At 35.8% G+C, this 281,783-nt stretch overlaps 4 protein-coding genes across 9 annotated transcripts; 1 reads left to right on the forward strand and 3 right to left on the reverse strand.

The window, feature by feature from the left end:
- Window positions 1-1,329: 1,329 nt before the first annotated feature.
- On the reverse strand, window positions 1,330-77,533 carry LOC126831977 (octopamine receptor 1). 6 transcript variants are annotated; one of them, XR_008789231.1, is made up of 5 exons: window positions 66,156-66,511; window positions 32,475-33,810; window positions 28,599-28,722; window positions 10,880-14,851; window positions 9,653-10,830 (listed from the first exon to the last, which is right to left on the reverse strand). XR_008789231.1 is itself a non-coding variant. In XM_056103185.1 (5 exons), exons 2-4 carry the CDS (start codon window positions 33,327-33,329, stop codon window positions 25,475-25,477), a joined length of 1,017 nt encoding a protein of 338 aa, XP_055959160.1. In that variant the 5' UTR covers window positions 33,330-33,810; window positions 66,156-66,511; the 3' UTR covers window positions 9,653-14,851; window positions 25,465-25,474. The 6 variants fall into 6 exon arrangements, 5 of the variants coding, with proteins under 5 accessions (XP_050418604.2, XP_050418605.2, XP_050418606.2 ...); XM_056103185.1 differs by adding an exon at window positions 25,465-25,512 and having other exon boundaries at window positions 9,653-14,851; XM_050562647.2 differs by lacking the exons at window positions 9,653-10,830; window positions 10,880-14,851; window positions 66,156-66,511 and adding exons at window positions 1,330-6,433; window positions 77,456-77,533.
- Window positions 77,534-82,887: 5,354 nt separating this feature from the next.
- LOC126831983 (corepressor interacting with RBPJ 1) lies at window positions 82,888-94,123 on the reverse strand. The gene is made up of 9 exons (XM_050562667.2): window positions 93,884-94,123; window positions 92,754-92,848; window positions 92,151-92,229; window positions 91,433-91,494; window positions 90,166-90,317; window positions 89,293-89,393; window positions 87,952-88,034; window positions 85,164-85,267; window positions 82,888-84,285 (listed from the first exon to the last, which is right to left on the reverse strand). The coding sequence occupies exons 1-9, from the start codon at window positions 93,953-93,955 to the stop codon at window positions 83,657-83,659; spliced, it is 1,377 nt and encodes a 458-aa protein (XP_050418624.2). The 5' UTR covers window positions 93,956-94,123; the 3' UTR covers window positions 82,888-83,656.
- LOC126831987 (oxidoreductase NAD-binding domain-containing protein 1) lies at window positions 94,068-101,970 on the forward strand. The gene is made up of 7 exons (XM_050562671.2): window positions 94,068-94,198; window positions 96,232-96,349; window positions 97,111-97,217; window positions 98,426-98,567; window positions 99,302-99,520; window positions 100,885-100,975; window positions 101,738-101,970. The coding sequence occupies exons 1-7, from the start codon at window positions 94,167-94,169 to the stop codon at window positions 101,902-101,904; spliced, it is 876 nt and encodes a 291-aa protein (XP_050418628.2). The 5' UTR covers window positions 94,068-94,166; the 3' UTR covers window positions 101,905-101,970.
- Window positions 101,971-104,215: 2,245 nt separating this feature from the next.
- LOC126831980 (parathyroid hormone/parathyroid hormone-related peptide receptor) lies at window positions 104,216-216,382 on the reverse strand. The gene is made up of 14 exons (XM_056103478.1): window positions 215,949-216,382; window positions 144,411-144,491; window positions 124,724-124,823; window positions 124,031-124,141; window positions 123,501-123,613; window positions 122,147-122,241; window positions 121,168-121,336; window positions 117,913-118,069; window positions 117,351-117,411; window positions 115,632-115,701; window positions 115,191-115,282; window positions 108,401-108,539; window positions 107,723-107,764; window positions 104,216-106,709 (listed from the first exon to the last, which is right to left on the reverse strand). Exons 1-14 carry the CDS (start codon window positions 215,955-215,957, stop codon window positions 106,344-106,346), a joined length of 1,605 nt encoding a protein of 534 aa, XP_055959453.1. The 5' UTR covers window positions 215,958-216,382; the 3' UTR covers window positions 104,216-106,343.
- Between the last annotated feature and the right edge of the window lie 65,401 nt (window positions 216,383-281,783).

Genomic DNA, 281,783 nt, shown 5'->3' on the forward strand with positions numbered 1-281,783 from the left:
GAACTCCCAAAACTCCGGAATCCGTGCTTCGCCAATAAAACCTTAAAATAGGCTCTGATTACCGTAAAATTTTCTGTTCAGATATTGAGATCAATGGCATGTAAAAGCTGAACAATTAAAATACATATATTGAGATTGGACACAAAAAGTACACTATTAATCCTTCTTAATGAAACTGAACATGGCTCAATTTAAAAGTAGGCTTTAAATGATTTCAAACCCCCAATATCTCTTTTCAAATAGTAAAATAAATAAACCTTGCAAAATAAACCAAAATATACATGCAAAATAAACATAATTAGAGTATTAATTACACACGTTAATCGATTTTATTACACAATTATGACACTTTCCATATTATTTTGCAATATGTCGTCATATATTTCATCTTAGTACGGTAATTAGTTCACATATAAGAGAATGACTAGGAAAAACAGAATTATAGGCACAAATTGTACAATACGCCCACAATATATTTTATACACGTTAGCATTATAGATTGTATGTCCCTTATTACTATATCATTAATACTTCGGGAGCCACGGTGGCTCAGTGAGCAAGACGTTTACTCGCTAACCTGGAGATCCCGTGTTCAATCCCTGCGTTGGCCGAGAAAATCCACAGATTGATGGTAGTGGGATTTAGTGTCCAGATCTGGTTGAAATTATTGTGATGGTTGATTCAGTCTGATTAAAATACAGATCTATATTTCGCTTCGTTTTTAACTTCCTACTGTTCTGCTCCGATCGATGACCTCTACTACATTGTAGTGGGAGGGCGTGTCAAGGGTCATACGAGTGGCTTTTGACACTATGACGTCAGACATTTGATATCAGCGTTGATGTTTCTATAGTGGGATACCCACAGTTCTGTTCTCCGCACGGCAAGAACTCGCCGGAACAAACGGTTTCGTTGGTTAATCTACCAAACAGAACAAAGGTTATATAATAACTCCTCCAGATTCTAGTGTAACCTAGTAAAGACAAGTGGCCTAAAACTATTAAAAGAAAACGAAACGAAATAGGATCTGTGTTTTAATCAGATTGATGGTTGATTATATATTACTGACAGAGAATGAATTACTTATATTGTTTATGAAAATTCACTGGCTTGAATCGACGGGTTTTAAATAGCCAACAAATTTGTATTCATAGAACACTAGACAGAAAGTTTGACGTTAGGTCGCCCGGTATTGCCACTTACCAGCGCCTGTACATTCAACTTTTTCTTTCAAAAATACTATATATGTGATAATAGCGGTCACGTTATAATTTGTAGATTGTCTAATCGTTTCGTTGAAGTATCGCAAACGATATAATGTTTTTGTTAATTATATTTTCCTTGGTAGATTAAATATGGTTTCCAGTCGATGGCTTTGTATTTAGCATCGTGACTGTCGATTATTAAAATAATGTAGGGCGTAAAACCTATTGATGTATGCATCAAACCAATTAGAACACGCTGTGATCGATGGTCTTCGTCGAAAGTCTACAAATAACTTTCAAAACATTTGTATAAAAATGATAAAAAAAAAACGTCCGGCATTATCTAACGATCAACAAAAAATCAGATTTTCATTTTGTTTTGTTAGCACTTGGTGCAAAGTTATTTGATTGGTTTGCGTTTTTCTTTCTTTCTTTTTTTATTTGAAACTCTTTATGTCAGTACACTCCTTACAAAATTAATATATATGTTTTGCATATAATCTAGATCTGAAAGGGGGAGACCTATTGACTTGTAAGTTCTTATATTCAACTATTGTACGACTGTCTATAAATGGCTTCCTGAAATTGAAACATGCTCCACTTAAACAGATCTCAATAACGACAACTTCCGTTATCTAGTTTATCACTTAAGACATGCGATTGGATTTCTGCACTGGTGAAAACTTGTAAACAATTCATTCAAATCAATAGTTATTAGTTTCTTTAAAGGGTAATATTCTCATATTAAATTTATATTCAGTTTTGAAATAGATTCAACTGCACCTAGTCTGAATTACAAATTGTTTGCCTTAATTAACAATTAGCACCCCAAACGTGGTTTTATTTACAAATGAATGACTGGAAGCTTGTACCCATGGTGATGGGTCAGCAAACCAAACAGCATTTCAAACAATGTACAATTTTAAAACTAATTTAAGATCTCTATAATGGAAAGAATAAATAAATAAAATACAAATATATACTGGCGTCCTGGAAGATTTGTAAGGACAACGTTGCATTAAGTCTATCAACATGTTTTCTCCTGAAAATACCTGATTAATCTTCACCGTTATCATCTGCATACATTTTGTAACACAATAGTTTTAAAGATAACCATTGTCATCACCCCATTCGTTGGTTATCTATTGAATTATTGGGTGTAACCAATGACAATTTATAGAAATCGATATCTTAAGATATATTGTTCAAACATGTATAATAATGAATCCATATATAACACAGTCTCTCATCTTTCTATTATGGATTACCTCTCTGATAAACTCACGCACGCTCTCATTAATTCAAATACATGAAGATGACTAGTCATCACCATCCTGCGTCCTTGCACTTGTTTGGAAGGCATAAGGAAAAAAAAGTAAAAACAACATCTTGGAATATTCAAATACGGTAGCTCGGCAAGGCACGGTTGCTACTCCCTGTAAGGTTTGCACAACAACCTTTGCCTACCTCAATGAGCAGCTGTATATTAAACATTATAAGCTTATACATCAGAAAATAAAATACTGTAATAGTTTGATGTTTGTACAAAGTTTCAAAAAGATATCTTGAATGGATAATGAAATATGCTCCGGAAATGAAATTGGGACAGAAGGACGGTCATCAGAAAATAAAATAATAGGTTGATGAATGTAAAAGTGTTATAAAGTTAAAGGTATCTTGAACAGTTTCTGAGATATGCTCTAGAATAATAATCATATACCCAAAACTAATTCAAATGTGGAGTAAAAATTCAAAAATCATTCAGAGAATAATTTGTTTCCATGGAAACAGAAATTATTAAATACGACAAATTTCTAATTAGCAAAAGACTCAACTATTGTAATAGGATGATGTGTGTGCAAAGTTTCAAAAAGGTATTTTGAGTGATTTATGAGAAATGCTCCCGAAACAAATTTATACATAAAAAATTAAGTCAAATTTGTTTCCATGGAAACACAAAAATGATTAAATCCAAAAAATTCCAAATTAACAACTATTTTAATAGGTTGATGTTTGTACAAAGTACAAAGTGTCATGAAGATATCTTGAATGGTTTATGAGATATGCTCCGGAAACAAAATTGAACACCAAAAACTAAGTCAAATTTGTTTCTATGAAATTCCAGAAATTTTGAATTAGCAGCAGGCACAACTACTACAATAGATTGATCTTTGTACAAAGTTTCATGAAGATATCTTGAATGGTTAATGAGAAATGCTCCAGAAACAAAATTGAACACTAAAAACTAAGTCAAATTTGTTTCCATGCATAGGCGTACGGGCTCGATGACAGTTGGGGGGGGGGCAGAACCCGAAATGCCCGAAAAAATTTCGGGTGTACAGACAGCGGCACCGATATTCCTCGAGAGGCGAAGAAGCAGTGCTCCCCTTGTATTGTACCCCCCGACCCACCCCCACATCCAAGAAAATTTTTGAACATTTGACGGCTGCAAACATAATTTCCTGCTATTTCAGTCCGTGATCAAAGCAACTTCAAAGTGGTCTAATATAGCCTAATTAAGATGGCAGACTCGAATTCCAATCAAAAGATCAATCGTTTACAGTCCATGGAGACGGGACCATTTGGAGAAAATTTTGCAAATTTAACAGCCGCATACGTGTTTTCCTGCTATTCCAGTCTGTAAATACAGCAACTTCAATTTGGTCCAATATAGCCTACCTGGCTGACCCGAATTCCAAACAACCAATCAATCGTCGCAGGGTATGGGGGGCCTCACCCTTGGGGCCTCACGCTCCCTGAACAAAATTTTGAAAATCTAACCACCGCAAATGCGTTATCTGCTATTCTAGCCCGTGTAAGCAACTCCAAAAGTATCCAATGTTTTTGTGACCGAAATCCCATTCTGAATTCCAACCATGTTTTAATCCATAGTCAACTCAGTACAAATTTGTGGTATTCAATTAAAAGAAAAGTAAAATTAGTGTTTTATTAGGGCTCAATGACAGTTAGGGAAAAAAAACTAGAAATGCCCGAAAAAATTTCAGGTTTACAGACAGTGGCGCCGGTTTTCTTTGAGAGGTGAAAAAGCAGAACTGACCTTGTATGGACCCCCAAAGAAAATTTTGGAATATTTGACGGCCGCAAACGCGTTTTACTGCTATTCCAGCCAGTAAAATTAGTGTTTTATTCACTTTACCCTTCTGCCCGAAAAGTCAGCTGCCCCCCCTGCCCCCCTGCCTCGTACGCCTATGTTTGCCCTTTAAACACAAAAAATATTAAATGCCAGAAATTCCAAATTGACAAAAGGCACAACTACTATAACAGCTTAATGTTTGTACAAAGTTTCATGAAGATATCTTCAACAGTTTATGAGATATACTCCGGAAACGAAATCCGCGCGGGATACAAAGACTAGGTTAGTTTACAAACATTAAAGGGACAATAACACTCTTGCTGGCTTGACAGCTCCAGAAAATAAAAAATAGCCTTATTCTAAGTACTAGATGTGTTAGTTTATGAGGGCTATACAAATAGTTGTAGATATCATTGTATTTTTTTACATGTGTAATATTGTCTTGAATAATGGGGTGTATCTTGCACCACAGGGTGGACTTGATTTTATTCCGATCTCAGAATAATGGGTGTAATCCCCAACCCAAGCATCCTTTGATATCTACTATTTTTTGTATAGCCTTCATCAGTTGTAGAAATTAACTTATGTGCATTTGACATCTACTATTTTTTGTATAGCCTTCATCAGTTTTTGAATATAACGTATGTGCATTTGATATCTACTATTTTTATGTATAGCCTCCATGTGCATTTGATATCTACTGTTTGTATAGCTCTTACCATTTCGACTTATGTGCATTTAATATCTTCTATTGCTTATATTGCTTGTATAGCTCTCATCAATTGTAGTATTTAAATTATATACTTTTAATATAATTTAACGTGCATTTTAAACGACTTAATATGGAGGTATTGAATTAAGTTTTAAATTTAGTAGTTTTATCCGCACAACGTTTGCTTTTTAAAATTATTGTTTTAATTATACACAATTATTACAGTTTGATATATTCTATTAAAAAAATAAATTTACCCTATAAACAATTTCTTAAAACAAATTTAAGGGCCTGCGCACAACAAAGATTTCCATCGACTACATGCCCGTTTAAACCATCTTCAAAAAAATAATAATCAGAATCAGATAAACCTAAACACGGGTATATTTTATTTTTGACCTAATGGAAAATTGACGACCAATAATGTTGGGCGTGTGCAGGCCTTTAGAATTACAGAAAGAATAAAACTTGACAAATTTATTTCTGCGGCTACATTAAAAAAAAACCCATAGAGATATTATATTTCGCTTGCTTGATCACCCAAGAGAGGCAGCGACGACTTTCTATTTTCCAACCGTCTTAATAACAAAGGCGATCCATAGAGGTTTAGTTTTTTTTCACTGCCTGATTTTCCAAATATACTGGGGATTTCAAGGTTGCGTAACCTAGTTAAACTGGAAACCGAAGCAGCTTTTAATTTTTGTGAAACTTTTTCGGGGATCGTCTTATTGGCACATACTGATTCAGTCTTTAAGCACACAGCACTCTTGGTCAGTTCACGTTTTGTATGGGGCGTTAACGACATTTGCGATAAAATATTATTGTCTTCCTCTGTCATTATGTCAGATGCCTCGAGCTCTGTATCAAGTTCATTAAAGTCAAAAACAACATCTGGAGCTTCACTAGATGGTACCTCTTGAATGGATTGGTCCTCGTCACTATCTGATAAATGAACATTACTGTCACTATAAATAGTATTGAGAGGAGAGCTCGGTAGCACCGTTTTCATCTCAAATCCATTACTATATTCTTCATCATGAAGGTCCCGCTTATAATTTCCATTTGTAAATCGCGGTGAACCATTCGTATTCCGACCCATAGTCGGTAAACCATGGGTGAAGTTCTTCGCTTCACGAACGCTTACAATCTTCCCTGCTTTCATGATAACTACGGAACCATCCCTTCGGATGACTGAGCTCCCTTTTGTAGTTTTTGGTAAAGTTCGCATTAACTCGGTTAAACTTTTCCCACGTTTGAAGTTCATTTTTGGTCCATACCCGCAGTCTGCAGATTTTATGCTACTCGTGGAAACTTTTCTATTGGTGTTGGTGCAGTCCGGTATGGATTCGGATCGCTTGACTGTAAAGAATGAAGACAGACGTCGTAATGGACTGTGGTTTTCACCCTGTATTCCAATTGTTTCTGAAAAATAGAGAAATTATACAATAAGTATTTAATTGTATATATTCCCTGTGTGTCTGACTGTAATGCCCAGGCCTGGATTAACCATTATGGAAAGCCAGTCACCACAGACTTTTTACCAGTGACAGATTAACCATTAACCAGTGACGTATTAACCAAATGTTGACTGAACGAGAACCCACAAAATGCGGCCCTACAATGAATAACAAAAACCAAACCCAAACACCCATATACATATACAACAAAAATATTATCAATAATAAATAATTTATTACTAATTGGTATTGGAACTGGTTACATTTGGAAAGATACCAAATATTTAAAATGTGTATAACATTCGGCAGCCACTCAAGAGAATTTTCGTAACGGGGGTGTCCTCCTAATAAAAATCACAATGTTTGTTGGTGCTAATATTAAGTATAATTTTAAACATGGGTGCAAGTAAATTTGGCCGTTGCTGAAACTCTCTAATAGAACGAAAATTCTTTGACTCCAATCTCCAATAAGGGAGCACCATACTCTTTTGAGGGTTAAAGATACATTATGCAAGATTTAGATAAAGAGCTAGCCATTCTTGCTCGAAAATAGATAATGTAAAATGAATAATTTGAAAATTTCATTCAAATTACTCTATTGCAAGTGAAGATATTAGCCTTTGAAGGTTTGACAAGATGTGTGCAATAAATACAGCCGCCGTACTGGTTGTTCGAAGCTAAGTCTCGCTCCTCCATTTTTAGCTTAAATCAATATATGGCTGAAATGTTCTAATCTATTAATATCGGAGAAATCTGATGCTATCAAGAGTTTATTATGGCCTGGATAAGTTAATTAATGTCTAATTAATAATTAAGAAAACATTTCAGGCCTAAGGAAAGACCTGCAATAGGCAGATTTAGTGCTTGCATAATGTATGTTTAACATAAAGCTATAAATCTGACCGTGGTGAAACCTTTCAATTATTTCAAAATAGATATTTCCCCAGATCTACACATATCAAGTATTAAAATTTCTCCTTGATCAGTCATACCCTCCGTTGATGTCCTGGATTGAGAATCTTGTTCTTTTTTCATTTGCAAAGTAACGAAAATGCAACAAAAACAGTACACAAGGCATGTCGGTTTTCTGTGAAAACAGGTTTCCAGTCATTTAGATATTGGAGTAGCATCTAATCTGGAGAATTTTGATATCAGTTCATTTTCAGTAGATTATGAACGAATCTGAGTCTTGGGGGAAGAAATACCTTTTACCCTCACTAAGTAACTAACAAGGACACACAATGTAGATTTAGGCTGGTTGTGCCACTGGCTTTCATTGGGACCAGTGTTTGAAGGAATGTTTTAAAAGGAGGGACCCCAAACCGTTTCACATATAGGTATTGTGAAAGCCTTTTTATACCTCTGTATTAGATGACTGACCTTTATAAGTTCAAGTATGCCTTCTACAGGTGATGTCATGTCACCCGCATCCATCATTGGCTATATGGCGCATGCAGAATGGTGCCTTTTTGTTCATTTTATAAACCCATTTACACTAAATAGGAGATATACTTTAAACACTTTTATTTATTTTTCTAATACTTCAAAAACATGTTTTAGAATTTAATTTGAAGGTGGAAAAAAGTTAATATCATGAGCTCATTAAGCCACACTGATGTCATCCCTCTCAGTTATTGTAGCGACCTAGCGAATATTCCCTGCTGATCAGAAATGAAATGAAATGAAATGGAGTTTAACGTCCTACTGTTCTGCTCCTAACCTGGGCTAATGAAGACAGGCATACGCCATACAGTGTGCTATGAGGGAAATTTTGCCCGGACAGCGGCACTACGGCCTACTCTTATATCGAATTCCAACTGCCAAGGGATTTTTTACGTGCACGCCAATGTGTACACGGGACCTCGGTTTTCCGTCCCATCCGAACGACTAGACAGCTTTCCTTGTCAGACCCTCCCTCCTACATCACTGACAAGGTTGAACCACACCTGAAAATCTGGGTGGACTTTCTCGGCCAATGCAGGGATCGAACACCCGACCTCCAGGCTAGCGAGCTAGCGTCTTACCCACTTAGCCACGTGATCCCCCTGCTGATCAGTGTGGGTGCACCAATAAATTGGAGAATAAAGAATACTGTTGTCGGCTGAAGTAAGATGTCCTCTTTACTTCTGGTCAAATGAGACTTCACAATTCTGTTATCCCGAATCTGGGAACTTGCACCGATTCTAAAATTGACAGGGAAGACAATAAAGACAAGAATGGTGTCTAATGTCATGATATGTAGGTTTTTTGAACAATTCAAATATTCCACCCATTGACCATATTATTTGTATAGTGGTGTATTTTAAGAGCTGTCACAGTGTGCCCACCTCCGCAACAAATTCTGCACTTAGCCATGGTATCCATGACAACATGTACAAGAAGAGATTTGTTGGACATTTTAAAAGTATTAGATTGAATGACATACACAATTAGATATATCTTCATGCATATTCAGATTCAATTTTATTATTATTTTAGAAAATGTCTCTTAAATTCCCATGGCATTTGCTTGTCTATATTAGCCCGGTTCATGCAGAAACTCAAGAGGTTAAACCCCATTTCATGTCATTCATTCATTCTTAATTTCCCTGATGCAATCTCATAGATTGATAAAAACACAAACTGATAGATGAGGTTCATCAACATATAAACCATGTTGACTTGGGATTTCATTTTTGAATTCTATTTTGTCAGCATGACCAGGATTGTTGTTCGATGTAGACTCCGGCTAGATGGTTAATGTTTTCCCCATGAAGTATTGCAAAATGTGGGTAAAATCTAAAAAGTGCGACACAAAGGGGGGGGGGGTATCATAGATACATTGGTCTTTTAAATACACAAATGTCAACCCAACATTGTGGTTTCACATCCTATTTTTTTGCACCAACTGGGCTAATGAAGACAGATTTTTTTTTACGTACATGGCAAAGAGAATAAGGGTGAACATGACTTTTCAATACCATTCGAACAACCAGATGCTTTTTTCTGCACCACTACACTTTCTACTACTACTACTACTACCTGGTGCTTTAACGTCTGCTTCCACGGAAGTGATATCGCACTTTCTCAGTCAACAACATTGATCAAGCGTAGTTCCTGCTGGTTAGTGAGCCAGTGACTTACTCACAGAACCACTGTGGTCACCAAGCCCCAACTTCTTTTCAAAGTTAAATAGACGTTCTCAAATGAAGTATTTTAAAACTACAATTATTTATTGTCAACATATTACAACAATATATCTATATATATTATATATGTATAATCAAATAATGAGACATTACGCAAATATTGATAAACACATTACATATATTATTATATTACAATACCATAATATACTGCATCACAACACTTACCAGTATATAGTTTACCAACAATTGGGAGACTAATGGGAGATAACTCTAGAATTAGACATCTTGAAAATAACTTTCTATCAAGAGAGACAAGAACACATTTACACAGAATTAAAGCTTACTCAAAAAAGCAAGTTGATTTTCTCCCAAATTTAAAACAATTCAGAAGATTAATGGGTGACAACTCTGGAATATAGATAAACTATTGTATGTTTTTCTTTATATTATGTTATTTTAATACATTTATCTATTATATGGTTTATTCGGGAAAGTTCACAATTAATTAAGTGATGGAACGTCAAAATTAAAGCAATAATATACATCTTACAAAAGAAAGCTAGTAAATTAAATGATTGAATAAAAGTTATTTGGTTGAGCAAAATGAATGTACTATATTGAGCATTTAAAGGGATACTGTCCTGTATATTATAAATAATCAAAAGGTATTGTTAGAAAAATGCTTGCCAATGGAATGGAAGGGAAATCCCAACCAATAGATGATGGGAGTGAGTAAGACGTTTGCTCACCAGTCAGGAGGTCTGGGTTCGATCCCAGAGTTGGCTTGTACACAAGTCTTAAATGAAATTTACTGTATAAATTATAAATATCCCTTTCTGAACTGTATAACTCTTGATTAGTTAAAATATCATCACAGAATGATGCTTCCCTTTAGTGAAATAAAAACAATTTAAAAATATCAGTGCCTTTGTCTAAAAATGTCCCCACATCAAATACAATTTTAAAAAAAAAATTAGTAAAAAATTTTCTAGAATCCTTTCACATCAAGTCAAAGCTGAAGAACATAAAAATAAATTTTAATGTGGATTTCATGTCAAAATAGGAATTAACCCCTTCCACAAGCGGTTTAATGGTCGAGGGCGAGAGTTGTTCCCGAGTTGTTGTTTCAATATATTAAGCAATGTCTTTAAGCTTGAGATCATTAAACAACTTAAAGTACAGACATTCGCATGTGCTTTGCAATGAAATACGTTACGTGGGTCCGAAATTTCACCTAGTATATATAATGTATGCTTGGCACATTGCCCAAAGGATGACCTTACATATGTATATTAAACCTGAATATTGACCTCTGCATTTTCAAATAATATCATTCATATAAATAATGTATGCTTGGCACATTGCCCAAAGGATGTGGTAACACATCTGTAAATAACCCATATACCACTTCATTTTCAAATAATATCATTCATAAAAAATTTTCTTTTTAAAAAACAAATTTTTTTTTTTTGAAAGACTTAAATAAAATACTGTTCAGGTATATATTGTAGAACACATACAGGCATACAATTTTAATCTGATATTTTTTATTTATTTCATGAGCATGTAGATAACATAGATTAATGTAGATGTAAGATATATGCATGTCCTACACCCTGTGTAACCTGAATCAATACTTCTACACTGAAGCATGAGATTTAAAAATGTTTTGAAAGAAAATTTTTTATATGAAACTTTTTGGGGTTTATTATTTAAAGAGCATAATCATATAAAACAGTATGTAGACTATTGTAGATACATGCATATATTCTATACGCCTGGTAATGTAAATGAATACCTGTACATTGAAGCATGAGGGTTATGATTTTTCAAAAGAAAACTTTTTATGTGTAGAGTTTGTGTTTTATATTTCATGTATCATTTTACAGGCTGTTGTACAAGATAGGTGAATATTACTAGGTAAGACAAGATGGATACTAGCGTATTCATTTTAATCAGTCCTATTCACAGGTTAATCAAACTGAGTTTCACAAAAATCTCTACTGTTGTCGCTATTTACAGTGGTGGATCCAGGTCCCCACCCCCACCCCCCTGCAAAATACCAGTATGAAATATTCACTAATTATTCTGTTTTCATTTAACATGTAAATGTTTTATCTTTTTTTTTTTTGTTCGGGGTGATTATAGCTCATATAAATGCTACATTCAGGTTCATATGTGTGCCAAAAACAGCCACTGAAACCCCAATTTTTCTAAATTTCCTAGAGGAGGAAAACCCCCACCCCCTTCCCCTTACAAAGTATCCTGTATCTGCCAATTGCCCTTAGTTTAAGCCCATGATCATACACCATTATCAAAATCAGACTTTGATAAGGTCAAAAAGCTGAAATTCTTGTAAACCAAAATGGTTGAAATAGTGCTAAATATAAAAGTTAAAAATCTGGTTAGTGTTTAAGACTGTATTTCACACATGGGCTTGAAACAACAAGGGTTTTAAAGCAGCTGTCCCAGATATATTTTAGTTAATTTGGGGAGAAAAATTCTTATAAACCTTTAGCTGTATTTGAAGATCTATGATACTGTTTCAAAGAAATGCAAATTTTCAGAATCCATGTGGTGTTGGTGCCATAATTCCACAAATTTTCCATATTGTATGTGCCTGGATAACCATCGCTATATACATAATGAAATTAGCATGATTGTTGATTTTTAATTTTTAAACAGGTAATTTTAAATAAGCTATATCATCACATTTTGACATTGTGGAATACAACTTTATTTACAGTGTCCCGTGAAATCTGATGAGACTCCACCTTGAAAGATAAGTTTCCTTGAGTATATAAGGTCATACCAGCAGATATAAAATGGCGGCCACATTAAAATTTATATAATATTGTTAAAAAAGGTTTAAACAAAATCACATTTCATATTCATTATGTCTCGTAATAGGTGCCCTTTCATTGTGCCTCAGTATATTATTGAACACCGCAAGTATGTATAGCGTAGGTAATCCCAATCTGATTACAGATCCTATTTCGTTGTTTTTTTTTATAGTTGTTATAGTACCGGCGTTCTGGTTGAAGTGAGGGATTAACCAATGAAACGGTATGTTACGGCGAGTTCTTGGCGTTTGATGCACGGAACTGTGGGTAAACGACTAGAAACGTCAACGCTGATTGATTAATCAATGTCTGACGTCATAGGGTCAAAAGCCGCTCGTACGACCCGACGCGACCTTTCAGTACAACCAGTTAGATCTTCATGTATATGTGTAGGCCATCGAAAGTATAAAAAATGAAACGAAATATAGATCTGTATTTTAGTCAGATTGAGCTAATCCTTATAATAGCTTCTTTACAAATAAATGGAACTTGTGTTTGACAAATAAACGGAACTGGTTTTTGAAGTGGGTTTGACAAAATAAATAGAAGACTCATTAAAGTGGTTTTGTTTCTTTAAGAACAGAAATAGAATGGAAAAAAATACTTGCATCATGTACCTTTCAAACAACAAAGAAAATTCAAAGAACTACCGTTTGTTGAAACAATAACTCCTTATAGAATTTGATACTGCTACCAAGATTTCCTAAATGTCAGCCGATTTCCTAAATTTTAAAAAACTGTTTTTGGCTGATATTTAACAGAAGGTTTGCAGTTTTGTTTTCACTCAGCAGATATACCATATGTTTTAAAACTACAAATTCTCGATTTCGTACATGAGACCCAACAGATAATTCCATGCTTGAGAAATTAACATACCATCTACTATCTATTCTTAATGTTTCAATATTAAGTTTTTAACCACGTAATTGTATTTCTACCAACTTTCTTCTCTTGAAGTATTTGCTAAAACAAGTCTCCATCAATCTGTTTGATCTTAAATTTGGACATTTTAACGGCTATCACAGGTGTATTCAAAGAAAAAAAACAACTAATTTTTACAATGTTACCTTCATACAGTAACTTTTTCTGTTTCAAGCCATGCTTATATCACAGTTATGACACTACAGAAACCATTAAAAATTGATAAAAATGATCTGGTTGGTACGGATTGTAATCATGCTAATATCAACAGCGGCTTAATAGACCAGTATTGCCGGCCAGATCTATATGATGTTCAAAATGGCGACATCCATGTATTATGGGGTTTAATTTCCTGTTGTTCTGCTCTGAAGACAGGCATATGCCATGCAGATGGCTATGAGGGAAATTTTGCCCAGACAGCGGTGCTATGGCCTACTTTTATTTCGAATTCCAACTGTCAAGGTTTTTTTTACATGCACGGCAATGTGTACATGTGACTTTGGTTTTTCTTCCCATACAAACAACTATACGTTGTTGTCTCTTGCCAGGCCCTCTGTTCTACATCACTGATATGGGGTAACCACACCAGAAACTCCTGATGAACTTTCTCCCCCAACACAGGACCTCATGGTTAGCGAGCCAGCATCCTACTCATTGAGACTTGTAAACAGTTGTGCCTGCTAGATGGGCCTGTGCTAAAACTTGCCAAACACAGATGAAGTTACATCACCATAGAACATGGATAACTCACTAAAAACAAGTCAAGCCTACAAATAAGCTATCTATCACAGACAATGTCCGGCACAAATCCAACCTTGTCAGTCATTTTTTCTCTGGTGCCTCACTGCCTGCCATATTGTCCAGCCTGGATAAGTCCTGGCCGTGGTTTCACAAAGCATTATCAAATTTAAGTTCAGAATTTACTCAAAATTTTAACTAAAATATAGCCCTTTATATGAGATATTTCTCATAAATGGTGATCGAACATTGAGTAATTTCTTAACTTTAGTTCGACAATGCTTTGTGAAACCATTGCCAGGTAGTTACTGGCGGTCAAAATCTCATGTTACCCAATTTATTCCGACTGATCAGTTTTTCTTGACCTTTAACAGTCACAGTTAACCCAGTTAAAACTAGTTTTTACATATCATAAGCCCGACATAAGAACAACTTAAAACAGAAACATTAGGCCGTAATTATCTCAAAACTATTCCAGTCATATACAAAATCTAATTTCTACAATACTGTTTTCATACAGAAATAATTTCATGTACATGTAAATAGATAGAAAATTGTTTAATTGAAGCTAATAATTTAATATATAGATAATTAATAATAAAAGCAATAAAGCACTAATTATAAGAAAGCTATAATTAAGTTTAAAGTTTGAAGTAAATAAAGCTTTAAGCAGTTAAAGATGTCTCTAGGAAAGCCAGAATCTTGAAGACTTGGGTTTAGTAGCGTTGCCAAGTTCTAGTTGTTTGGGTGGATCTGTAAAAAAAAAGAGAGAAAAAGGCTGAGAGAGACAGAAAATAGTAAAAGCATAAATAGCTCTATTTCCAAACAAAAACCCAATTTGCTCAAATGATTTTTCTTTTCTTTACTTAAAATAGGAAAAGAAATTTATTGCATTTTTTTGCAAAATGATATAGTAATTGGATCTTGAAGGTTAATTTATACATTTTGTACCCAATACAAAAATTTACAAGTCAATGTGCTATTAAAAAACTTGCGACTAGATCTTTTTGGTATGATTTCTAATAAAGCATTATTTTTTTTAGCTAAAATAGATCCTGGTTCTAAAATTGCAATATTGCTTGTTGAAGAATTTTGTCCACATAAATTTTTGTATACAGCCATCAATGATCATTGAGCAGAAGACCATTTGCTTGAAAATTCTCAAAAAAAGGCTGAATAAAAGAATTTTGGATCAAAATAAAAGTTATGTGAAAATTTTACAAGTTCCAAAGGATTAACACTCTTCTAGTGTCCTTATGACAAGGTTAATGTGGGGATCTAGCTCTGTGCATAGAATAGCCTAGAATATCCACAACCACGGGAAACAGGTCACCAATAGGCGATTATCATTATATGGGGCCCAGCATGTTCCTGCGAGTTTTACAACATCTGGCCGTTGCTAGATTACTTTACAATTCTCGAACTTATAGCTATATCATCTACAGACACGTGAACAGTAGCGCCCAATCAGAGGTTGTGACATAGCGACCTCCACGGAAACCATGACATTGAACGAACCTTTAACTTTGCAACTCGATTATCACATATAGACATTTTAGCTGGAAAGCGCGAGACTTGGTATTCACGACAATCAAGGACTTTGATAGGCTCACAATCTGGGCTTGTACCCAATCAAAATTAGTGCCGAAATATGCAGGGTATTACGCGAAGGCCTTGATATGATGTACGTAGTTAAAGCGAGATCAAGCCTGCTATGGGTTCAATTTCAATATTAAAATAGCTACAGTAGAAATACACTCATTAAACTGGTGTCCATAGTGACCAGTAACTAAAAGTATTAAAGAAGTTCTACTGCATGTGAGTTATAGCTTTTGTGCCATTAATATAAGCACTCTATCAAATTAAAAGCTGTTAGTAGCAAGAAAACAAAATGATACATCAAAGCAGAGAGAACAGTCAGAAAGAAGTACATGTACATGCAAACTGAATAAATTGACCATTTCATGGTATCCGATCATTCAGTGGAATGATCTAGAGATAGCCATCACCATGGTTAACAACTTTTTCAGTTACGTCACATCATAACATGATGTTAAAAGAGCTAAACCTCTAACTCAATGTTTTCCATAATATTCAAAATTAAAAACATGAATTAGAATTTAACATTTGATCATTTCAATCAATATGAATGTTGTTATCTTGCCATGAAAATATGGGATCCTAAACATTCAATATTTAAGACACATGAACATTTTATAATCAATACACAAGTCCTTTATTCTATGGTTTCGGGTACCATTTGCAATTGACACAGAAAAACATATCCTACAAAACAACAACTGATTAGAAATTACAATATTTGTGTTTTAAAAATTGAATATAAATGACTTTACATACATTAATATTACATACTTATGTGCTTTTAGACTACTTAAGGATTTAAAGAATAGTGCTGTATGTATGTGCTTACATTATTTTAATGCATATTAACCATGGTTCTTGTTTCCATTTTATTTACCAGCCTTGACTGACTGGAAGTGAAAATAACCAGCTGGAGAATTTACCTCTCAGTCTATTTACATACTATCAAACAAGATATTTAAAAAAAATAACCTAAATACACAATAAATAAAGTTAAATGTGTAAAATACTCAAATCTTGATTTAAGAATGGAGATAATACAAAAACTTGTCATACTCTTTTTAATAAGATATATACCTGACTGATCTCAGATAAACAAAATACACAGGCTGGTAACATTTTGAAGTTACTAATAATATTCCTAACTTTAATATTAATTTTATGCTATAATTTATCAAAATCTTCAGACAAGTGTCCTTTTGGAACAGGAATTGGTCCCCAAGCGCTAGCATTCTTCTTGTTTTTGCTCTGCTAATTCAAGTACAATTGATATGAAACTTTGATGCTTGTTCCATGCATTTTTGATATGACGTCAGAATTTCAACGGTGTCATCAACATTCCCTGGTCCATATAATGCCTATTGTCTTATTTTATTTTAGTGAACATTTTATGTCAATTTTTTTGTAGAATAACTGATGCTAAATCTGTTAAAGTGCCAACATTTGGCTCCATCCCAGTCATATTCTTAAAATAGTTCGCACAACTGTAGTTATTCAATTATATCATATTTCAAACATTTGCCTACTGTCATGGGAAAAGACAATTATCAATAGCAACAGACTATAAGCATTTTACTCTACAATTAAAGGGTACAGACGTACAGTGAGGGTGAGTGTGGCTGCTTCTGTGCTAAATCATAAATTCAAGCTATCTTATGGCTGACCTCCAGATCCATTAACTTGATTTGGTAATACTTTTATTATTTATGACTTACAATGGCTGTGTATTTGATGTGTCTGTGGGTTGTTGTCTGGGTTTCTATTTAGTTACTATGCGTGGTGCAGTTCCCATGCCCTTCCTAAGTTCCTATTACTATTTATAAAGTTTGATAATTAATACAAATAGCACTACAAGACATACAGCAGGTGTTCCTCATTCAATTAACATTAAATATAATTACACAAACATCAACATAGCAGATAAACCTTTCTCATGTACACCTTAAAGAAACATATCAGTTTCACCAAGAAAATAAAATTAATTACAGGTGTATATATATCCAAAATAACCATCAATACACCTTATTATTGACAAATCTAAACATGATCCATGTACAGTTTAAAGTCATTGATCTTCATTTGAGAATTCAAATTCTTTGACACTACATTGTGGAAGTTGGATGCCTAAAACGAATGTAAGTTCCAAAGATATGATGAATGGAAAGTATTGCAATATATGCAAACCAAACGGCCAAAGATAACTTTGGTTACAGCAGAGTCCCTAAACAGAATTTTGACTGAAAATGGCCTTAATTCAGTAAAAAAAAAAAACAGCAATGGAATCCCAAGAAATGTAAATTTGATCTGTAACTTTGCTATATACAGCTGTGTAAGCCTACTTCATTTTAATAAACTACAAAAAATAATTCTGGAAAACAAAACTGACCGACAGATGGACAGAAACAAAACCTTTGGTTTCATTTTCAAACTAATCCTATACTTCGCTAATTCAAAAGATTGGTCTTGTTGCATACAAGCTTGGGATAAAAGGACAGATATTATGATCTAAAATGCACACATTAGACCACTACCCAACTCCCCATAACATATATGGGAAGATTTGCTTCACATTTTACATTAAATCTAAATTAAACATCTCTGACATAAACAGATAATCATGTTAGACAGAAAATGATATTTTACCTACTGGTTCGAAGATGTCAAAAGAGCTAGTACCTCTTTAAATATTAATCAGTACCACATTAGTGCATAATATGGCCTAGGGTTACCTCACGAACACAATTATCTTACAGGTAGTTTTTAATTAAGAAAATTTGGGTTTAGCATCAACTTTTGGAATTACCATAATATACATTAACTTTATGTCATGAACACAATTATTCTACAGGTAGTTTAATTAAGAAGGCTGGGGTTTAGCATCCATTTTTGGAATTATCATATACCTGTAGGGAACTTTAGCAGTGTGAGGAAAAAGTAGACAGAGAGGAAACCAATAAGATTAAGCAAAAAAAGCTTTTGCCCGTCACATACCCATCACTTGACTGTGGGATCTAAAGCATTATAGACCACTCTCCCTCTCTCAATCCTACCACACCCCAATTTTAAGTATTAAGATAACATAATTTTAAAAAAGTAACAAATTATGAGAGAGAGGTCATTTCCGGACTAACATATGGTTCAATTTTATTTCAATAATTTGTGTGCGTGTAGGGGTCTTTTACAGTGGGAGGAAGCTGGAGGACCTGGAGAAAACCCATGATGTTGGGCAAGCGACCCTACTCCATGTCACATACCAACTGGGGAATCAAAACTACATCAGTTGACTCAATGACAGACCTTATGACACAGCGTGCATGTGCTAACCATTCGGCCATCCAACCCCCCAAATTATAATGAACTAAGAAACCTAAGTTGTTTAGGGATCGTGACAAATATTTATTTCAATGGTCCTATAATATAATATCTCAGTTAGCTTGATAAGGTCTAATAAGAAACAGCAGTTTCTGTGTCTCCAGGGATGTACTGGTATTAATATATCACTTTTCTTTATTTTTCTTCAAGGAACTGGAGTAGTCAATATTTACATGTACTAAGTTCTAACCTCAGGTAAAAACAACAGGTGAGAATTAATCAAACCATAAATCAGGTTTGGTGTCAATCTATAAACTGTCAATCTAGATCCGTTTCATTATCTACTTTATATATAGCCTTGTTGTTTTATATTATTTGGAATACATGCACAGACATTTACTATCTTGTAGCCCTCTTCTACACATAGATAACTTGATGGTGAGGTAAGGTAAGGAGAGATAACCCACGTACAAATGTTGGATCGACACCACGCCACTCAATGACATACATTATCTACAGCGCATGCATTAGACCACTTAACCCCTCCCCCAACCTAGATAGGGTGGTATATAGATAGAAGAATAGAACTGACTAGTGATATTTTCAAATATCCGTAATATAACCGGATTGTTTGAAATAATAGGACATTGAAATAATGGACTTTCAAACACTATAAAGTTGATATCTTTCACTATGAAGAAATAGCTTTACAAATGAAAATGTACGACAAACAGATCTATGACGTCATTTTATATATACTATTCAAAAAAAGTAGGGGATATTTGATTTTGGGGGCATAATACTAAAATATGCAAATGACTACGAAAAAAGTCACTATAGAACCTAACAGAAGAAACATTTCCAGTTACATGTGACGCCCAAACGCACCAATAGCTACCGCATGGAATGCAGGTGATGGTTGGGATCATCATGGGGGTCCAACCCAAGATTTGCACGACTCTGACTTTGAATGTTACAGTCATTGTGGCATTGAATTCCAGGGTGGAAACATCAGTTTAATTGTTTTAGTGACCAGAAAACAAATTTTGATATGCGTCGGCTTACCCAAAATGAAAGGTTACGTGCCCTTGGCATGCTACAGATCGGCACAACACAGGCGGTTGTGGTGCGGACGATGAATGTTTCTCAGTCTGTCATAAGCAGGCTATGGTCCAGATACCGTGATACACAATCTGTACAGGACAGACCACGCTCAGGTCGACCAAGGGCGACAACTCAAGCCCAGGATCGATTTATCCGTACCTTGGCCTTGAGAAATCGTGTCATCACAGCAAATCAGATCAGCGCTCGTCTTCAAACAGACACTGGTGTGAGAGTGAGTGGCCAGACGATTCGGATTCGACTACATAGGGGTCACCTTCGCGCCCGACGTCCTCGCGTGATCCCTTGTTTGAGAGATCATCACATTCAGGCAAGACGCCGTTGGTGTAGGGATCGTCAACACTGGGATAATCGACGCTGGAGCAATGTGATGTTTTCAGATGAGTCAAGGTTCACTGTTGATTTTTTGGACAGACGTAGGAGGGTGTGGCGTCGTCGAAACGAGCGCTTCCAAGACGTTAACGTCATCAGACATGATCGATTTGGGGGTGGTTCTGTTATGGTGTGGGGAGGCATCACTGTTGCTGGAAGAACGGCTTTACATGTTGTTGCAGGGCGTGTTACAGGCCAGTACTACCGGGACAACATCTTGGCAGTCCATGTTGTGCCGTTCGCACGACGTCATGGCCGCCGTTTCATCTTCCAGGATGACAACGCAAGATGTCACAGGGCCAGGATCGTTACAGGTTACCTCCAACAACAGAACATCACCACATTACCTTGGCCAGCACTGAGTCCCGACCTCTCCCCCATCGAGCATGTCTGGGACATGCTTGGACAGAGGTTACGTCAACGTCAACAACGTCCTGCCAATGTCCAAGAACTTGCTGCTGCGTTGCAACAGGAATGGGACAATCTGGACCAAAATGACCTTAGACGTCTCATTAGGAGTATGCCACGTCGGATCAATGCTTGTTTGGCAAACAGAGGAGGATTTACCCGTTACTGACTTGGTTGTGATGCTGTGGTAACTTTGCTGTTTGACCCCGGGTATCATTTTACCCTTATAATGGTCAGTCTGTGCCTTACTTAGTCTAACGATCATTGGAATAAATCGATGAATGTGAACTTCATTTCATTTTGTCATTTGTTTCTTCGTCAGTTTCATTAGGTGACTTTAATAACACTTAAAAATCAAATATCCCCTACTTTTTTTGAATAGTATACATAATGTTTACTAGTCAGTTAAAACTGTTAATAATCAGGCAGTATTCAAGTAGGTGTTATGCTACTATGGTGTTAAGACGTGTTTTTGAAAGATATGCATCACTATTGGTTAGGTGTTTGTATTCAATACGGACATTTGAATTGGTCACACTTTTACACTAGAAGTTGCATCTTTTACAGACCTGGTTATAATTAATGACTACTGTATAATTTCTAACCGCTTTCTATACATACTAAACATTAGTTAAGAGTAATAGGATCATTTGTATGATTTAGTGAAAAACATGTTCATTAGTAAAAGGCCTAGGTTCATAAGTGACCAGAATCAGTTTAACAGTGAAGTCATTAGACTGTTTGGCTATCTACACGATAAATCATATTTTACAGATTCCGTGTGATTAGAAAAGGGATTACCTCTAATAGACTTTGTTTAATGTAAACTGTCACACATAAATACAGATTTACCTCACCCAGCCATTATTAATTACCATTTTTTCATTACTCAAAAAGATATATCTTATTTTCAGAACTAATTTAGCCTTGAGTAAGACTTTGTTCTATATAGATTTACTTCATTACAATTCACTAAGCCATTATTGATGACCATTTTCCATTATTAACATAGATTTCCAGAGTTAACTTGGCCTTGAATAAGATTATATATATTGTAAACTGCCACACATAAATAAAGATTTACTTAATTTACAACCACTGAGCCATTATTAATAACCATTTTCAATTATTTATATATAGAGAGAGACATCATTAACACCTGGATATTATTCATAAGTAAAATATAAAACATATATACTATAGAATGTTTATATAAATCTAATACAATCATATAGCCTTTCATAGTTACAAGAACCTTTTCAAATCTGACCTAATCATATGCTTTAATGATACAGATACATAGATTGTGCGAAAAGGTAAACTGGGGCTAGTTATTTCATACTTCTGTAACCATGATCAAAATATCAATAGATTAAGTTAACATATACATGTAGTATCTATTTTATTTCTTGGTCCAATAAGAAATATAATACAAAAAGTCAGTGGCACGGGACCTATATTTTGTGTGGGTAGACAGACTTTGTAATTCTAGGGTAGTGTTGGTGGGGGTTTCTTCTCTCCCCACCCTTGGGAAATCCTAATTTCTTGAGTCAATTTCTAGTATATCTGCAGGAATCGACTAGATTCTGTACTCCTGGCCACTGAAATATACCTGATTGTACATGTTTTATGGGTTCATTGCTGGAGACTACTCTAAAGGCGTCAAGTGACCAGTGGCGAATCAAATGAGATGAGCACATGTCAAAAAGATTGCTTACTAGGTTCCTGTGCCACTGCTAAAAATTTGGTTTAAAGCTGCTTTAAGTTGATATCATAAATTATAATTATCTCTATTCGGTAATGAAATTAATGAAAGTTTTATTTCTTGTAAAGGCTTTGATCATTTTGTTGTGTACAGTGTTAAACTGATAAATTATTCAGTAATATTGTTTAAAATTTATACAGTAAACTTCACATAAGTCGGATCTAAGTGGACTGACAAATTTTATCCGAGTTAAGTGAAGATCTGAGTTAACCGAAGACCGAAATTCAATCTAGCTCGATTAGAAATAAACTGCAAGAGCCGGATAATAATTGATTCAAAGGCACATTTCAAGCTTTTGTTCGTATGTGCGAGTATATAACTTCCGTTTTTCTTTCGAGTAGATAATTTCCGTTTTGGTGCAAGTGGTAACTTACGTTTTGTGGCTATCTTTGAAACTTGCCTGCATTTTCCTGGAAAATACTATTACTGCGTCGCGTCAAATAGGCTGATTTGAGTCAAAATGATACGGGAAAGTATTTCGGGGCTCTGTGCATGGAATACCTAACAGCATTTTAGACCATTGAGACGAAAACTGACTTAGTCAAATTCTGAACATACTACCGATCCGACTTAGGTGAAGGAAAAAAGCCGTATTTAGATCAATTGGACCAAACATTTTGATCCGATTTGAGTGAAGATCCGACTTATATGAATCCGACTTATGTGAAGTTTACTGTAGTTAAATCCATAAACTGGCTATCATTAAAGTGACTATCATCATTTGAGTGACAAATCCCTTGCAAACTACGATACTGTGAATAAAAGGAATAACAGTACACAATTGGTTCATTCCGTTCAATATTTACAAAAGTTTTCCATCAGTCTTTTGAGGGGCCTCTTTTTTAATCCAAGCCAGGAGGGTATCTATCTTTGAAATTCTGGTTTTGTTTTTTTAATTAAATAATTTGACTTCAGTAGGCTACATAATGTGAATTATAAGCTGTGAAAAATTAGATGTCTGAAAAATGCAAATGACGATCTGCAGAAATAAAGTATTGGTTTGATTACCTTTACCATTACATGAGCTACTGTGAGATACATAATAATTAAATTCATATTAAAATTTTGATCAATTTAATTTTTCATTACTAAACCCATCAGTCACTATCTTTGGGTTTTATAATTCTCATGTTTCACCATTAAACGCAGCGCTGCCTACCCCAATGACCGTATTTTCTTTTGTCATTCAGTTCATCTGATTTGTACACTGACTTCAAAGCAAATACATGTATGTCAGATGTAAAAAAAAACCTAATGAAACATAGAATTGATATCTAATTTTAATCAAACTACAATGAGTTAACCCCTTAGCACTAGTACTGCTTGCATCTGCCTGAAACTAGTGCTCTTCAGACTGCCCCAAACTGCCCGAGACATATGATTAGCTGTGGTGCCCCAAGTAATTAATATATGGAACTACAATAGGGAAAGCTATTTGAATGACTCAGGTGGATTGAGGCAGTCTAGGGACTAATAGTTTCTGATGGATTTGGGCTGTCTAGGGATATATTGGTTAGAATTATATCACTTTTCTTTCATTTTTTTCAAGGAGTCTGGGTAATCAATAATCAAGCTATCATATCAAAAACTGATAGCTTTTTCCTTGAAATGCCAACACAATTTCTTTGGAGAAGTGGCAATTACGATTCATGACAAACGCTATGTTATTAACAATCTGGCATTATATTTTAAGGCATAAATGAAATGAAAGTGCTATGAGAAATTTTTCCTGGACAGTGGCACCTCAGCCTACTCTTATTTTGAATTCCAATGTGAACATTGGACTTTGGTTTTTCATCTCATCCAAATGACTAGACGATTTTCCATTCCAGGTTCTCCGTCCTGCGCCCACTGGCAAGGGCAAACCACACTGGAAAATTCCTGGGATCTTTCTTGACCAACCCCAGATCGAATCCTGGACCTCCTGGTTATTCAGGGGTGTTGGGCGGCCAAATGGTTAACATGTGCACGTTGGATCAGACGGTCAATGTCATTGAGTGAAGTGGCGTGGTTTCAATTCTCCGCTTGTATGTGACAAGGGATAGGGTTGCCTGTCCAACCTCACAGGTTTTCTCTGGGTCTTCCAGTTTCCTCCCCCTGCTAAAGACCCCTACGCGCAATAAATAGACAATATAAGCAAACTCTGCACTGAAATAGATTGGATATACATGTACAGTACAAAATGCAGTTCAAATTGTACTGAAACCTATAAAATTCATTGATTTGATTATGAATCGTGAATGTAATCCAGACTATTCCACCTGGTTCGGAACAAGTACATGTGGATCACCTTTACTGCCTGGGGTGTTTGGGCATTTTCACCTATCATCAAGCTATAGATCGGGATGCAAACACGATAAATAAGCCATATAAATATGTGTACCCCTTACAAACATAAAATTTAGCATAGAAAAGGTACAGAGTATATAGAGTATGAAGAGTATAGACGAGTATAGAAATAAAACACGCCACAGCCAGTACACAAAAAACATGACTATATTACAATAAAACACCAAACAATCAAGGCAATATACCAGTTAACAGATTTATCAACTGAATGCATTAACAATACTATAAATACAAATATGACATGATGATAGAATATATAACACCAAAATTATAACACCAAATCAAATATAAAAACTCAAGGTATAAAAATTAAATAATAATACACAGGGATGGATATTATATAGGTACTAAATAAAACAAACTCCACACACAGCCACAAACAAAAATTGCACTAAAGGACCAGCACATTATCCATTAACCCCTTTTTTTTTTTTACCTGATATGAATTATATCCTTCTGTTGTTTTTTCTACATTCGGTTTTATCTGAATCATGAAGTACAAGATCAGTTTAATTTTTTAATGGCATTGACATGTTTCTATAATTAGAGGGAAGTATCCATGAAATTAATTCTATTTAGATCCTGGTAAACATATGTGTGACTAAATCAGATTTCTAAGAAAAAAGTTTATTGTATCAAAATCTGATCTACTGCAATTTATCATGAATTTGTGAAATATGACCAATGAACAAATAATTTTTGTAAGGTGATATATTACTTTAAAGTTTATCCTGATATATTTATTCCTGTGCAAAATGCATGAAGCAAATTAAAGATATGTTTCCACAAAAATTATTAGGTCAACTACATATATTCTACCAACTAAACATGCTTTTAACTACAATCATCATATTTCTAACTGAAATAAATGAAAAGGGGTTTAACATGTCACTGATCTGCACCATCTGAGCTAATGAAGACAGCATAACGCACATGTGGTGTGCTATGAAGAAAATTTTGCCCCGACAGCGACGCTAGGGTCTACTCTTATTCCAAATTCCTACACCATCCAGTGTGCTATAAGGGAAATTTTGCCTGGACAGTGGAACTACGGCTTACTCTTATTCAGAATTCCAACAAGTCTTCTTTTATGTGCACTTTAATGTGTACATGGGGCCTTGAATTTTTGTCCCATCCTCAAACTTACTTTTAACTAAAACCATATTTCTAACCAAGAAAATAACATTTTTGTCTCGATTTGCCTGCTCACAATAAATTAATGTCAACAACATTTTTTAGTCATATAGGTTGCCACACTGATTACTAGCATGCTCCAACCTAATTGCAAAGCTATCTTACAATTAGAGTGACATGACATTTATAATGTGATTGGTTTAAAATATCTATAAAGATATAATGTTTTGGCAAAAAATATATTTTCTGTGGTAAATTTTTATGTCATGTTTTTAGCTGTGTAATGTCTGTCAGTCAACATTTCACTGGGTGTTATGTTTACTGAAGATTTATATCATGATTTTATCAAGGTATAATATTATATTCAATCCTTGTCTAAATTTATAAGGCAGGATATCAACAATTATACACATAGTCACGATTTTCCTCGCCCCAACAATTTTATTGTCAGTTCATATTCACAAAGGATAACAAAACCAGATACCTGACATGTACCTGTTTTAGTCATGAATGTCTCCACCCCATGAATAACAATTCCCAATTGTACTTGTATTGCAAAACTGCAATCAGTCAAAATAAAGTGCTTACATTTACCTCCCAGTTTTTTGTTATATGAAAACGACCTACATACATGTAGTTATGTCTTAACTTTGTCCTAACTTCATATGTTTTTCAAACATTTATAATGTTTAAACCCTACTGATTACTTCCCTTGTTTTAGACAAAAAGGTGTGTGTGTGGGGGGGGGGGGGGAAATTCACTTCTGTAAGAAGTTCAATTTATGGTGGTGTTACACCCCCCCCCCCCATCTTTGATAAGAAGTTTACTAATTTTGCTCATTTATGTAAGATAGATATTTTTGTTAAAATGATTGTTAAGTATATTACTGTAAATATGTCATTTAAATAATACAAATATATATATTTCATTAAATGAATAAATGGCCTTTTCAATGTCAATATGTCTTTTATAATTCATCTAGTCGTGGGGGGGGGGGAGCATGTATTTTATAATTTATCTAGTCTTGGGGGGGGGAGGGGGATGTCTTTTATAATTTATCTAGTCCGGGGGGGGGGGGGGATGTATTTTATAATTTATCTAGTCTGGGGGGAGGAGATGTCTTTTATAATTTATCTAGTCGGGGGGGGGGGGGGATGTATTTTATAATTTATCTAGATGTCTTTTATAATTTATCTAGTCGGGGGAGATGTATTTTATAATTTATCTAGTCTAGGTGTAAAGGTTAGGCAGGAGGACAAAAATTTATTCTATCTACATGTATAACATACACTGCTCCCTTTTTTCGGGTTTGCGTTTGTGGATTGTCTCCCTTGTTGTAAGTTTGGTGGGTTTTTTGATTGAAGCCAGTATAACTGTAGATCTGGGAGTTTATAACACAAATAGATAGTTAGGGATGGAGCAGCTGGATCGATTCACTATATTTGATAGTACTTTTATTGTTTGCTACTTAGAGTGTCTGTGTATCTTGTCTGCATGTTTGTCTTGTGGCTTTCTGTTTGTTTATGTATAGTGCGGTTCTTCTGCACTTGCTATTAGAAAAATCAATAAAAATAATTAAAGCAAATCTGGTCTGAAACAGACAAAAAAATCCCAAGGCTAACTTTTTTCTAGATTGGACGATTGGAATTTTTTTGTTTATTGGATTGGAAGCGAATATGAATACAATATTTGATAAATAATGATTCCCAGTAGTTTTCTTTATAGTTTAAAGACTAAAAGCTAAATCATGATCTGTAATCATCGGAGTTCTTTGATTCAAAGCTTACGATCATGATTTATTACATTCCTATGGATATTCCAGTAATTTGTAATAATATTTACGATCTGATTAACAGTGAAAGTATAATTCTATCTGCCTGACCAAACCAACATTTTTTTTTTTATTTACAAACACAATATCAAACTAAAACCTTAATGATGCATTATTTAAGAGCTAAATTTGCCTATTCCAGGCCCCATGTTGACAAAGCATTCTCAGACTTAAGTTGAGAATTTACTCAAACTTGTTCGCCTTATTTTAACTAAAATATAGCCCTTTATAATAATTTTGTTGTTTTAATGTATCAGATATATCAATAAGAAACTATGTGCACAGTTTTGTGTTTCTGGATCAAAGATATTTCTCATTAAAACAGTAATTGAAAGTTGAGTAACTTAAGTCTGAGAATGCTTTGTGAACTCGGGGCCAGGTTTTTTTTCTGGCTTAAAATGTTAATATAAATTATCATTTAGACAATTATGCACATGACAAATCCATTATGAACTCTCTAGACCGTCGGATAGTTAAGATATTGAGTGGATTAGACAATGTCTGCTATATTAATATATTATAGTAAGAATGACCAGCTCTTTATCCAATTCTTACATAATGCATCTTTAAAGCATATGACAGAAATTGATCATATTTTTACTTACCATCACTGATTAAATATCCTGACGATCGGCATAATATTTCTTTATATCCTTGTCTAAAGGATGGACTCCTCAACGCATAGATGATAGGATTACATGCGCTGTTAATATACCCGAACATATACGCCTGCAGAAAAAGAACATACACAACATTTTAATTAGATAATGTACAAGAGGATGTGAAAAAAGTAAAATGTCTGTTCATTTCAATTTTGGAAACAGATTTGGCATGGAAACTTATACGTTAAAAGTTATCTTCATACAAAGTTAATGGATTGCATTCTCTGAATTGGAACATAAAACGAACTCAAAAAGATAGAGCATGTAGGGAGAGTAATAAAATCATTCAGATGGAATTATCTGATGTATTGTCAATAAGTTAATTAGAAAATGTTTTCACGTTTTTGGTGTTTTAACGGATGAGAGAAGATAGTAGGAAGAATACTAGATATTGAAATCAATGAGTGTTCAACTTTTCTCATGTATGTGAATATAACACTAAGGTAATAAAAGAGAGAAAGATAGCGGGGAAGCACTCATTTTACACTAACCATGTCATTTTGTATTTTAATGAATAACATAAGATCGCGGAAATATACAAAGCATTCAAATCAGCTTTCAACTTTTCTGATTTATTTGAACATTACATTACCAGTAAATAAAATGTGTGTGTGTGTGTGTGTGAGGAGAGAGAGAGAGAGAGAGAGAGAGGAGAGAGAGAGAGAGAGAGAGGTTTAACATCCAATTGACTTTAACTAGGCCATTTTGAAACTAACATAATTTCTATTTTTATTCTAGTGACTGGCATGCACATAGTAATCTTTCAAAGTGACAGGAATCAGGGCAGTACTCTAAGGAAAAATACCCATGTAGTTAAGCAGGCCAGACTACATGTACTGCGTGTTAAGAAGAAATCTCATATCAAAACCATGACTTGCATAGATAACAGACTTTATGATTAACAAGACATGGGTTAGACCACTCGGTCACCGAACCCTCACCTAGAGTAATACTGTAAAAGTATTGAAAGTAAATGTCCATGATGATCTTGGCAATACAAGATAATGGAATAAAATATCAATATCGTACAAAATATCTTACAGTTTTAAATGTCAGCCATAATATAATGAAACCAAAATGAAATTTATCTTGCCTAAAATTAAGTATGCATATATTTTCTTTAGATGTTAACAGGATTTATTTCTCCAATCCTCCTTTTAATTCAATCTGATTAAAATACTGGGCCCTGGGCAAATTGATTTTACTGGTCAGCCAATCGAATTGCAGTATTTCTTAAAATTTTGATTGTATCTTAGTTTAAGTTTTCGTGAATAAGGGCCCAGATGTATATTTCGTTTTATTTTTTAATACTTTTGGAGGCCTACACTACATGAAGATCTGACCAGTTGTACTGGGAGGTCGCGTCAGGGACACACAAGCGGCTTTTGACATTGGATTAATCAATCAGCGTTGACGTTTCTAGGGGTTTACCCACAGTTCCGTGCAGAGCACACAAAGAACTCCCCCTAACAGACAGTTTCATTGGCTAATTCCTCACATCAACTAGAATGCCTGTTACATAACTCTTCTAGATCCTAGTGCTGTGAAGACAAGTAAAACGTAATTTTAACTATAAAAAACGAAACGAAATAAGATCTGTACATGTGTTTTAATCAGATTGCTTTTTTTAGGTAAACTGATCATTTGTTAGACCCCAGTGTTAATTTTCATTAAAAGCTAATAGTTTTGGCACCTGGGGGGCCTATTTTGTATTGCTCTTGGTTACTTTTTATATGATTTCCATCTGTGTTTCGTTGTAAAGTTTTACTGTACAAGTATGCTAAGTATAAATTAGGAAATCTCTTTGGAACTCTAACCTTATTTTTTATCTGAAAGTATGATCTAGGACCAGACAAATCATATTATAGACTCAAGTTGTCAAATAAATCCACAGTTAATTTAATAAAATTCAACCAATGTTTGCCTTTGACTTTGCAGTGCATTCATTGCTACTGTAACATGCTGCGTAGTAATGACAGTGCTTGTACATTCATTGTTTTGCATACTACATATGGCCTGGTATATATATATATATGCTTTATCCACTACATGTACAGTGGCGGCACCAGCCGTCGGTGATTGGAGGGGCAAAGCTGGGGCAAAGTCCAAGGGTAAGGGGGCAAAGGCACGAGCTTTAACTAGGGGTAGGGGGCCTCCCCCAGAAAATTTTGAAAAACAGGTTGCCGGAAATGCAGCCTGGCAGTATTTCAGGCACTGATCGATGAAGTAAAGTGTCAAACGAACGGACTTGCGAATCACGACGAAGCCCACTCAAGAGCGTCAAAGTAGGGAGTCCTCCCCCAGAAAATTTTAAAAAATAGACTGCCGGAAATGCTGTCTTACAGTATTCTGTCAGGTACTGATCGTCGAGATAAATAGATCTGACCAGATACCGTCCGTCGCCTGATCACTAGTTTATCCGACTAGAGAACAAAATGTCAAATGAACGGACTTGCGAACCTCAACGAATTCTCCTTGTGCAGGGGCGGATCCAGAGGGGGGGTTTGGGGGGTCGAAACTCCCCCCTGCTCAGCTACATAAATTTTTTTGTTAATCAACACTTTTTATGAGAAAAGTTTCTCGGCCGTGTGCTTTATCCTTTATCGTCAGATGTGGGACAGGATGGGCACTCAAAGCACAAGATAATGATATAGACATTATGTGATATCACAATTAATGCTTTGCATCCATGAAATTGAATCACAATGTCATTGTATTAATTCATAATAAAAATTGACGTCAAACGAGGTGTTGAATTTCTCTGTTTAAAAAGCTCAATGTGTATGTATATACGCCAAAATGGCGATAGAGACCATGTGGGAGGGGGGGGAAATACATTGTCTCAGGAACCTGGCAAACCCCCTCCCGCAAAAATTCCTGGATCCGCCCCTGTTGTGAGCGCAAAAGTAGCGAGTCCATTGGGGACCTCGCCAAGAAAATTTTGAAAAATAGACTGTCGGAAATACTCTACAACATGCAAGTTTATGACTGAGAGGGGATGTGGGATTTATTCACAGTAGAAGATACTGATTACCGAAATGTATCACAAATACTTTTTTTATTTTCTAAAATTATTGGGGGGGGGGGGGGGGCAAACATAGGGCCCCCCCTTGCCCCCCCCCCCCCCCTGGCGCTGCCACTGTCTACAACATGCAAGTTAATGACTGAGTGGGGATGTGGGATTTATTCAATGTAGAAGGTATTGATTACCGAAACGTATCACAAATACTGTTTTTATTTTCTAAAATTATTGGGGGGGGCAAACAGAGGGCAGACCAGATTAATGGGGGGGCAAATGCTCCCCCTTGCCGCCCCCCTGGCGCCGCCACTGTCTACAACATGCAAGTTTATGAATGAGTGGGGATGTGGGATTTATTCACCGTAGAAGATATTGATTACCAAAACATATCACAAATACTTTTTTTATTTTCTAAAATTATTGGGGGGGGGGGGGCCAACAGATGGCAGACCAGATTAATGGGGGGGGGGGGGGAAATGCCCCCCTTGCTCCCCCCTGGCGCCGCCACTGTACATGTACTGTGGCTCTGGGCTTCACAGTATCTCAACAGTAGTCTTTTGGTAACTAATATATATACTTTACGATGATTAAATATTTAGGATCATTGCTGTATAGGTAATATATCTTTAAACAAATTAAAAGTGGTATCAAGTGTTACAGAAAGTATCAGAAGTCAGAAAATAAATATTTAGGATCATTGCTGTACGGTAATATATCTTTAAACAAATTAAAAGTGGTATTAAATGTTCCAGAAAGTATCAGAAGTCAGAAAATAAAAGATGATATAAAGTTATTCTTACCACTGGATTAAAATGCCTCAAGAAGTTTGTACTTTTAAAAGATTTTGTAAGGACTAAATATGAAGCATAGCCGTGATATGGTAACCAACACACAATAAAACAAGCTAATACGGTGAATAATGTCCAAAACGCTCGTTTCTGCTGGGCTAGCAAGACATCACCTTCTATTGTTGAGTTTTTCTGAAGTCGAACAGCGTGCTTACGAATTTCGTAAAACATTCTGCCATAACAATAAATCATTATGATTAGAGGTATAATAATATTGGTTGCCTGTATAATATAATGATGAAGGTAACTCTTGATATCATGAGGATACTGTGGACCACACTGTGATGTTCCTGGTTTGTAGCGTACATAGGTTAGTCCCGTCACCGTTATCGTAGCAGAAACACCTGCCCAAAACCAAGCAGCCGCCATCATGATTAATATACGACTCAGCTTAAAGGGGTCACTGAATGGTCTGGTTATTGAGTAACATTTATGAATACTGATATACATTAAGGTATGAATAGACGCCACCAAACAAAAAGCGTTCAGAAAGCCAACAATCGTGCATAATACATCACCGAATATCCATGTACCCATTACCAATGTTGAAATAGCAAATGGAACTGGCAATAATCCCACCAAGAAATCGGCCAACGCTAAATTCATAAGAAACAGATTGGTCCGTGTTCTCATACCTGGATGTCGGATCACCACGGTGACAACCATGGTATTCCCGACAAGTGTCAGAAATGATGAAATGGATAAAATAGTTGCCATTGTTGCCGAGAAACTTAACTCCCATTTTTCACTTGTGGCATTATCCGTTTGATTAAGTGTTAAAATACTAGTTCCATTATCTCCATACATATTTTCCACTGATTCGCAAAATTATTTTCCCATTCAAGTATTTGTGTGGAAAAGATTATATATTGAGCTTTTTAATCCTTATAATACTGCAGATTTTTTTTTCGAATGCCAATTTGTTTCAGAATTTAAAACAGCCCTATTCAAACTTCCTATTGAACTGATATCCAAACGTTAAAAATGGAACAGTTTTTACGACTAACACGCACACTAATAATGTTTTCATCCACTTCTCATTAAGAATTCATCAATTGATTTTTTATCTATTTTAGACATCCACGTTGATGCGGAACGCTTTCTTTACATCCATGATGCCATGAAAGGTAATTTTCATCCACAATAGACCTATTTCTTCCTTCATACTCTGGGTTAAAATGTTTTCTGAAGCATTATTCACAGTGATGTTAAACTACCATACTAAGCTATCTTCCTACTGGACGATGCAATCAAGTACCAGTCATTTTCTTCCAGGCACATCAGTTACCTACAACACAAAAACATGTTTTTATTATTAATGAAAATAATTAATGAATTTCACACTGTGTATACATAATAATTAATTACCGTTATCATAGTAATTCATTAATTATAGGAAATGTGGCGTTTACTATCAAATGTCATTAACGCCATGTTTATTTTGATAACAGTAATTGTCGCCAGCAGACAACTATAATCCTTTCCCATCAGGCAAGTCAAAGTCAAATAAGACGCTCAGTGTCAAATGTTTGTATTGAAAAGGTATTGACTTCCAGAATAACAACGCAATTACATTAACTAGTGTTGTCCCGCTCCTCCGAAACGATCCTGTAATTCAAGTCATTAAAATTCATGAAAAGTTGTAATACATTAAGACCTCTTGGGGGTAAAAGACAATTTTTTTAATCAACTTCCACCAGAAGAGAGAGAGAGAGTTTAAAATCCAATGGACACAAACTAATTCAACTAACATGGTTCTTACTCCTTGTTGCGTCAAGCTTTTTGTTAAAACCACACCAAATGACAGACCTTATGATCACATTAGACCGCAGGGTAGGAAAAGATAGGTTTCCAGGCAACGAAACATACGCCCACAGCGACTAAATCGTCTGGGCAGTCAACAAGAGTTGTCGCATATTTTTACTTTTTTCGGTAATGAAACATTTATAATACACTAAAATCTGATCAAGAGCAACAACTCACGAAGTAATTATCAGAAAACTATTAGAATTTGTTTGGTTTTTATAAAGTTCTGCCCCATGTATGCAAAGCTTTTAATATCATAGATTTAACTGTTCAAGTCATAAAAATTCATTGAAAATCAATATACTTGTTCGTCTCAAGATCTTAAACTCTGTGTATCAATCTGAAGTCAATCGGATGATAACTTAAGGGCCATAACTTTGGCAGTAATTATCGGAAATCGTTGAAAATCAATAGGAATCTTCGTCTCATGACCTCAAACACTGTGTATAAATTTAAACTCAATCGGATATTAACTTGAGCCTCAAGAGCATCCACAAGATTTTTTGAAGTGATCAAGGGCCATAACTCTGGCAGTAATTATCGGAAATCGCTGAAAATCAATAGGCTTCTTCGTCTCAAGACCTTAAACACTGTGTATAAATTTAAAGTCAATCAGATCTTAACTTTAGCCTCTAGAGCGTCCACAAGCAATTGTGGACGCCGGACTGCCGGCCGGCCGGACGGACGGACGGGGGCGACGACAATATACGACCACATTTCAATGTGGGCGTATAAAAACAAGCATATGTATCGATGGTTGATAGATTTATGGTCTATAAAATGTCAGTACAAAACTAATAAAGATCACAAGTACACGGTCAAACAAAATCTTTCCCAATATTTGATGTCTGTTTTTGACATGTATCAATAGTACAGTGTAATAAAAATTAATCTCTTTCTCTGAAGTTCTCTGAACACCAAAAGTGATGTGGGTTTAGCAATTTCAATCATAAAATGAGATAGGGATTCAAAATCTCCAGAATCAAGCGGTGGGCTGATCTAACTGAGGATTTTTTTTATGTGTTATTGTAGCAGTGAGAATCTTCGGTAATAACCAAAGACCATGGAACTATCCTTGAAACTATTCATTACTGGAAAACATTAAACATCATATACGGAGAACATAATGCCTGGCAAGCAGAGTAACTGTTCTGGAAACAGGATAAAACCTAGAATGCTATATAAATGTACAAATCGTATTTATAATAAAATAGTATCTAGGCAATTAACAATATACACCAACTATACTAATAACAATTAAAGAGGAAAGATTAAAATATAAAAGACATTGCAATAAAATAAAACAATAAGGTAGTAATTAAACTTATTAATGTGTCAGCTGTCAACCGTCTGTCAATAGATTAGTAGCTTAACATCTAATTAAAATGAGGGATTAACAGAAATATAAGAATAAAAGAAATCTTTAATTGAATGGATGAATAATGAACAAACGAACTATTGAAAGAATAAAATAGAAACAGTTTATGAATTTATCACCATTATATTATTACATTCTAGATATCTGTATGATATTACAGATAAATTCCTGAAACTATGCAGACATCCATATAAATTCATTGTCCTGTAGCAGCAGACAGGTTTCTGGCATGTTGTTATATAATCAAGAATAAGATCTACTTCAAAATTAATTATCTAACCAATCCTATCTTCACCACTCATTCTGTAATGTCAAAATATATCAATATGGAACATTTGGATTTTGTTCTAAGTCAAAGCTTTTTTTATTATGTGCAAATTCTTCTGCAGTGTAGATAATACAGGTGGGTGGGTGCATGGGGGATCTATCAGAATTAGGATAAAATGTATGTATAACATACATGAACCCTCTTATAACAGTAATAAGTTTAAAGATGCATTATGTAAGATTTAGATAAAGAGCTGGCTGTTTCACCATAATAGTACAAGATAATAAAATAGATATATTGAAAACTGCATTCATATTCCTTTGTTCTGAGCTAAATAATCACTGTTTGAAGTATTGACAAGATGTGACATCATATTGTTTATCATCGTAACAATGGTACTTGTTCTTCAAGATTTAGCCTTGCTTGGCCATTTTTAAATTAAATCATTAAATGGCAACTGTGTTTTAATCCGTTTAAATCTCTGCCAACCGATGTTCTACAGAGTTGATTATAGGCTTGTCATGTGACTAAATGATGTCTTAATAATAGTTTATATAAAATTTGAAGCCAAACAAAATACCTGAAATAGGCCGATTTAGCTCTTACATAATGCATCTTTAAATTTCCTTCAAGTTTTAAACCTTACACTGAACCCTTGAACTTTTTGTAAATATTATCTTTGCAATAAATTTATTAACTACAATAACATTATGTTATTAAATTAGCTGGATCACTCAACAATGGCTAATAGTTTTAACATGAGGTAGTGGTAGGTCGGGAATAAAGCTCTTAATATTCAAAGAATGTGTTTTTCTCACAGAAATGCTCCATTAGGACAGATTATCCATTGGGGAAACTAAAAACTTTGCCATGCCCCACTAGTTCTATGTCACCGAGTAACATCATTTGAAGAAATTTGAATAAGCACCACAGGGTCAACGATATACTTACACACAGGGGTCTTTCCTGTAGGAGGAAACCAGAGTAAACCCACGAGTTTGAGAAGGCACCCCTATCTCCAAGCCACATACATTCATACCAGGGATCGAAACAACAACCGCAAGACAGGTGACCGGCCATCCCAAACACCCTATCTATATAGAAACATGAATCGATATACTATATAGTCTCACTCAAGTCCATGACAATCACTGACAATATCTGAAGATTTCATTATATAACTGTCATGTCATTGTCAAATAATCATATTTAGTCTGTAAAATATTTGTATCATCAAAGTGTCAAACTGTCTGATACACACATCCTTTTCTACTTTACTGTGTATTACTCATACTTAATAATCAACACTAGCAGCCAATACAGGATTTGGAAAAATGGAGTTTGTGACATGCAAATACAAATCAACATGTTCTTTTTTCACTACAAAATTATATGTATATTGACATTTCCTTACAATTGCAAAAAAATAAAATTAAGTTTTTTCATCAATATTACCTGTACTTTTAGACAACATTTGTACGAATTTTGTATTTTATAAGTGGTAACTTTTCCGATTGAATTCAGTATTAAGAGAGGCTCTTATACCAGGGGTGTATATTATTACACAATGTATCTTTTTTTCCCTCAATATACCTTCTTTTCTTCCTCACATCCATGCCCCTGTGATGCACACTTTCCTTCCTAACACCAAAGTAGAAAATATCCTTCCTTATTCATTTCTAGATGAAATATTTTATTTTTTGATGAAGTAATGACAATATATATTTCTTCATGTCATATACCTTTTCATCCTAACTCTGCACCAGTCTTTTTTTTCTCAATATTTATTGGCATAAATGGAATAATATATACCCCTGTCTTATACTGGAAAAAGCAAATTTGTGGTTTGAAGATGAAAAGTATCTGATTTACATCAAGAATCTATGTAATATATTCCATATACAGACAGGACAGGTGATCTTAAACAAATAACACTCCTAGTTTTACTTATCCTAACTGGTATAATACTTACATACATATACATTATACATAAACTATAGGTAAACATCAAGTGAAGGCTGTCCTTATCAAGACATAGGTTAATCACTAACACAAGTTCAATAATATTTACCAAACTTAGTTCATATTCCTAATAATAATTTTAAATGCTTTTGTATAGAGACATTCACTAGTAGGAGACACCAAAATAAAAGAAAACATATTAAACCTTTTAAACACTCTTCTAGCACACAGATTCAGACCAGTAATTCTCGAACCACTTACTTTAGTTTTAAATACTTACAACTTTTATTTTAACAATCCAATGATCTTATTGGTCATTCCCTAACATCTAACCTTCATATCAGCACAGAGTCCTACATGTAAGAATCATCTGATCAAATCATGACAGGGTTTACCAGCTTGATATTTTTTTATGATTCTGCCAGTGACTGTCTAATGAACCAATAGTGGAAATGCTATTTCTGATAAGGAATTTCTGAAACGTATGTCTATTTCCTTATCATTTCTCCTCAAAAATAATCATTAATATTAAACAAAACCTGACAGAGAATCAATACAAATCATTTACATCCATTCTAAACAAAAAATCGGCTCCCCAAAAATGGAAGAAAAAAAAGAAAGGATTTATCTATTAATGACTTATAAATATTCATTTATCATGAACTTCCAAAATAATTAATGTGCTACACCATAAATGACCAGGTTCGACTGTTAACAAATTAGCAGCCCATTTTTAAGTCACATTTTTATCATTTGTCTGATACCAGTAATATTTTACAGTAGACATAATTTAAGCATCCATATGTACAGAGAAATATAGGTTGCCAGCAAAGTCATCTGGCCAGTCCCCTTTAGGTTACATATATTTATTCTTTTGTAATTAATGGGAACATATACAAGATACTAAAATGGTTTCAAGAGTAACAACCCATGGAGTACCGTATTTTTCGGTGTATTAGGCGCATGTGTAGATAAGGCGCAGGGCGAGTTTGGCAGAGGTGTTTCAGGAAAAAATAAAAATGCATGGTTTAGGCACATCCTTCTCCGGCGCCTTGTGAAACACGTGCCATACCATAGTTACCATACGTGATTCAAATACACCTGCGATCTCCAGTAACTGGGCCAAACTCTACTGTTTACAGTTATAGTAATTACCGATATTTAGCTTTATCAAGCTTTATATATATTTCTTTATGAAATTAAACTCTATATACATTTTTTTGAATTGCATAAGACTTTATATTAATTACAACTTTCAATTGAATTGTTTCATAACTTAAGTGGTAATTCTGGCGCTTGTACGGTAGTCAAATTGTCGTTAGTGTCCCGCCCACAACACAACTGGCTGTCCTGTTAAATTCACGAGCAATTGGCTGTGATAAATGAATAGGTATTGATGATAAACAAATGAAATAATAACTGTAGAAATAATTTATCATGATCAGTTACTCACGGCTTAAATCCTGAATACCGGTAAAAAGAGAAACAATAATTCTAGTTTATTTTATACTATCCAAACAACTGACAATCAAACGATTCTGTCAATTGCCCCGCCCACTACACGTAGCATGACATTACCTAGATTGAGGCCATTTATATCTATCAGTATCCTAAGACAATAGCATTTTTAATACCAATCAAAGAAACAATGATTTTGTGAACAATAAACAACTTCATAAAGCATACGATGACAACTCACCAGTAGATAATTAACGATACCGGTAAATTATAACAATGGGTTAATCAGTGAATCTTTGTTGCATGAAAACTATCGGTAACTTGAAACAGCTAGATATATAAGTTACAGCAATGTATAGAAAATACCAATGAACCTTCCATCAAACTTTTGAACAATTATTTATTCAGAATGACTACGAGACGAACCGCTAAAGAGTGCGGTAATAGATAAAGCAAATAGATAGAACGTCGCATGTTATCCACAAATTGTGAAAGAATGGGTTGACTGTCAATCATAGAAGCCGTGAAGATTTGCCGTTTCGAGAACAGGTTAGACAGAACAACTTCGTTGTCGTCGTTTCTGGAGTTTACCGCCCACTTCCACCAGGGGTGATATCGTATATAAGAGAACAACTTCAATATGTCAGTTTAACTCTAATCCCACCCTTACTACCAATGACTTATATTGAGCCAATGAAAATGCTTGTATGAATGCATACCCCGCCCTATTCGTCAACTTGACTGACCGCACCACTGACCTTGAATGGGGACATGCGAGGACTGCCGATAATGGCCAAGAGTATACGGAATAGCAGAAATATATGATGTAGAATTAGCAAGAAATATTAACGATACGTATGCTATTTTCTAAAACATCGTTAACGTTGAACGGCTATCAGCCGATGGTGTTTGAATTGCCGGTTATGACAAACACTATACTGTACACGGGAAAGCCTAAAATGTTGACATCTTTTTTAATTTTTATGCACGAAATAACAGAAATACGAGCGACTTCGGTGTCTACACGGGAAAAGCCTGGATTAGCTTAACGTTATGTATACTATTCAAAAAAAGTAGGGGATATTTGATTTTTAAGTGTTATTAAAGTCACCTAATGAAACTGACGAAGAAACAAATGACAAAATGAAATGAAGTTCACATTCATCGATTTATTCCAAATGATCGTTAGACTAAGTAAGGCACAGACTGACCATTATAAGGGTAAAATGATACCTGGGGTCAAACAGCAAAGTTACCACAGCATCACAACCAAGTCAGTAACGGGTAAATCCTCCTCTGTTTGCCAAACAAGCATTGATCCGACGTGGCATACTCCTAATGAGACGTCTAAGGTCATTTTGGTCCAGATTGTCCCATTCCTGTTGCAACGCAGCAGCAAGTTCTTGGACATTGGCAGGACGTTGTTGACGTTGACGTAACCTCTGTCCAAGCATGTCCCAGACATGCTCGATGGGGGAGAGGTCGGGACTCAGTGCTGGCCAAGGTAATGTGGTGATGTTCTGTTGTTGGAGGTAACCTGTAACGATCCTGGCCCTGTGACATCTTGCGTTGTCATCCTGGAAGATGAAACGGCGGCCATGACGTCGTGCGAACGGCACAACATGGACTGCCAAGATGTTGTCCCGGTAGTACTGGCCTGTAACACGCCCTGCAACAACATGTAAAGCCGTTCTTCCAGCAACAGTGATGCCTCCCCACACCATAACAGAACCACCCCCAAATCGATCATGTCTGATGACGTTAACGTTTTGGAAGCTCTCGTTTCGACGACGCCACACCCTCCTACGTCTGTCCAAAAAATCAACAGTGAACCTTGACTCATCTGAAAACATCACATTGCTCCAGCGTCGATTATCCCAGTGTTGACGATCCCTACACCAACGACGTCTTGCCTGAATGTGATGATCTCTCAAACAAGGGATCACGCGAGGACGTCGGGCGCGAAGGTGACCCCTATGCAGTCGATTCCGAATCGTCTGGCCACTCACTCTCACACCAGTGTCTGTTTGAAGACGAGCGCTGATCTGATTTGCTGTGATGACACGATTTCTCAAGGCCAAGGTACGGATAAATCGATCCTGGGCTTGAGTTGTCGCCCTTGGTCGACCTGAGCGTGGTGTGTCCTGTACAGATTGTGTATCACGGTATCTGGACCATAGCCTGCTTATGACAGACTGAGAAACATTCATCGTCCGCGCCACAACCGCCTGTGTTGTGCCGATCTGTAGCATGCCAAGGGCACGTAACCTTTCATTTTGGGTAAGCCGACGCATATCAAAATTTGTTTTCTGGTCACTAAAACAATTAACTGATGTTTCCACCCTGGAATTCAATGCCACAATGACTGTAACATTCAAAGTCAGAGTCGTGCAAATCTTGGGTTGGACCCCCATGATGATCCCAAGCATCACCTGCATTCCATGCGGTAGCTATTGGTGCGTTTGGGCGTCACATGTAACTGGAAATGTTTCTTCTGTTAGGTTCTATAGTGACTTTTTTCGTAGTCATTTGCATATTTTAGTATTATGCCCCCAAAATCAAATATCCCCTACTTTTTTTGAATAGTATATTAGGCGCACCCCTTCTAGAAAATAAAATATTTGGTAAAAAAAGTGCGCCTAATAGACCGAAAAATACGTTAATTGTCAGAAATAATTTAAATTTGATTGGCTTCAATACATGTAGTTCTTCCTGGTGCAAAAACTTATTATACAAAAGAAGTAACGGTAATCAGATGGTAAGCTTAGCTGTTAAGAGTTATCAGAAATCAATAGGTTTCTTCATGACATCAACATAAACACAAAGTATAAATTTCAAATCAATTGTATAATATACTATAATGACAGCAATTATTAGAAATCTTTGAAAATCAATAAGCTTTAAGATCTTCGCCTAATGAACATCTGTCAATAAGATGACAACTTTAGCCTCTGGAGGACGAAAGACTGAAGAACAGGGGTTACGACAATATTTCAATGTGGGTTCATAAAAATATCTAAAGAAATAACCGAGTTCTTATCCCCTTATTGACTTCAAACATAAAAAGATGGCATCATGAAATAGTAGGAACTAATTTAAATTTCAAACTGGCCTAACAAAAGCTCAATTATATTAATCCATCTGAACAATTTTTGACTCTTCTCTTTAATGTACTGTAAGTCCATTCTCTCTCTCTCGAACATATGGTGCCAAATAAATAGAAACTAATTCAACTTTCTGATGGTAAAATGTCAAATATCCTTTACTTTACTGGTAAGCAGGGCTAATTCCACTTCAAAATTTTCACTGTCGGTCAACTTTGATAACGCACAAAAACTTTGCAAATTAACTTCATATTTTATGGGGGGTTTTTTATTCATGGTAGGGTATAGTGAATTCATGTGTCTATACCACATTGTCAGTATGATGTACACAAAAAAATTATATATTGGACTAAAAAATGAAATGTTAGCAGGGCTTATATAATAATTATTTATCTTTACCTCTGATATATGGTTGGAAATTTTAACTTTCTGATGGTCACAGATCAATCATTTTAAATTGTCCCTTTAATGTACTGGTAAGCACATTATCTTTTCCTCTGACATTTGGTTGGAAATAAAAAGAAACTAATTTAACTTTCTGATGGCCACAGATCAATCATCTTTTGAAATAAATACTGGTAAGCACATTATTTTTACCTCTGACATTTGGTTGGAAATAAAAAGAAACATATTTAACTTTCTGATGGTAATTTCTGATCAATCATTTTTGCAATAAGTTGTCCCTTTAATGTACAGGTCAGTGCATTATCTAACTACCCAAAGTAAATATAGATATTGTAATTAAACTTATCTGAAGTGCTTAACATATAAGCTACATTACATCTAAGACAATCCTATCTTATCACTCATTATATTGAATATAAGTTATGTAAATAAACAGATATATTCCGTCTTTAATAAAGGGAACAGACCAAACAGCCTATAATCTATTTCTTCTCACTTCAACAGCCGTTCCTACCTCATGTTGCTACAAAAACAATTTTTTGTATGTAAACTTCTATAGAAGATGGCAATCAGGCCAAACCTAAAGTATTTTTGTGTCATAATTTTAAACAAGGTAAATATTACATCTGCTGGTTATTAAAATAAGAACTGTGTTCATTTAAATATAGAATGTACACTTAATAGAGAAGAATGGAAGGGTTTTTAACAACTCGTCAACGCATTTCTTGGTTTATTTTGCGACTAACATATGACATTTTTCATATCAATTTGACTTGTGCAATCCGAAGAGTGCAAGTTTGCAGGCACAGTGGGCAATGTCACCTACTCTTCATAAAATTCCAAATGCCAAGGGCTCTTTTACGTGCATCCAAATGTGTACATAGGTGAACCTCAAATCTTCATTCCATCTGAACAATTAGACACATTCCTTGTCAGGCATGGCTTTAACTTTTCAGAGAGAGAAATGGGGCTTAACGTCCACTTGACACAAACTAGGTCATTTCGGGACTAACACATGGTTCAATTTTATTTCAATAATTCGCTTGCGCGTAGGGGTCTTTTTAGCAGTGGGAGGAAACCGGAGGACCCGGAGAAACCCCATGAGGTTGGACAGGCGACCCAACTCCTTGTCACGTACAACCAGGGAATTGAAAAATCCCACCAGTTGACTCAATGACAGACCGTATGATACAGCATGCGCATGCTAACCATTCGGCCATCCAACCCCACCCCCTTTAACTTTTCATGTTGGAAGGAACCTTGACACTATCGCAAAGCAACATCCTCGATCAGGGCAATTTAATTAAGTATATTGTTAACAAAACATTGCATTTGTAGGTGTTGGGGAAATAATCGAGAAAATATATTATATGCTGCACAGTTAAAAACAACCCTTTATCAAGTGTGTTTGTATCAGATTGTGTTCCAAATATCAGGTCAATCACCTTACTTGTTACCAAGATACTTCAACATTAATAAGTAAATGTTTTTCTATACAGCAGACACACCACATATTACCGGTACTTTACCTATAATTCACGTATCTGCAGGGATGGTTTCAGGAAGTGGTGGGTGGAACTAGGAGTATGGCACTGGTTCACAAACCAGGAGGTCCTTGGTACAATTCCGGTGTTGGCACATCGCAGAGCAAGTTCATCATGATTTTCCAGCCTAGTTTCCCCCTTGACAGTTATACAGGAAAAATGTCTATTCATTCGGATATGACTAAAAACCAATATATGTATACCCATGGCAGCATGTTAACAATCATGACAGAAATTGAAATAAAGTAAGCTGTATCCAATATCAAGGCAAAATTTCCACTGTCTTCATTAGCCTGTTTGGGGTCGATAAGTAACACATTAAAATTCCATTTCATTTTCATGGTAGGATTTGATGGCTCTATAATAATTCCTGACTTCGGACATTAAATAAAAGAATTAAACATTTCTGTCAATATCTGAATACTAGAGATCTATAAGATCAATTATAAATCATTCAGAAGATGACCACCATCAAGACCGGCTGTAAATTATTATTTTATTTTTTTTTTCCATTTTAAGTAAAGCTTGTATTATTACAGACTCGGAACTGTACAGCACAGTGGTCTCTTACAGCTGGCCCCGGTATCCATTCACTTGGTTTGATATTTGTTGTTTCATGCAATGTCTATATAGTTTGTTTTGTCCGCAGGTTTGTCTTATTGGGGTTCTTTTACGTTTAGTGCGGTTCTCCTGCACTTAGTAATTGACTTTCTGAATAACTTAATTCCCTTACCTGTTACAGAATGTTAAAATAAATCCATTCCTTTTGAAATTACCAGCAAAGTTCAAGTATTAAGTTACAATCTTATCCCAGTCAAATCTGAGAAGTTGTCTGCTTTCCTCAGTCACTATCACAGTAGCAGACACAACTTGAGTCAATTTTCATATCTAATACATTATATAAGATAGCTAAGTACACATGGCACTTGATAGGTTAATGAAACATTCCTGCAATAAGTTCCAGTATAAAAGAAAATTATGTTACCATGCTATGAATTACAGTGGTTTCAGAATTACAACCCTTAGAACTCATTAGCCTATATCAAAAATTTGAAAATAGAAGCATTTCTTCCGTAAAATAAAGAGAATATGATGTCTACGCCAGGTGAAAGTCTAGCAACTGTTGATTAATGAATAAGTAAAAGAAGCAACTAGAAACAGTTTTTACTCTCTCTTTAGCTATTCCTCTGTTTCCAGGTAATGTAATCATAATATAAGGCAAGAACAAATTAATTATCTGTTTACGACTTCCAGACGTCTATATGGCACCATCAGTTGTCTAGGTTCACATAAAGATAACAGGCACTATTGACTTTCTCCTGTATTCAGTTTCTAGAGCTAATAAAGAATTATGTTAAATGGAGTTTAATGTCTCATCCATAGAGGTCAAGGGGGTAGAGGGGCGGATTTTCAGTCAAAAGCACGCTTATTCTCAAGGAACAAAATGTAGATTTTGAAGGAGACAGTGTGATATTCACTTGCAAAAATTGTTGAACACTCAAGAATATTAAGGGCTTTCAATTTTAGAGAAATATACTATTTTTCAATGGTAGCTAAGCGAGGAAGAATTGATCTGATTAAAGTGTTTCTGCATGGGCAGAGAGACAGAGTCATGTTTAAAGTCTATTGAGTCATAGGATCTGATATTTCAGAACTAACTCGTTAAATTTCTATTCAATAATTCTCTTGTTGCACATGTATAAGGATCTTTATATGTGGGAGAAAAACTTTTAAGTTGAGCCTACATACAAGTCTGAAATGGGATTTAATGTCCTACTGTTCTGCTCCGAACTGGGCAAATGACGACGGGATACAAGTTTGGTATCGAAACGACAACATTTGATTCAATGATACACCTTATACTCTAAGGCAAAAAAACTGGACCCCAACTATCCACCCAAGGTAAATGAGCCTGGACTATAAGCACAAGGCATCTTTTTTTACCATTCTATTGAAACGATGGATCAAATCCTAACAATTATATTACTTGTCAGCTAATGTACGATCCATGAGCTAACCACAAAATCATTATACTGCTTATAACCCTGGTACCATCAATGGTCTCTTTTCTGACATTTAATGAAAGAACAATAATGCCTGGTTCCTGTTTTCAACTCTTTGAATGGCGATCAAGGGTATGTTGTAATCGCAATACAAGCCAAAACAATTACCAGTTAACAACTTCCAAGTCGCCAATATACATAAACCCATCAATGCTTGGAAACTTTGTATTGAATAATAGTAATGACATTCTCATGTTTTCTGACTCTTATTTGTCACCAAAGAAATTCTATAATTGCCTTGAGCCACTTGAGAATATATTATTTCTGTTAATGACACAGTTGTGTTCCCTTGTCATCTTTAAATTATAGATTGTCAGTTTAACATCTTCTTAAGTAGACTTGTGACACTGATTTTACACAATTTTCTAATCTCTAAGCTCTATTAACCTCGGCACAGGTTTTATATTGATTTGTGGTTTAGTAAACGGACAGCTAAAGTTTCACAGGTGGATGCAAAAAGTTTCAACAAGTATTCCCAATTTCAGTGTCATATATTTGAGAAAATGTCAATTGCATGCAATTTGTTAATTGTGCCTAAGTTTTTTACCAACAAGAAATTTCTTCATAAAAAAAATATCAAAAAAATCAAACCTTCCTTCATAATTACTATCTGGTTATAAATAGAAAAAAAACCTATGGTATTAATTTGGTTGCTTCAATTTTATTTTTTGAGTGATTTAAGTGTATAATTCAAATTCCTTGCATACAAATTAGCGAAATATGCTGCCAGACTAAGAACCCATAGTCCCTGACTGGGAGAAAATCTTTTGGACTGTAAACGACTGTAATGATCACTGGTGGCTCATCTTGTAGCCATCTAATTTCCAAATGTATTAATAATGAGCCCTGCCCTAAGATACCTATTTACCTTGCAATACATTGTATACATACTCATAATAAAAATATACCAGCACTATACGCAAATAAAATGGTTAAGACATATGTGGAAATAGAGCTGGGCGAGATTTTGGTTTTTAGATATAAAACTGTCACAGAAATAAACACCATCAAAAACACATTCTTCAGCAAAATATTGAAAGAACACATTTTTGTGGTTGATATCTAACATAAATTATTGACATTATATAAAATATCGCAATATAGTGATTATATCACGATATATTTAGAAAATATTGCGATATCTATTTCCAGGGATATTGCCCAGCTTGATGTGGAAGTTGCACACAAACTACACAGACATTGCAGACAATCAACAACAAACATGTCAGACAAAGTAATAACTGATGTCTCATTCACAAAAAACTTATGCGGTGAAAATTAAAATAATAAAATGAATCAACAGTTGTTACAATCTATTCCGCAGGACCTAACCTTTTTTGGCATTCTCAAATGATGTTTTTCAAATGCTTGTATTCAACACAAAACAGTATATCCAGTATATTCTTACAAACCATTACTATCTATATTTCCTAGTACTTTATCAAAGTTTAAATCCTGTTCTAATTAATCCTGATTACATATGTGTATATATGTTTCACAATTTGAACAAATTCCCAGAAGTAGGCAGGTATTTTAGAGAAAAAAAAATGACATTTTTGTTGAAGCTGCCATCTGTCTTCATCCAACAACTTTTTTATCCACTTGCATATCTAACTAATATTTGTTTCACTTTTTAATTTTATCTTCGGTAGTTTATCTACTGTGCATAAATATCTATACCTTGTTCAACAGCTGTGCTTTATGAAACAATATATTGACAAACATGTACCATATACTTCCTGTTTTTAAAACACAATACCAGTGACATTCTATAGGACTAACTCAAAACATATGTATTTCTGATGCTTTATCCTGCATTACAAACATAATGCAATGGTTTATTTGAAAGATATATTACACAGATTAAGTGGCTTTAAAAATCTGAATTTTCAAAGAAACTTCAATTCTCATTTACACTTTATTCAATCCCAATTTACACTACCTTAATTAGTCTTTTGGATAAACCTGACACTAAGATTGTCATAGCAAAAACCCTTACAAAATGTGAATTATAGATTTTGAAGGGAGTGTGGTGATCATATGTCCAGTATAACTGTATGGTATTGAAAATATTATTCAACAACATTTAGGTCATTTTTGGACCTGTCTGAAAATAAATGACAGCTGGGTGATGGTAGCGGATATTAGATCATGCTTCAACATGCCAATTTATATTAAAAACTATACAACTAACAGTAAACAGCAAATGCCATTGCCAAGAAATCTAAATTAAAAAAGAGAGAGAGAGAGAGTGAGAGATATTAACATACACTCGACACAAACTAGGGCATCTCATCTCAAACTAGGGCATCTCATCTCGGGACTAATATTATATTGCTCAATTTTATTTCAATAAATCGCTTGCACATAGGGGTCTTTAGCTATGGGAGGAAATCCATGAGCCCCACCTACTGAAAACCTGATGCTCCAATGAAATAATACTACACAATGTTTTGAATGAGAGTTGATGCCATTGATACATTCATTCATGTGAAATAATTCAAGAAAGAAGATAATGACTCACAAGATCTACTTTATCTCAACAAACTTTAACATTTATCATTCAGACCAAATAAAACATGCCCACTTTCACAGAATAAATCTAAACAGTTAATAAGACAATTTCCTTAGAACATGTAAACTAGAGCAATGAAGTTATTCTAGTCAATGTGCTGGATTCCAAGAATTGTTGAGAATCTTACATGATAGATCTCGAAATTTTAGAACAAGAAAGAATAAAAGTGAAATACAGGATCTAAGACAATATGAATCTCTTTCTTGGCATCCTTTCATGTGGTATCTTTGAAATGAAATCATTTTGAAAACTTTACTAAAATATAATTGTTTCCTGGGGGAATCTGATGAAGTCTTCCAATTTAGCACCATTTTACTTCCATAATTACATGGATATATGCTTCTAGGTACAGGTGATTAAATGCCATTTGGCTTCAAGAATGACCCAAGACCTTTCCAACTAGTCATCCTATGACTTTAGGCATCAATGACTCAACTCAATATGAAGAATAAATGCCAGAATGAAATTATCAGATCAGTTTATAGTTTTTCAAATACACATGCATGCAATGTGTGAAAAACAAATCTAGATTCTTGAATGGATCTCTCACATGAATCATACTGTGTCAGTTCTCTTTCACAGCTTTAATAAATGTAAGCAAGTTGAGAGGATTGATATAATGAGCTACAAATATACTTTAAAAAAGAAATAAAAATATAACAAAATTTGAATTTATAAAAAAATAACCAATTTATTCAATAGTATTCTCATTGCTGAAGATTCCAATCTAAATTAAGCCAATTTGTTCCCTGCAAGCAGAAGCATAACTTTTTGGCATTGACAATTTTATAATAAAAACCAGATAAATATATTATATTATTTTCTTATTATCAGTTATAATAACACCTGTTTATTTACTTAGTACCATCATACAATCTACTTATCTAACTCATTTATGTCAGTTTTCACAAAAATATCATTATATATGTATACCTGGTAATTTTATTAACCCATTCACCAATGCTAAATTGAAGATAATTCTATTTGCAATAATATAAAAGATAAAAAATACTCTTTAAAGTAGAATATAATGTTCTACTTTTCTGTACCAACTGGGCAATTAAGGAAGATGAAAATTTGTACGTTTATATATAATTCTAAGACCAATGGGCCCAGTTTAAGCCAAATAGAACAAAAAAAAAAATACATCTGCATTACACCTTATCAGACAAGACTATATATACTTATGTTGTGGATTCTTTTTATCATTATCATATTTAATGGATCGCAAGGAGTAGTCAAGTACTAAAAATCCATATAGTTCAAAGTAAGTTGGTGGACTTAATAAACAGGAAAACATGAAAACTCGCAATACTGGTGTTCTGGTTTGGCACAGTAGCCTACCTTAAATTTGTTTTGTTACAAACTAAACAACCTTAATTGACAATTTTTGGTAGACCTGAATAATAATATATGATACAATGCATGGAAGTCAGAAGCCCTAACAGTAAGTGAAAAAAAAGAATATATAAATAAATAACAGAAATATTACCCAATCGAAGTTTTATACTAATAATTAAACAGTGAGATTATTGAACACTTCTAACAGAAAATTGAAGAAAAAAAAAGCATAAATAAATTGTTGGCTGTAATAAAATAGGTACATGTATACCATGTATACAATAGGGAAATATGAAATCAAATAGATACAAATTCAAGGAACCAAGTCAAACTAGGTACTGAATTTTTAAACTAAATTTTGAAGCAGTATCATGTGTTGTGGATGCATACCTGTACAGAACTCTACATGAATGTATTTACAGCAGTGACATGGTTCCCAACAACTTCAGAAGTTAAAGCCATGTCTGGTAACTACACTAGCACTCAACATCTGTTAAAGTACTTGTCATGTCTTGGAACAAAAACCAGAAAACCAACAGGTAGCCTAATTACAATCATATATCATACCTACATACCACCTTCATCAATCTGACCTTAACATAAGAAACATCAAACAAACATATCTACCTACATTCAACTCACCTATCAGTACCAATCAATTTAATATTGTTTCTGAAAACTCACAGGTGGAGAAAAACAGTCAGGATAATTAAAGCGCAATTTTATCATTGAGTTCAATCCAGGGCTTTCGTTTCAACATATTTGCCAATCTTCATTGACTGGTAAAGATATTGACCAACTGGAGAAGTTTCAGTCAAATTACATGCCACAACATTACAATTTCAAAAAATTTATCCTTTAAACTCACAGTTAAATTTATAGGTCGGAATAAACAGTATAAAACCATTTAAAAATACATATAAAATCTAGAAAACCAGCCTGTAATGCTAAAAAATGTCATTTTCATTTGAAAAGAAATCTTGCTAATCCAGTATTTACAACAAACAAATTGACCTACTGGAAAAATTTGAAATGAAGCTTTGGTTCACTCCCCCTGGGCCTCCATGTGCAATACTGGTACATGTAACTGTTAGAATGTTTAAATTAGTGTTTGTATTGATTCCACAGAGGAAAATCCATATTTGATTGCCAACATAATCTGAATGTCTGCCAAATATCTATTTCCTCACTAAACTTATTAAGCTGAGCAGTGACAACGCAAGAAGTCGTTAGTAATGATAATTGCTTCTTCATGATAATGGATAAATATTAGGTACATCGACAGATCCAGGAAGCATTTTGACAAAGAACCAGTTAATTCCTTTTGGTTTACAATCTCCCACAAATCTATTTTGTGCACACTGAGCTATTTTACCACTCCTATCCAATCAAAATTGAAATTTAAGTAAAGAACGTACGGTCTAGCACACAAATGACTTAATTCACCTTTAGACCACCCCTGAATAATATAAGTTCATTAAGAACATAGAATCTCTTATGAAATTAAACATGATGCATCTCTATTACATTCTAATCTAATTTAATTTATTTCATTTTCTTTTTCAGTCTGCAAATCAGAATCGATAAAACACATAGAAGCTGATAAAAAAAGCAATAAAAAAATCCATAAGGATGAAGTACAGTGTAAATTATACACACGCTCCGAACAATATTTACTATTAATACCATACATACTTTAAGATCTCAAATAAAATGGTCTATGAGAGATATATTGAAATGCCAAGTCAACAGCGTCCACATATACTCTTATTTAAATTTCCAACATCCTTCCCGGAATATATGGTTTTCATTCCCTTGTTAACGACCAGCTCAGTCTTACACCATTAATGACACAAGAAAACAAGGCTGGAAATACTGAGGAACTTTCTCGCCAACACTGGGATGAATATAAAGCTTAGGTTTGATACAGGTCAATAGTTCTTGTTAAGATTCAAGTCAAGCGACATTAAATGCCAATTCTCTCAAACTCTTATATAATTTTGTGAATAAAAGTGATAAAAGTTTTTTTTAAAAATTTTAATCTGGCCCGATGCAACTATTTGAATCTCTTTTATAGTATTTGGATGACAAAATAACTTTGAGAATGACAGCCACGGGAAATCAACTGTTATGGTGGGACAAGCTTGTTCTGCTGACAGAAAGAGAAATGGAGTTTAATGGTTCAATTTTATTTCCATAATTTGTGTGCATGTATATGTAAGGGTCTTTAGCAGAGGGAGGAACCTGGAGGGCCCCGAGGTCATAACTTAAATCAGAATTGACCAATTTTGAAAAGTTTAGGAATAAAATGTTTCTAAATACTTTTATTTGTGTATGGTCTGAAACTCTATATTGAACCACCTTTTGGCACGTTTGGGTCTTCAATAAAGTCACACATGAGTATACAACACCACACATTTTACTAAGAAAAAATATTCAATGAATTATTGACAATTGCTCGCCAAGTATACCAAATAATATGCTAAAGTTAAAATCTAGAGAAAAATGTTTCTAACACCCCAATAGTCAGTAAGTAATAGAGATAGATGATTCTCTGATAATAACATTAAAGATACTTTCCCAGAAAAGTATTTATCGGGCGTTTATTTCCAATAAAAGTATGGGAATTTTGGCATATGTGGAAAGTAGAATCATCCAATATTACTAAAAAAAATACTGGATTCCATGAAAAACACCCATGGAGTGCAAATACAGGGCAAAAATGTAAGGATTTCCCTAACCGGCAACCTGACAATTAGTGATGTCTGCTCGAGTAACGTCAAAGGTAGCACGCGAAGATCTCCTAATCTCCCAGCGTTAGTGAGTGCTTGATGTATATGTTGATAAACTTGATGGTGCAACAGTTTATGAATTAAAAACCACAGAAAAAAACTTGGGTAGTGGATAATCCAAGAATTTATTGGGCTTCGATCGATATTTGTAAGTCAGCGATTAAAGACATTGTCCTTCGGCTTCGCACCTGCTGCTAAGTACCAAGAGGTACTTCACGTGACACAAACATGACCTCTTTTGATCAATTTTTTATAGCAGGGGTATTCCCTGACAATTACAATGTTTTGAGAACGATTTGAAGCAAAATTATGATAAATTAATTAGTTTCAATATCATCAAATCACTCAGTTTGTATGCGGAAATGTATCTTTAACTGTTGAGTCCATTCATTACACCTGTAAGCATTATAGCCTGTACAGATGACTCGATCTGTCAAATTCTAATTGTTGTAACCAAAGAAATGAGCACTTATCATACCAGTCTAGTCAACCAGTTCCCTCATGAAGAAGAAATCACTGAATTTCACAACTATAAATCTTAGTTATGTTTGACAAGGAAAAGACGTGTCATGAATGTTCAGATCAGCACACAATTGTGTAAAATTTCTGAAAAGGAAATCCCAGAGTGTAAAAGACCTTAATAGCACTTATGGGGTCATTATACAGAGCTGTTAGTAGTCACTGCATATCTAAAAGTAATTATTACGCCTTAATATAATTACTGACTTTTCTTATTGGTTCATCAAAGATCAAAATGGTTTCCTTTACATTGTAAACCAAAAGGTTAACCCTAGGTCGCCTTCCTGATCACATCATCACAGAATAAATATATTTGTTAAAAAGTGGCGATTTATCACAGACCTTCCTAATGTGATCGTGAGACCTCTAATTAAATAACGGACACCCCGGACAAGTCAATCAAGTGTTTATCTAGACTGTTTTTCCATTAATTCATGTCATTATAAGGGCTATTTACAAATTATTTGCTAAAGAGATAGTCGAAGGTTAAATATCAAAGTCACACATTAGTAACGAATGCCTTGATGTTTCGACATCTAATTACTAGTAACAATATAAGTAATTTAAGTCTGCCAAGTCTATATGGTAGTTGTATTGGAACCAGCAATTCGCCCATTTTTGCCAGTAGCGGTTTGATCTTGATCGGCTAAGAAACCCAGTATATTTCGCGCTATTTAGACATCATTAAGTACATAACAAAATCTATCAATAGTTTAAAAAATCCAGGCCCTTTTCGCATTAAGTCATAAAATAAATACCAGTACATATATATCAATATTTCTAGAAAAACAAGTTTGAGTTCAAGAATCAAATAATATTTTTATTAAGATTGTCATCGTCATAACCGTAAACTACATAAATATGATCGATGGGCAAAAAAGTGAGAGCCCGGAGTGGGACAGCTTCCCAAAACATAAATCTTGAGGTTATTGTACTGTAACTGTCCTGGGCTTAAGTTCTCAAATTTACTTCCCTATGTAATCAGAGAACTTTAATAACCATTTAATAATCACCAGAGAACTTCAATAACCATTTAATAATCACCAGAGTTTATACAGTAATGAAGTTAAAAAATAATTAAACCATGACATACAATGGACAGGACTATACAATGGACAGGAGGAGAGCATGATGTCATCGCTGCCATCTTGGAATTGTGAAGGCATATATACTATTCAAAAAAAGTAGGGGATATTTGATTTTGGGGGCATAATACTAAAATATGCAAATGACTACGAAAAAAGTCACTATAGAACCTAAAAGAAGAAACATTTCCAGTTACATGTGACGCCCAAACGCACCAATAGCTACCGCATGGAATGCAGGTAATGCTTGGGATCATCATGGGGGTCCAACCCAAGATTTGCACGACTCTGACTTTGAATGTTACAGTCATTGTGGCATTGAATTCCAGGGTGAAAACGTCAGTTTAATTGTTTTAGTGACCAGAAAACAAATTTTGATTTGCGTCGGCTTACCCAAAATGAAAGGTTACGTGCCCTTGGCATGCTACAGATCGGCACAACACAGGCGGTTGTGGCGCGGACGATGAATGTTTCTCAGTCTGTCATAAGCAGGCTATGGTCCAGATACCGTGATACACAATCTGTACAGGACAGACCACGCTCAGGTCGACCAAGGGCGACAACTCAAGCCCAGGATCGATTTATCCGTACCTTGGCCTTGAGAAATCGTGTCATCACAGCAAATCAGATCAGCGCTCGTCTTCAAACAGACACTGGTGTGAGAGTGAGTGGCCAGACGATTCGGAATCGACTGCATAGGGGTCACCTTCGCGCCCGACGTCCTCGCGTGATCCCTTGTTTGAGAGATCATCACATTCAGGCAAGACGTCGTTGGTGTAGGGATCGTCAACACTGGGATAATCGACGCTGGAGCAATGTGATGTTTTCAGATGAGTCAAGGTTCACTGTTGATTTTTTGGACAGACGTAGGAGGGTGTGGCGTCGTCGAAACGAGCGCTTCCAAGACGTTAACGTCATCAGACATGATCGATTTGGGGGTGGTTCTGTTATGGTGTGGGGAGGCATCACTGTTGCTGGAAGAACGGCTTTACATGTTGTTGCAGGGCGTGTTACAGGCCAGTACTACCGGGACAACATCTTGGCAGTCCATGTTGTGCCGTTCGCACGACGTCATGGCCGCCGTTTCATCTTCCAGGATGACAACGCAAGATGCCACAGGGCCAGGATCGTTACAGGTTACCTCCAACAACAGAACATCACCACATTACCTTGGCCAGCACTGAGTCCCGACCTCTCCCCCATCGAGCATGTCTGGGACATGCTTGGACAGAGGTTACGTCAACGTCAACAACGTCCTGCCAATGTCCAAGAACTTGCTGCTGCGTTGCAACAGGAATGGGACAATCTGGACCAAAATGACCTTAGACGTCTCATTAGGAGTATGCCACGTCGGATCAATGCTTGTTTGGCAAACAGAGGAGGATTTACCCGTTACTGACTTGGTTGTGATGCTGTGGTAACTTTGCTGTTTGACCCCGGGTATCATTTTACCCTTATAATGGTCAGTCTGTGCCTTACTTAGTCTAACGATCATTTGGAATAAATCGATGAATGTGAACTTCATTTCATTTTGTCATTTGTTTCTTCGTCAGTTTCATTAGGTGACTTTAATAACACTTAAAATCAAATATCCCCTACTTTTTTTGAATAGTATAAAATCAGCGCTCAATTGTCCGAGGAACAAGTAAAACCATGATTCATGTTGACTGTACTTGAAGTGGTAAAGCAAATAAATGATTATTTTAATTAGTTGGGGATCTGCTCCTGGTCCAAAAATGTCCATACTTAGTGCTTGCAATAACTATTTAAGCATGCATATGCTACCCTAGCTCTCATTAAGTAATGGGGGGGGGGTAGGTGGCCGAATAGTCAACGTGTGTGGGTTGTTGGCTCACAAGGTCTGCCAAAGATCCCTACACACAAGGGAATTACTGAATATAAAGATAAAGTACTGCTTCTGATAAGGCCAAGAAAAACATATTCATGTTTATGGTTACATTTCTAAAATAGGGTTAGTCATTTCTGGTTTAATTACTGAGTAAGGTTCTTGAAAATTATATCGGAATGTCAGCGATGAAATATGTCCACAGCAAACAATGCCAGGGTATGAAGAAGGAGGAGAAAATAAGTTTAGCTTTCATTCAACCCAAAACTATGTCATTTGGGACTATCCACTAAACATGCATATATTTTTATTTCAATAATTGGCTTGTGCACTCCGGCCTTAAGCTGCCGGAAGAAATCAGGAAGACATACAAGGTTAGGCAGGCAAGCTTACTCCTTGTCAAATTTCAGATCGAAACCGGTTTGGCACAAAGGTTACATCAATGATCATATAGTTGAACTTTGACTGAATGACATCAACTATATTTATATTTAACTTTTCTTATATTCTAAACTCTACTTTATTCTCTACACATGTATATGCCTCCCATAAATCAGTGCACATATCACCTATAGCTAGATTAAACAGTCAATATCATTGACTAATCTCTTATATCATATTTCCAATTCTTTCAGATCGTACTCTCACGATTACTATTAAAATGAAATATGAGCTATTATAAAAAGGGAATCAAAATATGAATTTTGTGTTAATCACATTGTTACTATCACACTCTGTAACCAATATTGGTAAACAGATGGCTAAGTTTACCATCAGTCTCATCTTATTTCGTGATAAATATTGATTACTTTACCACATCAATATATCATGTTATTCAATTAATGGCTAACTGTGCACTATAGAAATATCATAATCATTATCATGGCGTCTATATTTACAGAGACAGGATTTTTAGATTAGACTTTTAGCAGCTTTAAATAAATCATAATGAATTGATAAATAAATCAAACATGGATAATTTCAGAGAAAACAAGAACAATTGATCTGACATATTCACACCTGATTGTAAATCATATTTTTGTCCACTAAGATGTGTTCTCTCAATTACAGTCTGAAAATTTACCGGAATATATGATGCCTCAGGGAAAACAGTATAGTGGTTATAGGGGGGTTGGATGGCCGAATGGTTAGTGCATACATGCTGCATCATAAGGTCTGACATTGGGTCAACTGGCGTGGTTTCGATTCCCTGGTTATACGTGTACGTGACTAGAGGTAGGGTCGCCTCAACCTAGTGGGTTTTCTCTGGGTTCTTCATTTTCCTCCCATTGCTTGAGACCCCTATGTGCAAGCAAATTATTGAAATAAAATGAAACCATATGTTAGTCCCTAAATGACCTAGTTTGTGTTGAGTGGACGTTAAAACCCCATTTCTCTCTCTATAGTGGTTATGTGTTATGATATGTTATAATTAAAATCTAGAATATTTCAGATAATACATTATTAATTTTAAAAGTGAAAGCCTTCAAACTCAATTCATTTAAACTCTCTGGACAACAACTATTATATTCCTTCAAAACATTAATTATGTGAGTACTATTAAAAGGTGACTAGCTAATGATGAATATAATTGCTTATTGTTTATAACTTTTATAGATGGGAAGTAAATGCCAATATGTCCTGTCTCGTGAACATGCGAATCATATGATTAATCTATTGTTTTCTTTACCATTTTTTTATTTCTTATATTGTAAATTACTGATTATATTGAATATCTGATTTTACTTGATACGTTATTCTTTTAGGTTTATTTGCCTTAGTCGCATTAGGGGTCACGGTAGCTAAGTGGGTAAGACGCTGGCTCGCTAGCCTGGAGGTCTGGTGTTTGATCCCTGCATTGGCCAAGAAAGTTCATCCAGATTTTCTGCCGTGGTTCCCCCTTGTCAATGATGCAGGACAGAGAGTCTGACAATGACAGCTGTCTGGTTGTTTGGATGGGACGAAAAACCAAGGTCCTGTGTACACATTGGCGTGCACGTAAAAGATCCCTTAACAGTTGAAATTCGATATAAGAGTAGACCGTAGTGCCGCAGTTCGAGCACGATTTCCCTCATAGCACACTGTATGGTGTATGCCCGTCTTCATTAGCCCAGTTCGGAGCAGACCAGTAGGATGTTAAACCCATTTCATTTCTTAGTAGCATTATAGGTACTAGTCGGCTATCCGCGGTCCCGTAAGTGTATGTAGATTATCATAAGAGATTATTAAGCTCATTTAATAAATAAATTATCATCGATCAACTCTAGCCATTATGGCAATTTTTAAGAATTTAACATATTTCAACACAATGCTTTTTATACAGGACCTTGTTGTTTTGTTTTCCATTGAAAGGGGCTATCAGGATCAAACTGGTGAAATTGCTGATCTCGTATCCAGTTTTGTGGTTTGAACATGAGATTAACAATCAATCAGATTGCTCCCTAGACTTTAGAGGTTTTTCAAGCCAGGTTCACATTTGCCAGTAGTGGTGGCTGCGATGAATGCAAGAAAAGTGTGTCTAGTTATTCAAATGGGACAACAATAGTCTAAAACACATTCCATTCCGTTTGTAACTGCATGACTAGTTACGATCATCGAAGTATCATAATTATAAACATTCCATTATATATACAGTTAAGTTTAATGTATTTCTTCCTCAGGCTCATAATGAAAGGATCTGATTAGAATTTATCCTACTTTAATGTCCACACTTTGTATATCGGTAAGGCCATCAAGTTCAATATTAACCACTACAATAGTAGGATAGGATTAAGATATAGTCAATAGGAAATACCAGTAACAATTGTCTGCGATATCACCTCGGTGGAAGCGGACGTTAAATAAAACTAACTCACACACACCAGTAACAAGTTCAATCTCTATCTAATTTATTCTACAATTGTATATAGAAATAGTATTCACATTGTTTATTAAATTCTATACTCTTACAATAAATTCTTGTCATACCCTCTTATACGACAAATCATTGTTATATCTGCATTGAGCTAGGCAATAACACTTATAAACTTCGTCGCAATGCAGATCACCAACTTGCAAAGTCAAACCGACCCTTTACATCCTTACACTGATCCTTGTAAAAGGCCAACAAACCCTATTTATTTGAAAATGATGAAATTTTCAATCCTGAGGAAATCAATTCAGATATTTCTTAAACTACAGATGCACACCCAGCTAATAACGAATAGAATCTGCCTAACACAACTGATACTCAGAACCCAAATAACTCCAAGGAGTCTAATACACAAGGCGATACTAATATTCCTAATACACCTGATAAAGACATGACAATGACCTAAACACTGACCAAATTTGAGGAAGATCAAATTGTTAAAATTTTACAATCTTCTAAATATCGTGGGCAGTTTTGGTATAAAACTAGATTAAAGAATGTTAAAGGGCCACAATGGATTATTTGCGATTTATTGCCCCAAGATCTGGTAAAATAATTCCATGCCATGAAAACACAAAAAGGTTTCATAAAAAAAAAGAGGTGCAAGTAAATCCTTTCATTATCATTGAATATTTTATTTGATCACACTTTTTATTAACCCTCTACTTATTACATCATTTTGGTTACAAATTTTATTTTAGTGAGTTAATTAATTCTCCATCTAAATATGTAGGATTGGCAGTATGGCCTTAATTACCTACACGATTAAGTTCAAATCATGATTGGTTAAATTAATTATTTGGCTACCATACTAATTTCATTGTAATACTATGTTTTATTTTATATATATTCCTTATGATTGATGATGTAACATTGGCATTATATAGCATTTGTTACATACTGGATGGTATTTCAATATTACTTTGATTTATTTATTACTTATATATTGGTCGTGTGACGTTGGCAGTATGGCTTTAATAATATTCATGACAGTGCAAATGTTGAAGGGTTTGATGAATTATATAGTTAACTTATTTTAGTTGAAAATATTATTATAATTTATTGTAAAATGCATATTTTCTTATATTTATATACATGTAGAACATGTTATGTTGGCTGTATGACCTTAATCATGTACATGAAAATGGCAGTATCCCAAATCAAGATGACAAGGAACCCAATTTTTCCGGGGGAACCATGTCACCATGGTCTGTCAAGACCTCAAATTACTTTTCTATGGTCTAATTAATTATGGGTTACCTTTATATTGATATGAAATCTTAGGATATAGTCCTCATTATAAGTAGTCTAATAAAAATAACATAATTATATGTATGTTAATTGTAATATTATAAGCTTATTTTCTATGTTTATAATCTTTTTTGCATTCTTTAAATATTTTAATCTATGTCTCAATTGTTGTGTTTGTATTAATTGTAATGTATGTATCTGGCCCCATGAAGGAAACAAGTTAGGTAGGAGATGCAGATAACAGGTTTACACTTATATAACTTATGCCAATTTTATACTTCTTTAGTTATCATAATTCTGTAGTATCTATACAGTTCTGGATATTGTCTGTTATGATTGTTATTTACTGTACATGTATCTACATAACCTTCTACAATTAGCTGAATCAAGTGTTTATAATTTATGAATAAGAAGAAACCAGTATGATATGAACTGTCAACATCAATAATAACCAAGCTGGTTACAAATCTCTTAAATGGCAACAGTGTTTTAATCTACTTGAGGAGAATCTTGTCTATTATTCATCATGCTTCACAAAATCACAGATTCGATCACCATTAATAATCCTGTTACATACAGAAATCATAGGAGAACCATTATTTATCATGTCACACAAAAGAGGCTCAAATAATATGGTTCATTGTCAACAAGAATTATGTTACATATGAAAGTCATCAGAGAGCTATATTAGGCTACTTATCAATTAACTATACTTGCTACAGTTACACAAACAACAATAGAGTAGATGGTTGTAAAGATGGTAACTAGAAATTCCCAAGTTATTTATATTATTTATGTTCCCCTTCATTCAATAACACATCAGAACAGCCTACGCCATATTATTTTATCCTTTATCGTCATCGATTATTAAATAACCAGGGCGTCATCAAAATGGCAAAGCAATTTAATATCCATGGAGGGATTTGAAATTCAAGCAAAACAAAACAATCTTATAAACATGATGACTGAAGTTTTGTTTCAGGAGAAAGCTAATTATGTCTTTAAAGGGTACTTGTCAATTCCTTTGAGGTTTATGATATATTTCTTGAAACTAAATACTTAACCAGCAATTGTAAATTATCCTGAAAAATGTATTTGTTGCCAAAAACATTAGATGTTACGAAATGCTTCAAGAGAGGCTAAATTTAGAAGGTGCAAATTGGAATATAGCTGCCATTATGTGGAACACTTGCAAGATGGTGAATGGTTGAGTTCTGTATCATTCATTATCATACTTTTAGTTTAAAGGAGCTAAATCGCTAATATTTGGGACCTGGAAATTGAAACAAAAGGGTTGCAACGCATATAATAATGTAATATGAATGTATATAAACTGATTTACATTCAATCGTTTCTGTTTTTGCTATAATTTCTAATCAGTTATGTTCAGTAAAATATGCCATAAGTCTAAATCGAATGCCAATCTCTAGCGACAGGTTATTCCAGTCTACACGGATAGTATTTACTGCGCATGCTCTCCAGATAAGAATATGGCATCATTGTTTGACATGACTTGTGGAATATGTTTATCCTTGTTCTTTGAGTCCCCTGTTACAAATGGCGCTGAAATGCATTAGGGTACACGATTCGTGTACCAATGGTAAAATGTTTATTTTGTTTTAAATATTGGATATCAGAAAACCGGTAAGATCACAACATCAATGTTGATCTAAATTGACAAATAATTCAAGTTTTCAATGTCGATGACTTTGGATGATATTGAGTTAGAGACTTAGCTCCTTTAATTATAGTGAAAGAAACATATTTTTCTAAAGAGCAGGAACCAGATAATTGATGATAATAAGCTTTTAATGAATACAATAACATCAACAACCTCATATGCAGTCTGTGTACTACAAGTCCATTTGATAAGTATGGATGTCACTGGGTACGAAGCATACACAAGATCAAAGGTAACATTTGTTCAGTAACATCTAAGCAACCTATGGATAAGGGTGTTGTTTTTAGTAGGGTTGAAACGCTATGTTGTGCCACGATACGATGCGATACAGTATCATGTCCTAGCCCAACGATAATAATAATAATAATAATCTCATTGATATAGCACTAGTCCACACAGAGTATGCTCATAGCGCTTGTGATTCAGTTCTGTACAATAAAAGTTTAATACCAAAGCACCACTAAACATAATGTTTAAATAAATATGTCTTCAGTAAGGTTTTGAATGTCCATAAGGATGGGCATTTTTTTAGGTGGATAGGAAGATTGTTCCAGTATACTGCTGCAGTGTATTTAAAAAATCGCTCCCCAAAAAAATTTCAAGTTGTAATTAGGAATCGTTAGAAAAAGTTTATCATTTGTTTGAAGGTTTCTAGACGAGGAAGGTGCAGTTCCATGCACGCTTTTACCGTGAAATTGATTCAAAGTTATATAGATAAAATAACATTAATATTTAACCAATATTTTTGGCACCTTTTTTTACTCAAATTGAATAAAAATGTACAATCTCGGACACAAAATTATGTATTCAATCATACAGTCACACAGACAATTAAGTCAAGTCAAACAAAAGTCAGGTACACACACATATATGAATACAATCCTGTATAGTGTAATTGGGTATGACATATTTTGCAGACTGAAATTTCATTATTGACTTTCCTGTTGCCGTTTACGTAGGTAACAGAAAAACCGAAATGGTCCCACACTTTTTATCGGTAAGATGCAGGTAGTTTTTCGATCTCAACTTCACACAGTGTAATTACTACTGGACATTGACATAATAATTGTCAAAAGAAAAATACCCCCGAAAGTTAAATTTTAACACTTTTTGTAAGGGCAACTGGCATCGCAAAGAAGAAATGAGTGTCAAAGGCAATTAAATTGGTGTAATTTTGATGGCTTCTGGTATTTTGTCCAATGGAAAATATTGTTTTATCAAGTTTGTGGGTTGTATTTTCCACAAGATTAGTAGGTCAGTTTTTGTAATAATATGAATTAAGTCCTGGATGGCCTAGACATATTATTATTCTACTCGGATTTTTCTTTACAATGAAATTATTATTATTATTATGGTACTTTTTATAGCCCATCTTTCACATAAGTGCCCAGATGTGCTTTACAATAAAATATTTAAATAGATTAAAAATAAATAAATAAATAAAATTAAAAAATTGTATAACACTTAAAAGAGGTTTAAATGTTAAAAATCAAATCATTAAGCATTTAAAAGGAAAGTTAAGAAGTGTTATAAAAGGCAATTTTAAAAAGATGCGTTTTGAGTTTTGATTTAAAAACAGTTAAAGAATTACAACATCTTAATTGATGGGGCACCTTGTTCCATAGTTTAGGTGCTTTAAATGAAAAGGCCCTTTCTCCGTAGGAAACTTGTTTGGCATTACGTTCAATTAATATGAACATGTCTGAGCTGGAATGGAGCTGTATTATAGGTTTATAAAATTGGAGGAGATCGGATAAGTATTTTGGTGCTATGTTGTTTATGCATTTAAAAGTAAAATTTTAAAGTCAATTCGATAGGGCACCGGTAACCAATGGATTTTTACTAGTATTTCAGTAAAATGACAGTAGCGAGGTGCACGGGTAATGAGTCTAGCAGCAGAGTTTTGTAGCGACTGAAGTTGATTAAGAAGTTTCTGAGGAACACCATTAAGTAGAGAGTTGAAAGTGTCGAGTCTAGCAGTGACAAGGGCTTGAACCAAGGTCTTGATTGTATCATCAGGCAGATAGTTTCTAATTTTACTTATGTTGCGGAGGTGATAATGTCCTATTTTACATATGTGTTTAATTTGTGATTCCATAGACATGTGGCTGTCAAATATAGCTCCGATGTTTCGAGCGGAAGCAGAGGAGAAGATTGTGGCATCACCAACAATGATAGGTAATTTCTATATGTCCTAACGCCTAATTAATAAAATAATATCGCGATATAGTATGAAATATTACAACAGCTAGGTTCTTCAATAAGTCTGGAATGGTTCTTCAATCTTTTAATTACTGGAACTTATATCTTACAAATGATAATAATTCAATACATCAATGTACACTAACTTCCATAATAGTGGATGACTGACGCAGCTGCTACTAAGTCGGGTGACCTGATGACTGCCTATTGATATTATACATTTATAGCCTTTTTATATTCTAAGCATAAATGGATAAGCTCAAGTGTTGACATCAAAACATATACTATACAGGATTATCACTAGAGACACATAAATAAACAATAATGGATTAAATACTTAACTCATTAGCTTCTACCCTGATTGATATTAACCATGAAACATTAAATACTATCTAAAACTCAAATTGAAAAAAAAATCGCAGTTATCAATTTTCTTATAAAAACTATAAGAGTTTAAGTCATAGATTTTGTGGAAAAAATTGCAGCACAACCGTTCATGCCGGTGAATCGGTTCGGCCCTAGTTTTTTAGGTTTAAAACAAAAAAGATGGTACCAACAAGATTTGTGTCTGTGATATCACTACTGTGGAAGCAGACTTTGTCTCATAACCTGGAGATTCTATATGTTCGATCCCAGTGTGGGTCCGTCTTCATTAGCCCAGTTTAGGAGCAGAACAGTAGGACATTAAACCCCATTTCATTTCCCAGTGTGGGTCAATAAAATTCATTGTGATTTACCAAGGGGTTCCTGATAATGGACAAATCATAGTTCTTCGGATAGGAGGAAAAACAGAGGTCCCATGTATGCACGTATAATTTCCCTTATAGCACACTATAAGGCCTATGCCCTTCTTCATTAGCCCACAGTAATATAACTAATCATTCAATGAATATAAGACAGTAACTTTTTGTTATTCTAGAAATAAATTCAATATTGGCACAAAAATAAATTTTTAAAGTACCGGGTATTAATACTTCCCAAAATAAAAACTTGTAATTGGTACTATCAATAGATTGCATTATGTTTTATATTAAAATCAATAACCATTGATTTCAAATTGAAAATAGCATTGTCAAGCAATGAATGTACAGTAGTAGTTTTGGTTGCTTAACTTGCTGTGATGAGTACACTTAACCAGCAGAATTTGGAGGGGTGGCTTTAAGATTTTCTTCCAATAATGCTGTCAAGAACTGACGGAGCATTCTGAATTTTACTAACTCGATGGGGTACATCCTTATGACCAGTTGAACAATCTAAAATAACTCTGACCAATAGAGAATTTACAAGAATTGTGAATAAACAGATGGACGGACAGGCCAGGGTGACAACAATATACTCCCACATAAACAGTTAATTTTGGTGAACAAAAAATTGTCCACAACCCAAAATTACATTACTCTTAAGGAATATTGATAATTCACGTCCTATTTACCTTTACTTACAAGATATATAGAAGTTTCCTCAAATAATTCATTAAAACAGCTGGCAATAATAATTCTTTCATGTTTAGGATAGGAACCATAAATCTATTTCAATATATAGTATTCCATAAACCATACATGTAGTTTCTAACAGACAGCTACTTCCTACAAATTTGAATATGTGCCACTTGTACCTTGTCTTTCAATAACCCATTAAAACAAATTTAATCACCGGTACTCAAGATTCCATCTCAGTCAGGAACCATGAAGCACTTCTAATAATATCTTTCAATGTGTTGTTATTTTAGTAATGTTAAACTTTTAAAGAAAGTAAACAATTCTGACGCGCATGTAACATAAAAATAGGTTAGCACATAGACGCAGTTTGTTGTTAAGTAATCTAGTTAAGTGTTAGTGGTATTCTATACCGATTCACTTTGTTTGCACAAGGACACACCAGTTAAGAAAATTTCCTCCTTATGTACATTATTATTCATAATTATATTAGTGTCCATCATACATATGATAACTTTAAAGGGAGCTATCAATACATGTAAAATGTGCAAGTCACAGAACAAAAAAGGCCACAGAACACCTTTAATATATGTCAAGTTTATTATATCAAATTTTTTAGTCTAAATTGAACAGGGTTATTTTTAAATTTTAGAGATAGGAAGAGCCAAACGGTGTTTAATGTGTACTGTACACTAACTAGGTCATTTCAGGACTAACATTAGAGGGACCATAGCTGATTTAACAATCATCTGCCTTCCCTTCATAAAGGTTATTTCATGTTGTATTACCTTAACATGAAACGCTTTCTAACATTTAGAGAATTTATCTCAGCTTGTTATACAGTACAACTGACCTTTCTTTGTATCAGTTATAACAATGTTGATGGACAATCCTGCTAAGGGATACAGGAAATTTTGCATATCACATTGTGGACATGACTATAATATTATTAATTGATTGGTAATAAACAAAAGGAACACATCAGCATACATACCCATGACATCCATAGGCATTATGATCCATACCACAGACCTGACCATTCAGCTACCTAAGTCTGCTTTTTTTTAAATTGTTAAATCGTGGATATATTCGTCAATGCACACTAGATTCCCTTGTAAATCTCTTCCAGTTTATGTTTCAGTAATGTTAAAAGATCTTAATGACAAAGTCTGTCATAAACTTAATGAAAATAAATAACATTGGAACTAATATAGCTTAATCCAGACTTTAACATTGAGGGCGCCCCCCCGCCCCCATGTACAGTTTAGGCTAGGGTCCCATTATTTGTTTATCCACCTAAACTGGAATATAAAATATGAAAAAAAAACCTGTAGGGAATAAAGAAAAAACAATGATAAAATCTTCCCTATTCTTTGCACGTTTTCTGGTTTGTTTTTGTCAATTCAGCATTATTATCCAGTATTCACAGGCCTATGAATAGCGTGTCCCTTTAAATATTTATTATTACTATGTAAACTAGACTGATCATCATTCCTACATGTACTGGCAACTTCCTACCACTTATCTATTGACTAGAGTGATTTAAAGAGACATTGGTATGGAGGAAATTTTCTAAATTAGAAATTAGGGTGGCCAAATGTTCCTTGTGGGAAATATTCTTGGGGATATTAAGAGGCTAAACATATGTTTCAATTTAGAATTTCCTATCATTATTTACATCTGACAAGATTTGTTCTCAGAAAACGAGAAGATAAACACATTATTTGTCACGTCTATAGTTTGCTAGAGGCATTCGGTTTCATGTGTTAGATATTATCCATCCATTGCTGTAATCAAATAAGAGACAGTGTGTTCAATGATGAGAATGTATTAACCTTTAACAGAAAAGTAAGGAGTAGGGGGTATCAGTCAATCGCAAACAAACATTAAAGGAATAATGTGCACAGAAATCTTAAAATGAGAAATACTCGAAGAGTCCAAATTAAAACATTTAATAAAATACAGTGTTTGGCATCTGGTTATTCCAGTCTACACTGGTAGTATTCTCCTGTGGGATATGTTTAACCTCTTTCATCAAGTCGCTTCATTACAAATGAGACTCAAAAGCATTCTGGCATGCGAATTGTGCACCAGTTTTCAAATTTTCATTTTGTCTTAAATATTGGATATCAGAAGCCCATATATCTTTTCGAAAAAGGGCTAAGCTGTTTGTGTAATTTTCCAAAAATAAATATGTAACACAAGGCACAATTTTATGGATACACAATTACTGGGTGAGTTTCAGTGTTTCGAATTATTGCTGCAAATGTACATTATTATATAGAAACCTTTTTTTTGGTGATTAGGCCATTTGGTATCAGTCAATTGTGCACAGACGATTAGTCAATCTAGAATAGAACTTGGGCTTTTAGACCACTGTTGTTCAGTTCCCAACAGGGCTCTTTTTTCATTCATATTTGCCAATCTTGAGTGACTGTGAGTAAAAATAACCATTTGGAGATTTTAACTGGCAGTTGAATTAATTACATGCCATAAACTCAGAATGTAAAAGAATTTAACAATACATAAAAAAGTTATAGCTTTTATGTGTTAAAACACTTGACTTACAAATATATTTAAAAATTGCATAATGATAAAAATAGTTGTATATTCTTTGAAAAAATCTTGAAAATCTTTAGTAAATATATCAAAAAATTAACGCAATGGCAAAATTTTGAAGACAAAACGCTGGTTCAGAAACATCAATTAACCACCCTGGATCGTCTCCGCTGAACTTTTCATTAGCCCCCAGACAGGGCACTAACTACGAAAATAAATCTTCTGTTCTATAAGACAGTTTGAATTTAATCAGCTTTTGAACATGGTAGCACCATTAGGGCACAAGAAATTTTCTTATCCACTTAACAATCTAGGCATTATCAGATATTTATATATTTCCAGCCACATACAGAATTTATAACCAGCAACTATGATTAAAATACTAGACGTAGAATCTCTACCAATTACATACAATAAAATCATGGAATAAATTTATTTACCGGCATTCAGAAAGATCTGTTTTATCAAATATCCAACTATTGAATGATAAGACCGTATTAAAATAATTGGTGCCAATGAAGTTCCAAGATTAAATGGAATTGATGGCTCAAAATGTAATCAATCTATTTTGTGCCTTATATTTGGAAATCCATTCTGTCTTTGGTAATATTGATATAATGTGGTTTTTTGTTATGTATATATATATTATAGTGCATATAATGTTATCTAGACTTGATCACACACATCTCTAATAAAACTGGAATGGAACCGTCTGCAGGATATCAGTTTCTTAAACAAGCAACAGATTTTTGAAGTGCATGGTTAAACAACCTTCTAAAATTCTAAATATTTGTCAGTTATGTGACATTAGGCGTTACACATACAATTCTTGTTTTATATTAAAAAAGAAAAATTGTTCTGACCAGAGGTACATCTGATGAGAGGCATATCTAAAAATGTCGACAATTTGTACAGTCTAAATGCATCTAATGTGTATGTGCTCAGCGTATTCCTGAAGCAATGGCTCTTCTAAATATTCCTCTCTAGCCATTGCTGTACCGAGACCAAAATCTTGGGTTTTTGATAGTCCAATAAAATCTCTCCTACATGTAAGTACAGTAGAATCTGTATTCAGCGGCCACTCACAGAAGTGACCCCTTAAAGTTTAAATATTTGTTAGTAGGCCTACTGGTTCAAGTAAAATTGTATGCTTGGATGCATTAGGAGCAAATATTGATACTCGCATTGGTAAATTGTGCCATCGCAGAAGTTAGCTATTGGAAGTAGTATTTCTATCTAGTTTGTTGAAACACAATAGGCTACGTAACATGACAGTCCATTTCTTTGATTTGTTGAGCGCTGTGTGATTGTTTGTATATCCTGGGATGCCTGTCTAAAGTCTTGTACTTCCCTTTTGACTTGGTTGTAGGGAATTCTCCTTTTGGCTCATTTGGTAGAAATGTATGGATTCTGTGCCTGGATTCCCTACAAGAGCTTCCTGTCACTAGTAGCAGTGTCCATTATAGAGACAAATGTCATCTATGTCAGAAGAAGCTTGATAATTAGCCATTATCTATGTCAACAAAGGAACTTCAAGGGTTTATGCATACAACCATTAAGTCTCTCACAACCAGAATTAGAGAGAAAAATGTGATTGAATGTCAACACTTACATGTACTCTTTTCTATCAGTAATTTACTTGCACATCAGGGCTTTTAGAAGGAAACAGGAGTCGGAGAAAAGATACAAGCCTGGGATCAAACACTTGACGTGCAAAAATAACATACAAGATCTACAGAAGGTGTATTAGACAAACCAGTAATTGCATTCCATAGAAATGTGATCTTGTAATTCCAATTCATTTTCTAAATGCCATGTTGAAACTAGTTAATTGTACATGTATGTAATTATGCTAAATTACATGGATTAAATATTCTCTACAAGTGCATGTAGCAATAAGCAATTCATTGTCTCTAATTATTATCCTTTTTGTCATAAATGTGGTGACATAAGTTCATTTCAATATATGGGTAGTTTGATTGACAACCGGCAGTAACATGTATCACTCAACACATATCAAAGTTAAGCATAATATTATTATAATATATTTAAACATGCATTATGCATGAGCTAAATCTGCCCATTCCAGGTCTTTTTTCAGACCTAAAATGTTATCCAAATTATCAATTAGACATTAAACATACATTATGCAAGAGCTAAATCTGTCTATTGCAGATCTTTCTTTAGGCCTGAAATGTTATCTAAATTATTAATTAGACATTAATTAACCTATCCAGACCATAATCAACTCTAGATGGCATCGTTAGCCTGTGATCTTTGGTGGATTATGAGCTGATTTACTGCATAACTTTCCTTCACGATTTAACAATTAAATGAATAAATCGAGACTATGCTGTTTATCGTACTGACTTTAGTAATGATGATCAAGCCAGGTGGAAATTTCAATCGCTTAGTACACGGTTCATAGTGGAACAATTTGAATGAAATTTTCAGTAAATTGCCTTTACATTATCTAGTTTTGAACTATTATAGTGAGAACTGCCAACTCGTTATCGAATCTCCCATAATGTATCTTTAAGTAACGTATCAAGATCATAATCGACTCTCAATGCTATCGTTAGCCTGCGATATTTAGTGGATTTGAATACGTTTTGTGATGGATGATTTAACGTAAAAATGGATAATCAAGACTTTGTTCATTATCGTACCAATAGTAGTAATGACAACAGATCAGCTAACCTAAAATTGGATCACTAATATCTGGGTTTAGAGTGAAGCAATTTGACTGAAATTTTCACCATATTCTATTTCCATTACCAATTTTTAACTATTATTGCGAGAACTGTCTGCTCTTTATCTAATCTAACTTAATGCCCCTTTAAAGAGACAGTCATTCCAAGGATAAACCAAAAATCTAACTGGATGGAATTAAATACTATAATAATTATTACAGAACTACAATATTCAATAATACATAATATGGAAAGCAGCTACTTAATTATTTGGGCAACATTTCGAAGAATGATAACACTGAGAGAACACTCTTCAAAATGATTCCCAAATTCATGTAAATAAGTAGCTGTCTTCCATAAGTATGTATCATAGTTTATTGTTCTATCCAGTTACTAAATGCCCCTAAAAGATTATTGATACAATTTAATTGTCACAGTATAAATAAATGATTGTCCACAAGCAACTATATCATGCTTCAAGCTCTAGCTTGGAGATAGGGGTGCCTTCTCAATCTTGTTGGTTTACTCTGGGTACTCCGGTTGCCTGGAATAGGAAAGACCCCCTGTGTGTGCGTAAACATAATAAAATATGATAACTTGTCTACGGCATCCGAAAAAGAAAAACAACAACCCATGCATCTTTATCAAAATATCGAAATAGAGCTTAAATTATTAAATGAAATATGGTTTAAAGTCCAACTTTTCTGTATCAACTAAACTAATAAAGACAAGTGTACTGCATACAGTACGTGCTTATTTATATACAGCAATGATGAGTGTAGAAAGAATCGTTATGTATCACCATTCTGAATTACACTATGTGTCATTAACATACAATAAAAGAGAATATTATTGGAGAAATGGTGATAATCTATTGTCAAATGATTTATAGGAATATTGATACTAGTCCGGATATTACTATCAATAAAATTTACATCATAATATGTTGATTTTATTGACACTATTGTCCAGCCATAATGTATTCTATGAAAGAAATTTTGCCAGAACAGCAGCATTTTTGTCCACATTATCAAATTCCAACTGTCATGGGTTCTTTGACACACATGCCAGAGAGTGCATGAATGAACCTTTATTTTTTGTCCCCTCCGACTGGCTAGACGCTAAATCCTACAAGAGCTATCTTAGCCATGAACCCTGGACCTCACACAGCATGTGGACATTATTGACTAGGATAAATATATTTTTCAGATATAGAATCCCCTTAAAGTTGCATTAGAGTACGGTATGTAAGAGATAAATCTGCCCATGTTCGTCAATTTTCTGGCTTCATTCATAATTTTGTTCAGAATAAAGTATCTTGATCGAAATTTATTCATTTTTCATTATCTTTTTTTCAAACTATTACAGCTCTTTATCTAAATTATAATGCATCTTTAAGAATAAATTGTCCATTCATCAGCTTGCAATCGTAGCAAGGCTAAAACTTGTCAACAAAAAAAATATTTCTGGTAAATGATATACTCTTCCAGGTAATTTGGATATCTTTTCGAATTGCTAACTACCTAAACCTTTCGTAAACTATGTGGACGTATACGGCTAGTCCCTGGATCCATTCACTTTTTTTGAATTGTCTGTATGTTTGTGTTTTCCTGAGTATGATGTCCTGTCCTAGTATTTGTTTTTGTGTAAATTTTGTGTGGTGCAGTCCCCCTGCACTTACTATTAGAGAAGCTACTGTCAAATATCATTCTATACAGCATTTCAAAACTTTCCAAAAAGGAATAATCCCCTCCCCCCCCCAAAAAAATCAAATATGTTTAAGTACTAGCTGTGAGATTTGCAATTTGTAACAATTACATATATATGTATGATGTCATTTCGCTGCATTCTGACAACTAATGCAGTCAAAGTATCAAATGGGTGTCATATTGTTATACTTTAGATGTCTGTCCCTTATGTTATAATTTATTAACTTTACGTAATTTGTCTTAGTTACGACAGAGACACATTTATACTAGTCTTCGGTATATTTCAAATTCATCCTTAATTTTCATTTTATTGCATATTTCAAAATTTAATGTAATGTTAGTCCCAAAATGACCATGTATTGTGCTGATGAGACAGTAAACTCCATTCCTTACCTATTATGATTTTATCAATTAAACACAAAAAGTGAACAGAGAAAAGTATTTTGTGTATACCATTACTTGTTTATTCTCAATTAGAATCATTTCTATTTTAAATCTACTGCTTTATCCATTTCAAGATCTGGATAAGAACTGGCACAGATGGAATTGAACTTGTTTCAGGAGTATGCTATGGTCTTTATGCATACGTTCGTCGTTCGTTCGTCCGTTCTTGGTGTTTAACGTCTGCTTCCACATAAGTGATATCGCAGACAAGACATAGGAGAGCCGAAGCTGATTTTATAAAACACTATATACTTTACCATTAGAAATAATTTGAACTACAGGATCTTATAGTATGATTCAGATTCATCAGGTGGCAGCCAACAGTATGTGGCTTAATTGATTAATCCCCAAATGATCTATTATTAGGACTAAATAGACTTTGATCAATACACAGGTAAATAAGATAATCCCTTATTAAGCTATTTCATGGATATAATTAATTACAAAACAATGTGTATTAATAATCTAGCCATCAAAAGCCCCACCTCAATGCAAACCTGTATCAAACTTATAAGTATAAATGACAAAATCTGAGATTAAAATCTGAAATCACCTTGGTGGACGCGGACGTTAAATAACGCTATTTCACAGATCAAAATCCAATAATTTATATTCATGTTTATATGTATGCTTTGATCAATTTGATTTATGTCAAAGTAAACTGTTCAAATGTGTTCATCAAGTGTACCGTTTTGATTCGTGATCAGACAAACACTATACAATCAAATCATTACAACAGTGGAAATTTGTTGGTCAGTCAAATAATTTACATAAAACTGCAAACTAATCCTCTTAAATCTTGACATTGGCTGATACAGATATATTTTTAATGAAGAAAAATTTAATTTAATCAATGATGCTTTCATTTGTTTACAAAGTATATACAACATAATACAGGTGACATTTTAGCATCTGCTTGCCTGCAGGTATATCTTATTAGATTACATTAATCAAGGTTATAAAAATTGTTATAAAACAGACCTACTAGACTAGATATAATTGTTATTGATATAAATGATTAAATATTTTAAGTAAATACAGTATATGGTAGGCTACTGTAAAAAGATACATTATATAATTTTGACATTATTTTCTGAAGTGATTTGATTTTATTTAAGATTCGTAGATCTTTAGAATCAGTCAACATTCTTGATATTGTAACTCATTGTCAAGAGTATTGGTTGCAATAATCCCGGACAAGACAATTTAATCAAATCCACTCAAACGTCATTATGTGACCTAAAATTTGACCTTTGACCCTTGTCACCTTTGAACCACTCTTAAGCAAGGTTTGTTCAACTTTTGTCTCTTAATTGATATTTTTGGTTTCCTGACTTGGTTAGCTAGCTTTTAGGCTTTGTTTCAGTTATGGACTCTAAATTTTAATTATAGTCATTCATTAGTGACCTTTGACCTTTGTCACCTTTGAACGAGTCTTAAGCAAGGTTTGTTAAACTTGTGTCGCTCTTAAGTGATATTTTTGGTTTCATGACTTGGTTAGCTAGCTTTTAGACTTTGTTTCAGTTATGGACTCTAAATTTTAATTATGGTCACTAATTAGTGCTAATTAATTAAGCTCTTAAGTAGCATTAGCACAACATTGTATGCTCTTAAGTCATGCATTCTGTTTCTTAGTGTTAAGAGTGAAACGCTTGCCAAAAAATTGTAGATGGACATTGAATTTTAACTCCCATTAAATATGGGAGGGTTAGGGGGAATGCTCCCAGGTATATGCAAAGGTTACAAAACTTAAGACTTGGCTTTCCAAAATGATCTAGGGGTAAAATATGTGTTGTAAACCTCAAACCCTTTCTACTCAATATTTTGATTAAATCTCATTGAGATCCCGGACTATAAACAACAGCCCTTATAATTTTGTATTCCCTGAGAAATATTACCATTTCAATAAAATCTAAACATTCAATTATATGATATTTATTTGTTTATTGACTTGCTGTTCCAGGAATTCCTATGTTTCTTTTTCTTTTTTTTTCTGAACCACAGTGGCTCATTGAGTAAGACATTGGCTCGCTAACCTATTGGTCCTGTGTTTGATTCCTGCCTTGGTCGAGAACGTCCATCGGGATTTTCCAGCATGGTTCCTAGTTTTCAGTGTGCAGGACTAGAGGGCCTAGCAAGGGACAACATATAGTTGTTCAGATAGGATGAAAAACCAAGGTCCCATGTCCACATTGACAGTTGGAATTTGATATAAGAGTAGGTCGTAGCGCTGTTGTCTGGGCAAAATCTGCCTCATAGCACACTGTATGGCGTATGCCCGTCTTCATTAGCCCAGTCAAAGCAAAACAGTAGTTAGTATGTTAAACCCTGTTTCATTTAAGGTTGATAAATTATTTTATCACGATTAATCACGATAACGGCTTTTGGAATTATCGCGATAAATAGTAGTATTGCGATTATGTATTTTATCATGATAGTTTTGATCCATGACAAAAATGATCCATGACGGCATGATGAGAAAGAAAATTGAAACATCCAGGGTGTTGAGCATTGACCAGCCTCGAATACGTTGGCGTATTGGGCAGTGTGATTGTCCGTGTTTCCAATAAGCGTAATTGTCTAAATACGAAAATATCAGCTTATATATACTTTTGATTGATATTGGTTATAAGCAACTAAAAAATGTTAAAAAAGACACTTGAAAGTGTGAAAAAATATTCCGGTTGCTCAACCCGGAATGAGAAAAGAGGCTGGATGATCAGTTATAACAGTTGCCTAGCAGCAGCATCCTCTGCCACACCAGAAATGAACTTGTCAGAGATACAATCGATGAATGTTGTTTATTTAAAATAATTTCTATTCTTTCGATAATCAGTGATCTGGCGTTTATTTATTTTGGGCCGATACGATATCATTAAAAAAATAATCGCGATTAATCGGCATCCCCGGGTTATCGCTGCAACCTTAGTTTCATTTCATTTCTTTTCTTTTTAGATCTCTATAACAAACTGTACAATCTCATGGGTTTTCTCCGGGTCACCTAGTTTCCTCCACTGCTAAAAACCCCTATGCGCAAGTGAATTATTGAAATAAAATTGAACAATATATTAGTGCCGAAATGACCCAGTTTGTGTCGAGAGGACGTTAAACCCTAGATAACAAACCTTAATCTCTCAACCCTCCTTGTTTCGAGTTAAGAACTGAGGCCATGACCTTTAACGTTGCAGCTGCAGGAGCGATTCACACCCGGCATTTTTAAACAAAATTGACAATAGTTTTAATCAAAACAACGATTGATTATTGTTATTTATAATATTTCTACAACACCCAACTACAATTAAGCATATAATCCTACCTGAAACGGGTACAAATCGTCGTTTTTAAAATCGAGGCGTTAAGCCGTTACTAAGACCGCCATCTTTTTAAACGATACGCTGTCATCATGAAGGCGGGGCTAAATATAAGGCTTTTATAACAGCCAATCAAAAGGACAATCGAAAGCACAGTAACTATGAATGGATTTCGATGGCGGTGAAATGTCAGACAAAAACAACGCTTCATTAATTTAAACGCTAATATTTGGAGTTAGGCGACAGTTGTGCCACTCCGGCCATTGGCCTCTGTAAGTTTAATTAATCATAATATCATAAACTTATCTATTTTAAAGATGTTACATGCATAATTAATAAAGAAATTGAGTTTGCCACTTGGAACTAATTAAGGCATCCAATCGTAGCTAAAAACAAACACATCAGTATATCTCAACGTTTTTAGCTACGTTCTCGTAGCTAGTTAAACCCCATTTCTCTCTCTGTAATTATATAGCCGTGTTGCGTTTCTTTACTATCGCATGCTTTGTCACTGTGTTTTGTGATTTCATATGTTTGTAACACATGTCAATCAACGTAAAGTCGTGATAAACAGAATACAAGTACATTACCTGAACTAATGAAGAATAGTGGAATATCTCAGATTATTAACTGTAACTCGGTCAGTCATCATTTTCTTTCCTGTCGTGCCATCTTCAACTATTAAATTAAAAAGATCCGGTTGACATAAAACTTCTGATCCAATCTATTAATAGAATCATATTGTAGTCTTTATTGTCCAGCCTTCGAATCGGATTTGTGGCTTTGGATTTTGGAAATTGTTAGTTTTGAAAAATAATTAAACCAAGGGAAGTGCCTCATCCTCCAAGGACTGGTCCAACGATTAAATTGAAACGAACAGGAATTTTCTGGAACCCACAGGAACTACCCGGAAACGTATAAATAATTACCGAAATCAGGTCAATGTGACTATTCCAACAATATAAAATGGGATGAAAATTTTGTTTGAATAAAATTGTTAGAATCATGGACCTCTACATATTATAAGGTCCATGTTAGAACATAGGGCTTATATAATATATTTCCGTATTACCAGAACCAATTTGGCAGATTTATTATTCTGGAAACAACCAAACAAAATCAACTTTTTTGTAACTAAAATCTATTGAATTAGTAGAAGGCTCTAAGATATAATTTGAGGTTTATTTGTCAAAATTAACTTTATTGCGGAAATATGGCATTTTCAGGACCAGATTACAAAAGGTGTGTTGGGAGGGGAACGGGGAACACTCACATACCCGCAAAAAAAAATAATAATAAAAAAATAAAATAAAGTAAAATAAAATAAAAGAAACATCGAAATATAATATCTATTTATTTGTTCACTTATAAAATTTAGAAAAAAATCAGTATAATTATTTTACAAGAAATGTAATGGTGCTATTTATTCTTGTATTTGGAATGGTGCAATAACACGAAAAATACTGATTATTGTGTTATTATGGATGTTAGAAAAATGGAGGTTTAAAAATATATAAATATTGTTTCTATCCAAATAATTAAACCCCACTTGCTTAAAGGTAGGCCATATTCACAGGCATGGCGGGTATTGTCTAATTCACCCAATATCTAAGTCATCCGATGTTCTAGAGACATGGTTATTGGATTGCCATGTGAATAAATAACTAAATCATATTATTATTTGAAACAAGAGAAACACCAGGCAATAGGCAGATTTAGCCCTAGCATGCCTATTTAATGAAGAACCCGAGAGTATGATTATTAAACATAATTTGAAACCAAAACAGTCTAGTCACCTAAAATTCGGAGAAACTAATTATGTATTTTGTTAATTTAATTGTTGGAACTGTGGCGGAACAAGGATACAATGGAATAATAAGTCCGATATCATGCTATTAATGTCGCAAATCCTGTTTCATGACCCCCAGCTACATACACACCATTTTATATTGTATAACAATTATTGGGGGGGGGGGGGTCTAATTAGACACCTGGAAATTGCGTTGTAGCCGCAGTGGGCTCTCAACTAGAAGAACCGGCTTTAAATTCAGTCCAGGCTGCTTATGGCAGGTATTTCCAGCGACAGTATATGTATACTCGTTAAAGGGCCAATCCTGATAATATTTTCGAGAATAAAACTGCCTAATTTTGCGTTAAAATCCTATACCCTAGCCCGAGCAACTAACTCAATATTATGTGATACAACTTAAACCTGTCAGCCTTCATCTGGAAATGGAGACTGGTGTCCCAAGCTGTATTATGCGGTGTCGTGATAAAACTAGACTTTTATTTTATAAAAATAATGTGTAGGTGAAATTTACCTTTCGTTATCAAGTACAGCACATCGGTCATTCATTGTATAGACAAAGGAACGGGAATCAATTATCAGGTCACCCAACGAAAAAACTGACCTGAAATCTTAAAAGGGTTACGCGTCCGGATAAGCAGTTTTGACGTTCACCATTCCTGTATATTTTGGGGCTTAAATTTCATACGTAATCAGACTTTTATTTTTGAGACTCTGTTCAAATCAGAATAGTCCCTTTAAGGCGCGAAAAATTAAGACCCCCCCCCCCCCCACCGAGGTTCTTCCGTTTTCATATTGGCGTACTTGTGAAAGAACCCATGACAGTTGGAAATCGAAGAAAACTAGACTGAAGTTTGGCCGCCCACCTTCGATCCATTGCGTTAGTAGTAACAATTACCATAGTAAATCTGGAAATCGCCGAAGTTCTGTGCTGGCGATATGTCAAACCCTATCTCATTCTACAGTGTGTAATTATTATAAGCTATTTTGAATCTTATTTTTCTTATTGAATTAGATGTATCTGATTATAACTGTCGTCTATAATATACGTATTGATTACCCAAGAGCATGAAGGATTGGTCAGTTGGTTGCTAGAAATAGATTGAATCTGAACCCGTTAGCATCCTGTCATCTATCATAAACGTGACATCCGCAAATCGGAATATAATCATACAGTTTGATAGGTCCAGTGTTTTTCAGAAAGGGATGAATACCAGACCAACATGACTTAATAATTACAGAATAATATTAGTCATGTGAAGGCTATATGTGATGGAAGCTGTAGGAGGATGTACTTTTGTTTTAAAATATAGCGTTGCTTGGTAACGAATCTTGAACGGTAGTTTTCAGGTTTTCGGACTCGGGGGCAATAAATAGCATTAAAGGCGATGGGTAGCTGTTAATTTCGATACTATACACTTTGCCCAACATTTTTTATAAATTTAAAATTGTTGCACCACTCAGAATTTCAATAAATATACCTTCTTGGAACTCCCTTAATTGCAGCCAGTTTGAGAAAAAACAAAAACCTAAAACAATTTATTTGACCTGGAGTGTTCACAAGGTTTTTCGGACTCGGGGGGGCAATAAATAGCATTAAAGGCGATGGGTAACTGTTAATTTCGATACTATACACTTTGCCCAACATTTTTTATAAATTTAAAATTGTTGCACCACTCAGAATTTCAATAAATATACCTTCTTGGAACTCCCTTAATTGCAGCCAGTTTGAGAAAAAACAAAAACCTAAAACAATTTATTTGACCTGGAGTGTTCACAAGGTTTTGGTGAAAGGGGAAGTAACCAAAAATTTGTTGTGCTACATCTAATTGCAGAAGGGTATTTTTAAATTGACGTTTTTTATACTTCAGGGGTGTGTGTGTGTGTGTGTGTGTGTGTGTGTGTGTGGATGGCCGAATGGTTAGCACATGCGCATTGTATCATAAGGTCAACTGGTGTGGTTTCGATTCCCCGGAGTAGGGTCGCCTGTCCAACCCCGTGGGTTTTCTCTGTGTCCTCCAGTTTCCTCCAACTACTAAAGACCCCTATAAAGAGCAAATTATTAAAATAAAATTGAACCATATGTTAGTCCCGAACCTAGTTTGTGTCGAGGAGTGGACGTTAAACCCCATTTCTTTCTCTCTCTCTCTCTCTCTTACTCTTTGAAAGGAAACTGTAAGCAAACTGTCTAAATAATTCAAGAAAGGGCCATTGCAACGCCATAGACATTAAAGGAGCTAAATCGCTAATATTTTGGACCTAGAAATTGGCATAAATGGGTCGCAACACATATTATAATGTAATATGAATTTATATAAACTGTTTTACATTCAATCGTGTCCGTTTTACTGTGAATTGTCATCAGTTATGTTCGGCGAAATACGCCAGAAGTCTCAACCGCAAGTCAGTTTCTAGCATCTGGTTATTCCAGTCAACACCGATATTATTTGTTGCGCATGCTCTCCAAATAAGAACATGATATCACCGTTTGACATGACTTGTGGAATATGTCTAGCCTCATTCATTGAGCACCTTGTTACAAATGGCGCTGAAACGCATTATGGTACACGATTCGTGTACCAATGGTAAAATGTTTATTTTGACTTAAATATTGGATATCAGAAGCCCATCTTTTCCAGGTAAGATTACAACACCAATGCTGATTTAAATTGCAAAAAAAATGGTGTTTTCAATGTCGAAGATTTTGGATGATATTGAGTTACGGACTTGGCTACTTTAAAATTTATACTCTGATGACATCAGTTGGAACCACAACAACAAATTTTAAAATCTTTGATTAAATTGTGGTTACCTTTGATTAAATGTGTGGCAACATACAATTTCTACAAATAACATAGACCATATCATGTCACTTTTGTACGTTTTAGATACATTTGACTAGCCTCTACTGAGAGTAAAGATACACTAGGACAAATTACACTGTAATAACGTCTAATCCCACAGATGGACAACCAGGCACAGATAGCCTCTCATATTTCAGACTTTTAGTCAATAAAGTCTTTTGTAATACCGTGTCAGTTCGCTTATTTATTATAGATTTGTAGACACCTTTAAGAGTCTGTAAATGTAATCATGAATACCTAAGTTTAATGGATACAAGTTGGTTCTATAAATCTAGTTAATTTGATCAACGACCAACCGTTAAGAGGCTTTAGGGCTTTGGAGGTCTTGCTAAAATGACTTGACTTCACAGTAACGGTGAATAAAAGTGTTAATTCCTCTTTAAGGAATGCTCGTGAGAAATATCCCACTCTTTAAGTAGACCAGTTCCATAACTAAATGAGTCTGAGGTGGTTTGAATAGATCATTCAAAATTAATTACATTTATTTTCCTGTTCAGTGTGATATTAACAAATCTTAAAGGTTAAGTGGGCACTATATGTTGTGTGTTTTCAGGAACTCTGACCATTTCTTGTTAATTGAATAAAGAATTTTCTGAATCCTAGAACTTTACTGTTTTTGTGAAGCAACTGAATTATCTGTAACTCTTTAAAGATGCATTATGTAGGAACTAAATCTGCCTATTGCAGATCTTTATCTGGCTTAAAACAACTCTCTAGACCACTGAATGGCTAAGAGAGAGAGAAATGGGGTTTAACGCCCACTAGGTCATTTCGGGACTAACACATGGTTCAATTTTATTTCAATAATTTGCTTGCGCGTAGGGGTCTTTAGCAGTGTGAGGAAACCGGAGGACCCGGAGAAAACCCACGAGGTTGGACAGGCGACCCTACTCCTTGCCACGTACAACCGGGGATTCAAAACCACGCCAGTTGACTCAATGACAGACGTTATGATACAGCGTGCACGTGCTAACCATTCGGCCATTCAACCCCCCGAATGGCTAAGACATTGAGTGGATTAGGCAATGTTCGCCTAACATTCATATCTTCACTTAGAATAAAGTAATTTGACCGAAATTTTAAATATATTCATTTTTCATTACCTATTTTTAAACTATTATAGCAAGAACTGCCACCTAAATCTTACATAAGGCATCTTTAATATATTGTGTTCTGTATATGCTTAACCTACATTTACTGGTAGTTATCAACCCTTGTAAAATAAAGGTTTTCTTAAAGGGCATTCATTATTCTAGGAGTCCTTATAGCTTGATAGATTATCAGAGACAAAACTCTCGTTAATCCATTCATAACTGCTTACATGTATATTCTGACCGCATGTTTTACTGGATAAAATGATTAATCAATTTAATACCGTTAAATATATACATAAAACCACAATATCATTGAACAAGACTTTAAATATATAGATATAATTGAAAATTACATCTGATGTAATAATTTCTTTTTTTAATGTCATTCATAATTTAAGATGAGGTAAATGATGTATTGTACAGTTTGTACTATCAAGAGGACGTAACTTGGAAATTTATTTTTATCATTAGTTAAATCATTGTTGAACACACTGATTTACTTTTCTAGAAGTTTGAAAATAATTTTAAAGGTCTGTCACTAGTTCTCACACTGATATTCAAATAGCATTAAAATAATGATTCAGAATACTTGAACAGGTGAAACTTGACAGAGCAATCCAATAGATCTGAACAACATCTTTTTTATTTATCGCTACAGTTGATCAACCTGCCGACACCAGGCCAGACTTTTTATAGGTGACAAAACATGCAAATATCTAAACCAGTCAGTACAGCTGAAACATGTTCACGGGCATGATTCTGCTCACACAACATCTGTTACTGTAAGTGACAGAACTGGAACAGAACAGGATTCTGTGTCATCTGATTGCGATTCTGGCACTTTAGAATGTTCCTGACTGACACTTGGGCATTTCCAAGTTTATTATTAATTTTTGTCCATGCTTCTGCACAACCTCCTAAATCAAAAATGTAAGATTTATCATAAATTTCCTGTTTTCCTTTTCACATCTTTACATTGTATGTTTAAAAAAATAGGATTAAAAATAATAATTAAAACAGTTTTAACTATTTCCTGTCACGTGATCTACTTCTACGACTGTTCTTTCTATCATCTGACCTCCTTCGATCACGGGATCGACTTCTTGACCGACTTCTATTACGTTCTTGTCGCCTGTCCTTTCTATGATCACTTGTTCGATTGTCTCTATATTCTGATCTATGTTCCTCCCTATCATCAGATCGACGTTGGTCTCTTTGATCCGATCTACGATCTTCGCAATTGTCAGATCTATGTTCGACCCTATGATCAGATCTATGTTCGACCCTGTGATCCGATCGATAATCATCTCTATGATCTTTTCTGTTTGCTTTGCGTTCATCACTATAATTGTTCCTATGTATTGGTGTTTGTTCCTCCCGACGATAGGATCTAGGTTCATCCCTCCGTTCTATTCTTTCATCGGTTCTCGGTTCTTTCTTTATTTCGGTTTTAATATAATCAAGTCTTCTGTCATCCCTACCATCTGTTTTATGCCTCTGTCTTTCATCTGATCTGTGTTCCTCTGTACGAAAGGTTCTTCGTTCTTCTCTTTCATCTGATCTTGGTTCTTTTTTTATATGAGGTTTGTGATGTTTTTTACCCTTTGAAAGCTTTTTGTCATCATCTTCACTATCACTATCATCACTGGAGCTATCTGTAATATGTAAGTTTGCATCAAAATATTAAAAAATAATCTTAACTAGGCTTGATTTTGTTTCATCTTGCCTGCATTAAGACTTGATTGTTTGACAGAACTAGTTGAAACTTTTTTTTTTTTTATGTATCAACCGTATCTGTAATCGGATACAAACAAGCCAGTGGGCAAGATATTTTGATAGACCCTTTATTTAAGATGGTAGATTATCTATCAATGATAGCTTGGTTTTAGTTTACTTGACTAAATGTTAAATAATCAATTTGGGGCCATTTTAATATGAATTAAGTTGTGAAAAATTAGATATTTTCCCAAAAATGCATGATTGCAGACTTTAAACCAAATTTGAACTGTTATTAATCAGAACAAAAAACAAACGGTTGCCATGCAAGATACAACCACATTTTGCATGTGATGGACAGAGAACAAGCTAAAAACGTGATTTTTTCATACAATCCGGGGGCATAATCCAGGAAGTTAGGACTCGATATGCACCAATATCGAAAGGAACCAAGATCTTCTGAGATATAAACCAGATAAAAATTGTTACCTGTCGAGAGTCCACAAACAAAATATTAACAGATGGACGAACTGACAGGGGCGAAAACAATATACGTCCAATGAAAATGTGAGCTTAATAAAATCTGTCATTTTATCTAATTGCAAGTATCTTTACTTCTAAAAGGAAAATTTTAAACATCCATAATAAGCCAATTGTGATATGCTTTTAAATTTTGCATCAAATAATTTCCACTTGCACTTACATAATGGGAAAACGTTAAGAGGTTTTTCAGATCTATTGATGACTTAAATAGAAACTAGAATGCTTAAGGGCACAAAAATGTGACTTTAATACAAACTGAATAATTCAGACCTACTTTTCCCACTATGGCGTTTTTTCTTCTTGGATTTCTTCTTTTTCTTAATAGTAGCCAAACTATTGTTACTATCCTCACCATCTCCCTGTAACTTGTTCAACTTCCTGAAAAAAATACATCATATTATTGTATCCTTCATGATAGTACTCAAACAGTTCCTGTCTATTTGTAACTAGGTAATTGTTGCTACTATACTCAGCTAAATTAAAAACTTGACACTGATGAATTTCAACAAATTTTTTTTTCTGGTAAGTCAAATAAATTTTAAAGTGTTTCTAAAGATAGTAAGTAGTAAGAAGCCTTTAATTTCATAAAATTGTAAAGTCACGTGGATCACGTGACTTTTGAGCATATAAAGATGAAAAACCTGAAAAACACGTGCAAACACAAACTCGTGAGGTCAATCGATGCAAGTTTGCTTAAACTGAACAAGCACACGTAACTTGAACTGGAAAAACAAATTAAAATTGTTATTTTCATCTTTGTTAGAAAATGCCGCGCCTTTCGAATGTAGAACATCTACGTGCTATAGGTAGGCTCTATGCTGGTCAGTCTGTGGTCACTGTTGCAAGAGCCTTTAATTGTTCACTCCAGACAATAATTAATCTTAGAATGAGAGTGCTTCAAACTGGAACTATTGCCACGTTTGACGTCACTCCAGGAAGATCAAGCAAAACGATTACGTCAACTTAGAAACACTTTGAGATTTGCCGATGGCAGGGTCCGAGTGTACCGCAGACGAGGTGAACGTTACGCTCAAGTATGCGTCAGAGAAGTTGACCGATTTGGTGGCGGCAGAGTCATGGTTTGGGGTTCTTTCTGTGCACATGGACGTTCTCCTCTTGTTGTTGTCCAAGGGAACTTAAATGCTGTCCAGTACAGGGATCAGATTTTGCAACCTGTTCTTCTTCCGTTTATGCAGAGGCATGGGCCTGGACTAACGTTTCAACAAGACAATGCTCGACCCCATACAGCAATTGCTACCCAGAATTTTTTAAGAAATGCCGGTGTCCAAGTCCTGGATTGGCCGTCGCTTAGCCCCGACCTTAATCCTATTGAACACATCTGGGACGAACTGGGTCGACGTGTTCGTCAGCAAGTGAATCCACCACTGACGTTGCAGGACCTTCAACATGCTCTTGCTGAGCAGTGGCGACGTCTTCCTCGGGTAGTGTTTACTAATGTTCTGAGATCCATGAGAAGACTTTGTGTGGCGGTATGAGACACTAGAGGTGGCCACAACCATTACTAAACACTTTATTCCGATTGTTCTCCAAGTCTGTGAATTTCATTTTGGGGGACGTTATCAATGCCAAGGACTTTTGGCAAGACGTATTCTTGCTTTCTGTTTATGTCAGAGTCGTCTGTGCACAACATAACACTAAAATAGTTGCCTTGAACCAAATATTAAAAATCTAGTCCCAAAAATCCTGAGTGTCAAGTTTTTAATTTGGCTGAGTATATTTGTGGTCAAATGAGGATAAAGTATAAGAATAAATATGTCAATAATGAAGACAACAACACATCAAAATAACTTAAAATTCCAAAAATTCTCTGAGCGTGATTTAAGCAATACATGGATTCTCTTACAAACGACAATATTGTAAAATCTGAATAGGAATATCAGTCAAAAATGGTTAAATTCCATTTTTCTATTTTCTCACTTCTTTACTCAGAAGTTGTACTTTCTGCCATTTTGAAATCAACGGAAGGCTAATTCACAATTAAAAGTCTTAGAATTGATAGATGACATCATAATATTATAACACGACCACCACCATCTTTATGTTAAGCTGCATCCAATTGATGTGTCTATTCTTAATCTGATTGAATCCAAGCGGGTTGATTTTTTGTACTGAATTAACTATTAAATGATCAATAGAGTACATATTAGCATGAATTAAACCGTGAGAACTCAGAGGATGAAAAATTGAACATTCAATGTCTGTCTAATATTTTCTATCAGATCTCCTTTCATTGAAAACAAATCAACTAGTTCATTTTCATTAATGTCATTTCTGTGAAAACACCCTATATAGAAACACATGTTTGATAATTTGTCAAAATGAAATGAAATGGAGTTTAACGTCCTACTGTTCTGCTCCTAACCTGGGCTAATGAAGACGGGCATACGCCATACAGTGTGCAATGAGGGAAATTTTGCCCGGACAGCGGCACTACGGCCTACTCTTATATCGAATTCCAACTGCCAAGGGATCTTTTACGTGCACGCCAATGTGTACACGGGACCTCGGTTTTTCGTCCCATCCGAACGACTAGACAGCTTTCCTTGTCAGCCGCTCCGTCCTGCATCACTGACAAGGGAGAACCACGCCGGAAAATCTGGATGAACTTTCTCGGCCAATGCAAATTTGTCAAAAAGACACACCATACTTTGAAACAGTTTGGATTGTTTTAAAAAATGATGATTCTCTCACCAGTATCAGCTTAAATTTCTCTTAAAAACCATCCAAATAGGCTTAATAATGGATTACTTTTAAGAGAGAGAGAGAGCAATGGGGTTTAACATCCACTCGACACAAACTAGGTCATTTTGGGACTAACACATGGTTCAATTTTATTTCAATAATTCGCATGCATGTGGGGATCTTTAGCAGTGGGAGGAAACCGGAGAATCCAGAGAAAACCCACGAGGTTGCACAGGTGACCCTACTCCTTGTCATGTACAACCATATGATACAGCGCGCATGTGCTAACTATTCAGCCATCCGACCCCCCCGGATTACTTTTAATCTAGTATTTAGTATCAAAAAGATTTGCTAATTACTTGAGGAGTTTTTTCTTTTGCTTAGAACTCAGTGACTGTAAAAATTTGACTTCTGGATCATCATTGTCACCATTCTTTACAATCTGAAATTAAAACAAAAACAATTACTTACAAAATTGGAAAAGTTTTCAAAAAATATTGCCTTCCCATGTACAAACTGAGTGATTTGATGATATATTTGGACTAAAAAGATATTCAAACTAAAACACTGTATTCTCGAGGAAAAACCCCAAGCCATACAAAAATCTATTCAAAGAAGCCATGTTTGTGTCACTGTCAAGCCGAAGAAGAATTCACTGCATATAAAAGACGTTGTCTTTAATCGCTGTCCATTTACTATAAATATTGAAACCTAAGTAAAATCTAGGATTATCACCTGCCATCAGAATCTGTTGTACATTTAAGTCTCTCACTTTTTCAACGTCCACTCATAATCATGTTTATCAACATAAACATTAAGCGCTCCCTAATGAAAAGAGGTTAGACAATCTATGCATGCAACCTTTAACGTCACTCGAGCAGACAGCCCTAAATGTCATGCTGCCAATTAGCGACACCCTTACATTTTAGTCCTGTGTGCGCTCCATGGATGTTATTCAGGGAATCCAGTATTTTACTAGTGAGATTGGGTTTCTCTACTTTCCATATATACTTTTATTTGAAATAACCACTTGATAAGTACTTTTGTGGGAATGTATCTTTAACAGAAATAATCAGATTTTTCATTCTTTTCACACAGAAATGGGAGTCCGGAGATTGAAGGAGCAGCATTCACAAACGATAATTTGTTACTGCTTGTAAATAAACTTGTATTCATTCAACTTAGCTTAAAGTAACAGTAAAGTTTAGATTACAAGAATTAGTAATAATAGATTGTCTGAGAACCAAAATATCTTTTCTTGTATGGCCTAATGAACTTTAACATCAAATGTACATGTATTTATGTATACTGGTACTAAAAAACATAATTAACAAAAATTTCAACCGGACAAAAGATGAAAATCAGGAGTTTTTCTGCTGAAATTCGGAAAATTATATCATGAACTGCTCAAAATAACGACAAATTAGGACAATCAGATAAGAATTGCTTGAAAAAATGCATTCATGCAATCCTCAGCAGTCCTGTCAGGATAGCATGTGTGCAAAAAGGATCCCAGTATACTTTCAGGTCCAATTACTATCAACCCTTATATGGTTTCTTTTAAATAACTATAATGGCATGAGAAAACCATAATCTCTGTTCAGTATTTGGTTTTCCTTTAACTTTCATATTAAATTACTTTTCACAGAATGAATGAATTTGACAGTTCAAGGTGTCCTGGAGAATTCAGTGATACTTACTGGACCAGTTTCTTCAGCCATAAAACTACCTCTAATACTCTTCTTCATAGCAAAACCATCATCCTTTAGACTGTTGATTAGTGAGGATGTTGATGTTTCCGCTATAAAACAAGATAAAGGATTAACTCCAACTCATAAATATCACACATATACAAAAATATCAGGTTATGGACTTGGACTAGTAATTAATCTCCCACACATCTTTCCCCATATTGCATGGCATTTATTGTTGAAGTTTTGATTTAGAATTGCCAGGTATTGGTAAATGGTCATGATTTTTTAAAGCGGAAGGTTGAGGAAGTAAACAGACATGAATCAGGAAAATCATGCACAAAAATGACATAAGAGACTTGTGATTCCTATGGACCGGATGAAGGAAAAAATCTAACTGATTAACCCCATTCAATACTTTCATCAGATGATTGTGACAGGCTAGGCTCTTTGTGGTGATAAAGATTAAGATCATCCTAATGTTAAAGAAATATTACATGTAGAGGCTGAGGAATGACATGAACTTATCATTGAAGTCAATGATTACTAGTCTGATTCCTGTATTTGTTATCTCCCTTAGACAAAGGTTAATATCTGTACATTTTTTTCAGTTTACATGAATTCTATACAAAGTTTCAAACCCTACTTTACTTAGTTATCAGGTTTGAATAACCTCAGCTTTCAATACTTTGCAAATGAAATATGCGTATATTATCCTTATTTTTGTCAGATGTTTCATGTAACACTAACACAACTATAACATCCCTGCAAAATAAACAAAAATCTAGAGATATTCAAGTAGATAGTGTCGATAGCATAAATTATGTTTTCTTCTGTTTACAATTCCAGAAGCTGAATCATGTAGATATATTTATTACTTACGTTTAGGAGGCTCTGCTGTTAAATTCTGACCAAAAAAAGGACAGATTTTGTCTGTGTTTACGTGACCCCACTGTCGACATTTGATACAACGTACATTTCTCACTTCTATACCAAATGGCTGATCTCTAATATCCTCATCTCCTTTCGCATACCTGTTTAAAAAAATCAAACAGAAAATATTTATGTTTATTTTAAAGAAATATGCAGATCACCATATCTGGGGTCAAAAATAAAATTGTTAGTTTTACTCTATACAGTATTTTATATGTTGATGTTTTGTAGAATGTTGAAAATTTTAGTTAATGCCTGTTGATAAAGCCAAGGTTCAGATTACACTGTCAACACAGAAAGCCAACAATGAAACTAAAATTTGTCTCCTTTATAAAATATTTAATGATACTAATACTGAATAATTGAAATCAACTTATTATTTACAATAAATAAACAAATAAATAAAATATATTGATATGAAAGATTCACAACTTCTAGAAATCTAAAAAAATCCCCCAAAATTGATCAATTGATTTGAACAGAATATTCAGATAGCATTTGAATAATAACCTAGGGTGAGGGCTTGAGCACAAATATGTTGTTTTTCAGAAGATGTTTCTAAACTTCCATTGTTTCAACACTTCAAGATTGACATTTCAGTATATAACTGATCTTTTTTTGTAAATGATACTGGTACAGTCAAATAATACTTTTCAACTATCTATATTTATTCCTAAATTGTTAATTAAAAAAATAAAAGTTCAACTTCTAGCTATCTGTTTCTTTATGTTTGATGCACAGTTCTTCTGCACTTACAATTCTATTATGGGACAAGTAATATCAGTATTTTAATCTATTTACATTTCAATATTTTAATTAAACCAACATAAATAGAAAAGGTAGCCCTTTAACTTATTATACTTTTTTTTATCAGAAATACAAATTTTCAGTCCCCAAATCCCACGTGTCTGGATAACCATGTTTAAATAAATACATTAGCATCATGTGCATTAACTATGGTGATATGTGATCACCAATTCAACCATATAATTGAACAGTGAAAATCTTTAAATGAGTTACTTCCCTTTATCAAGCAAATCTAGCGATAACAACTGAATAACCATTTCTTCATAATTTACCCTTTAATTTATATACTTAAGCCCAATTTTATCAATGGGCACCCATCTGAAATCTCGGACTGCCCCTTAAATATGTTCAACTTAACATACATGCTTTGCAGTCCGTAAATAAATAAATCTAATGATCATGTACATACGATTCTCTGGGTGCATTAAATTTTCTCTGCCATTCAAACTTCACTTCTTCCTCTTCTTCTTTCTGTAACAAAAATTTTTAAAATAAATTTATCATAAAGTCACAGATTGTCATTCGAGGGACTTTAAATATATTGTGAAAGTTGAATCTCTAAAAAGAATGTCAGTTCAAATATAACCTGAGGAATTGAAAATTTGTCAACATTTGGGCATTGGCTTTCACAGGATATGGTCAAGACAATTCAGCACAACATATAATTTTCAGCGCAAATCTATTGATGGACCTCTTTTTAACCCATGCTGGGAGATTATCTACCTTTGATATTGGAATAATTCGTTAAAATTAGATATTATCCGACAAATACGCAAATGACGACCAGCGACATATGAACCCAGACTGGAATGTTGCTAAATATTTGGCTGTCAACCAATTAAATGACTCGACTTATAGAAAGGCAATGCAGGTCTAAATCAAGCCTTTCTAATATGATGATTTAAAATAAACAAATGAACTGAGAAACAGAATCCCAGACAGTAAAATGACCCTCAAAATACCATAATTGTAAACATCAGCTGTTTTTGCCTCTGAGCATTACAGATTAAAACTAACAATTCTTGAATAATATAAACATGTCTCTAACCAATGGCAGCTACAATATGTTGTTTGGGATGAAGATCTGTATTCCTAAGAATACTCAAGAAATCTTTACAAGTATTTACCTCTTTTCTCTTCATACCAGGTGGTGCATCATACAAAAAACTTAGACCCATTTTAGCTTTCTCATCTCCCAGCAATGCTCTGAAAAAATAACAACAACTTGATTGTAGATTTAACCATATGACTGATCACAGACTTCATTTAATTTGTAGTATTTTCATGGCTTCAATTTGCTATCATGAAATCCAGTAATTTTGAAGTGTTTGTAACAAACAAAAGGTCAAATGGACTTAGAATAAAAGAGGGTTCCCTATATAAAAAGTACAAAGCATTATTTTGCCGCTTTTCATTTTTATACAGAAACAGTGAAATTAGCATATGAAAGTGTTGTAAGGGAGGAGAGTGCCTCCCCCCGGACAAAATTGTAATTCTCTTTAAAATTAAAACAAAAAGACAATTCACACAAATGTATTTCAAGGAACAGTATTGTTGTACAAATGTAATCTAATAATATCTGACTATGAAAACAGTGTTAGTGTATCTTTTGTTTATCTACTTTAATATTAATCTAGTGAAGAACACTTCCGTATCGGATTCCTCGATCCATTGTTTTCATATTCCTGTTGGACGCGGATTCTACACAAGTTTTATATTTTAAAGCTTACCTGTTACTGAGCTGATCTTGTTCTTTCTGATATTGTGCCAACATATCATCCTGTTTCTTTTTCTCAAATATTGACTTTTGTTCTGCCATCCATACCTGATAAATAAATTACATGACATAAAAATTAGCATTTCAATAATAAAAAAAGCTTTGCTTAAATCAAGGTCAATATATCATATATTCTAATTTTACAAATGGTCAGAACAGTAAGGAACACTATTTTATTTGATAATTTTCACAATGAAATTTACTTTACAATACCTACAATTATGCATCAATTGGAAATGAAATGGGGTTTAACGTCCTACTCTTCTGCACCTAACCTGGGCTAATTGAAGACGGTGCATCAATTGGCACATCAACAAAAAACAGAGGATCAGATTCTCAACTTAGTCCCCTTTTGGAACGTTCAATGGATGGATGAAGTCCTCGGATTGTTGCTGTCCAGCCTTATTAAACCGCGATTGAATACACGCCTAATATTACCGGTAATAGTACTCTTATCCCCCACCCCTCACACCTCTTTTTACGGTTATTATATTGGAGTCTTTTACCTTCTATTTTTTCCCTGTAACTAATTCTTCATTTTTCATTAAAAAGGAATCATTTCTCACCACAGCTGACACAAATTTATAATAACACTATTTTCAAGTAGAATTTTTCGAATCAAAACCATTAACAAAACATGTTTCTTTGCCTGACATTAGGCTACAAGCGCATTATGTTTATGATTTTAAAAGGCAAAATGCTTCTTGGAAATAGTGTTATTATAAATTTGAGCAGTACATTTATATTGTAACTTAATAAGGACAGACAGGAACAGTCTGATGTATTCGTCCATCCAGAGACGTTCCAAAAGGAACTTCTCTGAACCCCCAGTCTCGAGATTACTAATTAGACCAATTAGGGATGAAACTATAATGAGTCCTATCTTGCAGAGACTTTGTGAATCACAAATAACAACGGAAATGGCTGAGCAAAAACTATCATATTTTTCATCAAAAGTAATTAAGACACTACAAATATAAAGTAAAGGTCCTGGGCCTGAATTTGTTATAGGTTTTTATGGCTGTGTAGAGAAGAGAAGACAGTTCTGAATTCTGAATCAAATTCTAATCACACAATACTCACTCTTTTCAAATTATCTTTACTTGAAGGATGAAAGAACTTCTTTGTCATGTAATTATTAAAACCCTTCCCCATTTTGTTGCCTTATAAAGCTGTAAAAGCTTGAGAAAGTGGAAAAAAACAAACAATATACTTCGACTACGACTCTGTGTTTTGGAAATAAGCGTTCACTTCCGGTTGCTGTAGTCTCGCTCAAGAAGACGCTTTTCATACCACAAACATTTTCATGATTTTGCGTTAGTCAAATTGTCATAAAACGTTGTTTGTCAGTACTGATCTAATTGGAATGCACCTGTGGAGACATTTAAATAGAATTAGGTAAACAGCCAGTGTTTAAAATTAACAACAATGTTTTAAATTGAAGATCTGTGTCCATCCTCCCAGTCCGTCTGTTGCCAAAGCCTTGGCAAAGGGCAAAATTTGTCCTTTTTTTAATTTTATATTTATGGAGATTGCAGACACTCCATGCAATCCAGTTTAAACCATACGATTTAAAGTCAATTCGTTAATGCACAGTTCATAGTCCAGAAAACATAATCAGTGTGCTTTGTTTCACTCAGTCATAAATTTCTGAAGAAAGTGTTGCATAAGTGTGACCATAGATGGTATTATCTATGGTGTGACTTTGTCGTGTGTTCTGAAGGTAACAATAATTTTTCTTTCGAAAAATGGAGTTATCCCCCTTTAGTCATTCACAGAGTCAGATATTTAAAAAAAACAAAAAAAACAGGGGCAGTCAATCAATGTTTTTTGTTTTTTTTAAATGAATAGGCCTACTTAGATATAGCTATCTACCCACATGCAGGCCAAAGTCTAGTAGGACTTCTTTATTTTATCACGGAAACGTAGCAGGTACGTACGAAACGATATAGCCTGCGTATTTTCATTTTGTATTTTAAGGCTTTGAAACCTTGTGTTTCGGGTCGATCACATGCTCTAGAGCTTTTTAGGGTTAGCAAATAACGAACACTGGTGTCGAATTACTACTTGCCACCACCCGGTTAGGGAATGTCGCCGTTTTTTTGCAAACCTCGTCCGTCGTCGTGGAACTCCCTAAGCAAGGCTGAAGGTGTAGGACTACAACCTCTTTTGCTTTTGAATAACCCAATGTACTATGTAGCCTATATAAAAATTGACACGATCGATAATGATTTACTATAAATCTGTAGGTCGGACACGAAAATAACACAAATACTGGGTGTGGGGGTGGGGAAAATAAAACTTTGACTTGGATTTAAGATCTATTCAAAGATAGGCCTACATTAGTTAAGATAAAAAAAATAAAATATTGAAAATTTCAGTCAAATTACTTTATTTTGAACGAAATTATCACTGTTGGAAGTTTGAACTAGAAATAGGCATCAACGGTCTCCGCACCGTATCCGAGAATTGGCTATCGTTTGATTGACAGACGATAACTCCGCCCAGATATTCTCGATTATCAAGTAACATTATTAATACCTACGGTACCCTCGATTGTCAGTCCTTTCATCGGCAGTCTCCGGTTGTGACGTCACTGATTAACGGTAAATGTTAGCTTGGTCAGCCATTTAATGATTTAATTATTAGATGACGACTATTTAAATCCAAGCTGTGTCCAAGCCATCCGCGTGTCTACAGAATTGATTTTGGGCTTGTTATGTAAATAAAGGTCTAATTAATAATTTCTATAACATTTGAAAGACTTGCAATAGGCTAGCTCTTATTAACTAATGTATCTTTAATTTCTCTATTTTAAACTAAAATGTTCTAGGGTCCGACAGAATCAACCCAACTCCTACTCCCTAGACCTACTTATTTATTTAACTTCGATCTAGAATCGTAGGATTTCTGGAAAGATTCTGGTAGTTGCGAGTCATATGTGAATTTTAAGGACTCTTTGTATCATTATTTCATACAGTGATGAATTATGAAAGATTTCGATAAAGAGCTGATCGTTCTTGCTATTAACAGTTCAAAAATAGATACCATAGTGCAAAATGAATATATTGAAAATTTCATTCAAATTACTATATTCTGAGCGGATGTGACATATATCCCCAAATGTAACATTCGTAGGTTCACCTCTCCCCATGATCGATCCCACGCCAGTATAGTCATAATAATGATCCATTATTACGGAACCCCAGCTTTAATATATGTAGAGGGGGGTCGGGGGTTGGGTTGTCATCGGTTCAAAAGGCGTGATTTCGATTCCCCGGTTGTACGTGACAAGGAGTAGGGTCGCCTGTCCAATAAGCGAAATAATGAAATAAAACTGAACCGTATGTTAGTCCCGAAATGACCTAGTTTGTGTAGAGTGGAGTACCCCCCCCCCCCCCCCTCTTTAAAATATATAGATTTATTTTCAGGATTGGTTGTAACAAATCACCATTTAGAAAGCTTTGGACATGTTCAGTGAAAATGAGTGAAAATAACAAAGTAGGAACCACACATTTAGAACGGACAGCACACAATAGTAGAAATGAGGTATGTTATGAAGCATTAAATATATATATTTGCGACTTACATAGGTTGGGTTCATAAAGTCCTGGGCCCTGTTTCTCGAAATTTTAACTAAAGATAAAATCCAAATTTTAGTAGATACTAATATTATCCAATCAAATTACTAAAATTTGGATTTTTATCTTAGTTAAGATTTCATGAAACAGGCCCCAGGCCCACAGAACAGTCAGATCTTCAAAAAGTAATGTTTTTACGATAGATACCTGCAGGGCTACATGACAGAAAGTGGTGGGGGACTTTGAATCATGCCAATGAAATTCGTTTGATCACCCCACGCCCTGCCTTTGATATCCCAGTTGGATCTTACAATTTGAAAGTCGTTCCCGTAAACGAGGTCAAAAACATCTGCCACGCGTCATAATTTGTGTTTATGCAATTATTTATTTTACATAGTGCTATAATCTCGAGTAGTCTATCCCAGATTCGAATCTCAGCTTGAATTATTCAGTTCAAGTCTTTACTTATAAGGTGGGAGCGCCGATGGGGGGCGCCTGCGAGGCCGATTATCAAAGTGTGCGAGACGAAAGACCGTGGCATGCACGTACTTGCAGTTAAAGAAACCATTTAAAGAGTAAGTGGAAATGGAGCTTTCATGGAAAAAATCCCCCACCTCGCATAGAAATGAATAAATTACCATTAGTTTGTCTCAAGCTGACCGATTTATTGTGTTAACGAGGGATTAAACCATATTCTATTCGACAAACCACATTTTATTACCTTTACAGGAATTATCAACAGCAACTGTTACAAGTGTCAGAAATGAATCACCAACTGTGAAGGGATTGACTTTAACCATACATAATAAATCATTTAAACATAAAGCTGGTCAGTGGTAAGTTATTGAACAATAATATGCTTGAAGCAATGGTAACGAGCTCAGTAACCGTCACCTTTCTTATTCGCCTTCTTTTTCCTTGAGGTTTAACGTCCACTCCAACCTATATCGACGAGGTTAACCGTGGCCACACTATGACGACATTTATATGGGCGAGGTTTTCGTTCGTGTATTGTAGTTCGGTTATAAAATCAAAATAGTAGATGTATGCTCTAGTATCTGGTGTTCGTTCTTTGTACGTCGACTGAGTCTGTGAATAAGTGCATCATCCAAACGAGCGAGGATTAAGCCTGGTTAAATATATAGTTTAGCATACGAAACTCACGCTGTCTGCCAAAATAAGCTCTGCTTGGGAACAGTCACGAAGCTAGTTGAACTACATTTTAATTCTCATTTCTCCGATTTTTGTTTAAATAACTAAGTGCACTTCGAGATTTCTGAGAAGTATTTATTCCGCTTATATTTTCATGTGTAATAAGTTTGAAACTATATATTTAGCATTTGAATGAAACGGATTAGAACCGCATGATTTACCAGTACACTATGTGTTTAATATAGCGGCCATTCGATACAGGGATTTCTTTTCAAAGTACATAGTTTCCCGTGTGCAGAATGATGTCGAGGCAGGGAAATAGTGAGTTGAAATCCCGGGTCGACTTTTCGAAGTCGTTGTAACCCGGGGGAACAACCAAGTTCCTGACGAAAGTCTGTTTTGGTGTTTAGTTTGCCCGTAGGTCTATATATTCTTCTTTGAATTAATTTTATGTACACATTCGTTTGTTTGTTACATGATGTTGTATTGTATTTATGTAATTGTATGCTGCTCCCCGTGGGTGTTTTTATGCAATAAAATTTACTTACTTACATAAAAAACCGGAAACAGTAAAATGTAACTAATCAAAACTAAAGTAAAGGCAGCAATGGTTTGTAAAGCGATATGCCTGAACTAATCAATGCTGTAGCAATATTTTGAACATTGTGTGGTTTTTAAATGAATTGTAGTAGTGAATTCAAAGGGCCACCGTTATCTATAACAATCACCGTCAATCAATTCCGGAAATCGTTGCTTTTCCTTTCAAACAAGAAGACACCGTACAGAATATTTTGTTTTTGACAATTCATTCTCATTACGACGTGATCTTAATGTAAAGATATTTAATTTATTGGGAAAATACTACGTGTAATAACAGTACTTTCCATTACAGGGTAGACACCATCATACCGGGTATAGAAAGAGTTGGTGGGTATTCAATCTGTTCTCCACCATGCAAATTAGTACAAGAAGGAAAACTAGATTTAGCTGTTAAATGTAGTGATCATCCTCCCAGTGCCTGGGTATACCACAAGGTCAGTCTGTATAATGGTACTATCTGTGATAACTCAATTCATTGTTTATTTTATTTTCATTCATCAATTTAGTTTTGTATTGAATAGCCCGGAAGGCACAACTTAGTCCTAATACAAATTCTGAACATCCATTTTAGTAGACATGCAAATAACCGATCCCAGTTTGACAAGGCTTTCGATTTGGCTCAGTTCTTAGTATCATAAGGGGCTAGGGCTGTTACATATCTGTCTGGATCCTGGTTTTGATACCTAATTTGTCACTTGTAATCGTCTTCTTGTAATTCCCTGTTGAAATGTTTTTCAACAATTCAACCTGTTTATTCTATAGATCTTTGTTTGGTGTTGGTATTTATTTATACGCTTATTAGACCTACTGTGTTCTGCGTACTGTATTGTGTTTTGATTGTAAGCTTGTGCACAATAAAGTGATAGGGTCATTTTTGTAAATTAAAAAGTATACATAACAAAAACGGACACCAAACCGTAACACCAGATTCATTCGAATATAGCACTATGCGATGCGGCCACTCATAGAAATTAGTTCGCGTATTGTTTGTGTGTTATAGTTCCTGGTATGGTTAAACTAGAAATAAACAGGCCATGATTCTTATTACCGATCCAGGTTTAGTATCAAGTCTGACCGAACCGTCGCTAAACAGTAATTGTATGAGACAGATCGCTTTTCTGCACTTAGTTTCTAAGTGAAGTCCTTTATATATGTAGTTTATTTTCAGTGTAAAGTTGGTGATGAAGTGTCTGTACGTGTAGGAGGTGATTTTTACTATGATCCTATAGATGATATATTATTAGATGATATTATATTAATAGCCGGTGGGGTGGGTATTAATCCACTCTATAGTATCATACAACATATTAAACATATAAGACGAACATCTACCGTATTAACTACATTATTATACAGCGCTAAAACAGAATCAGAACTTATCTTCAAGGTAAAGTATTTTTTAAATTACGATGCAACATTTACATTTTCGCTGAAATATCAAATTCCCCACTCCTTAATCCACGCCAATATGTACTCATATGGATTATTTAACATTTAATTAAGAAAATAAAATCAGAATAACCACCCGGCTTGAATTCAACCGGATTTAAAACAGGCCTATCAATTCTGTACGCCCACAACAAAATGGCGGCGGGCTTATTGCATAGCGAGCAGCATAGATGAAATTTCAATTCAACATATCTTTCTTTCAAAATACTGGACTGATATTGCTATTAGACTTGTAGATTCGCCTGTCTCAATATTGTACTAAAATGACGGAACGTGGCTTACAGACAAGGATCAACTTCAAGGCAACCACCGAATCTCATAAATGAGTATTAGAACGTGCGTGAAACATCAAATCAATCAGAAACTCACACGAATAGTATAGACCGGGAGCCCAGGGGGTCAACCTAGCTGAAAAGTGTACCAATTTTCTCCTATATGGTATCAATGTATGTATATCTGGTATCATCAGAATGTAAGTCTGCCGGGTTTCTGGTGGTGGGTGTGGTATTCCACGCCCTAAATGCCATGATCCCCAACTAGGCTAGATTAGCTCAAAAGTGTACCACACGAAAATCTTACTGCAGTGTACCGTACATCTTCAGGTATTACAAAAACACTCTGACAGACATTTCTAGTGGTGGGGTACCCCTGACAGAGCTATGTAATTGTCAGACATTTGTAGTGGTGGAGTATCCCTGACGAGAGTTATGTAATATTTAGACCAAAGCTAGGCTAGATTAGCCGAAATCTGTACCACCTAAAACAGCTGTGGAGTTGTTCAGTACCACCACAGGAGTCATGAATGACCACTGCCAGACAGTTTGTGCGGTGGGTTACCCCTAACAGACACGCCCCAAAATGCCACGCCCCCAACTAGGATAGATTAGTCGGCACTGTTCCTGTGGTCCGTCACATGAGGCCCACTCATTGAGAAAATTTCGCTTCCCTGTCGAATTAGAAGGAGAGTTGTAAATTATGACATTAATTATTTTACATCCAGTTTCATCGTTCCCTTACGTATTCAAAATAACTATCTTTTCGTTTTTAGAATATTTGATATCAACCTAAAATTTGACATCCAAAGTCTTCTGTAGGTGCAGGGTGTATGGGGTTCCTGTCTTTCTGGCGTCCGCATTATTCTGCCTTATCATTTTAGGCCAGGATTTATTCCGAGTCCTAACATTTGTGATCGGCATTACTGAACTATATCAAATCATTCTGTTATTCCCTGGTTAGTATCGAGTAGGATATTTCGATTAATGACTTTTGATTTAATTAAATGATATTAATTTGTGTTTGTAGAAAGAATTAGAAGATATATGTAGTTCATGTCAATATACAGATGTTTTATTAAATACAACGCAGACTCAATCAGATAAACAATCAGTTAAATGTAAGTATATTGTCTTTATTATTCCAACGTGTACCGATGTATAAGGCCCGCCTTTCTTGTACATGTACGTGGTTACGCCGACGTTTACGACTGCGATCTTTTGTATTCTCACGTATACTGAAACGATCGCCGAAAAGTTTGTGAAATTCCGCGTCCAACGATCTGCCATTTTCACACTGAACAAGCGTTTTCTCGCTTGGATGAAAACTGACCCATGAATATTAGATAGAGCTGTTGATTGAGCGTGTCACCTGTGCTTCAGACGGTGACAATCGAGGAATTAATCTGCCTAGATGTAGCCATGTTGATAGTTTGTATGGAATAGGTATTATGTAATTATATATGAGGTATTTCTGTTTAAAATATTAATGTATTCTTTAGATAGTAATCTAAACGATTAAAAAACGAAGGGTATATTCCATTTTGAACTCAATGTTCGTGGACAGAAATGAAATAGCATTCATTCGTCGGCTAATTATTAGAGAAAGATAAGATGGCGGCATGAAATTAATAGAAAATAGAAGGTAATAAGATGGCCTTAACTTTCGTTAGTATAGATCACCGTAAATGATATTATTATTGACTAATATGCGTTTTAATAAGTATGGTTTTAAAGTCTAAATTTGCCTTGTAGACTGAAATATTACGGCTTTAACAAGCTTATGAATTTGACTATGATTACGTACAACTGTAGGTAGGTACAGCAAGGGGGTGTATGTGGGATTAACTACTGTAACTAATGATGTTTATTTGTAATTGTAGTTGGGAGAATAAGTGAAGACACTATCCATAGAGTTGTAGGTAAAAGTAAACCTGATAAAATAACAGCTTTTATTTGTGGACCTTTATCTATGATAGAAGATGTAACATGTATACTACAAAACTGTGGCCTAGACTCTTCCAAAATACGATTTGAAAAATGGTGGTGAGATTTTAGGCTAACTAATTTACTTTTTTGAGAGGAATTGCCCGTACTTGTTACAATAAAAAAATATTTTATGAAAAATAAAACTAAACAACGTTTGTTAGTTATTGTCCCTCACCTTTCAAGAAAGCAGGGGACTATTAAAATGGGTCTGTCTGTCAAACTTTTTGGGACACAATAACTTTCCTTCTAATTGAGCTAGAATGTTCAAACTTGGTGAATGCCATGATGGAGTTCGAAGATGAGCATTTTGATTGGTTGATGCTTTGGCACACGACAACTTTGGTTCTTATTAAGTGAGAGTGTTGGAACTTGGTGTATATCTCATTAATACCTTGACTAAGTTCGATAATGAGAATTTTCTGCTTATCTAAGTAGCGATAAACAATTTGATTGGTCAAGAGTTTGGAATACAACGACTCTGCCTAATATTTCCTGCTAAAGCTAAGCAGAGTTAAGCAATTTCATTGGTCGATGCTTTTGGAGATTGACGAAACTTAGTGTATAGTTTCACCACCGGGTACTTCAAAACCTGACTGAGTTTGTTCATGAACATTTTATGCTTAGACTAAGCATAGATAATCAGTTTGATTGCTCGATACTTTTGAAAAAAATAAATGTGCAATAAATTAATATGTGTCATCTGTTTATTTTGGGATTTCGGCGGGGGACATCAGCCTCACCTTTGTTTTGTTTTATTATACATTCCAAAATGAAAACAAGTAGAAAATATAAACGAGACACTTTGTTATATACAACCTGAAGCTGAGACAGCGTCGAACCTTAGAGCGCACCCCTTTCCCCCAGTGAGAGCCACGGTGGCCCAGGGAATAAGGCGCTGCTCACTATCGTTCCAAACATTTCTGAACTGATGATGCGACCGCCCTCTTTCAATACAGTGAAGCCATGTCTGGTTTCTTTTTATTGATAATGTTATGATTACTCTACTCTCCTATGCGGGACCAGCTTAAGCTAGTGTGGGGCTGTAGCATAGGGTAGAGTCCCAAATTAACAAAAATATAATATGAACGAGGGTCTGATTATGTTCATGTCTTTATACAACGGCTATGACAGTTAATGGATGTACCTATAGTAATACTAGTACATAATCACTGAATCGGAATTAATAGCTAGCTAGCAATTAGCGCGGCGCCGTAGAATAAGCTACTTTTGCCGATAAGTTAATCGGACACTGCCCAAATACCCATCGGTTAGTAAAACGCAACCATAGAAATATCTAATCTCTCTGTGTCGATGTTACAACAGCTAACCATGCAATTCCAGTTTATATATGCGTATTAATACTACCAATCGCAGGGCTCATTTATCGTTTTTTACTCATCATGTGCCTATATGTAGTAATTTGTTAGACCATTTACATTGCGATAAGTATATCTTTTCTCCGAATCTACTTCAACTTGTTTCAAACACTAATCTGCAGTGCACTTTTTAAGTGGCGACCCCAAGCTTGTGTCCAGTTGACCAATCATCATTATGAATGAACACTCATTTTGCTTGCGATTATCATCGAACGTTGTGGTTGGATTAAACCATAAATTAAAAAGAAAATGAAATGAAATGGGGTTTAACGTCCTACTGTTCTGCTCCGAACTGGGCTATTGAAAACGGGCAAACGGGAATATTGCCCGGGCAGCGGCGCTACGGCCTACTCTTATACCGAATTCCAACTGTCAAGGGATCTTTTACGTGCACAATGTGTACACGGAACCTCGGTTTTTCGTCCCATCCGAACAACTAGACAGCTGTCCTTGTCAGGTCCTCCGTCCTGCATCACTGACAAGGGGGAACCACGCCTGAAAATCTGGATGAACTTTCTCGGCCAATGCAGGGATCGAACACCCGACCTCCAGGCTAGCGAGCCAGCGTCTTACCCACCGTGATCCACATAAATTAAGGATAAAGCAGTTGGTAGAAATAAAATAGAACCAAGTACGAACAATCCAAACCATAAGACAGAATTCGAAGTCCTAAAAACGTTATAGGCAAAATAGTGTATAACAACCAGCCATGGCCAAGTTGAATAAGATTTAAGAAAATTTATTTTGTTTAAGCATGTTTCAAGCATGTATAAAGTATATCCGTGCTAGGACCCCGCCTGTCTCTATGAGGACAACAGAAGAGCAACATTTGACAGATCTGTTAAAGGACCTAAACCTCAAACTCAATATTTTTCATAATAGTGTAAATTAAATACACGAATTAGAATTCAATGTTGGCCCATTTCACTCAATATTGATGGGGTCCCCATGCAATATTTAAGGCGAAATGAACATCTTATAATCAGTACACGATTCGTGTATTCCACTGTGGTTTCGGGCACCATTTGTAATGAACAAAGAAAACATACCCTGCAAGACAGTGCGGAAGTGATTAGTAATGGCTTTGTGGGGGGGGGGGGGAGTTAGCGCGTGGTATCGGAATTTACCTAGGAAGTTTATAAAATCAGAATGTTAGTTTGAAATTGAAGTTTAATACAAGTACAGCTATATAACACATTGATGTAAAAGTTTCTACCAAAAAACACGAAGAGGTTTATAAATATGATTAATATATATATACAACTCACCGATATACACATTAAAACGGTCAATAAATTTAGATCACAGCACCGTATTGTTTCAACACACATATAAAATGTAAGCGCACTATAGGTCTATTACACAATTATAATAATGTCGTCAAAATGAAATAATGTTAATTGAGAGAATCAGTAACAACAACATCAATAACACAACAACTATGTTTGTTTTGGGGTCAATGATCTGGATTGCGATCCGAGACTATGGAACACCAGTCCAGATATCTAAACCTTAATTTGGTTCTTTTAAGTTGTGATTTAACGCGATTTCAGCAGGCGATCTCATAACAAGGTACCCTGTATCTACGGAAGGTGCATTTAAAAAGTTTCTAAAAAGTTGGGACAATAAAATCCTGAATACGTTAAAATATTTTTGAATGGCACTGGTCGATTCTGCGACATTTTAGGTCCAAATTTTAATTATTCACAATTCTGTCATTGTTTTATAAAATCATTACGTGTAGAATATAAATATCTATAACATAATATATTTTTTTATCGGTCACGACATTGACAAAAAAAAAAAATGAAATCAAATGGGGTTTAACGCCCTACTGTTTTGCTCCGTCTGGGCTAGTGAAGACGGGCATACGCCATACAGTGTGCTATAAGGGATATTTGGACCGGACAGCGGCGCTACGGCCTATTCTTATACCGAATTCCAACTGCCAAGGGATCTATTACGTGCACGCCAATGTGTACGCGGGACCTCGGGTTTTCGTACCATCCGAACGACTAGATAGCTGTCCTTGTCAGGTCCTCCATCCATTCACCACTGACAGGGGGAACCACGCTGGAAAATCCCGATGAACTTTCTCGGCCAACAGCGGGAGCGAATCCGAGACCAGCGTCTTACTCACTTAGCAACCGTGGCTCTCTATTGACAAAATAACGCTTTATCAGTATTGCAGTGTGCATCGTACAAGTTGTTACTGAAAATCCGAGAGATTTGAGTGATACTATTCACCCCGTTAGATTAGCTGTATTCTGGCAATATTCCATAGTCCCTTGTTCAATTAACTGAAAACCCCAAACCAGACCACTCCCAAACAGCCACGAAATCATCATTAAATAATATTTACACCTGTCTTTGGTTGTCTTTAAATCATATTACAATTGAGCTGTGGTAATTCAGTCGAACACAATATATCCAGGGTTTCATTTCATCCGCTTCCACCGAGGGTGATATCGCAGACAAGTTGTCTTATTTTATTAAGCTTATAACATGCGCAGGGGCCTTCCCTGTGGGAGGAATCCGGAGAAAACCTTTAAGATCTAAACCACGACCGCATGCTAGAGGTGACCAGACAGCAAGAGCTCAAGACGCGACACTCTTGACCACCCCATCCCTTCCAACCAGCAGTTTGTATGGTGGACAAGGCAACATTATTTATATATCACTTCCCTTCCACTTCCAGGTCTTATTTTTTTATCGTAAAGTTGTAAAATTTGCACTCGAACAATGGTTTACACCACGGAACTTTATTACACCAGGGATTGCAATATAGTTTGATTTTAAAATCTTTACGATATTCAATTACCGTACATTTTATCGTATATTCATGTACTTCGTATGAAACAATGACGTTTTTAGCGAATTGATTTAGCGCTAAAATAAAATGTCACAAAACACAATCCAATAGTTAGATTTGACTGAGCAGCGATTTCGTTTTAATCCGGTATCCAGTTCTGATTCAGAATCCGCTTCTTCATTACACATTATTGTCAGATTATCCAGTTTTACAGTCGAGATCAGTAAGACGGGATATTTGAAAGGTAGTCTGCCAAATCACTGCGTCTCAACTTGGTTCACAGTAAAACGTTCACACATACTAAATTAACTGTTATAAATGACCACTGTGAACCGAATTTACATAACCAGAATCGGTATCCCCTTCTTTCACAGGAAGTGCCATCATTGGTAAGGCTTCATCAATATTTGCTGTTGTAACACCTCCGTTAGAGATATACTTATTGTTAATATCGACAATTTCCGAATTCAAGGCCGTGCCTTCGTTTAACGTATGTCCCTTTCCATTAGTTGGTTGACCATCATGTGGCTGGTCGTCATGGTTTGAAAAAGATGACACAGAACCGCGCACTTTTGAGACATACGTCGCGAAAGTACTTAAGTGAGATCGACCACGCTGAAACGTATGAAATCGGTTTAATTTGAAACGGCGCCAGGTTTTCTTTATTTCTGTTCGTACCTTAAATAAACAAAAAATAATTCATATTTAAATCAGTGGCAATCGTCAGGCAAAACACTGGATGCTTAGACCATATACCGATTTACAGTCATCGATTTCTTGCCTTTTACGTACCGTCCGCGACCGCGAGGGTTACATGGCGATGTAAATTTAAGCATTTGCCTATAACTTGATTGCTTTACACAAAACATGTGAGCACCATTAGACAAGCTCCGTTATAAAAGGATGCATTTGAAAATAGATTTATAAATCCCGATGGCTTGTCGGTTATGAATGTCCTGGCAGTAGCGAAAATATAACCGACAATCTGTCGTGTTGAAGAATTTTACAGCAGTCCAATGTTTATTGGTCGGTGATGGAAATCACAGAAAAATAACCCCTTATGTTCGAAGGCCTTAGCACATCAGCATGTCACCGTTTTTTGAGAGCAAGACATGGATATAACTGACACATATAAAAAAAACCCCAACATATTGACAAACTAAATTATTTATTATTTTTTTTCGTTTTAAATATGCTAAACTTATTAGAAAGTCCAGACAACCCTATGTTTGGCAATAATTGTCGTTTCTCTGACAAATAAGTAACAACATCAAAATACGCCATTGACGCACTAGTACCTTGGTCATTTAACGTCTGATTCCATAATAGTGATATCGCAGAGAATCTAAACGACCGAAGAACAGGGAATTCTAATAGGTCGAGATACCTTTTAAATGGATTGAGTCCCCACACATGCGCATTCCCAGAAGATGAAAACATTTTGCACGCCCGGGTGCAGTTAAGAAAGTCTACTGTCTAAAGATGTGTTAATATCATCGCTTAACAATCGAATGAGCTCAAATAAATTTTACAATTTATTAGAATACCACGCCAACTAAACTGTACCAGAAGATTAAACGAACGGTTCTTAACCGGTTCTTAACCCTTTAACTGGTTTTTATTTGCTTCATGTCAGTAAGGAAAACAAGAGGTTCTTATCATCTTCAAATAGTTTAATAGCAAACACTTACCTCACTATTCAAAAAACAAAACAATAAAGCAACAAAGAAACCCTGAAATAAATGAAAAAGATCTGTGTATTTAATAAAACGTCTGACGATTAGCCTTAAACAAGGATACGCAGTGTATTCGGCCTTTTTGGAATTTCTGGATATTTACTTGCACCATTATACGTCGATCTTTAAAAGGCTTCTTACTTTCATATTACATTTTTAATACTGTCAGAGACGTTGACGCGACTGTAACGGTTGGCGCCATGTATGTAGATATTTATGTGTCCATGGGTCATTTCAAATATTGTTTTAACCTTAGATATTACACTGATATGTTCAATACATTCACACAACCGAAACCGAGTCTTCGATGTGTGCATTTCCACTGGACATTTTGAATGCGTTCGGGTAATGTTGGGTTGGTGTCGAGAAAATAGCATCAGTGCACAACCTTAACAGATTTGCTTAATTATTGCCAACCCGACACTAACGTAATGCCACACCAATCCTAGCAATATGTAAGATAATGACGTATTAAACGGTAATGTATATAGTGAAATGGTAACAAGGGCAACTGGCTAATTCTAATCAAAGCAAAATAGGTTTTTTCTTCGTCAGAAACATTCAGCCCACTATGCATAACAGGGACTTTTGGGATGTACAAAGATCTTGCCTTAAAATAAAATTTGAACGAACCTGTATGGAATTAAAAAACATTTCGAAATAAAGTTTAACGAGTTCCAGTCTTTCATCAAGACGATCCGGTAAACCAACAAAAACAATATAGTGTACACCAAACAACGGTATTAAAACCAACGTCGATTTGGCTAATTTTCTGTAATATTAAAGGTCATTAACATTTTATACAAATATTATACAAATATTATAGAAGAGAGAAAGAGAGAGAGAGAGAGAGAGAGATAGAGATAGAGAGAGAGAGAGAGAGAGAGAGTAACGTCCACGTGAGATAGAAATTAGGTAATTTCGGTCTAACATTTGATTTCCTTTCATTACAATATTTCGCTTGTGCGCAGGGATCTTTAGCAGTGGGGGGAAACCAGCGGGCCTGGAGAAAACCCACGAGGATGGACAGAGAACCCTTCTACTCGTCACGTAAAAGTGTGGAAGCCAAACCACGCCACTTAACTCAATGACAAACCACCATTAGACTATTGCACCCACCCCACCCCCGCCAATTTACAGAACTAATAATTACTTAGTTCCATGTTGTAATATATTTTGAGAACGTATTGGAATTTAGATAATTATTCATAGTGTTCATTAGGAACGAGTCAGTACTAAAAGGTCCTATCCGGAAACATATCTTGAAATTGTTTCCGATTCTGTCCTTTTATACTAACACCATAGTATTTACCAGTTCAAATGATTAAGATTAAGACAGCCCGAAGATATGGAATATAATTATTATCTTGCCGAGCTGATTGAAGAAAATCATGATCATGGGTCATTACTTAAAATATACTATTCAAAAAAAGTAGGGGATATTTGATTTTGGGGGCATAATACTAAAATATGCAAATGACTACGAAAAAAGTCACTATAGAACCTAACAGAAGAAACATTTCCAGTTACATGTGACGCCCAAACACACCAATAGCTACCGCATGGAATGCAGGTGATGCTTGGGATCATCATGGGGGTCCAACCCAAGATTTGCACGACTCTGACTTTGAATGTTACAGTCATTGTGGCATTGAATTCCAGGGTGGAAACATCAGTTTAACTGTTTTAGTGACCAGAAAACAAATTTTGATATGCGTCGGCTTACCCAAAATGAAAAGTTACGTGCCCTTGGCATGCTACAGATCGGCACAACACAGGCGGTTGTGGCGCGGACGATGAATGTTTCTCAGTCTGTCATAAGCAGGCTATGGTCCAGATACCGTGATACACAATCTGTACAGGACAGACCACGCTCAGGTCGACCAAGGGCGACAACTCAAGCCCAGGATCGATTTATCCGTACCTTGGCCTTGAGAAATCGTGTCATCACAGCAAATCAGATCAGCGCTCGTCTTCAAACAGACACTGGTGTGAGAGTGAGTGGCCAGACGATTCGGAATCGACTGCATAGGGGTCACCTTCCCGCCCGACGTCCTCGCGTGATCCCTTGTTTGAGAGATCATCACATTCAGGCAAGACGTCGTTGGTGTAGGGATCGTGAACACTGGGATAATCGACGCTGGAGCAATGTGATGTTTTCAGATGAGTCAAGGTTCACTGTTGATTTTTTGGACAGACGTAGGAGGGTGTGGCGTCGTCGAAACGAGCGCTTCCAAGACGTTAACGTCATCAGACATGATCGATTTGGGGGTGGTTCTGTTATGGTGTGGGGAGGCATCACTGTTGCTGGAAGAACGGCTTTACATGTTGTTGCAGGGCGTGTTACAGGCCAGTACTACCGGGACAACATCTTGCCAGTCCATGTTGTGCCGTTCGCACGACGTCATGGCCGCCGTTTCATCTTCCAGGATGACAACGCAAGATGTCACAGGGCCAGGATCGTTACAGGTTACCTCCAACAACAGAACATCACCACATTACCTTGGCCAGCACTGAGTCCCGACCTCTCCCCCATCGAGCATGTCTGGGACATGCTTGGACAGAGGTTACGTCAACGTCAACAACGTCCTGCCAATGTCCAAGAACTTGCTGCTGCGTTGCAACAGGAATGGGACAATCTGGACCAAAATGACCTTAGACGTCTCATTAGGAGTATGCCACGTCGGATCAATGCTTGTTTGGCAAACAGAGGAGGATTTACCCGTTACTGACTTGGTTGTGATGCTGTGGTAACTTTGCTGTTTGACCCCGGGTATCATTTTACCCTTATAATGGTCAGTCTGTGCCTTACTTAGTCTAACGATCATTTGTAATAAATCGATGAATGTGAACTTCATTTCATTTTGTCATTTGTTTCTTCGTCAGTTTCATTAGGTGACTTTAATAACACTTAAAAATCAAATATCCCCTACTTTTTTTGAATAGTATATATATCGGATATTGCCAGATATACCAGCTGTCTTTAACGATGCAATTTACTATGCATACAGACGATGTCGTTGTTAGCTGTTAATATCCAAAATATAGCATGTCGAAACTAAAGACTGGACTGAAATTGCCGTATCACCTGATAGCCGAGGTTTCCAAATCTTGATTTCTCTATTGAAAGAAGTTGGCATTTACATCTGAAGTTCATTATATTCACGTAGTGCAGCTATCGAAAATGGATTTCGTATTAGACCAGGGAAAAATTAAACAGATATGAATGTGGATTCGGGTTTCCATTTGGGCGGCCCAAGAGTACCAAATGTAAAACTACCAAAAGGAGAAGATTTATTATGTGTTCTAGAAAGACTAACCATAAAATGCACCGTGCACACCAATATTCAGTGTATACAAACAATAAATTTTAAGGAAAGGGTGCTGACAAGAAATAATCCTACATGACAATATACTAAATAAGTGACATATTCTATACAAGAACATTCCTTACATGGATGGTTTAATTCGTTATCAAGGTAAAGTGTTCCTTAACCACGACCGAGTCTATTATTGTAGTTAAACAGCTGTAGGTCAGACTAATACCACGACCGAGCTGTCTATAACTATAGTAGTGAAACAGCTGTAGGTCAGACTGATACCACGACCGAGTTGTCTATAGTAGTGAAACAGCTGTACGTCAGCCTAATATCACGACTGAGTCGTCTATTAGTCTATAGTAGTAAAACAGTTGTATGTCAGACTAATACCACGACCGAGTTGTATATAGTAGTAAAACAGCTGCAGGCAAGATTAATACCACGACTGAGCTGTCTATAGTATTTAACAGCTGTAGACTAGACTAATACCACAGCGCTGTCGTCTATAGTAGCAAAACAGCTGCAGGTCAGACTAATACAATGACCGAGCTGTCTATAGTAGTGAAACAGCTGTAGGCCAGACTAATACCACGACCGAGTTGTATATAGCAGTGAAACAGCTGTAGGTTAGACTAATACAACGACCGAGTTGTCTGTAGTAGTGAAACAGCTGCAGGCCAGACTAATACCACGACCGAGTTGTATATAGTAGTTAAACAGCTATAGGTCACGCTAATGCCACGACCGAGCTGTCTATAGTAGTTAAACAGCTGTAGCCCAGTCTACTACCAGGATCGAGTCGTCTATTGTACATGTAGTAAAACAGTTGTAGGACAGACTAGACGAGACAGAGAAAGGGGGAGAAGTGGGGTTTAACGTCCACTTGTCACAAACTAGGTCATTTACGGACAAACACATGAGAAATCCCACGTACAACCGGGGAATCGAAATGTGGTAACCATTCGACCATCCAATCCAAGACTAATATCACGACCGAGTCGTCTGTAGTAGTAAAATAACTGTAGATCAGACTTATTAACAACTATAACCGTGACCCAACATTATTGTTTTACGAATAAACCAAAGTTTATCGTTATTTAGTGACCGCTCAACTAAATTTAAATCTAATTTAAAGGGGTATCTAGCTTTTTACGACAGCTTTAACATAAACACCAATTAACACCTCTTCAGCTGGCAATATGCGCCACAAACGGCCATATCCACCTCGCCACTCCTCCCACATGCACTCATATAAAACAATAACAACATCAACAACACACGAATACAGTTCCATGCAATAACAGCCTAGCTACATGCTATATATTCTATACTTATCGTAATTACTTAGCAACAGACCTATAGGGTTAAAACAAATTATTAAAAACAGTTAGTGCAAGAACATAATCGATCAAATTGTGCAATTCTAGTATCGTGCAATAATAAGGGGGCATATTAGAAATTCCGACAACCCGTTCAAGAGAATGGACAGGCAATGCATATATTTGACTAACAATCTAATCGAATAAGCTATGGTTATCTAATAAACACTGCATTCTAGAAGCGAGAAACCATTCTGACATTAAGATAATTACTGGGAGTATTCGAGATAAGTAATTCTGTGATAGAGATCATGTGTAGTACAATGCTAACTATTCCTGGAAACATGATGACGAGGCCAACAACCCTTAAACAAGGCTGTAAAACCAACCATCTTGGCTTTATTATTAATTAAACTAAATATGCCACGAATTGTAATACCATACAGTTCTACAGTTATTACAAGTATCGTACTGTACGTGTTTTAGCAATCGTAACAATCAAGGGCAATAACAATCTTGCATCGTTTGCACAGATACAGATACTCAAATCGATAAAGGTCATTTCTACCCAAGTATTCAATTTTTCTGAAGATTTTATGATATCCGAGAGGTAATGATCTCGTTTATCAACAACATTATCAGTCAGGGGCCACAACTCTGGCACCGCTTTTGAGAAAACGCTCAAAATCTGTAGGGACCATATTTACCTACAATACTAACTCTCCTGAAACTTTAATGAAATTCAAACTTGAACTTTGTAGAGTAGGCACAAGTACAGTAAGTAATGTTTGTTTATCAACAATCGTATCATTTTGTAGAAATCCTCGTAAATAATAAACACTCTTGAAAATTGGAGCCAGATCGGTTCAGAACTTAACACTGCAAGTACGAGTAATCGTGAAGGGGAATTTATTAGAATGTGGGCTATATAATCCCCATGACAATTGAAATTCGTTGAAGATCATACATGGACGGCAAATCTCCTCTTTGCATTGCAAAGGCACATAAATGTTTCAAGTAAAGCGCTAACATGAAATTTACACCCGGAAGTAGGCCAAGGCGACTATTCCTCTATTCCTCCTTGATTGAAAACATGCAACGGTTTCGTAGTCTTGCTGATAGACTACATTGAAAAATTCTCTTTAACGAGCCAATTTTAACAAAATACAAGTTTCAATATAGCCAGACGGTATATCTTAATATTTCCTTTGGGGCAACCTGCGAATAGCTGCGAGTAAGTTGTGACATCTTAAATTTATAGATCGAAGCTTGTCTAGCGAGATGAGAATTTTGCTTTAAATCACTCTTGACATACGAGGTATGTCATTAATAATAATTACTTGATGTAAAACAATGGTTCCCATACTATTTTGTTTTAGTTTTTACCAATGATATGTAACTACATACTAATGAGGACCAATTTAAGATGCATTAAGTAACATTTAGATAAAGAGAAAGAGAGACATGGTGTTTAACGTCCACTCGACACTAACTAGGTCATTTCGAAGTAACAAATGGTTTAATTTCATTTCAATAATTCGCTTGCGCGTAGGGGTCTTTAGCAGTGGGAGGAAACCGGAGGACCCGGAGAAAACCCGCAACAATCAACAGGGAATCAAAACCACGCCACTTGACTCAATGACAGACCTTCTGATCTAATGCGTACGCGTTAACCATTCGGCCACCCACCCCCTTTTAGATAAAGAACTATTTTAAAGATTGATAATGGAAAATGAATTTATTGAAAATATTATCCAAATTACTTTATTCTGTGCGAAGTTATTAGTGTTTGAAGTTTTGACAAAAAGCTGCCTAGATTGTTTATCATCGTAGCAGGAAAATGTGACAATCGAGACTAAGTATCCATTATCTATTTTATCGTTAAACTCTTAAAGGGCAACCGTGTTCTAATCTACTTACAATTGGAGCTATCTAATAGCCCAGGGAGTTGATTGTGGGCTTATCATGTAAATAATAACATTTGAACTGCAATGGGAAGATTTAGCTCTTGCATAATGCATGTTTAATAAACTGTAGATACATTTAATAAATGAGTTACACAGTTTAGAAGAGACAGACACCATGATTTAAATACACCCCAAAGCCAACTGTTAATAGAGCTGTACAAGATTATAACACGTTTAAAACATGTACCAGATCCGTATGGATGAATTCATTAACTTATTTCATACAAGTCAGATTGTTATTATATAATCTATTTATGGTCATAGATATTAATTGGTTCAGAAAAGTTTGTAGTTAACACCCCCTTTTTATTCATGTGACCCACGTTGGGTATCACTCATCCCTTGTATTAAGTCATTGATGAAAGGAATGGATGTCTATTGTTAATAGTATACATATGACATCCAAATGGGAATGGAACAGCGGCAACAAGTCTCGAAGCCAGCTTTTAGTCATACTCATTTTTGAGCATGCATACTAATTTGGAAATTTTAACAGTTTAAGCTCCGATATTGGCTAAATCATTGATAACGTTACTTACTGTAAACAAATGTTTTTTTGGTATCAACTAATTTAATAATTAGAGTATTCAAACGCTGTATTTGAGAAATGTAGAGGTTTATGAGATTCAATAATAAGTTTGTAGATGACCAAATAAGATGTTATAACCAAAGACTGGGCGAACATACCCCCCCCCCCCCCCCCACACACACGCACATGTACACACATACACCCCTTTGATGTAAGAATTCGCACCTTTACGAACATGTATTAGTAATATGGCTATTAGTATTAATTTTATTTAAATGGAATACTCACTGATACCTGAATTTCTTTGCTTCAGGAGAATTAACAGCATTTAATTTGGTAAACAAAACACGAACAATATTTAAGAAAAATAAAAAATTTATCTGAAAAGGAAAAGTAGCAGATTAGACAACTGTCTACAATTATAATCGACAACATTTATGAAGTTTAAAATTCGTTAATAAAATATATAGCCAAGCACCCTGTTAGGCGGGCATGACACCCATACAGTCAGTCGGTTTGTATTTGATCGGATTTAAAATAGGCCTATCATTTCTGCGCCAGGCTTACTGCATAGAGATTACACATAGGGATTCCTTATGCGCTAAAATAACGCGACACTTTAATATTTCATTTTTATTAAAGACCAATATTACTGATCAACTGACTGTTAGGTTAATTAATATCAGTCACTGATTTAATTTGATATTCTTCATATAGAGTAATACATACCACAATAGATGCTACAATAGGACCTTTCATAATCCAGAAATATCCCGGTGTTGGTGACGTGTTCCAGCAACTGAAATATAAAATATAATCTCCATTATTCGACATGGGGTCTATTGTAGGGAATAATATTACAGAAAATCACCCGGACGGTTGACATTATTTCGGTAAATGTGATGCATTGATCCGTTTCTGAAGCAAGAGTATTTTACTCAGATAAAGAGCTGATCGTTCTTGATTTTATAGTTTAACTGATAATAAAAAAAATAAATACACTATATTAAGAGCGAAGTTATCATTGTTTGAAGTTTTGACCAGAAATAGTCTATCATAAAGTCTCGATTGTCAATTATCATTATCGCTAAACGATGTCTCGATTTTCATGCCTTCAATGCGTGTGGCGTCCATTTTAACGTTTAAACAGTGTCTTATCCACTCAAATGTAAAGATGCATAATGTAAGAGCTAAATCTGCCTAATGCAGATCTTTTGTTTGGCCTAAATTGCCATATAAATCATTATTCACATGTCAAGCCCATGATCAACTCACTAGAGCATCGGATGGATTTGTCAGTTAATAATTTAATTAAAGAATGGATAATCGAAACTTTGTTTATTATAGTAACAACGGTAGCAATGCCGCTCGAGACTACACTGTTCTTCAAACAGCCATAACTCCGCTCAGGATGAAGTAATTGTGACTGAAATTCTCAACATATTTCCTTTTCGTTATCTATCTTTTAACTATTATATCGAGAACTTCCAGCTGCTTAAACGGCAATTGGTAATTTAACACATTAAAAAAACCAAAAAAAAACACCCCCAAAAAAACAAAAACACAACAGTTCTATGGATAACAAGTACTGCATTTTTATTGGAGCTACAATACAAATTCAGTAATTATTATCCACAGAACTGTTGTGTTTAGTTTAACTTTCAGCTCTTTATCGAAACCTTACATAATGTATCTTGAAGGCATCCAATGTTGTAGAGAGTTGATTATAGACTCGGTGTGTGAAGCCAGAAAAAAGACCTATAAAAGGCATATTTTTGACTCTTACATAAGCATCTTTAAGGCATTATTATTCCGTTAGGCTAAAGATGTCTGGAAAACATTGTTAAGACCTTTTAACATGTATTCGATAAAAACAGACGGAAAAGAAACCGTCGAATAAAAATTATACAGTATTGTACTTCGATTGTTTACCCCGATTTATTCTAGTCTAAAGACATTACTTTATAGAGCGTGTTGAGTTGATTGGTAGACTCCAGATTATTTTACCAATCAATATACAAAACATTCCGTCAAATAATTTGAGAGGCTTTGATCATCCAGCCATATGCTTGGCTGTATGGTGTCATCACAGATTTAGATTTTAATCAAATGGGGGTTAACGTCCGATTTTCTGAACAAATCGGGTTAATAAATACCGGCATACGCCAGGCAATGGACTTCGACAGAAATTGATCCGGACAAAGGCGCCTATACTCCTCATCAAATTCCAACCATTAAGAGTTCTTTTAAGTGGAACGTTTACACGGGAAGCTCCATCAGCACGAATAGGCGCCGTTCATTGTCAGGAACTCTGTTTGGCACCATTAAAAAGGGTGGATGGCGGAGGGGGGACTCACTTAGCCATCGTTAATGGAATTACAAACCCAATAAAGGAAAAGCAAGTAGCGCCCGGTTTCAATGATAATTCAGTTATTTTTCTATACTTACTACTTATCTTCAATAGTAGCTCTAACTATCACCCACGGTAGAACAAATGTTACTGGGGCGGCTGTAAAAATAAAGATGAACAATTATCACATTTTTTGTCTTTTTCCAACCAAATTAAAACTAGATTTTTTATGATTTCATTCATATTTTAATATGATACTTATCTACACTAAACATGGGTATTTAACTATTCTTTTGTAGCTCTGTTCTCTTTGAATTCCGCTTTTCTGCACAAATGACATGCGGAATTCAAGATGGAATGATATCGGGGAACAACCGGATTGAACCCCGGATCTCCTGGTTAGTGAGCTAGTGTCCTACTCACTGTCCCCCTTAAAGCAAAAAATCACGTCTTTAAGTGACGTATGGAGGTGGGGGCAATTATTATAGAAATACCGGAAAATCTGAATTTATCTTCTTTACTCTAGCCTTTGGTAAGACAAATTAGTACATTACCATTAGGTAACTAGTTTCATACATAAACTAGCCGACGCCTGGTCTAGACCTTATTGACAACGAGACGATTTATTTGTTATAGTTATAAGAAATAATGAATTCTCACCCCAACCAAAGAGCATATACCATTTAATACCAGTTTTTTCTGAGAAGACAGCTACTGAGACTAACATATGTAGATATAGCCCTTCTACAAATACCCAGATATAGTTAGCGCCTAATATGTAATGAAACGTTGTGAAAAACAACTTGCACTGCCAATGCTGAAAAATAAAAAATAAAAAATAAGCTAGCTATTTTTGTATTGACCTATAGATACAAAAACTATTCTTTGACAACAGTGTAGGTTCATCAATCATAACACTGCAAATCACAAGAAAAGATGGCGGATAATAAGGGGTTGGGGAAAAGAGAAACAAATAACTCGTGTTGCGCCCACAGAGACTCCAATTTAAATCATTTCTATCTTATTCATTAAATTATTTAATTATATTCCATCTTATCCAACAGAAAACAAAATGGTTGACATACATGATATTCATAGAAAACGTTACCACTATAGACAAGATAAAAACAACATTTAGAGATAAAACAACCAACTGAACTATAGATACTAAAAACATCAAAAGAGATAACTTCTGTGGATACTTTTCTGATAATTTAAATGAAATGGGGTTTAACGTCCTACTTTTCTACACCTACTGTCCGGGCTAATGAAAATGCGGGTACTCAATACAGTGTTCTGAGAGAAAGTTTGCCAGGACACTGGCGCTACGACTTTTTTCCAATTCAAACTAACAAAGACTATTTTACGTGCACGCCGATGTGTACACGGGACCTCGGTTTTCGTCCCTTACGAACAACTAAATACTGTCCTTGCCAGGTCCTCATTGTAGACTGGCAAGGGAAATGATAATTTTAAAGTCGTTAACCTAGTAATTTAATAGGGCTGTTAAAATCTAAGTGGCAGCAAATGTAATTCCTGTCAACGTCCTCTTGAAGTAGATAGAGGTAAACAAGACGATATTGTATAGTATGGTTGTTATTCAGATAAATATAACAACCAGGATACGATGAAGACACTTATCAAGTTTCCTTACGGCTACTCATGTTTAGTTAGGTCAAAGAACCTCATCACATTATCAAAATCAGATGAAACTAGTATAATGACTTATTCACCGAAATGTTCAAACACTTTGCCAAAAATAGCTAAGAAACCGGACCCAGGGGGAGATACTAATCATAGTAGAAGTGTTACGGTCGTTCATGAGCGGATAATTCATTCCTGTAACCGCTGCTTCAGGAAAATCACACAACACCCGTATTTCTGGAAACAAACTAGATTCGACATCTTTTATATTTTTACAACAACGAAATGTAGACGGTGGCGCTACGGCCTACTATTATATCTTACACGGGACCTCGAGTTTTCGTCCAATCCGAACGACTATATCGTTGTCGCTTGCCACGTACCTCCCACTGCTAAAGACCTCTACGCGCAAGCGAATTATTGAGATAAAATTGAATCGTATGTTAGTCCCGAAATAACCCAGTTTGGGTCGAGTGGACGTTAAACCCCATTTCTCTCTTTAGACGGAAACAAACAAGCCACGTTAGATAACCAAAACGTAAAAGAATGTAACCATTAAAATATTTATTAGCTGTGTTTTGCGTGTTAAGCTTTTTCTATTCATTTATTGTCTGAATCTCACAAGTTAATGTTGATTTTATCTTTTATTTGTCACCAAGAAGATTTATGTAAAGCCAATTTGTAACGTTTTCGAGACAAGTATCGTAAAAGTGCAATTTCCAATTCGGTGGTCGCGTCTTCAACAATATTTATAATATTTTTTTAGTTGTTAAGTTTCATAATAAATGTTTTATCCTCTGCTGTTTGCAATAATTGGAATTGATTTATCATTATTTGAATTAAAACATCAGCAATTTATTGTAAAACCAGACTTATAATGTATTCTAATGTATTGTCTGTCAGATAAACCAATAAAAACACAATTAAACTTATAAACTATAACTACAGGAAAATTAAGTATTTTATATTATACAGAAAAAAAAGGGCAGATGGGTTGTTTTAAAATAGTCTGAAGTGTCTGACTATTTCCCTAACACTTCTGTTGACTGTTTGGGTGGTTGACGGCCAGAGGAGAATCAGAGACATCACAGGCCCCTTTCTTTGTGTTTCTTTAAAAACTTATAATGGTCCACCAGAGGTTTTGGCTCATTTTCACACATGTTCCATCATTGAATTACCGTACTTTATACGCGACTTTCCCATCCAAAACTGTTGTCAAAACAATGAATATTTTTTTAGTTTTTACTTTGTGATCAGGCGATGCCCTTAGATCGTATTGTTGCACATCAAGTTTGCCATTATTTTCTCACATAATGAAATTTGATCTCTGAAATATGTCGTAAAGATTGTTCTTGTTTAGAACGTTGACCTGAATTGACTTTGGTGTGGTGAAAAACGCAGTTAGTAATCCTGTCTTGTGCCAGATCAACTCGGTTATTTAGTAGCCATACTTATCCATGATAATTTTGACCATATCTAGTTTAGTGATTCCAGAAACGACGCCTATAACCTACATTACCATCGAAGTAAATCAACTGGGACTTTCGTCTATTCGATATTTAGGCGTATTATGTGATTTTAAAATAATATGATATAATTAGTAGACTAAAGAACTCGCCACGGGAGATATGGGGTGACCATGATGGTATTTCCCTACATGAAATCTAACAATAAACCATAAATTGTTACTTCTAGGTATAACATCTAACAACTTCATAAAGTCGAATAGAAATATAATGTACAAAAATTATTGGAAAAGCTAATGATATCAGTCGAATAGAAATATAATGTACAAAAATTATTGGAAAAGCTAATGATATCAGTATTATTCATAGAAATGCTCAGACTAGGTGTATAAGTTGGGAAGGTTTATTTTACTGTGGTCCCAGCTATAAGCCGACACCGTTTAAAATGCAAATGACACGTTTATAAATAATGTCAGTGTTTGAATAATTGTTCAGATCTCGTCCCATTACTAACCGAATAAAAAAATTTGAATAACCCCAAACAATATATTGTTTAGACTAAATTGGAGAATTTTTCTCCTGTAATATATTCATCATCTTAAGTGTAAATTTCGGGTTAAAGTGGGTGATCTCCGATTTACAACTTTTATGTATTTGTATACGTTTCATTACTTGACATGCGCACAGGACTCTTTAAGAGTGGCAGAAGCAGGAACACAGAAAACACGCCACGTTACATACAGTCTTGGGATCGCTTTAAATCTGATGTTTTATGACACTTAATAAAACAAACGCCTATACTCACCGTGCTTTCTTCAATGTATGACAGATGACCATTTGGTAAAATTTTTACATCTGCAGAGAAGGCTACCCCCTGAACTAGGAGATTTTCTTTCATAAAGGATATAGATGCTCGCAGAATAAAAGATGCGAACAGATTTATGTGGATGGTATTTCTAGCACAATGGAGTCGTCTGAAAGATAACATTTCCATCAGCAAATGTATTCACAAATTTATATATAAACGGCCTATGTCTATAAAAGGTGCAGGGGTATCACAACACACACAGACACTTACAAAAGAAAAACCTATGGACAGTATACATTGTACACAGGCACCACAAACAACAATCGCACATATCAGATCAATTAGATGTACAGTCCCTGGCCTGTAGCCATACAGGCTTCACTCAAAATCAAAAGCAAACAATAAGGGAAGCAACTGAAGAACAAAGGGGAAGGTTCCTAAAGGGTATATGTTATTCTATAATTCTGATAAATTAGCATAAAATGCATCAACCTGCATTGCGTGCCTTTCGTTGGATATAACTGTCAACGAAGTTGGGTAATTTATCCAATTTACAGATTTGATGTGGATTGAAATATGCAGGTAATGGTTTACAGATAAAAATGGTTTCGGACATCTTACCGATTTTGAATCGAGTTGATATGAAATACACATTACCAACGTTCACTATTTCTTAATTATATCAGTTACAGAAAATGAATCAAATCCCGTCCAGGGAAATCGAATGTTGACTATTACATTATAGATATCAATATACAGTTGCTGCTTACCATCCATGTACAATTTGTTTGTAAACATCATATTTTGTAAGATATTTGTGCATTATTCATTCCAAATGGCAATATGAATTTGAAAGAAATATGGTAAACATTTACAATACGCTTGGGCATTTTAGCAAGGTAATGTTAAGGAAACGAGATTTAATGTACTTTATCTTCATAATGACTTGACTTAAATCTTCCAATAAATTACTTACTTAAATTTTACCATAATAAAAACTGCTAACAACAATGATACGAGTGATAATCCATATCCAATATTATACATAATACTTATTCTTCCAACATGGGACTAAAAAAAGAAATTCATTAATCATTTAGCAATTTGTAAAACAAAATGATTTAAGAGTGGGTATGATTTAAGAGCGGCGGCTCATTGAGTAAGACGCTGGTTTTCTAGCCTGGCTACAGTAATAATATAATTAGTGGTGAGAAATACAAGTTGCGTGTAAGTTACTTTCATTAATGAAAATATGTGTGATTGGACCCAACATTGTAGTATATATCGTGATCGTTAAGGGTTATGTATGTGAAGAAAGGCTAAATAATAATTACAAAACTGAATGAGTGAGACTTTTTATCGTGACCTAAGTAGTTATTTCAAATATGTTAATTACCAAATGAAATGGAGCATATTAACCTATAATTAACAAGAAGAAAATCGTTTCGGACATTGTGCCATATCCGATGAATAGGCGGATGTAAAGAAAATCGATTTTCCGATTAGTTGCATCGATTATGTAATATATTAGAGACGGCGGATATATATACAATTAATTATCTCACAGAGAAATGTTTTATTAGGTTTGAAAAACACGCACCATGATTCCTTGAATCAAATTATAGGTGTCACTGGGACTTTAAACTATCGATTTTCCAGTGAAATACCGACATTAATTAAATAAAGGGGTATTAAAGGAGTATCAGCACTGAAAAGATTTGTAATTTATTCCAATAAATTCTGATTAGTTATGTCCAATAAAGTACGGGAATACTGTATTAGGATTACCAGTGTACAATCATATCGGACAGACTGTATCACTCGAGACTTCGATTAAACTAAGAGTTGTAGACATCGATAATCACCAGTCAATGATGTATCTATATAAAGGGTTAACAAATCATGTTATAGTCTATATTGATATAAACTTGGGAATGCCAAGAAATAATAAATTAAAGTACGTGTCGCCTAAAATCGTTAAACACATCACAAAAAAGAAGAAAGTTACGAGGTATATTCAAATCTGCTATGGTGAAATGAAATAGATTCTTATTTCCTTGAAATATTTGGTTTACATTTCTTAAGATTGTATATTCAAGTATTAATCGTGTATATCCCCAATTTGTGTATTGTTCTCAAAAATGTATATAACTTTTGAATTCGAATACCTCAGTGACTAAAAACAACAATCATTTTTTGCATGAAAATTCCCCTGGAAAAAGAAACAGCCATATGGGTTGAATTTACTAAAATATAGGTTTGTTTGTGATATAACTTAAAGTGGAAGCCGACGTTAAATCCCCCAAAAGAAGAAGGGATTAATATCTTACCCGCATTAGATCTGATACTGATGTCAAACAGTGTGTATAATCTGCCCAGGTTTGATTAATATTAGAATCAAAAAACCAAGTTCCATCTTTTGTACAATATTTACTAGCATTAGCTGAAATACAGAAATATATTTTCAATATTCACTATAAAAAAATGAACAACAAAACATCGTATATAATATTCGGACAAGCATACATGCTTACGCCTCTATGTAAATATGTGATTCGTAATGCATATAGGCAAAGAGCACAATATACCGGTAGCTTTCGTTTTCTTTTAATTATAATGTAACTTATCAAGTTAAAAAAAACCCCCAGACATTTCGTCGAATTATTTCCCACTAGTAAAAAATGCCACAATATTCAATAGGCCTAAGTGAAAAACAATTCGCAGAAATAATGTCTGCATTTAGCGGATGTCTTTCACCAAATTATCTAATACTACAAGAAATACACGACACAGTAAGTAATACAAACTCAGATTCAGAACGGTCTTAGATTACAATTTGTTCCATAAACGTAACACCGACCTTGTGTATTAAAATCATCAACATAATCCGGACAGGTTAAACTAGCTGATGTACCCGCTGGTGTATCCGGCCAACATAATATCTTATCCCAGACACTTGGACAAAATGTACCTGGAGGAAAAATATATATTATATATACAAAGGTTAACATACAATTCATGGTAACTCCGAAGACGCACATTAATGGTGAACCGACAAAGAGTGTTAAAATAGTTCAGATTGGTGGATTGTGAGTATTGTGACTATTTCGACCAAAAGAGCTGTGATAATTTCTTAGGGTTGTCGTTTATAGCCCCTCCTTTGTACGTTGTCACTCATACCATGGTGAATATCCACAATGCAGGATAAAGAATGAAATATAGCGTAACCGCCCGTCGGCATTTTACCAAGTTCAATTTCAGACTAAAATACATTTTATTTCTATGGTTAAGTGTACAATGCCAGGGTAGAATTTGTCCACCCTAGCAATAATTTACTAATTTGCATATGGGGCCTTGGGTTTTTGTACCATTTCGTACTGACACGTGGGAATTGGGCATGAAATATCCCAAAGATTTTTCTCGATCTATACCCAGATTGCAAGTCGTAACCAGATAACCACAGGAAACTCGGACGCAGAGGAAACCCAAACCAGGGGAAATCTTGCGAATTAAAGAACGCCGAGACTAGGAGAAATGTCACAAGAACACTTACCATTGAGTGTAGGTGTTGAATATATCATAGATCTGTAGCATTCTATGGAGGCGTTGGTTATTCGTGTATTCTGTTCATTAATCGATATGTCTACTATTTCCTGATGAAAAAAAGTTGTAGAAGAGTTTTGAATCAAATTTGTAGTATTATATTTTGTCATTAGACACGACCAAGAATTCATTTAATCACCAATTATAGTATATAATCCGGTTTCCCTTTATTTCTCACAGCTGAAGTGATTTAAATTTGTTTGGACAAAATAACCCCCATCTATGGAGTACACCCCTATGATTGGATTTGTTTACACCAATACATATTGCACATGTACCATATGTGAATAATTCGATCATACAAACAGATTTATATCAGAAAAATATATCTTGGCTGTTATAACATATTCTATAAACCATTGATTTATTCATGACCAATAACTGTTATTTATTTCAATAATTCATTTGGCAGATATTCCTCAACGAATAACCACAATAATACCCGGGTGAAAATGGTGTTTTGTTTAGTGATGTTAAAACCATTTTCCAAGGATTAGATCTAAATATTAAGTCCACTTGCGGATTTCGTCAAGGTCAAGCCCTAACCCTCGGCAACAATCACGTGCTCTAACCCTGTTTGCATCTCGTGACCATGACGAAATCTGCAGGTGGCCTTAGTATTTAGATTTGACCTTTGTCCAAGATACTGACATCAATGTTAAGACCTGAAATAAGCTAATGAACGACTATCTTATTAGCCACAAGAGTTATCCCTCGTTTTTCTGTTATAATTACTAATATACCCCAAACCTCATCTACCAGACTACCCAGTTAAATTGACCTAACCGGATTCTCATCAGACATAAAGCCTTTAACATGTCCAGTAGAAAATGAATGACCAATGACACCCATAAATCTTGTATAAGACGCAGCCTTGTTGAGCTTGTATAAGACGCAGCTTTATTCAGACTATAGCAGGCAGCGTATTTAAGTGTTTGTTATTACTGATACTTTTATTTACTATGAAAACGTAAACCAGACAAATCCATGGACCTGAGACTAAAGTGATTTTATGAACAAGATGAAGAATTAGTGACAAGGGGGATCAAGCAATGGGTTTTGTCAATAACTTTTAGATAAAGTAAAATAGTAGAGATCCTTCGCATAATTCTGATTCCAGTTCAGCGAATTATAAGAACCATTGGCCATATGAGTCCAAAATGTGACTGACCTAAAGAATCGATTCCTAAAATCTAATTTTATTCCAATCAACAAAAGTACACAAATAAATTCGATCAGCACAATGCGTCGAAGACAGAAATGAAAGTTGTTTAACAGTAGTAGGTGGGCGATTCTGTGTAAGTACGTCAAAAATCACAATATAGACCTGAATTCGGTCGAGTGTTAATATGGAGCAGAAAGTGTTCATTAGAAATCTTAGGAAGCGACATTTTCTCGGTATAAAATTGATTATAAACTATTTCCATCTTTATAGAGTCATCTATACCTGACATTTCGTCGATAATTACTCCTTTATAAAAAAAAAAAATTGGAAGTGACGCTTTGAATATAATTATGTTATAGATATAATTCATTTTGCTATATTTTATAAATATTCGGGTAACGCTTGCCTGGTTATTGCTACGATTTTTTATATAAAGGAAAACATGGGCGAACGATTTCTCCATATAACCCTTAATTTAGATGTAATGTATAAGCTATAACAGAACTGATAAAGAGTGTACCTTGATTGAAATAGTTATGTAGGGAGCAATGAACTGTCTAATACGTTTTGTGGTGTGAAATTGGTCTATGTTAAATGACTTTTCAAAAGACCGTGACTGCCAGAAATAAATTGGATTATATATTCTTAGTACTGTTGAATACACTAAAGAATATTAAAAAGTAGAACGATGTCCCTCATTTCAAAACTGAAATTGATTAACCTACTAAATATGCATGACTGCATTAACATATATAAGAGATATAATACAAATTAGAAAGACTCAGAGTAAACGATCCGACTGCCATTACCGGTCGCATTTCTGTCCTAGTTATTTCATTTTATTTTGTTTTTAAGTTTTATACTCAGTGATGCTCTGTTGGAAATGCCGATATTGGTCATCATTTCAACCGGGAAACTATTATAACAAACGGTGAGAGAGAGAGAGAGAGAGAGAGAGAGAGAGAGAGAAATGGCATTTAACGTCTACTCGACACAAACTGTCATTTTTGGTCTAATATAAAAAATAGTAGGGTTGTTTAGCAGTGGGAGGAAACCCGAGAACCCAAGGACTCTTCACGGGGTTGGAAAGGCGACTCTATTCCTTGTCACGTACAAGCGGGGAGTCAAAACTACGTCACGTGACTGGGTTAATACAGAAGGCTGTCACGATGTAACAAAATATGGATAACGGCACATCTTTCTGCACTAACCCGGCTAATGACGACGGACATACGTACGCGAGCGCGAGGAAAAAATTGATCAGAAAGCGAGACCCTCCACGCTCCATTACTGATGAGGGAAAACCAGGTCAGAAAAACCCCGGTTAGTCAGCAAGCAATGATCTACCATCGCTATCAGAGAAACAGAGAAAAATTGTTCTGGCTCTAAAAAATCAACCCGATTCTCTTGTAAACGATAGCAGTGCAAATAAAACAACATTTTTAATAAAACAATTTCCATAATGGTTCAGTCAAAAGAACATCATTTGATCCAAATCAAACATAAACATTTATTACAGGACACAAAAATTATCTTTATAAATTCCGTGCCACAATCTCTTCTCAAGTATTACCAAAGTCGAAGCAGTCAACAAATTTCTATATACATGTATTATACTCAGAGTGACCGAATTAATATCGACAAGATGTTTTTAACTTTTCTTTGTCATGAATATTTCATTATTCACATGAATTACTGAAGAAACAAGGATTAACTTTTATCTTTGTTTATAGTTTATATGTTGAAATATTAATCAACTGTATTTCCGTTTGGGATTAATGACACGGGGAATAAAAACACTTTAATGTTCTGTACATGACACTATCAGCTACAAAACAACACCATGAGCGTTCGTGATATGGATTGATTGATAAAATATGCTCCCGTGTGTCCCGTAAAAATGTTTAGCATTCTGAGTAAACGGTCTTTTCGCGGCAAAGCTTCATTTCCGGATTGCTTCACACCGCAACGTTCCGTATTGACAGAATTGGAACACAACTGTCACTATTCCATCTGTCCCAATAATGGAGGTCGTTTGAGTAGAATCCGTGACGTAATTAACCAGAGCAAACACCCCTTTCCACTCGATTGTCGATATTCGTGAGATTGATAGAATTCAATCTTGGAAAGTTCAATCGAGTATTCCTATAGAATCCGAGCTTTAAACCGTATCGGCTCTCTTACTTTGGATATACTTCATTTTAAATAGATCGAAAGTAAATACACTTAATTATTAAATATCGAATACAACAATGCACAAATATTATTAATATATGAGTTCTACATTTGAGAAATTAAGAATCAAAACTACCCAATCGGAACCAAATCCCATGTACAAACTTTGGTGCTCATCACTCACTTCGGAGTGTATCATACCTGCCATTTGTTTATATTTATATTTGGAATTCTATAACAATTTTGCAATTTTGTATAATTTTCTAATCTGAAACCATCGGTGGGATATCGTGTGTGCCAATTTACTCTGAGGCGTCTTTGGCTTGAAACACTTTTCCAATAATACGATGGTTGCCAAGAGTATACTATGTTAACACCTTCAAGAGTTTCATTCGAAGAGTGATGGCTGTTGTGTCAGGTGATGACTTAACCGATTTGTATAAAAACGGGTTGTCCCTTTTGCTACTCGTGACCCTATGCAGCATCTACTTTCGAAATCAAAGTCTCTTTAAAGTTCGAATTAGCTATATGTATTATGCATGGGCCAGGATGTGCTCACCTTTTCTAGAACACCATACACATTCTCATTTATTCGGAAGTTTTGTCGTTCTTTTGTATTGATAGTGTTTTACCATCTTAAAGAGTTGAGAGAGGACCAACGAAGTATTGTCTTTGTATATCCGTGACTATTTACTAACCCTAAACGATAAATTACATCCCGATTAGTCTTGAATACCCCAGGCGACCATTCTCATTGACCATCATATAATGAAGATACTTATCGATCAAGTTTTCAGCATGATTAACCCAGTACCGATAATATTGAATAGCGCTGTCACTATTAATTATTCGCGCCTAATTTCTAGCCACGATGCAACCTTCTAAACCAGAACTGCGCCATCAAAAATTAACTATATGGAGTTAATAAATCCAAGAGTGCTGATTGGCTTCTATTTAGGTCACCCCTCCAAAAGAATGTAAAAAGAACGCTTTGTTGGTATTCAAGAAGTTGGCTTCGTCCTATATATTTAGAAACTTCGAGAGAAAAGAGCATGATGGCGATGATTTATAAGAAGGTCACAATGTCATAAATTCTCCGACAACCAACATCCGGAATGGCGGCGTTGCAGGTAATTAGCAAGAATTAATACCCTAGTTGAAGACTCGATGATTGCATCTTTTTCAACACCAAGTTATTTTGAGAATTATTAATAACTTCAAACTAGAGTTTTATAACTGCTATATTGTTGAACTGCCAGAACCGTTTATTGTCTGTATTCCGCCGATAAGCCAAATAAAATCATCAGACAACAAAACACACATACACAAAGCCAAAAAATAACCAGTTCTCCATAGTTTAAGCTAACACCGATAATCGGGGCATGGACAGTCTGGTTTCCAGTCTTTTAAATATCGAGAAAAATTCATAAACAATCATATTCTAAATATTGGAAATAAAAAAAGTTGCAAACTAAACGAAATACAAATATTGAGCAGAGTATAGTCTAGTCTAGGCATTTGTATTTATAGTTTAGTTCATTAATCCCAGAAGACAGTATGTCCTTGTAGTCCTTGTGTTGGCCTGAACTGAATTGACCTAGTTTAAATCAAGATTTAAATCATTTTTTCTTCTGGAAATATAATTTAAAACTAACTGAGTGAGAAACGAGCAAAATTGCTGAAGTCGCATTATTTTGTTTGTTTTTAAAATGGTGCTGTTGCTCTATTTTATTCTTGGGTAGTATAGATAGAAAGCATGTCAGTATGCTTGGGTAGTATAGATAGGAAGCATGTCAGTAGGCTTGGGTAGTATAGATAGGAAGCATGTTAGTATAGTAGATGACAATTCATATGCGAAAGCTAAATTTTCCCATTGCCGGTCAGTTATTTGGCTTCAAAGCCCATACTCAACTCTCCAGCCCATCGGATGGCTTAAATATTGATTGGACAACGCCCGACATTTTATCGTGACAATGATATGATGCCTAATCTAGCATATAAACTGTGGGCGGGGTATCCGTTATTTCTTGTCAAAACTTCATAACTTTGGTCAGTATAATTTTTCTGAAATGTTCAATTCATTTCTCATTATCTAATTTTGAGCTATATATTATATAATATACGAAATTTAAAGCGAATGTGGGAATATGTGTGACTAGGGACAAGATTGCACGGCTGTTGATACTACCGACTTGTCTACTTTAGGTGCTCCGAGAAACGTCCTTAACAAGTGTCATAATATTTTTAGTACGTGTAGACGATTTATTTATATTTTGTTTTTATCAGGGTTTGTGGTTTTTTTCTGAAACTGAAGATCTGGTTTATGGGTTATATTTTTTTGAGAGAAGGTCGTAAATCAATGTGATCAATATTAGGTGGTCATTATACAGCTCTACCGCCATATTGTAAGCCGCAGTAAATTCCCACACAGGATCAAGTGTAATCTCGATTAAATCCTCGCCAGCAAAAACTAACTAGGAAGCAATATCAAAAGGATTTACAAGGAAACTACAATCAAAAACACATTTGATGAATGATAGAATGCCCATCGGCCATCTTGATTTTCTTTGATTAATTTCACTATGGTGGGTTCTTAACACGTCCCAATTAAACATGATTAGCTCTAAGTAGTGACGGATTTTTTTTTTATTAGCGCAAGGGTATGCTTTCTTTTTTGTCAGAGCACCCGATACCATTTCCCATTTCCCGCTCTCCCAAGACGTCGCCCATTGATCTATGTATGAGGTGGCGCCCATGTACAGATTTGACGTCAGCGTCAGACGTCAGACGTCTGAAAATCGGCCGTTCTAAATATAACATATTTGATTTTATGCACCGTAGGGAATCAGAACCATAAAGACAAACGAAGCAGAGATCGAGTTTTTCCGGTTGGTATACTACTGAAAAATACTCTATCTCTTTTATTTTACTTTCTTCTTGCTTCTTACAGCAACAACAACCATAACAACAACAAAAAAACAAAAAACAAACCCACAACAAAACTAACACTAATAGCCCGTTCAGACGCTTATTTTTAAACCAGTTCATAATCGCTGGGTTTTTTAAGACAGCATCGTGTTGCGTTCACACGTACTATAAGCCAAACCAGTTTCATTATTCTGACCTCTTCGGTCGGAGGTTAGAGTTAACTGCGCATGGGTAGCTTCATATTCTTTATTCGGTTCTCGCACGCTTTCGATAACATTGGCACTGTCTGAACCCAATATTTCCACAGGAATGTAACTAACTGCGTACTGCGCGTGCTCAAAGCAAGCTGGAGCTGGGGTTTTTAAGTCAACCCGTTCAGACGGCTATGATGAACCAGTTTAAAATAAAAAGCCTCCTCGAAGACAGGTCGCGAGCAGGGGTTTTTAAACTGGTTTATTTGCCCCACATCTGCGTTCAGACGCTTAAGTTAAACTGGTTTAACGATCCCCGGGTTTTTTTAAACCAGTTCAACTTAAGCGTCTGAACGGGCTATATGGTGACGTTATTTGTCGAAAACAGTTATTAGCGGTCTATATTCCCCCTGTTATTATGATAATAATTAGATCATATTAGTCTATAGTCTCTAATTAATCATCTTCTCAAATGTTGTCTGAAGTCTAGTAACCCAAGTAAACGTTTGTTTTTACCAATATTTTACCCAAGGGTATTTTTTTTTTATTCACTGTTTTCATCAAATTTATAAAGCAGTGTTTGATAACACGTCTTGTGTTAAATTGGATGATTAATTTAAAGTCGCCAGCTCACAAACGTGTCAATAATCTTGTCTTCAATTATATAAAAAAGATACAAATTATATGGTTACGTTTAATATAACCACCACTGTTGGGTATTTGGTTTCTGAACCCTCTAAAAAGTTTTAAAAGAAAGAAAACGCCATTTGCTATCTGGTATTAGAAGGTGCACTGTTCCAGAAGATGTACTGATAGCCAAATCATTTCACAATGTGTATGTGAATCGCACAGAATATCGATCTCTACACGTTAAATAGGTCACGTATAGAGAAATATTAAGATACCTGGGTCAATTCTGAAATAACAGAAAAACAGAATTTTGCCAGCCAACGAGAATGTAGCCACTAATGTAAAATTAAGTTTCAAAATTACCAAGCTATTAGTGACAGGGGCAATAACTCACTGAATAAAATATGCATTAAATGTACCAAGCATATAATGGGATACCGGTAGTCGACCGGCATATATTTATATAATTGGAATCCAATCTACAACCGTTTAGTTAAAGATCCGATAATATTCAAAGAATATCCGACTTTAAAATCTGAACATTCTCTGAATGAAAGTCCACCGATCCAGATACCAAACAAAGGCACGCAGATATGATCCAGATTCTAAATAGTACCGATTTCAACAAATATCACTAAATTGAAAAACAGTAGAGAATTTAAGAATTCTAAAAAGTAAGTATTCTCAGAATGAAAGGTTACAGACCCAGATATCAAAAGAAAGGAACACTGGTATGATCTAGATTCGAAATACTGATTATTTCAACAAATATCACTAAATTGAAAACAGTAGAGAATTTAAGAAATCTAGAGACTGGACATTCTCAAATGACAGGTTACAGACCCAGATTTTAAAACAAAGATACGCTGATATGATCTAGATTTGAGAAACTCGATTTAAACAAAGATCACAACACTGAAGAACAGTAGAGAATTCAAGAATCGCCAATTTGGTTATCTAGTTTAGGATAATGTAGAATCATATAATGTAAACTTAAGTCTGATTAAAGGAAAATAAACGTAAATCGATCAATGGTACAATGGAAATGGTCTTAGTCAGAGGCAAAAGGCGATAGATAAAGTCTGGTAAGCACCAACTTAAATCTAGACGGTCATTAGACCATTGAATTACAATATTACAGCTTAGCTAATTGCTATTTTATTCTGCTTGTGGTGTTGTGTAATTGGAGACAGACGTCGAGGGTATCCGAATAAAAGTAAACCTAATCGGAATTTGATATAATAAAAACAAATGGAAAAACATTTCATTAATATTTTGAAATTACAAGTATATCTAGGATTGGATGTTTATCGCCAGAGCTTTTCTTGATGACAGATCGACATACAAGTATAATGAGGTTGGCTATTTTTGATAATAAGTCGACATATATGTATAATGAGGTTGGTTGTTTTGATGATAGATCGACATACATATATAATGAGGTTGGTTGTTTTGATGATAGATCGACATACATATATAATAAGGTTGGTTGTTTTGATATGTCGACATAAATGAGGTTCGCTGTTTTGATAATATGGCGACATACATGTATAATGAGATTGGCTGTTTTGATGTTATGTCGACATACATGTATAATGAGACTTGTTTTGATGGTATTTCAACAAAAATGTATAAAGAGGCCCTTCACTGGACAACAGACACAAAGCTAGTTGACCGACATTTTAATTCCTAAATCGATGGCTTTAGTCTAAAACACGATGCATACTTCGAGAAACTCCATTTTATAAAATTGAGAATGTTTATTTGGTCTTTGTCTGCATGACAGATGTAAAACGGATTAGAACCCCATTACAAAATAATATACTAATATTTGAATATGGTGGCCATTTAGGGCAGAGATCTATTCCCAAATTAGATAGACAGGAAACAAGTCAGAATATCACAATAAAAATAATAAACTCTAATTAAAGAAACTTTTACATTAATTAAAGTTAATTAAATCAGCAACCGCTCTATTTTTATTATCTAATTTTTTCCGCTTGGGGCACCAATAGCAAATTGACTCCTGAAAATTACCAAGTAACTGTTCAAAGTAACGGAAAACGAAGTCTTCATGATTGAACATGTCAACACACCTTGTATTTAAGGTGTTAACATTACTAGCTTAACCAATATTTTGATATTAGATAGTTTCGTGGTGCGTCTGGCCACTGATCTTGTATAAACATTCCATAATCACGTCTTTCGATTCATTTCGTTTCGTTTGATAAATAAATCCAGCCGGTGTAATAAGACGTGCAAACGTCAATTCGGCCTATTACTTAAAGATTTTAAGAAAATGAACAAAGTTCAGAGGTCAGAATATTGAATGAGGCTAGACAGACTGTGACCTTGTTTAGTAATTGAATTGACATTTTTACAAGTTTAATAATACTTGTTATTATTACGTGATATTTTGGTAGCATTTGCTCCACCGGCTGAATATAATTTATCAACAAAAGATAATAATGAAAGATATGACAGAAACGATTCGCGATGCCCATTATTCAAAACTGTTGTTGATGAACGCTATATTTCGTAAAACATCTTCCTCAAAATTACACAGCGCTAAATTCAAAATAAGACTCCGAAGAAAACATTGTTTATAATATGACGTAGCTTCTTAATCCTCTAAATTCTAACTCCCGAATTACGCCAATCCCACCGCAAAAAGAAACAAAACAATAGTTATATGTGTAAATACTCAGATTTGCATGAAAATGGAAGGATTAACATATTGATCAATTTTATTCCAACAATTCGCTTGCGGGCTAGGACCAGGGTAGGGTCTATAGCGGTAAGAGGAAACCGGAGGACCCGGAGAAAATACACGATGTTGGATAGGCGAATCTACTCCTTGTCCTTGACACAAACTAGGTCATTTCGGGACTAGCAAATGGTTCAATTTTTTTTCAATAATTTGCTCGAGGTTGGACGGGCGTTACTACTCCTTGACATACGTACAAGCGGGAATCGAAACCACGCCACTGGATTCAATGACACACTCTCTGATCCAACGCGCACGCGTTTACCATTCGATCCCCCACCCATACTTGGTGGAGTAGGGTCGCCCGGCTACAAAATAACCTGCACAAACGCGAATTATTTAAGAAAAAGTTTATCCCGTTATAACCTATATATAGCTGGCGTTGAATGGACGTTAAACCTCATCAGAACAAAACAAAATCTCAATGTCATCACTGGTCGACGTCTGTAATTGCAACTGGACACTGATGGTTTAATGAAGGATATTTGTCCAGATACCATGGCATTAGACTGGTCGCCATATTTACTCTGGATACACACAAGAAGACGTGATTCCAATGACAGTGGAAGATAAAACGAAGAAAGCCGCATAATCAATTAATATTCTTTTAGCAAGACAACAAAGCCTATCTCTAAGCATTCTTAATCCATCAAAAGAAGAAGACTTTTGCTGGAGATTAAAGGAAGATAAAGTAAATTAGCCAACATATAAAGGTATATTATTTATCTTATTCTGTCTGTCAATCATACCAGATATAGAATTGAAGCAACTACTGTATGATTATCATGTTTCCGTATTTAAAGGTATATTGTCACGTACTGTACGCTTCAAAATTAAATCGTGTCCTATGTGCTTATTGGATGAAGTATATTTAAACTAGATTAATATGCTGGATCTAGGACAAAATAACATTTTGAATTGTCATCGCATATGGGCGTGGGCGATCTGAGGGTGTTATTTCTATTTGTGATGAGGATATATCTATGCTTTCGTTTCGAAATTTTAAGTTCAGTTTAATAATTTTAATTTTGTTTTTGGCCTTAACTGTCGACAATGAAACACAAAATAAGTTAAAATTGGCACTGTAGATCGAAACAGTTACTACCCACACAACATACCAAATCAACACATTGGACCTAATTAAATGGACACTTGTACTTTTTATAATATCATAGATATCTTGACATAGAATGTTTCAAATATTCGCTCAATATTGGTAGAGAAATAAGGACGGGTTTAATGTCTTATTGTATAAGAGGAGCGGCGGTGGCTCATTGAGTAAGGCGCTGACTCGATAACCTGAGGATCCAAGGTCAGCTCCAGGTGTTGGCCGAGAAATTTTCTCGGGATGTCGGTGGTGCAGAGCGGTGGGCCTGACAAGGAATAGTGCCGAGTAGTTCGTACGGGACACAAAAAAACCCCCAAGGTGTACACATGAACTTAAAAAAACACTTGGCAGTTGGAATTCCAAATAAGAGAAGGCCATAGCGCCGCTGTCTTGGCAACACTACTTTCGTAGCACATTGTATGGCGTATGCCCGTCTTCGTGTCGGTGCAGAAAAGTAAGACATTAAACGACATATTAACTATTGTCGTGTTGAACAATAGACGCACGCCGCAAATTAAAAGGCGGTTCGCCCCTTTATTTGGCTACTTTGGCTACCCGTGATCTTACCGAAGAAATAAATACTTGTAAAATGGGCGTTGTACTAAAACAAAAGAAGAAATATTGATATACAAACCAGTTAAGAACTTTGAAAAAGAAAACTGTAAATGTGACTATTCAAGTGTTGTCTCCCTTTTAAGGGAACAGACTGCAATTTTTTAATATTAATATCTGCTGCAGTGATTATAAATCTGAAGGACAATTAAACCTAAGGCTACAAATATCGATGTTGGATAATTTTAAATATATTCGGGAAAAAAATCCAAAAATAAAAAACAAAAACAAAAAAAATCAAAAAAATCCACGATCCTGTTGCCGCCTGCGGCGACTGGTAATTCATAATTAATTGAAAGAATAAAGGATGTAAATTTTCTACCGTTTTATTGAAGTTCGAGAAGGAATTACCACCACGGGGTATATTTTTGTGACATAATAACAAGCAATTTTGTTATTTTAAGAACGATATACGCGTCATGGAGTGCATTCTAATCCATAATTCTTCGGGGGCTTTACAAACATAATAAACTTTGTTCTGGTCAAATTTTCAAATAAGATGCGGTTGATAACGTATATCCGTTTACAATGGTCGGCGACTAGACCACTGATTTTTACGATTGCTGATGATAAAACAACAATGTAAACCTGGCTTTAGTAGCTCACTTTGGCACACCTTTCCATTTAATATTTGGTTTTAAATTGTCGGTAAAACTTCACGATTTTGAAGTTTACCAAGATGGTAACTAAACGCAGGTGATGTAAACTTTGAGTCACTCAGTTAGGTTAATTTGGGAAGATGGATGGGCTGTTGAAATAGAACGTGTTCTCCTTGGTGCGATAGTCAAAGGGAAGAGTACGACCCTCGGTAACGTATCAGAAAAGGAGTTTAAAGTCTAATGTTCGGCCAGAAGGGGTCACGTTTCGCTATTCTCAGTGATTCACTCAGTCGCGTGGAACCTTTCACATTTGGAGCTGATAAGAGTGGGATTAAAGGACATTGTTGGTGCCCACCAATATTATATATGTGATAGAACCGGTGTAACACATTCCAAATATAATTTTAACATGGTGGATCCGTAGCAAAGATTTGAAGAATCGAGAAGTGGGACAATCAAAGGAAATCAGTTATCGTTACTGGCTTAAGAGCAATAACAGGGGATTTTTAGCCCACTGTTAATTCCAACATAATTATCAAGAAGTCAAAAAGGTCAAAAGTTCACGAATTAATTATCAAAATATTTTATATAAATCGAATAACAGTTGAGGTTTGAACATTCTCCAAATTTTGTAAAAGAGTCAAGGGCTATAATACGGAAAAGTGTCGGGCATCGTTTTAATCCGATAAGTTGTTTTATTAGTAATCTAAGCTACTCCTATTATTAATTTGGGCGATAAACCATTGACAAGGTTTTAAAAAACGATCAAGGGGAAAATAATCAAAGTATGCCATATTTGGTTTATATGGAAAGTATCTTACTTGAAAAAATACTGAATTGCCCGAAAATCAGCAAAGGGAGAGCCCACAGACCTAAAATGTAAGGGTATCACTAACTGACAACCCGTCAGCTTGTTGTCTGCTTGAGTGACGTAAGGGGCGTTTCTTGTGAGTTGTTCGAATAGCTAGCGGTTGTGAAAACCGTGAGAGACTTCAACGTACAGCAGAAATTAACAGAGGATAATCCATGAATTTACTTAGGCTTCGATATTTATGATAAATGGACAGCGAGTTACGACAAATAAAAGCTGGCAATGGAGCCTACCCGAATCTAGCAAGTTGACAACCAAGGTTTCTTATAATAGATTTTTGTAAGGTTTGGGGAGTTTCCATGTGATTAAAATGTTTTGAGAGGGATTCGAAGAAAAGTTTGATAGATGAATTAATTTAGATATGTTTTCGGTCCAATTATATCATCAACTCACATAGTTTGTACATGGTTTTGAAAACCGAATCGTTTTCTGTGAAGGAAGGAGAGTGCCATTTAATTATGAAAGGCGGCCTTAGATCAAAAAAAAAATTATGACAAGAAATTTTATACCACTAAGACACGGTAGAATCATGCTTTAATAGTTATTAGTTTACATAGAATCGCCAATAACATGAATGAGTCAATGTGATGCTCAGCAGTAAAATTATATTTATGACTCAATTATCGTATTCCTGTATCGTGCGAAAACGCCAGCACCAGTCTCGTCAATCTTTCCCGTTATAAACTTAAAGGAGCTAAACCTCTAACTCAATATTTTCCATAAAATTTAAAATTTATATATTATACGAAAAATAATTCAATACTAGTCCATTTCAATCAATATTGGTGTTGTTATCTTGCCGTGAAAATAAGGAATCCTAATATCCAATATTTAAGACATAATGAACATTTTAAAATCAATGCTCTATTTCTAATGAACAATGAACACATATTATCCTACAAGGCAATATAGAAGTAATTAATATTTGCTGACCAACAAACGATAAAATAACAATAAAAAAACGTGTAAAATAAAAACAATAAAAAGCAGGTGTAAACGACTGCCTTTCAACATGGATTGTTCACGTATTTCACGGAACACAATTATTAGAAATTACAATAGAAACGTTACAAATATTGAATATAAATCACTTTATATAAAATCATATTACATAAATATGTGCTTTTAGAATCATTTTTGTCTTTTTAAGATTCAAAAGAATAGAGCCACACCCCCTTTAAAGATATCGAAGATAGCGTGAAAAGATGTAGTTAAAGGAGCTAAATCGCTAATTTATGGGACCTAGAAATTGATACAAATGGGTCGCAAGGCATATAATAATATAATATGATTTACATTCAATCGTTTCTGTTTTTACTCTAAATCCAAATCAGAAGTCTCAATCGGATGGTAATCTCTAGCTTCTGGCTATTCCAGTCTACAGCGATAAAAATATGACATCACCGTTTGACATGATTTGTGGAATATGTATATAGCCGCGTAACCCGCGTTTTTTGAGCCCCTTGTTAGCAATGGCGACGAAACCCATTATGACAATAGTAAAATGTTTATTTTGTCTTAAATATTGGATATCAGAAGCCCGTCTGTTCCCGGTAAGATCACAGCATCAATGTTGATTTAAATTGTGTAGTCTCGTTCTTCGAGTCCCTTGTTACAAATGGCGTTGAAACGCGTTCTGTTACACGATTCGTGTACCAATGGTAAAATGTTTAGTTTGTCTTAATTATTGGATATCAGAAGCCAATCTGTTCCCGGTAAGATCACAACATCAATGTTGATTTAAATTGACAAATAATTCGTGTTTTCAATGTCAAAGACTTCGGAAGACTTAGCTACTTTAAATGGGCTCTTCAAAGATTGGTAATAACGAATAGCAGTAATATCTATATGTTCAAAGGATATCCAACATGCCAGGCAAGATACGCCCACATTTGCAAGAGATGGATAGAGAAGGATAGCGAACAAGCTAAAAACAAACGCGATTGTTTTGTACAATAAGGGGCCATAATACAGAAAGACGTGGTCTGAAATGCGAAAATATAAAAAAGAACTGAAATCTTTAGGATATAAAGATATGTTTTAAGTTTCATCAAAATCGGATAAAAATTGTCACCTTTAGAGGATCCACAACCTTCGTGTTACATACTTTTACACAATTAGCATACATAGAGCGACCATTTTGTCGTCAGTTTCATTTCGATTTCCCCAAAATTCGAATTCAACCTTCATTATGGTGGAAAGGTGATATATTTAAACGGACAGGGGCGACGGCATAATACGTCCACATGAAAATGTGGGCCTATAAAAATAACAAACAAGAACGAGCGTGCTATGGACGTCATCGCAGTCATCATGTGACGTCATATCAAAAATCGATGTTTCATGTCAGTCGTACTTGAATTGGTGGAGCATTGGGCTTTTTTTTTCAAAGACCCCCCCCCCCTTCAAAAAAAAGAAAAAAAAAGAAAGAAGAAGCAGAGCAGCAACAACAAGAACAACAGTACTGTAGCACATATAGAGGAAATAAAATGAAATGGGGTTTTAACGCCCTACTGTAGCACATAAAGAAATGGAATGAAATGGGGTTTAACGTCCTACTGTAGCACATGAAGAGGAAATGAAATGGGGTTTAACATCCTTTTCTGCACCGACTGGGATAATGCAAACGGACATGCACCATACAATGTGCTATGCGGAAAATTTTGCCCGGACAACGGCAAAGCGACTAACTCTTATTCCGAATTCCAAATGCCATGAGTTCTTTAACATGCACGTCAATCTCAGTATTTTGTTCTATACGAACAAACAGGCACTGTTTCTTGTCAGGCTCTCTGCCCTGCACCACTGACAAGGGAAAACACGCCAAAAAATCCCGAGGAACTTTCTAGGCACAGTTAGCGAGTCAGCGCCTTACACGTTGGGCAACCGCGAATCTCGTTCTTGCTCATGTAAAATTTAGTATTTTGTGACACATACAGAGGAAGAGTACTAATAAACGCCATGTTTCTTCTATACATAGATCATTTGTAAAAAAAAAATCAAGATTCATTGTGAACGCTGGTAAAGTATTCCTGGGAAACACACAAATGTTGGGGATTACTTTAATCTGAGCCTTTCTTTTTTATTTATTGGTACAAAAAAGTTTATCGATATACGGTAATCGTATTGTGTACATGATTGATGACACTAATCATTGACTGTAAATCTACACCACTATTGTCTCTGCATCTAGTTTATTATAAATTAACATCTTATCTAGTGAGAAATTAACGTATGTTTCCAGGTATATTGTCATCTATAGGTGAGCATATTACTATTCCCAAAGACAATTACATAATGGATGTCACAGAAGAGCTTAATCTATTTTACTTTCCCCTACTGAATTCAGTGTAAATCAAGTATATTCTTATGTGTAGAAATATTGTCCTTGCGACATTGTTTTCAAATTTATAGACAAGGAATAGAGAAAAATGATGGTATTATATTTCATTAATTAATGTCTTTGGCAAGTTGTGGGATTCAAACATATTTTCTAATATGTACTTAAATCAAATTAGTGAATGAATGACAGATTGTTATATAAAAAAGAGTTATAATTTGGTAAACATTAGCTGGTTCTGTGGGCATCAGAATATCATGTTTAACGCGTGATCGGAAAGTTACGATTGCATCATTCAGCTTGATTAACCAATCTCTATACTTATTTACATCATATTTGACCAATTAGACAAAACTATCATATTTGTGAGCAATCGCCAGACAGCAGCTTGATTCTAGAAGGGAAAAGGTGTAGCAATTCTATCAGCAGACTCGCCCCACCGATTCTGGCTGAATTGGGATTGAAAGAATGACTTTATTCTATTACGCAATATACCCTATGTAAGCAGCTTGATATATAAAAAAGACGTTAAACCCCATTTCATTTCATTTCATTTTGATATATAAAATGTAAAAACGAACTGTTGCATTGTTATAACTACTGAGAAGACAAACGTCTTAACTAACTAAGAAAACAGTAAGAAATAAATACACAACGTGAAGGGGAAGCAAAGACGACAAGTGAAAATACTAGACGATCAAGGGCTGTTCTTAAATATGTAGCAGAGAAGAGGGAGAACGCGTCACACGTTGGATGTGGGGAGTTGTCTCCGCATATTTTTCACATCTAACCAGCGACTGAATAGCACTGCATGTACTACATATGACCGTAAACTCTAAAACTCTATATCCACAAATAAGTCCAATAATAGGTTAGAATAACTTGATAAAAATATTGTGATGGGGGGGGGTCATCTCAATTAATTACAAATTCAAAAGTACATGTCGCCTATTTTGAGGGATTTATCGAGCTAATAAAATCTCATACTACCGAATATTGAAACCCCTTTGATAGGTGCGAATGCCTATCAACAGACAAGAAATACATTCATAGCGCGCAATTTGTAATCCTAAGCACAAATTATAGATCACTCTTACTTTTTCAATCAACTTTCCTTTTTCTTTCGTGTTATAGGGCGAATTTACAATTTTATTGGAATCTGACAAGTTCTGGCACTGCGTTGTGTTCTCACTTGTGTTCTATACACAGCCAATGAAAATGTAGTTGTTCAATGAGTATAAACTCACTGAAGTCTCGTGCATGGCATAGCCGATTTTAGCGCCCAAAAGTAGAAGTAGTAGTTGTAGCAGTACCTTAGTTATTAACTTCCGCTTCCACAGAAGTGATATCGCAGACATTGCGGTCTAAACAGATGTTGTTGTTCTTAATATGTCTAAGATCTTATGTCGAAAATCGGAAAATTAAATCTTAATACGAAACGTAATAAAAATATAATATTATTTAGACTGTTTCGCATATTTGACTAGGGTTTACTCTTATTTCGAATTTCGGCGGACAATGGTTCTTTTACGTGCATGTCAATATACACGGGACTTAGGGTGTTCGTCCCACCCGAACTATTACCCCCCCCCCCGGTACTACATAACTGACAAAACCAACCCCGGCACCTAACCCCTATTCAGTAACCCACCGCGAATGTTGTCAAAAATCTAATAGATTGATACTACAAGTGATTTTGTAAATCTGTCAATATGGGTATGCTAAAGATGAATGCCACTTTTATATTTTCACAGCGAAGTCTTACAGAATAAAATAAAAAAAGATAACTGAATTCTGGAGCCCTAAAGCTTGGAAATGACGACTTGGCGATTCTAATGATAACCAAAATACAAACTGTCACGAAGTCAGTACCGTTGAATATTACACTGCGGTTCTCAAACTTTAATACGGCTTCTTACAAAAAATCTATTTGATTTTTTTTTAGCTAAATAATAATGAAAAGTCAATCATATTGTCTATAAAATTGGAAATGTTGTCATCTATTTTTCAGATTTTGACAGAAAATTTCGAAATAGACAGTGCTGTATAAAATTTCCAAGTTTCGTGAAATTAGTTTCTTACAAAAATATCACGTTTCAACTCGTTTTTCACATAGCTGAGCACCATATACAGTGGTTTGAGTGGTGCCAGAATATTATCATTTTGACGTGATTTTTCTCATTTGCAAAAAAATGTATTAAAATGGGTATTATTTTCTTCCAGCATACCAGCCAATGTTTTTTTTAAAAAATGATATATCAGTTAGTTAATAAAGAACAATAACGTACTGTTTAAAGTGACATACAGGAATTGCTTCCGCCGGCCCTGAATATCACTTAGTTAATGTGTGAAATGCACTTTAATTCACCGACCGAAAAACTAGGAGTTTGACCAGTCCCATATTTACCACAGTTGTTAGGACTCCAATAAATTCAAATAATATTCATTATACTTCAAAAATACGTCTGATGCCCTTGAATCAGTGCCCACTCTGGGTTCTATTTTTTCCCGCCAATTTTTGATTTGATATTAAATGACTTTAGTTCGCTCGTCCACTACGACCAAGGGTGATATTGTACCAAACAAATCGAACGAGTAGTGTTCATACCCGCCATTTTGAATATATATAGAAACTATCAAATAAGCCACCGATTCGTATTTAAAGACAAATAATTAGTTTATTACACTCGCTGTAAATAATTATTAACACTAATCCGAGATCGATTAATAGACAAAAGATAGCCGTATCATTGATACCTACTTGATTGATAACTGACCCAGCCAAGAACAATAGACTGTAACGGATGCATGTTGTGGAAATCAAAATTTTTCGGCACTCTTAAAATAGAATCGCAATACAGGAAAAGTTATCGCCAAAATTCTATTTCTGTGGCAATTGGCGGAAATGGCGATCGACAGCGTGAGCATTGCCTGGAAATCTTCATTTGCTGTGACTCGCATCATGAAATTTACTCATTTATACCCATGTGAGAGAGAGAGAGAGAGAGAGAGAGAGAGAGTGGTGGGGGTGCACTAACGATTACATTGTTATTTCATTTGGTAATGAAAATAACAGGTATCATAACGAGCAGCGAAAACGTTAGACCTCTTGGTCACCGAATCGTTCTCGTAATATACTTATGAGATTTTCGCATAGAACACTCTATGCAATTTTAACAAGCAATTTGAAAAATGGAGAAGTTTATAAGTGCTTTTAGTCGGAATAAACCATAATCTAAAATGGAACTTACCCTCTTGACAATAGCTGACGCCATCTTGATTAGTAGTAGAAGACTATACATCCATTTAAATCCAAACATATACTTCATCGCCTGAAAAACACAAATTGGTACATCTTTGATCGGACGCTTTAATTGAATTAACATAGATTTGTTTTCAGATGCTTCCAATGATCACTTATGGGTCATGTATGTTTCAATGGTCAAAGGTTAAAAGACGTAAAAAATACGAAACTAAAACTGATAGACTTACACCCGCTATATCTCAATATTACACCCCACGCAATCAAATCAAGGAGGACCCGAATGCAATTTGAACCCCAACCAGCAAAATATATTAGGCCACAGTTTGTAGGCATCTTGTATAAGAGGTTAACCGAACTTACTGTTGCTATGTAAAGTTTTTTTTCTATCGTTATCAAATTGGCCACACAAAGACTCTTAAAATAAGTATATTGGATATCTTTAAGTGTAGATCTTAAATTATTTATTAAATCGTGTTTCAGTATAACTTTAAAACAAAACAAACACATAAAAACCAAAATAGAACAGTGGTAATACAATGTAAGTGTACAAACTATATACTAAACAACGTATAAAATAACAAAAATGAAATTAACTGTCAAATGAAAAGCCCGGTTACCAGGACGCCGCTAAGGCGGGGGCGACAGGCCCGACTAAAGGCATGTTTGGTGTGTATTAATATTTGAGAGAGAGAGAGAGAGAGAGAGAGAATCGGGCTAACCCAATAACATACCAATATTACGTTGTCTGTCTAAATGAGCTCTGCTTGAGATCAGACAAGAAGCTGTTTGACCGACATTTTAATTCCTACATTCCAGTTAAATTTAATGAAATTGAATATGTTTTTTTAGTTATTTAGTTCCTACACGAAAGATGTTAAACGGCTTCCATTAAAACCGCTTCTATCTAAGTCGTTGTGTGTACGAATTAGAACCGCTAAACAGACTAGTATACTAATTTTTGAATGTAACGGCTATTTATGGCAGCAATCTATTCCCAATGTAGCGGCAATCGTTTTTAGCCGCCACAACCACCAGCTATGAGCTCAACCTTGGTCAGGTATTATGGAAGCAGGAATACCATAAGGAAATATAGAAAGAATCTTAATACAATTGTATGAAATGACAGTAAAGTATACTGCAGAGAAACGCACAAGTCTAAATGTGTTTACAATTACGACCATATTACAACAGAATCTAAAAATAGGACCCATTCCATTATTTCGATATTATCTACTTATTCACTCGCTTTGCCTCAAATAAATAGGATTCCTAAGATCGGGTTCTAGACTGTTCTTTTGATTATCAAGAACAAGAATGCATGCAAGACGTGAATTTGTTTACAAGAAGGAACCCGACATGTCTCCCAAAATAACCAAAGGTCAAAATTCATTAGATCTACATTAAACCAATCGATCAATAATGACAGCCCCACCCCTGTAAACACGGGTAATCTATAATTTTAAGGAAGGAACTTGTTTTAGGGAGAGCATAATGTGATTGTAAACCCCCTAGAGACAAATATATTGTCGTTTGGATGGGGCTTTAACATTTTAAAATATCTGCCGCTTGCTCGACAATTTATTTTCGAAGACGTAGCAACGACCAGGATGGTTGCAACGGCGACCGTCTTTTGAACGGGTAAACCGAAACTTGAGTGGGTCGTAAGACACATACCATGTTTCCAGCGACACGATAAGATAAATTTTATTACATAAAAATGCCCACGGGATGCGATAAAGTAGAAATTATTTGAATGAACAGATTTCATTAATGAATAAAATATTGTGTTTAAACCGAGAAAAGTCCCTGAAGTTATACATGAATTACATGAAGCGAATGATGGTGTGCAAAAAATAGTACATGGCGTTTGTCTGTGTCAGAGAACACGTGACAACCCCAAGGTTAGTATTTGAAGCAATGGAATTCAACGTACGTAACTAACGTACGAAAATTAATTGGTGGCTAGCTTTTTTTTCGCACGTATACAGTGAATGGCCATTTTGCTCAGTAATCCCAGCCAGAATTTGGCTATTTTCTAAATTTGCGTTAAAGTTTAAAATATTTGTTTTAGAACTGAAATAAATTAACTATTAGACAATCCCAACGCTAAAAACATCAACAGAATTGATTGTGTATATCTGAAATAGACACGACCGACGCACAAAATGGTGCCAAGATGGCAGCCTCTATACAACCATTCGCAGACGCTGTCATTGAAGACGACGTCAGGTCGATCCCAAGAAAATCTACGAGGTTAGTCAGTCGACACCACTCCTTGTCACGTACAAGTGTGGGCTCGAAACCCACGAAACTTGACTCAATGGCAGACCTTGTGATCTAAAGCGCACCCGTTATAGACCATTCGGCCATAAAAAATTGATCACTGTAAAATTTGAACATCAGATTACTGGCAGTGACTGGCTAAAACGATTATTCCAACCCAACAGGTTTCTATATATAGAACGTATATTATGATTGCCATAGAAAAAAATGATTATGATTAATGACTATTGTTATCACTTCAGTAATAGATTTGTTCATCTTCCAACTGAACAAGACAGTGAGTTATTACACTTGATTATCATTTAAAAGTAACCAAATATTTTAGTAAAAAAGTATACACTTTAACACACCGGTCTTGATAGTATCATTTCGCGAACAAAATTAGGAAGACCAATGCACATTTCAAGTTCGGCATTGATCATAATGTCTGTCATTGAGTCAACTGGCGTGGTTTCGATTCCCCGGTTGTACGTGACAAGGAGTAGGGTCTCCTGTCCAACTTCTTTGCTTTTCTCCGGGTCCTCCGGTTTGCTTCCACTGCTAAAGACCCCTACGCGCAAGCGAATTATTGAAATAAAATTGGACCATGTGTTAGTCTCTCTCTCTCCCTCTCTCTTAATCTACATACTGCTGGTAGTGTGGTGTTTTATATAGTCGTAGAATAAGTTGGGGGCGGGGGTAGTGGAAGGGAGGGGGTAGTCCAACATAACTCACAGAGGCGGGTTGCAAAGATGAGAGCTGCTAGACCGATGTACAGATATTATTAATCACACCCGAGTAGCCAAGTCCTTGTTTTAAGTCTCTGGGATTATATTAATCGGATCAAATAATACCTGCAGATGTTCACATAGAAATCAGAACATATAGGATGATGTTGGATTACGACATTGAAAGAACTTTTAATCAGAGCCCTCAGCGCCCCGATCACTCGGTGGTCTGTCTCTATATAAAGAAATATATCAGTTTGTTAATGACGAAGTGAATGATGGAAGAGTTCTATAAACACGATAATTAAACCCATCAATAACACTCATTGCATCACGTCTTTAGAAAAAAACTCAAAAGAAAAATGAACATCACATCTCTTGATCACATCTTGTCTACGATTGATCGGTTTCTAAACTATGATGTTAAGTGGACTGGATTATCGTCATCTAGGGTGTTCTTGATTTAAAGGGACCTAACAGTTTTAACTGTCACATTGAGATACTGGCTAAACTCGCTATTTTTATGTCTTAATCAATATAGATTAACTATTTTAGCTAACGCATTATTTATCTAATTCAAAGTGACACAATCGTGCTGCAGTCATCTAAAAATATTTAGCAGTTATGATGGTGGTCGAATAGAAGCCTTTCAAGCGGTAAGTAAGCCTGTTTTTAAAAAATACCGGTGATCGTCCAGCCATGGTAACTTTTACTTTAACCTGACTTAGACCGGCCATCTGAACGGGTAAGCTTAACAACGTCAGCTCCATCTAGCTTTGGACATGTACAGAAAGTTAAACATACATTATGTAAGAGCTAATCCAGCCTATCGCAAGTGTTTATTTAAGCTTCAGATGTTATAGAAATTATTAATTAGACCTTTATTTACAGGACAAGCTCAAAATCAACTCTGTAGACGCACGGATGGGTTAGATACAGTTTGGATTTAAACAGTCGTCCATGTAAAATTAAAGCAATAAATGGTGGACCAAACTAACGTTTACCGTTAGTCGCTGATGTCACTACCGGAAACTGACGATGAAAGGTCTGCCAAGCGAGTCTACCATAGCCACCATTGAACATGTTACTTCATAATCGAGAATATGTGGGTGGAGTTATCGTCTGTCAATCAAACGATCGCCAATTCTCATAGACAGTGCAGACACAATTGATGCCTATTTCTAATCCAAACTTCCAACAGTGACAATTGTGTTCAGAACAAAGTAATTTGAATGAAATTGTCAACATTTTCTTTTTTATCATCTATTTTTTAATTATTATAGCAAGGCTGGCCAACTCTTTATAAAACTCTTAACTAATGTATCTTTAACTTCATGGATAATGGCAGCAAGAGCCCATGCGTAGCTAACTCTACACGGACAGGTTAAAAATAGTTATAGTGGCTTGGTTTATAGTATGCGTGAACGATACGCTCTCACGCCAGGATAGCTACGCTACAGCCTACTCTCACTTCGAATTCCCATAACCAATGGTTCTTTTACGTGAACATCAACGTCCAGGGTAATTCCGGTTCTTTGTCCCATCGGAACAACTACAAATTGTTCCTTACCAGGACCTTAGTCCTGCATCGCTGACAAGGGAAACCACGCTGGAAAATCCCGAAGTACTTTCTCGATCAAATGTTGGATCAAACCCTAGACGCACCGATTAGTGAACCCCCGCCTTGCTCACTGAGCAACCGTAGGGCCCACGACATTTTCAATCTAGTTTAAATAAGCATCTGGATATAATACATGTTTCATCATTTTTTTATATGTGATTTTAGTTTAAAACAAGCTTTGAAATCGTAATACAGTGTGGTGACTCTGAAATATTAAGCATTGTTTATTGCTTCAAGTTTCTCAATAAATTTCAGATAGTTGGAATGCTGGTAGCAATTTCTGACAAGTGCAACAACGAGGAGTTATGTTCCTGCTAGTTTCTCGTCAGCATTTCATTATACACTAAACTCACCACCCATATAATGCAATCATTACTCCCCGAATATATGATTACAGACACCAAATCGACCTTGCCACTGTCGGGGCATTTTTCTCACGAACAAGTGCAAGGAGTGACAAGACTCTAAATGAATTGATTGACATCGTTTCGACCATAAAATATGGCGGATTGATTTTATGGCTAGATATAGCAATTCTTATTTTCAGATTCTAATTATCAAGCACCAGATTTTTAAGAAACACGGGGCTTAAGAGCCCTCGTATTTTGCTATAGTTTCGATAACTGACAACCATTGTGGCATTAAGTTTGGTCTAGATGTCTTAACGGTTGAATCTATTTTACGATCAGTTATTTTCTCGTGTATTAAGTTTATACTTTATTGAGACATCAATACAAGTTATTGTAGTGAAACGAGTAAATGTATGCACCAAGCCTGTATTAAACTACATTGAACTACTAGGTGTTGTTCATACAGTTCGACGGTGGACCCTTTATGATTCAAAACCAGAGTATTAAAGAAATTAACGTCAGTAACATGTACAGATGGTTTAATGGTGCATTTCGCTCAGAATAAAATAATTTGTCTCAAATTATGTTCAATATACCATTTACATTATTTATTCTTAAACTATTATAGCGTGAACCCACATCATCTTAACGGAATCTGATTCACTGGGGATTGGGAAGTGGAGGGGAGGAGGGACTTCCCCGGGCACGAAAACTTGCTGATAAAGTGTGATGTCTACCTAAATATTCTTCCATACAGTACCAAGAGCGCGTGTTTTTCACTTGACAACACCAGTGGTATTGTACCTTTGCCGCCTTTTAGTTTTACAAAGTAGTGGGGTAACTTCTTTTACTGTGTTATACAATGTCACGGTGACATCACATCAGAGAAGTTATTTTGCATGTTATTTTCATCTGGAATCGGATTTTTATTTTCAAAACAGAGAATTGCTTCTTCAATTATATTTCATTGTCTTTATGAAGCACCCTTCTACAGATTCTATTTGTATATATATAAAGCTTTGATTTTCTGTTGTATTTCGTTTTCCTTTCATAAATCAACCTTATTTTAATAATAGCCGAGAATATCAGGTTGCTTTACTCTTGTTTTATTGTCTTTTTTGAAACATTCTACTAGAAAGCTTTTCACAACCCAACTGTTATTATTGACACGAGCGTATAAATCTTAGATTTTATGTTTTATTCCATTTTCATTTCATAAATTAATCTGTGAAATACGAAACAAAATGACACCGGTAAGTTGTAAATCTGGGAAAATATTGATTTCTTTTTTTTTTAAATATGTCTCATAGAAACCTTTCTAGTGTTCATTTCTATGCTTTAAATAAGCTCTTGAGCCGAGAACCCACAAGGGATTAAATAGCGATAAGTCAGGCGTAATCTCTTAATTTAACCGATATCTAAACCAATAATATATCTTTCAATACATTCGTACCAATAACTTCTAGACAGAAATACATATATTAGTGCTTACATTGCCAGGTTTCTCAATCGCTCAGAGAAATGCAAAAGAAAAGAAAACGTGCTTGAAACGACACGTTCTTAATTCGATGTTAAATATACGATTTTATTTTAGCTTTGCCAGTCAACGACAAATGGTGACTCACATGTTAAAAATACAAGTAACTAAATGAACGAATAGCGAAGTATAAAACATGTCAATTAGAAGGGTAAGTCATTCTGTTTTTGATTGCCTAGCATTGCAGGTTTAAATAACAGTCTAAAAAAGACAGTTCGCAGCGATTGTTCGCGAGTCCCGCGCGTGAATGGTAAGCTCGTCCAACAGCAACTTTAATTCTTAAAGAACAAGGACGTCAAAGGATGTTTCTTAGGCAAAGAATCAAAAACTCCATTTTAAAAAATTATTATTGACCCAAGCAACAACTCTGCAATTGATACGTTGCAGTAAATTTAAATAGAGTTCCTCATACATGTAATTAGCAGATCAAGTTTGAAAAGTAATTCTCTAACAACTTTATAGAATATGTCGTTTAGCTAACAGGGGCACTAACTAGAAATGCCGATAGGATTTCTCCTTGTCACTCCACGAATCAACCACAGCAAGTTTGGAGAAAACGAAATCCCAAACTTATGACAATTAAAGCGTTTACAAAGTTACGATGACATGGGTAATATCTCTTGGTTCTATTTTGTTTTCTTTTAGTAGCCAAACAATCCCATCAAAACTGTAAAAAAACAAAACAAACTGTATACAAAAATTGTAAACTGAGGGACATAAAATAAATCCAATGACTTTGGGCTAGATGTTAACGAATCAACCTCATCTTTCTCTTTAAAACAACACATACGCCCACAACAGCTAAGGCACCGGGGCTGTCCACTCTGCATTACGGACGGGCGTATAAAAGCGTATCTGATTTGAGAATATTCTGTCGCTAGCCACATCTGGAATTGTCCTGGTTATGGGGAACGCCAAAATTGTATTATAGTCCTACTTGCAAGCCGAGATAGTTACTCAAGTTGAGTTTCCGAAACTTCTGTATTGCCCTTGTTATTGTAGCCATTATATAACGGGTATGAACATATTTATTTTTCCAAGGGGCATATCATACATGACAATATAGATGATCATATGAAGTTACATGATAATAAGATGAGAAAGTTTTGATGAGAGAAAAGTAATGAGGTCATGAATGACCAGCCTCTTGAGGATAACCCATAAAAACCTGCTTAAAATAAAACATATGAAAGACCAAATGGCTCTTTATTCAGAACTAAGGACTATGGATTAAGAAAACACAGAAAAAAGAGCTGTTTGGTCTTCAACATGAACCAGCATCAACATCAGGCTTTCTTTGAAGAGGTCATCAAGTTGAAAGTTTTGTAAACAAAACATGATAATAGTATAATTATGACACTAACAATGAGAGACATTCTTCCAAGAGACCAAACCGGCACGGATAAGACACGGACTTCTTTAAAATCAAATACGGACATGTGTAAAACCAACCGATATGGTGATTGGTGGACTTCTATAAAGTTGAACCGACAAGGATGATTCATGGATTTCTATAACGTTAAACCGACAAGGGTGATACATGGACTTTTATAGTTAATTGAAATGAAATGAAATGGGGTTAAACGTCCTACTGTTCTGCTCCTATACTGGGCTAATGAAGACGGGCATACGCCATACAGTGTGCTATGAGTGAAATTTTGCCCGGGCAGCGGCACTATCGCCTACTCTTATATGCACTCTTTTACGTGCATTCCAATGTATACACGGGACCTCGGTTTTTCGTCTTACCCGAAAGACTAGACAGCTGTCCTTGTCAGGCCCTCCGTTCTGCACCACTGACAAGGGGAAACCACGTCGAAAAATCCAGTCGAACTTTCTCGGCCAATGCAGGGATCGAACACCCGACCTCCAGGCTAGCGAGCCAGCGTCTTAACCACCTAGCCGCCGTGGCTCCCTTTTATAGTTAAACCGCCGCGGATGATAAATGGACTTCGGTAAAGTTAAACCGACACGAATGATGCATGGACTTCGATAAAGTTAAGCCGGCATGAATGATACATGGACTTCGATAAAGTTAAACCGGCAAGGATGATACATGGACTTATGTTCAATGCAATCTGTCGCGATTAGTACCATTGTATAAATGGCGTGCAGTGCGTGGTCTGGGCCTAGGGGGTTACAACATTACTCAATAATTCAACCGAATAGAAAAGAACGGAGATATTTGCTGTATCGATGTCTCCCTTTTAAGATATATTGTAGTCCCTTCTTCGTTCCCTAAAAAATCTGCAGAGTTATTTTAGCTTGCATTAAGCCGAAATATATTATATTATTAAATTGTCAGTGTCAGAAAATGCAAATGGCAACCAACGTCCAAATATCACAACATACTGTAACCCAAGATGACAAGAATAAAAAATATATAGGTAAATAAGCGAAAACAGAAAAACCAAGGATGAGAAATACATGAAGCTACATGTGCATTATTCATAGATATTAAAACAATTGAGAGGAAAAAGATGGAAGATGGTGTTATAATGACGTCATTTCCGTGGGGGTTAACTTATAGATTTGTGTAAGGAGGCCAAGCAAGAAAATACATCAAAATATCTAATTAATTTAACATCGATGACAACAGGCGGGTTTTCTTAAGTATTGTCATCATTCATCTCAATCGACAGATTACTATGTACTACCACGTCACTTAATTCCCAAAGAATGCCAATAACCCACGACTTCTTCCAGATTGATGGATCCAGCCATGACCCCCAGCCCCAAGTAACGTTAATTAATATGAACAAAAGCAGCCTGTCATCAGTCACTATCTACCCAGTGTTAAGTCCAGGTTATACTATATTTTACTCATTAATAAAAACACCGATTAATCATATGGAATTTCTTGCGTTATGACTATTTATACATTAAAGATGCATTAAGTAAGAGCCAAATCTGCCTATTGCATTTTATGTAGCTTCAAATTATTATTTAGATATTTATTTACCACACCAAGCCAATAATCACCCCCCCCCCCCCCGACCACGGGAGGGCTGATCTATTGCATGAGTTAGACCAACAGTTCTGTATAACAGTTTAACGTTAATATGGACGTCACTAAATAAAATAACTGATAATCGAGACTTCGTTTATTATCATGGCAATGGTACTTGCCAATCGGGTATTTGTGGGCAAACTTCAAACACCCATAACTTTGCCCAGAATAAAATAATTTGACTTATCCTTATCTAAATCTTCCGTAAAGCATCTTTAAGTAGTGGGTGCTACAAAATGTGCCTGGGGAAATTCTGGTCTGCTTACTTAACGGCTTGGTGACCGCCATGTTAGTTTCATTAATAATCAAATATGCCTCCAATTAGATTGCTTTTGTACCCAGATTTAATAAAACACGCCTTGATATATAGTAGCGTGTATCCGAAATACCACATGTTACCTTTAGCATTTCTTTTGAAATTGATACAAGTCTATTATATTGATCCAAGTAATATAAAATGTTAACTGATGAAATCTACGGGACGTAAATTAAAATCTATGTAATATACAGCACGATAACCATACAAAATGAACAACTGATGAAACTAACCATATATGACGAGCAACCGACCTTCAACTTTTAAAAAACATCTTCAATTATTAACGCCCTTTGGCGCCTATACATAGAGAACAAATCCGTCGTATTTAATACAATGGAAATAATGAACATGTGTCATCTAATCAGAACTAAAAATTATACATAGTTCGATCAATATCTTTTTGACAGAATAAGTCTTTAGGGTTGTTATTATAATGTTAGCAGATTACCGGCACAGCTATCGCCAATCGTCTACTTACAATGAAGTTAAACCACCATTGAACAGTTTTGGGTTGGCAACAAAATGTTTTTAAATTTCACCATGTCTAAAATAAACAGCATAGAGACAATTTTCCAAACTAGGAAATACACTGATCTTTTTATGAATAAAGTTTACCTATGTTTAGTTACATAATTCATAGCTATAAGATATGTATTTGTACATGATTATTTCGACATCGAACACTTATGATTTCTAGCATCCTCGACACATTTAAAAGCAGCATTTCCAATATGAACAATCAGTGTTTATTGTATCTAAAACAGTTTTAGATCTACACTTACTTTCTTCCGATTTATCATCTAGAGTTTAAGAAAATTATGTCTTTAACACATTATTCAAGTTTAAATATACATTCACATTCAGATGATGGCCTTAGTGAGATATACATCGTCAACATATATAGAGTTCATTACACGTACGGTCTGCATATTAAAGCCACCTGCAGATTTCGTCAAGGTCACAAAATCTAAACAGGGCATGCGCCAACCCTAGCCCCCTACCCTAACCCACAATCCTCGACAACAATCACGTGCTCTAACCCTGCTTACAATGAAGAAATCTGTAGGTGACCTTAATATTTATACCTGACCGTTTATTACGTCATGCTTAACGCTTGTCGGCCATAGCACCTTAGAAGGAAGTGGACGTTAAAGGAGCTAACTCGCTAATATTTGGGACCTAGAAATTAACACAACTGGGTCGCAAAGCATATAATAATGTAATATGAATGTACAGTATATAAATTGATTTACCTTTAGTCGTTTTTACACTAATTTCAAATCAGGTATATTCGACGAAATACGCCAGAAATCCCAGTCGAATGACAATCTCTAGCGTCTAGTTATTACAGTATACACCGATAGTATTTATTGGGTATGCTCTCCAGATAAGAATATGACGTCACCGTTTGTCATGACTGGTGGAATAATATTATGTCTAGCCTCGTTCTTCGAGTTCCTTGTTACAAATGGCGATGAAACGCATTATGGTACACGATGGTAAAATATTTATTTTGTCTTAAATATTGGATGGATATCAGAAGTCCATCTTTTCCCGGTAAGATCTCAACATCAATGTTGATTTAAATTGACAAATAATTCGTGTTTTCAACTTCGAAGTCTTTGGATGATATTAAGTCCGATCAGAAAAAGATTATATCGTAACATTTCACCTAGTGTAGTTGTATAAGCCGTAAACAAAATACCTTAAACACAACACGCTTTATGAGAAAAGCCTGAAGCTGGCCTGAAGCTTTGAAGATATGGATCTAAATTTGCTTTTTTTCAGGATATACTTTACTAATACCTGCTTTGAACATGAGCAGACTTTAAAGAGGTATTAGCAATGTTGGTAATTGAAGGTGCTGAGACATCTAGACATCGTTTTAATAATCATGTTGATATAGCATCCAATTCACTGAAATACAAAGACGTTTAATGTCGTCCCAGTTGCTGGTTGATTAATTGACAAAGCGTTAATATTATTATTGTACTCTTCAACATAGCCATACGAACGATCGAATTGGAATTATGATTGTTTACTAGATTACTACGTATTTTAAAGATTTTACCATTAAAGAAATGTGAACAGACTGACTTTTACTGTCGATGTTAGAAGGATCTGTCATTTTGTTATCAATTTTGTTATCAATTTTAGGAGTGGCTAAGTGGGTAAGACGCTGGCTCGCTAGCCTGGAGGTCGGGTGTTCGATCCCTGCATTGGCCGAGAAAGTTCATCCAGATTTTCCGGCGTGGTTCCCCCTTGTCAGTGATGCAGGACGAAGGGCCTGACAAGGACAGCTGTCTAGTCCTTCGGATGAGACGAAGAACCGAGGTCCCGTGTATATATTGGAATGCACGTAAAAGATCCCCTGGCAGTTGGAATTGGATATAAGAGTAGGCGATAGTGCCGCTGCCCGGGCAAAATTTCCCTATAGCACACTGTATGGCGTATGCCCGTCTTCATTAACCCAGTATAGGAGCAGAACAGTAGGACGTTAAACCCCATTTCATTTCATTTCATTTCGTTATCAATTTTGATCTGTCCATTAATAATAATTTTGGAGATTTTGAAGTTGGATTGTCTTTATTAACTACCTACTTTCATGTATCTCTTTACGCGTAGCTTCGTGAATATTAAAATATTCACATTTTCTTAATCAGATTTCCTATTTCTTTCGGAAGTTGACGAAGGGTTAATTCCTGTTAACTTCATTTCAATAATGTTAAATTTGAAATTTGAATATTCGTTTTATTGTAATCAGAAAGATGACGACTTGGCCTTATATATTGACAAAAACTATTCCATGGACATCAAATAATTCTTCCAAAGAAATGAAAGATGGGGGTGGTATGCAAATAACATCAATCATATATATGTCAACAGCTATAAAGACCTCCGATCTATAATATAGATTACGTACATCAGGCAAGATCCGGAAGAAACACTCCAGGTAAGAGAAATGTTATCAAGTGTTCTACTTTCAGAAAGAGTAAAGAATACCATATTGACATTAACGTAACATAATCTCTGTTGGGTATTGTTAAAAAAGTAATCATTTTGCTCAAACCGAAATTAACATGTCTAACTATTTTGGGCTACTGATTTTAACACCCCCAGAGACAGTTTCATTAAAAGATAGGTTGCCAGGCAACGAAACATACGCCCACAGCAGCTAAATCGTCCGGGCAGTCAACAAGAGTTGTCGCATATTTTTACTTTTTTCGGTAATGAAACATTTATAATACACTAAAATCTGAATAAGAGCAACAACTCAGAAAACCATTAGAATTTGTTTGGTTTTTATAAAGTTCTGCCCAATGCTAACGTTTTGTATACAAAACTTTTAATACTGTATCATGGATTTAGCTGTTCCAAGTCATAAAAATACTTGTTCGTCTCAAGATCTTAATCTCTGTGTATCAATCTGAAGTCAATCGGATATTAACTTTGGCCTCTTAGAGCGTCCACAAGATTTTTCAAAGTGATCAAGGGCCATAACTTTGGCAGTAATTATCAGAAATCTTTGAAAATCAATAGGATTCTTCGCCTCGTGACCTCAAACACTGTGTATAAATTTAAAGTCAATCAGATATTAACTTTAGCCTTTAGAGCATCCACAAGGTTTTTTGAAGTGATCAAGGGCCATAACTCTGGCAGTAATTATCGAAAATCACTGAAAATGAATAGGCTTCTTTGTCTCATGACCTTAAACACTGTGTATAAATTTAAAGTCAATCAGATATTAACTTTAGACTGTAGAGCGTCCACAAGATTTTTTGAAGTGATCAAGGGCCATAACTCTGGCAGTAATTATCGGAAATCGCTGAAAATCAATAGGCTTCTTCGTCTCATGACCTTAAACACTGTGTATAAAGTTCAAGTCAATCGGATATTAACTTTGGCCCCGAGAGTGTCCACAAGATCTTTTGAAGTGATCAAGGGCCATAACTCTGACAGTAATTATCGGAAATCGCTGTAAATCAATAGGCTTCTTCGTCTCATGGCCTTAAACACTGTATTTAAATTTAAAGTCAATCGGATATTAACTTTAGCCTCTAGAGCGTCCACAAGGGTAAAATCTATAAAAAAAATTCATCAGAATACAAAATAAAGCACCTCGCATTGTTCCCAAAATCCACGGCAGACAATGTTTTAAACGAATTATATCCCAAATTTATTGTTTAATATGTGAACTAAACTAGATGATTTTATCTGCGCATGTTAATAGATGTTTCTATTAATATTATTTATTAACGACTATACCCGTTGATAACATTTGAATACAAACATATGCTGTGGCAATAAAGACTCGATTCATGTGCGATATCAGTCGGCATCTTCATTTATCCAATTACAAAACATCTCCTTAATGTCATTCTATTGATTATTGAATATTCGTTACGTCTTTAGTCTAAGTGTTTGCCTGATTAGAACACACACGAATGGACGACATAAAAGTTTCTGTTTTGTGATACATTCTTAGAAATCAAAAGAAATAAAATAGGGTTTAACGTCCTACTTTTCTGTACCGATGTGCTGCGAAAGAAATGTTACCCGGACAGCGGCTCTACGGTCTACTCTGATTTGTGTACACGGAACCTTGGTTTGTCGTCCCATCCGAGAGACTAGACCCTGTTCCGTCCCCAACCCCCGGCGCCCTTCACCAATGACAATGGGGAAACACGACGGAAACCCCCAAGGAACTCCTGGTTAGCGAGCAAGCGTCTGTATCACACAGCCACCATGGTTCCCCACATTCTTAGAAGTATATTAGACATACAACTACGTCATGTACTACATGATCTAATCCTTATAGAACAGCTCCTAAGAATAACTAGCAAGAACATCTTCCCACTTTCCGTCAGCCCTATTATTAATATGTGTCCCCAAGGGCTCTAGTCTATGGCCATATCAATTTCTATATTATAAAGAAGACCTGATGAACGAAGGGGTTGGGGGCGGTAATTAACAGGGATTGTAAATGTTAAATATAAAAAGCGAAACACTAAACTATATAATTTAGGACATAGTTTCATATATTGTATTTCATATCTATATTTCATTTCAATCAAATCAGTAATAACTACCATTTAACTAGGTTTAACTGTGACATATAATATATCATTAAAAACTTGATGTCGTGCGTACTGTACAGTCAAGGGTTTTAAAATACAAAAGTATGAATTAGTTTATATAAATGTCCGACGCCCACGATCTTCTCGAGCCACGACTGCTTTCGAACCCGGAATATTTTGGATAAGAGCCTAGTTCCGTTATCGCGCGACTACAATGACCTCAACCTTTTTCGAAAAAGTGATTGTTATTTAGCTAAAGAAGGGCTCGATGGAACTGGGTATAAAACTGATCTTATAATTGTCGTCTCCAACAATAATTCAGCAAAAGTTACAAACTGTCTACTAATAGCATAGGTCTTATCAAGTAATTATACTGTCGGATAAACATATTACACAAGTGATAGATGTGGCGATCCATAAAACTAAATCTAAAATGACTTACTTGACATTTAACGTTTATATTAAATCTCTTTACTTACAGGGTGCTGGGAATATTTGGAAGGAAAATAAAACTTTTCGATTATGGAACCAACTTGAATCTAGAATAGGAAACTACTCCCATCCGCTTTTCGAACCAAATTTGAATCCAGATTAGAGAACTGCTGCCGATCTGATTTTGACAAACTTGGTATTAATCTACTGATAAAAGATTCAACGGCTTACAGGGATTCCTCTGGTTTTCACGTACCAAATACAGCTGCATCTGGTCCGTCTCTAGTGCTGACCCAACATCATGTATTTAACCGTTCAATCAAGAAAAAGTAGTTTGATATGTTACATAAATTCAAAACAATCTAAATTATGGATTGACGGGTTTCGTGATATATTATGGATTGCCCGACTGACAGAAAGCGGTATTGCGAAACCCATATTTAGAGATCGAGAACATTTTAGTTATTTACAGACGAAAGCCTCATCCTTCAAACATGACAATCAAAATTTGAGAACGTATATGGTTTCCTTAGAATTAGATATAACCAACCACCTCTTAATGGGTCCAAACAATGTTCCTCTTAACGGTACACATTGAAATACCATTATTTACATGAAACTACACCATTATTCATTCATTTACGACAACCCCATATTATTATATGATATGTATAAGGCTATAGATTAATCGTTACTTAGTGCACAACGAGACATTGTAAATTGTAAATCGGAATGGTTTAGAAATGTAATAAAAATAAAAGAAGAATATACTTGGTAAATATCATTTATAAACGCTAAATTACAACTAATTTGTTTGATATTTATAAGTATTAAAGGAGCTTAACCTCCATTCTTTAAAAACTAAACAATGATGAAAATGGACTGAAAAGCATATGGATTCATATACACCGATTTAAATTCATTTTTTAATTGTAATTTCTAATTAGTTATGTGCGGCAAAATTCGAGAGCAGTCCGAATAGATTGGCAGTCGTTTGCGTCTGGTTATTCCAGTGTACATCCTGAGTACGGTTTCACTTCCGCACTGACTTGTGGGACATATATTTTGCATCCTTCATCAAGGCTCCCCATTGCAAATAGTTCTCGAGGCCATAGAGAAAACAGTGACGCTCACTGATGTTAAAATGTTCATTTTGTCACGGTTAGATAACTCATCCATATTGATTGAAATGGGTAATGTTAAATTCTGATTCATGTTGAACATTATGCATAGTATTGAGCTAGAGGTTCAGCTCCTTTAAAATCTAATCAATTTTTTAATGTTCAATATATGTTACAGTAAATCTTCGAGAATATGATGTGCCTAGTAATATTGCAGGGAAACAGATATTGACACTCTCATATTGAATTTAAATACAATTTCGTCCAAACCAAGATGGCGATACCCCATAAACAGATATTGAGAAGCTCCTTATTATGAAAATAATTCGATTTTAACGCAAATATGTCACTGATCACAAATACTGAGTGCTAAATTACGAAGCCATCAAATAAATTGATTATTATCCACATATGGTGAACCAAATTATGCAGACATATTCACTTAAACTGTCAAAAGTCAGGGGAAATAATAATTGATTTACCAATATCTGTTAATTCACATCTTAAAGGTCAAGACAATATTTCTGCTTAAAATGTATCAGGGGCAATAAGTTTGAATTAATTATCAGAAGTCACTGAAAATCTCCCCTACTTTTAAACTTAAAATTTTCAAATCAATCGGACATAACTTAGTGTCTGGAGAGCCTTGTGGATAATCAACACTGAAATCAAACAATTTAAACTAAACCCTATATATAGGTGGTGCTGAGTTTATATTGTCTGCAGAGAATGCCCAATGTTACAAAATTTTCAATTCATCACATATTTGTAATTAATGAACAGAAGTAAACCATGGATAATTGATATTCGCTTCTGAGATTCGGATTTAAAAAAATCCTCAAATCTAGATCAGTGGATTTAATTATTACTAAAAATAAAAATGTGAAAGGCGAGGCGAGATTAATCTATTGTGTACTTATAATGAACATTTGAACCATAAAAACGAAACGAAATAGAGGTACAATTATTACTTAAAATAAAATAGGGAAAGGCGAAGCTACATTCGCTGAAAAGTCTATGTTTTATGAAACTATCTTACATAGCGGTGTTCACCATAATCCGTATGCTAGAGATTAATCTATTTGTGTACTTATAGTGAACATGTGAACCATAAAAACGAAACGAAATAGAGGTACAATTATTACTTAAAATAAAATTGGGAAAGGCGAGGCTACATTCGCTGAAATGTCTATGTTTTATGCAACCATCTTACATAGCGATGTTCACCATAATCCGTATGCTAGAGATTAATCTAGTTGTGTACTCATAGTGAACATTTGAACCATAAAAACGAAACGAAATAAAGATACAAAAAACATATTATTGAGATAAACAAGCGCCATCACGGACAGGCTAGTTTGGAGTAAATAACAATAAGATTTCGGATTTTTTGTTTCTTTACACAAAAAATCAAGCCAAACTGCAAACCCCATAAACTTGGATATTATGCAGCTGCCAGTTATAATCTAGAACTGTCGATAATCTGTCTATTAATTAATGCCTTTAACACATGCAACTGAACTTACTATGAATTATTTATATATTGAAAATCTGTTATAAATTAGATCGTCTATTATGCAAAAATGTTGCATAAATGACGCTTTCTGTAATAGATTTGACGATCAAAGTTGTTAGGCTCATTTTCTCTTATTTCCATAATATTATTTATACGACATTACTGAATTGTAAACTCAAACGAAAATGGACTCACAGAGTCCAATAAAAGTGTCTCTGATAGACGTCATTTGAACAACTGCAAGCCTTAAAACGATCTATTTTTAATTACTGTATCTTTCAACTTTATGAGGCTTTTAGAAAGCCCGCCTAAAACCTAACAATTTATATTTTTTTTCCATTATAATGACATTAGTGGTTTCATTAATCGATCAGATATCCCAAAATAATCCTTTATATTCCCGCAAAGATTTCATGAATAAAACAAGTGCTAAATGGATGATGAGAAAGGCGTGAGTTTATATTGATATATCGACATCGTGTAACTGGAAATCGATATGTCCATCGCTGATAGTTAGATACATAATGTCTGGATTATGGCGGTTCTAATTAGGTAGAATTAACACTCTATTCCCCCACAAATGTCTTTACTTGGCACTAACTATTTCTGGACTAACATATGGATTCAATTTCAATTTAATAATTTGCTTGCACGTCGGAGTCTTTAGCAGTGAGAGTAAACCAGAAGACACGGAGAAAACTCACGCGGTTGGACAGGCGACCCTACGCCTTATACAAGCTTGGAAATGAAATGAAATGAAATGAGGTTTAACGTCCTACTGTTCTGCTCCTATACTGGGCTAATGAAGACGGGCATACGCCATACAGTGTTCTATGAGGGAATTTTTGCCCGGGCAGCGGCACTATCGCCTACTCTTATATCGAATTCCAACTGCCAGGGGATCTTTTACGTGCATTCCAATATATACACGGGACCTCGGTTTTTCGTCTCATCCGAAGGACTAGACAGCTGTCATTGTCAGGCCCTCCGTCCTGCATCACTGACAAGGGGGAACCACGCCGGAAAATCTGGATGAACTTTCTCGGCCAATGCAGGGATCGAACACCCGACCTCCAGGCTAGCGAGCCAGCGTCTTACCCACTTAGCCACGTGATCCCCCCTTTTTATACAAGCTTGGAATAAAAACCACACCACTTGATACAATGACAGACCTTAATATCCAAATCACACGCGTTAGACCATTCGACCACCCACTCCGTCTTTACCTAAATTAAGATTAGTTGAAAGTATGTATTATTTGTACAATAATTCTTTTGTAAGCGTTATACTGCATGTATACTTTTTATGAACTGTTAAATCAATGATGTGACCCATCTACCCCTCAACCCGGTAGACTACAATACCTGTCGTATGTTCAATTGCATACCCGTGTCGCCTTTGGGTTTCGGTGCGATTGTGTGCGATAGGGTTTGATGCAACTGAATACAACTGAGAGTTGGCTGAAAATGGCGACAATATAAGCGGTCTTTGAATCAATCCAGTTGCAGTTATGTGACACATGTTCTACTTGCCTACTATCGGATGCAACACGTTGCAGCGACATAGGCCCATAGTATGTTATTTATCAATAACAAAAATCTAGTCACCCAGTAAGTAGATCAAACCTCATTGAACTCAAATTCAATGCTTAAGAAAAGAATACTCCAATGTTCCAACCTGGTGTGTTTTAGGGCGACAGTTGTTCACATTTGAATACGTGGAATTTAAGGAAAGTCAAATCTGTGGGCAGTTTATGAAAATTAATTCACACAAACATGTACTTATATTGATTATTTAAAGGAGCTAAATCGCTAATATTTGGGACCTAGAAATTGACACAAATGGGTCGCAACGCATACAATAATGTAATGCGAATGTTTTTAAAATGATTTACATTCAACTGTTTCTGTTTTTACTGTAATTTCTAAACAGTTATGTTCGTCAATTTCTAGCGTCTGGTTATTCTAGTCTACACCGATAATATGTATTGCGCATGCTCCCCAGATAAGAATATGGCGTCACCGTTTGACATGACTTGTGCAATATGCCTAGCCTCGTTTTTCCAGTCCCTTATGACAAATAGCGCTGAAACGCATTATGGTACACGATTCGTGTACCAATCGTAAAATGTTTATTTTGTCTTAAATGTTGGATATCTTTGCCCGGTAAGATCATGGCATCAATGTTGATTTAAATTGACAAATAATTCGTGTTTTCAATGTCGAAGATTTTGGATGATATTGAGTTAGAGACTTAGCTACTTTAACATTTAACCATGAAACAGATCAAAATATCAACGGTAGATAAACTCGCTTGCATCAGTCGGATTCATTACATAAACCAAACGGGTTTAAGTCGTTTGGATATGGAAACTGGAGGCCACTTTAATCTTGCTGCAACATTATAAATCTCCGTTCAAAATAATCATCGCAGTAAATAGGTACTTTTATATCTTTGACATTATGGAATATCGGGTATTAAACACCCACATAATGTACATTGTATTCCCAGATTTTCGTTTTAAATTAGATTAAGCACATAAAAAAACGGAATGTGATATTTCAAAAAGGATGTATTGACAGACTCAATCCAATTATCTAGAACACCATGAATAATCTTTTGCTATCATTTAATTTCTGATTTGTTTTTATCAAACAGTTAGTAAATTAAGATCGTTCTGAATCCATTTAATGTTACTCTGCTTGTCTTCGTATTTCTCCTGGTTAAATGAAATGGAGTTTAACTTCGTAGTGTTATGCACCGACTGGGATAATGAAGACAGGTATACGCCATACAGTGTGCTGTCAGTGGAATATTGCCCGAATTCCAACTGTCAATCCCAGATCATTTGACTTGTATGTTGTGTCCAAACAATATCACCTTAGGATTCCGATAAGTCGTAGAGAGGTGGGATATTAGGCTTTGGAAAAGGAAAACAGTTTTCTTAAAAACGTATAATTTTAAATATGTGAGGTAGGAACTGCAGTGAGTTTCTTTGGGGTTTCGCAAAGAAAGGTGACAAAACCGAAGCCTTACCTTTATGACTCTATTCTACAACAATAGCTGGACAAAACGGACCATCGGCAACGCTCGTAATCTAATCTCTAGTAACGCTGACCGCAAGTCGGACCGTAGTTATTTGAAGGCTACAATAAACAAATAATACAGCTGCTCGATCTGGCAGTTCTTGAAGGTTTGTGACTACTACCTACGCTACTGATCACGTCTCATTTTCAGATTCAATGTGACCCCCGTTCAAATACCACATCCTCCGCCAATACAGTAGACAATGTATTGTGGATGTAAATAAAACAATTAAGAGCCTAAGACGTGTATACGATCTCAATATTAAATTAGTCTCCATAACGTCAAGCACTCTTTCAACAGACTTCTCAAACAAGTTAGCTCTTAAATAATCATAGTCTACAATTACGCCACAGGGATTAAATTTCGTTATCTTAAAATTTGAGAATCTATTTCCCCAAGTCCTTTGTTGTATTGCACGCTATGTTGTCCGACATTAATTCTTCTTATAGAATTTATCTCTTCGCGGAACGAAATGTTTTAAACAGGGCAAGTTTAATTGAATGTACTCTTTGTATCCAATTTAAAAAAAAACCCTACAGACGAATTCAATTATGTTATTCAATTATATAGCGAATTTTTAATTAGTATAAAAGAAAAAGGCATTGTACCGTCTTCTTACACAATATAATTTTTTGAGGTCCAGACTATTTTAATTCATTGTTGTCCCGGGACATTTTCTTTGAGAAACCAAATTTTAAATTATCTCTTTTAATGAATGGACAGAGAATACTTCACAACTATTTACCTAGTTGATATACAATAAATTTCTCGTAAAATTGTTCACTTCAATAGCGGGAACATCGGCTAACATAAATCTAAATTCAAACGCCTTGGTGAATCCCTATCAATCAATCAAAATATAAACTAAAGTGTAGTCACTCTAATAAATCTTAGGGCATTATTTCGTTTTAGTTTTTATAATTTCATTTTCATAAACAGCAGAAACTACTGGGCTAATGAAGACGGGCAGAAATGAAACGAACAGAAAGTATAATTTCAATAAGCATGTATTGCTACAGGAATGAACATAAAAAACAAGCGTAAACGGACGATACATGTGTATGGTTTCTCTATTCACACAAATAAGGACCACATGTAACCCAAGAATTAACTAGAATGCTTGAATTTTAAACTAAAGGACGAGTTTATAGGTCCTTCTGATTATTTAAATCCGTAGATTTTGAAACACCTATAATATGGCTTGGAATGAATTAAACTAACTACCAACGTTTACAATGAAAGAAAATATGTCTCCCTCAGTAGTGATGGAAATGGCTTTAACATCAAAGTGGCTTATAGGATATTGTACGAATTCTAAACAAAAGATGCGTATATAGATCAGTAATTTGTAGGAATGGTGCACCCTGATGGTGGCCAAGAACCAAATAGCGAATGTCTTTTTCTTCTTCATAATATACAGACTTGTTGATGAGAATCGTAATTCACTCTGTCTCTGATCATACGAACCTTACGCTGTTTGTCTACAATTGGCTCCCCATGTGAATAGACACGAAGCTAGTTAACCGACATTTTAATTCCTAAATCTACGATTTTAGTCGAAAACATTAAGCGTATTTTGGAAATATTGAGAAGTATTATTAAGCTTTGCATTTAATGAAATTTAAAATGTTTATTTAGGTTTTATGTGCATGAAAGATATAAAACGGACTAAAACTGCAGAACAAAATAGAACACCAATTTTTTAATATGGCTGCCATTCAGGTTCCTAATCTGATGGCGATGTATTCAGAAGACAGCCAATTTAGTGGTTGGTAGTAAAATTGTTTTTTCAGTTACAACCAACTTAATAAACGTCAATTATGTTATTATTCCTTGACGTCAGTAGCACCATATTATCATACAATATACGATTTGGTGTTGGAATTAGTGACTAGAATTTACGATTTGGTGTTGGAATTAGTGACTAGAATTAATCTTGGGCTGAGCATATCTTTAATATAATGTAGATTAGTATATCTATGGAACAGACCTACTATGACCTGGAACAAATTTGCAGAAAGCTGGATTCAACTATTTTTGTATCTTGAGTAGATTTACTGGGCTACAGTTAATCAGGTCGCTTTTGTTCAACAGTTGTTAGATGTCTATAATGAAATGAAGCAGAACTTGTTCCTGGATGTAAAGCTACGACCAACACTGATACAGAGTAGGAACATATACGAACTTATTTAATTTCCGATTGAGAACATTGAAGAGGTATTAGAGGCTATCCAAGGAATTTCACAACATAAAGAATCATTATCACACCCAAGAAAATAAATTTAAGCAACCTTAAATAATAGTATCTTCAAAATAATCTTATTATTTTTCATAAGCATTCTATTAACAACTTGAAAATTACTTAACAATATTGTCCCATCGGCCCCGACCTGTATTTTGAAAGTTAAAAAGTGTATTACTGAGCAGATTGTACGTTTTGCATACAGACTACAATCGAGCTGTGTAGCCTAATCGATAGACAGTAAATTGAACATTCGCAGTCGAACTGTGCATTTAAATCTATATACAGTTAAGACTTACAAAGTCATAATGGCGCTTTAAAGTTCTAAAGAAATATTCGAAGTTTGTTCGATATGCGAGTCAGTGCACATTGAAGAAACAGAACAATGAGATAAATTGTCGATGAAAAGAGAACTGAAAAAAAAAGAAGAAATATGTCCGTTTCGTATTTTATGTGTAGAATAAGAATATTGATTTTAGTGTTTTACTACATGTATTCATGTCGTAGCGTATCTTCACATTTATTAAGCGTGTTTATTTTAGCATTGTTGATTTATTTCACTGTACGTGATAGAACGACAATAGTCAGAATCACTGCTCATGAGCTAAACGCACAGTGGTGTTGGAACGGTAGTGGCGTGAAGCGGTTTGCTGAAGCCCGGTACCATCTCCTTGGTTGTCTGTTCCCAAGACTCACGTATATGACTCAGTACGCAGAAAGAGAGACATTTTGAATATGTCAAAGAGATAAAGATTTTTTTTTTGATTGGATACGCCACTGAAATGGATGCTCCCTTTGTGCAATACACTGCACGTCATTTTTTTGCCGAGGTCACTCACTAAGAATAATATCATATCCAAAATGACGTATAATACCCATATTATCGAGACCTAATGTGGCCTATATAAACTTCTTCGCTATAACCCATCAACAAATATTTTGATGGCTCGTAAAGTAAAACTCAAATTAATAATAATATCTTTTTTATTTATTTTTTACTGACCGACGAATATCCAAAGCTTTAATGTCTGCTACAAGGAGTAAATTTAAATATCTTTGGTTTATGAAAAATTGAGTAGACTTCGTGGTTATTTTCGATTAAAGTTCGCATAACATCTTTATGGGTCCATTTTGTTAACAGGTTTTATTTACCACCATTGGGTACAACATTAGCTTTATCTGCGAATCTAATTGTTTTAATGTAAATAATATTTTGACCACCTCCCGGATACGTAAAATCATAGGATCAACATCCACTCCATCGCCTCCAGCCGTTTCTATGTCTTTTACTGGTTGATCCAACCCCTAACCCTAGCATTTCGTTGGTCCGCCACCAGTAGGCCTTTGTTCTTCAACCAACCCCACAGTCATATATAAACCATTATATTATTGGTCGTTCCCATTTTGTCTGCGATATCACCTCGGTGGAAGCGGACGTAAAATACAACTAACCCTAACTGTTCGTTCCCAGTTTCCTATACGATTGTATATAGACGAAATGTCTACGGTAATATAATAAATAGTCTCGTCTCAAAACTTGTAAATATCTTTGTTGTAGATAGTTTACCACACTGGCCGATGAGGCCATCATAAATCTGTCTACGCGTTGTCCGATAATTACTGTACGGTTTATGTAGTAATTACGATGTTAATGTAGTTATTTGTCCAGTATGTCAGCACCGCGATCGAAGCAAGCTTCATTATACCACCACCCGCCATCTTGTACCGGAAATACATACTGATTGGTTTATTAACTTGGACACATCATAGTGGACAAGTTCATGAACTGAACATAATACGCGGTATGATGTTCATTCGTAACATAAACATGGCCAGTTATTATTTTTATTATAAAGGCTTTTGTTGAGCATATGACGTTTAAGAGATGTTGTCTTTGATCAGGAACTGGACCCCAACTGTTACTCATCTTCTTGTTGCCTTTCTTCTTGGGGTGAAAAAAGATAAAGCAGCACTAATTAAAGTATGATCGACATGGATCTTGGCATTCTTGGCATCCTTGTTCCTTGGATAATATGACAGACCTCGATTTTTGATATGATATCACAATTCCGAAATGGCGGCCATGGCGTTATGCTCGGTCTTGGTCCGTGTAGGTATACTTGTTTTATTTTTAAAAAAAGCCCCCCCCCCCACACACACACAAAATAAAATAAAAGACAAAAAAAACACCAATAAACAAGAACACCTTAAAGAGATACATTTCTTTTCTATAGCATGTAGAGTTCGAAATCATAAGTGAGATATTCCAAAGTCCCAAAATGTCCCTTTAACGGAGAAAGAATCCCAACGCTGAATTACACAATCGACATATGAATACCTTAAAATCATACATCATAACTGTAAATGGTTAACTGTTATAAACAGTGGAAAACCCAAACGATGTCGTATCAAACCACAGTATGGGGTTTAACGTCCTACTTTACTGCACCAATCGAGTAAATGAAGATGAACATATCCTATGGAGTGTGCTATGAGGGCCTGGAAATCTACATTTCGGCTTATTCTTCGCCTCATTTCAACTTCCAAGGGTCCCTTTCAATGCAAGGAACCGGTTTTTTTTCGTCCAATTCCAACGATTAGACTCTTTTCTTGCCAAACCCTTCGTCGTTTACCATTGACAAGGGGAACCACGATGCAAAGATTCAGAGGACCGAACCCGTGAAGTATTGGTTAGTGATATGAGCCAGCGTCAATACTGACTGAGCAATCAATACTGATTGGCCTCACACACAAAAAGAAAACTCTAAATATTATTAAACCGAAACGTTAAATATTTACATGTGTTTTAATGTTATTTATCATTCTGTATGGTACACACAAGTTGCCAAAAAGCACACAAAAATGTTATGAAAAATGTCTTCTTGCTTGTAGGTAAACCCGTTATCCTTACATTCATCAAAGATCAAAAGAACAGTCGGGTAACAATAATTTTCACACCATAATGCTTTAAACAAAAAACGCTTTCGGCGACTTACTTATGGCTATGTTCCCGAGAAAGAATTTTAGTGAACGTGGCACCAAGTCAGATAATTCTCGCGGATAATCTACAAACGATCTATGTAGCGCTCGCTTCCTTTCTCTCGCGAGCTCATTACTGTCAATCAAAATATTCGTGATAACGAGGCCTAATGACCCCGTTTTGTAATGTGTATATTCTATAAGTAAAATGATATGTATTTTTTATGTATATATATTTAGAAAGACCACCCACGGTTCATCAGATAATTCTTTCTAAATATAATCTTACTGATATCCCAGATCTGGCTTCTGTCAATATTCGTCCTTTTCTCTTCAATTATTATGTCAAGGGGGCAGTGATATCGCACGATTCTCAATCTCGTCGACAAATTTTTGACGTTATTTTTCGAGACTTGAAAGAAATTCCCATGTTAACGTAGCCAGGTAATTAATCTTGTTCATACATTAAAGGTGCGTTATGTATGAGCTAAAACTGCAGATTTTTCCTTTGGCCACACATGTTATATATGTATATCATTAATTAGACATTTATTCACATGTCAAGTCCACACTCAGCTCTCTAGGCTATCTGGTGGTTTGGATATTGAATAAATTAGAACCATATTCCCAGGTTAACGTATAGCCTTATAATTAATTTTCATGATACATTAAAAATGCGTTATGTAAGGGCTAAACCTGTCTCGTGCAGTTTTGTTTATATATTCAATTGCTATATGAATTATTATTTAGACATTTATTTACATGACAAGACCATAATCAACACTCTATGCAATCAGATGGCGTAGATATTGAATGGATTAGAACCATATTCACTGGTTAACGTAGACTTATAATTAATTTTTATGATACATTAAACTACATGCTTTATGTAAGAGCTCAAGCTACCTCGTGCAGCTTTGTTTCTGGCTTAGATATTAAATGGATTATAACCATACCCCCATGTAATAATTGATTGTCAACACTACAAACGCCCATAACTTAGGTCAGAATAAAGTAATTTAAATGAAATTTTCATTATATAAATTTCTAATTATCTATTTTTGTAGTATAATAGTTCTTTATCTAAATCTCACTTTATATAATAAAAAAACCCACTTTGGCTAGACTGATAAAGCCACCGTACTCATTTAGTTTAAAGTAGCTAAGTCATTCAGTATCATCCAAAGTCTTCGACATTGAAACCCGAATTATTTGTCAATTTTAATCAACATTGATTTTGCCATCTAATTATCGTGTAACAGAATGCGTTTCAACGCCATTTGTAACAAGGAACTCGAAGAACGAGACTAGACATATTCCACAAGTCATGTCAAACGGTGACCCATATTCTTATCTAGAGAGCATGCACAATAAATACTATCGGTGTAGACTGGAATAACGAGAGACGCTAGAGATTGCCATTCGTTTGAGACTTCTGGTGTATTTCGCCGAACATAACTGATTTGAGATTAGAGTAAAAACAAAAATGATTGAATGTAAATCAGTTTACATACATTCATATCACATTAATATATGTGTTGCGACCCATTTGTGTCAATTTTAGATCCCACATATTAGCGATTTAACCCCTTTAACATGCCGGTCTTTATAAACCCGATTTGTTCAGAAAATCGGACGTTAACCCCCATTTGATTAACATCTAATCTATGACGACACCATACAGCCAAGCATATGGATGGATGATCAAAGCCTCTCAAAATATTTGACGGATTGTTTTGTATATTGATTGGTAAAATAATCTGGAGTCTACCAATCAACTCAACACGCTCTATAAAGTAATGTCTTTAGACTAGAATAAATCGGGGTAAAGAATCGAAGTACAAAACTGTATAATTTTTATTCGACTGTTTCTTTTCCCGTCTGTGTTTATCGAATACATGTTGAAAGGTCTTAACAATGTTTTCCAGCCATCTTTAGGCCAACAGAATAATAATGCCTTAAATATGCTTATATAAGAACTAAATGTGCCTGTTGCAGGTCTTTTTCTGGCTTCAAATGCTATATATGAAGTAGTATTTAGACATGTATTCACACACCATGCCCATAATCAATTATCTACAACATTGGATGCCTTAATAATACGAACATAATGTTAATAAATATGCAATATACCCCACCCCAATTCCCGACAATTTGAATTTCATACATGTCATGAATATTAACACAGACAGATCTGTTGATAATAAATATTATATATTCTATGCCTAAATACGATGTCTCCCCCCAAGGAAATATTTACAATTAAAAGGAAATTGTATTGTCCAGACGTGTGGATTATTATAAACCATATTTTTTTTAGCGTCTCCAGCTTGTTAATGAAACTCTTAAACATAAGCCCACCAATTTCCATGAGAATAACAGGACAATAAACGTAAATAGGCTATATCATTTTCAGCTTCGCAGAGAGAGAGAGAGAGGGAGAGAGAGAGAGAGAGAGAGAGAGAGAGAGATGAAATAGGATTTAACGTTCTAAAGTTCTTCTCCGACCTGGCTTATGAAGGCGGGTATACGCCGTTCAGTGTGTTATGAGGGAAATTTTGCCCGTACGTGCACCACAATGTGCACACATGGTGTACATGTTGTTTTTTTGCAATAATTTCGTAGCGCACATGGATCTGTAGAGAGAGGAAGAGAGATCTGTCCAAAACTGACGAATAGAGGACTGCCATAAATAAGGTAAATATCAATCCGTATCTCCTACTTATAAAAAAGCAGATTTACCAATTATACAATTACCAAAGAACAGATGTCGGATAGGACTCTAATGTTTATAATTGGATATCGTTTGACTATAATAAAACTCAAGTCTTGATATTAGGTAGACTGATAAACGATCCGATGTCAGCCATCAATACAACCGGCTTTTGATGAATCCGAACCTTGCCTTTCGGTCCCTTACGTTGTCTATAGTGATCAGGAACTCATGTCGACGTAACATTGTTTACGTCTTAAAAGCAATTTTGCTTATATAATAATTGGATAATCGACCAGATGTTCGGACAGGGTTATATCTATAGAAGACTGCAAATACTAATCCAATACTGACGTCAGACTGGTTTCCCATCATCTGAATACAGATAAATGAAATGAAATGAAATGGAGTTTAACGTTCTACTGTTTTGTTCCAAACTGGGCTAGTGAAGACGGGTGAATACAGATAACAAAAAATCACAAATATTGACAATTCTGTTGTTTCATCATAAATAATTATATTGAAAATTCTGTCCTTTCTGTGTACGTAGGGGCCTACTCGTCATTTCGCAAACAACCCGTTGGCCAAAGGTGACGTTGCACACCAGCCGTCTAGAGTTGCATACTGCTGATAATACATGTCCAGACTCTTTCTGAGACTACATCAATGACATTCATTATTACCTGTCACCAGCCTAGTCTTGTGGGTCTTCCCTGGGGTCATCTCGTTGCTAAAGACCATCACACGGAAGTTAATTATCGAATCATATGTTAGTCCCGAAATGACTATGGTTGTGTCGAGTGGGCTCTAAATACTCTCTCTCTCTCTCTCTCTCTCTCATGAGGAGCCATCCCTCTACCGACAGCCATTTTATAACTATTACAGCCCCCGCCCCTCAGATATAGATTTATATGTATATCATATGGTTAAAGATAGTCGTTAATATACGTATAGGTCTTATGAAGATAAATCTATGTCTACACAATTCCTTTAATTTTTATTGGATGGGAATTAGAATCTGAAATCATCAACGAGATAGCTACCAATTTGAATATTATCGAGACAAATCTCTACCTCTAAAGTCAGAAAATGTTAGTAATGGGTAAATGCAAAAATGATGGCAATATTTAGTGTGTACGCCATGTTTGTTCTGATCAATCTCAGTACGGAGGTACGAGTGCAAGAAAACCTACAATCTAAGTGCATACGTACCAATCTGTTGTTCATCGTACCAGAAAAACCTAATAATGACAAACATGTACAGATAAGACTCGGTAGATATAGAATCAAATCCAGGCAAATATCAAGCGATACGACGAGGAAGACATCTGTTTCATAAACTAAAAACAAGTTCATTGATGATAAGATGAAGAGGTGGGAACAGGGATCGGTTCTTTAAGGTTGCTCAGAACAATTGAGATAATCCAGTCTCGCAGGGGTTAGAAATGCCGTTCGATGTACATTTGAATAAAGCCGTGTGTTCGAAATTCGACATAATCGTTTTAAATTATATCTTTGCAAATTATCGATAAACACCGTTTAACTCAAATAAATAGGCCATTTTGTAACTAACATGGGATACTTTGCTCGTAGGGCTTAACTTCCGCTCCCACCGACAGTGATATCGCAGACAAAAACATAGGGTCTGCTCGCTTGGCACGTTAAAGGTAGGATAAAACCCATGAGGGTAAGTTAAACATGCCTTCGTACGTACAAACTGTGTGATATATTTGGACCAAAGACATATTCAGACTAATTTATCTATCAAACGTTTGCGTCAAAAAACACCCCATGCCATATAAATACAACTTGATTGAGGGAGGGCCCATTTTTAGAATGTATTTGTCGTTATTTTCTGTCCATTTACCATGCATATCGAAGTCTAATTAAATACTTGAGATATCTTCTGCCAACTTCTTTTTCCGCCATTTATTCTATTCTACGTTTAAACCCCTCAATGTTCACACAACCGCCAACCATTCGATCAAGAAATAACAGGTGCTCCCCATGTCAATTAGCTGGCAGACAATAAGCCATCGGGTTGATAGTGATACCCTGACATTTATGCTCAGTGCTTGCTCCATGGCTGTTTTTCTAGTAAGATTTGTACCAAATTGGCCATATTTTTTTATTGGAAATAACTACCCTGTTATTACTTTTTGTGGGAAAATATCTCTAAGGACTGCATGGCCCCCATCACTTGCACAGACAACAAATCACGTTCGTTATGATCAACATAAAGCTTGTTAGGCCACTCGATGACCTCACATCACTGGAAGGCAGTGATGTGCCATTCGATATTAAAGTGGTATGGCCGCTAGCACCAATTGTAATGTACACGACATCAAATACTATCCGATTACAACAGCTAATGGTTGCCCTTCAGCATACGATGTGATAATGAAACACGTGGCAAAGCCTGATACACATTGACATCAATCGAATGAAATAACCATAGAAACTGTAGATAAGAGGACGTGTTACATTTTAATCGTTCGAATTATGATGTCTTTTGATTGACAGAAATGTAATTTACCCTTTATCTATCTTAATATCAGTAGCCATTGGTTCCCAAATCGAAATGTTCTTTTCAAACTGGTCCCACTATAGATTACAATGTGGATACGTTTACGTTTTGTTGCCGTGGACGCTACGGCCACTTTGAATGTCAAAACGTTATTCAAATGTTCGGGTTCCAATACGAATAGAGAATCGACCATTAAGTGGCGTAGTTGTGTTCGAATAAAATGTATCAGTTGCTAAAAGAAATATCAATGGAACGAATGAGATACCATGTATTCGAGTGATGTCAGTGGAAATGGCACAGACAACAAATCACGTTCGTTATGATCAACATAAAGCTTGTTAGGCCACTCGATGACCTCACATCACTGGAAGGCAGTGATGTGCCATTCGATATTAAAGTGGTATGGCCGCTAGCACCAATTGTAATGTACACGACATCAAATACTATCCGATTACAACAGCTAATGGTTGCCCTTCAGCATACGATGTGATAATGAAACACGTGGCAAAGCCTGATACACATTGACATCAATCGAATGAAATAACCATAGAAACTGTAGATAAGAGGACGTGTTACATTTTAATCGTTCGAATTATGATGTCTTTTGATTGACAGAAATGTAATTTACCCTTTATCTATCTTAATATCAGTAGCCATTGGTTCCCAAATCGAAATGTTCTTTTCAAACTGGTCCCACTATAGATTACAATGTGGATACGTTTACGTTTTGTTGCCGTGGACGCTACGGCCACTTTGAATGTCAAAACGTTATTCAAATGTTCGGGTTCCAATACGAATAGAGAATCGACCATTAAGTGGCGTAGTTGTGTTCGAATAAAATGTATCAGTTGCTAAAAGAAATATCAATGGAACGAATGAGATACCATGTATTCGAGTGATGTCAGTGGAAATGGCACTTAACTAATAAAAAAAAGCTGAAAGCGTCGACTTACTCATTCAAAACATGGGTCTAGTAAATTGGATGGGAAGAACCGAGACCAGATTGGTATTACTGTTCCAATGACCACAGTGTAGCGGATGGATCATGTGGCAAACCAACATACAATTCTCAGTAATTCCAGATTTATCGGATGTTAGCTGTAAATTAAGTTCTAGCCATTCACTAGATATCATATTAAAGTGTTTTATGGCTAAAGAGAGCCATACTTTCCCCATTTAAATGAAATTACTATGGTAATTACTATAGTGGAGTTTGAAGGTATCGAATCCCGTGCTGTGAAAAACCCAACATTACAGGAACCTATATCCAAATAAACAATACAAAATAGTCATGCCAAAAGCTTTATACTTTGTTCATTCATAAAATCCAAATTCGCAGCTAATATAAATGTACGTGTGTTATATTTTCTGTGTATCCGTAAGGCTATGTACGAACATGTTTTATATTTAGAAATGAAATGGGGTTTAGCGTCTTACTGTTCTGCACTGACTGGGCCAATGATGACGGTTGATATTTAGACTGAAAACAACGTATATTAGATTTGTAACACAGAAAGCCCCCATCTTGAGATTCTTTATGGTCATGAAAACTGTGGGGTTTATAGTATTATAATTTAAACCGCCTTTCCTTATTAACGCTTATCGTCTCCTTCAGCGCCAGAAGTGACACTTATTAATATCTGTCTCAACTATAAGTATTAATAGTAGGTATTCAAGTCTATATTAACAAACTCGATCGACAACCCACTATATTAATATAGTATATAATTATAGACTCTTGACATTTTACAACCTTAAAAAAAACACTCTAAAATAAACAAATATTCTTACGACGACAAAGATATTTTACGACGTATAATAAAAAAAATATTTTCTTTATGCCATAGAATAATTTGAAATGTCAGAAAACCCAGAAAAATCTTTAGTAGACAAAATGGGTTATCATCTTAAAATACTTTGGATTTTATATATACATATATATTTTTACAACTTGAGGCATTATTATTTGAATAGAGTTGCGACTACTATACAATTATTGCCGAAATAATATAAAAGTCCTGAATCTTAAAAGAACGGATAATTGTGGAACTTCGGGCAATTTTAGGACTACATAACGGATATTAAGAGTGAGAACTCTTTGATGATGTTTACTTAACATTTTTGGAGTGAATACATCTTTGGTCAGCATTGTCCATTTTCCCAGATTACACAGAAATTAATTTAAGTAGGTTAGAAATGTCCAATTTCTCTTATTTCTCTGGGTTATTTTGATTATCTGTTTTATTCTTTTTAATATTGTTTGTATAAATATTATCTTTTATTTTAATCGCATTTATCCGTAAGATAGTTGATTATCAAAATACTTTTCAGTGCAAGGGTAGTTAATTATTCTTTGTACTTCCTGTGGCATCTTTTCCGTTTATTGGCATCTTCGTCCAATAACATGATCAAACACTCTTCTATTGCAAAGATATATTGGATGGGGAATATCAAAGAAATGAAATGAAATGGGGTTTAACGTCCTACTGTTCTGCTCCAAACTGGGCTAATGAAGATGGGTATACGTCATACAGTGTGCTATGAGGGAAATTTTGCCCGGACAGCAGCACTATTCTTATATCGAATTCCAGCTGTCAAGGGATCTTTTACGTGCACGCCACCTCGGTTTTTCGTCCCATCCGAAAGACTAGACAGATGTCCAGGAATATCAAAGACGGTTTACCTATGTTGCAGACCGACATAGAATGGTCCATTGAGATTTATAGAAATTTAAAGATATTGGGTATGTTCAACTACCTTATTGCGGTTTTGAATAAACTGGAATAAGGCACAGTCTATTTGTTCTTTAAAAAGACGACCACCCCATTTAAGTTCCCATAAATTAAACATACATTATGCAAGAGCTAAATCTGCCTAGTGCAGGTCTTTCTTTAGGTCTGAAATGTTATCTAAATTATTAATTAGACATTAAACATACATTATGCAAGAGCTAAATCTGCCTATTGCAGGTCTTTCTTTAGGCCTGAAATGTGTTCTAAATTATTAATTAGACATTAATTAACTTATCCAGACCATATCAACTCTCGATGTCATCGCTAGCCTGCGATATTTACTGGATCTGCTGATCTGCTGATCAACTCTCATTCATAATTAAATCAAGAAATGTATTTTATCGTACCGAATTTAGGCCCAAAATTCAATCGCTAAATTCTGGGTTCAGAGTGGATCAACTTGACTGAAGTTTCCAGCACATTCCCTTTACATTACCTAGTTTTTAACTATTATAGTGAGAACTGCCAGATCTTTATCTAATCTCCCATAATGTATAATTAAGAATAATGTAGTTTACCAAGTAACTTATTAATTATAATTAAGAGAGTTTTAATTTGCATCAGCATCAAGAGGAGTACAAAAGAACAATATTTATTTTCACCTGTACACCGTTGGCGATACTAGGACTTCAACTTAAGTATCGTGGGAACGAGTTTGCTTCTAATGTATATTACGAATTTCTGTATCTATTCTATTGATTGATTCCTTTTATACTGAATACTGTATTTTGGGGTTAAATGTTGACTTTTGTTAATGGTTAAAATATTAGCCCTTGCCGTAGACAAATGTGTACATTAATTAAGAGAAAGCAGCATAAAAGAATAAATTTTTAACCCTATTATGGAATATGGATATCTTTCACAAAACTGTTAACATTTTCTATATAATAGATAAATGAAAAGAGACGTTCATGTGCAATACTATGAAGGAGAGGTTAACTGATCCTGGCCATAATCAACTCTCGATGGCATCAGATTTCTCCGATATTAAATAGATTAGAAAGGTTCAGCCACATTTTGATTTAATTTAAAAATGAAGGAGGGAGACTTAGCTTCGAACAACCAGCACGGTGGTTGAAATTATTGCACACGTCTTGTCAAACCTTCAAAGGCTTATATCTTCGCTCGCAATAGAGTAATTTGAATGAAATTTTCAAATTATTCATTTGACATTATCTATTTCCGAACTATTATAGCAAGAATGACTAGCGCGTTATCTAAATCTTACATAATGTATCTTTAATTAACTTATCCAGACCATAATCAACTCTCGAAGTCATCGCTAGCCTGTGATGTTTATTGGATTAGGTTCCGATTTGCTGTTCGACTTCTATTCATGATTTAATCATGAAATAGATAATCGAGACTATGTTTTTGTTTTATCGTACAGACTTTCGTAATGATGATCGAGGCTAGGCCGAAAATTCAATCTTTAAAATCTCGGTTCAGAGTGGATCAATTTGACGTAAATATTCAGCAAATTGCCTTTACATTATCTAGTTTTTAACTATTATAGTGAGAACTGCCAACTCGTTATCGAATCTCCCATAATGCATCTTTAAGAGCATGTCATTATGTTGGTGCAGAAAAGTGATAAAGATTTCAACAGACTTCCAAAATTTGTAATCGAATTTTAAATGTATTATAAATAGCGATAAATTGGAGTTCGAGATAAGAAAGCACAATATGGTTCTTTATTAATTCTCCACTCAAAATGACGAAAACATGGGGTAGAACTTCCGGCGCAGACATAGATATATTTTAACAGGATACACAAGAACTGACGGAATGCTGTCTTGCGACATCTCCTCAATAACGTTAAACCCAGCTTTAAGGGCTTTTGAACTGGAAATTTTTTAACCATTAATGTGATTCACGCACACATGATATACTCGAGAATACGGATATTGGCAGTATACCATAACAGTTGTTGAACAAATGATACGCTACTATTACAAATCTGTTAAAATCCCAACTTTTAATAAGCCATTATGATGTTAAATAAAGAGTTTGTTAAGTAAATCCTGAAAAACTGTCTAATAACAGGTTCTTAATGGAGAATACAGGCTAATGGAGGACACAAGGAAACACATAGAAAATATACAAAATTGATTCGTTTCAAACAATGAACTTAAAGGAATTACATTCTGAAAATATTTTGTCACATAAATCTTCAAACAAACAAAAGAAACCTAAAAGAAGCAGCATTAGAACGAAAAATCATTTAAACTAAAAGCCCTTAAAAGATTATGTAAACGAAGTTTCTGTTATATCGAGTTTTAGATTAGGTTACAAGGGTATTAAACTATATAAACTGGTTTCGTATTACAATTATTGACGGCATTAATTCACGATTCGCTTTTTAAAGTCATCCTGTAAAAGAGATTTAAGTCAACATATTGAGATTGGAACCCGGACGAAGCATTAACAAGGTCTAGATGAACGTGACTTCTACCAAAACAGCAACCAACAACCCCGGATGTAAGAAAATGGCAGAAGGGGAAAGGCGAAGGATGCGTAATCAATAAACATAATTGTTATTCATAGAAAAAAAAAGACGGACATGTTGAAATATCGAAGTTTGCTTAAAAACTTGTAGCAACGACGAGTATTTCTCAAAAACAACTTGAGATGTAGACAACATGTAAAAGTACTTGATACTGTGAGTCTACTTAATGACAGACGTGGGGAAGGTGCATGGAATCGCCATTCATAGGCGGCATTGGTTACCCGTAAACAAAATAATTCATCAATATCTAATTTCTTGAAAATTTGCTCGTTTTTGTAATCATCGTGAGTGATATAGCCACTCTTTAGGACAATATTCAGAGTTTTAAGTACGCTTGAAGTGTTTAAAAGATAGGTTGCCGAGCAACAACACATAGGCCCACAACAGTCACATCCTTGTGTATGTGGGTAGTGGGAGCGTTCGTTCGTTCTTGGTGTTTAACGTCTGCTTCCACATAAGTGATATCGCAGACAAGACATAGGAGAGCCGAAGCTGATTCCTGTTTTTTAGAATATGATTTTGCAATCTTTCCATTTGGCCTGTGGGAGCATCCACAAAACATTATAAAATGTCTAACAACTTATGACGTAATTATCAGAAATAATTTTTGATTGGCTTCTAGTTCTCATTTTACATGTGATCATATGAGTATTTAACTGTTAGAGTTACCGCTGAAAATCAATAGACGTTTTGTCTCGTGACGCAACTGTGGACATGGGGAGGACACTGTGGGTGTCAGAACAATTTCTTGTTAACTAATTGTTAAATATACATATTAACGCTTCAGACACCGTCACAAGCAAGCGTAATTCAAGACATCGAGTTGTTGAAAGCTTTATTTGCGAAATAAGGAGCGTTGTGGTTTTTTAGTAAGTTGTAAATGAAAGACAAGTTTTTAAAATAATATTTGCAAACAAATTATGAAAACACAATATTGCTACTTTAAGGCGGCGTTAAAATATCAGTGAAGAGCCTAAAGCTTATGAATAGTAAGACTGTTACCACTGTAATCTATAATTATATCCGTAACGACTAGTCTAATCTACAGGTAGTTTTCCAGAAATCCCCCACCACCATTTTCCGTCCTGCTCTCTGCTTATTAATTTATTAAAGATCTTTATTATTATTATTAGAAATAGTGACACGCTGCATGGTTCACTAGACTTCAATTTCTATTTTATTTACGTGCTAGTACCGAAATGACCAAATTATTATGTGTGGACATTACGTATAACCCAGAAACTAACATTACTTGCATAAAGTGACCTACATAATGAAGTCATATTCATTCATATTGTCTATTTTTATTCATTTTTTGGCACGATTTTGTCACATTGAATATGCATGTCCATTTGGAATACAGATTATAATGACAGATTGCCATATGGTAATGAATGAATTCTATAAATAGAAGCAACCAGCTCAAACTCATTCATAATGTGTCTCTTAAGAAGAACAATCTCAATCGGGGTAATCAATTTCTCTTGTAAAGAATAAAAAAAAATAAAAAAATAAAACATGTCTTCAAGAATGTATGCATTTTCAAAGTCGAAACCCATATATCTTCATTACAGCATTAGCGACATTTCCCGCCGAAAAAGCATTCTTGACATAATCTCAAAATGTCTACGAGTGATGCTATTATTTTCCACTACCAACTGCCAACAAGCGTTCACTTATAGAAAACGAAGACAACTTCAAGTCTGCCTTGAGGGCTTTAGTGATGTCCAGACTTCTGCTTTATACGAAACGACGGCTAATGCTTTCAGGATAAAGTATGACGAAAATGGAAAATGACAGGCACAATCTTCTCAGTATTATATTGTATGTGAACCATTAAATGGTGGATTATTATCAGTGCAGAAAATATCAGTAGCACACTGAGTGCTTCTTCATTTAAAGTTATCGCTGCGGGGGTGGGGTGGGTGGTTAGCGCGTGTGCGTTTAATCATAGGGTCTGCCATTGAGTCAGCTGACGTGGTTTTGATTCCCCGGTTGTGTACGTGACAAGGAGTATGGTCGCCTGTCCAACCTTGTGGGTTTTCTCCGGGTCCTCCGGCTTCCTCCCACTGCTAAACCATATCTTAGTGTTGAAATGACCTAGTTTGTGTCGAGTGGACGTTAAACCCCTCTCTCTCCCTCTCTCTCTCTCCCTCTCTCTCTCTCTTTAAAGTTATCGGGTGCAAGTATGATAATAACAAAGTTGTAATACAAGATATACGTAGAATTAAACTTAATCGACGATTAAAATATGTGTATTAATGTTGTGAAACCCTTGACACATCTTTAATCCAACCCTGCTGATTCCCTGACCAACAGTCACGGTGCACTCACAGGGCAAAAATGTAAGGGTGGCTCGAGTGATATAAGGAGCGCTTATTGTGTAATGATCATATGGCTAACGACTGTGAAAACATTGAGAGAATTAAACGTCCGGTGAAAAAAGAAGCCGACAGGACATTCCAAGAATAGGTTTCGATATTTATGGTAAATGGACAGCGACTAACGACAAATGCAATCTGTAATTGGATTCCCCCTCAACCTAGTAACGTGACAAACAAGAATGCTTTTAAAATAGATTCTTGCCAGAAATTTGAAGCAAACGTTTAATAGATAAATTAGTTTGGATATATTTTAGTCAAATATGTCATCTAGTCACACAGCTTGTGTGCTCGAAGACATCTTTAATATAAGATTGTCCGAATACCGAAGTCATGTTCAACTTCTGAAGTACATATCGCCATAATACCACCAATATGGGACAGTATAAGTTGAAGTATGAGATAATTCGACTACATCATTGAATGAAAAATAATGCCTACAGCTATTTAGAGCCCAGACAATTAGAAACGAAGCTGTATACTAAACAATTTTCTTGTGGGTCAGGCCATCTCATAAACCCAAAGTTTAATATCTGCCATAATTTATATAAAACAATTTGTGACCACCTCAAATGGAACGTGTAACACATCACTCATCACTACTTATAGATAAATAAATCAAAGGCTTGGACTACTAAGACCGATCAGGGCTAATAAGGAGCAGATAACCACGACGTCAAGGGCCATCAACAGTAGGCAGACCACCATTAAATGTCACCATCTCAATTCGTCTATTTTTAACAATTCTCTCTCTATCTCTTTTATTGCCCTTTACATGTCCATGCTTTGGTCTAGAATGGACGAAGATGGCTTGAATTAACATTTTTTGCCAGGTTTTGGTAAATATTCATGGTTTAGAGGCGGAAGGATAACAGAGTTATCAGGTTGGTTAGGGTGATATGTACGGCGACTAGTTACATGTTTTTAGTATGCTTCTTCAAGTTTCCGTATCTCAAAATTTTGGTGGTCAACCTCATACAAATTTTGGTGCAAAGACATGACCATTTGTTTCTCTGTCTGTAGTGAAAAGCATTCAGCTCAACGAAAATTTGTGGAAAAGTTGGAGCCGAGCAAAGAGGCCATAATTAACATTGAAGTCAATGGGGAAATTAATGGTGGTTTGCCTCCAACAAAGTCACCAAATCAGTGATACGACCTCTGTTGTAGCAAACTATAGTAGGAGCTTATATTGCGGTCCTACTAATTACCGACAAGAACCGACAAGAGCGTTTTTGGTGGGTATCAGCTAAAGTATTGGAAAGTGTGACTAACAAAGAAAGATGATATGTTATAGATATACACATTCTACACATCATGACATATAACTCAACTTTAGTTTTAAAACACTGAAAGGCAAAATGATGAACAACAAAAACACAATTATTCAATAAATCAAACTTCTGCTGTTTTAATCTCAACAAATACCCACTTACATCCCAAATTAAAACAAAAAAACGATAAAAAGAAAATCCCGAAAAAACTACCAAATATGCATTAAATCATCTTTTTATCCAACTGAAAATGATGTTGGCGACAAAAGAAATGTTTTATTTCTGTGTTTGTAAATGTTTTGTTGAGATTTGTTCCATTACACTGTCATGAAAACCTGTATTGTGTTTTTTTCTGATTGACAGAACAGGGACAGCTGGATACATGTTGATAGAAATGCATACAGCCTAACTAATTGGTTGTTAGTGCTTCATCTGGCAGATAAATAATATTTATCTTCATGAGCAGCCAATATTAGAACATGGGATTCATTGCATTTATTGTCGTTCGCAGATACAAATAGCTGGTTTCAGGAAACATCGATACAAGTTGAACCATGTTTAAGACGGATCTGTGCAAGAATTGGTTATTACAGGGAAAGCCGAACTACCGACCCTTACTATTTCTAGAAAACTTGATACAACCTCTCATATAATTGGGAATTTCACGTGTATTTAACTAACCGTTTTTTTAAAAGTACGTTGGCAATTGGCATCTATTATAGCTGCTTATTAAAGGGATACTTCCACATGATTCACATCGGGTAAAGTTTAATCTTGCTACAAAAATAATATATACACTCTTTATCGTGAACCTGTGCAAATCAGCAAAAGATTAGACTGTATTGTTACACCGTCTTATGAAAATGACACGGGGTGTGACAGGAAAAAAACTGTCAATGGTCGGGAACATAAAAACCGCGCACCCCACGCCAACCCCATGTTCTAATTGATTTCCTTGATAGATATGTTCAGTGTTAGTTTTACGTTTTTTAATACCCACCTCCAGAAATAGACATTTACGGGTCGATAATAAAGTGGATTTAATTGTTTGAAAGAAAACCATTATTTAAGAAAATGTATGTAATGTGTCACAGTCAACTTCAAAGAACATTACCATAGCAATAGAATATGCAAACCTCCGTGTTTTTTGCATGAAGTAGAAATTTTGTTTTATCTAAAGATGTACGTCGCTATAACATATTTGCCAATCACTCCAAATTTCTACACCTACCTTTTCTTAAGTATAAATTAATATTTGTACTATTTCTTGTTTCAATATTTAGAGTAGGTTTTTGTATTCTGTTTAAATTAGCCCAACGTTGCTTATGTTTTCATGGTTTCTATGTTTTCTATGCTTTAGTTTCAATTATATGTCTATTTTGTAGTCGATATAATTAGCATGCTATTGTGTTATGTTTAAGTTGATATAATTCGCCTACTTTTATATGTTTTAGTTGATATTATAAGCCTGCTATTGTTATATGTTTAAGTTGATATAATTAGCCTGCTATTGTTATATGTTTAAGTTGATATAATTAGCCTACTATTATATGTTTTAGTTGATATAATTAGCCTGCTATTATATGTTTTAGTTGATATAATTAGCCTGCTATTATATGTTTTAGTTGATATAATTAACCTACTATTGTGTTATGTTTAGGGAAGCCACGGTGGCTAGGTGGGTAAGGCGCTGGCTCGCTAGCCTGGAGGTCGGGTGTTCGATCCCTGCATTGGCCGAGAAAGTTCATCCCGATTTTCCGACGTGGTTTCCCCTTGTCAGTGATGCAGGACGGAGGGCCTGACAAGGACAGCTGTCTAGTCCCTCGGATGAGACGAAAAACCGAGGTCCCGTGTACACATTGGAATGCACGTAAAAGATCCCTTGGCAGTTGGAATTCGATATAAGAGTAGGCGATAGTGCCGCTGCCCGGGCAAAATTTCCCTCATAGCACACTGTATGGCGTATGCCCGTCTTCATTAGCCCAGTATAGGAGCAGAACAGTAGGACGTTAAACCCCATTTCATTTCATTTCATTTCATTTGTTATGTTTAGAGCAAACTATTATCGATGCCCAGGCATTCGATAATTAGCCTACTAATAGTTTTATATTTAGCTTACATAATTAGCCAACTGATTGTTTATGTTTTGTCATTTACGGTTTACAAATTAGTTGCAATATTTGCCTACACTGTCTATTGTTTTGTCTGTATAATCACCTCTTCCTGGATCGATCTGAATTCCAGGCTTGTTCAAGTAGGAACCCTTTTAAAGTTTGGGTTAAGCAGCCTAATAAATGTCGAGAACACGTATAACAATGGGCGCTGATTTAAAAGGGGGTTTAGCGTCGCGACATCAGTCGCAGAGCCATACTCGATTGGTTGAGCATTAATCATAGCCGAGGGAAACAATCTCAGACCATGTGAAGAACACTTAACCCATAATGAAAACCATGTCAACTACTCACTTTTAGGGTAAGTAACAAAATATATTGTAGCAGACGGCAGTAGAAGGCCGAGTCTGGTCTGATAGAAATTATTGCCGACATCCATTAGGCTATATTGTAATGGTTCATCAGTTCGTGTGTTATTGATTGGATTAGTAGATATCCACGTCCAAGGTTAACACGCTACCAGTGCTTACAAGACCCTGATACACGTACTTCTTTATTCAGGTAAAAAGTTCGTAAATTAATCACACGTCGGAAGACAAAAGGAAAAGCAATCAGTAGAGAAATTGAGATACTAATTGCGTGTTTTTATTCCATTGATAAATCAAAGGCAAAAGCTGTAGGTTTTTTTTTAAAAAAGAAAACAACAACTTATACAAAAACAATTCTACGTCCAAATATTGTCAATGGTCACACAATCAGTGTAAATAGAGACGAAGATAGAATATTTGACATATAACATTATTTTCATCGGTGTCCTTTAAATCAACTGAAGTCACTTCAAATTTTATATGGGATGTTCTATTAAATGTTTGTGTGCTTGTGAAGGTGGCCAATTTATCCGGTGTTACACATTTTGATATTTTAGGTTACTTCGATTTACACCGGGGGCTAACAATACATCTTTACAAAGTTTATGTTGAACACACCTGATACGACCTTCTTTTTTAGCTACCCCCTCCCCCCTTACCACCCTACCAACAACAACAAAAAAGAATACCCCCCCCCCCCAAAAAAAAAATACGATAAAATCAAATCAATTAGTACAGTTACGATAAAATCAAATCAATTAGTACAGTTCGCCTATGACGAGGTTGGTTTTTCTGGTGTGCATATTTGGTGTATTAGCTTTCAGTGAGATTTCTACAATGAATATACCAAAGGTTTCCATCACTAAACCATTATCTGATAAAAACAATGAACCTGAAAGCAGTAAATGACACGGTATTCTTGCAACTACACACATTTAGAAAGCTTAGAACTTGATCAGTCAGCCCCGACTGATAGAAGTGATTTGACGGTAAGTGCTATATTCAAAGAGAAAATAAACCAAATGAGAGATGGTACTACAACTTTATATAGGCCTTGTTATCCAGGCGTGTAATATTATATTTAGGTAACTGCAATCGTTCATTCTGAAACTGTATGGCGTGGATCGCGATGGTTTAATGAGCAAGGTGCTGGCTCGCTAACCTGGAGGTCCCGGGTTCGATCTCGGTGTTGACCGATAATTCAGCCTGGCAAGTAACAAGGTCTAGTTGTTCGGATGAGACAAAAAAATCGAGGTTCCGTATACACGTTGGCGTGCACGTATAAGAACCCTTGACAGTTGGAATTCGAAATAAGAGTGGGCCTTAGAGACGCTGCCCGGGTATAATTTTCTCCCACATAGCATCCTCGCGTTCATTAGCCCGAATCCCGGTTCCGTATACAGGTATGCGAAATAAGAGTGGGCCTTAAAGACGCTGTCCAGGCACAATTTCCTCCCATAGCATCCTCGCGTTCATTAGCCTGAATGGAGCAGTAAAGTAAGATGTTCAACCCCATTTCTTTTCATTTCATTTCTTATATTAAGTGCACCCGGCCATTAACTATACTATTTCTTTTTGTAAAATTATCTCTAACGCTGTTTTTTTTAGTTAAGCATGTTTTTTTATCGTTAAGAGAAACATAGTTTTAAATAATGATTATTTAAATGTCACATGTGAACAAATATATAAACTCCTAAAACCATTAGTCTCCTGTAATTATAGTGTAAAAATGATTGCAGACAGCTAAAATACTCTTCACATTATAATTGGTCTGCATCCATTTACAATTGCTCAATTTCTGCTAGTATATAGCTCGGATAAATTGTCTGCCTTGTGAAGTATCTAATTTCACCACTAATTTTCTGGTAAAAAAGAGAATCGCATGTAATCTATCAGGACCCGTTGATTGAGTAAAACCCCACATACATGTCTACGGGTTTGTTTTACGTCCACCCAACGCATACTAGGTCATTACGGGACTAACATATGATTCAATTTTACTTCAATAATTCGCATGCGCGTAGGTGGGTTTAGTGGGAGTGAGAGGAAACTGGAGGATTCGGAGAAAATTCGCGAGGGTGGATAGGCGATTCTACTCGAAACCACGCCACTTGACTCAATGACAGATCTTATGATTGAACCACTGACCCCACCCCCTCCCCACCCCCCACACACACCATTTTAATGTGGCAGAAGTACTTGACAAGTTAATCCCAATACCATTCCTCGAGCTATTAAGGAAATAATGGAGTTTATATGGTCACCGGTCAAAACAGTTGGAATATTGTTTAATATTGAAACGATAATTTGGAACATTGTGCAAAAGTAACTCATAAACCCAAGTCTTCTATCATATAGCTTACTACGTCCTTCAGTTGCGAGAAATTAGGGAAAACCAATTAATCACAATAATTGTCATGAAATGAGCACAAACCAATATCGGCGTTTCCGGCGAAGTTAGCCGATTGATGAAAAATACAACTTTCAGCCAAATTAATTTCGGATCACCAATGATTGTGTAGAACAGGTGGTTATTTGACTAGTGTTATCTTAAGGGTATATCAGTGATAAGTTGTTTATCCCCAGTTACTAATATTACCAGTAACTTGTTAACTAATTAATAATGCGGTCCAATAAATCATACTCTTGTTACTACTGATAACATCTTTATTACTACCGTATCTTAGTCAGGGATCTGTTTAGTAGAAATAAAGTGAAATGGGGTTTAGCTTCCTATTATTTTGCACCGACTGGGCTAATGGTAATAATAATAATAACTGAGAAGGAGGCACCACGCCGTAAAATGTCGGGGAAGTTTCACGGCCAACACAAGGAACGAACCACGGACCTCCTCGCCTTACCAACTGAGCCACAGCGACCCCTCTCTATTTAGTAGACTCGAGCAATATTTGCTGTCGACTCAATAAATACTGATCAAATTTATTTTCATTTGCTCGGTGTGCTTGAACATTAACCAGAAATATCAAAATACAGGCAGCAATTTGATCACGTAAGAAAAAAGTAAAAGAGAATTTAAGGAGACATTTCTGGTTGGAATGGTCCCAAAAGTGCCGATAACTACAACAAATGGTGTTAAGTTTACTTTATTAAAGATTGGTTCCCCACGGGGTTAATTAGCTCAATTATTCGCACCGCCCAAATTATTTTTATCTGAAATTGTGTTGTTTCTCATCATCGTTTAAAATAATATGATAGCCAAGAAGAGAGAGGAAACGGCACGGGGTTAACGCGTGTCTGCATTATGACGTATATTGAACATCAAAATCAGCAAGTGCGGATGTGTGACGTAGTGTTTGCGTTATGTTTGAAAACAAGACTAAGCACCTGTTTTAAAACAGTTGGCCTTAAACTCAACAATTATTGAATCTATGCAAACATTGGTAATTCAGATATATAAGTAAACAGATACTAGCAACAGTCATAAATGAATTTGTTCTTAATATATTCCCTAATATCAAAATAAATTGTCCCAATTTCAATATCTCACGATTACTAGAAATAAATATTCTGAACCCTGCATAACCGAGTTTCCGATTAGCTTCTAAGTTAATACTTTACATTATACGGTTTTTCTGGGGGTTTTAATTTCTATCGACATTTTCATTTTAAATCTCGATTAAGGAGATCATGTCCTTTTAAATCACAGAATTCAGAAATAGAACAAAAACTGGTTTAATCTCAGAAACACAACAAAAACGAGTTTGAATCACAAAAAACTGATGGAATGGTTGAATCACAAAACCCCCCAGATCGACCCCCCCCCCCCCCAAAAAAAACAAAACAAACCCAGATTGAATCACAAAAGTGTCTGAATCACAAAAAATCCCCCTAAACACCTGGTTGAATAACAAAAAAAAATGTTTGAATCACGAGTTAATTGATGACAAATCTCTAACTGAAAACAAATGATCCAATAAAACAGATTGTACTAAAATAACCCAATAAATCCTATAGATCTATGTTTAACTAAATACACCCAATAAATCCCATAGATTCATATGTTTACTAAAATAACCCTTTAAATCAATTGGTATTAATAATGGTAGTTTATGGCCTTTTCTATTTTAAGACATCAATAACCGAACCCAACCCTAAACAGAACTATATAACTTAAGTTATTATATGGCACGTGAGTTTTATTATATAGAAATGTCGATAAAATGATAACATTGACTTAAATAATCGAAAACTAATGCTCCGTAAGATTACGGATCTGTCGTTACGTGACCTCAACTTCTCGTTGGAGGATAAAGAGTTATTTTCTCTTAAATAACTATAAAGGCGATGCTTTAGAAATTTACTGAATGCAATTTTGTTTTATTTCATTCACAGTAAAATGTTTGAATGGAGAGAAAGGTGAATAACTGCTTCAAGTATAATGAAATGAAATGGGATTTTCCGTCCTACTCTTTTGTTCCGACTCATCTAAAGAAGATGTGCTTCAAGTATAAAGGTTAAAGATGCATTCCCACAAAAGTATTTTAAGTAGTTATTTCAAATAGAAGTATGTCAAATTTAGTATATATAGAAAGCAGAGACCACCTGCCTTACTAGCAAAATATTGAATTCCCCGAAAAATATCCATTGAGAGCGCACATGACAATAATGTAAAGATATCACTAACTGGCAATTTGTAGTTTTGTTGTTTGCTCGAGTGACGTAGGGAGCGAATGGCTGGCGGCTGTGAAAACAGTGAGAGGCTTAAACATATACAACAGACTCTGCGATTAAGCGACGGAAAGGTTCACTTAGACTTCGATATTTATGGTAAATGGACAGCGAGTAGCAACAAGTACCATCTGGAAATGAACTTTCTCCCAATAAAGTTACGGACAAAACAAGACTGATTAAAATAGATTTGTACGACTTGGAGTAATTCCTTGTGATTTTTTGAGAGGGATTTTAAGCATACTTTTGAGAGATAAATTAGTTTCAGTATGTTTTTAGTCCAAATATCACCAAATCACACAGTTTGTAGTGGGAAGGCATCTTTAATTTATGGAAAATAAAATTGTGATATATACTATTCAAAAAAAGTAGGGGATATTTGATTTTGGGGGCATAATACTAAAATATGCAAATGCCTACGAAAAAAGTCACTATAGAACCTAACAGAAGAAACATTTCCAGTTACATGTGACGCCCAAACGCACCAATAGCTACCGCATGGAATGCAGGTGATGCTTGGGATCATCATGGGGGTCCAACCCAAGATTTGCACGACTCTGACTTTGAATGTTACAGTCATTGTGGCATTGAATTCCAGGGTGGAAACATCAGTTTAATTGTTTTAGTGACCTGAAAACAAATTTTGATATGCGTCGGCTTACCCAAAATGAAAGGTTACGTGCCCTTGGCATGCTACAGATCGGCACAACACAGGCGGTTGTGGCGCGGACGATGAATGTTTCTCAGTCTGTCATAAGCAGGCTATGGTCCAGATACCGCGATACACAATCTGTACAGGACAGACCACGCTCAGGTCGACCAAGGGCGACAACTCAAGTCCAGGATCGATTTATCCGTACCTTGGCCTTGAGAAATCGTGTCATCACAGCAAATCAGATCAGCGCTCGTCTTCAAACAGACACTGGTGTGAGAGTGAGTGGCCAGACGATTCGGAATCGACTGCATAGGGGTCACCTTCGCGCCCGACGTCCTCGCGTGATCCCTTGTTTGAGAGATCATCACATTCAGGCAAGACGTCGTTGGTGTAGGGATCGTCAACACTGGGATAATCGACGCTGGAGCAATGTGATGTTTTCAGATGAGTCAAGGTTCACTGTTGATTTTTTGGACAGACGTAGGAGGGTGTGGCGTCGTCGAAACGAGCGCTTCCAAGACGTTAACGTCATCAGACATTATCGATTTGGGGTGGTTCTGTTATGGTGTGGGCAGGCATCACTGTTGCTGGAAGAACGGCTTTACATGTTGTTGCAGGGCGGGTTACAGGCCAGTACTACCGGGACAACATCTTGGCAGTCCATGTTGTGCCGTTCGCACGACGTCATGGCCGCCGTTTCATCTTCCAGGGTGACAACGCAAGATGTCACAGGGCCAGGATCGTTACAGGTTACCTCCAACAACAGAACATCACCACATTACCTTGGCCAGCACTGAGTCCCGACCTCTCCCCCATCGAGCATGTCTGGGACATGCTTGGACAGAGGTTACGTCAACGTCAACAACGTCCTGCCAATGTCCAAGAACTTGCTGCTGCGTTGCAACAGGAATGGGACAATCTGGACCAAAATGACCTTAGACGTCTCATTAGGAGTATGCCACGTCGGATCAATGCTTGTTTGGCAAACAGAGGAGGATTTACCCGTTACTGACTTGGTTGTGATGCTGTGGTAACTTTGCTGTTCGACCCCGGGTATCATTTTACCCTTATAATGGTCAGTCTGTACCTTACTTAGTCTAACGATCATTTGGAATAAATCGATGAATGTGAACTTCATTTCATTTTGTCATTTGTTTCTTCGTCAGTTTCATTAGGTGACTTTAATAACACTTAAAAATCAAATATCCCCTACTTTTTTTGAATAGTATATTATCTTATTTCTCTCCTGGTTGTAACTACTGGTGGCGAGTATAGTGCACAAATCAGGATATGCGTATTCTCTATAGAACACTTGATATCACTTCTCATTTCAGGAAGAGCTTTGCGTAATAACCAATAAAATATATATATTGGATGGCCGAATGGTTAGCACATGCGCGCTGTATCATAAGGTCTGTCATTGAGTCAACTGGCGTGATTTCGATTCCTCGGTTGTACGTGACAAGAAGTAGGTCGCCTATCTAGCCTCTTGGTTTTTTTTCAGGTCTCCCGGTTTCCGCCCACTGCTAAAGACCCCTACACGCAAGCGAATTATTGAAATAAAATTGAACCATGTGTTAGTCCCGAAATGACCTAGTTTGTGTTGAGTAGACGTTAAACCCCATTTCTCTCCCTTCATCATTTTCCTGACTGAACAGGTTTTAAGGAGACATAAAACTCAATAACCTCCAACTCTAGTTATTTCTGTCTTGTATTTTATATTTTCTTTTGACCATGATCCTTTTATTCCTTGAGCTATGTCTATTATCTTTTTTTGATTTCATCCGTCCGAGTCCTAATCTGAGCGAGTTACCGTAATAAGTATCTGTTGTTGAAGATTGTCTCGTCTGCAGAACTTTAGCCTATAATTTAACATGTTGCACTAGATAGATGGATGAATTGTTACAGAGAGATGATGGACAGATTCTAACCAAAGGGAAGATGTACAACACTGATTTGCTAGCTATGGAAACCTGATAGTGTTTTAAAAAGAGTAAGCATGCCCACCCCATACACGACACCCGTCACAACTTGGATTTGGAAGGGACAACGTATAGTTGTTAGGATTGTATGAAAACCCCGAGGCCCCGTGTATATAAATTGGCGTACACTGACGGTTTGAATTCGATATAAGAGTAGGTCGTAGCGCCGCTTTTCGGGCAAAATTTTCGTCATAGCACACTATATGGCGTATGCCAGTCTTCATTATCCCAGTCGGAGCAGAACAGTAGGACGTTAAATCCCATTTCATTTTATTTCATCTGGGGGTAAATAAAGTGATAACAGTTCTTTTTATATTTTAATGTCAACCAGTCAATTTATTATTTAGTCGTGGTGTAAAATTAGATGATAAAACATAGCTAAGTTTATGCTAGCAAACTATCTGATTTATTGCTATTTAATTAAAGCTGCTAAATCTGTAAGAAGTAATTTTGCCTATTGCAGGTCATTTTTATGACTTCAAATGTTATATTGATTATTATTTAAATAACTAATCACGTGGTAGGATCATAATAAATTTTCTTACATATTGAATTAGACAAAGCCCGTAATCTCTCGTTAAACAATAATAGGACTGCCAGTCACGGAGACCGCCGATTATTTTTGTGGCATATAACAATCAAGAATTTGGATCGGCTAATTTAGACTGTTTTTTTAAAATAAAACTTAAACATTCATAACTACGCTCAGAATATATTATCTAAATCTCACATAGTGTATCTTTAATATATCATGCTTACGTATGAAATTGCTGCTGCCCTGGTTAACCGAATTTCCTTTAATATACAAATATTCTTGTTGACCTGGCATTACGGGAGTCGCGGAAGCTCAGTGCTTAAGACTCACTAACCAGGAGGTGTCGAGTTCTATCCCGGGATTTTCTGGCGTGGCTTCCCCTTGCCAGTGGATGGAGGGCATGCCAAGGAACAATGTTTAGTCGTTCGAGTAGGGTGAAAAAAATAGGTCCCGTGTATACATTGGCAAGCACGTGAAACAACCATTAGCAGTTGGCATTCGGAATAAGAGTAGTCCGTAGTGCCAGGCAAAGTTTCCCCTCATAGCACACAGTATGGCGAAAGTAAGTCTTCACTAGCCCAATCGATCCAGAAACTTGTAACCTTAAACTCTATTGCATTTTATTTAAAGGCATTACGTCCTTCGAATATTACTGATAACCGGGGCCTTAATGTCACGAACGCCATCCAATTTAATGGGCGATATGTCGTATCGGTTTGACCGTGCCATTTGTAATGTTTGAAATATTTCCAACAATGGGTCTTGATATTTCAGACACCAGTTATATCTTATCTCGTAAATACTAGCTTACGTTTCTGTACGTCCCAAAAATAGCCCAGAGGTGGCGAACCAGACCTGAATCGCTGGCGTATCGGACATTAAGTGATATTTGGTGTTAGTGTATGTTGAGAAACAATCGTTAATAGATAGGTCCAACACACCATGCTATATGTTTCCATTACCAAAGACATTACAAAGGATTTGAACAATCTTGTTGCATTAGCTAGCTACTTAAAATCTATTTGATCTCACCAACGGTAATGTGGCTAATTCATTGACAAGTTTGCATCAGACTTTAAAGCGGAAGCATCCCCATTTATAATTTACTTTTTTTGTCATAAAAATACAACAAAAATTTGTTAGCTATGGAAACTCGTTTTAAGTTGTTCTCAATATATTTTAAATCTTGACGGGAACTGTGGAAATCTTTAAATTCTGCATATAAGTTTATTATCAGATATCGCTGAAAACAATTAACCAATCTCCATTGCTTGTTTACAATGAAGCCGCGGTGACTCACTAACCAGGAGGTCCGGGGTTCGATCCTGGTGTGGTTTGAAGTGTGGTTTTCCCTTTTCACTGGTGCAGGACGGCGGGCATGGCAAGGGCCGTGTCTAATCGTTTCGGATGGAACGAAAAAAATCGAGACCGTGCACGTAAAAGAACCCTTGATAGTTGGAATTTGATATAAAAGTAGCCCGTAGCATTTCTCTCATAGCACACCCGTCTTCATCAACCCAATCGGTGCAGAAAAGTAGGATATCGTTCATTTGAAATCCATTGTTTACGTTTTTATTATTAAAAATCATGAAAAAGTTCAAAATCACTCATTTACGAGACATACATGTTATATAATGTGTTTCTAGAAAGGCCAGGCGCAATTTAACCTAGCATTAGAACTGACGTCATTTAGTAAAAATATTTCAGATACAGAAATTCTTGAACTAAACATACATTATGCAAGAACTAAATCTACCTTTTGTAGGTCTTTCTTTAGGCCTGAAATGTTATCTAAATTATTAATTAGACATTAATTAACTTATCCAGACCATATCAACTCTCGATGTCATCGCTAGCCTGCGATATTTACTGGATCTGCTGATCAACTCTCATTTATAATTAAATCAAGAAATGAATAATCGAGACTGTGTATTTTATCGTACCGAATTTAGGCCCAAAATTCAATCGTTAAATTCTGGGTTCAGAGTGGATCAATTTGACTGAAGTTTCCAGCACATTCCCTTTACATTACCTAGTTTTTAACTATTAAAGTGAGAACTGCCAGATCTTTATCTAATCTCCCATAATGTATAATTAAGAATAATGTAGTTTACCAAGTAACTTATTAATTATAATTAAGAGAGTTTTAATTTGCATCAGCATCAAGAGGAGTACAAAAGGACAATATTTATTTTCACCTGTACATCGTTGGCGATACTAGGACTTCAACTTAAGTATCGTGGGAACGAGTTTGCTTCTAATGTATATTACGAATTTCTGTATCTATTCTATTGATTCCTTTTATACTTTAACACTGTGGCATAATTTCGGGGTTAAGTGTTAACTTTTGTTAATGGTTAAAATATTAGTCCTTGCCGTAGACAAATGTGTACATTAATTAAGAGAAAGCAGCATAAAAGAAGAAATCTTTAACCCTATTATGGAATATGGATATCTTTCACAAAACTGTTAACATTTTCTATATAATAGATAAATGAAAAGAGACGTTCATGTGCAATACTATGAAGGAGAGGTTTGTCCGAACATCGACATTTATAGTCTATGCTCTTCTCCGAATGTGATTGTCAATGGCTTTGTCTTTTGTTTCTTCGCGGGGAGTAACGTCCAAGGAACAATAATACCAATTTTTATGTTAATCGTACATAACTTGGCGGGGCCTTAGGCGTTTTTCGTAGAACGTCGCCTCTAAGAAGAACACCACCAAGAACAGGGCGAGCAGCGCTTGGACCAGTTCCCTGCTCGAAAATGGTTTGTTACTCTCTGGAGATACATCATCATGGAGTCTGTGCCATCTATACAAAGAATTACGTAAATCGTATCCATCTTAATGACTGTAGCTGGTAATATCGACTATTAACAATATTCCAAACAGACTAAAAATACCAATAATATCGAAGGCTTTGTACATATGACTTTCTAACCAAAAGACACACAAGTACACTAAGTTTACTGTGCGCCATTGCATTCCCGTTGATATTTTGCTTTTTGAGATTAAAAATACAGTCTAGCAATTACAGGCAAAAATTCTAAGTTAACAAAGACTCTTATACGTTATAGATAAAATATTTATGGTTTTAAAATTACAGATGTTTCTTATTCGTAGTATCATATATATAACTAAATACATATAATTTAAGAATAACCGTTTCTATAAAAGAAAATGTTGGTTATTGTGAAGATCTTTTTCCATTATCAATGGTCTGACGAATAACATATAAATATATGTTAGTGATAGATAATGTTACCTTCTAACCATTAGTTATCGCTGTTGCTCCGCGTATCTGTAAGCTGTGGATTTTGTCATGTACGGGATAGGATAAGCTTCTTTTACGGGATACCTGATACGTCTCATTTATTAGAAATAACTTCATATATATACAACAATATTTGATGCATTTTGATGATGTTTAGTGCCCGAAGAGAATTCTCTACAACTATGGCTTCTGAAATTCAGGTCTTTGGGTGCCTGTACACGATGCAGAGATTACACTTGTTAGAAAACATGGACTTTGAATTACATTTTTTTTTATAAATTGGACAACCAAAGGAGGCCTGCAGGCGTTATAGGCGATGAGACAGCAGCCCTCTACCCCCAAATGTATTGTGATATATTATTCTGTCAATCTTTCCGTAGGAATTTACCATCTGGGCAGTGTGAACGAGATTTCTGATAAATTGTTTCCTGTGTGTCTTAGGAAGAAATATTTGTCCAAGAAATGACCTGTTGCTTGTCACCGTGAATGTCGAAAACATACATCAGGGTCACGCTCCATGCCACGAAGCCTTAAGCTATCGGTAGAATTTGACATAAAGAATATTAGTATGAACGCAAGACTGTAATCTAAGCCATGATTATTCTCGATGACTTCCACCAATATCCGACCATTAGTCAATCCGACTTCCTCCCAGAGAAGAACTGATGACTTACACACGAGAAAACTGATAACTGGAGCCAAGACAGAAGGTCGGGTGTCTTATGACCGTATTTGATGTACATATATCGTATGCAAATAACATTCTTCTTCGACTTTGCGGACCGCTTTGGAGTCATAAGTCTTCTTGTGGCCGTCTCATCCTGATGAATAACGACAGTTGTTCGTCTCAACATCAAATATTAATTATCAAATCTGTTATGTAGCATTTCCTTTGTTTTTGATCATCTGACGCCTTTCAAACATACATCTTATCTGATGTACGAATATATACATAAACCATAGTCACAAGATCTTAAAACATAGTAAATTGAATTTCGCTCGAGAACTCAAAGTAGAATATGGAAATAAAATCCCATTATTTGCCCTTTCGACATATATCGGAGTGATTTAAGTTGCTGATATTTCAAGTGGGGATCCAGAAGGGCAAAACTGTCCCAAAGGGGAACGGGGGCATCTTATACGGCGAGCAGAGCAAGACGAAAACTGTTTTGAACTGTCCCAATCTAGACCATTAAAATCTTAGACCTGCTTATGAATATTACTAGTAAATATTTCGTTACCTTTTCTCTTCGTTTGTCCTATACATCTGATACCAATTATTTTGGAATTATGGAAGATGACATAGTTAACCAATTCGGTTTTATTTGGGTATTGTAAATTTGTATTTTCCATACATGGAAGAAATCCTTTATTTTCATTTCAAGATGTCCCGATCTGAATGTTACAATATGATAACCAAATCTTTTGATGGTTCTACTATTTCTGGATGTAAAAGCCGTCTGGTTTTTATCATCATTATAAAAATCATATTTGCCATAGAAATACCTTTTTGCTTTAGACATGAAAGACATTTTTTTTGTAATTTTCTAATTTATTTTTGAGCTCAGACAGGCTTCATAACACATTTAGACATACTGTCTTATTGTGGCTTCTCTGTACTGGATGGCTTAGTAACGCCATATGCTTCCGGGATATATTTCACCGCCAACTTCAAATTGGGGCATTTTGTTATAAACTTTGTTCTTTAGATGCATGGAAACCTTATACATTACGAAATAAGGCACTGTTTTTTAAAGGAGATGGTGTACCTGTTCTATATTTTAACAAAATTTAGCCACGTCATGTATCAACATAGTAGACAAATTCTGTGTGCCCATTTTAAATGGCTACATTTAATTAAAGAAAGCTTTAGAGGCTTCATCAATCATAAATAACCTTGAAAATGGCGTATCCAAGCTGCAAATTGTGACGTTTTTTCGTAAATCAGTAAAACTTGTTAGTGCTGTGCGTCGAAATTAATTGTCAATCGTGTTTTTAGTTGTCTTTTGTTACACAATGTGAACAACCCTAATGATGAGAAGTGATATCGGGTGTTCTAGAAACAATAAGTATACCCTGCATCGGAAACTACATTATATCTAAATGGGACGTCAATCTGCTTGGATTTCAGAACTAATTGGTATCGGACAACACGGTCGTTAAATGCCTAACCAGCGTAGAGATACGAAAGGGATTCTTTACATATTAGGAGTTGCGATTGATCAGTGATTTGGCCTTTCACTCTCTAACCTGGGGGTATCCGGTTCGCTTCCGGTGTTGGCCTAGTACGTTCCCGGAGATTTTCCAGCATTTCGGTGGTACAGGCCGGAGGGTCTGTCTGTCAAGGTACAGTGTAAAATGGTTCGTATGGTACAAAAAAACGAGGTCCCGTGCATACGTTGAAGGGCACGTAAAGTACCCCTTGACAGTTGCAATTTCAAATAATAGTACATGTACTTCGTAGTGCCGCTGTCCTGGTGAGATAGTGCACTGTGAGGCGTATGCCCGTCTTCATTAACCCAGCCGGTGCAAAACAGTAGGAAGCTAAACCCCCTTTTCATTTCATTTCATTACATCTTCCAAGTATAAAAGTTGGTTTGTCCAAATTAATTTTAATGAAAAAGGATTGCCGATTGTTACATGTATATCTAATCTTGCTCGTCTATTGTATTAGAAAATGTGGAGAACGGAAATTGGCAGAGGTTGATTTCTTCGCAATAAAGTTACATTAATCTGTTGATTATAACATAATTGCATTCCTGTCTGTCAAAGTAGTATAGCTTTAATATAAAGATGCCAACAAAGAATACTTCTAGTCACTTAATTTCTTATTATAGAAATCGTCGCAACGAAAACTTAAAACTTACATTTTCGATAAAATATCAAATTCCTCATTGCATAATACACGCTAAATATGTACTCGATTGATTAGCATACACAATGATTGTGACTTGTTACTCCGAGCAAGCAGCGTAGATCGATGGAATTTCAATTTATTATGACTGCATGGAATTGATATTCCTTCTAGAGATTAAACATTCACATATTGTAGTTTCCAAGGGATTCCTATAGCGCTAAATGTTGTTGTTGTTTAACGTCTGCTTCCACCAAAGGTGATATTTTTATCTTTTTTATTATCTTAGCGCACGCGCAGGGGTCTTTTCTGTGGGGGAAAACCAGAGTAACCAGAGTAAACCCACGATTTTGAAAAGGTGCCCCTTTCTCCAAGCCACATACGCTCACAAACCACAACCGCAAGCCAGAGGTGACCGGAAGCTAGAAGTCGAAGCGCGGCTCTCTAGACCCCCCCCCCAGTCCTTTTAGCGCTAAATGACGCATTGAGTCTTTAAATTATTTTGCACACAATTTTCAAGTCAAGAAATAGCTCAGTAATTAATAATTAAAATAAAAGAAAACTGATGTATTCACACAAATGCTGCATTTCTTGACTAAATAAATTTATCCAGAATTGCACAAAATTAACTAGTCAGTCTTAATTGATTGCAAAAGTTTAAAACGCCTCGGTAATTGGTGCAAAAACTATTAAATGTTTTAACACGAATGCTGCGTTCTGTGGTTTAATAAATCTGAAAGACATGATTGTAGATGAAGTGTTGCTTGAGGATCCCGAAGAAAGATCGTCCTATTTTTGTAATACAAACGAGGAGCTAAGATCATAAATTTGGGCAGGTGTTGCAAGATAGCTTGCTAGCATACGCCAGCTACCACTTAATTGTTTAACTAATTTATTTATACAAGTTCATTCTTGTCATAACTCGCCATGTTTAAATTATGTTCAGCCATCTTGTTCCGGCCATCTTGTTTATTAAACACGGGCATCTGGAGAGATTGTATCAGTCGAGCCACCTAGTTATTTAAAATCAACAGTTCAAGTTATATTTAAAACCGTCAATTTTAATGGGTCTATGCATAATTCAGACACCATTAACCAGGCGTATTATAAACATTCGACTTGAAATAAACGGAATATGGTGTAATCTATTTAATTCTAATCACTTCCGTGTTATATTTTTGTGACGTCAATGGATCAGAAGCAACCAGTGCTTAATAAATCAGAGCACGAATTTAATAGGAGTTTGGCTATAAAGAAAATGTATTACGTAAGATTTAGATAACGAGCTGACCATTCTAGCTATAATAATTCAAAAATAAAAAAATGAAAAGTTAATTATATCGAAAATTTAAGTTGAATTACTTCTTCTGATTGTCAAGTAACATTGCTACGATAATAAAAAAAAAGCCCTGATTATCCATTATCACGTTAAATTATTAAATAGCGAGATTGTGATAATCCATTAAGTATCACGGCCATCCGATAATCTTGATACCTTATTATGGATGTTATAAAAACTATTAATATATAACCCTGGGCCTTATTCACGAAAACTTAAACTAAGATACAATCGAAATTTTAAGAAATACTGCAATTCGATTGGCTGACTAGTAAAATCAATTTGCATATATCCAATGAAGTTGCAGTATTTCTTAAAATTTCGGTTGTAACTTAGTTTAAGTTTTCGTGAATAAGGGCCCTGATAACAAATACCCCCTTGGACCTGTGGGAACCATTATGAGAAATATCTTGTATTTAAGGAAAGGAGACCTGATTCAGATAGTCCACGCTTGTCTACGATATCACACTTGGTGGAAGTGAACATAAAACTCCAGGAACGAACAAACGACAGTTCACGGATATTTCACGCACGCACAAATGTCACGTGTTTATATTGTATGTATACAAAAGTCAAAATTAGATTTCTCGCAAATCCGGCATAAATTACGACGTTTACTTCGGCTTTAATTGGATATTTCAATATATTATTTTAAGTGAATGTGATGAGATACCAAAAATATACTAAATACAGATTCAGGAAATGGACATTGTTGCTTTATAGCTCATTTCCTTTTGGAGAAAAGGGTAATTCAAACCACAGCAACACGGTGTTTATATATATTCTATGAGCATACTATAGATTAGAACCTTGTTCTGTTGGTATCTCGACCTTGGCTTAAATGTTCTTTGATAGGGTGCCAAATTACACAGAATTGGTAAAATTATCGATATGGCTGTAGGCACTACATTTATCAGGTGCTACAAATAGATTTATAAACATTGATGATCACCTTGGCTGTGGTATGTCAATCTTGATATATTAAATTAACATTTATATTCTGTCGGCATTTTGAACTGTAGAACACATGTAACAAGCTTACTGATATTTTGAACTGCAGAACTCATGTAACAAACTTACTGATATATTGAACCGTAGAACACATGCAATAATCTTACTGATATGTTAAACTGTAGAAAACATGCAATAATCTTATTGATATATTGAACTGCAGAAACACATGTAATAATCTTACTGATATATTGGACCGCAGAACACATGTAATAAGCTTACTGATATATTAAACTAAACATAGCATGTAATAAACTTAAACATACATTATGCAAGAGCTAAATCTGCCTATTGCAGGGCTTTCTTTAGGCCTGAAATTTTATCTAAATTATTAATTAGACATTAATTAACTTATCCAGACCATAATCAACTTTCACGGTATCAACGCTAGCCTGCGATGTTCACGGGGTTAGGTTCCCATTTGCTGCTCCACTTTCATTCTTGATTTAATCATGAAATGGATAATCGAGACTATGTTTTTTTTATCAAACCGACTTTAGTAATGATGATCGAGGTAGGTCGAAAATTCAATCACTAAAATCTCGGTTCAGAGTGGATAAAGTTGACTGAAATTTTCAGCAAATTCTCTTTACATTATCTAGTTTTTAACTACATGAGTATTATAGTGAGAACTGCCAGCTCTTTATTTAATCTCCCATAATGTATCTTTAACGAGACATTATATTTTAACAAGAATAAATATATAATTGTCGGAAATCCTACGGGACATAACATCAATCGTTTTCAAAACTACTAAAATGTGTTCAACTTGTAAATTGAAATTTAATCGCTTTAATTTGCCTACAGTCTTAAATAGAAAGAATGCCACTAATGTAATTGTAAGGTCATAACATAATCATCAGCGAAGGTCTGCATAACGCCAGAGAGGTTTTAAATAAGTACAATTATGCTGAACAGATTATGTAGGGGGGGGGGGCTGCACAGCAAAAGACAGATAGAACAAATGATACAAGAATACAGTAGAATTAGATACACATTCCTGAACAATAATATGATGTGTGGATATATTTCAAGACAACACAGAGAGATATATTTGAGTGCAACGTGTGCTATCTTAAAGCCATTCTAACATGGCGATTTTCTGTAAAAAATATTAAACAAGAGTATTTCGAAATTTTTGTTTAGCCCTCGGACTATATAATTCTCATATCAAACGTTCTAAAAAGCCTCACCCAGACTTACCATTCAAACGTTTATCATACTAGACATAATCCATAACAAACAGATACAGGTAGCACATCATTTATATTTGTTGATTTATCTTAGATAAATTCTCTGAATGTTATAGGCACGGTTCAGTAACAAACTGATAATAAGATGTCAGTAGCACTGTCCAACCTTACAAAGTTTACACTTTTAAAAAAGATAGGTTGTAGATAGTTTTTGGGAAGATGAAAGGTGTTGATAGAATACGATACGGTGTGATATGATTTACCTTATCTTTAAATCTTAAATCTCAATGTTATTATATATCTTAGTCATGAAAGAATGCGTACTTGACTCCATTGTTAAATAAAACACTTGTTGTCGACTTACAGACAGGGTTGGTATCGTTTATCTTTTTACGTATTTTTTTTGTGTTTTTTTTGTTTTTTGAAACCGGCTATAAACATTAGTGGTATAAGACTGATTATATGGGGTGGTCCAGGAAAAACAAGTACGCTATATAAAGTGGAATAATTTTAACAGTAGTGTCTGCGATATCACCTCGGTGGAAGCGGACGTAAAATACAACTAACTACTACTACTACTAACAGTAGTGTACCTCTATTATTCACATTTTACATGTGGTACAACATGGACCTTGGATATCTTCACTCCAATTTGAAGGTACATCGCTCAAATAGTGTTAAGATAGTACGGCTTTTAAAACAGACTGTCATGTTATCTTATGCCAGATTAAGAAGTGACACCACACTTGCTCCCAATTTACATAAACACATAGGCAATCTTCCGCCCGTTTTTCTCCCAGAAATCAAAATTCGTATTTTTCTTCTAAGCTTATTTCTACCGATTCTGTCTAAATTGTATTCTTCGGTTCATTTTCTGTAAATTGTTTCGTGCGTCCTACCATAAACGTTATATACGAAAGATTGTTCTAGATGGCATAATCCGTCGGATTCAGGTCCTGGGAAACCTTTCATGATGCCTTAAACATATAGTTGGTAATTGATCACGAGCACGATTGACTGATGGGAACCTTTTACGATGCCTTAATCATACCCGGTATATAGTTCGTAATTGATCACGAGCAAGATTGACTGATGGATAATGTGGTCCAGTTCTATGTAGAGTGTTTCAAAATGTAAAACGTCCCTCATCCACAAGGGATTGGGAGAAGTGGGGAAAACCTGCATAATTCCAACCAGCATTATGGGTAGACAGATGAAGGGTTAAAATGTTGTCTGGCTAAAAATCACCGCACTCCCACGGTAACAAAATAAACTAGCTACAGGGACCGTGAGACCTAAACTCGTTGTAATTACGAGATATTTTGGTAAGTAGAGATGTATGTTCATCCACATTTTATTGTAGTATTACGAATAACAAGTTCTTAAGTTCGCTCAAAGTATAAAATGATTGATCGATGTTTTAAAAAAATCCGTAATTGAACAGCTTAGTAACAATACTCAGCCACCTTAATTGGCAAGGTAACAATCAAAATGTCAGGTCTCATTGAAGGCGTTCCAGAACTACAAACTTCAACTAAAGAGCTCGCTTATCATCTGCTTTTTAGTTACATGCTTAGATGGGCTTCCATTGTGCTTACTTTTGTTGATCTACTATTTTCTTATTGGTATAAACAATTACAACTGACATACGATTATCTACTCTCATGGTTCACTACATTATTTATATAGCCAATCTGCCATCACTCAATGGCCAGTGCTCTGCTTCATTAAAGTTTCATTATACCTCCAAAATACTTCGGGGTCGTCAACTTTTTTCTAGCACTAATTAGCGTTAAATAATAAATGATCTGTTTATTCTATATTCCTATTTCTTTTTCTTTTTAGAAAAGGTCGTAAACAACTAGATATCCGGTGAGCTTTCACAAGATTAGAAGATTTCTTAAAACTATGTCTTGTTTTTAACAAAAAGAACTTCATATTAAAGGCTGACAAACTCTCCACAAAGACTACTTTATTGACGTGTGACAATGGCATTTGCGGCAACATAGACCCCCTGTGACGTATTATTGAAAGTTTTTCCTGTATTGGGGTATGGTTAGTCCATTGTTAACTGATGAACGTACATTATCCCTGCTGTTACTCTAACACTATTTTTTTTATGAACACTAATAAATTCGACTTATTTTAATCTTAGATTGTCAATAGATGTCGCCAGTTCTCTATGTCGCCATCCCCGCCCGTTTGCCCGTCCATCCACAATTCCTTCGTGGGCCCTATTATAAGAGACTACAATTATCACCTGATTGACTTGAAGTGTATACGCGGTGTATTGAACGATAATAAATTTTAGAGTTATATTTTCCTTGTTTACTTCTAAAGTTGTAGGGATGGCTGACTCTATTGGCCAAGTGACCATCTTATTAACATGAACTGTTTGGATGTTGAATTACATTGGTTTCCGATAATTACAGATTGTGACCGTTGGACGCTTTCCAGTATTTTAATAAAATCTATCTTATAGATGCACTTAATAGTCTAGAACTGAAACCCCAAAGACGTTCCCCATCCTCATTAAAGTCAAATTAAACGCAAACGCAAGTGGAATTATAAACCTGTTATTGCAAAACTGAACCACAAATATTAGACTGATATCCTGTTAGAGTTCCTTATATTTACATTCATAATAATTTATAGTTTTGAGCCCGAGGCCAAAGGTAAAATATCCTTATTCTCCAGTCGTCAAAACAATTAAAGATTGTTATCTTGTCATTGTTGAAATTAGACGACCTGGAGGTAAAGTCTAATTATTCCTTACACGTCTCTGGCCGGGACACTGTTTTTACATTCAACCAGACTGGCTTGTAAAGACTTCACGTCACAGACTGGGATACTGTTTAACCTTAGAACAGACTGGCTTATAAAGACTTCACGTCTATGCCTGGGATACTGTTTCAACCTACGACCAGTCTGACTTTTTTTTAACTCAAACACTCTGGATAATCAATGCTTTAAGGGCGGATAATTCACAAATAAAAATGTATTTAATCTCTATTTTGCTTCAAAATCTTGCCGATAATGATATTATATAATATATTTTTTTCGCCCATGGCCATTTCGTAAAAGACTATCTTATTATGCATTGTTGTCAGTATGTTTTACAACACACATACAAATTTTCATTCCTGAACTAATGTCTTCCTGAAATATGGAAGATTATTTGTCAGAAAACGGAAATGAAATGAAATGGGGTTTAACGCCCTACTGTTTTTCAGAAAAAGAAGGATCGTCCATATTTTGCAGTGATATTCAAGGAGGCGTACGCTGAATAAAATATGTATGATCTGGTTTTGCATGAAAAGAAGCAAAGAATGGAATTACGAATACGAATACCAAAGCTGAACACACACACGACGTTCTTGTCCCTCGTCTATTTACCACGTGCTGATCTGGAAAAAAAAGACTAACGTTTGGCCGTCAAACATTGCGGGGTGTCCAAAATCACTTCAAAAAATATTTATTGTTAATATTTTGGAGATGCCATTGGGCCACCCTAACCCTCACCCACACCGACCCACACCTAATACACACACGAGTAGTATTAACTCGCGTAGGCAGAATGTTATCTTTTTATTTCAGATGCAACACCTAAAATGAATTTTAATCTACACCGAAGAAAAATTCATTAAATTTCTTGCCTCCCCCCTAAAGCTTTCCTCTTGGAAAACATATACGCTACTGGTTTCGTAAATTTCAAAGCCGACTGACTGGTTTTAAAGATATTTATAAACTTCAGAGGTAAATCTTTCTTTGTTGAAACACAGTTGTATAATCTCACGTTGTGCGCCGTGTGAACTAAGACGATATAACTATTAAATAATTTCGTCATTGACAGGACACATCTGTTTACAGCTTTGATGCACAATTCGTTTAATTTTATGATGCCGAAGGAATTATATAGATCTTCATTATTTTTATCGGTCAGTGTAACACTTGACACATGTGGCCAGGTTAGTGCGAAGGGAAGATTTCGAAATCCGTGTGTCTTTGCAGCAGTGTAAGTATCATATCAGCAATACATCATTTAAATCTGCTGTCCCCGGATACTCTACATGCTGTTATGGCTTACTGTAATGATAATCCGACGACAAATGTTCATTCATACACAGTAATTAAGCACGCGGGACTTGTTTATAGCATTGGGGGCGTTAATTGTAGAGGTCGAAGTGTCCTTTAGAGTTCTATGTACGGTAATTGAGCACCACTCCAATAGTGATTCTAACATCTTTATGCCTACCAAATTTCCGAACTTATCAATAAATCACCAAATTAAACGCTGCATTATGAACTACAGAGATAAACTATATGTCGTATTCCATTACAATCAAATTAGATAAAAACATAATTACAAAATAAGCTCAACAACTGTCCCAATGGACATTGCAGGTCCATCTCATGTATGTCTTTCAGAAAATATGAATTTCAATTTCATGCCTGTCTTATTTCCTGCATGTCTGGTATTATTGGCGTCACGTCGTGTTCACCTTAAATTTTACAGAGATTTGCATATTAAACTAAATAGTCATTCGTCAATATAATATTTCTCCGTTAACTTTTCACATCTAAGCTCTTTAAAACAAGGGTAAAATGTCCCTGACAGCTGCTGCAGCCCCGTGGTCTACACGTAATTGTCAGAAGATCGGTTTCAAATATGGAATATACGGAATATAAGTTTCGTCCTGTACCTCAAGGTCTGGAAAATGCCGATCATACCTTGTATAGAACCACGAACTTTCTGTTTAATAAGCAAGTGTCATACCCACTGAGCCAACGTAGGTCTCATTCCTCTTTGATACAAAGACGGTTACGAGTAACGTGAACGACGGAGAGTTCCTGCTGTTTAAGATTAGAAGATTATGCTGGCTTATAGTCCACCTGTTTCTATATTCTAAAAAAAATACAGATTATGATGAAAGCTCAACTTTTAAAAATGATAGGCGTACAGCGTTCATGCACTGCCCTTATATTGAATAAAGACTTTGTTAGAGACGTCATCAATCTACCAACTTTTTCAAAATGGCATCTCCGAGGATTTAGTAAATCGGTCACAAGTGTTTATTTTGTGGGAGGAACTATAACTGATAGTTGTGTTACTACCTTTTAGAATTAATTGTTCTCATGCCATCAGTATCGTTAAAAGTTAGCAAAGCCTTCAAAAGTTACCGACGCTATTCTAGAAAAGGACCTAAGGCTCTGCCAATTGATTTATGATCGACATGAAACTTTGCATGCTTGTTCCGTCGGCAATTGTGCATCGATATAACGTCACATTTCCAAGATGGCTACAATGACACCGTCGGTTCCACAGAGAACGATAGATCGGAGACGTTCTAGCACATGACGTCATATGTGGATTGTGCGTCATGGTTAGGGTAAGGTTTAGCGCTAGCCCTGTTTACATCTCGAGACCTTGAGGTCCTAACAATAACCAACAATCCACATATGACGCCATAAGGCTAGAATATGCTAGACTGTCTCTGATCTAGCTTTCTCCCAGTTCCAAACTGTTCAGCAGTGAGAATATTCGCTAGGCCGCTACAATTACTGAGAGGGATGACATCGGTGCGGCTTAATGAGCTTGCGATATTAACTTTTTCCATCTGCAAATTAAATTCTAAAACATGTTTTGAAGTATTAGAAAAATAAATAAAGGTGTTTGAAGTATATCTAGATAAAAATATTTCCTTTTTAGTGTAAATGGGTATATAAAATGAGTAAAAGGAACCATTTTGCCTGGAACAGTTAACGCAACAATATCTTATGTAAAACAATGCACGCGCCATAGAGAGCCAATGATGGACGCCCCGTGATGTGGCGTCACCTGTAGAAGGCATACTTGAACTTTTTAAAGGTCAGTCATCTAATACAGAGGTATAAGAAGGCTTTCACAATACCTCTGTGAGACAGATTGGGTCAGTTACTGGTCCATAGTACGTTGGTACCTGTCACATTCTACTGAAACGCGAGAAATTTAAATCATTTACATAAATAATATGTCTGAGACAGGGACACTATTGGTTATAGTTTTTATGAAGTTAACTAAGCTACTCGTAGGTTCAAAACACATTCAAAGCCATGACATTAAGACCAAATTGTATAGAATTTGACAGGTTGTTTAATGTTTCTTATAGACCAGGTTACTACGATGTTCAAATTCTGATCAGCAATTTATCTTTTTTGATAATAAGTAGACAAGTGGAAATGATCTTTTCACAAGATGTCGTTTTATTAGACTTCCATATTAATCATAGCAAAGTTAAAATTCCGGGTCTCATAGTTCGTAACATATAGTGGCATTTTTATATACTAGAACGTTTTTGTTATTTTACCCTTTTTTATTACTCATGCATATGTAAATAATATTGATACCTTGTATAATGTATTGGACGTTAAATTTGTAATAAACAACAACAAACTCAGAACTCGACCAGGGAAGTTAAAAATTTGATGTTTTGTTTTGGGGAATTAATGACCAATTGAATGTTGTTAAATTAAGCCACCCTATATACATTCTGTTAAGGTCACACCCAAAGCCCAGCTTAGGCATGGGCCTGAGGCCCCAGGCCCCGCGTTTCGTGGCAAAAATAAAAAAACAAATTCAAATTCCATATGAAAGTTTCACGGTAATCGATCTAGCGGCGTGACGGCGGAGACTGAGCTATCCCTTAACCTTCTCTGTGAAGTTCCACTTAATCCGGTGATTTCACTTGTTATAACAGTTGCCCGCCGTTACATGTCATTTCCGCGCATTGTCTGCCATTCAGAACTGAATAGATTTTGTATGTGATCAGATAGTATTATGTAATTATTCTTGTATTACAGACCGTTTAATTGTTTGTTACACATGCGTGCCATTCAAAAGGATATGAAATAATCTTTTCTTCGCGTTAGGGGCCTAACGATTCTAGTTAGGTCTAGGGCCCCGCTCCGATTAAGCTGGACTTTGGGCACACCATAAAAATAAAGCCACTATATTCAATGCAACTAAATTTATAATATTCGAAAAACTGCTGTGGTTGAATTAAATCGGTTGTTGTCATTGTAAGCAACTAATTTCTATAATGCATTTTATCAACCCTAGCACCAAATGTACCGATTTTACTCGAGAAGCTCTTTACATCTATAAACCGCTATATTAGGAGACACAGTAGAAGAGCTGGTCAGATATTACGGACTATATTTTATTCAGACATTTACCGTTATTATTAGCCTCTAACCTAACCATTATATAGCGTTGTTGAACATAGAGTGTTATACCGATAGATCTCGTGTACACCGTGGTAAAGAGATCTGCTGGACATGCTTACAAACGATAATTATATAAAAGGAAAAACACATGTTTTATGAGAGGCGTATGTACTAATGGTAGCTGTGATATTCCAGTTAGCAATTTAAGAGACGTTTAAGATCCCATATATATATATACATGTATATCATAACATTAAAGGAAAGAAATTAATTAAGGGTTGTCATGCAGCAGCGTTCTCTGAACGGATAAGTGGTACCAAATGTTATATAAAGAGTATACTTATCACCTCGTTCTAGCTAACAAATGAAATTAAGTAACATACCATACACAGGTTGATATTCAAAAGCAATGGTGATATTTCTGTTTAGATTTAAGCACTAAATGGACCTTTTCTGTTTCGACTGAAGCATGAAATGGACATTTTATGTTTCGATTTGAGCACGAAATCCACTTTTTCGGACATGATTTAAGTACAGTCGCCTATATATTTTAACTTACAGTTCCTCTACTATTGCAAACTGCATTGAAATGAACTATACATTTCCGAAAAACTTAAACCATGTCCCATTGCATTATGTATAAAATTTATAGATTTAACAGCTGTGAGTGCAAAGTATCTAATTCTACAGCATCTTCTGTCTACAGAACGAACACAAGCTGAACATCAATAAGAAAGAAAAGAAAAAAAAGAAGAATTGTTTAATTTAAAAAAAGGTATATCAAGAAGACTTTCATGCCCCCCCCCCCACCTTTTTTTAGGCATAAATACACATATCATGGTTAAAATCTTTCATATCTATTCAAACTAGATTTCCACATGAAACTCGTCACGTAATGCTTCCCTATTACCTCCTAGACAACGATATAAATTGAAAGAAATCTCTTTTATAAATACATCTATCTTTGTATACGAGCTTTCATCCCAGTTTAATTAATATTTATTTCTTTTTGCCATTTTAAAATGAATAGAGCTGTTATTACATGAGTAGCGTCATTTAAATATTATATCATATATTTCGTATGCTTGTCAGTTAAGATAGACATCGCGGTAAGAGTTTACAAAGGCTCTTTAAGAGATTTATGTTCAACAACAAAAATATGGTATTGAAAAAGAACGTCTAAATTTTAAACGAAAATAAAAGTTTACATAATCCATAAACATCCCGGCTTCTGTTCAATTCAAATTCGCTTTCTTCTATTGTATAGTCCATATTTGATATTTTTACCCGACTACATCTGACAAGCCTTTTCAATGTTTTGTAATATTACTTGTGTACTTTAAATAGCCAATGAGAACGCAGGCGTCGGTATATATGTTAGATCTTATTTGATGTAGGAAAAACATAACCATACTGTCGAAATGACGAAACGAAATTAAAATAGAATAATAATTACATTGTGTTGTCGTGGTTATCCTTTATAGTGCACGTTTTAGTTTTGATCTAATGACTCCCACGTGACAATTCACAAGCCAGAATCCGCAGTTGGATAATTTAAGAATTGTATCTTATTTGAAATATATTTTGTACCGTGTTTATCAGATAACAGTATATTTCTATCAGACATAATATGTCTACCGCCTCCTCGTCATATGCTTTAAAGGGACAATAACACTCTTACTGGCTTGACAGCTCCAGAAAATAAAAAATAGCCTTATTCTAAGTACTAGATGTGTTAGTGTCTTATCTGTTGTGTAAATTATCCATCAAATCCTATTTTACTTGTCGAGAGGGTTCAAAAATATTTTTAAATCCAAGTCACATTTGAAAAGTTTTATGTCAGGCTTTTCAAATCATTTAGTTGAATTTTTCCAATTTTTTTTTAAATTGTTAAGATGAAATTTGTATCATCAATTAATTGGAGTATTGTAAAATTGTACAATTTGTTGGCCAGAATAAAGATTGAGACATATTATTCAGTTACGACAAGAGTGGTATTGAGCCTTTAAACGGAAAGGTAACTCAAGATTAAACTCAATTCAAAGACCATTCGAAATCCTAAATTGGCTAATATTAATCGTTGGCTTTCTTGAAATACATTGCACATATTGGAACTAATATTCTGAGTTATATATAGCAACGGCTGCCTTTATTGACTTACATATAAAATAATAAATCAATCACTCAATAATTCAATCGATAATAATAATAATAAACTGACAAATGATTATTCGCGCCATTTATATTGTCATAAGTCTGCCTTGAGGGGCTTTAGCCAGAAGTAGGTTGCGGTACCTTTAAGGCATTTAGGACACTACTATTATATTACAGTATAAAAGTCACACTGGTCCGCACCTAAATGAAATATTTAATCAACTACTATCAAGGAACAAGGAAGGACCTGTTATCAATTCTAGAAAGTTCCTTAGTTACATTAAACTAAAACCTTCCTTAATTCGAATTCTGTAAATATCTGTGGAGTGGGTGATATCAACAACACCTAATCTCTATATCATCATCACGAAACATTCTCATATTATTACATGGTCTATTTATAAATAATGTCACGAAATGGAAGTTAAAAATGTAAAGGACGAAAGATAGGAAAATTAGTATTAAACGGTTTTACAACAGGTGGTATTAAATCTTTTTATTTGGCTATAATCCGTTGCATTGTATTGTATTTTCATCATTTGAATGACAAACTATTAACTATGAAAATTTGTTCTCTTAATTTAGAGATCAAAAATTTCCATTTAAACATCCCCAACATAACATAACACAATATATCAACCCGACTTTATGTCAGATACAGTCTTTCAAATTATCTAGAAAATAAAAGCATATCTGCTTGTGAGTCATTAAAGAGCCAAAATTACAACTTTTAACAAGACAATAAATATAACAAGGTGACTTGCCCTTGCACAAAACCTACGTCAAATTTGTTTCCGTGGAAACAGTCAAATTATTCAACTGAGAAATGTCCAATTAGCAAAGGCTGGTGAGTTTCCAAAGTTTTGTAAAGTTATCTGGAAACAAAACCGGATTGAGAGACAGACAGACGAAGGGAGTCCATTTCAAGAACCTCGCCCCTCCACCACCCCTTTTCGTATAATGCTATATTTAAAATAACCTAGATAATGGTCTACATATTTCCAAGCAGTGTTCACGAGCTTCTGCGGAGGAAGTTTTGGCAACCCAAAAAGTTATAATGCTTACAACTGGTACGGAATCTTAAAACGCCCATATCTTAACAATGGGCTGGCAAATCCGTCTCGCACTCAGCATGTAGATTAGTTGCAACGTCCCCTCCTCTTAACCAATATGCAAATCAAGACAACCCTAAAATTATTTTTTTACCGGTGAATATTTCGAAGTTCTAATTCCCTTTAAGTAAGGAAATATCTATTATATTCTAGCACATCGCGGTTTTAATGGGTTATATATTCGTTTGTAAACTCAGGGAGAAATGTTTTGTATAAAAGCTATTGGAATCTATATAACCCTTCTATAATCGGGGTTTTGTAAACCCAGGGAGGAATGTCTTGTACAAATGCTATTTGAACCTGTATATTCCCCTTAAAGTAAGGAAATGTCTATAAACCTTCTGGCACATCAGGGTTTTGTAAACCCAGGGAGGACTGTTTTGTATAAAATCTATTTGAATCTGTACATTCCCCTTTAAATAAGGTAAAGTACATAACCCTTCAAGCACACCGGTGATTTAATGGATTATATATTTGCTTGTAAACTCATAGAGGAATGTAATGTGCAAAAGCTATTTGTATCTGCATATGGTACAAAGATTTTTAAATAAGAAAACAGACTTACCAATTCCATGGCTGGCTGTAAATAATTAATTTAAAAATCCCTTGAATGAACGTTAATTATTCTCGTCTTTAATTACGGTCTTTAATTAAACAATGTGTTTAATTATCTACAACCACAAGAAAATACTATTGAATACTTCTGCACAACTCTAGTCTCAGTACTTAATCACTTGGCTGATGCCTGCTTATAGTCCAATCGAGAAATGTTCACGCTTTTCACAATCTATTTGTTTATATACGACTTTGTTTCAGTTTATTTCCAGCCCAATTTTATTTCCATTTCTGATTTTGTTTCGTTTTATCACATGTTTCTTGAAGCAAGACACGTCCCAGATGTTTAGGCGGCCTCCTGGAATCCACTATTAAGTCTTATATATATATGTATAGATTTTTATTCTGCAACTTGCTGCGCTCTTTACGTTGACCGACGGCAAACCTGTCCTGAAATTAACAAGAATTACTTTTCAATATGTTCGATCCAATTTCACGTTTGTTAATAAACTCATTAATATTTTTCTTTCTTGTCTTATCTTACTATGAAATTCTTTCATCACAAATTTAGAAGGAGTCGGGATCATTGGCATGTACAATCACGATAAAGCAAAGGGCTACTTATGGCGCCATTAATCAGTATGTACACTGAAAGTATACATAAAATGAAATGAGATATACCGTCCTACTTTTCTCAGCCGACTGGGATAATGAAAACAGGCACATGGATTGTGCTATGAGGGGTAATTTTCCCGGGACAGCGGCGTTTCCGCTTACGCGTCATCGAACTTCAACCTTCGAAGACTCTTTTACGTGCACATAACGAGTACATAGGTGTACCCCCCCCCCCCCCTTTCTCATGTCACTCGAACGACTAGACGCTTATCCTGCGTATCCCGGCATCCCCTTGTTATCCAGCGCTCTAATCACTGAGTCACATGGTTTCCTAAAAGTAAAAAAGTGGAGGAGGATGCTTTAAACATTTTAGACATATTTTTTTTTTTTTTTTTAACTGTGAATTTAGCTTACAATAAATAAATCGGTTTTATGGTTTTTTATTTACTTTCCTAAAGACAAATTAAGATAAAATTTATCCACGCTCATCTCAGATGGGTCAGTTATTGATGTGCCCTGTGGATTCACACACGTGCAAGACATGTTTCCTCAATGCCAAGTGATAGCAATGGCGGCTCGCCTTCTGTTAGCAATACAAAATCAGCCAATTGCATTAATCTGCCTTGATTTGAACGGTAAATTCCGCCACCGCGCAAACTCTTATCATGGTAAACTGTTAAGTCAGCCAAAAGTGAACAAAAATAAATCCAGTGTATTCATGTGTTAGTCTAATATGTTTCATAAATAGCAAAATCAGACGCCCTTAGTTACGCCCCCCCCCCCAATCCCCACCACATACACACACAAATAGGGTTTCACTTTCTACTGTTCTGCTCCGACTGGGCTAATGAAGACGGGCATACACTTTGTTCGGAGAGAGACGTCATTTCGGGATTAGCACATTTTTATTTGCTTGCGTGCAGGGGTCTTTAGCAGTGCAAGGAAACCGGGAGACCTTGAGAAAACCCTCGAGGTTGGCAGACCTGTTTAACGTCCTACTGTTTTTTCGCCCCGACTAACAAAGAGAGAGAGAGAGAGAGAGAGAGATGGGTTTAACGTCCACTCGACACAAACTAGTTCATTTCGGGACTAACATTCAAATTTCAATTTTATTTCAATAATTCGCTTGTGCGTAGAGGTCTTTAGCAATAGGAGGAACTGGAGAAAACCCATGAGGTTGGACATGCGATCCTACTCCTTGTCACGTACAGCCGGGGAATCGAAATCACGCCAGTTGACACAATAACAGACCTTATGCTGCAGCACGCACAATATAATGATACAGAGGTGTAAAACAACTTTCCTTTTTAATAATAATAATAATAATAATAATAATAATAAAATATCGAAACTTAAATTAGTTTTAACTGCTTTAAGTTTCGATATTCTAAGAAAACAAAAACAATATTTTTTTTACTCGGTATTATACATAATCTCCAACGAGTTTGAATTTAATATTGGTAATTTTCATCAATATCGATGTTGTTATCTTACCGTGAATATGAGTTCCAATATTTAAGACACAATGAATATTTTAAAATCAGTCAACGACATTGTATTCAGTGTGGAAGTGAAATGTCAAACATTACACCCGAAGTAGACCTAACTAATCAAAAGCTAAAAATATTGAAACATCTAAACTGTAATGTTTAGATAATATATATATACTATACAACCCTAGGCAATAATCAGACACTAAATCAATTGTATATCAATTTTGAGAAAGTTATCTTCCTTTCCTGATTTAAACATTTCCTCTTCTAATAAAATTTGCTTTTAAAATGACTCACACTTTTAATCAATTACATATTGTAAGTCAATCTATCCGGTTTCGGGAAGTACTGATATCCGTATCCTCTAGAAATATTTCATATACACCCAAGCAGTGTCTTGTTGAAGTCGCTCTATCAGTATCCTGTCCAGTGTGAATACAGTAGTCTATAGATAGAAGATATTGTTACTGAAACCAGCAGGATCTTACTATTCATACAGAGTTACACCAGAAGATATGCTTGACTCAAATAATAATTGTAGTGTTTAGCTAAAGGGACACCCATTGATCTTTAAATACAACGTTATTAATCATGATTCACGCCATGCCGGGAGAGAGAGAGAGAGAGAGAGAGAGAGAGAGAGAGAGAGATCGGGTTTAACGTCCACTCGACACAAACTAACACATGGTTCAATTTTATTTCAATAATTCGCTTGCACGTAGAGGTCTTTAGCAGTGGGAGGAAACCCGAGGACCCGGAGAAAACCCACGAGGCTGGACAGGCAATCCTACGCCTTGTCACGTACAACCGGGAATTCGAAACGACGCCAGTTGACTCAATGACAGACCTTATGATACAGCGCGCACGTGCTAACCATTCGGCCATCCAACCCCCCATGCCGGGACAGAATCACTACATAAAGATGCGTTATGTAAGATTTAGATAAAGAGCTAGCCATTCTTGCTATAATAGTTCGAAATAGATAATGTAAAATGAATAATTTGAAAATTTCATTTAAATTACTCTATTACGAGCGAAGATATTAGCCTTTGAAGGTTTGACAAGACGTGTGCAATAATTTCAACCACCGTACTGGTTGTTCGAAGCTAAGTCTCGCTCCTCCATTTTTAAATTAAATCAAAATATGGCTGAACCGTTCTAATCCATTCAATATCGGAGAAATCCGATGCCATCGAGAGTTGATTATGGCCTGCATCAGTTAATTAATGTCTAATTAATAATTTAGAAAACATTTCTGGCTAAAAAAGAAAGACCTGCAATAGGCAGATTTAGCTTTTGCATAATGCATGTTTAACATTTGCAAACCTTTATCGTCTTATTTTTTAAAAGAAATTTTTGAATTATATAAGATCAGCAAGGTGTTTCTTGGCATAAAATAAAGTTATTCCATTATTTCATTATCAGTCTCATAAAAACATCTGAAAAACTTTATCGTGTTATTTAAAAACAAAACCTACCAAAACATAAATAATTATATTCGAGAATCAAGGATTTTCTGGCATAAAATAACAATATTTCATTATTATTTCATTAACAGCCTCATTGTCCCGTATTAATAACACTAACAGCCCCTTTAACAAAACACAGTCTCACAAAGACGGAAAAATATCAATATTCTTATTACCACGTCATTCCTCCCCTTTCTTCCTATGCTCGACTTCTTGATTTTATCAAATATCTTAAACACACATCCGTGTTGACTATTTGATAATCACGTGCTCAAACTGTTTAATAAATGTTAGATTATCTTGTATTTATACTTTCGACAGTTGCAAATTTGACCCAGTTTTCCATTTTTAGGTGCATATATTGTTGACTTAAATCTATTTTGATGATTTTCGGCCACCTCAATTTTAAAGTTAGTATTTTAAGTCATTAAATTTAGAAAACTTTAAATTCGCAACAATTCATGCTCTACCGAATAAACATTAACAGTGCAATCATAGAAATACACTGTCAGTTTTATCTTGATTTCAGAAAAAAGAGGTAACTGGGTAGCCTCGGGGCCAACTGGCAAAAACAGAATGACTATCCCAGTAGTTTAAAGCGAGAATTTCATATTTTCTAAGAAAGTCAAAACATAATTATTTCTATGTGTTTTGCTCAATAGGTTATCAACTCACTATTATACGATCATAGGTGTCATTCTCACACTTAAAACTCATTTACACTGGAAATAATAACACAATTACCTCCCAATTACCTCCCTTGTTTTCTATTCTCCACCATGGAGTAGCTTTTTTCAAACGTTTGAATTGGAAGAGGAAAATTATATTTTAGCCAATTTCTCAACCGGCAATAGTGAAGTATAGGATTAATAGGATTATTCTTTATCAAGGTAGGACTGTTTATGGATACCATCTATTTTAAGGCTTTATTTTAATAAATTTTAAAAATATAACTTAAAAATTTAATATTTCCGCTTTAAATAAAACAGTAGCACGATAAAACGTGTTAGTTATGTGAACTTCTCAAATGGAAAGTGATATCAGGTATTCCAGAAAGAGTAAACATACCCTACCTCATTATAGCCTTTAGTCAGCAAATCAGACAACTGCTAAATCGGACCGATTATCTGGCAAAGGATGGACAATGTAAACCTAACACAGCTTCTCAAGTGGGAAGTGCTATAGGGTGTTATAGAAAGAGTTAGCCTATTCCGCTCTTCGAATAAAACTTATACCCTTTTAACAGCAAATCTGACAACTGCTAACTCGGGCCGATTAAAGATACATTATGGGAGATTCGATAACGAGTTGGCAGTTCTCACTATAATAGTTAAAAACTAGATAATGTAAAGGCAGTTTGCTGAAAATTTCATTCAAATTGATACACTATGAACCGAGAACTAAGCGATTGAAATTTCCGTCTAGCCTCGATCATCATTACTAAAGTCAGTACGATAAACAGTATAGTCTCGATTATCCATGTAATTGTTAAATCGTGAAGGAAAGTCATGCAGTAAATCGGCTCATAATCCACTAAAGATCGCAGGCTAGCGATGTCATCTAGAGTTGATTATGGTCTGGATAGGTTAATTAATGACTAATTAATAATTAAGATAACATTTCAGGTCTAAAGAAAGACCTACAATTGACAGATTTAGCTCTTGCATAATGTATGTTTAACTGACAAACTTTGCCGTGTAAACTTTGCACAATTTCCAAGAGAGCTATCTCCCTGTTAACATGTGTATAAGAACAAAATAGGAAAAAAACATGCAATATAATGGTTATACATTCCTGCTACGTGGTAGGTAAACATCTTTAAAAGACATAGTTGTGTTTAAAAAGCAACTCGTTATTTTCGTTAATGTCACATTTATAAGCACCCAGATTTGATCTTTTTGTCGTTTAAACAAAATATACTATTCAAAAAAAGTAGGGGATATTTGATTTTGGGGGCATAATACTAAAATATGAAAATGACTACGAAAAAAGTCACTATAGAACCTAACAGAAGAAACATTTCCAGTTACATGTGACGCCCAAACGCACCAATAGCTACCGCATGGAATGCAGGTGATGCTTGGGATCATCATGGGGGTCCAACCCAAGATTTGCACGACTCTGACTTTGAATGTTACAGTCATTGTGGCATTGAATTCCAGGGTGGAAACATCAGTTTAATTGTTTTAGTGACCAGAAAACAAATTTTGATATGCGTCGGCTTACCCAAAATGAAAGGTTACGTGCCCTTGGCATGCTACAGATCGGCACAACACAGGCGGTTGTGGCGCGGACGATGAATGTTTCTCAGTCTGTCATAAGCAGGCTATGGTCCAGATACCGTGATACACAATCTGTACAGGACAGACCACGCTCAGGTCGACCAAGGGCGACAACTCAAGCCCAGGATCGATTTATCCGTACCTTGGCCTTGAGAAATCGTGTCATCACAGCAAATCAGATCAGCGCTCGTCTTCAAACAGACACTGGTGTGAGAGTGAGTGGCCAGACGATTCGGAATCGACTGCATAGGGGTCACCTTCGCGCCCGACGTCCTCGCGTGATCCCTTGTTTGAGAGATCATCACATTCAGGCAAGACGTCGTTGGTGTAGGGATCGTCAACACTGGGATAATCGACGCTGGAGCAATGTGATGTTTTCAGATGAGTCAAGGTTCACTGTTGATTTTTTGGACAGACGTAGGAGGGTGTGGCGTCGTCGAAACAAGCGCTTCCAAGACGTTAACGTCATCAGACATGATCGATTTGGGGGTGGTTCTGTTATGGTGTGGGGAGGCATCACTGTTGCTGGAAGAACGGCTTTACATGTTGTTGCAGGGCGTGTTACAGGCCAGTACTACCGGGACAACATCTTGGCAGTCCATATTGTGCCGTTCGCACGACGTCATGGCCGCCGTTTCATCTTCCAGGATGACAACGCAAGATGTCACAGGGCCAGGATCGTTACAGGTTACCTCCAACAACAGAACATCACCACATTACCTTGGCCAGCACTGAGTCCCGACCTCTCCCCCATCGAGCATGTCTGGGACATTCTTGGACAGAGGTTACGTCAACGTCAACAACGTCCTGCCAATGTCCAAGAACTTGCTGCTGCGTTGCAACAGGAATGGGACAATCTGGACCAAAATGACCTTAGACGTCTCATTAGGAGTATGCCACGTCGGATCAATGCTTGTTTGGCAAACAGAGGAGGATTTACCCGTTACTGACTTGGTTGTGATGCTGTGGTAACTTTGCTGTTTGACCCCGGGTATCATTTTACCCTTATAATGGTCAGTCTGTGCCTTACTTAGTCTAACGATCATTTGGAATAAATCGATGAATGTGAACTTCATTTCATTTTGTCATTTGTTTCTTCGTCAGTTTCATTAGGTGACTTTAATAACACTTAAAAATCAAATATCCCCTACTTTTTTTGAATAGTATATGTTGTACTTTATCTAGGATTTGAAACTGTTTTTGCTGCCTAAATTTTGGTACCCAACCATAAATAACCACTACTAGACAAATTAGATAAAATCTTGGCTCACGTCTATACTGTATCAGGTGCCATTTACGAGACAACTTATTTGAATGAGTTCACCTTACCCATATGCAATAATAGGTATACCATGACAGTTTAAAAGCTTCGTTTTTCCTAATTCTAAATTTCCTTTTATTTGTCTAGTTGAAGTCATAGCAAACATAAAAAAAAAATACGAAACGAAAAATAGATTTGTATTTTAATCAAATTGTAGTCACATAACCGAACAACACACTGGCTCTTCTTCTGTGGCAAGTCGCTAAACACGAGTGCAAAATAACGTCCTACGATTCAGCAACAGTTTGGACCAGGAAAATGCCATTTAGAGGGGCCTTTTATCTAAGGGTTTCTTCACGTGCAACTAAACAAATACACAGGTGAACATCTCCGTTTCCTTGCCAGACTCTTCTTCCTGGCTCATTGACAATGAGAAACCAGCCTGGAAGATTGAACCCAGGATTCAACTCATGGACCTGCTGGTAGTGCGTCAGCACATCATTAACAGGAACCAACTTTTGGATTACGTGTTTTGACAATACAAAAAATATATCTGAATCACAAATACAAAAATTTATGTTTCATTTGCAAGACAGCAAGCCACCATAAATTGTAATAATGACAAGGAAAGACCAATTAGTGTTGCTCTTTAGAATGTATTTCTTGAAATCGTTAGTGAATTTTCAAAATAGATCATCGTGTTCTTCCTTTGCAAATAAAAGAACCCTAAATTCTTCTTGAATGACATCGGTAAAAAAGGGTTGGTCATCAGTATCATTAGCAAAAAAATGTATCATATTTTACAATTACTTGTTCAAGATACTCTTTCGGTTTGGGTTATATGTTTTTCCCATATTTTGAAGCTTGTGCCAAGGTATTCTTTCGGGTTTTCCGGGAATCCCGGACCAGTTTTTACTGTTTCGGGATCTTCGGATTTCAGATTCATATCATTTTCCTCGCATATATACATGTGCGTCACTCAGCTCACATTCTCGTGTTCTCCAATTCTGCCAGTCCAATATGCAAAATGGCAGCACCGAAGCTGCGCGTATCAAGCTAGGTAGTTGGGTTTTAAGTTCCTGGAAGTCGTTTTCTTGGAAACTGCACACATGGCAATGGAACACTCCGCTAGAAAGAGTTTATGCCCTGAAGTAATTCGGTGAGGAACGTAACACCGTAACGTCTTTTTGCGTACTGGGCAGAAGGAATCATCACTCTTCTTGATTGTATTACGGTCCTGATGTGATGAATTTGGTTTGGTATATGACATGGTATACGCTTGATGGACTTTCCATGAAGAAGAGGGTAACTTGAACCAATATGATAGAATACTTGTTATTCCTCCGTTTACAAATGACCGTGTTAAATTCACAGAAAGCAGTGCAAACATTAGAATTATGCTAGATCATGGTTTAGGGTTTCCGAAATTCTTACCGCTACTAAATATCTCTGAGCACAAGCCTGTTACTGGAATAAAGATAGGGTCCTCCGGTATGTTAGTACCGAAATGACCGATTCGAGGTAAGTCGACGTTAAACCGTATATCACCCCCTCCCCCCTGTCTCTTTATGTGACGTGAGCCACGGTGGCTCAGTGAGTAAGACGTTTGCTCGCTAAACTGGAGGTCCGGCGTTCGATCCCTGCGTTGGCCGAGAAAAGTTCATCAGGGTTTTCTGGCGTGGTTCCTCATTTTCAGTGGAGCAGGACCGAGGGCCTGGCAAGGGACAACGTATGATCGTTCGGATGGGACGATAAAGCGAGGTCCCGTGAACACATTGGCGTACACGTAAAAGATCCATTGGCCGTAGCGCCGTTGTCCGGGCAAAGTTACCCTCACAGCGTATGGCTGTCTTCATTAGCCCAGTCGGAGCAGAACCGTAGGGCGTTAAACCCCATTTCAATTCTTTATGTGTCGAGAGATAATTTAGAAAGGATTGCAGAAGCAAATATTTCTTTCTTAAACCTAAAGTACCTTGAACACGAATCTTACTTTCTGGGGTTTTCGACCCGAAGTTATCAATTGAATACGATTTGAAGGAAGATTAAGAGGTTTTCTACCATAACATGTGGGGGTTGGGTGGCTGAATGGTTAGCAAGTGCGCGCTGTACCATAAAGTCTGTCATTGAGTCAACTGGCGTGGTTTCGAATCCCCGGTTGTACGTGGCAAGGAGTAGGGTCCTCCGGTTTCCTCCCACTGCTAAAGACCCCAACGCGCAAGCGAATTATTGAAATAAAATTAAACCATGTGTTAGTCCTGAAATGACCTAGTTTGTGTCGAGTGGACGTTAAACCCCATCTCTCTCTCTCTCTCTCCCTCTCTCTCTCTCTCACCATAACATGTTTAATTGAATACCGTTCACATTAAGATTATGGAAATATCTAGTTATATAGGGAATTGTACCCTAAGGTGGTTACTTAAAAAAGATACATTATTCAAGAGTTAAATTTGCCTATTGCAGGTCTTTCTAAACGTTATTTTAATTAGACATTTATGAACACGCCAACACCACAATGAACTCTCTAGGGCATCGGATTGTTCCGATTTAAAGTAGATTAGAAGGGTTTGGTCATCTAATGATTTAATTTAAAAATGGAGAAGGTAGGCTAAGTCTCGAATATACCAGTACCGTGGTTACGATAATAAACAATCAATGCACACATCTTGTCAAAACTACGAGCAGTGGTAACTTGGCTCAGAATAAAGTACTTTGAATGAAATGTCCAATACATTAATTTTGCATTATCTATTTTTGAACTATTATCGCAAGCACGACCAGCTCTTTATCTAAATCTTACATAATGTATTTTTAAGTCAGTTAATATGAATATGCGCCCACTGACGCCAAAAGAGAGAGAGAGCACGTGCTAATTATTCGGCAATCTATCCCCCGACGCCAAAAGATGTGTCAAAGCCTGTTGTTGCTATGAATTCTTTGTTTCTCTATAATGTCCCTTACTGTAAACAAATGTCATTTGTTTGGCAAATACTATAAGAATAATTATAGTTTTCAAGCCACGCATTTGAGGAATATGGAGGTTTGTGATACAATATATAAATACCCCAAAACAGGGACAACAATCACGAGCAGCACTGAAAGCAAGTTAAACTTTCCTTTAACTGATTAACGCGTTAAAATTTCCTTTAACTGATTAACACGTTAGAATTTTTAAGTTAACGAGTTAATATGAGTTAATAATCAAAGCTCCTTATTTAGGTAGCATTTGTTATGGAAAAACACTTTTTTAAAAAATCAAATTTGGTGCCGTCGACCGTGACGCTTGTTTCCGAATGGGAGACTGGAGACCAAATCATTTCGACCGGAGCTGTGCATTCTGGCAAACGTAACTAAAACGACAGCGCCAATGTGATCTGTGAATGATATAATATACTATTCAAAAAAAGTAGGGGATATTTGATTTCTAAGTGTTATTAAAGTCACCTAATGAAACTGACGAAGAAACAAATGACAAAATGAAATGAAGTTCACATTCATCGATTTATTCCAAATGATCGTTAGACTAAGTAAGGCACAGACTGACCATTATAAGGGTAAAATGATACCCGGGGTCAAACAGCAAAGTTACCACAGCATCACAACCAAGTCAGTAACGGGTAAATCCTCCTCTGTTTGCCAAACAAGCATTGATCCGACGTGGCATACTCCTAATGAGACGTCTAAGGTCATTTTGGTCCAGATTGTCCCATTCCTGTTGCAACGCAGCAGCAAGTTCTTGGACATTGGCAGGACGTTGTTGACGTTGACGTAACCTCTGTCCAAGCATGTCCCAGACATGCTCGATGGGGGAGAGGTCGGGACTCAGTGCTGGCCAAGGTAATGTGGTGATGTTCTGTTGTTGGAGGTAACCTGTAACGATCCTTGCCCTGTGACATCTTGCGTTGTCATTCTGGAAGATGAAACGGCGGCCATGACGTCGTGCGAACGGCACAACATGGACTGCCAAGATGTTGTCCCGGTAGTACTGGCCTGTAACACGCCCTGCAACAACATGTAAAGCCGTTCTTCCAGCAACAGTGATGCCTCCCCACACCATAACAGAACCACCCCCAAATCGATCATGTCTGATGACGTTAACGTCTTGGAAGCGCTCGTTTCGACGACGCCACACCCTCCTACGTCTGTCCAAAAAATCAACAGTGAACCTTGACTCATCTGAAAACATCACATTGCTCCAGCGTCGATTATCCCAGTGTTGACTATCCCTACACCAACGACGTCTTGCCTGAATGTGATGATCTCTCAAACAAGGGATCACGCGAGGACGTCGGGCGCGAAGGTGACCCCTATGCAGTCGATTCCGAATCGTCTGGCCACTCACTCTCACACCAGTGTCTGTTTGAAGACGAGCGCTGATCTGATTTGCTGTGATGACACGATTTCTCAAGGCCAAGGTACGGATAAATCGATCCTGGGCTTGAGTTGTCGCCCTTGGTCGACCTGAGCGTGGTCTGTCCTGTACAGATTGTGTATCACGGTATCTGGACCATAGCCTGCTTATGACAGACTGAGAAACATTCATCGTCCGCGCCACAACCGCCTGTGTTGTGCCGATCTGTAGCATGCCAAGGGCACGTAACCTTTCATTTTGGGTAAGCCGACGCATATCAAAATTTGTTTTCTGGTCACTAAAACAATTAAACTGATGTTTCCACCCTGGAATTCAATGCCACAATGACTGTAACATTCAAAGTCAGAGTCGTGCAAATCTTGGGTTGGACCCCCATGATGATCCCAAGCATCACCTGCATTCCATGCGGTAGCTATTGGTGCGTTTGGGCGTCACATGTAACTGGAAATGTTTCTTCTGTTAGGTTCTATAGTGACTTTTTTCGTAGTCATTTGCATATTTTAGTATTATGCCCCCAAAATCAAATATACCCTACTTTTTTTTGAATAGTATATGTCACCAATTAGGCCCTGTTACTGGTCTATATAACTATTTTCCAGTCTAAAATGGCGTCACAGAGTGATAACGCGTTAATTCATTTCTATTAACGTGTTAATTAGAAGATAAACATTTCCTGTTTCGTATTTAGAGGGGATTTATTGTCTATTTAACCATGTTTGAATCATTAGAACACGACACACAACAATATTTCGACTACCCCATTATATTTTCAAGTGATTTGTTGTGACTAATGACTTATTATTCAGTATATCATGCTAGTCAGACTTTGATCAAAGCGTGATTTAAAAAAATGAGTGAGCGAAGCTAGCCTACCAAAAAAGAAAACGAATTTGTCCATACCGTCACTGCCTAGTTAATAATATATTTGGATGCCTGAAAACGGTTTTAATTAATTTATGACTGGTTTTCTACTGTTTTATGTATATCAGGAATGTATTATCATAAAAGACCATGTTTGAAAATGGTGTGATAGTCATGTGTGCAGAATTTCTTGCAGATATTTGCCAATAAAGATTTGAGGAACATCATTGAACACAAAAATGAAAAAAAAAAAAAAAATACAATGTAATATTTATACGTAGTTTTTCGCCTTAATAATTTAGAAATGGTTTATTGTCAATTCGACCACACTTTTCGACCAATCAGAATCGAGGTAATTTCTAATTTGTGCTACAATCTCATTTATACGTTAACCGGTTAATAAGTTAACTGCTCTCAGCCCTAATAATATATATAGTTTTATTATGTGCCCAATCGCTAGATGACACTAAAAGATTATAATGTAGGATGTTATAAAGAAGCTCAATCTCAAATTCTTGAGACTCTAATGGAACGAAAATTGACCAAAATGCACACATGAATGTAATATGAGTGTATATTAGTTGATTTATATTCATTTTTCTTTAAACATTCTATTGCGATTCCAATCTTTTTTGTTCGTCAGAATACGTGAGAAGTCCAAATTAAATGGCAGTTGTTCACGCCTGGTTAGTCCAGTCTTACAGTGTACATTGGAAGTACGGTTTAAAGTTTGACACTTCATTTACGCACTGACGTTTAGCCTCGTTCATCAAGGCGCCTCATTACAAATTGCGATCGAGGGCACAGTTTCAAAATTGTTCAATGTTTCTTAAATACAGGATAGCAGGAGGCCATATTTTCACGGTAACATAACAGCATCGCTATTGATTTGAATGGACCAATAATTCGTGTTTAAATATCGAAGACACTGGATAATATTGAATTAGAGCCTCGCGTCCTTTAACAACATGCAAAGACTAGACGAGGTTGGTGTTAATAAATTAACAGCAATATTGCTTCTTAACCTCGTAACATATAATCCGTCCCAATACCATCAACTGTGAATTATTTAGTATAGATAGAAAGCGATTTAAACAGATGTGGTAATTTGCCCTCATATATCACCACCGCCCGCCTTTGCACTACCGCTGCGATAGTCCAAAATCTGTCTATAGTGTGGGGGTTGGATGTCCGAATGGTTAGCACGTGCGTGCTGTATCATAAGGCCTGTCATTAAGTCAACTGGCGTGGTTTCGAATCCCCAGTTGTACGTGACAAGGAGTTGGGTCGCCTGTCCGACCTCGTGGGTTTTCTCCGGGTCCTACGGTTTCCTCCCACTGCTAAAGACCCCTACGCGCAAGCGAATTATTGAAATAAAATTGAACCATGTCCCGAAATGTGTTGAGTGGACGTTAAACCCCATCTCTCTTTCTCTCTCTCTCTCTCTCTCTCTCTCTCTATTGTGAGAGGCCAATAGCATTTAGTCTATCAAATATCATGTACCCATTTTGATATAATGTCTCAATGATAGCTTTTCGGACAATGCTACTTGGTGATCTTTACAAACTCGAATACCATATGAATTTAATATAACTACTGAGCCTACCTAATACTATATTCGATGAGTTTATATATCCAAAAAGCAGACCCGTTATTAATATCTGACATATTCTATTTGAACCCTATCTATTCCTGTCTTACATTTCGTAAAGAGACAATAGTTAACTGTTCGCCGCGGTATACTTTATAAATTTAATATAATTATTCTCAAAAGGTCTTGTTTTTCAGTTATGTTACCCTCAGTGGATTTCTTATAGGCCATTACAGAACTGGATTCCGCGCTTCGAGTTTTTTTAAAGAAAATTATTCCTTTCGTAAACACAATTTATCATGGTAATGATGTATAAATATATTTAGAATAATCCTGGTTTATCTGATACGTAATATTGAAATCTCTGCACAAGACATGAAGAAAAAAAATTAATTAAAATCTGTCTATATCTGAAATAATATCCAATATTAAAATGCTTTCAAAATTGATAATTGAGACATTGTTTATTATTGTAACAACGGTAACAATGACAATCGAGGCTACAGTGTTTTTAACATGTTGTTTTTCGGCTCAGAGTGAAGTAATTTACATTATTTATTTTTTAAATATATATTATAGTGAGAACTGTCTTTATTAACCGGGGGGGGGGGGGGGTGGATGGCTGAGTGGTTAGCGTGAGCGCGCTGTATCATAAAGTCTGTCATTGAGTCGACTGGCGTGGTTTCGAATCCCCGGTTGTACGTGACAAGGAGTAGGGTCGCCTGTCCAACCTCGTGGGTTTTCTCCGGGTCCTCCGGTTTCCTCCCACTGCTAAAGACCCCTACGCGCAAGCGAATTATAGAAATAAAATTAAACCATATGTAATTAGTCCCGAAATGACCTAGTTTGTGTCGAGTGGACGTTAAACCCCATTTCTCTCTCTCTTTATTAACCGATCGTTTTTATTTTATAGTCATAATGGCTAGTCTATAGTCGTTTTGACTAAAAGTTATGATTTACTTTTAAGCTACTGTCTTGTGAAGCCTTGAGATTCTGTGTTTAATTAGTATTGCGATTGATTTTATACAACATGGCGAAATGAGGAACTTTATGACGAATATGATTAGAATGCCATAAACTGTCCAAGATAAAAAAAAACTTGTTTGATCTTACAAATTGGCGAATTGGGGCGAATGTGAACCGTACCATTTTAATTTTTCGTACAAAATGGCGAATGAGACTATCGTGAACTTTGATTCTTATGGTAGTTAGTCTCCTGATGTATTTGTATGAAATATTACATCACAAATAAATGTTAGTAATTGATGTCCACAGAGATAACAGATAAGAGCACAAATGTCAATGCATTTTTCTTAAAACTTTTAAAAGAATCTCAGATTGGTCGGTTGGCGAGAAACGTGACGATTTTTGACCGTTTTGACTTTGCACTGTGTTTTATTTTCTGTTGAAATGGAAAAAAATCGCTAAACTCGGCAACTTCTACAGACAATAAAAGCTGTGTAAAGTCAAAACAAACGGAAACAAAAACGGCAAAAAAATCAAAATTTAAAGAAATTTTCCTGATATAAATAACGTTCTGTGGCTTTAGGACAGTATGAAATTGATAAATCATGATATTAATAAATGATATCAAAGCGTGTATGTAGTTGGTGGGAAAATGAGACATGAACTTTGTCAATTTAATGGAAGCATGAAAATAACGGATGATATTAATGGGAGCATGACATGAATGTGTCGATAAGTACAGCTTTGACCTAGCTATTCAATAAATAAGGGTATGGCGACCTTAAAATGAATTACGCATGGTCTTCTCCGTATCTTGTAATTACAAGATAACCATTTTATATAACTATCTTGTAATTACAAGATACGATATCTTGTAATAACAAGACTGCTATCTTGTAATTACAAGATAATCAGATTTTTTTTTATTTGATTGACCCTTATAGTCTTCCGTACAGAAATACAAATTATGTAGACGTTTCAAGTTAGCCGTGGGTGTGGTGTGTGTGGGAGGGTGTGTATGGGACAAGCAGCTTTGATTCAAGTGAACGACATTGTATCTTGTATTCACAGTCAGGTAATGGTTATAACACTAGCACACAGTTTTGTTATAAACAGGTAGTTATTCTGGCGACAGTTAATTTGTTGATTAAGAATTTCATTGTATTTCGGAATTTACAGGGTCCATACAAGTATGACGCTAATCACCGTTTTACTATAAGCTAAACATACATTATGCAAGAGCTAAATCTACCTACTGCAGGTCGTTCTTTAGGCCTGAAATGTTATCTAAGTTATTAATTAGACATTAATTAACTTTTCCAGACCATAATCAACTCTCGATGCCATCGTTAGCCTATGATATTTAGTGGATTTTAATGCATTTTGTGATGAAAAATTTAACGTAAAATTGGATAATCGAGACTTTGTTTATTATCCTACCAATGTTAGTAATGACGATCGATAATATATCGATAATATATCAGTTCAGAGAGAAACGATTTGACTGAAATTTTCAGCACATTCTGTTTTCCTTATCTATTTTTTTAACTATTATAGCGAGAACGGTCAGCTCTTTATCTAATCTTATCTATGCCCCTTTAATAAATAATTATTATAAGATAATAACAGCCCTCAAGTACCAATAGACATAAGAATTCATTTAAGAATTAATTAAGTTTTCTGTTTAAAACTAGAGAAAAACTATACATCTAATTATAATGAATAGTACACTCGTGGCCATTTCACGAAAACTTCAGCTTTAAATTGCGTGGCCGAATAGCCGATGCGTTCGCTTTCGATTATAAGGTCTGACATTGAGTCGGTGGCATAGTTTCGATCCTAATCTTCTACTGAAATTTCTTCCTACTGCGCTAGACCCTCCCCCCCCCCCCCACACACACGGATTAGCGAATCATTGAAATAAAATTAGTCCTGAAATGACCTTTTTTTTATGGCGAGTGGACGTCAAACACCGCCCTCTCCGTTTCACTAGCCTGTACCAAGTATATCAAAGTCAAATAGATCAGATGTTATCCTTCGTCGATAGAGCGTTCACAAGATTCTATAAAGTGCCCAAGAGGAATAATTAGCAGGTATCACTGAAATTCAATAGGTGTCTCGCGTCTCGCAACATAAATCTTAAAAAGATCGGATAATACATGCAGTCCGTGGACTTTTATTACGAAATTTTGTGAAATACCGAGGAATAGTATCGGGCCAGATTAAGGAAAGGGGGGGGGGGCTCTGACCGACTGCAGCCAAGGGCCCCCAATAGTAAAGGGGCCCCTAATTCATTTCTAAAAAAGGTCCTTTATATGTTGTATAATGGTTGTACGAAATAAATCTATCTATTTACAATACATGTACTGACATACAAATTTTCTTTTTACTGTCACTGTGGATGTAAGGAACCCAGTGATTGACATTTCAGCCCCATACAAGCTTAATCCGGACTTGAATAAGACCAATGTCAATATACGACCAGGGTGGGTGTATAAATTCTTTGAATGGCATTTAGTAATTGGAACATAATCAAAATTTTCTATGCGAGAAATTAATGCAAAATATGTGTCTATTATATACACAAAAACAACACAAAAATATAACTACAAGAATAAATGAGGCCCATAGTCGTAGGGGTCCAATCTTAGTTTGAAGGGGGGAAGAAGTGGGGGGGGGGGGGAAGTGGGGGGCTTGAGGCTACTTGTCCGAAAATCTTCTTTGTCACCCGAATTTTCAGAATGTATCAATCATTAACTAAAACCAATTTTCCACAAAGCTGTGGTTGTGTGTGAGGGGGGGGGGGGGTGTAGGTCTAGTCAGTAACAAAACAAAAGTCTTTTAAAATCTTGATTATAGCAGCAATGCCTCCCTAGGAAGCCGATGGTACCATCAAAACCATTGAGGAGAATAACAGTAACAAAAGTAAATCTCATGATTTCTATAACAAAAAAGCCATAAAAAATTTTGAATTATAACAGTAATGCCTCCCTAAGAAGCCGGTGGTAGCTTCAAAACAATTTGGGGAATAACAGTAACAAAAATACATCTCAAGAGTTCAAAGACAAAAAAAGTGATTAAAAAATAATTATAGCAGCAATTCCTTCATAAAAAACAAACAAACATTGAATAACAGTAAAAAAAAATCTCTTGTGTTCTGTAAAAAAAAAGTCATTAAAAATGTACTTACTGCTTGGAAAAGTTCTTTCCCAATAAGTGTGGAGTACCTTCCTATCAAAGAAAAAAAAATTTAGCCGTTAAAATCCTCAGCGGGATAAAAACATTGTTCTGAGCGATATCACAATTTACAACAACAAGCGTCCAGTAATTCCAGTTCTACTTTCGTGACTAACAATGAAGAAATGAAGTCCTGCTGCGAGTCTTAGAACTTAGCTCTTCCATTCACTAGAACAACTCTTATTAAAGCCGATGAATGAGTATCTCCCGATACACGCGCTCTGGCAATGTGATTCCCAATGTATTTTAACAATGTTACAAATCTTATTAAAGATTTTCGAACGAAAAGATGAAAAGTTCTTATTTTGAAGAAAAAAAATCCGCATAGAATAGCGAGTGGATGATGAAAATTGAACTCTTTTTCAAACACTTCAATATAATTTAGATTAACTCGGCTTTTTTTTTGCACTTGATCTATTGTTTTTTGAGCTGTTGCTAAACAACGCCTCGTGCTGAAAGATTCAGTTTCTATTTTCCCTATTTAAGTTATAATTTTTATTGATTGTAGTTATGGTCACCTTTTACAGAGGTTTTATAAAGATATAGTCTGGAGGCGGTGTTAATTTAAAGAAACAACACATATTCTGAAACAAACCCATACGAGTAAAATAAATTATTTTAGGTATGTTAACTCCTAAAATCAGAAGTGTTATCCGATGTTCCGTAATAAGCATATTCTGGTCCATACACGACACCTGTCTGTACCTATATCTAATAGAGCGACCGTTTGTACAGGGTGGCCGACAATCTCGATTAAAACTGCCACCGGGGGATCACCGGCTCCGTAATGTACAATTATCAGTACCACAGGAACTAACATATTAAATAAAGTAACAACTTATTAAAGAGGTGTTATCACCCAGTAAATAAATGTAATTCATTTCGAATAATAACATTACCAAAATCCAAGCACCGACCAACTTACAGAGAACTGTGCGGGGTTTCTTTAAAGGAGCCATGTCAATAACTCAATATCATCCACGGTCTTTGACATTGCAAACACGACTTATTGGTCAATTTAAATCAACATTGGTGTTGATCTTACCGTGAAAAGATGGACTTCTGATATCAATATTTAAGACAATGATAATTTTAAAATTGGCACACAATTCGCGTGCCAGAATGCTTTCGATTGTCATTTGTAATGTTGCGACTCGATGAACGAGGCTAAACATATCCCAGAGGAGAATACTCCCGGTGTTGACTGGAATAACCAGACGCCAAAGACTGCCATTCAATTTGGACTCTTCGCGTATTACGTCGAACATAACTGATTAGAAATCACAGTAAAAACAGAAACGACTGAATGTAAATTAATTTATATACATTAATATTACATTATTATATACGTTGCGACCCATTTGTGTCCATTTCTAGGCGCCAAAGAATACAGATCTAGCTCCTTTAAACTTTGGGGGGGGGGGGGGTATCCGAATGGTATAAGACATCATAAGGTCTGTTAGTCTGTTATTGAGTCAGGTGGTGTGGTTTTAATTCCCGGCTTGTACGTGCCAATGAGTATGGTCGCCTGTCCAACGTCGTGGGTTTTCTACGGGTCCTCCGATTTCTACCCACTGATACACGTAAACACAGCAACAAAAAAATATGTTAGTCTCAAACAACCGGTGTATTATGTTTAGGATTCTTTAAACCTCTGTCTATTCTATGTAGATTATAGAGATTAGTAGTGATTTTCTATGACAGTGAACTATTGATTCTGTATGATATTAGACAGCCATCACATGTATCTCTCTTATTATCTATGTCAGTCTATTTCCTACTACAACATGGATGGTAGAGGCCTTACAAATAACCGAGATTCCGTCAATATGGTATATTTTATATCTTTAAAGTGGCAGTACCCAGATATATTTCAGTAAATAAAACTGGTTGACCATGTGTAAAAGAATTATTTAATCCATGATAATTTTTTCATGTGAGGTTACTGTTGTTTATCACCTGATAATACAATCTACAGTTGATATCGCTTGTGTGCTAAATTTCATAATCTATATTTGCTTTACATGAATTTGATTGGTCAGTTAAAAAGGAGCTACTTTTTTTGTATTTTCAAAGAACAGTTCATTTTTTTCTTAAAAGTAACTTCTTTTCTTTTTTTTTTTTTTATTAAAAATGAATTATTTTTGTTTAATTGACCTTGATGGAAACACTGGTTCAATACTGCTGTCAAAAAATGATGTATCACTACGCCGTAATGTAATCAGTTTCAGTAAAAGTAAAGTCTGTAGCAAAGAATTGTATTTATTTAAATGTGCATGTAAGAAACTATTGGGTGATAAATAGAATCTCCAACTTGTCAATTTTGATATAAAAAATATCAACACTCGTCGGTAAAGTAAAAATAAAAACATGTGTTGATATTTTTTGACATAAATAAAGAATCGTAGGAGATTCTCTATATATCATCAAATTCCATGTTATCTAAGTACCTGGATAACCCTGTCTATATGCTTATACCCCACGTTTATTGATAGTATCATATTGTGGTACGGGCGAAATATTCGTAAAAATAAACTTTCTATCATAATTCTTATTCATTAGTAATGTATGCTATTTATATTTCCAGGTACTATAGTCTCCCTGTAATCCGCATACGAACTATATTCGCTTTGTGCTGTTTTCCCCATGTTATTATGGCGGTGTATTAGCTTCAAAGTTCTAAATTTGTTAATATCGTGCTATCGTCTAATTTCTAATTGAATCTATTTCATCTTATTGTTAGTATTAAGACGAAAAATGTCTTCTTCATTGACGGTTTACATGTTAAGCATGAACATCGAACAAATTTAGAATTTTAGATTCTACCCAGCAACCATCATTATGAAGTCGTTTGGTGCAGCCACTGCGTGCTCAATTTTATGATTGAGCATCAGGCCAGAATCATTGGCCCGAGAAATTCCTTTCTAGTCATGGCTGTATTGGGACCGAAAACTTGAGTTTTTGACGGATCGTGTCCATTCTCATCGTAAAATAAAGTGAATGTTCGTGACTTAAAGGGGGTGACCTATTTTTAAAAAATTCCAGTGTTTGTTAGTAGTGATTTCAAGAAAAAATTTAGCCTTGGATGCATCAGAGCATAGGTAAATTTGGCCGTCGCTGAAACTCAATATTGGAAAGGATATACTTTGACTCAAATCTCCGATATAAATGATAGAAATAAGATGAAACAGAATTAAATAAAGAAATTGGATTGTATTGTCTTAATTTAGAAATTACAAGAAAAGAAGTTAGAAATTAGACGATATCACGACATTAATAAATTTAGAATTTTGAATCTAATATACCGCCAATATGTTATAGGATTCTGCAACGGTCTGATTAAATTGCGGTTCGTTTTATTTTTGGGGTTGTACTCAATAAGCGAAACGAAATTGTCTTTTGATTAAGCTAACAATTTTTTTGTTGTACGTTTGGATTTAATTAGATTGATTTTGTAATAACTCCGAATTATTTCTTCGTGTAAACTATTGTATATGTGAATTTATTTAAATGCGCGTGGCAGTTAGAACTTTGAGACAGTTTATTGCAGGGATACAATCCTCTAAATCTTGTAATGGGTTAATATAGAATCAAGGGTTTACGCAACTACATTTTCATTTGATAGCTAGATTCTCATTTAATCAAATAAAACTCGTTCTGCAATCATTGCGTTTTTGGAAATAACTTTCATTAAATTTAGTATGTGAAGTAGATTTCTAAATAATTTACAAGATTAAACCGTCAGCTAATAAATATTTTTATATAAAAAGAACAACCATTCCGAACAGATTGTGCCGTGTGTTTAAAAAACATAGTGCTGTAAATTTCTGTAGAGTGGTACTACATGTATTTTCAAGTAGTCCTTTAACGCCGTGACTAATTAAGTTGGCGGTCGTTGTGGCCTAATAGATTGGTTTCACTTTAATCCTGTGTTAAGGCCCACTCGTACATCTGTCATATCCCCCATTTTTCTATTATCCTAAGATTTCACTAAATCGAACGAATTTCCATTGATTTCACAGTATTTGTAAATAATGTTGAAAGAACGCAATATACTGCTGCCGAATAAGGTAATCCTAATAATATCATATTACTTCTGTTTAATTACAATATTAGTTTAAATTTGTATTTATTAGGGTTTAAATCTAATGTATACTTATTTGAATTTCTGGAAATATGCAATAAGTCTAGCCTTGAAAACCTAAAACGCTAATCTTTTACCGGATAGTCACAACCTTCAAGCATCATTGTCGGAACCAATAGTCCATGTGACAGACCTCGGATTTCGGAGTATCATTACCAATTTGATGAATAAATTCAACCATGATTTTCAGTTAGCCTGGTGCCCGAAGTGTTCAAATTTGGTTGATGGACTTCCGGGTCACTTTGCTAAATGCCATTTTGGCGGCCATCTTTAAAAATGGCCGCCGTTTTTTCATTGAAATTGAGCGCGTCAAGGAAACCTTCATAACTCTTTCACAGATTGACCTATTGATATGGAATATGGCTCAAAATGTTCGCAATAACATTCTACAGCTGCTGTTATATGACACATGTTGGTGAATGAATCATATATTTTCCAAATCAACAGATTATTCTGAAAAAAGCAACGTTTTGGCATTTTTTTTCAAGATTTATTTTAAAAGTTTACTACCAAATCATGTTCAGGGTAAATTTAGCCAAATTTTGTGTCTGGTCTTCTTAAGTTATTCATTTGGCATAAATAAATACGGTCAGTGACCCAGTCTATACAGCTGCGGTGGCCGCAAACTCAACAAAAGTCTTGAGTAGACTGTCAATTTTAAAATGTTGAGCCTCGGCGAGGTAGGGTACTAACCATGTGAACGTTTATTTAGGGTTGTCGCAATCACACCGATCCTTTAATATAAGAACGTAGTCGTCTTTGTATAGTTGTGGTTTTTTGAAAATGTCCATAAAATTCAACAGTAAACAGCACGGGCAAACCATCAGGGGAACGAGTCCTTCAAAACGATATTAATTACGAAGTACTAACCTATATATATATTCTAACCTGCTTTAATCCGCCACAAGGAATAAAAAGCTTACCACGCTACAGTTGAGGGACACAGAATCCGCAGGTTACCCATAAAACATTTAAAGCTTTATGTAGCTTTTTATGTGTGCTGTAGCCTGTAATTTTGAAAATAGATGTGTAGCAATTTTTTATGTGTAGTTTTTAAATAAATTCACATATACAATAGTTTACACGAAGAAATAATTCTGAGTTATTACAAAATCAATCTAATTTATATGTCGTTTTAAAATAGATTGTGAAATAAGTTTTTGGTTATATTTTTAAATAGATTGCGTAGCAAATTTGTATGCATAGTTTTAAAAGTAGTTTGTGTTTCAAATTTTTATGTTTAGTTTTACAATATCTTGTGTATAGCAAGTCTTTGTGTATAGTGTTCAAATTGATTGTGTAGAAAGTCTTTTTTGTGTGCTATTTTAAGATGGCATTATATGTAATTAATGTAAGTAATACATTTAAAATAACAATTTCTATATTTTCAGGTTTATAGCTCAGGGTCCTGTTTCACGAAATTTTAACTAAAGATAAAATCCAATTTTAGTAGATACTTCAATTTTGATTGGCTAAGCACTTCAATCAGTCTAATATTATCCAATCAAATTACTAACATTTGGATTTTATCTTAGCTAAAATTTCGTGAAACAGGCCCCAGGACCGCACCAAATTTAAATCCAGCACTGAAGGACATTCCTCACCAGTGACAAATCTGTATTATTCTTTCGTATTCCACCCACTCATTACTTTATCCCCATACTCAATCACAACGGATTTCCCTACTTTATTAAAACACACATACAATACGAAAAGGTGTGATGTTGATCTATACTTATCACTGTTCCTGAACGTAAATAAATCCAGGAAAATTGGCAGAATCAAACATGACTCAAAATATACAAGGATTGGCATCTGGAGAAATAATACTCCACCCGAAAAGAACAAATAAACAGAAAATATATCGTGTTATTTATTTATTTACTTTGTCCAGAAAGATCTGTATACACAGGCCGTATATCAGGTTGTAAGAGATACAAACATATACCAATAAAATAAATGAATGTAACATGGTGAAAACTCAGAAATAGAAGTGACGGGTTCACTCTGTTTCGTAACCTGGCTGTTTCGTACTTAGTTCATTCGTACCTCACATGAGCCGTTTCGTACTTCACTTCGTACCTCAGATTGATTCGAACCTTTTCCTATGTTGTTGAAATAACGACGTCATATATTCTAATAGTACACGGAAAACCAAACCGACAAGATAAACCGTGCAGACAAGATACACTACATAGACATTGCAAAAATTAAACAAATATCAAATCAAGTGAATGGATCCGGGGCCAAGCCGTGAGCCTCCACTGCGCTGATCAGTGCCGTTCCTGTAATGAAGCCGGAAGAGAAATACCTACCTTTTGCAAAAACAGTTACCGCTTTTAATGACACATTATTCAAGAGCTAAATCTGCCTATTGCAGGGCTTTCGTTAGGCCTTAATAAATGTTATATAAAATATTAATTAGACATTTATTAACACGACAAGACCAAAATCAACTTTCGGTGCCATCGGATACTCGAGATATTAATTAGATTAGAACGGTTCATCCATTTAAAGATACATTATGTAAGATTTAGATAAAGAGCTAACCATTCTTGCTATAATAGTTCGAACATAGATAATATAAAATGAATAATTTGAAAATTTCATTCAAATTACTCTGTTGCGAGCTAAGATATTAGCCTTTGAAGGTTTGACAGGACGTGTGCAATAATTTCAACCACCGTTGAAATCCGATGCCATCGAGAGTTGATTATGGCCTGGATAAGTTAATTAATGTCTAATTAATAATTTAGAAAACATTTCAGGCCTAAAGAAAGACGTGCAATAGGCAGATTTAGCTCTTGCATAATGTATGTTTAATGATGTTCATGTTCATATAAGTCTCGTTATCATAGAGTCATCACATTGTAAGACATAATTTAAATATGTTATGTAGAATTAAGTAAATCCCTGGAGGTATTATTCATATACCTTTGAGCTATTTCCATATATTTATCTAATACAATATTCAGTCAATTTGCATTTGGCTAAACATTATTACTGGTTTCAGCATCTGGACTACTCCTATAGTTATTAAAGTTACAGGTAACATCATTCTGTCTACCTGTAGGAAAATGAAACAAAAAGAGATCCAGATAGTGGCGCTACGACCTACTCTTATTTCGAATTCCAACTGTCAGGGGTTCTTTTCGTACGCATCGATGTGTAGGCCTACATAGGACCTCAGATTTTCCTCCCATCCGGCTATACCTGTAGGGACTCGACCTCGAGATTTGTAACCTTAGTTGTATAGCTTGCCTTTAGTTGGAATAAAGAAAAGGTGACTGCTTTGACAATCAGATCAATCTCATTAAACCATTGGTCCTATTTCGTTTGCTTTTATATACTTTAAAATTTCGTTTTACTTGTCTTTACCAGTAGTCTCGGTCACCCAGCACCTCCTATTGCTCGACACAAACAAGGTCATTTCGGGAAAAACATATGGTTCAATTTTGTTTCAATAATTCGCTTGTGCGTAGAGGGTCTTTAGCAGTGGGAGGAAACCGGGGGACTCGGGGAAAACCCGAGCTGTTGGACAGTAGACCTTACTCGTTGTCATATACAACCGGAGAATCGAAACCACGCCAGTTGATTCAATGACGGACCTTATGACCTTATAACCATTCGGACATCCTTCGGAAAGCGAATAAAATGAAAATTTAAAAAAAAAGGTACAAATGAGAATATATGGTTTAAAATAGAAATTTTCAATGTAGCGAATTCATGCAAATTCGGCAAATCGATCTTTTTCTTGGTATATGGCCTTTTGAAGTATTAAATGTGCCAGTTGCTGGAATTAAACCACCACCCTCACAAAATGTCAACCCAATTTAAGTATTTTCTTTGGATTACGCTCCAGCTGTATTTCATATAAATTAGGGCACACTGATCCTGTAAAAAAAACTAGGAATTTATATTAATTCAATCTGCAGATATAAGTTGAATTCAATTTGTCAAATAACAGTTTCAGTAATGTCAAAGTTTACGACATCAAAGTGAAAACGATCAGAGCAGATTATTTTCTGACAATAAATAGAACCGGGAAGATTTAGCAGATTTCAGCTTTAAATCTGGTAAAAATCGTTTGAACTATTTAGAAGTTGATAACATAAACATTTGAATTTTGATAATTAAAGTAAAGTTCAGTAGCAATTTTAATTATAGTTTCTGCAGAATAGTAATCAAAGATGGCGACGATTGTGTTGATTATGTAAGTTTTGTTTACAGAAAAGGTGTACGTTGTTAATACGTCTTGTAGATTTTATACGTGAAGTAATTTAAAAGTGTTAGGGATTTAGATTAATGGTATGTCTGTCTATACAGTGTTTACATTTTTACATATATGTTACAATGCCAAGATTACTTGCTGATTAATCTCTCTAAAAGACCCTGCGCGAAATTTGAGCAAACTACAATATTGTAAAAGTTGAATCTTTAACAGGAACATTAGTCCAAAAATGGATCAATTATGTTTAGTATTTACAAAGATATGACAAATTAAAAGTCCCATGGATCTATGCTGCTCCCTATGTAACAAGCCCATCTTTATTTGTCGTGAACCAAATTGATGGGCCTGTTTCAATCCACTTGAATCCGAACCGGGAGATTAGCAAGCTTTGGTATTTTGGTATTGTTTTCTTAATTGAAAATGCTCAATTATCAATCTGGGTACATATTAGCGTGGATTAAGTCGTGAGTAACTTGATAAAATGCAAATCACATATCTCACTTTAAAAATATGTAAATGTCCTTCTTGGTTTCTAGCTTTTGAAACCATCGGTTTATTAGTGATTTTGGCTAGGTTTAGCACGCTAAATAAAGAACGCAAAGCAAACAATAATTCACGGGCAGTGGTTGTTTTTGTTTAAATATAATTTTCGTCTTCTCTTCCTAAGAATAAGCAATAGTTCGGCAGCTCCTCTGTCAATCTTAGGCCCAATTCCAACTGGTAGCAGATGCATAGCAAAGCGCTTGTTACCTCTGGATTTTAAAAATTGCGAATTGTATTTCAGTTGATTGAATGACAATTTCGAACAAAGTGAGTGGGCGCGGCGTATAACGCGTGCGCTTTAAATTATAAGGCTGTTGAGTCAAGTGATGTCATTTCGATTCTCAGCTTCTATGGTACAAGAAGTAGGACTATGTGTCCAAACCGCCCGGGTTTTCTCCGGGCCCTCTGGTTTCACCCATCTGCGCAAACAAATTATTGAAATATAAATTGAACCATGTGTTAATCCTGAAATGACCTACTTCGTATCGAATGGTAATCAGCATTTTGTCTATGGTGGTATGACCAATGTAAAAATGTTCAATCGCATATTGTCAGTTCTTTAGTACGCAAGTAAAAAGACACGTTCATTTCGACCTGATATTTTGCCTGCTTAGTCAAAAATTGGCATTATTTTAACAGTAAAATTTTGGATATTCAACAAACATCGAATATTTCTTCAATTCTTTATTACCGGTAAATAAATGAACATAATATGATACTGACTCAGTAGAGGCAACCTTGTGCCGAAGGTACAATCTGTTTAACGGTGTGTCCGAATGGGACATAAAATACAGTAACATAAAGGGTATTTCATGACTGCCGCTTATGGGGGGGGGGGGGACTTCTTTAAAATAAATCCCAGTGTTTGCTGGTTTTAAGATTTTTTTTACCGTGGCCTTGGATGCATCGGGAGCAAACATCGATACTCGCATCGGTAAATTTGGCCGTCGCTGAAACTCGCTATTGGAACGAAATTTCTTTGACTCAAATCTCCGATATAAATTCTATAAACATGTCTGTTTGTAATAGTTATTACTGCATGCCTTTAAGTATTCCAAAATATTTATCCATCTTTATGAAGAAAATCCATTAATTATTAATTTTATCAACAAAGCACATCGTATTTCTACCCAGTTTGGCGAAAAGAACAATACGTAACATACCAGCCATTCTCTTTGATTTGTGTTTTTCGGACAGTTGATTAAATGTATTAAAAGATGGTGAAAATATTGTTCGTCTGCTGTGTGCCCCAAGAGATGATAAAAAAAATATTCCACGTGCGCGGCGATTACCCAATGTTTACATTGTAGCTGTTTTGGGTAGCCTCGTTTATCACACAATTAGTTTCTCTGCTATATATTTAATACATTTTGCGCGTTATGACGTAATGTAGCCGCGATTGCCACCAGACACTTTACGGTAACATTTAGAGCTGGTTAATTCCGATTGATTTTGTTACGTAGTAATGTATTGGTTGTTGATCGGACTGTTGAACCGCAATCATAATTTGGAACAGAAATTTCCGGCGAGTACGGTAGTGTTTGAGTGGGATTAGGTTTAATCAAAGGAAACACTACGAGGAGTATGGTGTCCTAGGAGCCTTGCCCAATATGTGCCAGAAGTTCTGAGCATGAAAGAACGCGCACTTGCATCATTGCCATATTTTCTGCGTTATGGTGCCAACTAAGGTCTGCAAATAAACCGTGTTGTATAAGAAGGGGTCGTAAATAGTCGTTATCACATAGCACCAAAAGCTACCAGCAACTGTTTTTGTATGCATTGCTATCTTTACCATCAGAAATGCATCGATTGCGACTGAGCGTCTGTAAAGAAATGGCTCATAAAACAATAGTTAAAGAGAAAACGACTACAGATTTACGAGTCCAAAATTTTTCAGAAAGACTAATTTTTGCTTTTCTCTGAATAAGAAAAACTGAGTTCCCTCAGTGTTTTAGTTTTAGTATTAGTGTGTAGAAACGGCATCTTTTTCATGAATGATCATAACTGTCGCTATCTGATCACAAAACGTTTTAAAATGTTATAGAATTTTAATGCCTTCAGTCAATCTGATTAAATCACAGATCATATTTTGTGTCGTTTTTTATAGTTCAAATTTTGTTTTATTAGCCTTTCCTATAGTAGGATCTGTAAGACTTTTAAGATAATTTATCTAGAGATGAGCCAATGAAACAATCTGTTTTTAATCGATCTTGATTTGGGAGACATCTATAGAGCAGTAGAATATAAAACAAAAGAAAAGTTAAATATAGTTGATATCATTCAGTCAAAGTTCACCTCTGTGAATCCTGAGGCTAACTACCCCACACCCCCATTACACCGGTCATATCTCGATATGGAGTAGAGGCCATCGAAAGAATAAAAAATATGAACAAAAATAAATATCTGTTTTATTAACAGATTGATTTTCAGTATTTTCATACACACCGCAATATCATTCTAAATTGTGTAGCCTATATCTATAATTAAATTATTTCTCTCTGCTTTACTGATTATTGTGCAAAGCGAGGATTTTATTTAACAGACTAAACCTCAGCGATATAGGTCAAAATATCCCAACAAATATTCACTTTGTTATTATCCCATTAAACATATGTTATGTAAGAGCAAAATCTGCCAATTGCAGGTCTTTCTTTGGGCCTTTTATGTTATCTAAATTATTAATTAGACATTAATCAACTTATCCATAGTATAATCATCGCTAGCCTGCCATTTTTACTGGATTAGAACCTGGTTTGCTGCTTCTGATTAAATAAAAAAAAGTGGATAATCGAGACTATGTTATTTATTGTACCGACTTTAGTAGTGACGATCGAGGCTAGGCTCAAAATTCAATCGCTGAATACTCGGTTCAGGGTGGATCAATTCGACGGAAATTTTCAGCATATTCCCTCTACATTATCTAGTTTTTAACTAGTATAATGAGAACTACCAGCTCTTTATCTAATTTCCCGTAATGTATCTCTAAATTTAATTAAATCGACACCCTTTGTTCACCATATTCAAACCGGTCGTATTCTTTTCCACATCCCGGGCAAATTTCAGCAACAGATTATTATCAGAGCATGCAAGAGTGTGAAATGTCTTTATTCTTCGGAAACTCACACGACTAGTAATCATGGTTTGAAATTATTCTGCCATCCACATTATTAACGATGTACCAAGCTATTATCGTCTTATCAGAGAGTATAAAAGAAAAGCGTCCGTTTTAGCTGTTGTTGTATTGATAAACATGTTATGTAATACTCCTACTGTTAAACGATATTTGTCGGGTGTATTATACCTTAATTTATTAATGAAGTCAATATTATTGTTTTGTCACAGTACACGGGCAAATCGGAAATTTAAAATCAACTTTATATCCAGTTTCAGCTACCCCGTTTGTATGCAAAATAATTACCAGTGGGAGTTTCAATTTCAAAAGATTAGTAATAAAACTAACATTTCTCACCAATTCTGAACTTGTCTATGATATCATCTCGGTGGAGGCGGCATTCAATTAACCAATTCCCCGCAGTAATTTGAAAAACAAAAAAAAAGTATTTCCATGTTGCTGACGCATGCAAGGTTTTATAACCGAGGGTTTTAATATGAGTTTGTTTGATTTTTTTAAATATATTTTTGTTTCACTGTATTTTACGAAGACTAAAGAGAGTTTTTAAATTTTATGGAATACGCTTATGTATTTTTTTTTTCGAAAACTGTAAGCCATAAAATATATAGCTTCCACTTTAGGACTATTGTAGTTCACACCATAAAGAATATAAAGTTTTGTTTGTGTTGTTATCCACACATATATTGTACGTGATATGAAATAATTTTACGATAAACAGAAGATAAAGAGGTACGTTAAAGGTTTTATTATTTGTTAAGACATCATTACGATCTCTATTCTTCTGTTTTATTATAGTTAAGGTCGGGTAGAACATTTCCGTTATCACTCCAGACCTACTTTATATTCATGTTACAGATCTGCTCGTGTTTATTGCATGAAGAAAATTTAGTAGACAATGTCTGCTTCCGGATGTATCTGTTTAATCTGGTCTACTGCTTTTTGTCTGAGTGATGCTGCATAGAAAGTAGGCGTCTTCATTTCAACAGATAACACTGGTGGTTAAAACAAATTAATCCCAGCGCCAAACACTAAGTTATTCGGACTGTTTATAAAGGTTTGTCACATTGGTAACTATACGGCGGCCTAACAACAAGATTTGTCAAAGTGATCACAGAAACTAATTATCTATGAGAATCGGCAAAAGTCGATTTTAGGGGTCCATCCAAACAACGCACAGATGCGACGATACAAACTGTGTGAAAAGGGTGCAGTAGAACTCTTGCTTCACAAAATATGTCTTCGTAAACTGGAATTGAGAAAGATCTGTTATATTTTGATTGTGCCATCAAAAAGTACGCTGGTGTAACCGCGTTGCGGTTGATAAAACTAAAACAACAGATAAACCCACTGTTGTACAAACATCACGTTATGGTCGGCAAATAAATAAACCTACTCGTTTTCAATAAGTTTATTTCATGTACATGTCCCTTTAACTTTGTCACTTTAATTGTAGTTTATTGTGTACATGAGTCATCGGTCTTTTATCCAATCAGCGATCGCGCTAGCGATCAGCTGACTAGAAACGGATGTCTTGGAAAAACTTCTAGAATGCACGTGTGTGAGAAAATTCCCTGCACGAGGCAACTTTATTTCACCATCGGGAAATAAAATAAAACTGATTTTAATTCGGCATCATATGGTAAGATTTAGCCTAATATTATAACGGATCTATGACTCAAAAGTAACGATGTTTTTATGTTTATTATATTGTTCAAAATGTCATTCGCATTTGCCTAGTACGGCACTACACTAGTCTAAGTTTAAAGTGACCGTGCCTCGATTTATTTTATTGTCATTTTTTATGGACATAAGTTAATGATTGTCAATCAACCATAAATCATTTTAAATGTTTAATGTTATGGATAGTAGTTTATTATACATTATAGTTGTTATATCGTACTTCATTTTGTTTTCAGATTGAAACGCACGCAAGTGACGTACCATATAACGTAACTTTCGTCTACCTACTTCGCTCCACTTTGTATGTACGCTTGTATGCAGTTCAACCATTTGTTGACTATTAATTATTGTATTGATGGTAATTAAAAGGACTCATTGAACTTGATAATATTGTTGTATTCTGTATATTACATCACGTCAAGGGGACTTTTCATGCAGTGTTTGTGGTAAATGGTGGATGTGACGGTAGCTGTTGCAATCTTTGAAGCTAAAAAAGACTGTTTCTGTGGAGACATTTATTAGTTAAAATAATAATTAAGGAAGTTTAAGATACACACACGTTTAATCAGATCTACTGTGCAAGAACCCTGCCTTATTCCTGGCAGTAGATTTATTTCAATCATATGCTTTAATATTACTTATTATGATTTCATTGTCACGTGTTCTATATGTGTTTTGTAAATCATACATTTTGTTATTTTAAGCATTAGTGATTGCCTTTTCCATAGGTGACACTATTTTAACATTTGTTTGTCATATATTAGTAGCTTTATTACTTGTGTATTATTGTTTCATCATTTGTAATACTATATTTAAAATACGCTACAGTATCATTTATATGTCAAATTCAGTAGTATTAATTAATTGTTATTACTTATCATATATACATAATAAGTTTATGTTACATTAAGGTAATCATTATAATATTTTATTGTAATATTCATTCGCACACATATTTAGACATTTTGTGAAAATACTCATAATATGGATTCACCAATAAGAAATACTATGGATCTCAACATTGCAGAAAAAACTGCTGATTCTATGCTCAAACGGTATTCTAAAGAAGAAGTGCACCAGGAATTGTATGACCTTGGTTTAAATATAGTTAGCTCACCAAGAGCTAATTTTAATACCTTTCGACAGTTCCTTATTGGTATTATATTGAATCATCCAGAACCTGACATAGAACTGAAGAGGATTAAAGCCAGAGTCTTGAGTGACCGGGCAAGAGCTCAATCTCAGGTTGAAAAAGAATCTTTACAGACTTCTCCTCTGTCCCTTTCCCCACCAGTAGCTGAAATAAACACTCCTTGTCATATAGACAGTCCTCAAGAGGACAAATTATCTGTGGATGATAATCACTCAGAGAACGGAGATGAACTGGAGTCAGGTAATACTGCTGGCGAGGACACTGGTCCCACAGCACCCCCTGTGTCTAATGTCCCACTACAGTCTCCTAGATCAAATATGTCTTCAGACATGATGGAGATATTAATGTTCATGGAACGACAGAGGAGAGAGGATCTACAACACCAGGAACGACAGAGAAGAGAGGATCTACAACGCTAAAGGGAAGAAATGTTAGAGATGTTCAAAACAGTTTCTTCACAACAGACAGCAACTAGAGAACCTTCTATTCGTCTGTCACCAACACCCTCAAGACATGAGTCCGATCATTTCTCAGATCCACATGTCATTGATCGACGTTACGAGCAATATCTCAACAACGCATTTGAAGCTGTGACCATTTTAGAAGCAGCAGTATCAAACTCGTCAAGCGAATCGAATATGGATTATGCTGACGAAAAGGCGCAGATTAACGTCCAGAAACTATTGTCCTTTGTTGAGCAATATATCGTTACAGCAATCACAGCTAGTTGAGAAGAACTTTGACCGAGCTCATCTCTCAGCCAGATCTCGTATTAGTACTATTCAAACGGAAGAGGGACAGAGAAAACGACAGTCGTTTTTGCCACCATACATTAAAGTACCTACCTTTCAGGGTGATGTATTAAATTTTGCGTCATGGATTGCAGAGTTTGATCAGCTGGTACATCTTAATCCTGACGTACACAAGCAAGGCAAGTTAAAGGCGATGAAAGAAGCGCTCAAAGGAGCAGCGGCTTCCACGTTGACCAATTTCGATATAATCGGAGAGAATTACGAAAATGCTTATACGTTAGTACGTAAACGTTTTGGAAGGCCCAGATTGTTAATCCACCATGAAGTGGAATCTATTATAAAAATACATGAACTAAAAGATGACGCTACATCTTACAGGAAATGTTTGGAAACTATCCAAACTCGTTCTATGAACTTAGAATCTCAGAAGGCGGACCGTGAGACGGTTCTAGTAGGCCTTGTAGTTCCAAAGTTCACAAAAACGCTTAGAATGTCTTGGGAAAGGCATTTAAAATCCCACATAGAGGATGATGCATGTGCATCTATGAAAGACCTCGTTGACTTTCTCCAAGTCGAGACAGAACTTTTAGAAGCACAGTCAACTGGTACCAAACAAACTATTTATGGACAGAAGAAGCAGCAAAGTGTTGTCAAACAATCTCAAGGCTCTGCCCATTCTCTACCTGCTACCACTGGTCCGCCACCAACTAAAAGTAATATTAGTAATTCCAATGGAAACAACCAATCTAGTAAATGTTCCTGTTGTAGTGAACCGCATGGTTTAGAAGTTTGTAAAAGATTTCTTGATTTGGACGATAAGGATAGACTGCTTCACGTTTTCACTGCGAAAGTATGTCGTTCCTGTTTGTGTCAGTATACAGGCCCCAAACACACCTGTAAGAGGACATGTACCATATGTTTTAAAAGACATCATGAGTTAATCCACGATGGTTATGCTGCAATCCAAAATACAACTTTGCAAAAACAATCGTCTGAAACTAGTTCACCTCATAATGATGGTACCCTTGCTTCTCCAAAGGGAAGTAATTCTTTGCCTATGGTAATTAGTGCTACCACTAGTCATAGTAAACATAATCAAACTTATGTCGCACTTCCAGTACTTCAAGCCAAGATAACACATCGAGGTAGATCAGCTATTGTTAACATTGGATTCGACAGCTTTTCTGAAAAAAGTTTTGTTACCAAGGATATTGTGGATGAGCTGAAATTACCTACAAGTAAAATAGCCCCTTTAATAGTATCTGGATTTGGTGGATGGAAGACTGAGCTCAAGGAAGCAACGACCATCAATCTAGTTCCAATTCATCAGCAGGAAACATCAAATGGTTCAGTACCTGGACAAAGCTTACGTGTACATGCTATAATCCGCAACGGGGATATTTGTGATCCAATTTCTCCAGTCCACTTACGACCTGATGCTGCTAGCGTGTTTGAAAAGTATCCACTAACGCGTGCTCCATTAGATTGTGATGTCCGTGTCCATGTACAAATGGTTACTCAACTTGGAAAAGATGGTCCGTGTGTGATGTCAACACCATTTGGATATACCATAGCCGGAGCATATCGAAGCACCGCACATTTAAAGGTAGGCACGGCCACACCGTGTCTGTTATTATTACCAACTGAACCTCAACCAATCATGGATGAATACGATGATATAGGAGAGGAATTACCATTTACTTCTAATGAAACAGAAGTGTCTAAATTAAATACCCTATTTGAACACCATATGTCACTGGAGTCTTGGGGTCTCGAAACAACTTCGTCCTTATTAACAAACGACGAGGCGCTTGCTGAACAGAAGTTTCAAGAAAACGTAATGTATGATCATGTCAGCAAACAGTATGAAGTAGCTTTACCATTTCGAGATAATAGTCCACCTTTATCTGATAGCTACAACATAGTCCTCAAGATGATGTTAAGGACTGAGAAACAACTCCTGAAAAATCCCGAAAAGTTGAAACGATATAATGAAGCCATGAACGACTATATTAAACTTGGATTTGCTAAGGAGTTAAGTGAAAATGAATTGAAAAGGGCACTTAGTGAAGAGCATGTATTTCTTCCCCATCACCCAGTCCTAAAAGATTCAATATCAACAGCATTACGAGTTGTATTTAACGCATCTCACAAATCGGGAGCCAACAAGCTTTCACTGAATGATGTACTACTTCCTGGTCTTAAACTACAACCAGACCTATGTCAAATATTACTTCGGTTCCGCTCGAATCGTATTGCAGTTTCTGGTGATGTGTCCAAGATGTTTCTTATGACTAGGTTGTCTCCGTCACATTGGAAGTACCAACTTTATCTGTGGAGAGGTGGTGACGTCACAATATCACCAAGAGTATACTCAGTGGTAACACTGATGTTTGGAGTTACTTCATCGCCGTTCCTCGCCATCAGATCAATGAGACATCATCTTGATCAATACGAAACGGAATATCCTTATCTGGTCGAGGAAATTAGGAAGAATATGTATGTCGACGACTTCCTCTTTAGAGGCGATGACGAAGCCAAAGTCAAGAAGCACTGCCACGACGCTATTAGTATCCTTGCCGATGGTGGTTGGGAGTTAAGAAAGTTTTCGTCTAATTCTTGTTCCATTTTAGAATCCTTGTCTCCAGATCAACGAATGCCCAACTCTTTAGTGAGTTTTGATGACGATCTTAAGCTGGAAGCCGGAATTTCGACCACCCTGGGCGTCATATGGGATACCAAGGAGGACACTTTGGAGTTAAAAGTTTCTGAAGCATTACTCACGCCTGCCAAGAAAGTAACCAAGAGGACAATTGTTAGTAGATTCTTTTCCATTTATGATGTTTTCGGATTCGTATGTCCCTTTACTTTAAAAATGAAGATCGTCGTACAGAATCTGTGGAAACAAAAATACGACTGGGACGATCGTGTTTCTGAACAAGTAGAAAGGGAATACAGGTCATGGGAACGTGAATTGGCTGACTTGCAGAAGATCCGTCTACCACGCTGGAATCAACTGTCACCTAAAGTTGTAGAAACACAGTTATGTGGATTTTCTGATGCGTCATCCTCTGCTTTAGGATGTGTCGTCTACTTAAGAGTTGTTGACTCTGTAGGAGGGGTAACAATTACTTACCTCATGGCTAAAAGCAAAGTTGCGCCAGTAAAAGCAGTAACAGTCGCTAGACTCGAATTGGTTGCTGCTGAATTATTATCCAAGGTTATCGGATTCGTACGCGAGTCATTGGAGATCAAACCGGAAATCTATTTATGGACTGACAGCTCTATTGTTCTTGCATGGATATCTCGACCCAGTTATGACTGGAAAATTTACGTAAGAAATCGTGTTCAGAAAATACAGGAGCTGACATCTGATGCTACATGGTACCATATTCCGGGTGTTGAAAACCCAGCAGATGTCCACTCCCGAGGATCCAGTCTTAATGATCGGACCAAGTAGGTTACAACAACCAGTCAACTGTTGGCCATCGTCTCCTCCACCAGAACCAACAGACGAAGAAATAATTGTAGAAGAAGTCAAAAGTACTGCATGCACATCGCTTCCTTCGTCAATAAATTATTCATTTATATTGGACCGTACAAATGATTATCAACGGTGTCTACATTACGCTGGTTACATTCGCCGATGGTTCAATGTAACCAAAAATAGGACTAAGAATGGTATTAATCCAAAACCGGAAACAGAAGTGTTAGATGAACCAGTACCCTTGACTACTTCATAGTTAAAAGATGCTGAGGATGGATTACTTCGTGTAACTCAATGGTATCATTTCCCAGCAGAATATAAGGCTCTCAGTGAAGGAAAGTCTGTCCCACGTGAAAGTCGCCTCATAAAGTATAAGCCTATGTGGAATAGTGAAAGAAGACTTATAGTCGCGAATGGTCGTCTGACATTTTCACATCTCCACCCCGAGATGAAGCATCCGGTGATATTGCCATCAAAGGATCGTTTAGTAGAACTCTTGATTTTATATCATCATCGCCGTCGTGCTCATACTCCACAGGACCACACAGTGAATCTACTAAGGCACAAATATGCCATTTTACAATGTAGACAAGCAGTAAGAAGAGTCCTATCCAGCTGTCTGGAATGTAAACATTATAACGCTCCCCAAGTACAACAAGAAATGGGAGATTTGCCTGAATCAAGAGTTTCTTCCATTGCCGCACCATTTAGTACCATAGGACTAGATTATACAGGTGCGCTGAAAGTGAAGGCTCCTGGTGGAAAGAAAATCAAAGCGTATATACTTATTGCCACTTGTGCTAAAACCAGAATGTGTCATTTAGAATTGACTACTGGGATGAGGACTGAAGATACAATTGAAGCCCTTAGGCGTATTGTTAATCGTCGTGGTCTTCCTCAGAAAATAATTTCTGACAACGCCAAATATTTTATCAAGTGCTCATAGATTGTCAAACCAGCCCTACAGTCCTATACAAGCTCAGAAGGTATCGATTGGGAATTCATAGTCGAGAGAGCTCCACATAGAGGTGCATTCTGGGAAGGTCTTATTCGCTCTACCAAAGAACCTCTTAGAAAAGTCATCGGCAACGCAATGTTGTCTTGGGAACAAACGATCACGCTTTTGTCAGATGTAGAGCGTCATCTTAATTCTAGACCTCTTACATATACCGGATCAGATCCCAATAACCCTATGCCCTTGACCCCAGCTCATTTGTGTCTTGGGAGATCTTTAGAACAGGTCAAGGAGTCATCATCACAGATAAAATCTCTAGACGCAAGTTACCATCAGCAACGGACTGTTCTTCAGAGTTTTTGGAGACGTTGGGAGAGAGAATACATTCCAACTTTATTGGCACGTCAAAAATGGTTGATCGAAAAAGAACCATTACATGAAAATGATGTAGTTCTGATCACGGAGGAGAACACCCGAAGACCGCAGTGGAAGCTTGGTCGCATAATCGAAGGCATCCGAAGTCGTGATGGTATCATTCGGACATATCGACTACAGACTGCCAAGGGAGAACTAAACAGGCCTGTCCAAAGACTGCGATTGTGGGAGAAAGCTGATAGTGTCGAGATTAACCCTAATCCAGTCCTTGATGAACCAGAACCTGTATCTCCCAGTTATCTTTCAATCGACGAACAGTTAGATACTACAAGTATTACTCCATCAAGTCAACCCTTACAAAAGTATTTAGATCCCCAGGAGGATCTAAGGGGGGAGTGTAACCGCGTTGCGGTTGATAAAACTAAAACAACAGATAAACCCACTATTGTACAAACATCACGTTATGGTCGGCAAATAAATAAACCTACTCGTTTTCAATAAGTTTATTTCATGTACATGTCCCTTTAACTTTGTCACTTTAATTGTAGTTATATTGTGTACATGAGTCATCGGTCTTTTATCCAATCAGCGATCGCGCTAGCGATCAGCTGACTAGAAACGGATGTCTTGGAAAAACTTCTAGAATGCACGTGTGTGAGAAAATTCCCTGCACGAGGCAACTTTATTTCACCATCGGGAAATAAAATAAAACTGATTTTAATTCGGCATCATATGGTAAGATTTAGCCTAATATTATAACGGATCTATGACTCAAAAGTAACGATGTTTTTATGTTTATTATATTGTTCAAAATGTCATTCGCATTTGCCTAGTACGGCACTACACTATTCTAAGTTTAAAGTGACCGTGCCTCGATTTATTTTATTGTCATTTTTTATGGACATAAGTTAATTATTGTCAATCAACCATAAATCATTTTAAATGTTTAATGTTATGGATAGTAGTTTATTATACATTATAGTTGTTATATCGTACTTCATTTTGTTTTCAGATTGAAACGCACGCAAGTGACGTACCATATAACGTAACTTTCGTCTACCTACTTCGCTCCACTTTGTATGTACGCTTGTATGCAGTACAACCATTTGTTGACTATAAATTATTGTATTGATGGTAATTAAAAGGACTCATTGAACTTGATAATATTGTTGTATTCTGTATATTACATCACGTCAAGGGGACTTTTCATGCAGTATTTGTGGTAAATGGTGGATGTGACGGTAGCTGTTGCAATCTTTGAAGCTAAAAAAGACTGTTTCTGTGGAGACATTTATTAGTTAAAATAATAATTAAGGAAGTTTAAGATACACACACGTTTATTCAGATCTACTGTGCAAGAACCCTGCCTTATTCCTGGCAGTAGATTTAGCTGGTCCTCCAATATCTAATTGACTATCCATAGAACAGTTTCAACCGAAACCAAATTCAAAGGACCTATCTTAGCGGCCGATATAGGCGCATATGCCGTCGTTGATCATGATTTTCCTTTGCTGCAGCACAATGGGTTTTGTTCTTTGCTGACGCACAATGTTTTTGTTTTTTCTTTGTCTTGCGATGAGGGGAATTGCTCTACCAGAACAATTTCTGTGCAGCTGCTATCATGTCTTAGATAAGTTGTGAGTATTTTGTCCATAAACCTGATAACGGTCAAAGTTGCTACTGGAAGATAGCATTCCCTATTCGAATCCATGTGACTTCTTGAGGGGACTTACCAGAAAATATGAGTTGTAAAATATACATATCTATACCTTATCAATCAAATGCCGTGGTGTTTTATATGTGGGTTCTAGTTAATTCCAACACAGACGACGATAATTAAATTATCGACCTACAATTAGCATTACCATTTCTTATTATTGATATGTCACATGGCGGCGGTTCCTAGTCTTCCATATAGTGCACTCTTACCATTTCTTATTATTGATATGTCACATGGCGGCGGTTCCAAGTCGTCCATATAGTGCACTCTTACCAGAAGTCTACAATTAGAAAGGAGCCACATTCTATTAAATTAGCGTAATTCCCCCAGTCTTAAGATAGAAACCTGTATACAAATACTATATGATTATTTATAAACAGCTGTCCCAACTCTGTATGTATACCAGAAAATATGTAAATAAAGACGTATACTGGGAATATAAGGGGTGGTTTAAGAAACAGTAATTGTACATGTGGACACCGACTTATCTAAAGATGTTCTGTATACTGATTAATCAAACTACAGAAGTAATCGCCGGGGGAGCTGTTAATAAGCCGTTCTACAACAGGTCAAGATATGGTCAGTTCACAGACATTACAAGGTGGTTATCATCTTCCAGATCTAATTGCTCAGTTTAACCTCCATTCAATAATCAACGTTTCCTTCATTTGCTCGAAGGAAGCAACCTAGCGATGGCTTGATTCAACGCTCCGTGTATGCTGTTTACTATAACACTCACCAGCCACGCGTGTGCCAGTGATGATATTTGTAAATAGATGCTGTATTGGAGAATGAAAGATTGTTTACCAATGGAACATGTCGGCCATCATTCAACATAGATCTGTCAGACTCCTATAACCTGTAAAACCACAATTACTGTGGCAAATAGTTTTACATGAAAGTCGTTAATACAATTAATAAAACAATAAAACTCAGGTTTACAGGTACTCTGGTTTATGTTCGCTTAACACAATTTCGTCACCATTTGCCAACTGCTCTCAGAATGCCAACACACAAAACTATTAAATTACTAGAGCAGATGAGACCACCACATGTATCCCGACATAGAAAGCCTACTTCACGAATAGAACCATAATTACATGTATATCAAATAAATAAATTAGGCAATTTCATTGCTCCATGGAAGTCGATGCCACGGTGGCTCGGTGAACCTACTCTAGGATGCTCCTCTGTGCATAAGCCATCTTCCTGCATCGTAGAACCCGTGCCCTAGCTACTATCCGTCATGATCACGAGAAAGCAATTCTCATCTGACAAGTGAGTTTCTCGCCAAGATCCAACACTAATGTGTTCGATACCTTGCTATAGTCATGCAGCCTTATCGTCATGTTACAATAGAGGTAGTGCGATGGGTGAATTGTCGAGGTTCCATTGTGAAATACAGACAAGTGAACACGGCGATTTGAAAACTTTTCTTATTGCAATGGCTGACTTCCCAAACACGCATTTCACGACGCAACGGGTTTATACTTCCCTTGCACAGTATATCTTTTATGCGTAGCACTGGCAGCTTTCACTGATATGTTAAGGTCCGGTCCCACTGCACTTACGGATGCAAAGAGGATGTAAAACGGGGAAAAAAACGTGCCCTCCGTTTGGAAACGCAATGCATCCGTTGGGTACTCATTGCATACGTGTTTCATATGCTCTATCCATCGAGCATCCGTTCACTGGAGTTTGCCTAACCCCTTCGGAGCTGTCATCCACTCCCATCCGCTTTCATCCGCTAGGCTTCCGATAACCATCCATTTAACATCCCCCCTACATACTTCCCACGTTCGTTCTTTTCCGTTCTGTTTTCGCAAATTTTCGTCAATTCTGTCCATTTCTGGAGCGGATGAAAACGGATGGAGCCACCCCCGAAAGTTTGCTCGTCCGCTGTGTCCTTTTTGCATACGTTTTGTGTCCATCGGCCACTGGGACCGGGCCTTTATGTATGTTGGACAGACGACGTCAAAATTTCCATTTGACTTTCGCATATATTTATTTTTTAATAAATTATTTCTCTTGAACGCATAAACATTAAGGTCACTGGCTTATAAAAGATTATTGTAATCCTATTTTGCGATCGTGGTTTCTTCTTTTTTGGTCCGAACATCAATATTAACTTCATCTTTGACTTCACAATGGATTTCACGTTGTGTACTTTTAATATATATAATAAAACTCGGGATAACCGTGTTGTTCTCAATACATGTTTATATAACAGTAGCGCATCATTAATACAAGAAACTACAACATCTATGATAAAACTATAAACCTCTGAAACGCAACATGGTTTCTCTCAGCATCAGAGGAATTAACTGGGGGGGGGGGGGAATTCTTCCGTGACTAATGATGGATACCAAAACATATGACCAAATTTGGATTACCGAACATTTGACTTCACTGAAGTAGTTTATTTCCAGGACACGCGATTTAACAAATTATTTGCAATCCAGACGGGCCTCCCATACGCATGCGTAATGTTTGAAGAGAGAGAGACATGCGACCCTACTCCTTGTCACATACAAGGGGGGAATCGAAACCACGCCACTTAACCATTCGTCCCCCCCCCGGCAATTGTCTTAAATAATTACAACAATTGTCGTAAGCAATTACAACAATCAATCTATATATATATATGGTAATATGGATTATAGCATACGCAAAATTTAACTGACTGTAGGTAATGACCCCGATATACTAATCAAGACAGTGTATTCTTATTGAATTTGAAAACTCTATAGTATTATATCCCAACTGACAAAGGCTGTTTTATGTGCTCTCCAACGGGTATACTGGACCCTGGATTTTCGTCCCACCCATCCTCACCAATCATAGTGACTAACATTAGACTTCGAAGAGAACCGAGAATTGAAATAGAACTAGTTAGATCTACACATAGTTTGGCGGAACAAAAACTAAAAACCGAAATGGAATAATTATAAAATTTTAATTGGATGAAATAGATTGGATAACTTTACTTTCAAATTATATCAAAATTTATCATAAACATTGACCATGTTTATCATAAAACCAATCTATAACGAGCGACGGCGTCTTAATGTTATTGTCATCATAAAAAAACCATAGCCATCAAGATTTCCAAAAATAATATTTACTGAAATCAAAATCGTAACATACATTGTTAACAGTTTTCCTATTCAATCATAAATTTTGAACTCAAATCAAAATAATCATCGTGCGTACCCTCGTTCATGAACGACTATTATCATCAAGATTTGTTCTGTCGCCGAACTGTTAACTAGTTGTCAGTATTCAATGGCACTAACAGACGTTTGTCTGGTGTTACAGATTCTTGCAAATATCAAATCATGCCTAATTGCCCAATGTTATAGATATAAATTAGATTCCTTCAATTTCCAGGAACTCCATCATAAACATAACATTTAGCAACAGACATTTCGTTACTGTTAACCGAAATTAAATTTTAACCAACAGTCGCCACCATTTGGTAAAAGCTTCGGTCTGGTATTTTATATTCCCTAAGAGACAATTTAGCATATTGATTTATATCGCTCTCGTTATTTGAAATTATTTAAAGAGTCAATATTTTATTGTTCACCTTTACTCAAATTCATGCCGTGCGGTGGTATGAGCTGGTTCCCTGTTTGACTCAGTACTCTTCACTTACAACAAGGCTTAGTATAGCTATAGCTACGCGCGAACTATGGGTCAGGAACCGAGCAGGGCGTCTTCACAGGCAGCTTGGAATTGTGACCTCATATCAACAATCGAATCCGCAAAAACCAATAAAATATAAATAAGTAGCAATACAAAACCACACCAAATCAAATATTTATACAATTAACAAACACTTGTGTTGAAAAACTTACAAAACTTACAATCTTTGGTTAAACTCCTGCAAAACCTTGTTTGCCATTTATATCAATGGCATGTGTACGTGAAATTGATCATATAAAACTAAATGAATTATTACATGTATTAGCTAGGAAATTCTTAATTAAACGAAGGAGTTTAATATTCAACAAATAATGAAACCTATACGTTAATGTGTGCATACCACTGTTTAAATAATGACAAGACATCGCTGAAATAAAGACATTAGTATGACTGTCTTATTTCTAAAGGCTTATTGTCCTGCATTCGATATTATTGTCAGGAAAAGACTGCTGTTCAATATCAGTCCAAAAACTGCCCTGAAAATTTGGATTTATATTTTTTTCTTTTTATATCGTTTCTATCAATTTGGACGTTTACTCAGGGCGTTGGCCTGGGATAAGACTGCGCGACTTGGTACGGTGGGTATATTGACGGATGAAAACCCCATATACAACATTTTTTCAGGTATGTGGTATCAGATGATCTAAAAAGACTAGGCATAGTCTTACCCGTGCATAGCAACTGAGACCACATAATGATATCCGGAACATGTTCCTATCTGACTAGATACAGTTTCTCTGACACAAATTCTTTTTGTTATCAAATAATCAAGACCTAATTTTTCTGTCTGGGAATCTATCTCTTAAATTAATCTCAGAATCAATTCAAACAAGAAATAATTGTTGTGGAATGGATCTCTGCATCATGATGTAATTTAAATTGTATAAGGAAGTGTAATACGATTCCTCATTAAGATTTAATCGTTACATATAATAAGGGTAAAGTCTGTGTTATCAGACAACGAGTAGATCACATGCAACGCCGGTGCCAGACTGTTGTATGCTCTAGGGAAGGTCAACCACTTACACCCAACCCGTAATCGCTAACTTCGATTCACAAAAACTTGCTTTGTAGTAAAAAAAAAGAAAGAAGGAAACACTACTGTTGGTCTGGAAATGCTTAGGATACCTTGCAGTTAACACAGATGATTCTACTGTATAAAACTCGGAAAAGGCCAGTGCCGCTTCCCTCTGAGTTGTACCACTCAAGTTTGCAAAATGGACGCAACCTTTATTTTAAAAAGGTGGATTGCGCATACAACAATCGTATTAATGTAACTATATTTTATTCTCAAACTGCAATATATATATATATATATATATATATATATATATATATATATATATATATATATATACAGTGTTGACGAATTTTTAAATCCAATTCCTTTAATTTCTGGAAGAATGGATTATAGTTCAGAATAATGTGGCAGCTGGTATGATAGAACATACAATTTAAAATTAATCATAGCTGAATTAAATATGGTTTCATTTGAATCGTTTGTCGATTGATATATTCCATTTGATCACCCAAAAGGTAGTTGATTCGGTCTTCTCATATAAATACAACGAGTGAACTGCATGGACTGGTTGATTTTCTTACTGGAACTTGCAATGCCATGCGGAAATAACATAAAGTTTCCATTCGAACGAACAAATCTTGTCCAATCTAATATATTCTACTATCTTGTCACATAGGGCCGTCTATTGGGTTATTGTAGGGCCTTCTATTGTTTTAAAACCGGTTGATGACATGCACACTGTACAACACCGGGAGGATTATTTTCAACTTATTTTATTTTCACTAATACAATCCATAACTCTAAGATCACTATTCTCCATCGGCTGTTTTCCATTTTTGAGGGGTTTGGTTATGCGTTGAGGTGATTCTGCTTCTGAACACTATCAAACAATTAGAAAATTAGCATTTAAATGTAAATAATTTATTTCCAACGTTGGACAATTTTTTTTCTAATACAAATACAGAATTTCAACTAGAATATCATGTTACTCAAACTCACTTGTAAAGCAGCACGCGCTAAGTTTCGTCGTTTCAGATAGACGTCAATAAAGACATATAATTTACAATACTGATTCTGTGTTTAATAAAAAAAACCAAATAGAAACCTAACATACTCTGAAAGTATAGAATAAAACAGTTTACATAATCCTAACATTGAAATAAGAAACCTAGTAAATTAAATAACCTTACATTTTAACCCAATAAGGCCATATCAAGACCAAGATCTAATAATGATAATTTCTGGGGATCAATAAATACAAAAATTCCGCTGTATTTTAGTGTAAAAACGCATAATATCTTTTTTAAAAATATATTCATGATCATGACATAAGCTATCAAAAAATAAGTAAAATTGATGACCCCGAAGTTGTAATTCCAAATACAAAGGTTACATAAAAAATATAATAAAGGTACATTAAGAAATAATTGAAACAAACTGATCATGCTCTGCGGTTCAATGTTATGCTATATACAAACTATGGCCTACTGGTTTCCATACATTTTATAGGATTACACAGTTGATTAATATCTAATTTGATGTGTCTGCCTCGTTGAGTTTTACTTCCTATATACTATTCAAAAAAAGTAGGGGATATTTGATTTTGGGGGCATAATACTAAAATATGCAAATGACTACGAAAAAAGTCACTATAGAACCTAACAGAAGAAACATTTCCAGTTACATGTGACGCCCAAACGCACCAATAGCTACCGCATGGAATGCAGGTGATGCTTGGGATCATCATGGGGGTCCAACCCAAGATTTGCACGACTCTGACTTTGAATGTTACAGTCATTGTGGCATTGAATTCCAGGGTGGAAACATCAGTTTAATTGTTTTAGTGACCAGAAAACAAATTTTGATATGCGTCGGCTTACCCAAAATGAAAGGTTACGTGCCCTTGGCATGCTACAGATCGGCACAACACAGGCGGTTGTGGCGCGGACGATGAATGTTTCTCAGTCTGTCATAAGCAGGCTATGGTCCAGATACCGTGATACACAATCTGTACAGGACAGACCACGTTCAGGTCGACCAAGGGCGACAACTCAAGCCCAGGATCGATTTATCCGTACCTTGGCCTTGAGAAATCGTGTCATCACAGCAAATCAGATCAGCGCTCGTCTTCAAACAGACACTGGTGTGAGAGTGAGTGGCCAGACGATTCGGAATCGACTGCATAGGGGTCACCTTCGCGCCCGACGTCCTCGCGTGATCCCTTGTTTGAGAGATCATCACATTCAGGCAAGACGTCGTTGGTGTAGGGATCGTCAACACTGGGATAATCGACGCTGGAGCAATGTGATGTTTTCAGATGAGTCAAGGTTCACTGTTGATTTTTGGGACAGACGTAGGAGGGTGTGGCGTCGTCGAAACGGGCGCTTCCAAGACGTTAACGTCATCAGACATGATCGATTTGGGGGTGGTTCTGTTATGGTGTGGGGAGGCATCACTGTTGCTGGAAGAACGGCTTTACATGTTGTTGCAGGGCGTGTTACAGGCCAGTACTACCGGGACAACATCTTGGCAGTCCATGTTGTGCCGTTCGCACGACGTCATGGCCGCCGTTTCATCTTCCAGGATGACAACGCAAGATGTCACAGGGCCAGGATCGTTACAGGTTACCTCCAACAACAGAACATCACCACATTACCTTGGCCAGCACTGAGTCCCGACCTCTCCCCCATCGAGCATGTCTGGGACATGCTTGGACAGAGGTAACGTCAACGTCAACAACGTCCTGCCAATGTCCAAGAACTTGCTGCTGCGTTGCAACAGGAATGGGACAATCTGGACCAAAATGACCTTAGACGTCTCATTAGGAGTATGCCACGTCGGATCAATGCTTGTTTGGCAAACAGAGGAGGATTTACCCCTTACTGACTTGGTTGTGATGCTGTGGTAACTTTGCTGTTTGACCCCGGGTATCATTTTACCCTTATAATGGTCAGTCTGTGCCTTACTTAGTCTAACGATCATTTGGAATAAATCGATGAATGTGAACTTCATTTCATTTTGTCATTTGTTTCTTCGTCAGTTTCATTAGGTGACTTTAATAACACTTAAAAATCAAATATCCCCTACTTTTTTTGAATAGTATTTAGCTCCATAGAAAAGCTTCACCTATCAGTAAAGATAGTAAATGGTCGGTCTGTTATTAGACTAAGGTGTTATTTTACGTGCTAGTCACCGCTCTTCCTATTCTGGAGGTCGTTTTATGGATAATTAGAGCTTGATGAGCGGTAATAACATTAACAAACACAATCAACTCTCTTCAAGCGCATTTCTTGACCACCATAATAAAGTCACTTTAGATGTATCACAGCTCACGCAGAAGGTTTCAAGTAATGATGTAGTGGCTGTATAAGAATTATGGACGTTGACCTCGCACTAACACTATATTGATAATTCAATATTCGTCAATCTGCGGCTTTATACAGGTTTTCGAAAAATATACACAGACTGTCACGCTCAATATAAACAGCCGTTATTATAATATATAGTATTTAATTAGGTATTCTGACTAGCCTGTGTCTAAATGGACGATCCATTTAGTAACAAGACACTGTGGCGAGCGATTTCGTGCAATATGTAAAAAAATGTACATAGCAATCGCGAAATTATCTTCGACGTGACTACTTATTAGGTTGACTTAGTGTATATTAATATGTTTTAGTATTACACGGGGTTTTTTGGGTTACATTATTAAAACATAATTGTTTGTGATTATCTGAAAAGATTCAATTCAAATGGAGACTTACTCTAGCATAGTCTTCGGAAATGGGTTGTCATTTTAATACCCCTGTAAAATGTTTTTAACAATTTCCGATAGTTCATGATAACAAAACATTTTGATGTCTGTTTTGAACGAATGGTACCGGAAACACTTAATATCAACCTTTATCAGCCCTACTATACCCCAAAGAACGTTCTGAAATCGGTCATGAGCAAAACAAAAGAGTAGAATAAATACCCCCCGAACTATACCCATACCTACACGTTTAAAACCAAGTAATTGACCGATTAATATTAGTAACGACGCATCAGTATCATTAGCAGTCCAGAAACGCCTGAAGTCTATTTAAAAGCAAATAAAATTTGTGTACAATTATTAATAAATTTTTAAACACATTTCATATTAACATAGGTTCACTACTACCCAGTTTATCAGACGATTTAAATTAATGGAAGGGCAGAAATTGAAGTAGAAATTCATTAATATAAAGAGCACAGGGTCAGGGGCAAATAACCAAGATAACAAATGAATAACTTTAAATGACTGGTAGTTCTTGACACCACGAAGTTACGAGGAAAACAAAAACTTAAACTAATCATCTTGATTCCCGTCACGCCGGACTACCAAGTATTCGTTTTTACGTCAAGTTTGCAAACAAACTAATAAAGATGATAGTTCGGCATTTACATTTAAAATGGCCTCGATCGCAGCATCAATTAAAATGTCAATATGGTAAATTGATTGAACGCGATTGAATCCATCTGGGGATAACTTTCTTCCCAATAAATCGAATCAGTAAACATCGTGCCAAGTTTTCTATGTCTTTAATTCAAGTAAACTGCGAATCTGATAAGACAATCAATTTCTTTTTTAGCTTCCTATCAAACAAGGTTTTGTTATTACGGGTGTCCTCTAGAAGCCATATTACGACACTCAAATCTCAACATAGCCAATAACTCGTCGTCAGTGCTTCTTGTATTGGTTCCTGTATGTGGAATAACAAGAAACTAGAAGTGCGTATAAAGCCAGTCTGTTTCTATCTTAACCTTTCCACGACCACTCCATTCCTTGGTAATAATGACGGGTAAAATATTATTACTGGATGATGGAGACATTAGTTTAATAATATTTTCCAGGAGACAATCCATTGGGGTCATGCCACTGACACGTACGTGATAGGAGTAAACTCCAGACACTTGTACCGATGGAAAATATGGGATCCACCCCATGACGCAGTATTTAAGCCTTGCAGCAAGATTATGATCATACTTATTGTATTTTGTCTTAGTTATCATGTAATGCAACAATTTTGAGGCTTTCTTTACCAAGGGTAGAACAGGTGGACCGAGTGGAATAAGTAATTTTTATCTGCAGTCTACGATACTTCTATAGCCTTACATTTACCTGAGAGGGTGTGTAGTCGGGTGATCTAATGTGTGTGATATATATCACCAGGACTGTCATCGATGCAGTTGTCGAGACTTTGGTCACCTCTGAGAACCCATGGGTCTTCTGAATTTCCAAAGTGTTATATTGGCCATCGTAGATAAATAAAATATAATACCATCGATCCTAAAGGGCTTTTAGAATTAAATAAACGTAAAATGTTGAATCGTAGTAATAGTTATAGGTGAACTTACCGCGTTGGGTCGACGGACAGAAGTGTCAGTATTTCCTTAATCTTTAACTGAGAGAGAGAGAGAGAGAGAGAGAGAGAGAGAAATGGGGTTTAACGTCCACTCGACACAAACTAGGTCATTTCGGGACAAACATATGGTTCAATTTTATTTCTATATTTCGGGTTCTTTAGCAGTGGGAGGAAACCGGAGTACCCGGAGAAAACCCACGAGGTTGGACAGGGGACCCTACTCCTTGTCACGTACAACTGGGGATTCGAAACCACGCCAGTTGACTCAGTGACAGACTTAATGATACAGCGCGCACGTGCTAACCACTAGGCCATCCAACCGCCCTAATCTTTAACTTATAAAGATCAATGAAACCAATGAAATCATTAAACCAAGAATTGATTACCGATTTAAATTCCTTTTTACAAGATTTTGCACAAAGTCGGACTCGTATGCATAAAGAAATAAATCAGCAAGTAATGTTGCTCAGTTTGTACCTATGAGTATACAAATCACACCCGCTGGAGAAATAATTGTTCTCTTCATTCCATGGTTATATTGTTTAGGCGGCATTTAGTAACTTTGCCAGAAATAAATCTTTCAAGTGTGTCATGTGTTATTCAATAAATATGTTATCGATCATAAATTCTTACAACAATTTCGTCTTTGTTTTGAATCTGATAATCGTCATTTGAGGAGTTTTTAATTCCTAGAAAACTACAATATTGTCAATTTGATTAAAATACAGATCTATATTTTGTTTCTTTTTATTATACTTTCCATGGCCTATACTGCATGAAAATCTGACCAGTCTTACTGAAAGGTCGCGTCAGGGGTCGTACGAGGGGCTTTTGACCCTATGGCGTCAGCCATTGATTAATCAATCTGCGTTGACGTTTCTAGTAGTTTACGTAATGGATAATGGCCGAAGACTGTCCATTATGTAAATAGAAAGAACAACTGAGGGGCGTTAGCCCTGAAGTTTTTCTTTGTATTTACATAACGGACAGTCTGAGGCTATTGTCTAACTTAAACCATAGCCACTCTTTGTCTAAAATAATAGACATCTTAAAACAATAGTGTCTTGTAACACCTCAGAAATAATGGACAGTTACTTAAACCAACACCGCAGTCATGTGACTGCCACTGGGTGATTTGTTAACAAATAATACAAACAAAACAAGGATATCAATACAGTCATGTCTTCCAGTGGAGAGGATATATTTATTACCCAGTCAAAAATTGTTCTTAGTTATGACAATAAAAATGGGGGGGGGGGGTGGAATGCAAATCCAAGGATTGGCCATCCAAATTTTAATATAGGGTAAAATATTTATTCTGATATATCGGGTGTGGATACAAACCCTGACTCTAAAGTGGAATACAAAGCTCATAATAATCGTAGTAATTCCAGATTTGTTGAACCGTTGCAACTATTGGAGCTACAAAAGTTAGTTAACGTGGATTATGTGCCCAAGCAGAAAAGAGTGGACAGGAGTATAGGAGCTTACGTACTGTTGGCCAATACTCTCAACTCTCAATTAGCACTGAGAGTGAAGGGGAGGAAATACATACAATATTGTGAAGGTGTGTCAAAAACCGTTCGGTGTGGCTTGAACCAACGCAGAATACAACCTAAGGTCACTAGAGCGTACCAAAACCTGCAAAATCTACAATACGTCTTTATAAAAAAAAATACACGAGTTTAAGGTAGGCTACTACTATATGGTTGTTTAGTTCGCTCTTTATTACCCAGTCTAGAATCATTTGATGAATATGTACACATTACGATTATTCTAAATTCAGAAGCATTTTGATTGGCCTTTGATTAAATGGGTCGTAAAATCAACTTTTCATAAAATGAATTGACCAGATTGTATTGTATGTTAATAAGCCATAGAAACAAAACAACCATTCTTTTAATTAGACTGGTGATGATTTAGAAAATCATGTGAAAAACCAGATTATTTCTAGTTTTCAGACCGACTGATGCTTTTTATCTGAGACCTAGGAAGCTACCAGATTCTATTGTATGGTATGGTGACTCGCCGATGGGAATTCATTTATTACAGCAGACAATAAAACACATCTGCCAGGTGGCTAGATTCAAAGGGAACTATACGGACCACTCATTGAGAGCTATCGCAGCTACGCGTTTGTTTGCTGCAGGAGTAGATAAACAGCTCATTGTGGAAAAACGCTGGACATCGTTCAAGTGAATATAAACGGACACGCAACATTCAACTATCAAGTCCAAAACAAAATAATTCAAAAGTGTCCAGTGATTCCAGGGAAATTAACATCCATTCTTCGGAAATTTCAATTTATTTAAAATTTTGTAAATGTTGAAAGGGAAATTAGTAATAAATGGACAGGTTGTTTTGATTTATTTTCAGTTGCTTAATATATAATGACTACACTTTATTATTAATGTATTTTCACTAATAATGGACAATGTCTAAAAATAATGGACTATTTCCATTTATAATGGATTGTTTTCATTAATAATGGACTGTTTGTTTAGACAACAATCCATTCCTCATTATAATGGATTAAAAGAACAAAGGATGGCATCATAGCCGTGGTCTAACCACAGTTCCGCGCATGGCTTGCCAAGAAGTTGCCGTAAATATGTCCATTGGCTAATACCTCATTTTATATAACAACTCTTCCAGATCCTAGTGTAGTACAGATAAATAAAACAAAATTTTAAACTATAGGAAACGAAACGAAATAGGATCTGTGTTTTAATCAGATTGCAATATTATGAAAGTTGAATCTTTAAGAGAGATATTAGCCAAATTATATTTTAATTCCATTATATAACGAATTCAACAGTTCGAAACATTCTGTTGCCCCTGGGTAAAATCATTTGCTAATCCTCATTTTAATTCGATTACAACAAAGTCGGAGATTATCTACTGTTGACATTTTGATGTTGTTATATCAGTAAATGTTATATTAAAAATATGCATTCATTTTCTTGTAGATTAAGCCTTAAATAATGCACCGACAAATGCACCGAAGAGTTTTGTTTTTAAGAAAAATAAATGGAATGGGTTGTTGTTTATTGGCACGACAGCAGCAACCGGACTATATTGCGTCAAAAACAAAATATTACAGATTAGTAAATATCATTAAAGACAAATATGACAATACTTTTCTGTATATTATAAATATTTAAAAAAATAATCAGATTATGGACAAATATGTATATAAAGTATGAGATTTATATAATAAGATTTATAATTTTAAAAATTGGTCTCTTAAAATATTAAGCATCTTACAATATAGCTCCAGATGACAAAACAGATTTTGCAATACCTGACAACAGTAAACACAGACTGAGCCTATTATGCATGAAAATGGAATGGTGGGGTTATAGTATTACTTTTGGGGGGCTAATGAAGACAGGCATACGTCATACAGTGTGCTACGCGGGAAATATTCCCCGGACAGACAGCTACGACCTACTCTTATTTCGAATTTCACGTGCACGACAATAGAGACTTTTGGCAAGCGGAATTTTCCCATCCGTATCACGTATCCGTATCGTATACGTGATACGTTGCGTCAATGTAGTTTTAGAGTTTTGGCAGATTTTCGCGTCGCGTACGTGTGCGTCGATCAGCTGAGCTTAGTTCTATTACAGCATGATGGCAGATATCTACCAAGATCACCATCAGTACTAGTCAAGTGCCTATTAGAGCCGACAATTTCCCGGAGGAAATAAAGTCGCCCGACAGTCGCTGAGCTATTAAAAAAAAATAATGTCGTATCTTATTAAAAATCTTCGACTTCGACTCGACTGCAATTTTTGGTTCACTAATGTATCATTTCAGAAAGTTTATACCCCTTTACCACAGAATAAAATCATATACAGAATTGCAAGGTTCCGTTCCCTAAATTTAGCACGTAGATCAACCATCATGGTTAACATCACGTCAAATATACACCTTCGTGTTCTGGAATACACAAAGATTCATAAAAACGCTACGATACAACAATTCAGCGTCTAAAAGTAGTAAAAAAGACGGTAAAAGGACACGACAATGTTATACGGACCTGTTCCGTATGAAAGCTGTACGATACGTGCTGCCGTATCCGTGTGACGTATCACGTATGAGAAATGCACACACATTGATGACGTCACACGCAAAATCCATACGGATACGCGATACGGGCCAGAAATTTACGCTTGCCAAAAGTCTCTAATATGTACACGAGACCTTATCAGGCCCTCGTTCTTATAACACTGACAAGGGGTCGACTCGCCGGAAAATCCACCGGAACTTTCTTAGCCCACGTCGGGGGCGAACCCGGGATCTTCAGGTTAGTGAACCGACGTCTTACTCGCTGAGTCACCACGTCTCCCTATTAAGCATGGAATGAGATGACTGACTGAAAACAACCACTTGATTTTTACAAAATGTAAAAACTATCACTGAGGTAACATATACCAATACTTGACAACGCAAGCTATCCAGATTTTCTCTTTTGATATTCTTGTTTTCATCGATTTCTAGAAGGCTCCCTCCAAAGGGATAATATAAAAGAAGCGACAGTTCTTGTAAATGGAGGCCATTAACCTATAATAATAAAATAAGCCACCTAATATGCCGATAATTTGGGAAGAAAAAGTAAATACTGCATCTTTATTTAGCTTTTTATGCTGTTTACCGTTAATCTAGAAAGAAGTTATGCTAGCTAGCATCGATAAGTTCGTGACTGATTTATTCCTTACATATTTCTACGACACAAAAAACACACATTGTGGGAATTGTGATAGGAATCAAATGTTTCTGTTGTTTAAAAATTGTGAATTAAAAAAATATAATTTGTTCAAGGACGTTTTGCTGGTTAGCACGAAGATCTGTTAATAAATCTGTGACACTATACATGGAATTTGTTTTAATTTAGTGTGGGTTGATGAAAACGAACATGGATGGCGATATCATGTTTCAGTAAACCTTGTCAGTTTGAAGGTTGTTTGCTATACGCAAAAAATTATTTCGCCGTAGATGAGATTTAGAGCTCATTTCTGTTGGTTTAGATTTCGTTGCCCATATCTGATGAAAAACAAATTAAAACGTCCTGCATTTCTGCACCAACAAGACTAATGAAGATGGACATAGGCCTACGCCATGCGATGTGTGGGGGAAATTTGTGTGCACTACCTCGTGTTAGATCCCGGTGTTGGCCGAGAAAGCGAGAGGGAGAGAAATGGGGTTTAACGTCCACTCGACACAAACTAGGTTATTTCGGGACTAACACATGGTTCAATTTTATTTCAATAATTCGCTTGCGAGTAGGGGTCTTCAGCAGTGGGAGGAAACCGGCCACCCCCCCCCCCTCCCCCGTTAGTCGAGAAAGTTGCTCGGGAATTTCCGGCGTGGTTTCCTGTTTTCAGTGGTGCAGGTCTAAATATTAAGGCCACCTGCAGATTTCATCAAGGTCACGAGATGTAAACAGTGCTTGAACTAACCCTAACCATAAGGCCCTAGACCTAGTCCTAACCCACAAGTTTTCTAGCCAATCTGAGTCCTCAAAATGTTGCAAGACTATAGTCAACCCATTCTAATGATCTTGCTTCCCGCCTAACTCTACTATCTTTTGAAAGGGCCAGAACAAGGCCCATACCAGGTAAGGAATCTTTCTGTGTCTGGGTCTTAACCTTTCCATGACAATAGCAAAATGGGATGACTTTATTGTTCACAAAAGTGTGTATTAACGCATTGCAAAAATATTTTTGCACATGTGTGTATATTTGCATATGTGTGCAAATTTGCATATATTATACAAAATGTCGCCGTGTGCACGGGGCTTATGACTCAAATAGAGCCCTACATAAATAGGAGTATCAAATGAAAGATAATGGTTGCCCCCAACGTTTTTCGTGCTATCTGTAAACAGGGATGGGATCGAGAGTGATGAAATTGAGATTTTTGTTTACATGTTAAAACGCTGGTGTACGATTTAAAGGGGCACTAGCAGTGAAAAAAAAGAATATTGGGATGTAATGTATATTACTTTGTGCCGCTATATTATGTGCTATATTGCAGTTGTTGAGTCTATGATGTCTTTATTACACACGTCTATTGAAATTTTATTTTTATATGCATAATAAATAACTTTATTGATTAAAGAAAATGATTTCCGCTGTAAGAACTATTTATTGGCAATGTGATGCTTCATTAAACCTTTTATATAAATATTTATCTAATAAAAAAAACCCCAAAAAACAACAAAAAATCCGCTATCGTATATTAATAAGAAACCCCAAAATCTTCTTGACGAACGTATATTGATTATAACCTCAGTAAAAAACAATCTTGTTCTTACTTGTATTACAGCCTGTTTAAATATTTACTATTAATCCCGACGCGTATTTCAATTAACGACAATGATAATCATGAAATGAATCACAAGAATATTGATTTGTAGGTTTCATGTTCTATCAAAATACCTTTAATTGCCTTTGAAGAACATTACATTATTATTCCACTGCGCATCCGGATTGGAATTGTGCTACTGTCTGTGTAATGTATATAAACTAAGAAAATAGATTTCGTTGTCTCATTGTCATTAATGCAAATGAAATGGGGCTTAACGGTCTCATTAATGCAAAAGATAGTGAGTTGCAGTTTTATGAATTTTAGGTACACTGTATAAAAACATACGTAATTCGTAATTATCTAATCAGACTGGTCCAGTCAATTTATAATTTTATCCCGCCCCCCATCAAAAAAACCCAAAACACCTTTGTGTTTATTTAGGTATACTTTATAAAATCGCAAAAAGTTTACTAAATTTTGCGCACCGGAAAGCTGTAAAATCCAAGATGACCGACATTGGGCTTATCAATGTACAATAAAATCCTAAAAGTGTTGGTTTAATGGTTTAAGACCCTATAAATGTATTATGAACATATGAATTAATGTTTTTGGGGTCATTCTTTCATTTGAAGATATAGCCAGTAGTGTTAACTGGTTGCTTAAAGCTGTAAAAATAAGTAAAATCCAAGATGGCCGACATTCGCCAAATGAATGTACAAGAAAATCTTAAACTTTTGGTTTAAGACCCTATACGTGTAATATGAACATGTAAATTAATGATTTTGGGGTCATTCTTTCATTTGAGGAAATATCCGGCGTTGATAACTGGTCCCTTAAAGCGGTAAAATCTGGTAAAATCCAAGATACCTGACATTAATTTTTCCGAACCAATGTACACAAAAAATCTAATCGGTTGGTTTGTAAGACCCTATTAATGTATAATGAACATATAAAATAATGCGTTTGGGGGTCTTTCTTTCATATGAAGATATACTGAGTGGTGTTTACTGGTCCATTATACCTTTTTCGGGAACGCCTTCTACTACCCCGCACCCCAACCCACAATCTGCGCTGTTTCATCATAATATAGCACCTTTGGTATCTGATGCAAGGTTTCTCGGGTCAATATTTCATAATTTATTTTTAGTTTAGTATACCTCAAATCACCCGAAAAGGTGTTGGTAAATTTAATATTCATAACTGCTAAAAGTTAACTAGTAACTTGTACTGTATGATACATAAAAAAAAATCTCCATAAACATTATATAGAGGATATTTGTCGTTTTGTCGTGAATAACATATTTTATTTGATCGAGAAGCAAGAAAACGTTTATATTTTCACGAATGCTACACACGACAAAACGACAAATATTCTATTTATTTTATGATATTACAATCATTTTAGGTAAAAACAACATGGACTACTGCTAGCCAGTGGAATAACACTTTTATTTCACGGATAAAACGCGGTATTCCACTACTGATCATATTACCTTGTATTTTAAATTGCCGGCTTATTTGCCATACAAATTAAGTCATAAATGGAATGCGATTTGGCATGTAAACTTCTAAGAATTATTACACAGTGGGTTCCCTTATTTTCATGAAACCACGTCAGCGCCCCGTGAGACAAAGCCTGTGTCACACTGATCAGCAGTGAATTTTCGCTAGGCCGCTACAATCACTGATAAGGATGACATCGATGCGACTTAATGAGTCCCAAATATTAACTTTTTTCTTCCGTCAAATTAAATTCTAAAACAATTTTTTCATTTATTAGAAAAATAAATAAAGACGTTTGAATTGTTTGTAGGTAAAATCATTCCCTATTTAGTGTAAATGGGTATAAAAATAAGTAAAATTCACCATTTAGCCCGAATCAGTAACGTCTTATGTAAACAATGCGCGCTCTATTGAGCCAATGATTGACGCCGCGTAATGTGACGTCACGTGTCAAAACAGTCATCTGTTACAGAGATATTAGAAGATCTCTATGAAACAGATTGAGCCTGTGTATGTTTAATTAAATCGTGCCTTAACAGAAATATCAAAATCAATATAATTTTATATGAAAAGCAGCTTAAGTCAATACGTTCTATGCACCTAAAATATCGTTCAATTTGATGAAATTTATAGAGTACTTGTCACACCCGTCCCCTCAAGCCCAGTTCTAAAACATTAAAAGCTCAATTATAAGTCGCTATTCGAATTTATTCGCGCCTATTGCGCTCGTTTCCATTGTCATTATTCCACTCCTCTATGGTCTTATATTATCTCATCGCTATCTGAAATTTTTTTGCGCCTTCGCCGCTCGATTCCATAATGTCATCATTCCTCCGATCCACTCCTCTATTGGTATTATCTTATCACTATCATATACAAGGTTATGTTACAGGCGGGTCTCAAGATTCTGTCCCATTTCTTATCCTCTCGTTCATCAATTAACTCAAATGCCAGGAAATTGAATAAAATTTTCAGACCCAGTCCCAAAAATAATTAAAAGCTCAGTTATATATTATACGCCGGTGTCTGATATGTTTTCGTGCCTACGATGCCTGATTCTGTTATTCTTCCACTCCTTTGTGGTCTTATTCTATCTCATCTCTATCATATTATTCACGGTTATTGTGAATTGCCCAGTTAATGGTACCACTAGTGCGTGGGTTATGGACCGATAGACTGTACTACTGTTCTGTCAACTCTCACAAAACCGACGGAATTGACAGGCATATCTCGAGATTCTGTCCTATTGGCTGCCATGTTCTGTGAGTTCCATGGATACCTTTTGATAATTGCGGTCTGCAGTCGTGCCACATAAAATGTGTGGTAACCTGATATCTCGGAAACCGTTAACTGGAAGAGGCTGAAACTTTGCCTACTCTGAGATCTTATTAATCCAATCATAATCCGGAAGTTTTATTGAAATCGGTTGGTAATTGCGGTCTGCAACTGTGCCGGGTGAGATATGTGGTAATCCGATGTCTCGGAAACTGCTGACAAGAAGTGGTCGAAATTTTGGCTACTCTGAGATACTATTAATGTTATCGTGATCTGTAAGTTTCATTGAAATCGGTTGATAATTCCGGTAAGGAGACTTGCCACATGTGGCAAATAGTCTCCGAATAGTCTTACCACATGTGGCAAATAGCCCCAGCCTTAATTTATCACTTGCTTAATAGGCATAGGCCTACATCTCGGGCCTATTTATCATTTTATTTTACCTTTTTTCGCTAGAAACATATTATTTCACAAAAAATATTTGAAGTTCGAATGTTGGACATAGCTAACCTCGATGGACAAATCTTTAAACTATATGGTTTAATAAGATATTAAAATTTGTCTAGTGTTAGTTTGTTATTCTGCTAAATGTAAAGTGCTGTTGATTAAACGAGACTAACTATATTATTCTTCTGAAGCAAAGGGTGGGGGGTGTAAGGGAAACAACTATGGTTGGTGAGTCGCTTAAACAGGATTCAGACCGCCATTTATTTTTCCATTGGTATCGATGTTTATTCTGGTATCTGTGCCCGAAATTTGCACAACAAACGAAGCAATGACTTGCCATGACATACACATTTAACTATCCGCCGTATATTATATCACCGTAACTCGGTTTACAGCCGCTGACGCATTTTCATAGTTAACATTTAGAAACTTACATCACCAGATGAACAAATACAAATCAAGTGCTACAGATTTGTAAAAATTGAAGTAGTAATTCATTAATATAAATAGCACAGAGTCAGGGGCAAATAACCAAGATAATAAAAATAAACAACAACTCACGAAGAAAATAAAAACTTAAACAGATCACCTTCATTCCACCACATCGAACTCTGAACGTGTTATTCAAGTTTGAAAACAAACTAATAAAGAAGTTAATTCGGTATTTAACATGTCAATATGGTAAATTGAATAAATCTGGGGATAACTTTTTTCTAAATAAATCGAATCAGTAAACATCATGTCAAGTTTTCTATGTTTTTAATTCACATGAATCTGATAAGTCAATATCTTTCTTTTTTAACATCGTATCAAACACGTTTTCATCATTGTGAGTGTCCTCTAGAAACCATATTACCACACTCAAACCTCATCATAGCCATTAACTCGTCGCCAGTTCGTCTTGTGTCTTGTATAAGTGACTTGCAATGTTGACTTGCAATGTATGGGAAACAAACTTGATGATAAGCGTGAAAACACTTTTCTTTTTATTGTTCTGTGTAAAAAGGGATACTGAAAAAAATAACCGATGTTAGATAATATGTTACCAATCGGTTTTAGTTTGTTCAGCATTATGCAAATCATGTTTACCGTGGACGTGGGGTGAGGTGGGAGTAGTGTGGTTGTAGGAGTAGGCGAGAGTCCCTCTCCATAAGATATACATATTGGGGTCATGTGCCACAGGATCTGGCAAAACCAGCGGTCACCACACCGTCCTTATGTGACAAAGTGCTTTATAACTTTCATCAAATTGAACGATCATTTAAGTGCATAGAACTTATTGACACCCGGCTGACTTTTGATGATATATGATATTGACTTTTCAACTATGTATATATTTCTGTTAGATACGAACTGTTGTAATTAAACAATGCTTAATCCCATATTTTATTTAGAAACTGGGGAATGCTCCCTAGTTCGCGGGTGCACTATAGTCCACAGTTTCACTAGTCCGCGGGTTCATAAGTCCACCAATATCTATTATTAGGGTTGGGTTAGGTTTAGGGTTATTTTTTTGATACCCATACTTATAGTATTTCTTATAGCGGCGGACTAGTGCACCGGCGGACTAGTGAACCCGCGGACCAGTGAACCCTTTTCTTCAAACCACTATGATCTGTGTACAAGCCCCGCGTGACTTAAAGGATATACACATCGGTCAGTTAATCATACCATGATAAATAGACAATTCCATGTAATATTATGAGCATGAGTCTATTTGTCAGTTTTTTTAAAAGTTCCATTGGAGTGGCAAATAAAACAGTTCGTTTTTTGATTTGTCATAGTTTTCATTGCGAAACAATCGTTCATCTCATATGAGGTAAATTACAAGAAAAGGGTATAAATCAACACATGACACTAACAGGCCACCGTAGGGAGCGGATGAGAGGAGCACAGACCGGCGAATGGGCTCATCCGACTTCAGCCGCTGCCGAGGCAGAAGGGCGGAATGGTTGAAATCTAGTCCTATACTATATTAATGTAAGATGTTGATGTTATTGTTTATGTCCCTGTTGTATTTATGTAGCTGTTTTATATTCTATTCTTGGTGTAAATAAACCACATATTTACGAAACTGATATCTGTTATCACTAAGTTAGTGTTACACTTACTAGTTGAATATATAGGTCAAGATATGGCATTAATCAAAGGGCAAGATTCCGAGGGTTAAAAACGAACGCATGAGTGATTGTGTAAAACCTTAATAACTTGATCGATTAAGACTATCGATTAAGACTATTTAGTATTGTTGAATGTCTGATTCATTCTTTTACATAAAGAGGAATTAGAAGAAAAAAAACCTTTATTTTATTTGAACAAAATAATTTATAAAATCTAATGATAATACCATTAATTAGAAAAACGTCATTTTTCCTATTTATATTGACGAATGTTTAAATATTTATGTTGAATACATGAAAGAAAATACCGACGTGTATGTCAACAATGATAACTATAAATTCAATCAAAAGAATATCGATTATATTGTTTTTAATATTAGTTTAAATATTTTTTATATTTCTTTGTCTTGAAGAACGTTATTTTATTCTGAACACTACAATCCTGGCCGTACTGATATTTATCCTTCTATTCGGATACACCATGTTAACTATGCCGTGATATTACGACATTCCTTTTACGACATTCGTCTGGTGGCATTTGAAAATGTTTCTGGTGACAGTCTTACGACATTATTTACGATGTTCTATAGATCGTATAACAACAAATGCGTCTAGACAAACTACAATAACTTGTCTCATTGTCATTTCCACAGAATTTTTCAAAATTTCGATTTACTTGTCTTTTCTACACTAGTTGAGGCTATCGAAAGTATAAAAAACGAAACGAAATAATGATCTGTATTTTATTCAGATTGATTCATATCATACAGGCCATTGCGGATTCCAGTTGGGCCCCATCAAATTATTCCACAGGTTCTTGTCTCATGATACAACCTGCAGTTGTGCCATGACCGGGAGAGAGAGAGAGAGAGGGGGTGGGATGGGATGAAGTTGTAACGGCGCTAACAAACTCTGGAAGAGTATAAAGATTAATTCTATATCAACGAAAAGATCAAAAATAAAAAGGTAGAAAAGCACATGGTTAGATTTTATTTTCCACCAGACGTTGTTTTTAACACAAACGGCTGTTTATTGTATAGGGCCTACCGTCAACCATCTTCTTGTGTCTACTTGTTACTTATTCAAGAACACGTACAAGTTATGGTCTTTGGTGAGATGCGAGTCTGTCTTGTGATATGTCCTCTAGAGGACACCCAAGGTCATTTTAAATACCGAACTATCCTCTTTATTCGCATGGCGAAGAATGAAGATGAGTGTTTTTTGTTGTCCATCATGTGGTTCTGTGAAATTGAGCTATTCATAAACACCGGTTAATTTAATTCTTGTATTGAACTTGATTATTTTGTATTTGTCCATTTGGTAAGGTAATTTACTGTGCTATAGAAATGCCCCCATCCCCACCCCCTGTAAAGGAATTGTTAATAAGACATCGTTGATCTAAATGGTTGGCTCTAGAACAATGAACCCCCGAGCGTTATAAGGGTTTATTTCAGGAAACATAGATCTAACAAAAGTTACAGAATTGGAGAGGTGCTGCCTGTTTCAACCTCGGGGTTTGGGTTTGCGAATTGATAAATTCACAAATTTATTTGCTTAAGCGACATTTAGTGACCGACAGTCTGAGAATAACACATGGCACAAGAGTAATACAGGTTACTTATGGCATGTGTTCATCCATAGTTCTTTTCGCGGTTGATCTACAGCGAATCTGACGGGAACTGGGCCCTTATTCACGAAAACTTAAACTAAGATACAATCGAAATTTTAAGAAATACTGCAATTCGATTGGCTGACCAGTAAAAACAATTTGCATATATCCAATTTGCATATTGGTCAGCCAATCGAATTGCAGTATTTCTTAAAATTTCGATTGTATCTTAGTTTAAGTTTTCGTGAATAAGGGCCCAGGGTCTAGTCGTTCGGGTCACGAGGTCCCGTGTACACGTCGATGTACACGTAAAAGAAACCTTGACAGTTGGGATTTGATGAGGCGGAAATGGCGCATACCGGGTAAATTTCCCTCGTAGCAAACAGTGTGGCCGGTGGATATCTTCAAACTTGTATTTGGTGTTTTAGTTCAAAATCGTAAATTCGCGATTTGCGATGGAACAATTCAGAATGTCCCAAATTCTTTTCATTGAGAGCGAACGAACAATCCCAATCAGTTTTACATGTATGGCGACATTTTCTCCTATTGCAATCATGGGTTTTAGACGTGAATCAGAGGAAACAAATTCTCAGTTTTGGGAAGTGGGGCTTCCTGCAGTATTCCTACCAAGTTTCCAAACATTGTATTACATTCTGGTCGCAGGCATCAAAAGCCAGACGTAAAGGAGTCATAATTCCGTTCACTATTCCAGATAAACAACTCCATCAAGTATTCAAAAATTTCATTAAGGCCTTTTGTGCCATTCATAGAAAAACAAATGAGCACTTAAAGTGTTGTGTTGATGAACTAGCTAAATGCGTTTGGAGCACTTTCCAGAAAAAGTAAAATCCTCAACGGGAATATTTGATCGCGAATTGTGACGAAAATATTGAATTTTACAGTAAAATGTAAAACATGCATACACACACCATCTTCAGATTAAAATAATTATATAATAATATTTAATAAGAAATGTTAAATTGTACATAGGAAACGTACTTATGCTTAAATCCAGAAGATGCTGTGAACATAGCAAGAGCGCCGACAACCGCCGAAATTACGGACACGTCTCTTTTTACAGGCCAGGCGGGGTTTGTTGGGATGGAGGGGAAGGGGTGGGTGGGCTAGGAGGTACTTTTGCCCCCCCCCCCCATCCAATAATTTTGCTGCAAGTACTCCTTTCTCCAGGTTATTGCACACAAGTAATTATGCGGTTAGATACAACGACGCCTGATTTTAACATAGAAGTGACACTTCTAGACTTTCTTCAGAAGAACCCCCGGCTATGCTCTATACTGATCCCTTGGTTGAGAGACCCCCAGTTGCGAGGGTCACGATAAGTTAACTGGACAGCCGATCTTTATTTCAACCCCATCTCACTTCCGTTGTATCTATGACAGATTAGGTAATTAAAAAAACAAACGACGGGATAGACTTTTTCTCACGCCCTTTCCTTGTGCCCCTTATCCATCAAATAATTCACTGCTATTGGTTATGACCAGTTGAAACATACGGCTGCCATGCCAGATACGACAATATTTTGCAGGAAATGTATGGGGAAGAGGTAAAATCAATAGGGCTTATCCTTTTAGTCCGGTGGCTGAAGGGGGGGGGGGGAATCGCCACCCGAGCTGTGAATTTATGAGACCAAGTTTTTCTAGACCAGTTTTTTGCGTAGATTCCTAATCTGGGTGGTGATCAGGCGTTTGAGGGAGGGGGGGGGGGCTGTATAAAGATTAAGATTGTGGCCTCAAGAGTGTCCACAAATTTGGTATTATTATGCATTCATAAACCTATAACGGTAAATATCTTTGATCTTTGTGGGTATATTCCATGCCCGGAATAACTTGCGGTCTGAAAGTCGGGGGGGGGGGGGGCAGCTTTGAAGAAATACTTCAGAAAAAAAACTCTCGAAAGACAAAAACCTCAACCTGCCGGACTCGGTTTTTCTTTTTCTCGGGTTATTGTTTTAGTCTTTCTTTCCCCAGCATAACCTCAGTCTCGCGCTTTATCCTACACATATTTGTCAAGCTCAGTACGTATCACGGGAAACCACCACTGACTGTGTTTGCATGATAAGGGATTTAGAAAAGAAATAAAACTCCACCTTATTTCTGAGTAATTTTATTTGCCGGAATTCACT

Source organism: Patella vulgata, chromosome 9 (assembly GCF_932274485.2).
Source record: "Patella vulgata chromosome 9, xgPatVulg1.2, whole genome shotgun sequence".
In the NCBI taxonomy this organism is placed as follows: Eukaryota; Metazoa; Mollusca; class Gastropoda; family Patellidae; genus Patella; species Patella vulgata.

Coding starts and splice junctions, on each gene's coding strand:
- LOC126831987 (XM_050562671.2), top strand. CDS start 94,167: ATGCACCTGTGGAGACATTTAAATAGAATTAG. Junction 94,199..96,231: donor AGACATTTAAATAGAATTAG/GTAAACAGCCAG, acceptor ATTTATTTTCAG/GATTGGTTGTAACAAATCAC. Junction 98,568..99,301: donor GTGCCTGGGTATACCACAAG/GTCAGTCTGTAT, acceptor GTTTATTTTCAG/TGTAAAGTTGGTGATGAAGT.
- LOC126831983 (XM_050562667.2), bottom strand. CDS start 93,955: ATGGGGAAGGGTTTTAATAATTACATGACAAAGAAGTTCTTTCATCCT. Junction 92,849..93,883: donor GTAAAGATAATTTGAAAAGA/GTGAGTATTGTG, acceptor TTTATTTATCAG/GTATGGATGGCAGAACAAAA. Junction 92,230..92,753: donor CAAGATCAGCTCAGTAACAG/GTAAGCTTTAAA, acceptor TTATTTTTTCAG/AGCATTGCTGGGAGATGAGA.
- LOC126831977 (XM_050562647.2), bottom strand. CDS start 33,329: ATGTATGGAGATAATGGAACTAGTATTTTAACACTTAATCAAACGGAT. Junction 28,723..32,474: donor TGAGGCATTTTAATCCAGTG/GTAAGAATAACT, acceptor CTTTTTCTGCAG/GCGTATATGTTCGGGTATAT. Junction 6,434..28,598: donor AGGATATTTAATCAGTGATG/GTAAGTAAAAAT, acceptor TCTATTTTTCAG/AAACAATTGGAATACAGGGT.
- LOC126831980 (XM_056103478.1), bottom strand. Junction 123,614..124,030: donor TGATGATTTTAATACACAAG/GTCGGTGTTACG, acceptor TCTGTATTTCAG/CTAATGCTAGTAAATATTGT. Junction 108,540..115,190: donor GCAAAGAAATTCAGGTATCA/GTGAGTATTCCA, acceptor TTAATATTACAG/AAAATTAGCCAAATCGACGT.